We start from the raw sequence: 224,879 nt of genomic DNA on the forward strand, positions 1-224,879 counted from the left end.
GCACTATGCAAGCGATAAGTATCAATTGAAAAAGCTATGTTTTTATTTATGTTTTCTAATTTAGCACAGATACATGTCTGTAGTTTAGTGCTTAGATTCAGAAGCCATACGGTAGCAAGATTTTGGAGTACAGGACAAAAAAATAAATCCCAGACTTACAGCTCTTTTTAGTGTACTTTTGGTTGGGCCAGATCACTCAATTTGTCATCCCCTAAGAAATTACTCCATCTGATCCTAAACAAAAACTGACTCCAATCAAAGTGATTACTGTACAGCAGTTTAGAATAAATAGTAGCTGTCAGTTCCATGCACTGCCTCTTCCTATTAGGAAGTAGAATATCTGTTCTATTTAGGATGTGAAAATGCATAGCATGTGATTTGCTGTCTAGTTTTGGTGGACAGATGCAATAGTTTTCAGAGGTCTCAAGTGAATTCCACAGAGATCTGTTCTGGGCTGGGTGTTGTTTAACATCTTTATTAATTACCTGGATGTTGGAATAGAGAGCATACTGATCAAATTTGCTAATGACACAAAGTTAGGAGGGGTTTCAAACACTTTGGAAGATAGAACTAAAATTCAAAGGGATCTTAATAAAGTGGAGAACTCAGCTATAGACGACAAAATTAAAGTCAACAAATACAAATGTAAGGTGCTATACTTAGAGAAGAAAAACCAAAGGCATAAATACAGAGTGGGTGGATAACTGGCTTGGCAGCAGCACTGCTGAGAAGGACCTGGGAGTTGTGATGGATCACATCATCAGCAAGAGTCAACAATGCGATGCTGTTGCAAAAAAAGCAAATGCAATTTTGGATAGAATTAACAGAAGTATAGCATGTAAGTCACGTGAGGTGATAGTACCGCTCTACTTGGTACTGGTTAGGCCTCAGCTGGAGTACTGTGTCCAGTTTTGGTCACTGCAGTATAGAAAGGATGTAGAGAAACTGGAAAGGCTCCAGAGGCGAGTAACAAAGATGATCAAAGGGATGGAATGCAAGCCATATGAGCAAAGGCAAAAGGAATTGTGTACGTTTAGTTTGGAAAAGGTGGGGGGGGGGCATTATAGTGCTCCGTGAATACTTGAAAGGCTGCCATAAAAAAAGAGGAAGAAAAAATGTTCTCCCTTGCCACATAGGGCAGGACAAGAGGCAATGGGTTCAAACTACAGCAAAGCAGATTTCGTTTAAATCTCAGGGAAAAACTTCCTAACTGTAAGAACAGTAGGACAATGGAACAGGCTGCCTAGGGAAGTTGTGGAAGCTCCTTACTAAGGTTTCAAAAAGAGGCTGAAGAGCCGTCCGTCTTAGACGGTTTAGGCACAACAAATCCTGCATCTTGGCAGAGAGTTAAACTAGATGATCTTTGCAGCCCCTTTGAAACCTATGGTTTGATGAATAACACACTCAGGCAGACACCCTTTCTGGTGACTATTGTGAATGTGATAGGGATTCAATTAATACACTTGCCACTCATTTTTTCCTCCTATAAGGGATGCTGGTGGTCTCTTGGAGACTCTTAGTGCAAGACAGCTGGCAAAGGTATGCTTCAAATAATGGCTGCTTCCAGGGCTGGCTACCTGGAGGAGCGTTTGGAGAGCAACAAAGGATTGCAGCTCAAAAAAGAAAAAGCTGCAGGTTAGATAGGAAATGTTTCCTAAGCGGCTGTAATTCGGCAATAGAGTAGTGCTACTGTGAAGGTCATAGAGCCGCAGTGGCAGGCTGGGGATAAGGGTGCGTAACACACTGGCTCGTCTGCCCTCTACTGGATAGCATTGGAAATACTCCAATGGATCTACTGGCTGAAAAATGGTATTTGCAAAATTTCTAAAAAAACAAAAAAATATATTTTCCCCAAAAACTTTTTATGGAAAATAAATTAAAAAAAAAAGATTGGGGCATATTTTCAGGTTTTTTTCCTCAGAAATTTGCCTTTTTTAATAATAAAAAGTAAAAAAAAACCAAAAAACAAAAAATTCCATTTTCGGAACCTGAAAACCACTGAAAAATATTCTCATTTTTCACTGAAAAATAGTGATCTTAGAGACAAGGGTGGGGGGGACATGGCATTTTGCATCAGAAAAAAAATTTTTAACTGAAAAATATCACCCATCCCTAATGTTAAATTCTACTTCTCCGTGGATATGGAGATCCATCTTCTGTCCAAGCACCACAGCCTGTGCTTTGGGCCCCATTTCAAATGTCAGCGTGAAGGTCTGACGGGCTGTGTGCTGTAGCACAGTGACTGCCATTGAACCTAAGTGAAGGTCACTATTATTTGCATCACAGTGATGTGTAGAGGCTCCAGTCAACAAGCAGGGCTCCTCCAAGTTAGTTGAGATTCAAACTGGCCCTGACCAGAGATCTGACAGTCTAGGAGTATGACAAAATGAATAGATGGATGAAAACCAAACTGGGAGGGGAGGAAACAATCTTGTTCCACGCAGAGTTGGACAAGAAGGCCCAGATTTTGAAGCTTTCTTTTTTCCAGCTGGATGATCTAGAACAGGGATCAGCAACATTTGGTCCACGGCCCCCGCAGGGTAAGCCCCCTGGCGGCCGGGCTGGTTTGTTTACATGCCACGTCTGCAGGCTGATCACGGCTCCCACTGGCCGCAGTTCACTGCTGCAGGCCAATGGGGGCTGTGGGAAGCAGCGCGGGCCGAGGGATGTGCTGGCAGCAGCTTCCTGCAGCCCTCATTGGCCTGGAGCAGTTAACCGTGGCCAGTGGGAGCCATGAACGGCCGAACCTGAGGATGCAGCAGGTAAACAAACAGGCACGGTCTGCCAGGGGGCTTACCTTGGTGGGCCGCATGTCAAACATTGCGGATCCCTGGTCTAGAATTAAGCTTTGATGGATATAACCATATCCTGGACAAACCTTATTGAATTAAGTTTAAGTAGTTTAGGAGGCCATTGTATTAAAAATGAAAATGTTTAGGTACTATTGAGGGATTGTATATATTTCCATGTGGAAGGGAGACCACAGACCCCCAGGAACTAAAACATTGGGTGTGGGGGGGATCAGTTAGACAAATGGACTCAGGTTGTACCACCTCCAGAGAGCTACCACCACATCTACTGGTTCAAAATGGATTTGTCAGGGACCAACAGACACACAACGGACTTTTGGATAAATAGCCTGAGTTAAATGCATCTGATGAAGTGAGCTGTAGCTCATGAAAGCTTATTCTCAAATAAATTTGTTAGTCTCTAAGGTGCCACAAATATTCCTTTTCTTTTTGCAAATACAGACTAACATGGCTGCTACTCTGAAACCTGAGTTAAAACTGACTCAGGGCTTTCTCTTTGATCCATCAAATGGATAGGGCCTCTGGTCCAAGAGGGGCCCCAATCAGTAGGAAAGGGTTGGTAGGACTTTCACCTACAGAGGCCTTATAAGACTCCTAGATTCTAAAGCCAGAAGGGAACATGGTGATCTACTCTAACCTCTGGTATCACACAGGCCATAGAATTTCCCAAAAATTATTCCTAGAAGATCTTTTAGAAAAACATCCCATCTTGATTTAAAAGTGGTCAGAGATGGAGAATCCAATTGTTCCAGTAATTAATTACTCTTGTTGCCAAAATTTTAAGCCTTATTTCCAGCCTGAATTTGCCTAGTTTCAACTTCCAGCCATTGGATCATGTTATACCTTTGTCTGCTAGATTAAAAAGCTCATTATTAAATATTTGTTCACTATGTAGATACTTATAGACTGTAATCAAGTCACCCCTTAACCTTCTCTTTGTTAAGCTAAACAGATAGAGCTAATTGAGTCTATCATTATAAGGCATGTTTTCTAATCCTTTAATCATTCTTGTGGCTTTTTCTGGAACCCTCTCCAATGTAACAATATCTTTCTTGTATTGTGGGCACCAGAACTGGAATCAGTAGTCCAGCAGCTGTTGTACCAGAGCCGAATCCAGGGGTAAAATACCTTTTCTGCTCCTACTTGAGATGCCTGTTTATGCATCCAAGCATTCATTGCCTTAGTTCTTTTGGCCACAATGTCGCACTGGGAGCTGATTGTCAGCTAATTATCTATCACAACCCCCAAATCTCTTTCAGACTCACCACTTCTCAGGATAGCATCCCTCATCCTGTAAGTATGGCCTACATCCTTTGTTCCTAGATGTGTACTTTTACATCCATATTGTATGCGTGCGTCCAGTTTACCAAGTGATCCAGATCATTCTCTATCAGTGACCTGTCCTCTTCACTACTTACTCTCCCCCAATTTTTGTATCACCTGCAAAATTTATCATTGATGATGTTATGTTTTCTTCCAGGTCATTGATAAAAGAACCGATACCTGCAAGACCCCACTAGAAACATAGCCACTTGAAATGTGTTCTTGCTTTCAGCAAAAAGATGATGGACTGGTAGCCACAGAAAACCCATGCTTGGGGTTTGAAGTATGTTCAACAGCCAGAGCCTTTGTGGAGTGAGGGCTGATCTCTGGTAAGCTTATTAGCGTGCATGTAGGTTCTTTTATTGTTGTTAATGTGTTTTCTCTGTAATGCTTTACCTTTCTTGCTGAGACAAAACTGTGTGGAAACCTAACTGGAAATTTACACTGTATATCGTCTCTGAGGAAAGAAGCAAAGCAATCCAAAACAGGCCTGTTTTTTGCTGGGGATTTCACAGCATAATCTGGAAACTATGTAGCCTGGAGATACCCTGACCAGGAGGGAGAGAGACGCTGGTCTTCACCCAAGAGTGGTGACAGCTGCAGAGTCTGGATCCTAGAGTGGGCACCCTTGCTGAACCACCAAGTAGGAATAAGGTGCAGTTGCCTTAAACTGTGACATCAGTCATTTCTTTTGAAGAACTGGGAGGTTCGGTGCCTTATGAAGGAAATGCTTTGTATAGGTTTCAGGGAGCACTGCCATTATGCATTGCATTGTGTCCCCATGGTTAGGGGTGGGGAAAAAACTGGCAAAAATTCTTAGAGGGTCAAGATGCCTTTGGTGGTTTCAAGATCTTTAATGACCCCACATGGTCAGAACTCAGTCAGTGCCCTGTAGCAACATGCTGGTGCTTTAGTTCAGAACTGGCTCAGAAATAAGGGTGTGCCCAACTGAATAACCAGTACCACGTCCTGGCAGTGAGGTGCTCCCTCCCATCCTAATTAGGGGGTGAGACCTCTTTGGGTCACCACAAAGGCTATGATCACTGCAGGCAGAGCTGCACAGTGCCTGACTCAGGGCTTCATCTGGCTCAGTCATGATGAAGAACAGGGAAAATGGACTGACAAGTTGCTTGGGTTTTTCCACATCTCAGCCTGTTGAAAGTATATTGTCAGAGAAGATTAAAAGATGCACTAATGACATTTACAACCCTAACTAAATAAACCAATGGCACCAGAGTGTGGGAAGGCAAAGTAGCTTTAAACATCCAACCTGCTGTGATCGGAGTGGATTCTGAAAAGCAGAAATATGGGGGAGCATTAACTATCAGCCAGGATTAATTAATTGTCAGCTCTCAGTGGCTATTCATATTTTTTTCCTCTGTAGTTCAAGTTCCTCATTCGAATACACAAGTTGGCTTGAGATTGATTGCTAGCAGAAGCCATAAATCACAATCGCAGCATCTAACGATGGTGTTTGAAGGCCAGTCAAAAAGTGCCTCCTCGGAGTATTTGTCCCTTGCAAATGCAGAGAACCTGGATGTTGAACAATTAGGTCAGCTTGGCTCTGTTGAATTGGATTTGATTCAGAGTGCTGAAAGGCAGGGGTGGGCAGCCTTAGTGGTGGTATGCATTGCTAATAAACAGGAGGAGAACTACGTGTAAAAGTACCAAAACAAACTGCTCTAAAGAAATCAAATGTGTGGGTAGAACTGGCTTTGCACCCCTCTTATCCCTCTTCCTTTTTACCAGTGTACTGGGGTTACAGTATAGATGGCACATGTAAATCACCTTTTGCACTGCTCTCCCTTAATTCCCTCCTACCTGGACTTGTGCTGTCCCCTCCATGATGGTATTAGTAATGTCTGAGAGTGAGCCCTGCCACTTAATGTGAGGGACGTGACAAAATGAGTCTCCGTGGGGAATCCTGACATAGTTTCCCATTCCACGTGTCTTGTCCTCTTGGTGGAGGGTGTGATATGGCCCAGAGCTCCAGGCCTGGTGCTGTTTTGGGGTCTGTGGAACCAAGAGTATCAGACCTCTCTGAGGAAGGAAAAGCGAGGTCAGCCGGGAGTTCGGCAGGAAAGACTGACTGAGGAGTCCCTTCCTGCTTTACATGGTGCCCAGAGTAAAGAAACGCTTCAGCTGACCAGTATTGCCAGTCCCAAGAGGTCAAACATCTTGAGTTAAGCCCCACAAAAATCATGAAATTGACAGAAAAATAATGATTTTTTTATATAAATCATTTGGGGCTGCTTTTTATTTGCTTTTTGGTTTCTGAACCTTTACAGTGCACCTGCTTCATGTTCCCCAGCTTTTCTCTGCAACCATGAGGGCTGGAGATGTCCTGTCTTTTTTAAATGAAAGCTGAGATTCTCTTGACAGCAGCTGAGGCTTTAAGAAAAACACCAAATATCATGAGAATTGCAAGCAAAGCGTGAGAGCTGACACCACTGATCAGCTAAAACACCTCTCAGTAGTTTACTCGGAAACTGAGGTACCAAAGTGTGGCTCAGAAGAGTTCCCATCTCTCTCCCTCCATCTCTGGTCACTGCCTTTATAGAACATGGTGCTAATTATTTTAACATCAAGAGCAGCAAGTGGGATTTTTCAAAGCTACCTAAGGGGTTTTGATGCTTGTTTCCCATTAAAACAAATAGGAATTAGGCATCAAAGTCTCTTTGGCAGCTTGGAAAATCTCATCCAATAGCTAGAGTCTGCTTCACGATCCAACATCTCCTCGGCAGATGGTCTACAATGATAAAAGCTACAACTTCAAAGCTGCATGGGGAGAAGGGGAAAGGTAAATTGGGCTAAACCCACCCTTTAAGGAGGGACAACTGAAAACAATGCCAATGTGTCCTTAATTGTATCCATTTGTGCATTACACTCTGCAGGAGGCAACCCAGAGACATTGTGTTTCATTGGGAAACCCATTGTAATATTCCAAAGTGATGGCATTTAATCAATGGATGTAGAGTTCTAGTCTGCCACTGAAATCAAAGGTGTTCTGCCAGCGTAACACTGGAGCGATGCAACAGTGAATCACCATTAGTCCTCGTGACTTACAGTCACCTTAGAAAGAAAAGGAGTACTTGTGGCACCTTAGAGACTAACAAATTTATTTGAGCATAAGCTTTCGTGAGCTACAGCTCACTTCATCGGATGAATTCACTGAATGCATCCGATGAACTGAGCTGTAGCTCACGAAAGCTTATGCTCAAATAAATTTGTTAGTCTCTAAGGTGCCACACATACTCTTTTTCTTTTTGTGAATACAGACTAACACAGCTGCTACTCTGAAACCAGTCACCTTAGACAGATTTTCACTGTGTGCATTTGTAACCCATGTGCCTCATAGGGAGATATCTCTTTAAGAAATGGTGGATGGGTAGGGGAATCAGGGCCAGCTCTAGGCACCAGCAAACCAAGCACACGCTTGGGGCGGCACTTTTCAAGGAGCGGCACTCTGGCCGTTTTTGTTTTGTTTTTTTTGTTTTTTGCTTCGGTGTCATTCCACTTGGGGCAGCAAAAAACCTAGAGCTGGCCCTGGTAGGAATGAATTATGTCTGGGTCATTGTTGCTAGGAAGATGCACGATTACCTCTCCGCACACAGAAGTTTCTGGAATTGGGTGTGGTAGTTTTGGGTATGCTCAGTAGGTTCCCTGTTGCTGGACTCAGACTCCATGAGTGACCTAAGACTCTGAGACTCAGGTGAACTCAGCCTAACCTTTTGGGAGTTTCTTCTCACTGTGTCTTTGTGGGGACTGCTGACCTGTTTAGATTCAATTTGTTTTCTTTATGTTCATGTGTAACTGTAAAGATCATTTATGTGGCTTACACAATAGTCATGTTATGTTATTATAATTATTATTATTATTTATTATTTAATTTTCTTTATCATAAGATTTTATAAAGTTGGCATTTAAGAATTAAGTTAATTCCTTTTATTCTTTTGGACTTGATTATGGGCAGGTTGACTCTGTGTAATTCTTGCTGAAAATCCTCAGTGCCATAACTCTGGGTCTCCAGGTGCTTTTCTGTGGGTGTTGGGTTTTTTAAGGCACGGGAGAAAGGCAATGAAGTAAGCCCTAGCCCACCCAAAGATTACATGTTAACATAAAGCCATGATAAACATGGAGCAAAGAAAATGAATTGAATTAAAAATGTTTAAATATACAAAAATATTCAAAAATAAGGACATGCAGCTCCTTGTTTCCCTTGTCTGATTTTTCGTAGTTAAGACCTGCCATCTCCATGACAGCCAGTGTTTTTCATTGGTTTTGTTTTCAGAGAAAAATGTAAGTTTCATTTTCCATTTACAGGTTTGCAGCATCGTTTGAACCATGTTACTTACTCTTTGCTCCACCCACAACTGATCATCTCGCAGTGTGTGACAGGATGACTTAGCTCTAGGATTCACAGCATAACCAACCCAAATGTTCAAAAATCAGGAGTCAGGCCCCGCAAAATCATGAGACCAGTTTAAAAAATATCAGGACTCTTTTTAAAAATAATCAATTTGGAGTTATTTTTATTTGCCTTCCTGTCTTGGAACCTTTTCAAGTTTTTCTTCTGTAACCATGAGAGTTAGAAACTTGCATCTTTTTTTTCGTTGTTGTTGTAATGAAAGCTGAGATTTTCCTGTAATCGCTTGACTTTGGAATCTGGTGCTTTAAGAAAAAACCATGAAATATTGCAAGATTTCCCATTGCAAATTGAGAGCTGGCAACATTGAGTTCAGCAGAGCTTATTCCTTATTCGTAACTCTCCCAGGCCCAGAGTTTTGCTTGCATTATTTGCAACTGTAGTTACCACAGCTGCAGGAACTGTGCATGTGAAAGCCCCGTATCAACTATTTGCAAAAATGACTAGTGAAACTGTGCACACAGTTGCTGTTCTTGAATGCACACAGTGGCATGCATACAGTGTATAAATAGCGGGGCCTTGTTGTTCAGAATTTTGACATGACCAAGAGCTTTCAGGTGGAAGAGATTCTTTTATTTAAAAAAGAATAATGATCTCTGCTAAAAGAAACGCAAAGAACGGCTCATACACAATGGATCCTAATGCAGCAGAGTACACAGCATGTTGTCCTCCATGGAAGTATGAGGATGTAGATCCATGTGACTCTGCTCCCTGAAGCTCAGAGAGATTTCAAAGAAGGATCTTCCAGATCATCAAGTCTGAGATGTGCCTAAATGGATGACACTAAGCGAAGGACACTTATGTAAGAGAAGGGAACACATAAAGGTAAGCTGTGGGGAGTGGAATACCTATTCATCCCTCCCGATTTTCTATTAATATCCTCACTGCTTCTATCAGGAAGTTCCCTACTCTTGCTTTATGATGTATATTATATCTGCTGCAAATTAAAATGGCCAAGAACTGTCTGAGTCATGTGTAATACTTTATTCCCCAGACAAACATTTGTACAATGGACTTTGTCGTGTCAGCCTCCTTGGTTTCAGTTTGAGATATGTAAGTTTCACTTTCCACTTCCAGCTTCACCACATACTTATTAGTCCTTTGTCAGAAACCCAGCCCCAAGTTACGCTTTTCTTTTAGTTCTGACTGGATATTTGGTGCTTGCTGATACATGCTCATACATTGGAGTCAGTCGTTTTCCGGAAAGTTCTGTAATTGACTCTCAATCTGTAATTGACTCTCGGATAAATGGCAAACGCACCATCTAGTGCAGGTAAGATTTGCTTTTAAAGACATTCTGAGTTTTTAGTGAACAATTGCCTGACTTTTCTAGCTGCTCATTTATATGCCTTGCTCTTTCTATTACTGCTGATGTTTAGCACACAGGTGTAACCGGTGTGATACGAGTGGTATTAGGTGTTCCAGCAATGGGAAGGTAGGGAAAGGGGGCTTCAAAGTCTAAATTATGGGTTGTCTCTTTGTCATCATTCGTCTGCCTTGGAAGAGTGATTGGAAACATCCCTGTTTACTTGTGAATGCCATGAATAGAGCTGGCCAGAAAATGGAATGTCTTTCTGTGGAAAATTTTTAACAAAAACAAGATTATTTTCAACAGAAAATTTTGAAAGTCAAAACCTTTTTGGTTTTCAGCAACTGAAAACTGTATATTTTCAGCCCAAAACTGTCCAATCCCACCCTGCACCCACCCACCTCCCCCCCAAAAAAAGAAAGCAGAAAATGTCCTGTTTTACAGGCAAAAGTTTTTGTAAAAATTAATATTACCAATGATAGCAGAGACTTTCAGCCAACCCCCACCCCATTTTCCATAGGAAAACAAGCTTTGATGGGATATTATTGACTAGCCCTAGCCATAAGAATGGGGGGGAATGGGTTTTCCTATTGACCCCCCCACCCACCCTAAAGCTGGCAGGTGGGAAGAGCAAGCTATCAAGCAGTTATCACAGGGGTGGGCAAATTACAGCCTACGGGCCGGATCCGGCGTGTCAGGGCTTTGTATCCAGTCCAGGGGATTGCCAGCCCCGTGGCGCAGAAGGGCTAAGGCAGGCTCCCTGGCCCCGAGCTGCTCCCAGAAGAGGCCAGCACTATGTCCCTGCGGCTCCTGGGGGAAGAGGCGGGCAGAAGGCTCCACGCACTGCTCTCGCCTGCAGGCACCGCTCCCCGCAGCTCCCATTGGCTGGGAATGGGGAACCATGACCAATGGGAGCTTCAGGGGAGGTACCCACTGACGAGGGCAGCGAGCGGAGTCCTCTGCCCTCCCTCCCACAGGAGGCGCAGGGGACGTGGTGCCGGCTGCTTCTGGGAGCAGCGCAGGGCCAGGGCAGGCAGAGCCGGCCTTAGCCCCGCTGCGCACTGCCGCCACCCCAGAGCCGCTCGAGGTAAGTGACACCAGACTGGAGCCTGCACCCCAAACCCCTCCTGCATTCCACACCCCAGGCCCCTGCCATGAGCCCCCTGATGCACCTCTCCTGCACCTCAACCCCCTGCCCTGAACCCCCTCGTATACCCTGTACCCCTCCTGCGCCCCAACCCCTTGCCCTGAGCCCCTTCCTGCACAGTGCACTCCATCCCGCACCTCAATCCCCTGCCCCAAACCTACATTCATGGCCCTGCATGTAATTTCCCTACCCAGATGTGGCCCTTGGGCCAAAAAGTTTGCCTACCCCTGAGTTCTCATGAAGACATCTGACAGGAAGGGACTGAAGGGTTAAAAATGGGAGTCAGATTTGACAATTTCATCATCTGGGTCCATTAGCTGTTCTCAAGATGGAAGATGGTGTGCCCATGAGAACACACCCACTTGGTTAGTTGTGTGTAATCCACACCTGTGGCCCATGGTACTGCAGCGTGGCCTTAGCCAGAGGGTCTCCCGGTCCAAGAGCCACCAGCTATGCACTGCCTGAGGCTTTGGGTGGCTGTGCTGTTAGGTTTTAATTAGGTGTAAACTTGTTCAGCGAGCTAGCTTTGGTGGCTGAGCTACTAAATCTTTATGGACAAAATAATAATTAAAGAAAACAAGTAAATGGCCACAAAAAATGATTGGTTTGATGAGAGCCCCCACAGCTGGCAACAGTGAGAGCACCAGCTTTACCAGGCTCTTTTACTGCTCTGCATTTCACATTCATACTTGGACTAGATCAACTTGTTTTGCCAGGCTGGACTTGCCCTGACCAGATAAGAGGTGAGAGAGGGAACTTGCTTCTAATTATTAATGCGCTGTCAACATAACAATAGCGAACCTTCTAAACGTGCGGCACGGTTCTACTCTGGGGCCCAATCCTGGGTACACTGAGCTCCCACTTAGTAGAATGGGAGTAAAGGAGCTCTCTAGGGCTCAGCACCTTTCAGGATCAGACGCCAGCTTTGTCCACTTCCAAACTGGACTTGAACCACATTACATGGTTATAAGACTGATGTAGATGGGGTCTTCTTTGCAGCGAGGTAAGGAAAATTCAGTTCTCTTTTTCCCCTTTCTTTCCATCTTAGCTGGAAAGGTTGACCATCTTTCCAATCACAGAATGTGTGTTTACCCTTCTCTTCTCTTCTCTTCTCTTCTCTAGATTCAGGCTGAATCCTGTAAACCCTTTGCTTGTGTGGGAATCCCCATTGACTTCCCAAGGACTGCACACCACATGAGCCTTTGCAGGATTGGCCCCTCTATTACAGCCTCCTGTTGGTTGCAAGACCTTTTTGTGGCTTTCCTCACCCCTCTTTGGATTGTCCATTAGACTAGAATTTCCCATGGTAATGCTTATCAATCAAGCCAGTGACTGCATCATATTCTGATCTTGGTTACAGGGTAAACTGAGAAACTTCTTTGCCTTTGTATAGCTTTTTGGAGAAGGTGGCGGGGAGGGGAGATAAAAGAGAAAATGTACATGCTTTCATTTTCATTTTTTCTCTAAAACCTTAGAGTGGAGAAGGGTTAGCATTTGCCTGCCATCTGTATAAGCTCCCAGTAGTTCACATCCTTCTGAAAGGTTTATTTGAGTTATCTAAACTTTTATTGCTTGCAGAGTTGGGAATGACCTCAGAAGTAGCTTCCCTGTGATGTTTTCCCTGGTCTTTTTCCCAAATCCAAACATTTCTGTTTGAGCTTGGCTCTCAAGAGGGACAAAGGTTCGGGTTGGCAGGACTAATCTCATCCATGTCCTCCAGTCGTCCCTATTGGTCATGGCGAAACCTCATAAAAGCAAACCATCTATGAGTCATTTCCCATCATGCTTCGGCCTGAACTGTATCTTCTAACATTTCATTTATAACATCTTCATTTATTCTCCAGAATTGGCTGAGATACAATGTGGTGATACAGGAATTGAGTGGAATCAAAATTACATTTTAATTGTAAACATTTGTCCAGAAATTAATGTCTCTGAACTAATAGTTCTCGCCAACCAATGTGTTCAGAAACAAATGACTGTCTCTAATTGATTTTATGATATAAAGGGACATGTACATGTAGAAAATCACCCAGGGATAATTGCAAATCCCTTTCTTTCAGCAGGTATCCACACAATCACTCAACCGATGCATTTGCTTGTTCTCACACAGTTGTCATTGAGTAGCTGCATGGGCATTTGCAGGAGCTGAATTTTAGCTGGGATGGATTTTTAAATGTGCTGCGGAGCTGAATTTTGATTTAAAACACCACTACAAGCAGCCTATGCTGCATAACAGTTTGCTCAGGGCTCGAAATAGATGTCCCCTTACTGAGATCTTTATTGATGACTTTCTCACAGAGTAGGTATTTATGATGTCCTCAGATCCTTGAGATCAGTCAGTAATTCCAGTGCCAATCCCAATTTGTAAAGATGTTTGAGCAACATCCAAGGACCCTTTTAACAGCTCATTGATGGTTCTTCCCTCTGCGAAAGCTCAACGAAACACAACTTGAAAAAGAAACTCCAACAAAGTTCTTTCTCTTTCTTTCTGAACTGTTTTTTTATATTTAATTCATAAAGCACCATCACTGCAAAGCAATCTGAGAGGTGGCAGCACATAAAAACAAGAGTCAGAATTTGAAAAATATAAACTGGTTACCCACTCGTGAAGGGTGCTCTATAAATGAGTCCTTGCTCTGATTCAGAGCAGATCTCAGGATGTTCAGCTGATCTCAATTGCCTTGATAGTGTGAAAAAAAGCCCTGTAAGTACCTTAGGTCTCGATTATTCAGATTTCCACACCCATTGTAAACTTTCCTAATCATCTTTTATCATTTTTAAGCACATTTATGTGGATTATTTATTACAAGTACAAAGTAGTCTTGGGCCACCGGTATATTTTTCAGATGTCTGAAGGTAAATTACCTTAGTTGTTGAGGTGTGCAAAAGCCCAGGAGTTCAACATACCTAACTGTAGTTTATTGACCCCCAAAAAAGCTACAACTGGTCCACCTTGGGTAACAGAAGCCAGGACTGGAACACCAGTGCTGCTGAAACTCGCACTCAACATGCCTGGGCAGGACTGTGTGGGCCATATCTCCTGGCTGTAGTCACTGGTATCTATTCTTCATCTTTATTGGTACAAATTTTGCATTATACAATAAATGCATAAATGTGCCTAAACATGCATACAGCATTGGCTCATACAGGGCTGACATTTATTGATTTCAATGGGCTTCAGATCAGGCCCAGGTAAAGAACGTCTTTCCTGAAAGGTCTGGCTCGTCAAAAGGTTTGGGAGAAGTCCAAACCAAATGGCACTTGGCAATGCAACTTAGGAAGCAGTGCTTCTCATATCTAAGGAGGCAATTCTCACCAACGTTAGCTGAATTTAACTTTACATACAGTGAAAACTTTACAATATGGCTGGGAATATTCACAAAATGTGCTGTGAATGGCACTGAAAATTCAGAAAATAAAAGCAGCTGGAGATGTGAAATCCAGTGGAAAGGGTATCATTCCTCGGTCTAGACAATTTGCTATGTCACATCTTTCACTTGAGGGTCAAATTTTGCCTTCAGGTATCCATGTGAGTTTCATGTGTGAATATCAGAACATAGGATTTGGCCTGCATTAGGAAGACAGTTTGGGACAACTTGTTTGGGATAGTTTCTCTGTGGTTGAAAGCCCATTCTCTAGGGTCCAATCTTAAGTGGTGCTGAAATCAATGGGAGATGAGGTCCTTTCCAGGCCATAACTTCAGGTCTTGAATCATCTTCTACTGAAGTCAATACACGTATTTCCATAGACTTTGATGGGAGTTGGATCAGACCCTCAAAGAGCAGGAGTCAGAAAAGCTTTACTCATTTGCTAGCCCATCGATACTATATAGTGTATTTACAAAAATACCAGGCATGCACTGTCTGGTATACCCAGCTCAGGTTTTTTCATTCATGACTATTTAATTTCAGTTCTGGAACTTTGCTGTCATATATGCATGTCAACAGCCCATTGTCAGTTTAGTGTTAAAGTATTAGTCAGAGCTGACTATTTGCAGCTTCCTAAACACATTCATGAATATATAGCAATGGCACAGGACTGCTTCACTCAGCCTTTGAATTTTTTACAATGATGCTGTCACTTTTGCGAAGTGTCTGCAGTCTCTCTTACTATCAGCTTCAATAAACAAATGTAATCAAAGTTGCATTCAAAAGTAGCTTCTTGGAGTTTCTCTGGAGGAGCAAATAATCTGTGTTTATTTTATTTTTTTAAAGTCTGCATAGCAAATGATTTCCTCGTTTTAATATTGATTGTAATGTGCTTGCAATAATTAATGCCGCTGCTAATGGATTATTGGAGTTTCTCTTTAATAATATCATTAGGATACATTTCATGCATTTGATTATTTTTGTAAAATGACAGTTAAGCCCTCTTGCCTTGGATTTCCTATTTCCTGATTAAATTAGTTTGTATGCAAGGGCAAACCATGTTTCACATTTTGCATTTTGTAAAAATCTGTAGCATTTTGGGGGAAATAAAAGTGGTTTTTGGTTAGATGTGCCAATGTATTTCCAGTCAGAGATGCTTTTTCTGCTCTTTGTCAGTTTCAGTGCTCCTCTCCGCTCTACTCCCCTTTTTTCCTGGTCTTCATGAAAAGAAATAAAAAATCTCTCATGACACAGAATCTCTTCTATGGAGATAGAAGGCCATGAGTAAAACATGCAGCATTTGGACACAACCAGGATCCTTGGGATTGAGATCCTTATATTGGACCTCACACTGCACCCATGAGAGTCCCTGATCCAAAGGCCATTGAAAGCAGTGACAAAACCCCCTGACTTCAGTGGTGCAAGATCAGTCTCTTAGCAAGCAGGAGACCTTGCACCACCCTGCTGACTGCTTTTTGTCTGAGTGCTGGCAGCACAGAATGTGTAGCATCCCTCGTGGCAGGGAAAGGACAAGACACAGTGGTGATGAATACAAGAGGGTAATTTCTGTTTCTCTAGCTCACAGGCTAATTTAGCCCATGCAACCTAACATCTCTGCAGTTCTTACTCTGCATGAAGCAGTCATAGAAGGGACTGCTGACTCTTACAAGAATACCCTGAGATGCAGAGAGGTATCTTGCCTCTTTAGAGATGGGGTACTAACTTGCCACTTATGAAACCACATGACCTGAAGGAAGGGGCAGCTACTGGGAATTTTAGTTATGCCTCAGAGACAGGAGGCTCTTTTTGTGTTTGTGAGGAGGGGAAGCTAATGCTTAGATGGATGTAGGACCAGTGCCTCTGACTTCATCCCTGGATATGGCAGCATTTTTCCAAATGGCATCTCTTTTAAATTGTCAATTTGTGGTCTCCAGAAGCTAGACCCTCACATCCCTCCCAGACATAATCAGTGGTGCTAGGCTTGTGAATTGGCATCTAAAGAGGACAAATCAGTCCAGTATGGGAAAATAATGTGGGTATCACTTTTTAAAATAAGTCCTTAAGCCAATGACAGAGACCGCTCTGAGGATGTCATTTTGGGTAAGTAAATACGTATTCATTAAAGCCTAAATATGTAACTGCACCTATTTATATGACGGACAACTGCAGTGCAAAGCCACGCCAGCCTGTAATTTCAATTAATTCCATGCCTCCACTGCTTGTGTCTGGTCACAGTTCCCCATTTGGCTTCTGTGATCATTATTGCATGAATATTATATCCACAGTTACAAACAAAAAATTCAGACTGAAGATCTGAGGCAAGTGAGTCAAGTCTGGTTGCCAAAAAAAAAAAGGGGGGGGGTATTGTCTGAATTGCTTAGTATTGTCTGTAGATGGCTTTTATTGTTTACATTTAGCTTCACAAGTGAAGCAACTCATCTGGGACTACTTAAGGACAGCTGCCACTCCAAAGACAGCCTCTGAGATTGCCTGCGCATGTTCACTTAAAAAACAGGAAGCCAACAAAGTGCTGTACAAGCTGCAGAAGGAGGGAAAGGTTGAGAAGCAGTGTGACGGTAACAAATGGGTTGTCCGTGCAGATGACACAGAGGTGGAATGTCATCAGAAAACCGCCGAGTTGAAAAGCGGTAAATGTTTTGAAAACCCTTTTAAAACTATGTCTGCAACCTCCAATGCGGAAGGCATTTGGGAACAGAGTTTGTTCTCAAGTCTGTAACTACATTGCAGCCTAACTGCATCAGAGACTCTCAAGCCTTTGACCCCAATTACTTTGAGTCCATTTTTATTTAGTACAGTGAGTTGCAAGTCAATTGACTCTGTTTTTTTTTTCTCTCTTTTGTACAGAACTGAAACTTGACTAAAACAGAAGGTGCATTCATTCCTAGGCATTTTTTGCATTGAACCTTGTCCAGGGTGGTAGATTAACCCCATGTAGTGTTCTCTGAGGGTACCCTGCCCTAGAACATTTCTTTTGTAATACCTGCAATCTTGGTGCATTCCAGAAGCAGACAAGGGTTGGCTCTTCAGAAATATCTTGGAAATATCTTTTGCCAGAAGCTGGGAATGAGTGACAGGGGATGAATCACTTGGTGATTACCTGTTCTGTTCATTCCCTCTGGGGCACCAGGACTGGCCACTGTCAGAAGACAGGATACTGGGCTAGATGGACCTTTGGTCTGACCCAGTAGGGCCATTCTTTTGAATGTCAGGGTCCTCTCTTCACTCAGACACGGGAGGTCTGCACCCAGGGAAGGGGGTAGTTAATCCTCTATAGAATACTCCACCCATCCTGTAAAAGCCTCTCCATGCTCCAGCTTCATAGAGCTGTGATGAGGAACCAGGTTCCCAGGCAGGGGAATCTGGCACTGCCATACCCTTTGCACTGGAGACCTTCATCCCTCCAGGAGGCATCTGGAAGGCATAAGCCCTGTAAGTACAGCTTCTGCAGAAAGAATGATCCTGTGGATCTCATGGGATCCCCAACTTCTTCCACAGAAGGGTCAATCACTCCCTGAACCTCACAATGAAAAGCTCTGCATGAACCCCCTGTGGGCTTCGATCCAGTGTCCTTTCCCCTTCATGGGGACCATGGGGCCCTTTATTAGCCAGGGATCTTTGGCTGGGATAGTTTTAAGATAACTAGAGAGAGGACAAACTCCACATAAAGGCAGAGAAGTGCCCTTCCCCCTCCCTGATCAACTCAAGCCATGCAGCAAACCAACCATCTGCCAATATCCTAGCTCTTCTAAAGTCCCACGTTTTCTGGAGGTGGGTGAAGATCAGAACCGAGGGTATGGGGATCCTGCTTTACGGGATGGGGACAAGAAAGGAAAATGGGGAATCAGTCTCTCTTCCTAGCTAAATAGCAGAACTTTTAACAAATCCCCCGCCCCCCAAATTACAGTGCCTAACAATGTTCTTTGTTGTAGATGACACTGCCCTAGTCCCATTGCACCAGCCTGTGAACTCTGTGACTCCTGTGAAAGATGATCGCAGACTGTCAGAAAATCGTAAGATATTTGCCACATGCCTAAGACTGAATAGACTAACTTTAGAAATCTACATTTAACGATTTTTGGCAGCCACAATAGAATGCTATTAATGCTAGCATTGCACTATTGTATGTGTAGAAGTCTAGCATGGTTCTAGGAGTCATAAATCATATTCCTGCTAGGAATACCTTGTGCTAGTAGCCCGCAGGCCATGATACAGCCGCCTCATCCCAGGTGCACCTCCAGAAACCCTCTGTCTCAGGGAGGTAGATCCCCACCCCAGGCACCTTAGTTCCCACAGGGGAGCACATGAACTGCTACACCCCTTTAAGTGGCACAGGATACTGCTCTATCTATTCCATGCAGACCACCAGCTCTGGTAGTTGGTAGAACTATGGCTCCACCTACTCCCCATTCCCTTTGCAGCCGGTGTAACGGTGGGCCTGAGCTGGATAGCACAGAGCTCATTACCGGCAATCCCAGTGAAGTCATGTGAGCTGATAACTTGGTAAGATTCAAAGGGGAATTTGGTAGACCCTGTGTGGCCTTGGGGCCACAAATTATCAGCCCAGTGGTCCCAGGAAGCAGGATAAAAAATTAGCTGCGTTATCCTCCATTTCTGGCAGTGAATCAATAAGCCCACCCTTTGTTTCCCAGAGGAAAAGATTTACCAGTTTCTGTTAGAAAATGGATCTTGCCGTGCGTTAGCCATTGCCAAACATATGGGAAAGAAGACACAAAAGGAAGTCAATGCGGATTTATACGCGCTGCAGAAAAAACATGTCCTCAGCCAGGAGGAAGACACGAAGCTTTGGTCGGTTTACGGACAGGGCACAGGTATTGTACTGAGATGCACTTTTCAGAACACCGCATTCTGAGTAGTGTTACAAAAAGCAGCTTTGTTTTCTTTATGGCTGTAAACACTTTCAGCTAGACGACTAAATGGTCCTTCCCCGGGCCACGTCTCTTTGGCTTTGAGAACATGGGCTTTACTTCGATGTGCCTATCAGCACCAATACTCACAGTTTGATTGATCTTTAATCAGAAGTTCTGGTAAACGGCTCAGAGCATGGGGCTGGGAGACTTGGGTCTTGAGTCAGCCAGACAATGCCCAACTCACTGTGTGCCCTCCTAGGGCGATGGGGGTTCATTTAACTCTCTTGTGCTCCCATTTCCCCATTCGTAAAATGTGGAGAGCACTTGTCCACCTTGTAAAGGGCTCTGAGTTCCTGAAATGATTAGCACTGTGTAGTCACAAGTTATTGTTATGCCTATGCTGACATATATTAGGAAAAAAAGAGATGTTGTCTATTGATCTCTTACTAAAATCATTTCATCTCACTACTTCTATGGCCTTGGCTTGATCAGTCCCATTTCTATCATTCTTTTCTAAAGATCAAATCCTGCCCTGGGATATATACACTTTGCCGTTGTTCATTGTACATCGTTTTTGGGTACTGCTGGCTGATTGAGATCAACCCTCGCCATTGGCACCATTAGACACACAGAGACAGAAGTTATGTGTAACATCAGGCTCCCTTACTTCTGTAGCTTCTCCCAACGTCTTCCTGCCCACGACCCTCCATTCTGAGATAACGAGACAACAGAGAGATCTGCTACCAGTCAGAGTCACTATGAAATCAGGATACCTAAACAGCCCTTACTCCCTCTAAATACACAGAATTAGCAACATAACAGGCTCCTTTAGATGTGTCTACACTGCACACTAAGTCTGGGCTCTGATTCAGGTTTGAGCCCAAGCCCCACTTCAGTCCACACACAAATTAGTCTGTCTTGGGTCAGCAAGCACACAGGACCCGGGTCCTAGATTCTGCTAGAGTGCTTCTACCCAGTGAACCAGCAGCCCACCGTGGAGCATCTCAGAGCCCGGATTTACAGACTCAGGCTCGTGAGACTTGCATTACAAGGCTAACAATAGCTGTGCAGACTTTGTAGCTTGGGCTTTGAAGCCTAGAGAGGGGATCAGTTTTGTCACAGGACAAGAATTGCTTTTCTCCCAGGAAAATTGTTTGTCTTTTGTACTGGAGACTAATGTGTGTTTTGTTCTTTTCCAGGTTACAAAGCAACAAATGCTGGAGCAAATAAGGAAGCAGCGCCAGTTATTATTCAGCATAATCCAACAAACATTATATATCAGGGAGGAGTGCAAAACACCATCTCTATAGCTGATTCCAGAGCTACTCAAATTGGAAACTACAACTCACTGAATCTAGTGGATAAAAAAGATGGTAATAATCTTTCTGCACAGGTTTATGGGTGCTATACTGGTTATCCTATCTGAAAACAGACATGAACAACAGCCATCATAATTAATAACATAAAAAATTCATATTTTACTATATCTGGTTGGAAAATGGATTTTCTGTCCTGCGGGATATGCCAACATTTTGAAATTTGCTTTTGTGCCAGACGGAATTAAAAGTTAAGTTACTGCAGAATGGAAATTCTGAAAAATTTCTGTTAGGAAACACCAAATCGTTTTCATGTCAATAACTGAAACTATAGCATAAATGTATTAAATATATAATATATAAATATAATATATTAAAATTACTATTGCAATATACACCTAATATAGACCTTATCAAAATGAGATTGCCAAAATGATTCATTTTGGCACTATCCCATACAAAATTTCACTATTATTATTTATTATTTTATTAATATAGTTATTATTCCTTCCCTTTACACTTATACTTTAGATTCTAGACCAACTGTTCCAAGTCTTAGGGCTGCATCAGAGAATGCTGATATGTTGCACTGTAAAGTAGAAGCTAAAACAACCACCCAGGGTGGTCAGGAAATTGATGTCACTGAGTCCACACTCAAGAATACTGTCATTGGTAATGATAATCAAATGAATATCATTATGAAGAACTTCACCGACAGTCGAGAGGAGCATCTGGACCAATATGGCACTCCAGAAAAGAGTAGGTACAGTGTGTTGGCTTGTGTTGAAGATACTCCAGCGCTCTGCAGGGCACTGGTTACACGAGAACTCCCTCAAGCACAGCCCTATCTGCATGAGCGCTGACTTGTGAATCATTACAAAGTATGTCAGTGCTGAAACAAACCTTTATGACCCTAGAAATTGGGCTTAATGCTCAGAGTCTGTGATGTGTGAGTAGCAGTGGTTATTGCGCTCCAGCCATGTTCATGTATATCTGTCCCCTTTCACAACTGGGGTAGGAAAACTTTCCTCTGACATCCTACTAGCGCGTATTTGTGACCCACTCCTATAACAAAAACCTCCTTAACCCTGCAAGCCTTCCATTTGGCTCCACTATTTATGGTAGGACACCCTCCCATAAAGCCTGCATCCCAGCTAGGCAGGACCAACTTCACGACAGAGTGCAGCCCAGAAAATGGATCCTAATTATTGACTCTGTACCTGTCATCTGCCTCTGATTCCCACCGACTTCCAAGGGATGTAGGACGAGGCAACTAGATAAAGGGAAAGTATTCCCAAGTGGTTAGAGTGGGGGACTGTGAGTCAGGAAAGCTGGGTATTCTTGACTATGCCACTGACTCGCAAAGTGGCCTATGGCAAACTGCTTAACGTCATCTGTAAAATGAAGATGCCAATATTTTGTACGTTGCTTTGAGCTCCTTCATGGAACATGCTGCACAAGTGCCTAGAACTTTTCAGAATTATACTAGGTACCCTCCTATCTGTATGCATTCATTTCTGTGCAACAAACTAATATGCTGAAATGCTGAGATTTCTGCTACTATAATGCAAATCTTAGTCCCACCCGAGCCCTGGGAAATGAGTACGTCACCTTTTTGACATTCACTGATTCCGTCTTTCTGATTTCTTATGCTCTCCTTTTTATGACAAATTTTTTATCTCTAGATCCATTTGGTGACATTCTTTCTGCCAGCCCTGGACCGTCACTGAAAATTAACACCTCCTGCCCCGGGGAAAGGAAAGCTCCATTTCAAACAGTCAGCATCAACAAGTCTCAGATAGAGAACGTCATGATTGGAAACAACAACCAAATGAGTGTTCATGAGCAGTGTGGTTTTGCCTGCCTCGCAGATGAGAAGACAAATGAGGAAGACGATGTTTCAGGTCAAGATGGCAAATGCCGTGTTGATGCTTGTAGGCTTCTCTTGCATGTAAACTGTGTCCACTGTGTATGAGCTGGTTCCATGGTGTGTGCCAGACATTTGAAAATTACTGACATCTTGGTCATACTTGCCAAATTTGGGCAGGTGGCCAGTTCTGAACATTCTGCACTAAGGGCCTGATCCAAAGCCTCTTTAGGTCAATGGGAATCTTTCCATTGGCTTCAATGGGCTTTGGATCAGATTCTAGAAGCATCACTATCAATGGGTCCTTCCCCCCTCCCTTTGGGACAGATCCTCGCATCCTTCCTAATGCTGGGGTAGATTGGTACTTTGCATACGAGGAGCCCTAATTTACATCACTTTGAAATACCCCCACAATATTCAGAGGAAACATTAAGAACAGTCCCGCTTCATCACATCTCTCCCTCCTTCAAGACCAAACTGAGTGGGGTCACTTTAGCCGGTGACCTGGGGAAGTTCAAAGCCACCAGCATTCCCATGGATGCCCCAGCATCTCTCCCATTCCTTGGTGGGAGTTACACCAGGCCCTTCCAGTTTCACGCCCTCCCTAAGGTCGGGGGTGGTCGATAGCCGCAATGTGGGAAGGTTTATGCGGCCTGTGCCCTTTTGCCACCCCAAAACCCCTGGGGGTCAAACTGGAATCAGGTCTTCTCCCAGCGCTGCAGTCTGGAGGGCTGCAATTAGGGCTCTCTTGGTTAAGAGTCCCCATCTTGACCTGGGTCACATACTGTTCACTTACAGAACGAGCATGAAGACATTCCTTTCTCAACAACCTTGTCTACCCAACAAGCTGGCCAAACACAGCCACTTGGTTATAGGACTGTTTAACTTTCTTAACAGCTTTCACTTCATCTGAGACCTTCTCAAAGCTACCCACACTGGATTTTTCAACAGGAAAGTCAGTGGCTTTATTCACAACAGAAAATTTCTGGCTGTTAGGAACTGAAACTTTCTTGATTAAATCACTTTCACACCCTTCAGTTGCAGTAAACAGCTTGCAAAGACGACCATGAGGATTCCTTTCCCTAGGGGCTTTTCTATGCAACAATTCACCCTTCACAGAAATTCTGCCCATACCCTCTTTACCTAGGGCTTGCTCTAGAGAAATACTTTCCTGATCTTACACCAGTGGTGAATAAGGTGTAACAATGCTCTTTGCTACCTGTGACATGTCCCCTCCAGGGAGCCAGCAAGGGGGTGGGAGTGGCTGTGATTTCCACCATGCAGTGCATAGTGGCCTTAGCGGACTGAAGAATTCAACCCAAGGGTTGATTTTATTTATTACAGTACTTCCCCCATCATGCTAAACTGTAATTATTTTGCAAGCACCTTGATTCCTCTTTTGCTGCATGCTGTACTTTTTCACATCAGGTTTCAGAGTAGCAGCCGTGTTAGTCTGTATTCGCAAAAAGAAAAGGAGTACTTGTGGCAACTTAGAGACTAATTTATTAGAGCATAAGCTTTCGTGAGCTACAGCTCACTTCATCGGATGCATTTGGTGGAAAAAACAGAGGAGAGATTTATATATAAACACACACAGAGAACATGAAACAATGGGTTTATCATACACACTGTAAGGAGAGTGATCATTTAAGATAAGCCATCACCAGCAGCAGTGGGGGAAAGGAGGAAAACCTTTCATGGTGACAAGCAAGGTAGGCTAGTTCCAGCAGTTAACAAGAATATCAGAGGAACAGTGGGGGGTGGGGTGGGAGGGAGAAATACCATGGGGAAATAGTTTTACTTTGTGTAATGACTCATCCATTCCCAGTCTCTATTCAAGCCTAAGTTAATTGTATCCAGTTTGCAAATTAATTCCAATTCAGCAGTCTCTCGTTGGAGTCTGTTTTTGAAGCTTTTTTGTTGAAGTATAGCCACTCTTAGGTCTGTGATCAAGTGACCAGAGAGATTGAAGTGTTCTCCAACTGGTTTTTGAATGTTATAATTCTTGACGTCTGATTTGTTTCCATTCATTCTTTTACGTAGAGACTGTCCAGTTTGGCCAATGTACATGGCAGAGGGGCATTGCTGGCACATGATGGCATATATCACATTGGTAGATGCGCAGGTGAACGAGCCTCTGATAGTGTGGCTGATGTGATTAGGCCCTATGATGGTGTCCCCTGAATAGATATGTGGCAACAAAGCCCGTTGCCAACTCTGTCCACATATCTATTCAGGGGACACCATCATAGGGCCTAATCACATCAGCCACACTATCAGAGGCTCGTTCACCTGCGCATCTACCAATGTGATATATGCCATCATGTGCCAGCAATGCCCCTCTGCCATGTACATTGGCCAAACTGGACAGTCTCTACGTAAAAGAATGAATGGAAACAAATCAGACGTCAAGAATTATAACATTCAAAAACCAGTTGGAGAACACTTCAATCTCTCTGGTCACTCGATCACAGACCTGAGAGTGGCTATACTTCAACAAAAAAGCTTCAAAAACAGACTCCAACGAGAGACTGCTGAATTGGAATTAATTTGCAAACTGGATACAATTAACTTAGGCTTGAATAGAGACTGGGAATGGATGAGTCATTACACAAAGTAAAACTATTTCCCCATGGTATTTCTCCCTCCCACCCCACCCCCCACTGTTCCTCTGATATTCTTGTTAACTGCTGGAACTAGCCTACCTTGCTTGTCACCATGAAAGGTTTTCCTCCTTTCCCCCACTGCTGCTGGTGATGGCTTATCTTAAATGATCACTCTCCTTACAGTGTGTATGATAAACCCATTGTTTCATGTTCTCTGTGTGTGTGTGTGTATATATAAATCTCTCCTCTGTTTTTTCCACCAAATGCATCCGATGAAGTGAGCTGTAGCTCACGAAAGCTTATGCTCTAATAAATTAGTCTCTAAGGTGCCACAAGTACTCCTTTTCTTTTTGCGAATACAGACTAACACGGCTGCTACTCTGAAACCTGATGTGAAAAAGTACAGCATGCAGCAAAAGAGGAATCAAGGTGCTTGCAAAATAATTACAGTTTAGCATGATGGGGGAAGTACTGTAATAAATAAAATCAACCCTTGGGTTGAATTCTTCAGTCCGCTAAGGCCACTATGCACTGCATGGTGGAAATCACAGCCACTCCCACCCCCTTGCTGGCTCCCTGGAGGGGACATGTCACAGGTAGCAAAGAGCATTGTTACACCTTATTCACCACTTTTCTTTTTTCACATCAGTATTTCTTATTTTTGTATCTTAATCGTTTATCATGCGTGTTCTTTAAATTGTAAATGAAATATACAGAGATAGAAGCAAATGGTAGCTACCAGTGTCAGTAACCACTATGTATTAATTTTAACATAAGGATTGCACAATTCAGTTGCATTTATAGCATGCAGGGCAGCTGGCGCACAGCTCTGCTCTGCTCCAGTCACTTAAATGCTCTCTCACTTCTCCTCTTGCTTAATAATTCCACTAGATTCCAACTTGATTTCGGCGCAAAGCAAATGGACATCCTGTGATGATAACAGCATGGATCAGTCAAATGACATTTCCATCCTTTGTGAAAAGCTGCAAGATGTAATCATTGGGAACAACAACTACATGAATGTAGAAGAAACTGCAGATACTGAGAGGGGTGAAGGAGATGAAGACATATAATAGATATGTGGGGAAAGCGAAGATCTTGCTTATGAGGCCCTTGCAGAAATTCACAAATGTGAGCAGGAAGAGGTAAAGAAACTTGCTAATTCTAATTATTTTTGCCATGGAGAAGGAAGATATTTTCTGTGATTTACAGACAATAAATGGAACAGGACACACTGTTCTCTGCCTACTCAAAATGCTGAAAAGCAAACAGGATCCCTATATTTTTCTTTAGGGAGTTCTTCTGCAAGAGAAAAAAAAGTACCAGGAAGTGAATCAATTTTATGCTCCCTGTGAACTTTCAGAGCCCTAGCACCATTGTAAACCTTGAATCCACCCAGGACCTGGAAATCTTGTGCTGTGGCAAGTGACAAATTTCAAATGCAGCTGCTATAAAACTCAGTCACTTACAACTAATTTGCACCATCATTCTGCTGGTAGGCTCCAAGGCAAGCTGCTATCTGGAGGTGATAGCCCAGCATGAGCTATGACTCAATTTGGTGGAGAGAGCTTTCAAATTCTGCCTCTTTGGAGAAGGAGATGAGCTAATGGGTGAGGTGCAGGGGTGAGAAGGAAGAATGCAAAGCATAGTGTTCTTGTCAGTTTAAGATTCTGAACCTCTTCTGGGACCCAGCCCGAAGTGGGAATCAAGGTTGTGGAGCCAAAGCTGAGCCACTCCACAGAGACTACTCCATCCTAGTAGACAATTGTACTTGGGACAGTGGATACTGGGATATCCTACCTCAGAGCTGGGAAAGGGGAGGCCTGTTCAAACCAGCTATCCAGACACATTTAGGGGGTCCTGTGTTTACCACAAGAACAGCTGAGCTAAGCCTGGTTACCAAAAGTTAACAGGTGTCTGTTACTAACAGAGTTCAGTGTTTCCAGCTCTCATTAAGTAGTCATAAGTCTTGCAACTAAAACCTCTCCAACGCATCATCAAGGATCTACAACCTATCCTGAAGGACGACTCATCACTCTCACAGATCTTGGGAGACAGGCCAGTCCTTGCTTACAGACAGCCCCCCAACCTGAAGCAAACTCACCAGCAACCGCACACCACACAACAGAACCACCAACCCAGGAACCTATCCTTGCAACAAAGCCCGTTGCTAACTCTGTCCACATATCTAATCAGGGGACACCATAGTGCCTAATCACATCAGCCACACTATCAGAGGTTCGTTCACCTGCGCATCTACCATTGTGATGTATGCCATCATGTGCCAGCAATGCCCCTCTGCATGTACATTGGTCAAACTGGACAGTCTCTACGTAAAAGAATAAATGGACAGAAATCAGACATCAAGAATTATAACATTCAAAAACCAGTCGGAGAACACTTCAGTCTCTCTGGTCACTCTATTACAGAACTAAGAGTGGCCATCTTCAACAAAAAAACTTCAAAAACAGACTCCAACGAGAGACTGCTGAATTGGAATTAATTTGCAAACTGGATACAATTAACTTAGGCTTGAATAGAGACTGGGAGTGGATGGGTCATTACACAAAGTAAAACTATTTCCCCATGTTATTTCCCCCTCCACCTCCCACTGTTCCTCTGACATTCTTATCAACTGCTGGAAATGGCCCACCTTGATTATCACCACATAAGGTTTTCTTCCTCCCCCCCCCCCCCCCGATGGTAATAGCTCATCTTAAGTGATCACTCTCCTTACAGTGTGTATGATAACACCCATTGTTTCATGTTCTCTGTGTATATAAATCATCTCCCCACTGTATTTTCCACTGCATGCATCCGATGAAGTGAGCTGTAGCTCATGAAAGTTTATGCTCAACTAAATTTGTTAGTTTCTAAGTTGCCACAAGTACTCCTTTTCTTTTTGTGAATACTGACTAACACAGCTGCTACTCTGAAAAATGTTCACTGACTTTCTTAAAGCCCCAGCTCCTACAACTCAGAACCTTTCTTCTTGTTTTTAAAAGGAAAAAAAGGCTGAAAATGTGAACAAAGCACGATCTTCAGGCTCAGAAACCAAAAAGTCAAATAAAAAGAACCCCAAAATGTGCAGATTTTTAAAATCTTATGATTTTTTTAAACTGCTCTCAAGATTTTGGGGTTTGATTCATAATATTTGAATGCTTGGGGTTGCCAATACTGCCCATATTACTCAGTGGCGCTTGGACACTACCATGCCAGGAACTGGTTACAAACTGTTCTAAACATTGTAGTATGGACAGGGTATTATAAGCTGGGCTCCAGAAGTAAGGAATCGTTAGAGGAGAATGAGGAACTCTGGAATTTTCTTTCCTTTCAGCTCAACGGTTCCACGCTATGTTGACTTCCCAGATACTTCCTAGGCCTGTGTCTTCATGCAGGTCTTTCCCAGAGGGATTATTCTGGTTTCTCTCTCTTTCAACATTATGCTAGTTTAGATAATTATTGTCAGTGTTTTTGTCAATGTTTAGATTGTTTATGTGACAAGAAAGCCAGTGATGGGCACATTGTATAAATATGACAAAATAATTAATGCTGCAGTTGGGTTTTTAAAAGGGCTGAATGATTTTATTTGTAGTCACAGAGACAAATTGAAGGTAAATGGATTCCCTGCTGCAGAGTGTAAGCTGATCACTCTACGTGTCAGGAAGGTATTGACCCATCTACCGCATAGTAGCCTTTGATAGCTACGCTATGGGTTGACATACCTGCTCAGCTCTGGAGCTCAAAGACCAGAAACCAAAACCAAAGTTCATGCAAATCCCTACAAATCAACACACCAGGTGAGCTAAAGTAGCTGGTTTGAATCCTGGAAAGGGGATCATGTCTATTTACAAATATGGGGCCCAATTGTCCATTCTGCCTGAGCTCCAAAGAAGCTGAGGGAGAAAGTGGAGAAGGAGATAAATGGGTTTCCTTCCCCTGTATTCTGCACCCAGCCCCAATGTATGATACAACATCAGGAGTGCTCTTACATTTGGGTTGCCTAGAGCCCCCTCAGGGGCCATTCCAGCAGTGGCATTCTGCTTCTCTTGGCCATGTCTCCAACACACCCTCTCCACCAAGTGCTGTGAAAGGAGATGGTGTCATTCCCCTATGACAAATCCACCAGCCTTTGTGCTGCCAGAGTGGCATGAAGGGCCCCGTTGAAGCATTGAGCCAGTGGGATTTCTCGACCACTTTTTAATGTCACTGCTGCATTTCCTGTTCAGTCAGACAGTGATCCATCTGCACCTTGTTTTTCAAGGCAAGGTAGGACTAACCAGTGAAAATATTATGACCCCAGAGTTAATTTACCTCTATAACTAAGTAGTAAACTAAATCAAAACCACTTCAGTAGAGCATGAAAAATTTAACAAATGAGTAAAAATATTGATAGGTACTCTCTGCAAATCAATGGAGTCACAGTGTTGAATGTGTCCTTTTAACTCCATGTCTGAAAAGACCTAGATGTATGTAATAATTACTATTTCAAGTTGCTTAACTCAGGGGTGAATGGAACCAGAGACATCAATTTGCACGTGCAATTGTAATATCTATTCAGCCAAAGTGACTCAAGATGGCATCAGAACTACCTCTGAGTTCCTTTCAGAACAAAACATAACTCACGAGGATTGGTGTCAGGATTTGTGCGTGGAAAGCCAAGAGCATACTGTATTTGTAGTCCGTGGATGACAAGCAACTGACAGATCCTACCTCCACCCCCAGTCAAAGCAGCTGAGATGCATGTCAAGCTTACTTTGACTGCAATGTGATCGTTCTGTTTTCTTGTGTGGAGGTAGCTCTAAAATTAGGGACACTGGAAAAAAGAGACCGAAAAAAGAAAGAGAGAGAAAGCTCTCTGATCATAGCTAAATAGCAAATCAATGCCGAATGTCAGAAGTGATCTAAGTGTCGGGATATGCCTCACTATACCAAAGTCAGATCATTGTCCCGTGATGTCTGGTATTCCACTTCAGGAGTGGTTGTAGAGATTAGAGACCCGGGACATCACGGTCAGGGTTATCTCCTGTTTACACAGACCCTTATCTCCTCACTATATGCCCCCCAATGGTCACCCTGAATAGTAGCACTACACGTTTATACCTAACTCCACAGTGGTCAATTCCAATAATTAAAGGCTTAAATTATTCCTTCTATGGCTTAAGGAATTGCCATGTGAGTAAAGGGCAAGAGATCCTTCAGAAAACCCAATAATTTACCTATTTAAGTCAATGAGAATTTTTTGGCCATTGATTTCCATGGGACAAATATCAAGCTTAACATGAGCCTGAGTTTGAAACCCTTACTGATGCTATGTGGCACTCATTCAATGGGGGATTAGTCATGTAAATAAGTCCTATCTGATATGAGTAATGGAGGCAGATTTTGACCCTAAATCATTACATGAATTGATCTTAGGCTCAGGAGAAACTGCATGACTCAGTTCTAGCTTTAAATAATAAATCTCAAGCCATAAAGTACCATTTGGCTTTTGTCAAAGTTGATCCAAAAGGGCTGTGCTGAACGATAAAAAAATATCATGCTTTTGATGTTAAGTTGCATCTTCAAGCATAAAATCCAGCCTTGATGATGAAGCAGAGCCCAGCCTATTTCACCCAAGCAAAAATACTCAACAAGAACCTTATGCTACTTTTCATTTAGAGGAAATATCTTTACATGTAAAGAAAAGAAAAATCCTTGACAGATAAATAATTAGGAAACATCTGGCAAAACCAAAGGCAAAAGAATTCATTCCAGGCAAAGGTGGTTCATTGAAAGCTTTTCATCGTGACTCCAATTTAGCACTTAACGAAAAAAATAACACTCACTGATGAAGTGTTTAAAATGGCAGATGGCAAAAATTATATACATGTCTAGCACAAGATGCTAAATAGATTAAGGGGAAAACATATTGGATAGTCTAAATGTGGAGATGTGCGCCCAGAGGCAGGGCAAGTATTTTGAAACTGTCCTGATATTTTTTGATAGATTTCCTAGAAGCAGTGTGGTTCCAGGAATGACAGGTGATTGGAAAGGCTGATTCCTGGACACTGCAGTGTTTGCCTTGGAAGTACAGGGTACCTGTTTCCAGTGATGGTAGTTCCTGGAATGGTAACACAGCAGGAACGCTCATATGCTATATTCTCCACCGCCCTGCACCTTGTGCCATCATTTACACTGTACAAATCGGGTATAAAATGCCACCAAATCTGAATGGTAGCATACCCGCTGCACAGGGGTGTCAGTGATGATACTGGGTGTTTGGCAGTGGAGAATCAGACTTACGGTGTCTGTACTGTGCTGTAATTTATTGCTGTACTAGTTTATCCCAGGTTACATGCTGCTTTATGAGCTTACAACTGGGACCAATACATTATTCAGTAAGAAAGTGTGAACTCTGCCAAAAAAAACAAAACAAAACAACAACCCCAAACAAACAAAAAACCATCCTCTGGAAAGCAAAGACAGGAAGCATACACTATATTCCTCTCCCAAATTAATTGCTACTATTTTGATTAAAACACATTATCATATAAATATTTGATGTAAAATGTGATTAAATCTTTCTTGCTTATGAACTGTGACACCTTTAAAGCCTAACCTTTTATGGCTTAGCGCTACCTAATTATTTTGCTCATTAGCTACATTTAATAGTTCGATCTCTTAATATGCTTTGCCATTTGGAACCTGCCGTCAGTGCCAAGTTCAAATCAATGCTGTTAGTTATTTGTGCCATTGCAGATAATTAAACAAAAATTAAAAGTGATTTAACCTTGCAGATATTCACAGTGTGGTATTAATCTGGCTTGGGATAGACTGGTATTCAAAGACTGGGAGCGGCTCAATTAGCCCAATGCTATGGGCCTAATTCTGACTTTCTTTATACAGGGACAAATCCTATTGAAGTCATTGGGAGTTGAAGTAGGGCAGGGTAGGGCCCTGTGTTCCCAGACTGGTAGGTGGCTGCATGGAATAGGTAAGGGCAGTCTGGAATTTGCATGGGCAATTACATCTCTGTAAATAAGTTTTGAAGCAGCCACAGAGCTTGATTCTGCGCTTGTAATTTGTGCAGTCATTCACACCTGTGCAAAGATAAAATGCTACCCTATGAGAATGGGATTCTTACACTCTTGCTTTCACTGATATAAGTTAATGCACCAGGGTGTTAGAGGCTAGAAATCTTACAAGAACTTACTGTCACTTCTGTTTTTGTTTCTGGTTGAGAATACCCTGAGAAGAACCTTTTCTCATGCTATTGCTGAACTTCCCACCTTACCTGCAAGTTATCAGAAGCTTAAAGGCAGCAGCAAATGTAAAGAAAGTACCACAAAAATCATAATTCAGAAGCTTTACTAAAAGGTCGGGAACTTTTGGAGAACAGGTGAAGTTTGGGGAGAAGAGAGTTTTCTTATTTTTTCACCCCACTGGTTCTGCCACCATCAAACCCTCCCAAAGCATATTTCTATGGACACCTTGAAAGGCTAAAAAAAAAAAAAGAGGGTGGTCCTTATCATCATACCACTCGAGTTTAAGGCCCAGAAAGTTGCACCGGAAAGAAAGACATTTGGGTCCAATTCTGCTCAGTTATGCACATGAACCCAGTGTGACAACAGTGGGATTGCACATGTAAACTAAGAGCACAGTTTGCCCCTTAGCTTACAAGATCCAGGGAACTATCTTACCTTTCAGAGGACTTGCTCCTGCCAGGCTTAGCTTTCACGCGAGAGGAGGGATGGTCTTGTGGCTAAGCTGGGGGACTGTAACTCAGAAATGGCCTGACTGAAAGACAACTCCATTGCATGAAATATACTGAGTTTTTCTGAAATTAGTTTTCATTCTGAGGTCGAAGGAAAGTAAAACCTTTCAACATTTTTCATGAAAAACTGACACTCAATGCCAGGCTAGTCAGCAAGCCCGGTGGTTACGGCACTCACCGGGGATTTGGGAAACCCAGGTTCCAGTTCCTGCTCCTAATCAATCAAAGTGGAAATTTAATCCAGGGTCTCCCACATCCCAGCGATGTGCCTTAACCCCTCCCCCTCCCCTATGGCTATGGGCCATAAGGGGGTTGGCAGAAGGTGTCTCTGAGAAACCTTCCTGATGAACCCAACCAGCTCCCCTCAGAAGATCTAGGTTCAATTCCAGTCTCTGCTACAGACTTCCTGTGTGATATCAGACTTCATCCCTTAATCCTTCCAGTGCTGATTGGCATGATAATGTTCCCTTCCTTCCAACCTTCTTCTGTCTTGTCTATTTACACTGTAAGGGCTTTGGAGCAGGGTCTACCTCCTGCTTTGTGTTTGTTCCACGTCTAGGACAATGGGGTTTAGCTCTTGGTTAAAGCCTCTATGTGCCATTGTGATACTGTTACGAATGAATAGGAATAAAGGGTCCTCCGCGGGCTCAGGCCTGCAACAACTGCAGAGCTTGAGACCAGAGCTGGAGGCGTTATTCTTCAGTGCCTGCTCATGCCAGCCTTAGCCCTATTTCCTGATTTAAACCACACACAAAAACTTGCCTTACATGGTCCTGGATGCTATATTTAGCTTGCCAATTAATCCAGCTGGATTAGAAATCACATAGCCCCTTAATTATAGGTGTATAAACTCCAGACTGGCAGCTGTTTTGACATTCTCAGCTGGGAAATTTGCCCTAAACAGTCAATGCCCCAAGCTGATGCAGGATCATGGTCTCATGACTGCCTATGCTCATGCCCATCTGTTGTGATGGCATCGTGCCTGCTCACAACTTGTTTGGATCCATGCCTCGGGACACAGGTGCCTGGCAATAATAAACTGAGATGGGCAGTCAGCAAGGATCCTCTTTTTCTGCGGGAAAACCTTTTCTCTCTTCCATGGGCCTTTCTCCTCCCCTGATGACATCAGCTGAGAACCGGCGAGGAATGTGAAATGCTTCATGGGAACGTCCTGCAGTGCACTGCTGAAGCCTGACTGTATGGCGGAGACAGACCGGTGGGAATAGGTGGAGGCAGTTCCAGGAAGCACAGTGCTCCACATGTACCAGGAAGGCGGCAGGCTGTTGGGACGGGAATGAACCGAGCACAGCGGGAAGGGCACAGTCTGCCACGCATCCAGCAATGGTTCTAATAGAGCTCAAAATATATGGGATATCCATTGGCTCTGCTCCCTCGAAGACAGATCTGTGCTGAGTTACACCAGCTGAGAATCTGCTACATAGCATGATCTTTTGCAGAAGCTAAAAAGGCCAAACTGCAACCGACAACCAGGCCCCGGCCCTGCCCCTTCACAGGAGGCAAAAGAAAGGAGGGCATTTTAAACCTCTTTTTCCCCCCCTCCTGCCTAAGAAATATCCCATCCAGCCATGAGTAGCATGAACGATGGGCAGAGCAGAGAAAATAGGTCATACGACGGGCCTAGACACGCTCGGCCTGGAGAGAATAGCAGCACGTCAGTGTAGCAGATATTTCAACCCCTGCTTGTTGATTGCTTTACTGAATACACAATCACTTCCCCATAAGCTATTTGAGTCTCTCTAACTCTTTCCTTACTTGAGTCATGCTGCACATCTCACGAGAGTGCATAATATGCTACGCTCTTCTAACACTTATGCACATCTAATGAACGAAACCTCTACAGTCTGTTTATGGTTTGTCACCAGCAAATCAGTGGCAGAACCCAGAACTGCTGAACCCCATTTCTGTATGTAACCACTAGACATTGCACCCTCTGAATTTGACAACCAGTGTTCAGATTGGAGGTGGGAAAACTATGGCCCACAGGCCGCATCTGGCCCGTGGGACCATCCTGCCCAGCCCTTGAGCTCCCAGCCGGGGAGGCTAGCCCCTGGACCCTCTTCTGCTATCCCCCCTCCCCTGCAGCCTCAGCTCACTACACCACCAGCCCTCTGGGAGGTGGGGCTGCGAGCTCCTGCTGGGCAGCGTGGCTGCGAGAGCCACTGGTGTAGTGTATTAAATTGCTCCCCGTAGGAATGTGCTAATTACAGTGTACTGCTTATGGCTGCCAGTCCTGGTGCTCTGAGTGGCATGGTAAGGGGGCAGGGAGTGGGGGGGTGGTGTTGGATAAGGGACAGGGGTCTCAGGGGGCAGTCAGGGGACAAGAGGCAGGGGGTGGTTGGATAGGTGTGGGAGTCCTGGGCGGGCGGTTAGGGGAGGCGGAGTTCCAGGGGGGGGCGGTTAGGGGAGGGGGGTCCCAGGAGGGGGCGGTCAGGGAACAAGGAGCAGGGGAGGTTGGATGAGTCAGGGGCTCTGAGGGGGACAGTTGGGGGGCAGGCTGTTTGGAAAGGCACAGCCTTCCTTACTCAGCCCTCCATACAGTTTCGGAACCCCGATGTGGCCCTCAGGCCAAAAAGTTTGCCCACCCTGGTTCAGATACAGCCTGCACATTAACTTTGAGTGCTGTGTCCCAGGGCCATGGGAACTTGGAATTACAGTGTGTCAGCATTATGGGTGTTCAAAATTTCCCCAATTATGTGTTTTTGTGTATCAAAAGAAAATTGAATGAAAAACTGCTGATTTTTTTTTAATTTTGTGTTTTGTTTTTGTGACTTTTGTAATCAAAACTTTTATTGACACCATAATTTTAAATGTTCATGTATTGAAAGTCTGGTATGCAGCAAACAGAACATTTTGATAACAATTTAGATTACAATAATAATAAGCAGGAAATTTTTTGAAAAAGTAAAGCCTGCAAAATGAAAACAACTTTGCAAATATTTACAATTTAAAAAAAAAATCACCCTGTTCTATTCAGTATCAATGAAACTATCTAGCCACATAAAGATCTACTTAGGTTTTTATACTGTGCCCATTACCATAGTATCTGTTTGCTTTGGATCCCATCTGGCTCGATGTCTATCTTGAAGTAATTAGTCACATTCAAAAGTCCTGCCCCAACATGCACTGTTTCTTGTGCAGAACTCTGGATGTTTTTCAGGACAGTATTAATTTCTCAGACATTTCAAAGTCCATATCAGTAAGCTGGAATAGATCTTTTAAAACCAATACAGTGGCTTCTCCCAACTGCTTGCCTGGGAAACTTGGCAATGGAATCCGGGATGGGGCATATAAGGAAGTCCCAAACAAAGTTGAGTTCTGGTCTGGAACGGATACTTCTGTAGTTCCCTTGTGCCACAGATTCCACACTAGAGAAGTTCTCTGTCTCACCTCAACAAGACGTGAACCAAGCAGACATTTGCTTGCTGCTGCATTGCCGTTTATTATAATTCTTGCAGCTCCTTGGCAGCTGAGGGAAAACGTGTGTGAATCTATGATACCTGACCAGTGAGTTAATTCAATTACCGGCGGTGGATAAAAGAGTAATTCACTAAGTGACTCTTGCATCTTCAATATGAGGAACCCTGCCAAAATCTGTGGCATAGTTAGGTCTCCTGAAGGGTTTGCTGCCATTTACAAGTGGTGTTTTGTTGTTGTTTTTCTTTTTCTTTTTCTTTTTTTCAGCAACAGGTGCTTTGAATGGTCATCTCTGTAAAATGGGGATAAGACTATTTCCTCTCACACCCTTTGAAGTGAGCTGTAGCTCACGAAAGCTTATGCTCAAATAAATTTGTTAATCTCTAAGGTGCCACAAATACTCCTTTTCTTTTTGTGAATACAGACTAACATGGCTGCTACTCTGAAATCTGTTTAAACTGTAAACTTCAGGGCAGGGCCCTTCCTGTGTGTTTGTACAGCTCCTAGTACAACATTGATCCAAACTCAGATGTAGTCTCTAAACACTGTTGGAACAGAAATAATCATTGTGTGATGGGCCAGTGGTACCTGATAGATACTGGCCCACGAAGCTGGTAGTGTGGAGCTGCTCTAGGAAGGACCTGGTGTGGACACTGCTGAACCTTATTCTGTCCACCCAACTTAGGGCAGGTCTACACTAGAAATGCTACATTGGTGCAGCTGCACATAGTGCCGGTATGGTCGCTGTAACTTTTGTCACTTGGGGCAGGGGGACGCGTGTCTTTTTCACACCCAAGCAATGTAAGTTAGATCGACATAAGCGGTAGTGTAGACTTGCCCTTAGTGGTCTTCTAGTGTGTTCACTGCTACTTACAAGTTTCAGAGTAGAGTGGTTTGTTTTGCAGTGACAGATCCTTTGAAAATAGATGGTTAAAATGCTACCTGATGAAAGCTACTTGAACTTTTTTTTGCAGTGTGGTTTAAAATGCATGTGTGTCTAAAAATAATGAAAAAAGTGCTCTGCTAAAGCTAACAAAAGTTGAGCTCTCCTGGATATTCTTCTCCCATTTTATTGTCTGTCTTCCTCTAGCTTTAGCACATAACAGAATCCCAAAGTCCTTTTCCTGTCAGGCTTGCTACAGTGCGTTGATCCTTCCTGCAGTTCTATGCTTTCCAGAACAGTTCCCCGGGCTACCCACTGATTGGAAAAAATTATAGCTGAAAACAATGGTTCATTATTTTAGATAAATCAAAGAGGTACATTAATTGGATGTGGCAAACTTTAAATTACCAACAAATGCATCGACTTGCATTTAATTTATCCCTTGCATTCAGAAGGAGGCCTATGGTTAAAACAGCTGGTCAAGTCACCAAGCTGCTATAGTCTGGATTTGGGCTGCATTATTTATAAATAATTAGGAGGTTGGTAAAGTGAGCATGGACATGATCTGAAGGAGGCGAGGTACACAGTGGGATAGCAGAGCCATAACTGTGCCGTCTAACGCTCAACCCTCGGGAGACCTGGGTTGAACTTTTCAAAGCTGTGCAAGAGATTTAGTCACACACCAAGGTGAATGGAAGGTCTATGGCTAGTTCCCTTGCACTGCTGTGAAGATCCAGGAACTGCTTCTTCTACAGGACATTTTTTGTCCCTCAAACAGTATTGTGGGACAGAGTGTCAGGTCCAGCTGGGACCCAGAAAGGCAGAAGGATATAAATAATTAGGTGTGTTGGTGGAGAGGGAAAGGAAAACAGGAGTTACTTGTGGGTTTTATGAACCTCAAAAGGGATTTTGATGCAAGTGCTAGGCAAAGTTTTTGGGCCTGTCCTTATCTGATCCAAGGATTTGTGCATTGTTAGCCTGGGGCGGAGGGTAGGCCATACGGGCCTGGGAAATGAGTTCTGCTCCTGGGCCTGTCACAGATTTGCTCTGGTTGCTATTTTTGATTGATATATTTTACTGGCATTTGATGTTCAAAAGAGCAGATGTAAGGGTAGCTACTGGAGTCTGAGGCCTGTCATGTGACAGGCGTGTAACTTTTGGTAACCCCAATCCATGTCGTGTGAGTTAGACCAGGAAATAAAAGACCAGTCTCTTGCCAGCATCCCCATGAGTCACACCTTTATCACAAGCGCCACCCTTTACTGGGTGAAGAAGCAAGCCAAAAGCAGGACTATAAAGTTATATGTTTTAAAATACTTATTGAGAAGGCTGACTCAGAGGACAGCAATTCTGTCCATGCTCACCGCAGCTGTTAAGGAAGCAAAGAAATACCAACGGGTGAGTTCCAGAAGCTTTATCCATCACCAGGAATGCCAACCTTAATGGGACCTACGCCCAAGGATAATGCAGAAATCATTGTCCAGACATTTTGTGTATGATATCACTGGCATCAGATCACAGCACACTCAACAGTCATCTAGTTACCCTCACCATTCAGAATCAGATACTTCACTTCTAAATCAGTCTGGGCCAGCACATAAGAAGAGAGGTCTTTGAACCACAGCATGTTGTTAGCAAAGCAGATGACAAATTCAAAGCACTGTTTGGGGGAAGATCACAATTCACCTCCGCTTCTATTTTTATCAAGAATGCCGGCAGCTTATTTGATTTAGATGGTGAAATTCATAAATCCCCAATATAATGCCTGAACCTCAAAGAGCTCATCTTGTGCTGAGGCTGGGTTCTGAGAAGCTTTGAAGGACGCTTCCTGAAGAACTTGCTTTGTTGGATTATTGACTGGAATCTGTAACGGAGGAGGAACTCAGCTGGTGCTTTTTCTATCCACTCCCTTCCTTGGTGTTATATTTCTCCAAACACAGAGCTGCTTTTAGATTTAAAAGCAAAGCAAAACCAAGAAGAAAAAGCTGAAGTAGCATCTCCAGGAGAAAGTGCAGTGGGCATGGCTCCTTGGTAACAGGTTGTAGGAGCTCTCAAAGAAGTGGTCGGTTTGTCTGCACGCAGGCAGAGCTTACAGACATGTCCAAAACAAAGGCATCTTATTAGGATTTATTTGTATGAGCACAGTGCTTAAGTGCCCATTATGGGCCAGGACCCTGTTGCGCTAGGCTCTGTAGCAACACAGAACAAAAAGATGGTTCCTGCCTTGAAGTGCAAGGTCCCTGCTCCCTACAATCTAACGGCATGTCTACACTGCAATCGAAAGTGTGATTTCAGCATGCATAGACACAGGCACCGACTTTCCAATGTGCCAGAGGGGTGCTCAACCCCCCGGCTCTGTCCCAGGCCCCGCCCCCACTCCACCTCTTCCCCCAAGGCCCTGCCTTTGCTATGCCTCTTTCTGCCCCCACCCCACCCCTTCTCCCAAGCCCCCACCCACATTCCGCCCCCATCTCTTCCTGCCACATTCTGCCCCTCCCCCAAGTGTGCGGCACCCTTGCTCCTCCCTCCTTTCCCCCCGGAGCCTCCTGCAGGCTGCGAAATAGCTGACCATGTCGGGCGGGAGGCATGGGGAGAGAGGGGGAAGCTCTGATCAGCGGGTCTGCAGGGAAGAAGGGACCTGAGGGGGGTTCTTGGTGGGTGCTCATTACCCACCACTTTTTCCCCATGGGTGCTCCAGCCTCGGAGGACCCACAGAGTTGGTGCCTACGTGTGTAGACACACCTGCACTAGCGTATCTTTAGCTGGCATTGCTAAAAATATCAGTGCAGCTGCTGCATCCTGGACTGGACAAGGCTGCCTGGAACTCAGGGTGCATATTTGCAAAACTAGCCCATGCTGAAGGCCATGCCGCTGCAGCTTCACTTCTATTTTTAGCTGTGCTACCTAGATTAAATCTACGTGGGTACGTCTGCCTAATCGCACCTTTGATTGCAGTGTAGTCACACCCCAATGCAAAATAAAAAGACAACCGGCGTATACAGACAGATGGGGGAGCACAAGCAAACGACGAGACCATATTGGTCAGCATAATAAGGCAGTGGACTCAGTTGACCCGGAAGCCTCCCCGTTGTCAAGAGACGGTTCTGAGAAGGCGTTTGGAGCACAATGAGTTATCCTTGCACATGCTTACGGGGAGCTCCTCTCAAGCACCTGGAGCAGTGTAGGAGAAGGAATGAGGGTGCTTGTTTCAAAATTTAACAAGGGGATGGTACAGGCAGAATCATTAGGCCATTGGAGGTGGGAGCTGAGATGTTTCATAACTGCAAGGCTATAACAGGGTTCAAAAAAGAACTAGATAAGTTCATGGAGGATAGGTCCATGACTGGCTATTAACCAGGATGGGTAATGGTGCTGTCCCTAGCCTCTGTTTGCCAGAGGCTGGGAATGGGTGACAGGGATGGGTCACTTAAGGGTTACCAATTCCGTCATTCCCTCTGAAGCACCTGGCACTGCCCACTGTCGGAAGACAGGATACTGGGTTCGACGGATCTTTGGTCTGACCCAGTAGGGCCGTTCTTATGTTCGTAAATTGCTGTTGTTGGCTAGGATGCTGTGAAGGCTAATGCTGCCATAGACGTAGCAGAATTTTGGAAAGAGCTAGGAAGGGTTATGTTGATGTTGAAATGCCATTTGTTAGTGTCCTATTTTGGCATCCTTTTCAATGCGATCCGTGTGTTTGTGGAGAATGAGTGGGACGGGTATGTGAATGACGGATAATGTGAGAATAAACGCAAGGCACTGGCTATGTCTGTGCTCTCTGACTTGCCTCAAGCTGTGCTGTGATGTTTAGAGCATATCATCTGTGGAGCAGGCTTGGAGGCTGGTTCCAGCGCTGATTATGAGCTCACTGAACCAGAGTTGCCAACTGCCCATACAATTACAGCAAGTCTGTAAAATGGGGGGTGGGGGGGTGGGAGGACATTTTGGATTTTTGGTCAAATACATAAACCCTCACTTCTCTGTCTGTAACTTTTCTGCCAATCAGTGACCCTGTTTTGAAGGCTTTGTATGCAGTGTTGTTGTAGCCGTGTTGATCCCAGGATATTAGAGAAACAAGGTGGGTGAGGTAATAGCTTCTCCAGCTCTGTGTGAGCTCAAAAGCTTCTCTCTCACCAACAGAAGTTGGTACAATAAAAGATATTACCTTGCCCACGTTGCCTCCTGGAGGCTGTGGGCAACCCTGCATTGGCACTGTGAGGGACAGCCGTGAAGACTGACTGCTGAGAAAAGGCTTTGAAAATCCATTTCTAATAGGAGAATAAATAGTAGTATTACTCTTATTTCTGCCATGGTGGCACCTGGGAACCCCAGTCGTGGACCATGGCTCCTGTGTGCTTAGGTGCTGCACAAACACAGAACTAAAATACCTTGCCCCAAAGAACTTAATATCTAAGAGTAAAGTACGTTCCCAAGTAGAAGGAAAAAAAGAGACGCATCATCTTCTAATTCTATGGACTGCTGGTGAAGGAGGAGGCTGAGGTCTGGGAGCTTGAGAATCTGGTTCCTTCTCTCTCTAGCCTCCAGCTTGTCAGCAAGAATAAAGAGAGTTGTGCCCACACTGCAGGTAGCAGGGGATCCAGGTGGTGGGTTAGAGATGGCAAGTGTCGTGGTGTATTGATTATTTCTGTATGGCTGGGGAAATCAGCTGATAAGAGACCTGAGACTGAGAGAGTCTCCATCTTCCTGTAAAAGATTCTCACGAAGCAGGACGGCTGCTGACTGCAGCCACTCTATTGCATGATACAGCAGCAGGTGGAGTTTGGGGGGTTTTGTGCATCCAGTGCATATGGAAGAGGCCTGACTGGTAGCTCTGGAGACAGGTACGGTACAACAGTGCAAGCTTCTCCTTCCTGCACCTCAGCCCTATTCTGGAAGGATAGGAAGGGGTTCAATCTTCATGGCCCATTCGGTCCTTGGTCTCCCTTCTATGACTGCCAGTAAAGGGGCCTTTATTGTCACTCATGAAAGCAGTTATGCTGTGGATACTAGTTCATGAGAAACTGGATCGAGAGCAAACTCATTTCATGGAGCCACCAGATGGGAAGGATTCTAGTGCTACTCTCTGGAGCGAATTAGAATCAGTGATCTGGGAGTTACCCGATTCTCCTTTCCCTTACACCTCTGTACATGAGGAGTAAGTCTACTGAGATCAGTGGTATTATACTGACAATATCAAGCATCTTGGACTGAGAAGCATATCGGGCCCAGCCCGTTAAACCAGAGGAATGTTTTCTGCCCTCTGCCCATGTTTCCATCTGTGCCACATGGAATGGCCAGGTGGGAAAATATCTAGTTTGGCTCGTGCTGCTCTTTCAGCACTTCTTTAAGCATATTGTTTAATTATATCAACTCTTGTGGATCCTGCTGCTGAACTGTAAGATATTTAGGAAAGATGGAAATACAGAGGTGAGTTGCAAACTTCAGATTGGAATAGGACCATATTTTGAACACTCCCAAGTTTAGGATTGTTTAGACTGAGGTTTCTAGTTTGACTCTTCACAGAGAGGGTGATTTGGAATTGGGTCCTGATTTCCAGTATCCCCAAAAGTTTGGGGATCTTTTAAATTCAGGGCCTATCTTTACAGAAATACCCAACCAGTTTCCCTCCCAGATCTGCTCTGCTTACTGCATGAGGTTCATCACACCCAGAAATACTCTTTAGGGCCAGTGGCAGAGATACAGTACATCCTGGGCACACAGTGCCCAAGATGAAGGCACACATTTGTTAGGAGGTTTGGTAGGTTGGACTAGCACCCACAGGCTGTGCCAGAACTAGACAAGGGGTTACAAATCTGCAGATTCATTGCAACAGCTTCACTTGCTCCCTCCCTGTGGTTAATAGTTTGCTCCCCCTGTTTTTCACCATTTCCTATTAAGGTTCCCAACGTCTGTCAGGAACTGGATCCTGAGAAATAAGGGGCATGGTGTTGACAATTAGCCCATCCCCAGCAAATTTAAAACGATCAGAAAACTAAGTTGTGCGCCCCAGAGAATCAGGAGGGAACTGAATGGAGCCAGCAGCAGGAAAAGACCAGCCTCCAAGACATGCAGCACAGAGCAGCTCCTCCTCTCACCCCACCAGTGTATTTGCCAGCAAACACCCACATGCAGTAAGTACATGGAGCCAGGACCTCTGCTGTGGCTAAGAGGTTGGAGGTTCACAGCTGCTGTTTGCACTCCCTTGACCCTGCAGAGCCTCAGTGTCAGGCCAGTCTCCCCAGTTTCACACAACTGGGCTGTCCAAATGTGCACCATTGACTCAGGGGGACACAACACCACCCAGAAATCACTGTAGTTCAGAGATCCCATGGCTTGAATTTTTTCTTTCTGGCTCTTCTCCCTGTTTTGGTAGCTATGAGTGGGAGGTGGCATAGCAGTTTCTATGGTGCCACCCTAACATCTCTTCGTGCAAGGTAGATCTTTTGGATCTGCCAGAATTACAATCTCTCTGTGCCAGTAGCCAAGACCAGGGACTTAGCATTCATGGATGTAAGACATGGACAGAATGACCTGAGAGATCCCTCCCATCTCTCCTCCAGTCCTTGGGATTGTTCCTTACTACAGACCCTGCAGTGCTGTATCCCATACTGAATTGACAGCCCCGGAGAATAATCACCGAGCCATGCATACCACAGCCGGGATCACTAAACTGTGTGACTGATATGTCTCTGCCTGAGCCAGAGGGGAGTTCTGTCTCCAAGCTTCCTGCCTTGATCTCTCTCACCGAAGATGGCCAATGAGAGAGGGAATTGTGGGGAGTGAATTTACATGGAGCAGACACCTGTTCTTAGGGTGATGGACTGAGACCCACCAAGCTCACCTCAGATGGATGACTGAAGAGCCCCCATATTGGGAACAACTTCTAGTTGCTGCTGAACGGGGCTAGACACAGGCAAGCTGCAAGTGAAGGGCTCTGTATTTCCAGCACCAATGCCCTGAGCCATCCTGTCCCCTCTTCCTTGTCTCTGACAAAGGAAAAAGGGAAGAAACCAACAGTAAGATCACACAGCCTGTTTTGATGCCTCCCAGTTCTTGCAATAGCTGGCGGGAACTGCAATTAAGGTCTGCTGCAATTTCTTCATTATCATAATGACAGTGCTCAGCAAAATATACGAGAGACATTGATGGCGATGCCCAGATGCTGGAACCATACGACGCCACATGGAAAATCATGGTGTGGTATAAAAACTAGGCTTTTATATTGTACAGCTGGCTCTGCATAATGCCCTTGTAATTTATCAGTCTACAGCATCTGGTCCTTTGCTGTCATTCTTCGATTCTCAGACAACTATAATCTCAAGTGTCTTAATAATAACACAGACCTGCCAGACGGGATGGGGGGAAAGAGACTGCTCCCTTTGTGATGCTCATCCCAAATGAGAGGGGGGTGGGGAAGAAACGACAAGGGAGAATCTAGAGAGGGTTGGAATGTAGTACAAAGGGGAAGGTACAAAGGGAGGCTGGAGGGAGGTGAGTGGCTGCACAGAGTCCCAGCCAGGACTCTGCCCAAGGGGACGGGCTGCAGAAAGTATTGCTTTGGTATCCAGTCCTGAAAGAGCTTCTGAGGCATCAGTTCTGGTCTAGCCTAATTTCCCTTTGTAGGTCTAATGAAAACCATTCGGCTACTCCTGCAGCTTCAGTGTGTGTGCGGCATTGGTAAGTCCCAGGGAGTCTGGCTTTCCCTCCTCAGCTGAAGCATATTAAACATGACCCCCAACCCACGCTATCCAGGAAAAGGGGGCCAGACAGTCGATCCAGATGAGCGCCCTGTGACTTTCCACAGAACTGCTCTCCAGCTGTCAGCAAGGAGCCAGGGTTCTGTGATCAGTTCCATCTCTCCAGGCAGGAGAGCCAAAATCTGATCCTCTCTTGGCAGAGCTGAATGAATAAGTCATAAGGGATGTTTCAGTTTGATGACAGGCCGGTGGCAGATTGTCCGGTACATCACTCCACCAGTGCAAAGCTGCCCTTAAACCAGTGTAACCAGCTGTTGGAGGATTTGTCCTGTGTAACGGGATCCATGAATGGCATACAGATGCAATAGCAGCTTCTATGTCACCAACCTCTTCTGCCCTATAGCTGGCACTGGGGATGCAGCCGAGGGCCCGCTATGCCTTGCATATTCATGGTCTTGGGACCATTGCAAGTTAAGACAGCCTTCAGACCACTCTAACTTACCCTGGGGGCTCAGCATATTGCACAGAGACCCCAGGACTGAGGGAGCATAGATGGCTTTTCAAGCCTTTACACACCCCTCTGCGTGGCTGGATTGAGCGTCCCTGAGCCATAGTGGAGACCTGGCCCTATAACTTGTGGATGGGAAGTTAATTTCTGCAGCATACCCCTGGAGTTTTGTATCCAGATGCTGTAACATGTGAGGCCTTCTTTAAGTTTGATTTTCAAGAACTCTTTCTGTTCCCAAGGCCAGTGGCTGCCTTCCCCTTTCAACACATTGAAGGAAATGTGCCCGCAGTCAGCTTAATTAGGTTTTAAAATTCTTTACAAGATTCCAGAGCATGAAATTTCTGCATGGCTAACACATCATCAGTCTAATCATATTAATCTCCCAGTTCTATCTCCCATTGAAGTCAGTGAAAAGCATGGAATAGAATTGAGCCCTAAATGTAAACTCATCTGCAAAGGAAAAGTGCGGGCATTAAGCCAAATTCTTTCAATTACATTGGTGTAAATCTATTGACTTCACTGGAGTTAATATACACTTGGGTAACTAAGAAGGAAATTTGGCCCATTTTCTTCTAGGAAGCATCAGTCCAACAATGCTCTGATGTAAATTGTAGACAAACACCACCCCATCCGCTAGCCACAGGACTGGCTTTCTACTTCACCTGGCCTATGTTCACAAAAAAAAAGGCTAATTTCTTTCAGTTTAGGGTGCTGTGATCATCAAAATCGCCACCATGAGTACGATCCTTGTGGAAGGAGAATTCCTGGTTTTCTATTTTTTATTGTTATTTAAAGTAGAACAATTTTCATTTTAGTTCATTACACAAACTCTTGGGCCCATTTATTTTTCATTCATTAGAATGAAAATTAAAATTCGACTTAAAGCCTAGAGATCACTAAGTTCACCTTTTTAGGGTGTTTGTGTGTGGGCATCCAACAAAGTGCAAAGAGAAATCCCTATTATTCATCTGCTGAATCCCCCTATTTGAAACAAGTCATTCAAAGACCACAAGATGGCAATCTAAGTAATCTCTTTACATGCAAGTGAACTCCTTTGTGAAATCGTACTGAACTTTCACATTGTGGTTCCAAGGTAAGTTTCGGTGGTTTTGTTTTTGGGTTTTTTGTTTTTTTGGGTTTTTTTTAATAATAGGGAAGAACAAAGGAAGGGGAAGGGGAAAATATATGGGACCAAAAGGGGTCAGACTAAAAAGAACCAAAACTCCCAACCCACTTTAGAATAAGAAAATGCTAGTGTTTTTAAGAGTAGAAAGAGATGGTCTGAGATGGATTTCAGAGTGAGTTCTACACGGGTCAGTGTAGACAGCACTTCCACCAATAGATGGTGCTGTATCTTTATTGTAGGGTTCAGTTGTTGTTGTCTTGCATGTTATGATGATGTATCTAAGCACAGTTCCATCAGAGCAAAACCACCATTGCCTGCTGACTTAAAAGGCAATGATGGGATCAGTGAGTGTGGGCAAATGCCCATCAGCCTGAGTCTTGAAGATGAGGGCTCTAACATAGTCAGGATCTACCCGGTTAAAAGCTTTGACAAATCAACAGGGTCACTAACTGTAGTGGCACATAAAGAAAAGGAGTACTTGTGGCACCTTAGAGACTAACAAATTTATTAGAGCATAAGCTTTCGTGAGCTACAGCTCACTTCATCGGATGCATTTGGTGGAAAAAACAGAGGAGAGATTTATATACACACACACAGAGAACATGAAACAATGGGTTTATCATACACACTGTAAGGAGAGTGATCACTTAAGATAAGCCATCACCAACAGCAGCAACCTGCTGTTGGTGATGGCTTATCTTAAGTGATCACTCTCCTTACAGTGTGTATGATAAACCCATTGTTTCATGTTCTCTGTGTGTGTGTATATAAATCTCTCCTCTGTTTTTTCCACCAAATGCATCCGATGAAGTGAGCTGTAGCTCACGAAAGCTTATGCTCTAATAAATTTGTTAGTCTCTAAGGTGCCACAAGTACTCCTTTTCTTTTTGCGAATACAGACTAACACGGCTGCTACTCTGAAACCTATAAAGAAAAGGAGTACTTGTGGCACCTTAGAGACTAACAAATTTATTAGAGCTTGGGCTTTCGTGAGCTACAGCTCACTTCATCAGATGCTTTCCATGAAAAGGGTGTGTTTGAAAGTGTTTAGACCCTTTGGGTCCAATTTGTGCATGTGCTTAATGTGACCAAAGACCCAAATCTGGTGCATGCATGCAGTTACCTGAGTGAATATTAGGTGGGCAACATGGGTGGGCCTGAGTGTGTTTAATTGTATGCTTATATTATCTGAAGATTAGGATTTTCATTTACTGCACAGAGTCTGGAGTAAGTATAGAACATATGTCACATTAGTGCCAATGAAAATGCCTGCTGTGTAAATATTTTGTGTGCCTTTAGAGAGACATGGTTAATTGAAATACTTGCCACTTGCCTCTTCTGCCTGCATGTCCTACCGTAACCCCCTTTATCCCCCAATAAAATAGTGAAAGACAATGGCAAAAAACAATTGAGAGCATCAAGGGCCAAATTTTCAAACAAGTGAAGTTAATAAACATGTATACAAATCAGGTAAGTGCATTCAGGTGTCTACTGGTGTATATTTGTGTGGGTATTTGGCCCAATTTCACTTCATTCTAGCTGAAGCAGTTCGGAGACCCACAGAATTTTTCATACTTGGCACACAGAGACCCGCATATGTATTGCTGAAGTTGATACCACAGGCCAACTATCTCTTTGGTGTCAAATGGAGCTGTCTCAAGAAAATATTGTTACGGGAGCCATCACCAGGTGGTGATGTTACATATAGTCTTCCAAGTTGCTTTTTTTTTTTGTGTGTGCAAACTAATGTTCAGTTTTGGGACGAGATGCCGTGTTGCTATTGGTTTTTATTATGCAAGGTTCTGTGTGGAAACTGTTTCTGGAAAAGGGGCAGTGCAATCAGCAGAAGCATTTGCTCTCTGCCTTTGGGCTCTGATGAGATTCATGCCTTAAGGCAGAGTTAATCCCTGGAAACTGGGCATTAGTGTTTCACTGAGATTCCTAGGAGATGGGACTGCCCTGCATGCTGTTTGAGTTCCTCTGTTCCAGGACTGGCATATACATGTAAATAAAACAAGTTACACTTAGATTGTATTCCACATCACTGATTTCTCCTTCACTGGCCAACCTGCCAGGTCCTGGACATCGGTTGGCAGTGGTGTCAAAATGGAACACTAGTTGTGGAAGAAGGGACAATGATATAATTGATCCTTTATGGCTTTCTGATGTTTCTACCATTCTGAATGGAAATTAAGTGCTATAGTACAAACCTCTTCTCCGGAGCATTTTATCAGAAATGCAGTCTTCATAAATAATAAAATGCCCATGATTTAAAAATCATACATTTCCTCTGGCATTTACACTCAGTGGGTCCAGATTCTGCCCTAAGTCACACCCAGGCAGTCCTATTGACTTGAGTGAGGGTACCTAGATGGGATTCAAAGCAATATTTGGCTCAACATCTGCTGGTGTGAAACAAGTAGAAGATTGTGTTAAGCACCCTGACGGGCAGAACTGAATTCTGGTGCTAAAGCTAATATACAGTAAAGGCTCCTTACCTTTCAGAATCGTAGTAATTACTTTACTACCCTATAGAAACAAAGGACAGAGGTTATGAGAGCCATTTTGTAATAGAAATTAGTTGTCTAATATACCAACTGCTGATGCCTGTCAACTAGTGCTACACTTTCAGATCAGCTGACATGACTTGGTAGGCACAATATACAGCCCTCTAGAGTGTATAATTTTTAAAATTTCCTGATGCATAATACTGGCTAGTTGTTGGGTGAGACTATTTTATTTTTATCCTGGGTCAACCTCTTCATAACATGCTGCTAAGGACTCTCTGTCAGACTGTCCTCAGCATGTTAGTGATCAGACGATACAGAATGCTTTGCGATGTTATGGTCATATACTCTGAGGGCGGGAAGAGAGATTTTGGCCCCTGTGTCTAAATGACTAACTGCACTCCTGCTTGTCACCAGCGTGACATTTGCTCCAGCTTACTCCAAACTCTTTCTCTAGTACCCCAGTGTTAAGTACCTGGCTGTTGTCTTTTAAAGTCATCTTAAGTCATTTAGGTTAAACGTGAGTGGTGTCATAGTCATTATATTGTTATAATGAAAATATAGTTAGATCATATTCACTCAGCAGGTGCCATTTTCTGCATTGTAAACTATTACGAGCCAAGTAAAATTATGGTGGGGTTGGGGATTGGCTGATGCAGGAGGGAGGTTATGTGAAACAGATGCTTTAGGTCATCAGTGGGAGTCCATACAGCAGCCAGAACATTGCACCATTTGATGGATGTTCAGTGGCGTATGTGAAAAGAGTTTGGACTTCAATCAGTTCCCATTAGGCAGGGGTCCTTGTCAAATTTACACCCCCATTGGCCATCTTGGCAGAGAGAGTAGAGACTAAACAGGCCTTGGGGACTGAACTGCCTTATGTTATAGGGTTAGCTTGCCAAACGGGCAGAGCAGTGCAGTACAAGGAATCTTCCAGGCCTGGTGGGGGATTTGAGGCCTGTCAATATGGGAACTTTTATTTCAGGGCATTTTTATAAATCCTAACCACTTATCCCAACTCAAGGCTCAGAGAGCATTAGGGTGGGATTTTCAAAAGAGCCTATATGTTGGGGACCATGGGCCTTGAACACTGGTCCACAAGGTACTTAGAAGCTAGGCTGTGCAACCTGCCAACCAGTCACTTGCTAACAGCTGCCACGATAGAAGCTGAACTCTGACAGAGGACTCCAGTCCTGGGCTCTGACTGGTGGAATGCTGGGGGTCCTGATTGGTTCCCGGCTCTTATTTAAACCAAACACAGGACTAGGTACTAGTCCATGCAACTGGGTTCTCCTGCTTAGGACTGCTTCCCTTATGCTACCTGCTCCATCCGCTTGACTCTGATCTCCTGGTAACCTGACACCTGACTCTTAGTTTGCCCCTTGGCCTATCTCAGACTCCGACCTCCTGGTATCTCACCCAGCCTGACTCCTGCTCTGAACACTAGGTCAGACCAGGGCTTCTCAACCTGGGGTCTGTGGCCTCCTGGGGGGCCCACAAGCCAGTTTCAGGGGGTCTGCGAAGCAGGGTAACCACGCACCCTGCTGCTGAAGCCTACAGCCCTGCGGGGAAGGAGCCTGGCATCCCGAGCCCTGAGGTCCCAAGCCCCCTCCCTCTCTCAACTGAATCCCTGAGCGCCCCCCACCCCCCGCTGGACCCTAGAGTTTTTATAACATGCTGTGGGGGGGGGGAGGCTCAGAAAGAGAGTTGAGAACCTCTGGGTCAGACCGCCCATGTCCTTGTTGTGACACTAAGGAAGTGAGGCACCCGTTGAAGTTGGGCCCATGATTCCAGTCAGCCCCTTTGGAAATTCCAAGCATCATTATTATTGTATTGTATTGTTTAATATTCATATTACTCTAGCACCTAGAGGTCCTCATAGGGGTAGATTAAGTATGAACACATAGGAAGATAGTACCTTTGCATAAAAAGACATATGAGGTGTGTGGGTGTGTGTAGAGGGGGAAATACTGTCATATATCTGCCAGTTTTACACTCAAACCTACATTTGCCGTTTGTTTTGATTCTTATAAAGAGATCTTTTTTTTCCCACCAAATGCATCCGATGAAGTGAGCTGTAGCTCACGAAAGCTTATGCTCTAATAAATTTGTTAGTCTCTAAGGTGCCACAAGTACTCCTTTTCTTTTTGCGAATACAGACTAACACAGCTGCTACTCTGAAACCTGTCATAAAGAGATATGATTCTGTAAGATCCTCTCAGGGTCTGATCCTTCTGAACCAGCTAATTAAATGAACAGCGGTAGCAAACTCTTCCTCATCCACCCAATCCAGCTATGCCCTCCTCAGGGGTCTGGGAGAATAAAAACACAAGCCTTTCCAAGTGCCCTGAGGTCAGCAGTCAGGAATTACCAGGGCAAGACTTAGGGACTGCAAGACCAAGGGCAGAAGCACATTGCCTTGTCAAGGGCCCCTCGCTGAGATGACCTGCCAGCAGCTCCCTCCCATGAAAGCCAGGGGGGCTAGTTACTCGAGCACGCCAGCTGATTGCAACTGGAGAGATTCTCCCGCTCAGTAATGGGTGCTCAGCCTATGTGAAGTCCAGACCTTGAGTTAGGCCCACGTGGATGCTAGGCTGGAGCATCAAACCGTGCCATCAGAGGTTAGAACAAACCTCAGCAGAGACTTACTTTCTTACTGTCTGTGTTTCTCCGTTGACTTAGGTGTGTCTCTTGGCTTCTGCTTTTGTTAAATATAATCAGCTTTTAAAATGGGGGCAATTTAGGATTTAGAGTGCAAGGTCTGGGATCTCCCACTCTGTAAGCAAGAGCAATGCTAACAAGTTCCTGGAGCATGGCAACAGTGGGTTGGGAAAGGCATTGTGTACACTAAGTGAGTCAATGACCGGCCAGCGCCTGTCCTTCCGCCTTCCCTAGGTGCTATATATCCAGTACATTTTATAGTCTTCACCAGTCTTGCTTTTGGGCCAGAGATGAAGCTGTTCTGCTCCACCTCTGTCGACAAACTAGATGCCAAAGCAGGGGCCTGAAGGGGAGTCAAAACCAAAGCTTTGTGGTAGCCACTCCTAAGATCTCCAGTGAAAAATATTTCTAAAAGGGGAGACATTCAGCTTTAGAGAAGCAAAAGCTCTGAAGAGGGGTCAACCCGTTAAAAATGCCCATGTCCTGTGTCTGTATAATGCCTGGCACAATGGGGGCCTGGTCTGTGAGCAGGCCTCTTCGATGCTATCACTAAATAAATAATTTTGTGGTTACTGAAAGCTGAGATCTTCAAGTGTTGAGCCTCAGATAACAAGGAATTGAATGGCATTGTGTGATTCAAACTGGACAAGCATGCAATGAGAAAATGATGCAGCAATATGTATTAAAGGCAGAGGCTGCAACTTTATTCAGGTATCTTATAGCTCGATGTTGAGGAAACGGCCCCATAACGGCTGCTTGGCAGGAGAGTCCCCGTGCAGATTCCAATAGCTGCCAATGCTACCGAACCAGAATGGTATAGGGCCATACCCCGGGTAACTGCCATGTAAGGGGACTGGGTCAGGGTACCAGAACCCATCCGCCCTGCTCATGTGAGGAAAGATATTATGAAGAGGGAGTTTAAGGCAGTCATCCCCAATATGCCAAGCCAGTGCCCAGGGCCAATGCCTCATAGACCCTCAGCTAGGGTTAAGGAACCACAATTGGCCTGTGTTAACCTGAAATCCACTCTGGAAACTTGCATCAGTCTCAAGCACAATCTATAGCCCACAACCAGATTTCCAGGATGCCAAGAGCAAGGTGAAAAAACACACAAAGCGGTTTGCCAATTTTGCCATGTGGGACCCTTCCAGATCCTGCAGAAGGGGATCTGCTGAGCCTCCAGCAGACCAGGAGCTCCAGTGCACCTAGCTAAGGGGACAAAGCTGGGGGCAGAAAGTTTGGGCACCAACAGAGGCTGTCCAGGCCTACAGGAAATAGACATATCCTACCAGGACGGGCAAGTAGCCAATCAGGTCTCTGCATCCCCTGAAATGCCTGACAGGGCTGGGGGAGGATGGAGACCAGACTGGAGCCTGCAGTATGTGCTATCTCCTCACTCACATATATCTCCCTCCCCCATGAAGGAGTAACCCCACCCAGCCAGGGACAGCAGGCACTGGATGCAGGGGAAGGTGAAGCACCAGCTGTTCCAGTCCCCACACAGCAACTCTCCTCTCCTCTGGCCCCATCAAAGTCTTCTCCTGGCTAGTAAGCAGGTCATCAGTCCTATGAAACAGATACACTTTGCTATGAGGATTCACTGAACAGTGTGAATTTGCTGAAAAGGCTGAATACAAATAAAGTCAATACATTATATTAGCTTATTTAACAAAGCTATGTGTGTTCCTTGCTGAAAATAAAATATTTACTCTGGTTAATTGGAGGATAAGTTCATACATTCAGATGAAATGATCTCAGGGCAAAGTACAGCCAAGCAGCTAATACAGCCAATTGCAAACAGGAATCTGACAAGTAGGTGAACAAACATGTTACACCATCGAGAAGGAGCTGTAACTGCTTCCCTTGGTGTTTGTGCCAAGCTGAGATGTCCCCAAAAGAAACAGAGGAACTAGCAAGACAGCATGGGAAAATGAATGGGAGGCTGACTCCTAGCACTCCCATTTCAATAATTAATGATGCTTCTATAGGGCAGAGGAACAGAAGAATGGCCATACTGGATGAAGTTCAGTATCCTATCTCTGGCAGTAACCAGTATCAGATGCATTAGGGGAAGATGCAAGAAATCCTGTTGTAGTATATTATTATGGAATAAGCTGCCTGTAGAGGAAGTTTCTTCCTGACCACTCAGAGCCTGATTAATGCTCTGAACCATGAGGAATTCTATCCCTTCTAAAACATTTTTAAACGTGTAACTTACCCACAATTCCAAAGGTGCTCAACACCACTAAAAATCAAGCTCTTAGTCCTGTTTTTTTCAGATGTCAAAGGTGGGGCAGTCTAAGCCCTCCACAGTCTCCCTGGCCAGTCACTGCTTTGAAGGCTATACGAATTGCTGATGAGGTAGTTTCCTAATCTAAGCTGTTGTTTCATTGGAAAATAATATTTTGGCCCTACCAGGACTTGATTCCCACTTTGGCATATTTAATTCAAATTAGACAATTTGTTAAGATCCCAGAGGTTAAAAAAAGAGGGGAATTAATAAGAGGAAATTAATTAAATAAAAAGAAAACTAAGGAACTGGAGTCAGAGCAATTTAATAAAATAAGGCCTTCACAGTTGTTCTTATTAAATTCTACAATTATTAATTAATCTTTGTCTAAAAGAGCTGGGGGAGATTCTCTTTCAGAAACTCTGCTTGCAGGGCCAGCTGATCAAGACTATTCCTGTGGATTGATGGGGTTGTATTGACTTGATTTCCTTTGTCTTATTTTGTTTTGTTGTTGTTTTTAATTCTTGTGGATAATTATTTAAAATTACAAATGCTGAAACAATTCTTTCCCAGTTCATCTGAAGCCAGTCACAGTTAGAATATCCTTTATGCTTACTCAGATGTAAGCTCTTTGAAGTAGGAATCTTGTCAGCTCTGTGTTCTGTAGCACTAACAGTGTTCAGCATGGTACCAAACAAACCAAGTGGAAGGCATTATTGCCTAGGGGATAGTGCCAGGGCCGGCCTTAGGGAAAATGGCATCATGGGTGAACTTGCATTTTGGAGCCCCTGGCCCCCATGGACATGGTCCCTCCCCACACATTGCCCCTGGTCCCCCATGGGCTCCCCACCCTCCCTTCCCCCCAACCCTGCACTGTTCCACCTTCACCCCTAATCCCTGCACCTCCCTCCTGTGCCTCTAACCCCTACACTGTGCATGCCCCCTTCACCCAAACCCCTGCACTCCCCTCCTGAGTCCCTAACCCCTACAGAGTGTGCGTGCAAGACAGTGTGTGTTGTGTTGAGGGGAATGTGTGTGTGCCTGAGTGTATGAGTGTGCTGTCTCTTTAAGAAAGCATTCAGGGTCAGGAGCCTGAAGGCTGTTCAGACACAACCAGCTGCCAGCAGCTCCAGAGCCAGAGAGGCAGCAGCACACACAGATTCTCCCCGTTCCATCACCCCAGCTCAAAGGAAATCAGGTGCATGGGTGAGGGGGACACCCTGACATCAGCCCCCCCCGACCCCCAGCAGACAGGAGGATGCTCCCAGTCCAAAGTGGCCAGGGCTGGCTCTGGGGAGGAGGGGGACAGGAATAGTGCACACGCGGACCAGAGGGGAGGAGGGGAACCCCTGCATCGGAGGGGGTCACCTGGCTCTGAAAGCTGGTTGTCCAACTGTCCCCTGCAGCTCGGGTCTCTCCCTGCACTCCCTCTCCAGCGCTGCTGCTCGGCTGCCTGCTTGCCGCCTCCATCAGCCCAGCTGGCCCTCAGCAAGTCAGGTGGGCATCCAAACCCTGCGCACAGTGCCCTCTGGCAGGTCACCCTGGGCGGAGGCCTGGACAGCCCACCCCAAAGGCCGGCCGTGGATCATAGTGCACTGGACTGGGAGTCAACAGACCTGTGTTCCAAATCTAGCTGGGTCACCTCCATGCTCAATGACCTTGGGCATGCCTCAATCTTCCATCCCACTCTTTGTCTGTCTTATCTATTTAGACTATAAGGCCCAGATCCTCAATGGTCAGATCCTTAGGAACCTAAATACCTTTAATAACTGAGCCTAAGCTCTTTGGGGCAGGGACTGGGTTTTTTTAGGTGTTTGTACAATATCTAGCACAATGAGGCTGTGATCTTGGTTGGGGCCTGTTGCTGTTACTATAATACACATAATAATACTGAACAAATTAACAAATACGTTCGCTGATGTAAACAGAGTCAGAATGAGCTCTAGCCTGACATGTGGTGGTGAGCTGTGGAAAAGGACTTCAGGGGCTGATCTCGTTTGCTTGGGCACCCACCCTGCTTAACATGATGGTCTGCCTGCCCAAATGGTCACTTTGGCTGTGTGGGATCCCCATTCTTTCTGTTATTGGGGCAGGAGTAATAAAGGGTTGCTATCCTGGTTATGTGAATCAAGGACAGTAGAACTGTACTTGGCATTTTATGATGGAGGGACGTGCCCTCAACTAAGCAGCACTTGCTAGGCAAGGGACATGGGTTCCAAAACCCAGTGAATTGAGAGAGGTTGGGGACAGGTATTTGTACGTGGTGATGTGGGCCTTAAACATCAATTTCACCCCCTTCTCTCCCCACTGTGTAATATCAGAGCTAATTTTGATTCTATTAGGAACCTGGTTACAGGCTGCTGAACTGAATTCACTTTGGGCAAATGGTGCCCCAGCACTGAGGCTCCCCTGCTATGAGCTGAAATCACTGAAGAGCTAAAATTAATAAGAGCTGAAATCACTGAGTGCTGTTATGTAGAGTGTGGAGGTGGGTCTGAAGACCACTTGGTGAGTGGCTAGCAGGATGGGGAGCAGAGCGGAGCAGATAACACAGTGGCTAACAGAGAGGAGCGGCAAGCAGGATGGCTGGTGGAGAGGCGTAGCTGGCGGTGAAGACTGCAGCAGAACCCATGCAGAGGCATGGCACTCAGCCATCGACCTGAGCAGCAGAGCATGTAAGATGCCCCCCCCACACACACACACCATACTTCCCTCCACTTCCACCCACGCTGGGCGGTGAACTCTGCAGATGAACTCCTGTACTCTGGGGGCTGCACTGACCAAGGTCAGAAATTGTGGGTGGGTTGCTGGACATAGGACTCTAGGGGAAAGGGACACTTCCCAACTTACTTGGGGGGGGAGGTCTTTTGCTCATGGTTTGTGTTATGAATCCTGTTTGTGGTGTTTCCTCAACATAATGCCGCATTGTTTCCCTCCTTTATTAAAAGGCTTTTGCTATGCTCAGACTGTGTGCTTGTGAGAGGGGAACTATTGCCTGTTAGAGGCACCCAGGGGGGTGGTATGTAATTGTCCCAGGTCACTGGGTGGGGGCTTGAGCCGGTTTTGCATTGTGTTATTGAAACGGAACCCCTAGATACTGAATCCGGCCCTTGTTGCCGCCAACTCTGACTGGCAGAAAGGCTACACTATAACTGACCAAACTTTGCAGTAGTATTTTGCACAACAAGCTAACAGAATTTCACTTACCATGTTATCAGCCTTATCTACTTGTTCTCAAGGACCAGTATGGTTGGAAATATTTTCTGCTCGCTTACCTTTGGACTAGCTATTAGCCCTGGGATGGCATCGTACTGTATATGTCTAAACAAATCACTTTCTTCATAAACATAGGAGTTATTTTAGGATCCTGTTTACTGCCCTGCTTATCAGACTTTAGAGGATATTGCATCCCTCGTTGCAAAGTTCAGATCTGAATCTGAATGGAAAGATTGGAGGTGTTTGCAGCCAAGGTTTTGACTCGCAACAGAGGTCAATTGCTAGCCATGCAAAATGCCTTTCCTTGCACTAGAACCCCAGTTATAGAGCACAAAGAAGAATAAATAAGAGGACTGGCAAAAGCTATTTGAAATTAATGCTGAACTAATCAATCTGATTGGAGGTTTAGGGTATGTCTACATTGCAGTGTAAGCCCAGCCTACAACTCAGGCTTGAGCCATGATCCAAGGTTCAAGCCCTATTGCTTTGCAGTGTAGACGCAGTCCTACTTGACTCATGTCCTGGGAGTCTGCCAAAATTATCCCACAATCCCATGGGCCAACTTCCTTTGTCCTCTCTATCCCAACAGTCTCTAATCGACTCAACTGAAAACGGAAGCTACCCTGCCGTCAGCATGCAGCAGCACCTCAGTGAGTCAGCATTAACCCTTCCATTGTGTTCAGACCACTGAGCTGCAAACACTCCATCAGAGAGTCTTCTGTGTTTGCAATGGAGAACAGAACAGAACAAGCCTTTTGCAAAGCATGCTGCTTTATGATCATGGAGCACAGCCAAATGTTGGTGAACCTCTGGTCCGAGGCCAGTAAAACTGGGGACTTTAGCAAAAGTACCAGGAACGACCACACATACCAGCGATAGCTAAAAAGCTGGCAACTTAGCACATTTTCCAGACTGATGACTATTGCAGGGAGTGGAGTAAGAGGCTGAAGAGCGAATGCTGGAAGACCATAGACCAGAACTGCACCACAGGCAACCCACTGACTTCATGCCTATTTTACAAGGAGTTTGACCTGGTGTTGGACTCTGCACCCACCAGGTCAAACTCCATCATGGTGCATGATGATCTGGTCAGCAGGTATGGTAGCCTGCTGGCCCCAGAACCCAGCATGGGAGCTAATGGGAGCCAGCAGCACACTCTGCAAGGGGACCATGAAGTGACTCTGTTGCTGAAACCTGTTCCAGACCAAGCCATGGAACAGGATCAATGGCAAATTCTGGGTCCACGCTCAGAGGGGCTGTTTGATGGCCCCCGAGAAACACCCTGCTGCCGAGCCTGCAGAAAACCTGGAGGAGACAGAAGCTGCCCCTGAGCCTGGTATGTTTCTGACTCCAATTTAAAGTGTATTACTACAGTCATGGGAGGAATTTCTGCTCTAAGAACCACTGCAAAAATTATGAGAAGCCCCAGCTATCAGTGTGTTTCTGTTAATGGCGGACTCTATCCCAACACACTGGCATCCCGTCCCTGTCTCTTCCCTCCACCACGTGGAGTTCAAAATGGCGACTGGGAAATGCAAATAGTAAAGAACAATGTTATAGAGTATTTTTACTGGAAAGGCACAGATATTTGCTGGGATCATTCCTGTTTTCCTTAAAGTAATAAAGGATCTAAGTTTGCCACTCTGTAATCACTCAGCGGTCTATGGAGCCACCTGGAAACAGTGAAGTCAGTGTGAATCTGACACTATTCTATTTCCAAGTCTAGTCCATTTCAGTTAGAGGTAGTCTATGCAGTCTGTGGGTGACAAAGTTATTTGTCCCAGGTATAAGTTGGGTGTCAATTTTTGCCCAGAAATGTGCTGTGTGTGGGGAGGAAGAAGGCTGTGGAGTTCTGCATGTTTGCATGCAGCCATAACCGGTTAAGCCATGTGTAAGCTAATGCAGCATCCTGTTAATTCCCTCATGGATTCTCAACCAATCCCTGATGCTAAAAGGTGCACACTTTTCCTGAAGCAGGAACGCCAGATAGGGAGTCACATTGCAGAGAAGGACGTATTTTCCGCGCCACCTCAGAAACTGACTAGCCCACTCCACTCATAGATGTGCTATACATTTGAATACTTTCCCACCAGCAGCTAGGAGTAACATGTTTCTTCCTCAGCAAGACCAGTTATGTATTCCAAAATATGAAAGGCCTGAAATGATAGAAAAACCCAGCCCCAAGTAGTTATGCAATTTTTATTAAACGGAAACAGCTTGTTTTTAAACTTACCATTGTCTCTGCACTTCTATAACTCTGATTAAGCAAGCTGGGTCCAGGGAGATTCTGTGGACTGATGCATCCCCTTCACAATATATCTGGGTCTGTTTTGAAATGTAACATTTTTTGTCCTTGAAATTCCACAAGAATTAATTCTGTGTTCCTCCACTGAGCTATTTTAGACAATAACCCCTGCTTCTTGTCCCGTTTCAGGCCCCTCAACCTCTAGTAGCTGCTGTACTTCCAGAACTCAACCCCGGCCCAATGTACCTTCATGAATCGTTCCAAAAGGAAGCATTTCCATGATAAAGTTAGGGTCCCAGGAGAGGGCCAGCAAACAGGTCCAGTACCAGAAGCAATGGGACTTAAGACTGGAGAAACAGCATGCCGGGAGCAGGAGGATAGGCTGCGGCTCACCTCACAGCTGGAGGGCAGTGGTTCAGTGGGGGAGCAGGCACTGGCAATGCTGTTCCTGGAACAGGAAAGGCAGCTAAGGGAGGAGGACAGATTTCAACAGAGAGAACGAGCGACTTATCTCCATCATGGCTGGAAGAGCATCAGCTCCAGGTGCCTCTCCCATGCTATGGCCTGATTCTCCTGCAACGGACCCTCAGTCCCAAAGTAGCCTGACAGCACCATGTTGGGGAGGCCCATGCATTCAGGCCCCATGAGTGGCTAGGCAGGGCAACTAAACCCCATGCAGCCTTCTTCTTGAAACCCTCTCCTGAGGCTACCTCCAACCCCCAGCCCCAAGCACATGGAAAGCAAGGAAAGAAGGGATAGGAGAATGCAGGGCTAGGGGACATGCAGGGTTTTTTTTGGTTGGTTGGTTGGGTTTTTTTGGGGGGGGCGGTTTGCCCTGTTTCCTGCACTATGATTTGTTTTGTTTTGGAAATGTTCTTCTGTTGCTTATTTTGTGGGGGTGTTAGGCAGGCCAGCTGCCATTACAATAGTGACTGTTGTACTGTTTTAACTCATGTTTACAAATAAAGCCTTTTATGTCATCCAGAAAGTTTATCGCTATCACTGCATACCATCATATACTCAGGATTTCAGATAATAAAGCATGATCTGGAGCAATTATACATCACTAAGCAAATATTATTCCGTAGTGCAGTTAGGTACAGCAATTCACACTTCAGTAACTTCCTTATATGAACCCATATAATGATTCATCCCTCCTCCACTCCCCCGACCCAGTTCATTATTCATTATGTCCTTCCTAAGTACATTGCCTGGCAATCAAGCCCACATGCCTCCTAATTACTGAACACCCCCACCCCAAATTATTAGCACCTTTCCCCCCACAAGCACATTCTTATAGGCACTATTCTCCCTCTTTCATTGGTCCATCCAAGCCCATAAGTGAGAATACAAAGCATCCCTGACTTTTGTAGCCCAGGTGCACCCAGCTCCAGCTCTGGCAGGTGCACTTGCTGGCTGAGTGCTCCAGTTCAGTGGCCCCTTGCTGTCCTAGGGCCACTCAGGGGAAATGTCTGGTGGGCGTTGTATTGCTTGAGTCAGGATCTATTAGTGTAGCTGGTCAAAAAATCCAAAAATAGTTTCACAAAAAAATTCCACTTGTTGAACTTGTTTTAGTTTTTAAGTTTTTGAAATTTCTTCTTCTTTTTTTGTTTTTTTTTGAAAATTTTCATTAGTTTCAGTCTGTTTTTCAGGAGACATTTTTATCAAAATGGTTATTGACGGTTTTTGTCGACCAAAAACTTTGGGGTTGTTTTTGTTTTTATTTGGTACATAAAGAATTTTGAAAATCATTTCTGTTACAATTTGGAAGATAGTATCAATAAAAATACTAGTTATAAATATCAGAGAAGGGCACCATATTTTGGTGAAAAATGAAAAAAATGGATTAGACTGACAATATTTTGCAACAAGAATTGTTTAATAAAAGAGCAATTTTGGGGGATGAAAACCCTCAACTGAAAAATGTTGACTGTCTCTATGTATTAATACCATGCCTTTAAGAATCAATTATCTAAATAAACTGATAAGCAAGAAGCATAACTTCCTATGTTCTAGAAAGCTGGGTAGATTAGCTCTAATCATTGAACAGAGCAGACCTTGTTACTTCAGTGTAACAAGTGAGTGAGTATAGCAGTATTTTATTTACAGGAAGCTGAGTGACCTTTCTATTGCATTTCATGATATTGTAAAGAACAGTTTCTAACAGGGGCTCAGAAAACCTTGTGTGATGGACCTGGAGCTGCTCTGTGATCATTTTTGAATACTGTACATTGCCTGGTTACTGGGATATGTGGTGGGATATGCAGATCCTACACAGGTAAGGGGGGAGTTAATGGGGGTCAGTGGGCCCAGTTGTCCCTGTCCTACTACACCTGCAGCAGATGTCAGGTGTGGAGAGGGGAATTAAAAGGAGGCCTAGCTCAGTTTGGGGGTGAGCAGGAAGGAGAGCAGAACTCTGCTTCACTCTCGTGAGGGAAGCCAGGCTTCAGCCAAAAGTTGGAGACAGCTTGCTGCCTGGATGAGCCTCCCGGTGGATGGGACAACCAGGCCCAGGGAGACTGACCTACGAACTGGCTGAATGAAGACAGGCCTGTGTAGAAGGGTAGGTGTCTGCCAAAGGCTCATCAGATGACCTTGTTTTAAGTTTCTAGCATTCTTTTATTTTTGGACTTTAATTACCTAGAAGGGGTGGAACTCAAGGGTGACTTAGCCAGAGAGCTAAAGCGCCATAGTGCTGGACTCTATGCTCAGGTGAGTAGTGCCTCTTTGGGCCAGAAGAGGGCGCCAAAGAAGCAGGCCCTATGACAGGATGTTTACTGTATGACTATATTCAATTTAATAGCAGGCTGCTGGAAAAACAAGTGGGAAGGGAAGATAATGGCTCCCATAAGACATCTCCATGTAAACTCTTCAGGGGGTTTAAGAGACATTGAGTAAACAGAGAGAGAGCCCACTTCCTTGGCTCCAAGTTAAAAACTTGTTCTGCCAGTGGTGAAAACCAACTGCTTAAAAGGACCATAAAGCATTAAAAAGACACACACTCGCACCCATGAGAGGGGTATAAAGAATCTATAACATCCTAAATTCCCTTTGCAATGGGTAGGAGTTATACACCTGAGTGTGGACTCTTTACTGTTTTAAACAGACTTTTCACTTATGCTTTGTTCCTGCTGTTAAGATTAAACAATATTTAGCCTTGAGATGACTGGTTTGGGTCAATTTATATACAGCTGGTCACAAACTCCCAAGGGGAAAAATCGCAGGTACCTGAACCCAGTCAGACCTGCTGGGGTAAACATGGTTGATCCACATGTTTGTACCCAGGGACCCAGTCTAGGAGTGGGAGAAACATGTGATTTCTCTTCAGGAAGGTAAAAGTATGAGGCCTCATACCTGAGGAATTACAGTCAGAGAGCCTGGAGAAGGGATCAGAGGTGCAGCTACTCTGTATTTGTAACACCTTGTGCAGTTTTTGATCCTCATGGAGTTTGCACACCTGTGACTTGTAACAGTAGGCTTGGACAATTTTAATAACATACTCAGGCACCATATTTACATGATTGCACCGATAGTACATTATTTAAAAAAAAAACAAACCATGCCGTTCCTAATACATTGCATGGTACTAGCTCACTGGTCTTTTCCTTTCAGACAAGGAAATGGAAGATGTTTTGTTTCTCTGGGTAGAAGTCCTAGAGATCAGCATGTTAGTGGAGTACTCAATGAACTTTGCAAGCCTATGGCATTGTAACACTCTGCCAAGTGTAGTTTTTATGGATTATCTTTCAGTGGAACAATGTCCTGTCAGCTTTTAAGGGCAAAGTTTGTCAAACAGTTTATGGAGGTAGCCCCCCAACACTCACACTGGGTTCCATTTTAATTCATGATCTACCCCCAGGTTACTTGAGGTTCCTGATTAATAACGGAGTTAACGTATTGTGACGGGGCAAGGCCAGATGGCTATAGAAAAGTAGTGGGAGATAGCTATATTAGCTCCAGGGTAAACAAATCCCTGGTACCAGGTTAAGTGAAATGGAAGCTGCTCCAGGTCAATTAAGACACCTGGGGCCAATTAAGAACTTTCCAGAAGGCAGGGAGAATGCTATGTTGATTGGGACACCTGAAGCCAATCAGGGGCTGGCTGAAACTAGTTAAAAGTCTCCCAGTCAGTCAGGTGGGGGTGCATGTCAGGAGCTGTGGGAAGAAGTTGTGCGGTTGGAGAGGCTGAGTAGTACACACCATATCAGGCACAAGGAAGGAGGCCCTGAGGTAAGGGTGAAGTGGAGCTTGAGGAAGTGAGGGCTGCTGTGGGGGAAGTAGCCCAGGGAATTGTACATGTCATGTTTCTAAAAGGTCAGCTACCATAGCTGATACTATTAGGGTCCGTGGGCTGGAGCCCGGAGTAGAGGGTGGGCCTGGGCTCCCCACCACCACCCTTGCCCCCTGTTTAATCACTGAGACTGGGAGACAACAGAGACTGTGCAAGGAAGGATAACTTCTCCTCACCTCCCTCGCTGGCTTATGATGAAAATGGCTCAGTAGACTGTTACCCTTGTCTATAGAGAAAGAAGGGTTACGTGGAGGGTCACAGTGAGCCTCTGAGGCTAGTGAAATCCGCCAGGAAATGTAGGACCCATGGAGGCAAGGACAGAGCTTTGTCACAGTATGTACCTGCTAGCAGATCCTATATTTGCTGTGCAACAGAGAGAGAGAGAGAGAGAGAGAGAGAGAGAATGGTTCCCCCTTAAAAATAAACTTTTACCACACTGTGACATTGATTTCACTACAGCATTTCCTATCCTTAGAATTCATACCACCCATGATGTTGTGTTTATACCATACCTTGCACAATGGTCCCAAAGTCCTGGCTGAGGTCTCTGCATGCTGCTCCAATATATATACTTAGTAACAGTGTACCTGTTTGTGCAGGCAATCACACTTGCAAATTTTTATTGATAAAACAATAGTGACTACATGCAGTAATTTAAATGATTAATTTACCTTGATTAGCAGAACTACATTCCTCTTGAATTAGACCCCGCATAGGTAAGCAGACTGATGCCCTCTGAATGTTTATAACGGAACCAGAGGATTAAAAAGAGGATGAAAGCACTTGCAAACTGAAAAGCCAGCCAGCCAGTTGTCCTGAATCTGGATGCTTGCAAAGAGTTAACTTTCAACGCAGGCTGCATGAGGGCCAACAGCAGCCAAGCCTCTTTCCATTATTTCATCAAAGCAATAGGAATGGCTTTAATTTTCCATGACGTGCTTATGAAATATAAGCCTTCTTGTAATAAAGAAATGATTTGGTTTTGTAATGGATACATAAGAAATCAATTTCCCATTTTCAAATTAGGTAAGATTAATAATAAAGCAAACAATAAGCGGAGCGAGGGGGAGAGAAGAGAAATAGAAGAAGGTCCCAGCAGCCCTGAGACAGGACTGATTGCATTTGGGTCTGTTACAATGCATTCATTAATTGCTTTACTGCAGTGAAGTTTCAGCTGTAGTATTTCTTCAAAGAAATATTCCTCATCTGATTGTAAGTGATTAATTTCTGCAGGCAGTTGTATGAATGCCCCCATAAATACCTTTCTGCTGGTCATTAATCTTAGGACACAGGTTGCTTTTCATTCAATAATTTGTAGATCAAATAACATGCCGTCATCACTATCTCTAAGGACAGATCCTTCTCTGACCTTCCTGCTGCTCCATCAGCATGGACAGTGCTTGCCAGACACATTTCACTGGAATAAGGGGATTAGAAGCTGTTCCAACAATGGGTGAGTTTGCACAAGAAGAAGGATCTTCTAACTTCCATGTCATAGGCTGTAAACACTGCAGATCAGGGACTGCATTGTCATATGTGTTTTTACAGCGACTATGATTGTAATATGGATATTACAGTAGCATTCCAAAGCCCTGATCCGGGTGAGGAACCTCCGAGTTCTACAGTAACATAAATATGAATAACCTAGATTTTCCTCTTTCTCAGTGTTATCTTCCATGCTTACTATCTGTAGGCTCCCTCTTCTCACAGCACTGAGGGAAAGCAGAGGGCAGAGAGTCAGGATTTCTGGGTTTGCTTCCCTGCTGTCTTGCTGAGTCACTTGAATGCATTTATTCACCTGTCTGTGCCTCAGAATAAATAAGGGTATTGCTTACCTACACAGCATTGTTGTGAGGTTTAATGGGCCTGATCCACAGCCCACTGAAGTCAGTGGAAAGTCTCCCATTGATTTCCATGGGTTTTTGGATTAGACCCATTGTTTGCAAAACACCTCAAGGACCTCCGGCAAGAGGTGCTATGGCAGTGCAAATTATTCTTTTTGATTTTCTTTGGAGTGATCGCTCTCTCACAAGGATGATCAATACAGCTGGACATTTTTCTAAAAGTTATGCTCTTGTTCAAACAGAAATTAATTCCAGGAAGTCCTATGGCCTGTGTCTTGCAGGAGGGCAGACTATATGAGAACGATGGTTCCTTGTGGTCTTAGACTATATCCATCTACCTGCTCACAAGGGCTCTTTTTCTACATCTTCCATTGGGCAGCCTACATCCAAGTGTTTTTCAGTCCATGCTCTGCCAGCACTTTGTATATCTTGCTGTTTCTTTTTGTTCACATTCTGCCTTTTCTTTCTAACTACTCCTTTTTATCAAATAATGTTAAGGCGATCTGACAGGCACACGTGGTGGGCAACTTTGACGTCTGCTGCCGGGCGTTGCGCCTTGCTAAGTATCGTGGGAAATTCACCCCTGTACAAAAGAAGCAGCATGAAGTTTATCCACCATTTAAGACATAACTCTGAGTCAGGATCCACATGGAACATGGGTCTTGTGCTGATGCTCTGCACAGAGCTGACTTTCAGGCCAGCCACTTGAAGATACAGAAATCTCTGAATATGGGTCCACTGAACCCTGGAATAGTCAGAGACATTTGATACAGGCACCCTTGCTAAGTTGCATTGGAAACATGTTGGCACCCATGTCATTTACAGAAGTACTGCTCCTTTCCCCCCTTTCCCCTTCCCATACACACATTCTCCTCCCCCCTCACAGAAGTTACTCAAGGGATATTATTGCAGTATTATGGTGTCACATTAGATCCAAAGGGTATCCCTTTTTGAAAGTATCACAGAGCAGGAGGCATGCAGTCCTGTGGCAGGCTGCTAGCACCCAAAAGTTCCAGCAAGTCGCAGTTCTAGCCATGTCTGTTTCTCCAGCAAATTACAGAATTCAGATCTGGAATGGCCAGATACGTTCTCTCAGTGCCAGCAGCTGCCTTCTGGCTGAGCTCCATGGTTGTGCTAAGTGACTTTGGAGCTGCCCCAGGGGTCTGTCATGGATTGGAATTAGAGTCGCAGCCAGCTGGATAGGCTGCCTTTCCTTCCTAGATATTGTTGCTTTTTTAGCTTATCTCTGCTGTGCATATTTTGTAAGTTCCTGCCTGAAGTCCATAACAAGATTTGTATGGTGGCTGCTTCTTCCTAACGGCAATCATTATTTTGCCAGGAATGTATTTTTCGTAGAAATCTTCCTTGAACCTCTTCTGCAGTGAGCTGAAGGGGATTAGCAGACTATTTTTTTTTAAAAGCAACAATAGTGTTTATGAAAATGGGTGGTAGAACTTCTAGAATTAGGCAAAGGTGCAGGTAGTTGTCCGTATCTTCCCTGTATAGCTTTCTCAATGCAGCTAGTCCTTGACCCAGCAACACTACTGTTAGTGGCAGTGTGGGGCTTTCTGGAGCACAAATGATCCATCATGGAATGAATTGGGCCAAACTTTGTGGCAATTTTTAGGGAGCAAGATGAGACCATCAAATCTCTGTCCTGCTTCCACCCTCCAGCAGCAAGAGGCTAGTGCGTTCCTATTTTGAGCCTCCCAGCCATTTTATAAATGTTCGTGTGTATGTTTCAGCTGATGCTCTAGTTTAATCCATATCTTCTTGTTTCCATGGGCTGCCTATAGAGGCACAGGGAAATGTTGGTAGATTTCCAACTTGAAAGCCAGAAACAGAGTCTGAACATACAAAAAGTCCCCAAACAAATCTCATCACAGAACCTGGATTCTTCTCTCTTATGTCCAAATCTTGGTCCCATTGATTTCAGTGGGAGTTCTGGCATTAACTTCAACGTGATCAGCATTTGACCCTTAATGAACTCTCTGTATAGTCTTGATATTTTTCCAGTGATTTCAGCTGGAAAGCGCGTACAGCCACGTCTGGCTTAGTTCAACAAACCTGGAGGAGCTGTAGGGAAAGGCACGCGTTTTTCTGAACATTTACCATTATTTTTTTCTGGAACACAAATAAAGTAGGATTAAAATATAGAGCTGAATGAGAAGACACAGTGAAATGTACTGTAAATCCCAAAAGAATTGCTCCAGAGTCAAAACATCCTTTGGCCTCTCCAGTGGTTTTTAAATTGCTCAAGTGTTTATGTTAGCAAAGCTCCTCAAATGGATTAGAGTCTTGTTACTCTGGGTCCACCGGCGGTGTCACATTGTAGCAGGACTCTTCACAGAGATGCCTGCCAGAAAGTACATACCCACCAGGGAATATGGGCTGGAAAGAAGGTATTCTCTCTCATCCAGTCCTCCTGCTTATGCATGAAATTACATACAAATTATTCCTATTTTAGCCAGGAATCGTTTGTTTGAGGATGGGAATATGCTCAGTGGTTTTGAGAATATATATACAGACTAATAATTTCGCAGCATACGTGGTGGTTCTGTTTCCATGATGGGCTAGAATTTGCCTCCTTTTCTCTCCTACAATTGCCAAAAGGTGGTGACATGGACTTCTGGACCAACTGGACTTGCAGCCTCTTGTCATATGTAAGGTTAGCTTCATCTCTGGCTTGTTTAAATACTGATGGAGTTTAACTGCTATTCAGATCTACCCCCCGGGAATCTGAAAGATATAAAACATGGTGGGAAGGTTCTCAGCTGTTCAGAAACACACAGTGAAATAAGGTGTTTCCTGTGGCTAAAGTGGGGCTTGTCGTGCTCTCCGCCTTTACAGCCTTTCTGCATTTACATAGGTTTGATTACCATGTGCTGTGTCTGAGTGAGCCTACATCATGATTACAAGAGCTTCTTATGGTTTTACTGAGGAGATGGGGGTAAGGAAGGGGCTCAGGCTTCTACTCTAACTAATTTTAAAGCCATTTTCAAAAATTAACTGTGTAATTAAAGCAAGAGTAAGATCTCTTATCTGTGCGAGCCTAGAAGCCCTTCTCCATAGAAATAGAGCCTGCTTTGCTAGGAAACAGCAGGTTTCAGATATTATCTGTGGGGAGGAGCTGTGGGGCCTCCCTCAATGCCCTTCGTTCAGTCTCTCAGCCTGTGAAGTGTTGTCGTGATGCTTTCAAAGAAAAAAAACAGTTACTCTGAAGTGAGCAATAGCTCAGTAGAAAAACAGCAGCTTTACACAAAGTTTGCTTCACTGGGTGAAAGGCCATCAGGGTGGAATCCAAACAACCCAGGAACTGTGATAAGTTCTCTAGGGAGAATGAAAACAGATAGATTTTCCACCCTTTGGTTTTGTTGTAACATGTTGGAAGGGGTCGCAGGACAGGACAGCTTATCCTGAATAGAGATCTCTTGTTTCACATGTTTACAAACCCTCACCAGGACACCTAGGCAAGCCCTCAGGTTTTTTACTATGGAACACAGCAATTGCCAATATGGGACAGTGCCGTCACCGGAGGGAGGTGTCAAAAACCCCACAGGGAGCATTTTGGGAATAAATTGCCCATAGAGAAAGTTTCCACCGGAAGAGTATCCACCTAAACAGTTTAATGGTGTGGCTGGGTGTGTGCCCACAGAGTTCACTGAGAGAGCAGTTAGGGTGACGAGACAGCAAATGTGAAAAATCAGGACGGGGGTGAGGGGTAATAGGAGCCTATATAAGAAAAAGACCCAAAAATCAGGACTGTCCCTATAAAATCAGGATATCTGGTCACCCTAAGTTAGTGTGCCTGGTTGCACCAGGAGACTGGGCCAGTCCCAATTAAAGAGGAGGCCCAGCTGGGGAGAAGCTGGTAGTGAGCGTACAGGGAGGAAGCGCAGATGAGAAGGAGGCCGCAGGGAGATGGCAGGGAGAGAGAACGCTCCGGTTGACAGAGAGGGGAGGAAAAGCTTAGAGAGAGGCAGATGTACAGTAAACCGAGAGAGGGGCCATGGGATGTGCCTGAAGGAAGGCCAGGGAGGCAGCGAGGAGCCTGGGAGAGCAGACCCTGTGTACCACAGGTCCCTGGACTGGAACCCAGAGGAGAGAGAGGGACTGGGGTCCCCTACTGGCCTCTGGAAAAGGTAGTATGGAAACAGGCTGACACAAGTGGGGGAAAGCTCTGCCCAAGAGCAGGAGGACAACCCTCCACAGCCTGGGCCAGGGAAAGAGTCTGCTGAGGAGTGAACCTGGGAGGGCGCGAAAAGCCGTGTTTGTTTGAGTTCAGTTTATTGTGTGTTTATTTATCCCGAAAAGGGCCGGAGGGCTGCGTCATGAGAAGAGGCCGACCATCCCAGTGCCAGAGTGTCAGCAGGGGGCATGAAAGGAGGAGAGTCTGCTACGCTACAGCCATACGAGAGGGTTCACAAGTAGTGAGTGCACTTGTTGGTAAAAGGCCATGCAAAGCAGAAAGGATCTTGGAACTTTAATCAGGTCTCACTTATGTGGTGCAAATCAGGAGTACCTCCAGTGGAGTCACTCTGGAATCAACAGCAAACAGGAGAGGAGAATGATGTGACAGATATTAGTCATGTCACTTAATGCGCTCCCGGAAGGTGCTCCGGTACTGGGATGATGAAGGCAGTAAAAGAACCTATGTAGAATAGAATACAATTTGCTGTTTCTTAAACCTTCATGAAACAAAGCCAGAGATCTTCTGCACTGATTTTTCACTATAAAAAATACATAATTCTTGTTTAGGAAAGTAATTATCATGGGATGCTCAAATAGGGTCTGAATTTCGCACATTAATGCATATGTATTTCTTTAAATAGCATTAATAGAGTGACTCTATTGCAGTAGGGTACCTTCCAAGTTTCATGGCTGAATATTAAGTATATAATGGCTGAACAATCCCGTGTAACACTAACAGTGTTTCATGCCGCATTGTTTTGCATTCTAATTGTCAGAGGCGTCTGGATGCATTTAAAATATTGTTGATCAACGTTGGTCAACACTGAATTGGAAAATATGCCCTTTGTGTTTCGGGGCGTTAGTTCACTGCCAGGAAAGTAGTTCATGATCTACACTGATGATTACTCATTTGGAATTCAGAGTATTCCAGTTTGCCTTTTCTAAGCAGTGTTGCGGCAGTTTCCCAGCCAGGTATGTCTCCAGTTATGGTAATTATCTTTCAGTTAGGGAGTTAATTGACTCTGCTGCAGCAAGTGTGGAATAAATAATGTTACTATGGTAGCCAAGGGTTTGGAACACAAAATGTCTCATTTCCCTGAATTTTCTTTCTTCCTCAGAAATTGGGCATTTTGTGACTGAGACGTGAGAGGTTTGAAGCTGGATTTTGTTCCTTCCTGGAAGTAAGGAAAAGAATGAGAGTTTTGCAAGGCGGAGTGCAAGCTTTGCCTGATTCTCTTTTCCTTTATTCATTAACGAAGTGCTTACTGATGAGTCCCTTTGAAGTCGGATGTGTGCATTCGAGTTAATGATGGGATTGTCACTGGATAAAGGGTTTGCAAGGTCAGGATTGAAGAATTTGACCTAGAAATGGGTCTGAAACAAAATGCCAGACTTAGAGTCCCCCAAACTTTAAGGAAGATGGGACCAAAATCTGGTCTAAACTTTGTGGCTGAGGTCCATCTCTACTCATACTATTACTTCTCTAAGGAAGCACCTTTTGCCCCAGTATCTCAGGATATGTCCACACTGCAAGTGAAGGTGTGATTGTAGCATGGGTAGGCTACCCATGCTTGCTTTAATCTAGCTAGCATAGGTAACAATAGTGAAAGTAGGCTTCAGCAAGGGCTAGCAACCAGAGTATAAGCCTTCTGGGGACCCTGCGTAGGTACTCTGGTTGCTGCTACATCTACACTACTAGTGTTACCTGTACTAGCTGGAATAAAGTCAGCAAGGATATGCCTAGCCATGCTACATTCCCCTTTTTACTTGCAGTGTAGACATATCCTCAAAGTAGTTTACAAACACAGCATCCATACTCCTTATTCTTGTTCATAGATTTCAAGGCTATAAGGGACCATTCTGATAATCTAATCTGACCTGCTGTATAACACAGGCCATAGAAGTTCCCCAAAATGCTTCCTGTTTGAACTGGATGTTGAAAAAACATCCAATCTTGATTTAAAAATTCCTAGTGATGGAGAATCTGCCATGACCGTTGGTTAATTGTTCCAGTAGTTGAATTCAATGGGAGCTTCACTGGAATGGAGTGTGGAATTCGTTACTAATGAGACAACAGAAGGAGAGCTGGACAAAAGCTGTCATTTTTGTGCAAATATTTGTTTCCCACATCAGGTGCATTCACCCTCTGCTATGTCATATTTCTCCCTTCCCAACTCTGCTTTTTCTTTTTGTCCAAAATACATAAAAAAGGCTCCTTTTGTGTAAAAACATGCCCCAAAGTATGTTGTTTGGATGGTTTTAATGAAAAGCCACCTTTATCCAAAAAAGGGGTGATTATTTTTGCATGGCATTTTGCAAATGGGTTAACTGAGGCCCAAGGAGGTTAAGTGACTTGCCCATGGTCACATTGAGTCTGTGGCAGAGTCCCAATTCCAGGTACCATGCTCCTAACAAGAGATCACAGGCCAGCTGGTATAAATCAGTGTAACTCCATTGACTTGGATGGAGCTACATTGACTTACACCAACTTGGCCTCACATTCCCCCCTCCCCCCACACACACACCCCCACACATACATGATGGCCACTGCTATATCCCTGAGAATTTAACAAAATTATCTGCTTCTAAGCATCCAGAATACAAAGTTCATTTCATCATATAAGTTGGTGCAAACTTTATGGTTCTATTATATGTTTCGTGCACTAGTCTCTCCAATGCTTCGCTTCTCTGAAGCCCATTTAATAGGCCAAGTTTTATAGTTAACTGCTAGTTTGTCTAGATTTATTGTCTTTTTTTAAATCGGGGAAGCTTCCAGATTTTAATTTAAAAGTGTTGTGTTCTAATTCGTTTTGCATTTATGGGGCATGGTATTTGTTGGGTGGAGAGAAGTTGAGACCATAATCTGGCATGGTTGACGTTTCTAAATTTCAAACCACCGCTTTTTCTTTTTAAAAAACATTTTTATCTGTTGATACTAAACATTTTGATCATTCAAAATGTAAATTGCATTACCCATACATACTGATGGGTATATACACATACAAAGCAGGTATTGAATGATTCACATACAAAATTATTTTTTGGTTCATCCCTTAATGACATTTTTCCCATTTTCTGTAATCGCTTTAATGTTATATAATTTACATACCCAAGCATTTAATAGCAATGTTCTTAAAAATACAGGAAGAGGGCAGGGTGCAGAGGGGGAGAACCACAAATAATTAGAATACCATTGTTACAATTGATTAGAATGTTGTTCTTTCAGTGCATCATGTTAGGTAGTGTCATCAGAAGCCTATTCCCTGGAGAATCATGGGGTAGAGTTGAGGGGGGTAGGAGAGGAAGGAGGGAAATTCCTAGTGCTACATTCCATAGCAATGGACCCGAACCTGAGGTCCTTGCTCTAGCAAGACTCCCTGTAATGGGGTGGCCTGCTTCAGGTCATTCCTAAACAGACAGCCAAGAGATAGTTAAAGGTTTTCCAGGCTGTGTGACCTCACCTATCAATCTCTGAAGGCCATCTGTTGACCAGCCCCTGGCTCTATTTGTTTTGCAAGGAAGCAGAGTCTATAAAGAGTTTAATTACACCACAGAAGTGGTTTTCTTTTTGCTAAACAAATATTTGCAGCCTATTCAGGGTGACCAAGCATTCAACAGGGAAAAAAGCCGGGGACTTGCCATGTGTGTGGATTGGAAAGCATGAAGGGAACACTTTGAGGAGGAGGATAGCAGGGTTTCAGCAGGTGGGTGAAGCACCCTTTCCTCCCTCTTCCCCATTCCTGAAGCCCTACAAGCCATCCCAACGAGTCCAGAAAACTCTTCACAAAGCACCCTGAATTCTGTACCAGCACCCTGCTTCACCTCCCACCTGGAGTAGGGGAATAGACACACACCCCTCATACTTCAGCACATGAACCAACCTCTAATTCATGGGGAGTAGGAAAAAATTTTCCCAGAAGCCACTCATTGTTTGGAATTCTTTGACTTTATGTATGTTTCAGTAATGGGTGGGAAACTGACTTATTCAGTGATTAGTTTTCTCCCATGAACACAACCTCTCCTCACGGTGGGAATGATTGGTGGCCCAGGACATTTGCATGCTGTTTTCTGGACAGTGAGAATACAGGAAATGAGAGAATATTCTGTAAAAAGGTTTATTTCACTGATTTAAGAACAGGCTGTGCAAAACATCTGGAAATCACCAGAATATGAGACATAAAATAAAAATATTTTAAATATGCATTTGTAATACAAAATAATCTTTCACTCTGGTAAGTAATCTTTCCAAATATTTTTAAAGATAGAAAATATATCTAGATAGTACTTATATACAGCTTACAGGTTTTTTTCTTTATTGTAACTGACACCACTAAGATAAAAACAATTCATCTGGGTCTTTAATGCTCATTATAACAGAAACAGACATTCTCTAAAACATTGGAGTCTGTGTTTTTAGAATTGCACATGCAAAAATGTATCCAAGTAATCTGTACACGTGACGGGGTGCAGAATTATAGTAATTGTGTATGCAAATGATCATTCAGATGTCTTAAGGATCATTTGCGCATGTAATCCTAAACCCATGGGCCTGAAGTTACCTCTGGGATGTCCAGGAGTTCTAGTTGACTAACAACCTTGATTTTCCTTTTCAAAATGAAAATTGTTATATTTTTCAGCATAGCCCCCTACCTATCAATGTATTAGTGTGCTTCCAGTAAAGTGTGCTTGTCATCTTTGTTATGTGTGGATTCAGAACGGTTTTGATCAGTTACAGCTGTTTTATCCTTTGCTCCAGTGCAAGAACTTCTCTTTCTATTTCATAAGGGAGGTCAGCATTAACTTGCTCTTCAAAATATTTCTTGATTTCTGTCACCTCTTTTTCCCAGAACTCTTTGGAGATATCAAACAGTTCTGTCATGTCAATGCCTTCTAGACCCTTCAGGTTCAAGGCTGAATCAGCAGGGATGTAGCCTATAGCAGTTAGCTTGGCACCGGCCTCTCCACGGATTCTGTTGAACATCCATTCCAGCACACGGGAGTTCTCCCCAAAACCAGGCCACAGGAATTTCCCTTGCTTGTCTTTTCGGAACCAGTTCACATGGAAGATCTTGGGCAGTTTTGCAGCTGGGCGATGTGCCATGCTAAGCCAGTGGGCAAGGTATTTGCCAAAGTTGTAGCCAAAGAAAGGCCGCATGGCAAAGGGGTCGTGCATAATGATTTTTCCTGTTAAAAGAATGTACATAAAAAGTAAGATAATACTTAGCCCTCATACAACATTTTAACCTGTCAGCAAAAAGAACTTTAAGAATCTGGTTAAGCATTATCCCAATCTACAAATGGAGAAATTGAGGCAAAAATTGATTCAGAGCCTGAATTTAAGAGGTGGTAAGCATGGTCAACTCCAGTTTAAGTAAATGGACGGTGTGGGTGGTCAGAACTCTGAAAATTCAGCCCTAAATGTCTCAAGTTGGGCATCCCAAAACTAGCCCATTCAACATGTGCTCTGTAAAAAAACAGAAGACTTCAGTGACTTGTCCAAGATCACACAATGGCTCAGTATCAAGTCTTTCAACTCAGACTCCGACATCCTATTGGCCACACTGTGTCCCTGCTCCAATTACCCACATGGAGTTGTTTTGCTGTATGTTGAATTTTAGGTTAGAATTTTTTTAGCTCCAAGCAGAATATTTTGTATTTTGAAAACTGCACAATTCACAAAATTAACTCCCAAGAAGCAGACTTTAGTGTATAGTAATTTACAGGTGATCACTGTTGGGTATCCAGAAAGGACTACTTTTAATATGGAAAGGCAAATTAGATTTTGATTTACCTTTGTGCTCAGCAGCTGCGGTTGCTTCAGATCTCATAGCTGCTCCTATAAATACGCCATGCTCCCAGCTAAGGGCCTCATATACTAGAGGCACACCTGTAGAGAACAAAATAGCTTCACTAATTAAAGGTCCAAAAGTCTTTGCTATAACAGCTTTAGCTACCTGAGGTACTGCAATATGCGTGTTACCATAGAATTCAGTCCCTCTTTTTCCTGTTATAAAATTCAGTTCATTTTTTCCCCTTTCTCTTATTGGAAAATAATTTAGGCCAGAATTCTCTCTTTCTCTCCCGCCCAATGAATCTTTAAGTATTTGAAGCTGTTCCACTGTGTATAAATACTTTGAGTCCCTGGGCAAGAGAGAGAAAGAGAGAAAGAAAGAGAGACTGACAGGGTAGTCTGGTGGTTACAGCATCCACCTGAGAGATGGGAGATCTAGGGTCCAGTCCCCCTACTCCAATCACTTTTTAATTAGCTAGCCAAACTGAACAACTTCAATAGGAGAGATTGAGGAAGCTCCACCTTAGATTATCCCAAAGCTCAGTGCTTAGAGATCCCAACGCAAATCATTTCTCCCAATCAAGCAGAGGAGGGAATCAAACCTGGGTGTCCTACATCCCAGGTGTGTGCTTTAGCCACAGGGCTAAAAGTCATAATGTGGGCATCTCTTGCTCTTGTGACCAGATTTTCAATGGAACTTGGTTCAGTAGGTAGCCTCAGTTCCCCATCTATAAAATGGGGATAATACTTCATTTCTCCCACCCTTTCTCAGTCTGGGCTATCTAAAATGTAAGCCCTTTGAGGCCTGGGCTGTCTCTTACTATCTCTCTGTCCCATGCCTAGCACAATGGGGCCCTGATCTTTGTTGGGGCCCCTAGGTGTTAACATAATACAGATAATTGTAAAGTGTTGGGCACCCAAAAATCATAGGCCACTTCTTAAAATGTGGTTTACTAATCTAGTTATTTTGCTGCTCTCGCTGCTTAGAGGACACCACGATAGCAAAAATCATATTTAAACCCAACTGTTGCCACCATAGTTTTAGGCATACAGTGGCTAGGGCTTTGGTCTTGATACACATTATTGCAGCTCTTACCAGCAGGTCTACGGCCTCCAAATATTATACCCTCAATCAGCACTCCTTCTGGAGATTCCCAGGCAGGGTCAATGATCGGGCACTGGCTGGCAGGGGTGCAGAATCGAGAATTGGGATGGGCACAAGTCTCCCCTGTACAGACCAAAATATTTCATGATTGCAGAGTTAACGTGAAATGCGATGAGAAATTTAAAAAGTCCCCAAACATGCAGAGTTACCATTCCTTGGGGTCCACTTCTTGTTCTTCCATGAAGTCAGTGTCACTCCTGGTGCAAGCGGTTCATCTATGCCTTCCCAGTATATGCCTCCATCGCTGGTTTCTGCTACATTGGTGAAGATGGTATTCTTGTGTATGGTCTTTATGGCATTAGGGTTTGTTTTTACTGATGTCCCAGGAGCAACTCCAAAAAATCCATTTTCTGGATTGATTGCCCTTAAATTACCTGGAATTTAAGAGAGACCAAACAATGATAGAAAACCCAACTCACCATTTGAACTCTTGGCAGACTAGGATCCAGATCCTGCTGCCATCAAAATCAGAGGGAGGTGGCCTTGGACTTTAATGAGAGCAGGACTTGTCCCTAGAGCAGGGATTGGCAACCTTTGGCATGCGGCCCGCCAGCGTAAGGCCCCTGGTGGGCTGGGCCGGTTTGTTTACCTGCCACATCCGCAGGTGCAGCAAATTGCAGCTCTCACTGGCCAGCACATCCCTTGGCCCACGCCGCTTCCCGCAGCCCCCATTGGCCTGGAACAGTGAACCGCAGCCAGTGGGAGCTGCGATCGCACGAACCTGTGGACGTGGCAGGTAAACAAACCGCCCAGCCCGCCAGGGGGCTTACCCTGGTGGGCCGCGTGCTAAAGGTTGCCGATCCCTGCCCTAGAGCAATTCAGTCTTACAGTAAGAAAAGTTACCTTGCTCATCGAATTTCATCCAGGCAATATCATCCCCAACACACTCTATTTTCCATCCTGGCAGAGTTGGGTTCATCATAGCCAAGTTAGTTTTTCCACATGCACTGGGGAATGCTGCGGTAAAGTACTTCTTCTCACCCTCTGGGTTTGTGATACCCAGGATCTATTGAAAAATAAATGGTTTCAGAGTAGCAGCCGTGTTAGTCTGTATTCGCAAAAAGAAAAGGAGGACTTGTGGCACCTTAGAGACTAACAAATTTATTTGAGCATAAGCTTTCGTGAGCTACAGCTCACTTCATCGGATGCATTTGGTGGAAAAACACCAAATGCATCCACCAAATGCATCCGATGAAGTAAGCTGTAGCTCACGAAAGCTTATGCTCAAATAAATTTGTTAGTCTCTAAGGTGCCACAAGTCCTCCTTTTCTTTTTTTGAAAAATAAATGTCTCTGTTTAATATGCTTATTTTTTCGGGCACTTGTATTATTATCAGTAAATGGTAATAATAAAACATGTTGGATTTGCATTAAATTATATGCAGTTTTTTAAGAAAAAGGACTTAATATTAGATTTGAGCAAATAATTTGCAGATAATATTTTATTTGACAAAGTGTCCCCTCATGGAATACTTGGGAGCAGATCACAGGTTTTTCAAATGTATTCACACGTTTATTCAAACTTTATTATTATGTGTTACACAGTGCGCCCAATAAGCTTAGAGATGAAAGGGAAAAGGGAGATGGGGCAGTAGTTGGAGTGGCAAGTGGGGTCAAAGGTGGGATTTTTTTTTATGATAGGAATGACTTGCGCTATTGTGAAGTGAAAGAGCTAGAGGAGAGTGAGAGGTTAAGGAGAGGAGAAAGGGAGGGAGGGAGAGTGGGTGTGAGGGAGATCAATTTTCTTCATTTTTTTTTTACTTCATAGATTAAAAATATTCTGACTTTGAATATTTTTGTGTTGCTGAGCTGTGATGGATGATCAGGTAAACCACATAGTATTTTTCAGTTCCCTGAGTGGGTCAGCCTGGCATAAATACTTGTATGAATGAATGTAAAATGTCTTTGCCGTGAATACTCAAGTGCGTAACTAGGAAATTCACTTTGCAGGACCATTTTAGTGAAACTTGATTGCTCAAATGATAGTGGAAAGTGAAGACAGGAAGGGCACGAACATAGCCAAATGCAATTCATTTGAAAAAGGAATTGAATATTTTCAAGTTTTTTTTCAGGTCTGCTTTTAATATTAAAGACAATTTTATAAACTATGGACCCTATCCTGCAAGCTGTTGTATGCATGTAGACCCGTATTCCCATGTGTATCCTTATTGAAGTGAATGGGGTCTGCACAGGCACCGAGGTCTGCCTCTAAGGAACATAATTCAGGATCAGGGCCTAGACAAGCAGATGGAAATCTTGCTTAGTTCCCTATTTTTATATTTTCTTCTATAAAATGCTTATTTATAACAACACAAGTACTTCCCTATTTCTACATAAGCTGGTTGTATGATATGTACATCTCATATCACAGTAATATTCATGCCAGATGGTAATTCCATTCATATCAAGTCATGGCATATTCACGCTGAGCTGTTTTGAGGTTTAATTGCTTTAAAAAATGCACTTATGATTTTAACAGCTCTTACCAGCATGTGCTCAGCAAGCCAGCCCTCTTCCTTGGCAATTCTGCTGGCAATCCTTAGGGCAAAGCACTTTTTCCCCAGCAAGGAGTTTCCTCCATAACCACTGCCAAAAGAGATGATTTCTCTGCGATCAGGAATCTGAGCAATCAGAGTCAAATCTGGGTTGCAGGGCCAATTGTTTACTAGTGATTCTGCAAAACACAATGTGCTACTCGTGAATATAGGAATTTCCAGACTGGGTCAGACACCAGGTTCATCTAGTCGGCATCCTGTGTCTGCCACTGGCCAGTACCAGATGCTTCAGAAACCCTGCAGTGGGCAGCTGTGAAATAACCTGCCCCCTAGGAAGGCCTTAAATCCTAATTCCTTCACCAGGGACTTGACCCTCCTTTTGTTGCACACTCTAAAACCTCCCGTTGACTTCACTGACAGTTTTCATTGTGCCAAGGATACAAGATAGGTGCAACATATATGTCTGAGCATTAGTCAGAGTTAATGGTTAATATGATTACTTACTTTTTAATGGTAAAGGGCATCCAACCGAATGAAGGCATTTTACAAACTCTCCATTCCCTAGGGTTTCCAAGACAGCTGTTCCCATCCGGGTCATGATCCTCATGCTGGCCACCACATACGGCGAATCTGTCAGCTCAATCCCAATCTTGCATAAAGGAGACCCAATGGGCCCCATACTAAAGGGGATGACATACATTGTACGTCCTGTAAAGCAGGAGCAGAGCCACATGAGTGAGATGTGACCAAGAAGAAAAACAGTGTATTGTTGGAATAATCATTAAAAAGTACTTTGTCCCTTTACATTTTCTTACTTCCTTAAAAGCCCTCCATCTTTTGCAAGGTGGTTCCAGAGGATATTTATAGATTTGAAACACTCCTTTTTGTCAGGTTATGTAATAAAAGGTTTTGTTTTTTAACTACTAGTAGTTTTCTGAGTTTTTAAGTTATAAAAGCTACTGTGCTGGGTAGGTAGAATTGTCTAGCAGCCTCAGAAGGAGCAAGAGGCCAAATTCTCTGCTAGTGTAAACTGGTGGAATTCCATTGAAGAGAATTTGACACTGGGAGTCAGGATTCCTGGGTTCTTTCCTCAATTTCCCATCTACGGCTGACTCGCTGTTGATTACAGGAAAGTCACCCAAGCTTTCCAAGCTTTAGTTGCCCTTCATTAAAATGGGTAGTAGAATTACCATGTATATGTATGCAGAGCTCTGAGACCGAAAGGCCTGATAAAATGGGTTAGGTGCCTAACCTTTATGTGCCAAAGTTTATAAATCTTAGCCAAATGTATTTGAATTTTTAGATTATTATTTATTATTACTGGTGTTTTTATTATTATGAAAGTGTCATGTAAATTTTCTCTTTACCTTTCATGCACCCGGGGAATCTGACACTGAAGGCTTTCTCAAAATCTTCTTCTGACATCCAGTGACCCAGCTGGCTAGTTCCAGTTTTAGGGATTGGAATGGTATCTCTCTGCTCCTGAGTGATAATGACTGTTTTGCTTTCAATTCTTGCCACATCCCTTGGATCAGTGAGAGCCAACCAACTATTTAAAAAAAAAACAGGAAATTGTGCTTTGGTCATTAAAAAGTGGTAAATAGAGTACATTTAATCCTTCCCTAGGGGAAAGGCACAATCGGGTAAAATGCTTTATAGTGGGTAAGGGGACAGCCCATAACGTCCAGATATCTTTCCAGACAACCACAGCTTATTCAGATAAAGGACTGGTGGAATATATTCCCTCATACAAAATAGCTAAGAATATTGCAGAATGAACTGATGGTGTCATGGCTTTAGAAATTTAACTGTAGTATAGTTACATGTTAATCTCTCTTGACCTCAGGTTCACCAACTGTCAAATGGGGTTAATAACTCACAGGGAGTTATAAGGCTTTACTCTATTCTTATTTACACCAGTATAAATAGAGAGTTTTGCCAGTTTTACACAGTAATCAATAGAGCGACTCCTGCCTAAGGCAGAGGCCCTGTAAACACTTTGAATACAAGTGTAAGTGTTTGCAGGATCAGGGCCTAAGTTAGATCAGAATCTAATCCATTGTGTTGGCAAAGCATTTTGAAGACTTAAAGTGCTGCGCAAGTCACATGATATGGTTTCTGTTCCTGAATTGGAAGATTTACGTAATAGAGCATAAATTGTAAACTGTGAATTGTAAACCGTGAATATGCCAGTTGAATAATACCGTTTAAATCAGCATTGGGTGAATATTCAAGGTTAAAGTGCACTTTTCCTGAGTACTCAGATGTTCATGGAAAGTAAACACTAAAGGGTTTTGAACATGGTTGAAACGAAATCCCCTTTTAAATATAAACATTAATGGAAAATTATATACCACAATTCTCTCAGGTCTAACCCTGACTTTCTTTTACATATGTCTGTTACTTACCAGTTCTCATACTTCTTCAGCTTTTTGATCATGCCTTGTTCTACCATGATATCCAGAATATTTTTGTTCTCTTCCTCTGAGCCATCACAGATATGAATTCTAGCAGGTTGGCACAGCTTGGCATTGCTTTCAATGAAGTGTCTCACTTCCTGAGACAGGCTCTTCAAATCCCCCTGGATGAGTCGTGGGGTTATGTTCAGTCGAGTCTTCAGCTGGGGAGTCATTATTTGTAGGCTGCAGTGGATATGGTCTGTAATCAAAGATCAAACATTTGGCCTGTTAGCACATTACCCAACAATTCCTAATGGAGGAAATATACTTTCCTAAAAATACATTCAGTAATAAAAAGAACGTGTATTAGATTTAATTGTGTCTAAATCAAACCTGTGCATAGATATGGAATTTAAAGCTCTAGAAGAATGCATAAAATTTATATATAGAAACTCCACTTACTTTCCTGTAAAAGAGTTTGGAGAGGATTTCACTGCTTCTTCTACCTGTTCAGATTTTGCCTACTTTGGACTATTCTTATGATCATTTACTTCCAAGGAGGAATCCTCGTCTCTTAAATACTCCTCACATGCTGGAGTCCTTCCCACCAGCAGAGGTGAAGCAGGCTTGTCCCCTATGTCATCACAGGATGGCTCCTGGAACAGTGCCATGGACAGTTATCGTCATGAACAATTGACAAGAAGCCGCGAAGAGGTAATTATTTAACAGGCTTGATTAATGAATGCTCAAAACTGAGATTCTCAGCCCTTGGATTTGCTGTTTTAAGCAATTACAAAACTTGTTGCTTTGGCCAATCTTTGAACTAGTTCTGCTCTGATGCAAAAAGTGTTGTAACTCCTCAATATGTGGGAAAGGTTGTGCGCAATGAGTGGCTGGAACTAGAACACCAAGGGTAGTAAAGCATAATAGACAGCCTGGCACATCTCGTATGTGTGTGCCTGCTAGTTGGCTGTGAACTGGAGGCTCATACAAAGTATGTTTACTCACCTTGGAAACACTGCCTGATGTGGGGATAAAGTGCAGCTTTGAGCAGCAAAAGCAGGGGAATAAAAGAGCGCATTTCACATTCTATTCACATATCAATGTACCTGGAGGTTTTAAGTTTGTGCATGAAGTTCTGAAAAGCTATGCCAAAATCATTCTTGCTGATGAATTTCCTATAGTGTTAGATATAAGCAAAAGCTCTGTCTCTATAAGCTGGGGCTTTTCATGTGTACAGAACAGATAGTCTCAGAATTCTGTAAATTCCCAGTATAGTGAGCAGTGACAGATCAGCAACTGTCAGAGCAACTAAAAAAAATTCTGTTATTGTTGATTTAACAGAGTTACTATGAAAAATGTAAAGCTGTATCTAAATTTCTACCCAAGAAAAATCACAAAACTTCCTTATGTTTAGCAATGAAGAGTTAATAGCAGTTCTCTATGTTAATAAAAGAATAAAATAAAATTCTGCTTTCCATATGTAACTTCCTGTGAGGCAACAGCAGCTGTTTTGTCATGAATTGATATAATTTGATTGATGAAATGATTGACCCCATGGTAACACTGTGAAACACTATCATTCCTGCATGGTTCCTAGAGATAGGACCAGATCTGCAGAGTTCAGGCATTCAGTTGCACATGTCTTTATAACTGATGCAATCCTGCCCACAAATCAGACAACTGAGGACATCTGTATGGCCTGAACTCTTTGGATATCTGGCCCATAGCTCCCTATGCATTTTGCTATGTTTAGGTCTTTTGATGTCCACCTCTTACAGGGGTTCTCACAACAAATTTTTTGGTGGCCTCAGAGTACAGCCACCAACTCTTGCTGGTTGCCGCTATGACAATTTTTCCTAAAATACTTAATTAACTTGAGAAAAAACATATAAATATGAACATATACACATCCAAATCATAGTAATTTATTTATGTGAAGCTTTTTTGCAGACTGAATAATAAAAATAATGTACAGTTGTCTCAATTCTTTACTAGACCGAAACAGAATAGAAACATAGATAAGGTTAATGGCATGTCCTTGTCTGGTTGTTGTATCTTTTGCTTTTTTTGGTTGAATGTTTGTTTTAGACTTGCGAGCTAGTAAGTCTGCTTCTGTGAAAAATTATATTTGTATGTTTGTTAATATCACTTTTCACAGCAGACTTCTTAGCTAGCTGGGAGGCAATGAAAAGCGATATTAACAAATATACAAATATCACTTCTCACAGCAGACTTACTCAGCCCTGGCAATCTGGGGGATAAATTAAGCCTTAGATGAGGAGGTAGGTAGGGAGGCAGTGGGAGCCAGGGGTGATGGGGTGGATGGGTCAGGGGATGGAGCCTGCTAGGTCCTGCAGCCGGGGGGGCTAGAGCCTGTGGCCGGAGCCCACTGCTACATGGCTGGAACCTGTCTGGAGCCTGCTGCCCGCCACCCCAGGGCTGAAGCCAGAAGCCAGAGCCCCACTGCCCCGGGGGAAGGTGGGGAACTCACACCAGTTGTCTGCTCCTCTAGCGTTGTGGCTCCAGAGGGGGCAAGCCCAAAGCCATCCTGACAGTCCCACGGGAGGGGCCGCTGTTTTTCCCCACCCCTCCAATCACTGCCCAGAAGGTTGTGGCTGCAAAAAAAGCCCCGGTGGCTGTATTTAAGAAACGCTTTCTTAGAAAATGCTTTTCATAAAGAGAAACTTGAGATTTGTATGCATGTGCCCTCCCACTCTGGTATGCACAAATACTGCAGTGCTTCAGGCAAATTGTGCATTTGCATGAGTAAAGAAAAGTCACAAAATAAAGCCACCATGTCAACCAGATCAGATACAGGCAATCATAAGATCATAAAAATGGCCATACTGGATCAGAGCAAAGGTCTATCTAACCCAGTATCCTAGCTTCTGACAGTGGCCAGTGCCAGATGCTTCAGATGGAATAAACAGAACAAGGCAGTTATTGAGTGATCCATCCTCTGTTCAGTCCCATCTTCTGGCAATCAGAGGTTTAGGGGCACTCGGAGTATGGGGTTGCATCCTTGACCATCTTGGCTAAGAGCCATTGATGGATCTATCCTCCATGAACTTATCTAATTCTTTTTGAACCCAGTTATACTTTTGGCCTTCACAACATCCCCTGGCAATGAGTTCCACAGGTTGACTGTGCATTCTGTGAAGAAGCAGTTCCTTACATTTGTTTTAAACCTGCTGTCTATTAATTTAATTGGGTGATTTCTGATTCGTGTGTTATGTGAGGGAGTAAATAACACTTCCCCATTCACTTCCTTCACACCCTTCATGCCTTTATAGATCTTTGTCACATCCCTCCTTAGTTGTCTCTTTTCTAAATTGAACAGTACCAGTCTTTTTAATCTCTCCCCATACGGAAGTTGTTCCATACCCCTAATAATTTTTTTTGTCCTTCACTGTACCTTTTCCAATTCTAATACCTTTTTTGAGATGGGGCGACCAGAGCTGCATGCAGTATTCAACCTGTGTGTGTGTACTATGAATTTATATAGTGGCATTATAATATTAATTATGATAGCTTTTTTGACTGCTGCTATACACTGAGCAGATGTTTTCAGAGATCTAACCACGGTAACTCCAAGATCTCTTTTTTTGAGTGGTAACAGCCAATTTAGATGCCCATCGTTTTCTGTGTATAGTTGGGATTATATTTTCCAATGTGCTTCACTTTGCACTTACCAGCATTGAATTTCATCTGCCATTTTGTTGCCCAGTCTAGTGAGATCCCTTTGTAATGCTTCACAATCAGCTTTGGACTTAACTATCTTCAGTAATAGGGTATCATTTGCAAATTTTGCCACCTTACTTTTCAACTCCTTTTCTACCTTTTCACCCCAGTTCCAGCAGAGATGCTGAACACTGGATGAAATGGTCTTTCCATCTCACATCTATCTATCTATCTATCTATCTATCTATCTATCATATAAAGTTTCTAGGATAGCAAATCTGGGATCTGACTTTAGTCAGGCTATTGAGTATTCTGAAGTAATAAAATTGGTGTCGGTGGCCTAGCTAATGAGCTACAAGCTTATAGGGGAATTCAGAAGCTATTAAAAGTTCAAGCTGATGCCATTCAGTAATATTTTTCCAAGGAGACTTCCATTAGTTAGACTTCATTGTTACAGATAATTCATCTCTTAGTATTTGAATGCAAACCCTGAACTGAAATACCGTGCAATGCCAAGCCTATCTGTATTGTAGATAAAAATTCCAACCTGCGCCACAACCTCCACCTTTAAAATGCCATCTGTTTAAAGGGTCTCTTGGGTTAGTTGGTGAGTGACTGGCAGAAACAGCAATACAGGAAAGAAAAGAGTACACGCCTGGGAAAGTCTTTTATTGTGTTTCGTAAAAGTAAAGGAAAGAAAATAGTGAAGTACCAAGAGATGTCCTTGATGCATAGCAAAGCCAGCATTCCTGATAAAACCAAAGGCTGGCAAACCAGGGACTGGATAAGAGATACTAAAGATTGCTCCAAGAGATAACAATGCATTAAGATAGGTAAAATTAAAAGCAATTTAATGCTGAGAGGAAGGTTGTCCATGCTTTGGGCCCACTTACAGGTGGAACCCTGCTTGGGTTCCATCAGTACTTTGGCAAAATCAGACTCTGCAAAATATTCTGACTTTGCTACATCAGAATTTGCTGATCTGGCAATGTTTTGTTGGAATTTTTCCAACTTGCTCTAAGGTTTATATGTGTTTAATTAATAGATCTTTTTTCCTGTCCTGTCCTCATATGGCTTCCCACTCCATCTATGCCCATCTGTTAATAGATAAATTGTCAGTAGGTGGTGCTCAAGACTATGCAGCATTGTGCCCTTGCTACAGGTATATGGCTGAAACTGTGTATTGTATTAAATATCATTACAGTTCCCATGCAGGGCAGTGGGGAAGGAGGATATGGGGGAGATGGTTTGGGCTCAGGCTATGATTGGGATGATGGGATGTATATTTATGTGGCTTCAGTATCATCACACAACTGCAGTATAGTGGCTTTAGCCCTGAGGTTGGAGAGTTTCACCCAGACCTTAGGTTGCAGGTGTCAGTTTTCATCTAGAGACAGGGAGCGGGAGAGAGAGAGAGAGAGAGAGAGAGAGAGATTCTGCAGACCCAGCCAGACAGCTAATAGAGCAAACACATTAGCCAAGAAAACCTCTTCCCGGAACTAAGATGTCTTCGCTGATGACATGGTTGAGGATGTTAACAAACAGGAGATAATAGGCAAATCAAAAGGTGCTCTGTGAATTTCAGCTCAATGTTTGCGTAATGGAATAAGCAAAATTCTTGAGGATTTTTCTTAAACTTGTGAGGGGGCCAAGTTTGCTAACTTGCAGAGCATAGTCCAGGGCACACTGCGTTTACCCAGGGATTATCGTGTGCTTGAGCTAGCGTGGGCTGTTTCCAAGTCATCACTAGGCACAGACAGCAGGTTAAGTGGTGATTGTTGCTGCCTATGGTCAGTAGTACTGTGTATATTATTTTTAATGACATATTTGTACCCAGAGGCTGTGGGGATGGGCACATAAGAAATCACTGTATTGTATACATATGAACAAGCAAGAGAGAGTAAAATAACAATGTTTATACCTGTAGAAAAGGGCAATGGGCCAGACTCATCTTAGTGACATCAGTGCAAAGCCAAACTGATGGCACTGCTGAGTGAACCTATGTCCATTTCATGTTACATTAAAGTTTCCAAACTTTTTCACTTGTGATGTCAGCAGAATTTGAACATGAATGGCCATACGCTGAGCAGTGTCAATCCATAACCAGCGAAAGCTTTGTATTTGGTAGCACTTCTCACCAGAAGATCTAAAGCCCATTACAAAGACTCCGTTAAACCTCCCAACCCCCCTGTCAGGTATGCTAGTATTATACCCATACTTCAGTAGAATAATTGGAGCACAGGAAAACTAGGGCCATGGTTTTCAAACGGCTCTTCTCATTTTGGGCCCTCAATTTCGGGGTGCTCAATTTGAGACACTAAAGAGGTCTGATTTTCAGAGGTGCTGAGCACCACAACTCCAGCATAGTCCATGGGGTATTCAGCCCCCCAACAAGCCAACTCTACTGGTCATGTTGGGCAACTACAATTAGCTTGCACTGCTGCTACCCGTCATCTTAGCTAAGCAGAATACTCCAGTTTTCAAGACTGTCAAGCTGGCAAATTTCACCAGCATTGGGGAAAGTGTAAGGTCCTTTTTAAAAATGTCTCAAGTGTACATTTTGTTTTCTGTTTTAAATAAAAAACACTTCTTTTTAGTAGTAAGAGTATTATAATACACATCTAATAGCGGAATACAAATCCTCTGGATTGAATTTTTTCTTGCTACTTCTTCTCTGTACTTTTTTTGATACATGAATTTGATGCTCATCAGATGTCTTTTTTGGAAGCTGTCAAATTATTTAAATGAGTGCGAATCTGACATTTCCAGATGATAGTGTTCAATAGGTGCCTTGAAAAGCGTGTTTTCAAGATGTCTACTTTGATGGACACCATTCAGGCTGTTCAAATTAGAGGTTTTGAGTGCTTCAGTTTAGGAGTGACTTACCAGAGCTCAATAAAATAAAATTAAATGTTCCTAGGTACTCAAGAAAAGAATGACACACACACACACACACACACACACACACAAAGTTTTAGCTTCATCACTACAAATGGACATAGGTGCAACAAAGCACTCTCATGAGATCTGGAAGTCACTAATGGTACGTAATTATTTGTAATAGACTTGGAAATTCTGAGTTCCTCACATCGCTAACTATTTCAGGTATTGTCAGGTTAAAAAAAGTTTGGTGTGACAGCTGTTTTGTTTTAAGACAATAGATTTTTAAAAATCAATTTATCTGGATTGCACAGGGAGTCTGTGGCGGAGCCAGGAATCGAGCCCAGCTCCATTAAGACCCAGTCCACATCTTAAAACAAAACAGGTGTCACACACATTTTTTTAACATGACAATACCTGGAATAATTCGCTACATGAAGAAACCACAAAAGCATCCTTCCTCTAATTTCTCAAGGCCAGATCCTCAGCTGTGCAAAGGGGCCCAGCTCCATTTAAGTCAATGGAGGCTCTGTTCCTGGACCCTCTGCATTCCTATCCCCATGGAAAAGGTGTTGCAAACCCAGATGTGATCTGCATACGAAATACACCTGGGCTGCTAACCCTTGCATTGGATTGCAGAACAGGGCCCCTTGTGGAGAGAGAGAAAAGGTTGCAGACTTCATTACAGTGCTTCCCCATCTCACCTGTTTCCTCTCATCATAAATGTTATTGCATTGTTTGCTTTATGCAGCTTGTAAAATTACTTTAATATGGTGGAAAATCCCTAAAGCTGCATAGTTTTCAACCTGGCACAACATTGCCTGAGAAGTAAGGTCTGCAGAGTTACTGAGATAGCCAAGAGAATGACAGAAGATATTGAAACATTTGGTCTAGTTGTATAGTTGTGCCAGGAAATATGGTGGATTTGTTTTTTCATTTGCATTTGCCACTCTGGCTTTCTCATCTCTGCACTTCCCATGCTGAAGCTTCATGAAAACATAATATAAGCAAATCCATGATAAAGGGGAAAATGCATTAGCAGTGACACAGATGGATCCATGTCCCTCTTGGCTGATGGAACTGAGGAGATTATCTGAGCTTCCTACCAGTAAAGATTGTTAATACCTTCTTGAGGGCTTGGTCATCAGCTTTGTTTTAGGGGCAGTATGTCGTGCTGCTGCCCCTATAGTCTGTAGACCAGCACGACCATAAACATCTGCATTACAAATGAAATCATTCCACTTTATGCCCAATATACGGCATTGCCATTTCATGTAGAAAGCCTCCAGCTTTCCCCAGTCTGAAGGCATAGTGTGTGTATTTCACTACTGTACAGCAACACGGAGAAGATACAGAGAATAGATCCTGAACTTGGCTGTCGTGCTGAGATGATGTTGAGTCCATATTCATTGTAAACAACACATGGCAGAGGCAGCAATGCCAATCTGGTGGAGAACCTCTGTGTGAGAGTTGGAGGAACTGGTGAGTATAGAACCCAAATAGCAAAAGCTGGAGATTGCTTCAACAATGCATGTGTATATCCCTGTAACTAAATAACCAATCAAACCCAAATGATCTTTGGAAATGCAAATGAAGAAAAGTGCTAATTTCAAAGCAAGTGGCAAGTGTGTGATGACTGGAGGTCAGAGACTCTAAGTGCATTCCTCACTCACCATCATCTAAGGAAAAGCCACAAGGGTAGAGACATGAGCAGCTTGTTTTCCGTCTGAAGAAGATATAAGTATAGATTTGAGGACAGATCCTTCATCTCTGGACTCTGCATGTGGTACACTTTCCTATAAAAGCAGAGATCACCAGAGACAATTTGGGTACCCTGAAAAGACTTTTGGGAAACTGGCAGTACATAACATCACTGCCACCATTTGGAATTACAAACTCTGACTCACCTGTTAATATATTTTACCTGCTTTAACCTCTCCATAACTCTCATTTCCTTTTCTTAACAAATAAACCTTTAGTTAGTTTACTCTGGAATTGACTACCAGCATTATCTTTGGTATAAGATCTGGAGTACCAATTGATCTGGGGTAAGTGACTGGTCTCTTGGGACTGGGAGCAACCTGATGTGGTGCTATTTTTGGTTTAAATAACTTTGTATTACAAAGTTCAGTCTATCTGGGTGGTAAGATAGACTGGAGAGTCTAAGGGGACTGTCTGTGATTCTATGGCAAGACTGGTATAGTGATCCAGGAGTTCACATTTGTTATTGGTTTGGTGAAATCTAATTATAGACCCTACCATCAGCTTGGGGTGTCTACCCTGTTTTCTGACGATCTGCCCGGAAGCAGGCACTCATAGTGGTGAGCTACTCCAGCCAGCGTGACACCAGCACTGTCCACACTGATGGGTGAGCTCCTTACAGGGATGGATCGAAGGTCCAAACATCTATGTTAGTTCTGCTGGGTTGTTTATGGCTTTCAGCAGCATGAGCCATGCACTGATTCTCATCTGCCCATGAGACCTAGAGATGCTTGTTCCAGCCATATAGATCCTGGAGAGAAGTGATGGATGATTACTGCTCCCCTGGGGACCCTCAACTGTGGAGTCCTGCAGGGATCAATCCTGTTTTCTACCGTATTCAACATCAGTGTGAGGGCACTGACATCGGTATCTGGACAATAGGCTCTGGAGCCAGCAGCATCTGTACAGCCCTGCGCAGATACACAAATGTGTATCCACATCCAATCTGCAATCCACAAAAATTATCTGTGGATATCTGCAGATTTGCAGGGCTCTACACTGGGGACCGGGCTGAAGCTCTGAGGCTTCCCTCCTGTTGGAACCTGGTCAGGGAGAGCAGCGTGGGCAGCTGTGGGAAGCCCACACAAAGTCGCGGCCTCTCCACCTGCCCTCAGCAGGGTGAGGAGCCTGTGGGGCATGGACACGGCCAGGGGCCGCTGTCAGCGCCCTTCCCCCCACCCCCTGCAGGTGGAGGGTCCGCCATGGTTCCTTGGCTAGGCTCCATGCTGGCCTGGCCGGCGGGAGTGGGGAGACCTTTGGAACTGCCAGGGGGCTACTTGGGCCCCTCACCCAGGGCAGGTGGAGTCTCTGCCATGGCTCCCCACAGCTGCCTGCCCTGCTCATATTGTGGCCAGGCTGCAGCTCCGAGCTGCCCCCCTCCCCGGCCGGAGCCAGGTCAGGGAGAGCTGTATTGGCAGCTGTGGGGAGCCTAGGTCTCTCTACCTGCCCTGGGCAGGAGGCTGAGCAGCCCCTGGCCCCCAACCCTCCACCCAGTGTCTCTGCCTCCCAGGTCCCCTGCCCAGGGCAGGCGGAGGATCCATGCTGTGGTTCCTCACAGCTGCCTGCCGGGCGGTTACCATCAGAGTCCTGCATGGATACAAAATTTGTATCCACATTGGCACTGCTATCCACAGAAATGGTCCACGGATATAAAGCGGATACCCACGGATTTGCAGGGCTCTAAGTATCTGGAGAGCATCCAGCTTTACATATCCTCCTTATCAAGGTGCTTGGCATTCTCCTAATGCTACAGCAGGGATCTGGATGAATACTCACAATCTTAAACATATTTCCCACAAGACAGAGGTGATGCTGGGTGGCAAGTGGGGGCATTTTGAGAACACAGGCTTGCAAAGCGGCCCCAGGGAGGCTTTGGTGGATTTTTTTTCTATCAATGCATTATTGAGTGGGCTGTTTGCTTAGTTAATATATTCTTTTTCGCTAGATTCATGGCATAGCCAGCACTAGGAGACAAGGAACAAGCTGCACTCAAACTGGAAAACAGTCAGTGGAAGATTGTGCATTTCTCTTTCCCTATGCAGCAGCTGCTCTGGTCAGTTTGTACAAATTCCAGATGGCACTGAGTTTAAAAAGTAAGGGCGCAGTTGCTGGAGTCAGCCAGTGACGTAAATCCAGGCTTACCACATAGCTGTTGTGTACTCAGCTGGTGACATTGTCATGGATTCTCACTTCCTGCATGAGGAGGAGGCAGGTGACAAACCTCCTAACACCCCCCCCCCCTGCAGTAGAGGAAAAGAAGTTAACAAATATCGGACAGGGATTCAGGGTTCAATCCATATCTCTGCCTCAGGCTTCCTCTGTGACCCTGGACATGTTTATCTCTCTGTGCCTTAGTTCCCAATGTGCCAAATGGGGAGGGTAATACTCCTCCTCCTTCTTGCTCTTGTCTATGTAGATTAGTCATTTTTTCACAGTCTTGTCTATTTAGATTTTAAACTCTTCTGGACAGGATCGTTCTATTACTCTGTGTATGTACAATGCCTAGCACAGTGGGACCTTGATCTTGGTTTAGACTATTATAATGCAAATAGTAATACTAACATTCTCTCTCACCTGCTCCTATCCTTTTGATAAATGCTTTTCCTTTCACCTAAAACCTATTTTCTACTTCCCTACCAGCACAGATGCATTTAAACAGGATTTAAGCATGTTTTCCGTTTCAAATAAGCTTTGCTCCATATTCTGCTCGGAAAGGTAGCTTTGCTAAATATTTCACACTCCTTGTAATAGTGGAAACAAGGACAGGATAAAGAAGCTGACGGTGCAAAAATAAAAGCCAAGCTCTATAAAAGTCAGAAGGCAAACATTGTACCTGTATCAGGCAGTACATATCTCCTGGGTGCCTGATCCTGACTGCTTCATAAAAATCAACATGAGAAAAAGCAATTGAGTGATGATGTTTTAAGTGTTTACTGATAAACACTGATTTAAGGGTTATTTGGCCAGATGAAAGAATTGTATGTGTTGTACAATAACAGCCGGATACATTTCTATTGGAGGAGGCTTTGGTTGTTATTTTTTTTTCTAGCAATGCATCATTGAGTAGGCTCTTTGCTTGGTTAATAAATTCTTTTTGGCTGGATGGATGGCATAGCTACCATTTGGAGGCAGGGGACAAGCTGCACTCAGACTGGAAAACAGTCAGGGGAAGATTATACATTTCCCTTTTCCTCTGCAGCAGAATTTTATGTACAGTACAAAAACAGCCCAATACATTTCTATTAGAAGGAAAGTAACAAGAATGATTCAAATGTGTGTTAGGGTTTTTTTGTTTGTTTTTTTAATAAAACAAAAAATATTTTTGTTTGGTGACTCTGAGCGGTGTGAGCACCACATAAACTAACCAGTTAACTGTTAATGGCAGTCTGTGCAGAGAGGCCAGGGATTCCAGTGGGCCATGGAGACAAAATTATTCTCTTCTCCCTACAGGTGGTCCTTCCAGGTCACAGTGAAAGCATATTGGGAGAATATTAGCTCTATTGCATCTATTCTGTTGATAAATACAGCACATCAATGTCCAGATCTGCAAATCTAGCACCACTCAAAACAAATGGATGCAATTTATTTTAAGGGGAAAAAACTTTTATTACATCTGTTTTTTTTTAAAAAATGATGTGCAAATGAGTCTTAACTGATTTCTGTAACGCAAATCAAGGAAAACAAAGTAACGCACTAATCACTAACCTTAGACCCTTTTACGTATTAATTGGTAGTGTGGTTGTACCTAGAAGACTAGGCCTCATTGTTTGGGCATAAACATATAAGAAACAACCTTTGCCTGAAAGATTTTACAATCTAAGATGAAAGGCAACAGATGGATATGAATGACAGTCTGAGGAAGCATAAGATAACAGGAGATAGCTATTAACAGTATAATAAGCAGGGGCCACAGAATACCAGTTGCCTAGCCATTATCTGGAGGCATCATGGCACATGTTCACCCCATATTAGCTTGGATAGGATTAATGAGATTGAGAAGGGGCCAATTAACAAAATAGGCAGGCCACACCTGAGGGAAATTAGGTGGTCTAAGTAATCCCAGACTGATGATTGAGCCCATCTGGGAAGGAACAGCCAGGGCTACTATAAAACCAAGAAGCTGGCTGTAGATAGAGGTTATAGGGAGGAAAGCTGCAGCTATTCTCTAGGTATTAAAGTAGGAAAGGAGGCAACCCAGAGAGAGACTAGAAACTCTGGGAATCTAGGCCCTGAAGGAAGGCTTTGCCCAGACAGGTGGTGGAGCTGAAGCTTGAGGGGGGCAGAATTAGAAAAACTCAGGGAAATGACAGCAAGGTGGGATGTTGCAGACCTTCTCTGCTGATTAGAGGGTCCCTGAGCTGGAACCCAGAGTAGAGAGTTGGCATAGGTTCCCTTACCAGTGGCACAGTCAGGGCAGTAGGGTGGAAGACTTCCTGGGATGGTTTCTCCTGTGGGACTTTGAAACCCCCAAAAAGGGGGAAACTCATGATGATCTAGCCAGAGGCCCAAGCCAGAATGAGGGAGTGTGCTGAGTTCCAAAGATGGGAGGGGTCATGGTAAGAGCAAATGATGGATTGGGATATCAGACCTGGACAGAGCTAATCCCCTGAGCAGCTAGGAAGAGGTACCCTAGGAGTGAGCAAACCCTGTTACAATGGGTTTTAAGAGGAAAACTTAAAGGAGGACTTGGTGTTTTTGCAGACTTTTACAAGGAGTTTCCTTGATGCAGAGAAGCAGTCTGGGAGGTATTTTTATATAACAGCATGTTACCTCTTGACAAAAGAGCACACTATTAGTTGTTTGTGGTCTTTACAAATTATGGTATGTTACAGTAGGAAGTAAAATGATCTGAAGAAACCGGGTGTAGATGTGGGTGTAGATTAGGAGTGAGTCCAGTGAAGTTATACCAAGGTGAGTTCAGAAATGGATCCTATGAAGTTTTGCACCTCCTTCTGGACTCCTCTGAGCTCTAACATCAAGAGGCATTGCTTGTGGGGTTTTTGTACATATCCTGTGTCTCCTCAATGGTTCCAATGTCCATGCAGGCTTGTGATCCTAGTAGGAATAACTTGCATGTGTGGGACCACTGCTAGTCAGAACACATTAATGCTGATTTTTGCAGTGTTTGTGTGTGTTGGGGGGCATTTCCAAATGGGGACAGAATTTTAACCCCCTTTGGGCCTGTCTCACTGATATATTTGAAACAATGATTTAATAGTCTCATCCTTTGAGCTTATTAACTCCCAAGAGTTGGTGCACACCCTCAGTTCTCAGAACTCTTTTTTTTCCTGATTAACTATTAACACTGACAAAAGCAAGGAAACATAGACATCCTTGAAATTTTTTTCATTAATTAAGTTAAACCTTTACTATCTCTTCCCATTTGTGTATCTTCACTCTGGGTTTGGCAATCAGGTTCTGCACTCTCCAACTTTTCTCTAGTTTAGCCATAATAAATGGAAAACTTTCTGCTTTCTCAACTTGGTAGTTCTTTGACTCTTGCACAAATAGCAGCATATGCTGAAAACACTAAACAAGGGGGAGTTTTCTTTAGAAAAACTGCTATAGATTAGTGTTCTGTAAATACAATGATCTTCAAAAAAATTGTTTTTCTTGTTTATAGAGCGCTGTATGTTTACATAATGCTTGGTATGTAAGAGACTAGGGCCTCAGTCTTCTGCAGGTATAAACCAGTATAGTTTCATTGAAGTCATTCAGACTAATGCAGAGATTTGCATGAAAGGAAAGAGCCCTCCTTAGAACTTGCATAAGAAGGAAGAAAAGGAGGGTGTCTGGCACTGGGAAGTGAAACTGTTCTGGCTGCCTGGGAAAGGGGAGGACAAAATGTGATGCTGAGTGGGCTGAAATGACAATAGTGATGCAGACAAGAGAAAAAGGGTGAAGAGCCTTGAAAGTAAGGATAAGAAATCGTCCTGTTGGGCAAATTTTGCCCATGCCTCCAATGCCATGGAGGGTGTATAGAAGGTGGGTAGAGCAGGATCAGGGAGGGATGGCTGTGGCGCCAGAGGCTCCTATGCTATATAGATCTTCCTGTTCTCCCTGAAGCAGTGTGCATGGAAGGGCAACAGAGTTTGACCTCTCTGAATAGTCTTACCACCCTCACCTCTGTAGGCATCACAGCAGAGGTGGGAGGGACCTAACAGAGATAGTGGCTTTCTGATTTTTTTTTTTTTTTTAGGAAATTTTGTGTCGTGCATTAGTAGCAGCATGGGAGAGAGTGCACAGGGGCCTGTGGGAGAAACTACTTAATGGGCAGTGAAGACTACACAGGGCAGCAGAGCAAAGGCAGCGGTCGATTAGGGTGACCAGACAGCAAATGTGAAAATTTTAGATTCATAGATACTAAGGTCAGAAGGGACCATTCTGATCATCTAGTCCGACCTCCTGCACAGCGCAGGCCACAGAATCTCACCCACCCACTCCTATGAAAAACCTCACCCATGTCTGAGCTATTGAAGTCCTTAAATCATGGTTCAAAGACTTCAAGGAGCAGAGAAGCCTCCCTCAAGTCAACCATGCCCCATGCTACAGAGGAAGGCGAAAAACCTCCAGGGCCTCTCCAATCTGCCCTGGAGGAAAATTCCTTCCCGACCCCAAATATGGCAATCAGCTAAACCCTGAGCATATGGGCAAGATTCACCAGCCAGATACTACAGAAAATTCTTTCCTTGGTAACTCAGATCCCACCCATCTAATATCCCATCTCACGGGATTTGGCCTATTTACCCTGAATATTTAAAGATCAATTACTTACCAAAATCCCATTATCCCATCATACCATCTCCTCCATAAACTTATCGAGTAGAATCTTAAAGCCAGATAGATCTTTTGCCCCCACTGCTTCCCTTGGAAGGCTATTCCAAAACTTCACTCCTCTGATGGTTAAAAACCTTCGTCTGATTTCAAGTCTAAACTTCCTGGTGGCCAGTTTATACCCATTTGTTCTTGTGTCCACATTGGTGCTGAGGTTAAATAATTCCTCTCCCTCTCCTGTATTTATCCCTCTGATATATTTATAGAGAGCAATCATATCTCCCCTCAACCTTCTTTTAGTTAGGCTAAACAAGCCAAGCTCCTTAAGTCTCCTTTCATAAGACAAGTTTTCCATTCCTTGGATCATCCTAGTAGCCCTTCTCTGTACCTGCTCCAGTTTGAATTCATCCTTTTTAAACATGGGAGACCAGAACTGCACACAGTATTCTAGGTGAGGTCTCACCAGTGCCTTGTATAACGGTACTAAAACCTCCTTATCCCTACTGGAAATGCCTCTCCTGATGCATCCCAAAACCGTATTAGCTTTTTTCACAGCCATATCACATTGGCAGCTCATAGTCATCCTATGATCAACCAATACTCCAAGGTCCTTCTCCTCTTCCGTTACTTCTAATTGATGCGTCCCCAACTTATAGCTAAAATTCTTGTTATTAATCCCTAAATGCATAACCTTACACTTCTCACTATTAAATTTCATCCTATTACTATTACTCCAGTTTACAAGGTAATCCAGATCCTCCTGTATAATATCCCGATCCTTCTCCGAATTGGCAATACCTCCCAACTTTGTATCATCTGCAAACTTTATTAGCACACTCCCACTTTTTGTGCCAAGGTCAGTAATAAAAAGATTAAATAAGATTGGTCCCAAAACCGATCCCTGAGGAACTCCACTGGTAACCTCCCTCCAACCTGACAGTTCGCCTTTCAGTAGGACCCGTTGCAGTCTCCCCTTTAACCAATTCCTTATCCACCTTTTGATGTTCATATTGATCCCCATCTTCTCCAATTTAACTAATAATTCCCCATGTGGCACGGTATCAAATGCCTTACTGAAATCTAGGTAAATTAGATCCACTGCATTTCCTTTATCTAAAAAATCTGTTACTTTTTCAAAAAAGGAGATTAGGTTGGTTTGGCATGGGGGCGGGGGGATAATAGGAGCCTATTTCTTAAAAAAAAAAAAAAAAAGACTCCAAAATTGGAACTGTCCCTATACACTTGGGATATCTAGTCACCCTACAGTCGCTACAGTGAGATAATAGTTCTGATAGAGAGGGTGTGATGGGTTTGGTCACAGAGATCCCCTTGGGACGGGCACCTGATGTGCTGAAATGACCTCTGAGCCCATTTTCCCTGCCCGCGGGGGACTCCAGAACCCTGCCTTGTTGAGCCAGACACGCTAGCCAACTGCGACCCAGGTCTGGTCTATGTCCCCAAAGCTGCAGACTTTAACTAAAAACTGCTCAGCAGGTTACTTGCCTCCAGCACCCAGACACCTAGCTCCCAATGGGAGCCAAACCCCCAATAAATCCATTTTACTCTGTATAAAGCTTATACAAGGTAAACTCATAAATTGTCCATGCTCTATAACACTGATAGAGAGATGTGCACAGCTGTTTGCTCCCCCCAGCTATTAATCACTTACTGTGGGTTCATTAATAAACAAAAGTGATTTTATTAAGTATAAAAAGTAGGATTTAACTGGTTTCAAGTAATAACTGACAGAACAAAGTAAGTCACCAAGCAAAATAAAACAAAAACACGCAAATACGTTAAGAAATGGATTACAGGTAAAATCTCACCCTCAGATGTTCCAATCAGCTTCTTTCATAGACCAGACTCCTTCATAGTCTAGGCCCAATCCTTTTCCCTGGTACAGTCTTTGTTAATTCCAGCAGACATCTTAGGTGAAAACTAGGGGTTTTCTCATGACTGGAAGTCCCCTTTGTCTTGTTCCATCCTCTTTTATAGCTTTGGCCCAAAGCGGGATTCTTTTGTGTCTCTTGGTCCCCACCTCTCCTTCTAAATGTAAAAGTACCAGATTTAAGATGGACTCCAGTATCATGTGACATGGTCGCATGTCCTGTGAGACCCCAGCCTCCATTCTTCCTGGGCTGGCCCACACTTACACAGGAAGGTTTCAGAGTAGCAGCCGTGTAAGTCTGTATTCGCAAAAAGAAAAGGAGTACTTGTGGCACCTTAGAGACTAACAAATTTATTATAGCATAAGCTTTCGTGAGCCACAGTTCACTGCATCCGATGAAGTGAGCTGTGGCTCAGGAAAGCTTATGCTCTAATAAATTTGTTAGACAGGAAGGTCTGTAAGTAAACAGAGCCATTTACAGCCAATTGTCCTAGTCAATGGGAGCCATCAAGATTCTAAACCACCATTAATGGCCCATTAATTGCATAATTACAATAGGACCTCAGAGTTATACTTCATATTTCTAGGTTTCAGAGTAGCAGCCGTGTTAGTCTGTATTCGCAAAAAGAAAAGGAGTACTTGTGGCACCTTAGAGATTTGTTAGTCTCTAAGGTGCCACAAGTACTCCTTTTCTTTTTTCATATTTCTAGCTTCAGATACAAGAATAATACATACATACAAATAGGAAGAATAGGTTATAACCTTTGTTATGATACCTTACAAGCGACCTTTTGCATAAAGCATATTCCAGTTACATCATATTCAGATTCATAAGCATATTTCCATGAAACATATAGAGTGCAACATCACAGAGGTAGGGAAAGTTAACCACATACTTTCAATTAACTGCAAAAATGGGTATAATAATACTTAGCAGGGGTCCTATAAGGCTTAAGTGATGGTTGTAGGATGCTTTGAGAGGTTTGGATGAAAAATGCCTTGTCAATACAAAGTCCTCATTATTTATTATTTTATAGAATCTTTTTTTGTTTGTTTTATTTTTTATGTTAAAGCCAATTGACTGAAAATTTTTAGTTTACTGGATGTAGGCTCAGCTTGCTTTATCCATGATCAAACCTGATTGGAGATGAAATTCAAATCACGAAGGTGTCATGCACACAGCACAATGGATATTTTTACAAACTATGCATGGTCTACTCAGTGATTGGTAAGACAACATGATTCTTAAGACAGACAAAGAAAACAGACATTTTTGCCTCCAAACAATCATCTCTCAACACAACTGGCAAAAAATTACCTGCCAGTAAGATGGCTGGTTCACACTATCCAAGCTGGAAATCACTGCTCATCTTCTGTGATGGATTTGGGACTGCTCTGTAATTGATGAATACTGTATGTTGACCTAGTTACTGGGATGTTTTCTGTATGAATATATTGGCTGTGTTTAATAAGGAAAAACAAGCAAGAAGGAGAAAATGGCTAATGCTAAGCCCCCTCCCTCAGCAAACACTTTAGTGTTGTTAAGAGACAGTGCCAGATATGTTCACTTGGGTTATTTTACCTTCATCTCACACCAACCTACCAAACAGATTCAGAGGAAATAGAGCAAAGTCTGGGAACACAGAAGGACAAAGGCCTCCAGCAGTTTAAAAAGGGCCCCTCTCTATCAAAGCGGGGGGAGTAGTTTTTTGAGGAATACCTCAAAGGGATACCTCAGTCTCAATTACTCCCTAGCTTCCTCTTTGCCGCTCCTCCCTTCTCCCCCCTCCCCCACAAGGAGCAATAATTTATTGCTAGTATATACCTGCAGTAAAGTACTAATCCTCCGAAGGCTGGCACAGATTGTCTGGCCAGTGCACAGAGGTGTGGAGCCAAGATTCTGTCCATTCCTTGCCCCTCCGTTCCCACTTGCTTTGAAGAGGGTGTAAGGAAGCAAGTAGCCTCATTTATTCCTAAGTGCTTGGATCCAAGGTGTGGTTATACCTTGTAGAGGTAAAGGGAAGGGCTTCCTTACTCCTGCCTTGTGCATGGTGCATCTAGTCCAAGTCACAACTGAATCCTAAACTACATCTGCTGAAGTAAATATGTAGTGGAACCACTACCTGACTATAGCTGCATATAACATTTTTGTATATGTTCAGTAGCTTCCTTCTGTATTTGTGTAACTCTGATCTCAGAGCCAGGGAAGCAAGATTGCTGCAACAAAAGGTTAAAATACTTTAATAAACAAGTTTTCTTTCCCAAGTGATCAATATCCTTCCTGAAATTCAGAATGTATCCCCCTCCTTGACAATCTGCCAGGCCAGCACTTCAGAGCACTACGGTAATTCTAAATCCACATCTCCCCGTTTCCTGTACTGGCCTGAGAACGAAAATAGCTATTTTCTAATCTCTCTTTAGCGGACATGTTTTCATATTTTAATTAAGTTCTCTAGTTGCTCTCTGAAGAAATGACTCATCAGCATGAAAGACAAGAGAAGTAAAAGAATTACAAGTTGACAATACACATTGCATTCAGCCAGTTTCAGCAGCAGAGTAGAAGCAGCTTCAAAACTGAACAACTTAGAAAACAAAGGTTAGAAAATTACAGTGCAATAATCACTGCCTCTGAAGTGTAGAGGATTACTTACCTGTGTGACTAATAAGAGGGGGGAATATTTCTTCACAAACCAGGTGATAGTGAAGAAGGTAATCTTTGCTACTGAGACCAGGGTTAGAAGCATAAAAATTGTTGCTGTGGAGAGCAGTTTTGAAGCACTCGGATACCTCAATGAGGGGCACGCTACAAATATGAGATTAATCGATATAGAAAAGTGATACCATCCAGGTAGGGGACTATGAAAAACCTTCAATATGCCCCACTAGTGAGGGCTGTTAAGAAAGATGGAATGTGAGTCTTTGTACTAGATTAAAGGGGAGTCATGTTTAGGATTAGAATGGACCTTGGAGTGCAAGAAAGGAGTTCATAAACTGAACCCATTTGAAATGCTGAAAAGGTTTGGACTAGTTCTGCACAGAGGCCAGGTTGCGGCTGGTTGGTTGGTTTGTTTTTTTCCCTTTTGCCGACTTGATTCATTGCGGTAATAAACCTGATCCAGCCTGAACTCTATGTACAGGTTGAATATTTTTTAATAAATCAGGCCTTATTGCTTCAGAGATTTATACACCACAGGCCCTATCCAAAACTTGCTGAAGTCAGTGGAAAGCCTCCAAATCACTTCAGTGGGACTTGGATTAGGGCCCATGTTAAGGACATGCAGTAGCAGTACAAAACGTACAGAATTGTTCTTGATTACCACAGGCTCTTCAATCACCAGTGGCTGTTTCCTAAAGTGGAAGAATGGGACCAAAAGAAAGGGCTTTTAATTACTCTGAAGAGCCAAGATATGGTATGTGATGATGAAGGTGTTAAAGCTATTAGCATTAAATACATTTTAACTAATATTAAGAGTCTCAATTAAATCTGTAAATGACAGTCAATTGAGAATTACATCTGACAATCTGGACTAATGTTCTGATTTTAACTCATGCCAAAATACCAAAAAAAAAAAAAAAGGGAATGCCAACTGTGCAGTTTGTACACAGGAAAAACTCATATTGGATTAAACATTGTTCCTTTACTCTGGTGCACCGAAGAGCAGTATTTAGCCCAATTACTTTAGATCTTGGGTGGGAGGGGTGCATATATATTCACTTTCATGAACTCTTAGCTCCTTTACAGCAATTTATCTTCGTTTGTACAGCTGAACTTTTTGTTTCTTTATGCAACACTGTTTTGACAAAAAAGTCTGAAAAATATTTAAATTCCATATGGTAAGAACTCCCTAATTAATAATGATTCATACTTTGCTTATTCTCCCCAAAATAATTAGAATGTTTTTTTAAAAGTATACTGTTCACGAGATAAATGCAGATTCTTCACTTCACGGTCTGAAATGGAACCTTTGGAGTATTGGGTAAAAGCCAGGTTGTAGTTTATAGACAGATGATGCAACAGACAGTATTCCTAGGTATGGAGATTGTGCACACAACAGACCATAACGATCATAATGGTGCTGTTATAGTCTATTGTGTCAAAACTTCATTAGGGAATTTTTAGTTTATGGATCACTGATCAAATGGCTCTTTTGAATTCAATGAAAATGAACTGAATTGATATTTTAAATTGGAGTTATAAATCCTGAAAATATCAGATTGTAATGGAAATAATGACAGACCCTTAACTAAAACTGCATGGATGATACTGGTATTAATAATACAGAAATACAAAGCAAGAGAGCACTTAGGTGCTGATGAATGTTCAAGTGCAGAGAAACTCATTAAAATGACCTAAAGGAAGATATATAATTTTAACAGCTTCTTTTTCCCCAGTGCCCTTCAACTACCTATTATTACTACATAATACACAGTAGCAACCTGAAGAGATACAGAAAATCTGAAAGAAGTATGATCTATGAATGCAGCCAGTGGCACCACTGTGGTGTTCTGTGTATTATCTTTAGTGGTATTGAGAGACTCCCACTGAGTGTAAACAATTTGATAAAATGTTATCACATTGGACTAAATTATTGGAGTAAATAATCATACTTAAATAACTTCTTTGGTTTGGGTTGCCCTATTAACAAATAACTTAATAGTTGTGCAATTATTTGCACATTAAGTAGCCTGTGGTCAATTTTTCTGGTGTCTGCACCTGGAAGTTTTCTTTAGATGAGATGGGAATTTGTAGGCTTAACAGATAGATACCCTTTTCATGTTCCTCACTTCTCTTTGTAGAAGCAAAATCTAACAAACAACCAAGATCTGGATAAAACCCTCTGCCTTCACTCAGGAAAGTTATCCTCAATAACTTTTAAAGAAGGCGATACGTTTCCAGAACTGTTTACAAAGGTATTTTGATAAGTTTTTAATTTTAAAAATTGCAGTGGAAATTTCACAGAACACCGAAGTTTTATGGACAGACAGGTACTGTCAATCTGTTGGAGGTAGCATGGTATGCCATTTTAGAATAAAGTAGATAAACCATTTTGGTGCTACTTTTTTGCCCAGGTCTACTTAGTATTATCACAAAGCCACTATCTACATTATGTGCCTCTGTGTATTCCTGAATAAATTTAACTGTAAAACTACTGTGAGGTAAAACCCTATAGCTGTTCGGTTTCTGCAAGTTTATGGCTATAGGTATTTTGTTTCTGGTAGTACCCACTGGAGCACATGGGAGCTATGGAAACTTAGCATCTCTGAGAACAAGGCCTTGTAAGGTTAATTCACTAAAATCAGTCAAGTCATGAGAATCACTTTTCTGTGTGTGCATTTTCTAGGTCAGCATCCTGCAACCTGGATGTCCGCACCCATGTGGAGCTCCTCTGATAACAATAAGAAAAGGAGTACTTGTGGCACCTTAGAGACTAACAAATTTATTTGAGCATAAGCATAAAAGCTTATGCTCAAATAAATTTGTTAGTCTCTAAGGTACCACAAGTATTCCTTTTCTTTTTGCGAATACATACTAACATGGCTGCTACTCTGAAATCTGATAACAATGGGACTTCAGGCACTGACTGATCTCTTGCAACAAGTCACAAGATCACTGCCTAGACTGTGAAGTCTTTAGTGCCTTCCTTTTGTGTGTGTATACTGCATCTATCATTGTTGGCACTAGTTGAAGCAAATAATTATGCCTTTGTTATATTCTTGCAGAAAATGGAATGCATAATAACTCGATTTACACTGAAAAGTATTTGTGTAGTAGTTTAAATGGATTCAGTAGTATATATTAGGTACAGCATAATGTAGGCTGTCCGCAAAATTCCATTATATCAGCTATGTAGACCAGGGTATGCACTGTGGGCTGCTTTTGTGCTGAAATAATTTCAATCACAATCAATATTTTTAAATGGGTTGAGCCTGTCAGTTTTGACAGTCAATGTGAAAATAGTTTAGTGGAATATTACATAGACTGCCTAGGCCATGACTGGGACATGGGAGATGCTAACCTATAGCCATTTTACAATGTGTCATCCTAAAAGTTAGAGGCGAATCTTTAAATCCTTCCTCTGCACTGATATCTAATGTTAGGAGAGTATTAGTAGCAAGTGGGCCTTAAAAAAAATATGGGACTTTAATGGTTTATCCTGAGGATTGAAAAATGTTGTTTTTGAAGGATATAAAAGATGAACTATTTTGTGAATTTTTACAAGTTTATCTCAAACATTTTTATAAAGAGAATTATTTAGAGAACTCTTGAACGTACAAACTTGTTGTTCCCTGGTGAATAATCAATACTGAACTACAGAATAGTATAATGATGCTTATAGCTCTTTAATCAATTTTGTAAAATACTTAAGCTTTGATGGTAAGAGATGATACACTAGGAGCAGTCAACTCTCTCTTAAATAACACTCAACTGGAGAGGTCTATAAAATCATGGCAGGTGGAGAAAGTAAATAGGGAAGTGTTATTTACCCATAACACAAGAATTAAGGGTAGCCAAACAAAATTAATAGGCAGCAGGTTTAAAACAAACAAAAGGAAATATTTTTTCACACAACGCACAGTCGAACTGTGGAACTCTTTGCCAGAGGATGTTGTGAAGGCCAAGACTATAACAGGGTTCAAAGAAAAACTACATAAGTTCATGGAGGCTAGGTTCATCAATGGCTATTAGTCAGGATGGGCAGGGATGCAAAACCATGCTCTGAAGTGTCCTCAGCATCTGTTTGCCAGAAGCTTGGAACGGGCGAGATGGAGTGGATCACTTGATGACTATCTGTTCTTGCCCATATGCTCAGGGTTTAGCTGATCGCCATATTTGGGGTCGGGAAGGAATTTTCCTCCAGAGCAGATTGGAGAAGCCCTGGAGGTTTTTCGCCTTCCTCTGTAGTATGGGGCATGGGTGACTTGAGGGAGGCTTCTCTGCTCCTTGAAGTCTTTAAACCATGATTTGAGGACTTCAATAGCTCAGACATAGGTGAGGTTTTTCGTAGGAGAGGGTGGGTGAGAGTCTGTGGCCTGCGCTGTGCAGGACTAGATGATCAGAATGGTCCCTTCTGACCTTAGTATCTATGAATCTATGAATAGCTAGGCTGAGTGTTTCCATAAGAAAAGTATGTAAATACTTTAAGTAGTGTGGAAGAGGAAGGCCAACTGAGTGCTGTTCTATTGACTCTCACCAAGTGGGAGCACATTTTAAGAACATTAAAGAAACACTCAGAAATCTCCCTTTATGACTCAGTTAGGGGAAATGTTTCTAAATATTTTGGGGTTTTATGGGAGATTTTACTGTCTAGTCACAGGAACTTGCTGTGGTGCATAAAAGTGGAAAATGGAAACTTTGGCTCTGACCATGCAACAAGATCCATGCAGTCACACAGGCTCACGCATTAGGATATAGTTGCAGGCTGTTGGCCTTCATTAACGGGGTGAAGAGGTGGTTCCTATTCACAGAGCCCTGTGCCAATACAAAAGGTGTCTCCGCATCTGATCCGCAAATATCTGCAGATGCAAAGCGGCTATCCATGGATTTGCAGGGCTCTAACTATTCAGTCAGAATCTCCAAGGTCCTGACTTGTACCGTCTCTGGAAATTGAAATAAATTAAACTATCTTTTCCGTGTATGGTTTTCCATGTCTGTTTCTTGGGCCAGTCTCATTCATTTCCTTAGCCTGTGAATGCTATGGTGCCAGGGGGCCTTTCTCCTATGGGTCAGATTGCAAGTGACATGGAGATAGACTCTCCACCCTACCCTGCCAGTGCACTGCTAGGGGGGCTCTGGCCCGGGGCTTTTCCATCTTGCCGCTTGGGATGGAAAGGAAGTGGAGGGGGTTGGTTCCCTCCTGAGGAAAAAGAGCTCAGGCCTCAGGCCCCGCTGCTGGAGGAGGGAGCGGGGGATCTCAGGCCAGTGGAGGGCCCACCTCTCCCTGCAGTGGGGGAAGGAGTGAGGTACTTAAGGGTGGTGCCTTGTTCCCTTGCAGGGGTGAGGAGTGTGTGTGTGTGGGGGGGGGGGGGGTCCCCGTCCCTTCGCACTGGGGGAGGGGCTCTTCTTGTGGCCCCTCCCCCGCGGGACTCGGAGCCCGCTTCGCGGCCGGCCCGCAGTCACGTGCGCCGGCCGGCCGCGCTCCCGCTCTCCGCAGAGCCCGCGGCTGCGGGGAGCGCGGGCCGGGGACAGGGCGGCCGCCCCTGGAGGGCGGGGCTGGGTGCGGCAGGGTGAGGGCTCCCCGCGCGGCAGCGGGTTTCGGGGGGCCGGCGGCTAGTGGAGCTTCAGGGGGATTGTGGGGAAGGGCAGCGGGGTCACGGAAGGCAGGGGGTTGAGGAGTAGGGCGGGAGGTAGGGTTCCTGGATGGGTAGCCCCATATCAGGGTGTATGGGGGGATAGGTGCTTGAGGGGTGCCACGGGGGTGATTAACAGAAGGTGGGGGGGTTATTGGAGGGGGAGGTGCTGTGGGGCTTAAGGGGGAAAGGGCCGCCGTGGACGGGTCGTGGGGAATATTTTCCCAGTGTGTGGACAGTGGAGGTAGGTTTTGGGGGACCAGGATTTTAGCCGAAGGTTTCTGGGGGGGGGGGGAGGGTATTAAGGAGCGGAAGTGGTGCGGGTTAGGGCAGCGTGTGGAGTTGGTGTGTGCTGAATTTAAAGGCGATGAGGTGCCTTAGGAGCTTTCATTGCTGTCTCTTGGGCCAGGTTGGTTGAATGATGGCCTCTCAGGACTCAGCCCTGCCTGAGCTGTTCACCAAAATAAAAGGTGCTGAAAGAACCTGGGACAAGGCAAGAGAAGATGATGGAGGAGGCAAGATATCCTGGGTGAAGGAAAGAAACAGCATCTGTGACCCAGATGCTGAAGGCCTAAATGGAGCCCTTCCAGCCAAGCTGCTGGAAGAAGGAGGAGGAAACCTGGAGTTGTCCCCATCTCCAATACTGGGTGAAAAGCATTTGATAATGCTGCAGACTGTGCACTTGAAGGAATGGGAAGATGACGTCCAGGGGGTCAGTCAGTTGAATATTCAGCAGCAGAGTGGGGTGCACATGGTAGTACAACGAGGAGCAAGTGTCTTGCAGCCCTTGGTAGTAGTGCAACAGGGAGTAGGTGCTCAGCAGAATCTACCCACAGGTGTAGCAATAAGTATACAGGATGGTGTTTATACATTTCATGACCTGGAGGTGATGCAGATTAATGTTTTGCAAGAAAAAGTACAGGCAAAAGATGAAGAAAACCAGTCCATGGATAAATCCCCAGGAATGCTACTGATTAAGGTAGAGATACTGTCAGTGAAGATGAGATGATAACCTTTGGTCTGTAGTGTTATATTGGTAGACTTAAAACTAAAATCTGGTTTAAAAAAATATAAATGAAAAATAAAAATCATGGCTGTGACTTTTTAAATGAAGGGATTTAGACATATAAATCCCTTAAATGAGTTTTTTAAATCTCAGCCTATATTATTAAAAAGCAATCTTTCCTATGTACATTACTGACAGTTTATTAAAGCTAAAAGACTTTTTTAAATTTATTTTTCTCATTTCTACATTATTTGCATTTCAGTTAACTCAGATGTTCATAAGTATGCTGGTAGGTTTCTTTTCCTGGTTCTCACACATCAGTATAATACTGTAGTGTTTGGGTGTGAAAGTTGAAATGTTTAAAGCCAAACACAACTAGTTTTCACTTAGAACAAACTATTTGGAAAGTTCATGAAAACACTAGTATTGCTATAAATACTTGGCTTTGTAAATTTTGCTACAAAACTTAAATGTTGGGCCTAAAATACTAGACATTGTCCCTTTCAAGAGATGATGCATTATATTTTATAGTCTTGAGAGTAGTAGTGATCACACTGAGTATTAAAACCTGTTTAGTTAACAAAAATTCAGTTACAATACCATAGTAACTGCCACATGATTTGGAATTAATACAAATATACTGCATAAATCCTATATTAATTTTACAAAAATATAATTTATAAAAATTACATTTATTTTCCTTGTTTTTTCTTGAAATGTAGAGTCCTACTAATTATATGAAAGAAGCTGAAAATATAAACTTTTATAGTCTCATTGCTATAGTCTCAAGAAGAAGGTCTAAAATGTTTTTAAACCTGTAAAGATTCAGGGCCAGATTTTAAAAATTGCTCAGCACTCAGTAGCTCCCGTTTAGGAACTTTACATGAATCTGTTAATTTTTTCAGAAGTGCTCAACTTCCTGCAGTTTCCACTGAGTTGAAAATCTGCCCACTCAATTTCGATGCCTAAATGACCTTTTTTGAAAATTGGGCCCCAACTGTGGGTGCTAAGTGCTTGAAAACTGTCCCCCAAAGTCTGTTCCTGTTCCTGTTGAGGTATATGTCAAAACTCATTGATTCAGTAGGCCCCAAATCAAAATCCCTGCAGATTATGTACCAAATAACTAGCTGTAAATGAGAATTAATTGGTGGGTATTTATTGTATTCTACTTGCTGGTACAGATAGCCTCTGCTGCTTTGCCACAAGCATGGTTAGATTGAGACCATTTGTTTTCTTGATGAAATGTAAAACTTTTTATTTTTTAAACTAGATTGATAGAAGTAAAGATCTACATGCAGTTGAAGGTAAGGTCCAGCAACTGCCTCCAAATGAAGAGGGAAGAGAAAAGGACATTTTCACTGTTGAGAAAGCAAAGATCTTGAGCTGTAAAGCCAAAGATGATATGTCAGTGTCGCACTATGAACACAAAGAGCAAGAAGAACAAGCAGTTATAAAAAAAACTGACACTCTAGAAGCTCAAACAAACACACAGCATAGGAAAAAAGGTGGTAAGTTGACTATGCAGTATATGACAGGTTTCAGAGTAGCAGCTGTGTGTCTAAGGTGCCACAAGTACTCCTTTTCTTTATGCAGTATATTTAGAAAACAGATTGAAGTCCTGTAAGTAACTTCCACTCTTTATGGTTAGATTAAGTTAAGGTTAGAACTACTACTGAAATTTGAAAGAATGAATAACACTTTCTGACCTTACCTGATAAAAATTTTTAATCAGTGTGATGTCACTGTAAAGTTTCAACAGAGAAATTATTCAGATTACTGCCTCAATCATCTGCACTTTGAGTAATTTGAAGTATTTGAAACTGGCTCCATAGCTAAGGTTCCATTGAGTTTTCCACTTAATGTTGAATGTAAATGCTTAATAATTAAACATGAAGAGTTGTAAAATCATTCTGAGATTTGTACTCTTTAGAGCCTTCTTGGTAACCTTAATATTTAAAATCATTGTCTTCTGAAATCCTTAGATTATAAATTTTTCAGTCTCCTACAATACGACAAACTCGAAGGTGAGAAAAACTTATAATTGCACTGAGTGCTTTACCAAGTATAAGCCCAGAATAGGGTAATTCATGGTGGAGGAAAATACAGAAAGCTATTTGTTATAACTCATCTGCGGTGGGTTTTTTGTGTTTTGTTTTAGTTTTGCTATGGAAACTGATGGAGCTCTGGATCTTCATGGATAACTCCCATTCTCTGCAGCTCCCTTCTTGATTCCCCTGTTGGGATCCTGGCTTCCCTGTCCATGTGCATCCTGCTTGTCCCATCTAGTTCCCCTGCTACCATACCAGCCCCTCATCCTGGCTGCCTCTGTGCTTTCAGTTTGCTCTCATCCGTGTCTTCACTTTCAGCTTTTTTTTGGTTGTGATAATGGGAGTTCCAGTTCAACAGACCTAATAAGGTTTGCCAGAGCAGAGTTTCTGTCTGGTGAGCCATAAGAGTTTTCCAGGTGTAGAAGCAGTCTCTGTAACAGTGACAGACTTCATGTGCCCCATGCCACCATGTCTCAGCCTTTAACAGAAGGCAGAAGGAAGGGGAGGTTTGCAGGCAAAAACACTTAGCAGCAACAGAGGCAAATAGGGTGCAGGAGATTGGGGTGGGCAGACAGATAAAGTTGACTAAAAAGCAAAGTTCTTACTTTGCTGGTGAGGCAGGTTTTCTGTCTGCTGTACTTAATAAGATGGATTCCTGATTTGATGCGTCTTACTAGCTATGCCAGACAATGCCTCCCTGTGGCCAAATTTACAAGGTTTGGAGGAGCCTATGGGTGGTTCCAAGAAGCAGTTTTTTGTGTGGGTATGAACTGATGAATAAAATAATGATAAAGTACTTTTGTGTGTTATTCATTGAAGTATACTACTATCTGCATGTCCTGATACAGGCACATGAATTCTGTAGAAATATTTGTTGGCTTCAACGTCAGTGGTCATCGTAAAGAATCGGCTTGACCCAGACCTGAGATAATGGTTCCAGGAAAGCTGTCTATATATTACACTGTATGCCATTTGGCAACTCTGAATCTGCTTGAAAGCTGAAAATGTTCCACATTTCCTCAATTTATTTTCTAAAGAAATTCCTTACTTCTATTATGTGAGTTTGCAGGTGTTATATAATCAGCATGGAGTACAGTTCTCTTTGACCACTTAAGGAACCAACATTCTGCTGCATTTGCATTCTTGAAGTTCAAGCGATAGATTAAGGGGCTTTAAACTATAATAGTTTTTTTGTCTATACTTTACATATTCAGAGGCTTGAAAATGCTGAGAATCATAATTAATCTGCCATTTCTAGGCTTTTATAATAAGTATAGGAGGTTGTCTCACTAGTTAATGAAGCTGACATCAGAGGCGTATTCCACAGGATATAAGCATCTAGATGAGCTAAATGTTAAAGATACTCTCAAGGGAGGGAGGATTATCCATTGGTGTGAGTTAGACTAGGAGTCGTGCTTCTAGGATTTTGTTCCCAACTGTACCACTAACTCAGTGTATGATTTTGGATGAATCACTTTAAACTCTTTTTATAATAGGTATAATAATACCTTTCTGACAGGCTTAATTTTTGGAAAGCACTTTGAGGTACTCTTATGAAAGATACTGCAGAAGTGCAAAGTATTATTACTTAATCTAGGAGGTTTAGTTAGGAAATTGGCATTATTCTTTAAGTCAAATAATTGTTTTGTGGCTCATGTGACCTAAATACGTCTCTATTCTCATAGGGGAAAAGGTGATCTTCCATTGTGATCTGTGCGCATTCACCTCTCTTAGAATGTCAAGTCTTAATCGTCACATGAAAACCCATTCTGATGAAAAACCCCATGTGTGTCACCTCTGCCTTAAGGCTTTCCGTACAGTTACTCTCCTGCGTAACCATGTGAATACACATACAGGTATACTTAGTATGTAAGAATGTGCTCCTTTTACTTGGTGTCTGCCAGATTTAAGTGGCATTGAAATGATCTTGTCTTCGGCCACCAGTCTGCCATCTAAACCCCCCATTGATTTTATTGGGAGTTCCGTATGTAGAGTGGTGACATGACATGGCTTTAGTGTTTATATATAAATATATACATAAATAAATAAAAATATAAAAATAGTCAACAGAACCATCCTCAAGGTGAAATGAATTAAAATATCGAATTCCTGTGCTCATGACCTGGTCTGTCTCCTTTAATATCTGTGGGCCTTTTTCTTTCTAATATTTTAAAATAGGTATGTAATACATAAACCTTGCATTCATAATACATTTATAGTTTTAAAATATTTGCATCTAAAAAAATTTCACATCAATTTTTGATATTAAAACTGTTTTCATTAATGTGTAAATGCTTATTTACTACTGAGAAATTACACAGATACGCCTTTTTAAAAAATTTTAAATAATATGTTCTTACAGGGACCAGACCATATAAGTGCAGTGACTGTGAGATGGCATTTGTGACCAGTGGTGAGCTTGCACGACACAGACGATATAAGCACACTCTAGAAAAACCCTTTAAGTGCTCAATGTGTAAATATTCTAGTGTAGAAGTAAGTGCAGTACTACTGAATCTCTTTTTTTGGGGTAGGGGGGTGTATGTTTTCAAATACAAAGGCCTGATATGCTGTGAGTTCAGTAGGTTTTTACACAGATGTGTAAAATTACTCATGAGCAAAGTGCTCGAAGGATTGGAAACTAATGGTGCACCTTCATATTGTCTTTATTTACCTTAGTTTTACAAAACTCATTAACCGTAGCAGATACACGGGTCAGTAAATGACGTATGTAACCGCATAAGTTAAGTTACAGTATTGACACTGAACAACTGGGTTGAGTTGGGGAGATTCTCCTTAGTGCAGAAGGTTTGTGCATTGCTGTTTCCACCATTCTAACCCCATTACTTCCCTCCACAGAAGAGCAGTGGCCACACAGGTAGCTGCTACAGTCCCTGCACACCACAAAGGAGAGCTCTGCACTGATCCCATAGATTGGCATGGAGATTGTCACAGGGGCATGTGTAAGCGGAGGGAGATATTGGATCTCCAGATTCAATGGCCCAGAAACTTGTCCTGGCCACAAAGGGCTGAGTTTTCAGCCCCAGGATCCAGCCAAACATTGAGGGAGTGAATTCCATCCCTCCACCTCCAGGTGCCTTCACAAAGCCCAATTAATAAAACTTTCAGAAGTAGAGGATGAATTTCATTATTTATGAAGAAGCCTTTCAAAAAATAAAGACATTTATTCAGAATCATCACATTCTTATTTTGTCTGGTTTCAGAGTAGCAGCCGTGTTAGTCTGTATTCGCAAAAAGAAAAGAAGTACTTGTGGCACCTTAGAGACTAACAGATTTATTAGAGCATAAGCTTTCATGAGCTACTTAGAGACTAACAAATTTATTTGAGCATAAGCCGATGAAGTGAGCTGTAGCTCACGAAAGCTTATGCTCAAATAAATTTTAGTCTCTAAGGTGCCACAAGTACTCCTTTTCTTATTTTGTCTGCTCACTCATTCTTCTGTGTGAGCTCTTGTATTTTTTTAAGTTAACATTTTCTGTGTTTATCAAACCCTTTTTTTGAAAACATACCAACAAATACATTTTCTTTTAATATTTTTTCTAGTTATTTTCTAACAGTAAAATGGCTGTAGGATCAGGGTCACTGTAAATACATCATGCAGCAAACAGGCACTTGATTAACTTTATGCACATGAGTAGGCTTGTTATAGTCAGTTGTTACTGCTAATGTTTAATATTAAGCACTTGCTTAGTGTTTGTAGGATTGGTATCTATAGTGTAGTTCTGGGTCAAATAAAATAAAAACTAGAAAATGCCAGAGGTTCACATGGAATAGTAAGCATTCAGTCATGCACCTACATTTTGTGTGCACTATTTTTGCAGTTACGTTGTTAAATGACTATTAAGTGCCTGACATGCTGTGCCCAAATTGCAACTGTGTACAGACCTTGCCTGTTCCTCTTTTCAAAATGTGGTCCCTTAATGCTTCACATGTATTGTGCTAGTAGATTTTGAATAGTATTTAAATCTAAATTGAAATGATTTTTTAAAAATATTAAATGTACTCTGTACTTTTCTCTTTTTTTAAGTAAGGGTCTTATTAATCACTTTTTGCTATTACAATATTACAACCTCACATTGAAGTTTCTGAGAGTTTTGCTTGAGAGAGTGCAGTTAGGATTTGATGCAGCACAGACTTAAGCACATCCATGATTTTTACTTGAGTAGTGACATTGAGTGAGGCTATTTGTGGATTAAATTAAGCATGTATGTAAATCTTTGCCAGATTGAAGCCAATGTGATGAGCAAATATGTTACTTAGTATTGGCCTTTCCATTTTTTCTCTATATTTTCAATTTTTCTTTGGCTGGCATTTTCACAGCTGCCTAAGGAAGATAGGTGCCCTCATTAGGATGCTTTGAAAATCCTAGCCTTTGTGCATTTGATAGAGGTGTACGCAGGGCCAGTTTTACTATTTCCCCCTATATAGTCATTTTCCCCTTTTGTTTGTGTGGGTCTTCAACGCTCTATGCAGGGAAGGAATATTAAAAATACCCCTAAAAATTGTGATTGCAAATCCACTAAAATTGAAAAAGTGTTTTAATGAGGGGTGTAGAACTTGAAATTACTATATTTGTTCTGTAAAATGGGTTAGATTTTAAATTGACAGTGTCCCTTAAATATGGGTGGTGTTGAAATAAATTTTTGAATTTTACACTAGGCAAGCAAATTGAAGCGTCACATTCGTTCACATACAGGAGAGCGTCCTTACAACTGTTATCTCTGTAGTTATGCTAGCAAAGATACCTATAAGCTGAAAAGACATATGGTAACTCATTCAGGTAAGACTTAGTCATGTAATGGTTAATATATATATTTTACAGTTTTGGTAAATCTGTAGGACTATATTTTTTTAAACTGACCTCAATCCAGCCTCTGAAATTGCTGCTGCAGTTTTAAGCAGACAGTTTTTCACCTATGTTTTGTGTGTCACAAGAACATACATGGAAAAATGTTCATGTAAAATTGTTAGGTCTGTTTTTAAAACTACTTTTGAAAATTTGGCCTATCAGATTATAACAATTTTTAAATTGTGTTCATTTTGTTTAAACTGACCTTTACTGATATGAAATAAAAAGTTCAATGTCTTCTCTTGTGTGCTCTTGTTTTCTGTGATCCAGTTTTCAGTTTTGTATCAGGCCTGGTTAATTTTACATGGCATGTGTCTGACAGTCAGGAGGGTTTAAAAAAAATAGCTGTCCCAAAATGTGGGCATGACTGTGGCACATCTGTTTCCTAAAAATACAGTCTCTTCATTTAAATTATTTTGGCAAATGAATAACTGCAAATCCTGTAATTATAACTTGTACTATTTTAATATTTATGGCAAAATAACAAAAGTAATTTGTTCCTGCTGTGCTCTCCTGTTTCCTTATGGAATCCCAGTGAAGACAGATTACAAAATCTGCTTGCGAGCAGAATTTAGCCCAATTCAGTGTTAGCAATTTTCCATTTTCCTACATTAAACACAGCAGAAAAGAACGAACTAATTAATATTTTAAGTTACATAAATGGCGTTGTACTGTCATTAGTTCTGCTCACAACTTCTGTAGGCTAAAATCCTGCACTGGGATCAGCTCTAAGCTAATGTGGACCTCTGCACACATCATGCAGTATTCCTATTCCTACTGAAGTTAATGATTTTCTGTACGGGCACAGAGATTTGTGCTGGTAGATCACAATGCAGTATCAGGGCCATAGACGTCCATGGGAGAAGTGTGTTTGTATCAAATATATATGTACAGCCGCTGAGCATATATTATCTAACTTCTCATGCTTTTTTCATAGGAGAAAAACCCTATGAATGTTATGTTTGTCAGGCCAGATTCACACAAAGTGGTACCATGAAAATCCATATATTACAGAAGCATAGTGAAAATGTGCCCAAATACCGGTGTCCACATTGTAATACATTTATTGCAAGAAAAAGTGATTTGGGTGAGTTTGGATTTAAGAAAAAAATGGAATGCAATTGCATAGGGAATTTGGTATCTTTTCTTACTGTTCATAATGCTATAAAAATGTTCTTTGACTTATTTTTATCATTAACTAAAGTATTCCTAGGGAAAAAATATTCATGAATTTCTCCTGCTGAGGGGATGTGGTGCCATCTTATGGTTGCTATAGATTGATACAGTTATAATGCTCCACATCAAGAGTTAACATTTGCACGATTTTATTAAATACCTGTGGCATTAAGAAAATCCATTTTCCAAAGTGACAGCCGTAACAAAAATCTAGGCCATAGATTCTCTACTGCACAGAGTGGAAACTCAGTGTGGCAGAAGGAGCAGACCTTGATGGGACTGTCACAGTTTCCAGATTCTGTTCCAGCCCCAGCCCAAGCGTGAAATAAAAGTGGGTTTCAGACCAGAAATCTGAGGAGCTAGAAATATATTGAATGTTTTTAATACACTGATATCCTTGAATATATAAGATCAGCTTGTACATTTGTATTTGTCCTTTAATGTTTTTTTAACTTTACTTGTGAATTGTGGAGCATTTTGCAAATGAGACTTCAAAGAGTACCAGGAATCTCATTCATAATCAATTAATATACACTTTATGATCTTTTAATCTTGCGTTCATATATGTTTAGTAGGCAATATTTGTACTATAGAAATTCTAAATTCCATTAAGCAGCTATAGCAGATCTATTTTCAGGTTCTGTAAGATTTATGTGACATGACAGATTATGGTGTACAGTACATAGAGATGACCTTTAACTCTTTGGGTCTTTTCCCATCAAGCAAAAAGCAAACCACTATATTCTGATGTAGATACCTACATTCTTTATACAATTCATGGATTTTTTTTTCTCACCTGCAAGTAATATCACTACAGGCTGGTGTATATGCAAATTTCTGCTTAAAATACCATAAATGGAAGCTGGATATATGCAGATTAAATTTTCAGTTATACAAACTACTATATTGCAAATACAAACCCACATGAGTTTCCGAGATAATTATGATTATACTGACTCTGTATCTGAAACAATACTTCATTTGCATACCAATAAAATTATAAGTATCCATATAGTTCACTTGTAAATTGATGTGTTTTAGTAATATGAAGTCCTCATAGAAACCAGATTTTCATTAACAAGCCACCGTATTAGAAATACAACCTATTTGTTATAATTGAGTCAGTATAACTGACAGGTTCCAAACAAATTTATACACAAAGGCCAAGATTTTCAAACTAGGAGCTTAAAGTTAGAGTCTTAAATGGATACTTAAGTGCCAACCTGATTTTCAAATGTGCTGAATATCCAAAAGTTCCGATTGGGGTTAACACTGCACATTTGTTCAGCTTCTTGTACAAAGGCTTGTGCATTCATCACAAGTGTGTGTGTGTGTGATTTGATTAAATATGTTACCATAGTGGGCTCCTGGTGCTTGAATGAGGTGGGTTGAGGCATAAAGGGCCAGATTTTTAAAGGTATTTGGGTACATAAAGATAGGCACCTAGGCACATTTGGAAAACCTACTAAAGGCCTAACTCAAATTGAAATTAATATCTATTCATAAAGGTAGAACTACGATAGGGTGTTTACTTATGGACTATGTCTTTGTTCAGAGATTATCACCTAATAAGCACCTATTGATTGTCAAAAAGCCCACGTATACTGCAGGTACCACATTACAATAAATATCATTTTGGGCCAGATTATCAAAGATACTTAGGTGCCTAAAGATGCAGAATGATTTCAATGGGAGGTAGGTGCCCAAACAGCTTAGGTGCTTTTGAAAATCCCACTAAGCGCCTAAACAGCTTTTGAAAATCTGGTCCTTTGTGCTGCTGCCCCAAAGGTGATGCCAGTAGACTGTTTTTTGGCTCCTGTACAGAAGTAGTAAGAGGTCTGAAAGGTTCCTTGTCAGCTTTCTTTCGCACAACCACACCGCCCGTAGGCCTATTCCAGGCTATGTACAGACTAGCCTTTTGTCTGAAACTATGGACATCCAGAAATCCATCTTCAGCTACCACAACTTTTCAATGTAATGATCTGTAAAACTGTTTTAGGCGTTCACTTACGAAACCTGCATTCCTACCTGGCTGTAGCGATGAAGTGCCGTTATTGTGAAGCTCTTTTCCATGAGCGCTATGCTCTTATTCAGCACAAGAAAACTCATAGAAATGAAAAGCGATTCAAATGTGATCGATGCAGTTATGCATGCAAGCAGGTATTTACATTAATTGGAGTGTGATAGCTTATTCAGCTGATATTTCTGTGGGGTAGGCTTGGTTTTGGGGATATATTTGCTTTGATCATAGTTATTTGTTACCACAGTCTAGCTAAAATACTGTGTTTATATTTATTTGCAAGATAACTGGTTTATGAATAAATAATAAATTAGTAGTGCAAAAAAAAATCTAAAACTATTTGCTTATGAAAAATCATTCAGACATGATCTGTTTGAAAGTAGAAAATAAGGGCAGTTATTTTCGCTGCCATTGTGATAACAAAACATGGTATTTGCATCTTATTTGTAGTATTCAACATGTATAAAATTTTTTCAATCCGAACTGGTATTTATATAAAACAAATAACAATATACTATAAAAGTGGCTTTGAAGCCATGCAATATAAAATGTCAGGAAAGACTGGATTCCTAGAGTAGGTTATTTTTCATAAGAAGTAATTTGACATAGGATACTGTATTCCTTGCCTAATTTATTTATAGGTTTCAGAGTAGCAGCCGTGTTAGTCTGTATTCGCAAAAAGAAAAGGAGTACTTGTGGTACCTTAGAGACTAACAAATTTATTTGAGCATAAGCTTTTGTGAGCTACAGCTCACTTCATCGGATGTAGCTCACGAAAGCTTATGCTCAAATAAATTTGTTAGTCTCTAAGGTGCCACAAGTACTCCTTTTTTTAATTTATTTATAGAATTTACATTTTTAATAGATTAGATGTACCCCATATCTTACAGATGTAGACAGCTCTTTAGAAACTTCATTACACAGCTTTGTTCATACCCTCAATCAGCTTGGCTCTATTTATCTGGCCAGGCTGAAACAAACTTCTTGACAAACAAAGTTGACCTTTTGTTATCAGAATGTATTTCTACATATTTTTATCTCATACCTATTCTAGAAGGAATTTTCATACATCTGAAAATGGAAGAATTAAACCATGCTATAGGTTTCATAAGTTTTTTGCTATATCAGTAACATAGGGAAGCATATTTATCCCAATATATAACCCTTATTGTCTTTGTTTCATTCCTGGATGGTGTGATTAAAGAGTTACGTACACTCTAGACTAATCATTTTACACTATATATCAGTCCAAAGAAACTTTTTTTATTGGATGCTCTGATTAGAGAATTATTTGCAGACGTGATGAATTTTCATCCTCTTAAGTTGTATTTAGAAATCTGTCATGTTTAAAAACTGAAATATGTGGCCATGCTCTATGGAATATTTATTTGTTATAACAGTTTATTAACTCCATTATTACCTTTACATTAGCAATGTATGTACTATACATTAGCACAATTAAAATCTTCACAAGCCAAAGGAATAAACATGCTATGGTAGTATAAGTTTTTCTAAAAAGAACTCATAAAAAACACACAGGATTCTTTCATTGACACTCCTGCTCTAAGTGCTTTTTGGACTCTCATTGGAAAAGTGTGAAAATTTAGTGACTTGTTCTGCCTGTTGATTTCATCGCACTCAGGAAGAGACATTAAAATATAGAGAGAAGATAACTAAATATGGGTCAAAATCATGGATTCTTAATCGGACAAGCATACTCTGTAGTAGAAAGGGATATTTAACTTTTAAGGCTGGGCTTTTAAGGCCATTAAAACGATGTATAGCATTTATCTTGCCATTGCTCCCCTGAAGAGGGTAACAAAATGTAAAATACTGAGAGCTCAGTATATGGGTTTTCACGTGTGTTCTTTATAACTTCAACAGCTTATTAATTTTAATCAATTTCTGTTGAATTAAAACAACTTTGCCCTCTGAACTCACCAGTTACCACTTGTCAGAGGAAAGGAGGGCACAGGCATTCTCTTATCTAGTCAGCTGTCCACTTGTCTGGGGAAAAGAGGGCAGGAGGCAAGCCAGACCTTGAAGAGGTTTTTGAAGCTGCAGTATGCAGGTGTGCTTTCTCCACAAGCAGCAATCTTTTCTACCCTGTCTGATACCGTTGTTATTAGTCATTCCTTCTCACTGTTCATTACATAGGCCCTGATGTGCTAGCATAGACTGTTCCCTTACAGAGTTGCATTTCCTTCAGCACGTCTCCAGCTGCATGTAATGATCCATATCAGTAGATCTCACTGCATCATCGCGGCCATGCAAACTCAGCAGGGGTAGAGTTTCCAATGGACAGTAGGAGACAAGGTCTTAAGAACCCACCAACTCTAGAAAATAACATTTTTTAAAAATCAAAACCATTAACTTGTTCTCTCATTTTTCTGGAAAGGTTTGTTTTGTTCCAACCATTCTTTAAAACGTTGCACAGTAAAATAATTGACACTCTTGAATATTCTGGTAAAGTGAAAGATTTAGGAAAATACAAACTAAATCATAGAATCATAGAATATCAGGGTTGGAAGGGACCCCAGAAGGTCATCTAGTCCAACCCCCTGCTCAAAGCAGGACCAAGTCCCAGTTAAATCATCCCAGCTAGGGCTTTGTCAAGCCTGACCTTAAAAACCTCTAAGGAAGGAGATTCTACCACCTCCCTAGGTAACGCATTCCAGTGTTTCACCACCCTCTTAGTGAAAAAGTTTTTCCTAATATCCAATCTAAACCTCCCCCATTGCAACTTGAGACCATTACTCCTCGTTCTGTCATCTGCTACCATTGAGAACAGTCTAGAGCCATCCTTTTTGAAACCCCCTTTCAGGTAGTTGAAAGCAGCTATCAAATCCCCCCTCATTCTTCTCTTCTGCAGACTAAACAATCCCAGCTCCCTCAGCCTCTCCTCATAAGTCATGTGCTCTAGACCCCTAATCATTTTTGTTGCCCTTCGCTGTACTCTTTCCAATTTATCCACATCCTTCTTGTAGTGTGGGGCCCAAAACTGGACACAGTACTCCAGATGAGGCCTCACCAGTGTCGAATAGAGGGGAACGATCACGTCCCTCGATCTGCTCGCTATGCCCCTACTTATACATCCCAAAATGCCATTGGCCTTCTTGGCAACAAGGGCACACTGCTGACTCATATCCAGCTTCTCGTCCACTGTCACCCCGAGGTCCTTTTCCGCAGAACTGCTGCCGAGCCATTCGGTCCCTAGTCTGTAGCGGTGCATTGGATTCTTCCATCCTAAGTGCAGGACCCTGCACTTATCCTTATTGAACCTCATTAGAGGTTCTCATAAATCTCATAAATCTCAGTACTCAGCCCATAACATCTTATTTCAGGGATCACTGTTCTCCAAGTGATGGTACATGTGCGGTAAAATCCTGGTCCTATTCAAGTCAGTGGCAATTTTGCCATTGACTTCTGTGGGAGCAGAATTTTACCCTACATGTTCTTCAATACCTGTGCTCTGTGAGACAAATTAAGGAAACTGCAACAACCTTGGACTCCAGTTTTCTTGCTTGTCACAAAAAGTTAGTTATGTTGTAAACATTGTTTTCTTCATTTCAGGAACGACACTTGATTGTGCATAAGCGTACACATACTGGTGAGAAGCCCTTCACTTGTGTATGTTGCAGCAAATGCTTCCGGCAGAAGCAGCTTCTAACTGTTCACTTCAGGAAACACCATGATTCCAATTTTAAACCAACAGTTTATGAATGCCCTAAATGTGGCAAGGGTTATTCACGCTGGGTAAGGTACTTCCTCTTAAGGAATCTCAATGGGGAAATATCTTTAGTTAAGTAATGCATATCACATTTTTATAAAGAAGCAGTCTACTGGCTGAACTGAATCTCCAGCTAGCTCCTTGATGCAGAGCCAGCAATAAGCTTTTTCCAGATCTCACATCAAAGGGTTAATACATCTGATAATTTGCCACTTTATATAAAAGGCCAGGTGTTTGTTTCAAGAATTATATTGGTACAATGCAAGTTGGGAATTAATAAGATTGAAAGTGCAAATAGTCTATTGATAGAAAATAAAAGACAAATAGGAAACAAATGTAAATATCTGGAAAGTATCCTAGATAGCTACCAAAAGACAAATAGAGGAAACTGCAAAATATGTAAAGTAGAAAATACAAGGAATAGTTTAGTAAAGTGAATGAGAGAATAATAATCCTATTCTTCAAAACCGTATGCTACCAGCAGAATTTGTATCTCAGCCAGCTCCCTGAGCACACAGGATACTGTATTAGCAACAAGAAGTGTTACTGTGGGACTCATGATTATAGTAGCTTCAAAAGCTGGTCCTACCTTCTTTGTAAATTTGATATTTTATAAATCATTTTATTCACTTATGAATCAAACAAAGATGGTAGATCTGATTTTAAGCCTACCAGACTTTATAATGGTCCTTTAAAGTGGAATTTAAAATTTTTTGGTGGAACAATCTTCAGAAGTTTGATAAGCAGCAAGTCATTGAGATTAATTGACCTTTTTTCCTAGTTTTCTAAAATCTGTATATTAGAAACTTGAAATGCTTGTCTCTTTGTGTTAAAATGCATAATTGCATTAATATGTCAATTAATTCATATGTCTGTGCTTCATTGTCCTATCAGAATAATATGCATAAGCATGCTGAAAGCTGTGGATTGGTGAGGGCAAAATCTGTTACACGCCGCAAAGGAAACAAGGGCAAAAAGAAAAGATGCGACAGACTAAAACGTGATGTTAAGCAAGAAGGTAATCAGCTAATAAGTTAGAATTTAATCAAGTAAATTGGAATCAACCAGATATGGCTAAAGCTGTGAATCTCATCCTGTGGTTTAATTAATATTTCACAGTGAGGTTAATTTAAGTGCTAACATAGGATGAATGTTTGTTTCAGATACCGTGTTATGTGTGTCAGAAAGCCCAGTCAGCTGAGTATGAGCATTCCTCAATTATTTGTTCTGGAGCCACTGTTCCCCTGCTCATGCAAGCTTCCTCCCAGTCTCTCTGCCCAGCAATAGTTAAAAATACAGCACTGTTCTTTAATCAAGGAAGATGAAGGTCACAGTGAGTTCTCCTGTGTGGATCAGCGAGTCAGCAGGCAACAGGGACCAAATTGAAAACTCCTGAGTACCACAAACCAAGCTCCTCCCATTTGTGATGCCAAACTAGAATGCTGCTTAGAGTATACTGAGCATGGTTTCATAATATGATCATTCCTCTTCTTTACCTTGTGTTTGGTCATCAGAGAAATAGTAAAAATGACTATTTTAAACAGAATTGGGCTTCACAGTTAACGTGCCACTGAGATGAGTAAAATGGTTCACACCTCAAAGCTATTGTTTCAGGCTGTCTGCAGGCTTGGGCGGACACATTTGTTTTATTATTATTTTTTATTTTTAAAATACAACTATAGGCTCCCATCCAGTACTTTGGGTTCCTAGCCCATAAATTAAAAATCACAAGATGAACAGAAGGTTACCCCTAGATATCTGTTTCTTTCACTCTCCTCAGCAGCCTTAACAAAAGTTTGGAGAGCTACCTGGGCTATGGCAGATCAAGGGTGAGGAAGTGAGTTCCCAAACTGAGAACTTCTCATAGAGAACACCTGCCAGCAGCTCAGGCACCTCTGCTGAGGTAGTGTATCACGCTGCGTTGGTTTACAATTTGTTCACATTTTGAAGGTTATCAGATCTTTACGGTCATCAGGGCCATATAGTAATTTTTAAAAATGTAAGCTTAGATTCTGGAGTACAAGATGGTAGCCAGTATGAAAAGGTACTGGCTCTTTGATCTGTTGCAAGCTTGGCCAATTTGACTTTTCTAAGCATGAGTAGGCAATGCAGTATTTAATGTATTGGCAGGCAGTTTACACTGATTTTTTTTTCTCCCTGTATGGACAATGCCACTGGGATAACATTTCACATACTGATAATTGTGATGTTGTAATTTTTCAAAGTGATGAATACATCTCAAGCTGGGTCATCAGCAGGTGGTTTTACAATAGTGTTCCCTCCACTCCTTTCAGTGGTAAGGCTGCAATGATTGTAACTGAAGATTTTAAAAGAAATGCCAGTATAGACCCAGACCTAGGCTTTGCTTGTGGTTTTTGTATTTGCAATACTTATATTGTGTAGACTTTTGCTGCTGTTGTCTGCAACATGCAGATTATGAAATTTTTTGTGCATCTTCAGCTCTTGGGGTGAGGAATTCAGTTTGCTGGAATTTAAATAATGTCTCTACAAGCATTACAGAGACAGAATGCAACTATTTCCCATTATTTGACTCTCACAGATCTTACACACTAAAGCACTGGGTCCAAATTACTTTTTTCAACAGTTAGTATTTGGGGCTGAACAGGGGCAGAGGAATAGTTTTCCACACACACTTGGAATATTGACTGTAAGATAGAGGTATATATGTGTGTGTGATTGGCTTCTTGAAAGATCATAGTATCACAAGAAGTTTTGACTCTTTTTTTTTTTTGCTCAGGTTTAAAAATTGATTTATGGTGTCTTTCTGACTGATGAATAACATGCTCTGCTGTTGCTGTTGAAAAATAATTTAAATTTTTTTTAGAGGAATTCCCTCTTCATCATTCTGCCATGGATGTGAGAAGTATGTAAGTCTCCAGTTAATTAATGTCGAGGTCTCTGCTGATTAGTAAATCATTGGTGCTACTCAGTAGCATTGATTATTGCACATTGCAACTAAATTGATCCACCAAAGTTGAGAACAAAATCACAGTGGTAGCAAGGTGACATTTATAACGGAATGTATTTATCCTCCAAAATGGAGACTTTACAGTGCACCACTACATTTTTTATTTTAGACACTGAAAATGTTTTTTTCCCCCTACAGTGAAACTGCAGAATGGTAAATTCATTTAGTATTTAATTCTTTCTCTAGTTGACAATTATGATGTTTAATTTTTCTGCAAAGCTGTTGACCTGGGATCATTCCAAGATGTTTCCTTTGTGAACACTGAATGCTGTGCCAGTGAGATTGTCCCTGTCGTATATGGAATAGAAACAAGTACTCCGAGGGAGCAGAAAACAGAAATGACTTGTGAAATGATCCTCAACATGATGGACAAATAATACAAACACAAGTTCTGATTTCCATTGTTAACTTACAGAATATCAGTTTGTATACTAGTGCAAAGTTTCTAAGCATGTTAAGGGAAGTAAGCTGTAGAAGGTGTTGGTTTCTGTAAAAGTTGCTAAAAAGTTGTCAGCAAAAGTTACATGGAAGCCACATATGTTCTAACATGTTCACATCAGCGTCAAAGAAAAACAAATCTTAAAACTAGGCCATGAAAAAAAAGTAGGTTGAATTTATTCAATTTACTTTTCATTTTTCTTCCACATTTAGTTACAGAATTACATACAATTTTCAAGTAGATTTATTCCTCAGTAGCTCTGTGCTCCTGTCAGATCCAGATCTGTGTGACCTTCAGCTTGTTTGCATCCACCTCATGGTGAGCACATTGTGAAAGGCAAAATTATTTTGATGCAAAGAACATAGCTAGGTCTTCTCTTGGAACACTAAAGATCTCAACAAATCTGTACTGTTTTACCCTAGTATAGTACTTATTTTTATATAAATCTGAGAACCATGATATGCCTCCAGATACCCTGTCAGTAAGTTTATTGTAACATTATTAACTTTACTATATATATATATAATATACTTTTAATCTCTTAATTTTAAAAAGGACACTTCTTTTATAACATAACAACCAAGCCTCAAAATTGGGTAAGCCCTTGGTCAGATTCTCCTCTCATTTAACGCCAGTTTTACACAGGTGTAACTCCATTGATTTCAGTTGGGGCACTCATTATTCCCACCAGGGTGGGAGGAGAATCAGACCCCTTATTTTTTCGTTGATTATTAGGACTTTTATAACCACTTTGCGCTATAGTGTGAAAAGCTTTAGTAGAGTAGTAAGACCATCAGGTGGCCTGTGATTGAATGTTATCTAGCAATTTTCATTTTCCTAACTGTTTTCTTGTAGTTTGCTTTTTGAATAGCTATCTTGTACGTAGCTACATGCATATGACTGTAAGAATGGGTTTATACTTGGGACTTGATCCAAAGCATATAAAGGTCATTTGAAAGATTCCCATTGACTTAAATCACTTTGGTTCAGGTCTCTAATAATGTATGCTTGTGTTTAAAAAAACATGAAAAGTATTTTAACAATGTTCATAGGACATACTGTATGTAAAAAGCAATGAAATTCTAGTCGTTCTAGCTTCTAACCAATTTGTTGGAATCCCCACTTTTATACCAGTCTTTCTGCTTAGTCTTCATGACAATCACAAATAGTACCATTCATTGTTGTTGGTTACAGTGAGCAAAACCAATTTTTTCATTAGTCACTCATTTTCACTTTCATTTACAAATAATATTTGAAAGCATGCTCAAAATATCAAATATATACTTTAAATATATACTGGCATTTTCAGTGAAAACATGCTTTTTAAAACTAATTTTAATGACAAGTCTTAATGAATGAATTTTATTTTAATTAAAAAAAACCCCAACATATATTTGATTTTCAGATGTGGAGTATGTTATATTTCTGGATTGTTTTTATGAGCGTTACAAATCCTGCCGTCTTTACTCAATCAAAACATCATCATTATAACTTCAGTAAGGGTTTTGCCTGAGGCGAAATGCAGAATTTGGTTCACTTTAGTTGGCTGACAGCCTAATTCTAATGTTTAAAAATATTTTAACACAAAGCTACACATATTGTAAATTCAAACTGATACCCCACTTATATTTTGCATGTAGACCTAATTATGTACTATAGGTTTTTAATTATCCTTTTAACAGTGCTTTTGTAGCCATGACAATAAGATACTTCTGTGTTTTGTGCATTCCAAGTTAACTGAGTTTAAGTATTCATATCTGAAAGAACACTTACATGTTTTTGTTACCTTTAAGAGGTTAATACATGCATGTTTGTTTTCAATTAATATACTGTTACGAACTTTATCCCGTCCTTTACATGGCAGGTATAACTAGATAGCTTGTAAAAGCTACACTACTTCAAAATAAGGCCGATCCTGTGATGTGCTGAGACTCGTTACCATTACAAGTGGGAAAGCAATCTCACCCTCTTGCTCACCACCATTAACTCCTAGATGTGTGTTGGTGCACAACTCACCAAAGGCACTCGTCATCTTGCAGACTGGAGTACCCAAATTAACGAGATATAGTGATGCATGCTACCACAGGACAGGATCAAATCTTTAAACAACTACTGATATAACTACTTATTACAGTATTTACGGCTTTGATAATGCAGTGCGATAACCCATCCGGTTTTGTAGTGTAAGTAATTTAGAATCATTGGGAAGGTGGTGTACTTGAATCAGTTAACCTTGCTAGTTTGTTTAACCCACATTCCATAATAACAATGTTATGTGGCTGTTCAGATTCATAGTCTGTGTTCATATTCTGTGGCAGTTTGTTTAATGATAATGTTTATCTATTTCTAATAAGCTAATAGTTAATGCTGATTACTTAAATTACCTAACAAGAACTAGGTTTTAAGAATGGTTTTGTTTCTATAATGAAAGTGTGACTGGTATTGTTGGCCTAGCATGCACTAACGTTAACATTCTTCATCTGAAAATCAGAATATTGGTTTTGTTGTTTAAAATTCATAACAATGTTGTGTAAACATTTGATCATTTTCTGTGTATAAACTGTTTATTTTGAATCAGAGTAATTTGGCTTACTTCTTATCCTAAGCCAGAAAATCAGACTGCTTGAAATAAAAGATATTTTCTCTCATTTGTGAACTCAAAGTAGTTATCATTTTTAAGCCATTTAGAAATTGAAAGTAATGTATGCTTTTGAAGATAGAAAGATAGTACTTTGACTCCATGAGGCATCTGTTCCTAATTGGAGTCTTTTGCCATTCAATATAATTCCACTTTTCACTGAAACCAATGGGGGTTCTGTCTGAATAAGAACTACAGAATGTAGGCTTTTAGGTACTTTTGTACCTGTGACTTGAGTCAGGTTATGATGAACATTTTACAAAATGCTAGTTTTGAGGGTATTTGATCAAAAAGCTGTACATAAATATGTGGATTTTAAGACAATATATAGATATGATCACAGCAGTAATCCTAAGAAGTTAAATTGATCAATGGTATTTAAGAGGCCAAAGGAAAAATTATTTAAAAAGTTTGATTGTAACGCTTTAATGGTTTAAATGTTGTCTTATATTTCTTTATTTTGTAATCCCAAGGAGCTATTGAGAAAACTTGTGGTGTCTGTTACCAGTTTTTTTAGGTAAAGGGCCTAATTGTCAAAAGTCACATTTATTTTACATTTGCAGTTTTGTACTTGCAATCCCTTCTGAGTGCAAATGCTAGAATTTAAATGGTAGTTATTTGATTTTCAATTACAGATGTGTGTATCTGCAAATCAGGTAGTTAACCAACAGTCTAATTTTGTGGGAATAAAATTTTTTTATCTTACGGCTACTTACAAATTCAGTCTAAAAAGTGTAAAGACTTTTTGTGCAACTGTCTCAACAAAAATTGGATAGAAGTTGGGAGATACTTTTACAAGAGAGAGAGTTTTATTTGTTAGGGGGTTTATGATATTTTTATCCTGTTGGGAATGACTCATGCACCAATATTACAAACGCTAATCCCTACATTAGCAATACAACATGACAGAGCATCAAAAAAATAATTTTTAGTGGAGCTAAGTGTGAGGCCACCATCTAACTTCAAGCAGTTGTAATAAACAGAAGTAGAGCATTTCTATGTGAGAGAGTAGAACGCTTAACTTCTGAGTATTCCTTATTTTTGTGGGGAAAAGTCTTCCCTTTAAATAGTCGATGGCCTCTATGCAGGCATGTAGACCATGCATCCAATAGACTTAGGGGAACAGGTGGTTAAAAGAAAGTTGTGTGTGTGTTTTAAATTGAGCACCAAGCATAAAATGTATCTGATACCTGGAAGCATAGGTGCTTCCAGAGATTTAACATATGAAATATGAGGCAGCAAAAATAATAAAATATAGAACTGGCCATCAGACTTGAAATCTTCCCCAAACAGATGTATACCCATTTCAAATAATGTATAGAAAACTACCCAACCCTACTGTCAGAAAAATGACAGTCTGGGGATGTATCTGTTTGAAAATGTGAACAACTTCTTGCACAACAGTGATGAATTAAGCACAATGCTGTGAATTGGCATTGTGATGGAAGTAATAACGACAGTTTCCTTAAGATGGCAGTCTAAGTTCATTTATTTGGTCACGCACTAGGTGAAAGTCGTAATCAGGTAAATGTTAGAGGTTCTTCAGATTTTTCATCTTTATGTTGGTTTAAGTGTCTATGAAAGCTGCAGCAGGAGTTATTTGTGGCATTTTGCCTTGAACGGGCACAGTAATTCCAGGTGTGTCTAGGAAGTGTGGTCCCTGCACCACTCTGGGAAAGGATGTGGAGTGCACAGCTCACGTACGCTCCCACTGAAGAGCTTGCAGTAGCATAGAAACTGGAGCTGCCCTTCACCAAAGGAGAGCACTGCCACTCTAATGGATATCTGCATGTCTGGATATGCAAGGGGGAAAAACTTCTCTTTCCCTTATGTGTGCACGTGCTACAGCACTAAGAATTTATGTAAAACTATTTGTCAAGAGTAAGCAGTGGGTTGTGAAGCTCATTGCTCCATTAACACTGACACAAAGAGTTTACTAGAATTTTAAAAAAGAAAGATTGGGTAATGAAGTAATAAAAATAATATATAAGGGATATAACCCCCATGCTTCAGGGCATAAGCTAACCACTAACTGCCTGCGGGTAGAAAAAAAACCTCTGTAAATGAGCAGGTTATTCCATAAATATCCATTATGTGGTTCCTTGCACATGCCTTTGAAGTGTATGACAGTTGATGATGAGATACTCAACTAGATGGAACCCATTTAATTCAGTGCATCAATTCTTATAGTCCTATATTTACTAAGGCTTAATAACTCTCAACAGTGTAAAAATATTGAGAGCCTAATTCCCAACTGTAGAATCCCTGCTGACTTCAGTGTAGTTACACTGATGTAAAATTAGAGTAATGCAGACATTCAAGAGTTAAAGCACCCCTTTAAAATTTTTTTGCCTAGAATGAAAATGTTTATGTTCATTGTCCCAGACCTGTATATGTGAAGTTAGCTCCTGTATATATTTTTTCTTTAGAATCAGCCATAAACTGTTGTTTTACACACACCTTCTGTTGGCCTCCGTGGGATTTTCAAGCATAGAATGATATTGCTCTAAGGTTTTAATATAAGGTTTATATTAATTCAAATCTTGCATTTAGTGATTTATTAAATAATGAAGAAGTAGCTTTGTCGTATTCCCTAGTAGATGTTTTTCAGCATTAGAAAACTATCACAAAATTAAGCATGATTTCCTTTCTTAAAAAAAGGAACCCAGGACTAGTTAGAGACATGACATATTTAAGTATTGAAATTACTAAAACAGTAACTTTGTATTTTATTACATCTATGAACCTATTTTACCTGTTTTTCATAAGCATTTCTTCTAACAAAGAAAGCAGATAATATTTAGCATTTATACATTGTTCTACCTCTTCAAAGCCCTGAACGAGCATTAACTAATCCTCACAACACCCCTGAGATGTAGGGTAGTGCTTAGTTGAACCTTTGGCCAGTGACAAAGTCTTAATTGTCCATAGAAGGTGAAAGGTGGCAGGTGGATCATTTTAACATGTTACATAAAACTGTGGTTGAAAGAGAGTACAGAAAAAAAGGCAAAGAAATGAAGTAAACTAATTTTATCGGATCTAAGAGGATGTTAATTAGGGGTTCAAAGCTACAAGCAAAGAACCAGTTTTGTTATAGCAACAGACCTTATGATGAAATGAAGTGTACACATATCAACCATTGGCTGCTTGCTTTGATTTGAGAGTTTTGGATGGGACAAAGTTGCCACCTCTTTTAGGTATTTATTTTCTGTGGAGTACTTGGCAAACTACTCTGCACGTAGCGTGAGACTGGAGCAATGTTGCCACATGTGGGGAGGCAGGGTTTTACCATAAGCCCTTCTTTTTCCTGATCCTAAAAGATGTCCTGACCAGACTAGATGAGGAGAGGGAATCGGGTGATATTCATCTCCATGACTGTCCCCTGAGCAACTCCTGAGATGTGAATCTAAGGTTCCTGCTGCTTCCCTCCTCCTTGTGTGTCAGTTTCCTTCCCTATTTTATATCTCTTACATCTTTCCTGTCTCTCTCATTTTTTGCTATCTACTTAGTGAGAATCTGGCTTAACCAAATAGGTTCAGTGCAAAACTTTGCTGTGATTCCTCGGGCTAGCTAAAAGTGATGCTGTGTGTTGTGCCTATAGCTTTCTGACAATTAAAGTGCAAACATGACAAACCAAAGCTGCATTTTCTTATCTTTTTGCTCTTCAGTGCCCAGTCCCCTTTGTGTACACTTGTCTCTTTTTGTAGAACAAGCGTGGAAAAGAAACAGAGGCCATAGCTGCACTGATATCCCCAGGATTGCTACAGCAGGTCTACTGTCATGAATATTAAAATTCTAGCAACTTCTCTACATTAGTGTTCCCACTGTTGGTTGCACAAGTGGAGTTGCTGCCATACTAGAGCAGTGGTGGGAGAACTCACAAAATCCTACCCTAAAATAGCCGCCTCTCCCTTTTCCCCCACATGGATAGGTAAGATTCTCTGAGATTCTCACACAAGGTTTTTTCTCTTTGAAAAATGTCTTTATGGAAGGAGAAGGAAGGGAGATTACTAAAATGAAGACTGGCTTGATTTTTTTCATCTTAATTGTTTTTCCCTCTTTCATTTTGTTTGCTTTAATGCTAATAATACCTAGCGCTTGTGTTTTTTCTTCATAGATTTCAAAGTTCTTTACAAAGGATGTGTAAGTATTGTTATCACAGTTTTATAGATGAGGAAACTGAGGCACAGAGTGAGCTGAAATGACTTTCCAGTGGCTGGGAATAGAATCTAGACGTTCTGATTTTTTCAGTCCATTGTTCTATCCACTAGGTCACCATGGCCTCCCAATAGTACAATAAGCAAAACCAAGTGTCTGGCAACTAAACCTCAGACCCAAATTACTGCTAATGTGGCAGTTAAAAAGATAATGACTGGAGTCATTTTAATGATGATATTGTGAAGATCCTATCCAACCTGTGCTATGTGTTGTCTGCATTGTACAGATGGCGAAGATGAGACAAAGAAGATCAAAGTAATCTCTGGTTTAATTCCTTTCCTTTCAGATGAAGGGATGAATTTGGTCCACAAGGTTGACTGGTCCAAGTCACAAAAATGAATAGCTGTGATGCGATTAAAATTAAAATGCAGAATTACCTGGCTAGCAATCCTTTGCTCGGTCCACTAGAGCACATTGCCCCTTAATCGAGACCTAACAGATGATATTGTAAATTGTGTGTATTGCCAGATGATCACCCCATGAGATTAGAAATAGAAACCCATAAGTTTTGCAGGCCAGCATGATTGAGTTCCATTATCAGAACTGTGTGGAAACATACAAGGCCTACCAGCATTATCCAGTACTATTAGCTGCTTTCAGGGCCACCAACCAAAATTGAAAAAACATTTATAACTAAAGGTCAACCCTTAAAACGATATAAAGGCATTACAGTAGAGTGTGATTAAAGAGCGTGAGTGAGATTACTGTATTATAATATCTGATAAGGAGGAAAATGTGAAGAGAGCTTATGCTCAAATAAATTTGTTAGTCTCTAAGGTGCCACAAGTACTCCTTTTTGCTGCTGTAGACTAACACGACTGCTACTCTGAAACTTAATATCTTAGTAGTTTAGAAAAGTTCATAAATAAGATGCAGATTCTCATTAATCATAAGAGCTTCCTAAAGTAGGTGGAGTTCAGAAGGTGTCATTCACTTAGAAACTTGTGTTTAGAGAACCATTCTGCTGACCATTGCACTGAATACAAGCTGCTTTGGTTAATGGCAGGCTCCCGGATGGATAGCATTTAAATGACTATTGTTATCACTGTATAGAGCTTCAACAGTGTCCTCCACTTGCATAAGTTAACGTCTAGTTTTCTGTGTGTTTTTTGTCTGAAAAATCAAATCGATGTTTGAAAGCACTTTACATTAATAAAGTGTGCTTTCAAACAAACATCATTCCCTGCTGTGTTTTTTTTAACAGCCCACTATTGTTTGAGGTTAGTCACTGAAACATTTGGACTCTAGCGTTATGGATGTGCAACCATTATAAAATGGCAAAGAATTTTCTAGCAGTTTTGGTTCAATCTGTTTTCATTCTTAACTAACATTTGACAGTTAGCAGAATTTAATGTCTTTCTTCTTTTGTCAGTTGACTGTTTTCATTATATCTAAATTATTTTTCTATTTTTAGCTTTGTTTTTTTCCCAGATTCCATCCATTATTAGTCTTACCCCAGCCCTGTTCACATAGCAACACTGGCTGGCAAGGGTAAGAACGCAAAGAAAGAGTGACAGAGCTGCACGCTTTGATAAGGAAGAGCCCTGCCTTTATTAACACCAACTAATCAAATGGTAGGTAGCAGTTAAATGGCAATTATAATTAACCCTTCTAACTGCCATACTTTATCTGGGAAAATTGTGTATTTACAGAGCAAAAATGTCCTCCCTTTCTGGCAGAAGTGATTTTGTTTTGTGGAAGTAACTCATCGGCAACTTTTCATTGTGGAATTAAAGTTATAAAATATAATGTATATTTACAGTAGTTATTTCTTGCCATATTACTTTGCATGCTGTGTCTTTCAATGGATATGTGCCATCATTGGTCATAGCAGTCTGTACATTACTCATTTAAAATGGGCCAAATCCCGTAAGCCTTACTCCAATAAAACTTCCATAGAAAACCAATGGGTGTTGTACCTTATCCAGAATTGCGTGATTGAGTCCTATGAGCTCAATTCTGGTCCCAGCTTGCATTAGTGCAAATTCAGAGTAAATCCACTTCTTTCAATGAGTTTATTCCAGTTATATACTGATTTTTCAGAAGTGCTGAGCACCCACAAATCCCATTAGAACCAGTGGAAACTGCAGGTATTCAGCATCTTTGAAAATCAGGCCATATATCTGTGCTTTATATTCATAAAGGGGTTTTGCTATTCTCATCTTGAGATCTCCTAAAAGAGATGCAGCTGTTTTCACTCGGTACTAGACTGAGTGTAAAGATGCCTGCTATCCCAAGCTTGTCAGAAGAACAGTACAGCAGTGAACTGCTGTTTGTTCGGTGCCTTGCCATACCATCTGGCAGATGCGAGCTAACTACAGGAGGTCATATATACAGACAGGCAGGCTGTCCTAATACTTCTTTCCTTCTCAAAAGCAGATGAATGAGTAGAAACAATGCATTGCTTTCATGATGTGGTAATGAAGGATGACAGTTTGTAGGAGATGAGTCAAAGGTTATTGATGAGAAGATCCATCCAGATAATTGCTATAATTATACCCTGAGGATGTAGCACCCATCAAAAAGAGTTATGCAATAATTCTGTTTATAAATACATACTTGACAGTGAACTTCTATTCTTTACCTTAAATCAGGCAGGTTCCTCCTTTACATCTAAAGGGAGAAACTTTCATTTTAACTTCTTGTTAATCCAATTGTGCTGCTTCTGTTGGCATGTGAAAAGGAAATGTTCTTGATCTCCTGAAACAAAAAAGCAATTGTGATTTTTTGAGACAAGTTATTAATAAACAAAAATACCACTTTTTGTTAAATCCTTATATGTATAAGTTGGTTGCTTTGCATCCACAACCAATTCAATAAATAGCATGAGTAAGATAAGTGCAAAATGACATTCATTGAGAAGGTGCACCTTGCTTGGAGACCGCGTGGCTCATCTTTCTTGAGCCTGTCCAGTGGCCAGTCTGCAATGTAGTAGAAAAAGCAGTCCAGGGACAAGAACTCTACTTGGAACATTGGAGACTGAATATATCCTAGACAGGGCACACCCAATGTCCCTATTGCAATAACTCCTGTTCAATCAGCCCCTTACTGTACCACATAGAAACTTATGCTGCTGCAGCATCTACATGGCGTGTGAATCCAGGAAGTGATTGGAGAACCAGAACAAGAGACAGGTGCAAATGCACCAAATTCCCAATCTCAACCTAGCAATAGCCACTGTTAAATGTAGTTAGTGTTAGACAATATTTTCAAAACTAGAAGCCTAAAGTTAGGTATCTAAGTCCATATTTAGGCACCTGCATGTATGAAGAAGAGGCAGAGACCATTTAATTTCCTATAAATTGGGTAACAGATTTTTAAAAGTACTTGGGTACTTTAAGATGTAGATATAATCATAAAATGTAGGACTGGAAGGGACCTTGGTTGGTCATCTAGTCCAGTCCCCTGCACTGAGGTAGGACTAAGTATTATCTAGATAGGCACCTAATGGGAATTTCAAAGCACCTAGGTGCCTATCTCCCATTGATTTCAATGGCAAGTCAATAGGAGTTAGGGGCCTAGTGGCATTTTCAAAACACCTATCTGCATTTTGGGCACCTAAGTACCTTTAAATATCTAGCCCTTAGTCTTAATGTGGTTAACGGCTATGGGCCAGATTGATTTCAGTAATGCCAGTATAAATCAATATCAAAGCAATGGATTTACACCAGTGTAACAGCCTAGCCCTTTGATTTCTAATATTGAAAGCCCCTTTTTTGGATCCCGTGACAGAGAAACCATACATTCCCTGAAATCAATGAACACATTAATCATAGATAATATTTTTTGAAAATTCAGACTTTTATGAAAACACTAGAAGTCCATCTAGTTATCAGGAAAGAATCAAGTTGAAATGATTCATAGTTTCCTACAGCTTTAATTAGCCAGATGCCACTCTTCAATAGTTAGAGACTGGATTGGGAACCTCTTGTTTATAAAGTAATTACATTATTTAAGGAAAATGTATCTTTATATTTAATACTTAATAAATCATCTTTTTTTGAAGAGTAACTTACAAGTATCTGACAGTAGCAAGACTGTGTAACGTACCCTGCCAGTCAAATGCAACTGGGATTTTTGAAAAATGAATATAATTTGGATAATGAAACTGTTTAATTCCATGAGGTCATGTGCTCCCTTCTGCTGTATGACCGAGGCAACTGGATATGTGCAACTACCAAATGTATCCAGGAAGGGGAGGGGAATGTGGCATGTTCTCCCTCAGCCCATTGGTAGCTTCCGGTGTGTATGTGGCCCCTTGGGATTTTCAGAAGTGTCTCTAGCTAGAAAGTGAGTGAGCACCTTGGGAGGAACACTGCATTTGTTAATGTATTTGCCTACACTTGTCCATCACCCTCCAGCACCTTTGGAGGTATAATACTTTACTATGGTACCAGTGTTTTGTTGATGCAGCTTTTTTCCCCTTCCCAGGGTTTTTATAAGAAAAAGAATTGAGCCAGTTCCTTTATTACTCTTTAAGACATACATTTTTGTATAGTGTATTGATTGTTGCCATATTTTGCTCCTTTTGATGGAGGCTTTCAGAGAAAGCCTCAACTGTCGCTTGCTGCTTTATGTCCATCCCATAGAGAAAACAGGTTAATATAATCTCATGCTACTTTGGAGTGTTACAAAACATCAGGTCCAGTGCTTCTCAATAAATAGGATTACAATCCACAAGCCTTGTGGATACATTTGTGAGTGCAGCTAAAGTTAACAGCATAACACCATTACCTGTCAATTCGAGTTCTCAGAGACTTTAAGTTTAATTGAGTGAAGAATGAAAAAGCCCTCTTAATCTAAACAGAGAGTGCATTCACTAAGCAAGAGTTAAAATGGCATGAACTGACTGAGCCACGGAAATCATGTCTTGCTTCACACACCAACAATAATTTACATCTAAGGATGTATACATCACAAAATGCTTTCACTTCTAAGTAACCAGCTATTTAACAACAAGAGATTTGTTTACATAAGGGCACAAAACAGTAAGAGGTAAAATGATTTGTTTCTGAGAAGATAGCGTCCATACTGTAGCAAACCAATATGAAAAAACAGAAACAGCTTGCCCACACTTTAGCAAGGGAGCTGTGTTCCTAAGGCAAATATGACCTTGTTTTATTCACAGACTTCTTATATCTGGAGAAACTGACATTGCATTTTTTCAGACTACATGTCCTACATAATGGTTTTCTATGGTTACCAGAGGTTGCCAAAATTAAGAGGTGCTAAGGTTACCTGGCACTGCATTAAACAAAGGCTTGTTCCTCTCTGATGCACTCTGGGGATTGTTGGCATGTCCAGGCATGTTCCTCTCTTACAACAATTACACAAAGGCTTTGAGAGAACTGTATTTTCTGGAAGCCGTTTGGCCTTTTTCTTAATCGTCTATATTTTTCTCTTCATATGTCTTTCTGATCAGATTCCAAGAATCTGTGACGGGAAGGAAGAATGTTTTTCCTTTAAGTAGGTGCTGGTGTAGGTATTATAGTATAGTAACAAATCTTTGCTCTTAGATATGGTTATCCTGCAGCCAGTAGTCACATTGACTCCAGTGAGACTTCAGTGGGAGTACTCCTGTGAGTAAAGACTGCTGGATCAAGTTCACAGTGCTTCGTGTCCTAAAAGTGCCATGCAAACACTAACTAATTGAATTCTCCCAGTACTCCTCTGAGGAAAGTAAATACTATTACACCTACTGGAAAACTGAGACACCAGCCTCTACATATTCTAGCATTGTACTATGAGTTGTCTATAAGGTGTTAGTTTGTTTTTTTACTTTCTCTCTATAATATAAAAATCCAATAAATTTCCCACTGACCTCCATGGGAGGTGTGTGTCATTCATAATCATCTTTTTGACACTGGTTCAATAATTACACTTCCTGCATTGAATACCTGCTACTTGACTTTATTCAGCTTCAGATAATATAAATCCAAACAGCACAACAGTTAATATAGAGAATCAGCCAACCTGTGTAGGAGCTACATTTGATGTTTACCCATATATATTTTTGAATTGTTCAGCACTTGTTTGGTTACGAGAGGAAAGTTGTAGTGCAAGTTTCAGGACAACCAACGGATTGCCGTGTTTGCAGAAATAGACCTTTGTGCTGAGCCCACATTTCCAAACTTGCTTGAAGTCAGGGACATCTTTTATCAGAATCTAGGTAAGTAGTTGTGACTCTTTGGCCTATCCTGGTGTCTAGTGGCTGGAAGCAGCCTCTAACATTATTGTTTTCAAGGCAATCTCTAACAACAAGCAACACAAAGAAAAGCGCCACAAGTGAAAGCTAATCAAAACTCAAGTTTACAAGCGTGTGACAGCTGCCCAGGGATGGCAGATGTCAGTGAGGCAAGAAAAATATTCCTCTGTTGATGGGGAAGTAGGTCCAACTGCCGGGGGGCAGATGGGGGAAGAAGTTCAGGACTCAGTCTGCCCTCACCAGTCAGGGCAGCCTTCTGAGTATTGAGATATGACATGTGCTGACAGGCACTCACCCAACTTTGTTCACCCCTCGCTTCCTCTCGTGGGCTTGCTGGCTGCTGTGAAGCCCAAATGGGCTGGATCAAATTGGGAGAGAACATCAGGATTTTTGGTCTCAGGGCCAAAAGGACTAACTGTCACCCAATGGCCGAGAAGCCTTTTGGCCCCAACATTCCCTCTCTCAACTCTCCAGCATGCACGTTCGCGCACACAACCTGCCACAGAGGCTTTGGGTCTCAATGTTCCAGCTGCCCAAACACACCCCACAACTTCAACAGAACTTTCTGGCCCTAAAATTCAATTTGACAGCTCCCAACCCCCTCAGCAACTTCCACAGGATATTCAGGGTCCCATCCTCTCACCTAACAGCTCCAATCTCCCTATCTCCCCCACAATTCCTATGGAACTCTAAGCTTCAGTAGTTCCCAAAATCACCCTCTCAAACGTGTGTGTGGGTGTGCACACACACAGAGATATGCACCTGTTGAGCCCACAGACACCCACCTTTACACAAACAAGCCACGGTCTGATCACACAAATAGTTTAATTATGTGTGTAAACATTAGTGAAGCACATACCCCATTTGTGTACAAATGTGAGACTGTAATGTCAGCAGATGTGCACACAATTTTGTGGGTCACTCATTGCAAGACACTTCCAAAAATGTGGCCCTTGCTGTAATTTGGCACTCAAAACTCAGAGGGGTGTTAAAAGAATTAAAATGGAGCTACACACAAATGGTCTGCTCACTTTACTGTCTTAAGAAACATTAATTATAGAGAGCCCCAAAGATGTAGTGCAGCTAAAGTGGCTGAGTAGTATTTAAAGCTGAGACATTTAAATAACCAGTTGGATTTGAGCTCTAATAAATTACGGTGTTTTGATGGTAAAAATTCAGTAAGAGTGTGACAGTCAGATGGGGGTTTGGCAGCAAAAGTTTTAAAAATAGTCTTAAATTGCAGGAAATTACAGCAAGCATCTCCTTTCAGTTCTGTTTTTCCAATGCATTATGTGCCTGGGCAGCTAGGCAGCCCGCTGGTAAGCATTTGACCTTTTGTGTATGGAATAAAATATGCAGGTGCAATATTGTGAATGCAATGATGGGAACCAGGAGATTGTGTAATGAGTGTTTCACAGGGTTTATCAAAGGTGTTCCTCATCAGCATCTAAAAGTTTACATAAAGCCAGCTAAAAATTAGAACTGCTAATGCCAGCTCGTAGGCAATATGTATTACACAGAGGTGTTGTAACATTCAAAAACGGTAAGTCAGTTGGTGCTCATTTTAAAAAATGATCTTTTTCCAGATGCTGGTCTCCTTTACACTGGTGTGAATCTGGAGTGACTATTGAAGTCAATTGAGTTCCTCCAGAATTACATTGGTGTAATTAAAAAACAGATCTCGGTTACAATGGAAAAACGTGTGAGATCAGAATCAGGCCCAATTTTACTCTCATTAAAACTAAATTTCTGTAAAATAAAAATAGGACAAATCTAGGTCAGGTACTAATAAGGTTCCTATTACCATTGGATTTGATTGCTTCACAGTCTTTAATGTATTTATCATCATTACACCCCCGTGAATACAGCAGTGCTATTATCTCCATGTTATTGATAGGGACCTATGTGACTCGCCCAACATAACATAGAAAGTCTGTGGCAGAGCAGGGACCTGCACCCAGATCCCCAAACCAGATCAAGGCTCCAATCACTGGACCATCCCTACCTCAATGAACAGTGAGGTATATATAGGGGTATATATATATATATATATATATATATATATATATATATATATATATATATATATAGAATAGTGAGGAAAATACTTGATGTAAGGTTTCATTCTTTAAGGATCTAATAATCTAATACCCACTGAAGTCAATGACTTTAGTGGATTCTGGGTCAGAACTTTACATAGCATAAACTATACTAATTGAGAGAGCCCGTATGATAATGTGGAACTGCCACAGAAGTTTATTGCTATAACTGGGATGACCACACAACTTATGAGTAAAGTTATTCAAACAATGGGGAAATAATTTCAATATTTTTTTTCAAAATTCCAAAGTTATTTCCATTTTGCAATGTTTGAAATGGACCCTTCCATTTTTAAGTTTTTCATGATTTTTAAACAACATTTTAGCAACATTGTTTTTGATATTATCAAAATTCCTCATTTCCTGAAAATCTGATTTTCTTAGGCTACGTCTACACTACCCAGCCTGTGCTGACATAGCTATGTCATCATAGCCCCTTGTGTAGATGCAGCATATGCTGACAAAAGGAGTTTTTCCACTGGTGTAGGGACATTGTCTCCCCTAAGGGTGTTAGCCAGGCCGGCAGAAGCACTCTTCAAAAGCTTCAGAGATTTGGTTTGGATAAGATCCCAAAGTTTTACCAAATGTTTCACCAAATACAAATAATTACACAGCTGTAGAATATCCAAAAACAGGGTAGAACTCTCTGCTAAAACAAGTTTGTGCTCCCTGCTTCTGCTCAGTCTGGAAATGCTGTGAGAACAGATTTCTCATGGGATTTTTGTCACAGGGAACAAAGAAGCATAGAGGCATAAAAAATAATGTGATAAGAAAAGTTATTCAAGCCTTTCCTTTCCTTGCCCTCATTAAAGATTCGCTTAAGGTTCTTTTCAAGTGTAACCAAAGGTTTGTGTCAGTTCTTATTTTATATCCAAACTAAATTGCACAACCCTAATTCTAACCAGCTGCTCCTCTTTCTTTATGTGAAATCTTTCTCTTTCCCCCCCATTTTGATCAAGACAATTTTCCTGTAGATTAACTATTCCTCATTACTGGTCATCAAATTCATTCTGCAGCATGTATTCTACAGTTGAACTTATTTTAATCTCAATTTCAAAGAAATTGGTTTAACTTTAAATGATTTACCTCTAACAGAAAAGGCCATTCACAAATGAGGTTTTCCTATCCAAAGAATCAGTTTAGGGCTGTAAATTAGTGATTTACACAACAGCAGAAGTCTGGCCATTCATATAATCGGCAATAAAAACCACATTCATTGAATGGCAGTTTCTAAAATTCATTGCTGATGCCTATCAATAAAAGAGATGACTTCAACAAGTTCATTTGCACAGTTTAGGAATAATGAAATCCTTACATTGGTAGATTCAAGACTGCATAGCTCCACTACCCCATAGGACTTCAACAAAATGAGCCTGAAAGATGTATTTTAAAGTAACCCGTTTTAAAGGTGACCTAGAAAGGGGTTTTTTTTAAGTTTATATAGATATAGATAGGTATATCTGTTTTAGTACAGTTTGTCATAATGAAGTACCTGTTAAGTTACCTAATCAAACTACTAAAATAATCTTGTAATGCCTCTTGTTAAGTCAGTTTGAAAGATACTGTGTCTGTAGCATCTCTTCTACATAAGAGATTTGAGATTAGATAAAGTAATAGTTTTCTTAAGTAACTCTGTTTATGAAAAGAGGTACCAATTGTGTAAAATATACACCCTGTAGATTGTTGGTCACCTTGAGCTGACAGGCAGTGGAATCTGGTTGGGTCAGGAACCTAAATACAGCAAGGGGAATTTTCTGAGAAACCTAGAGCTTTGTGCAGAGCTCTTGCTCTGCTTTGGGTTTCCCAACCAGAGACTCTGTTGGATTGGCCTGGAAGGGGGTTGGGGAAGTGGTGGTAGCAGAGGAGGATTTTGCAGGACCAGATTTGAGCAATGAAGAACCAGATTTTGCTAGACAGGACCATAAAGCTGCTGAGCTGACTTCACCAAGACTGGACACAGGCAGCAGCTGACTTGATGGAGTTGACCTCATGGAATCAGACCAGGTAACTGCAGGTCAAAGCTGGACCTGGTGGTGCACGCTCTTCAGCAGAAAATTGGATTTGCAGCCCAGGGGCTCCCATGATGAGCCACTTCCCCTTGCCAGAGGGGAAGCAGTGGTGCATTATGGGAAATATAGTCTAACCAGGGAGCCTGGGCTATGGGGAGAATGAAAACATGAAGTATTCGAACAACAACTCCCATGAGGTGCCTTGGCCACATTCCCATATTAAAATGTTTCATTATTTTCATCAAAAGGTCTATAATTTTTGTGCTTGTGGGAGGGTATGTTTTTCAACAAGCTCAACCCACTTTTCTACCACTGAATCTATTTGGATTTGTGACTGAGTGTTTAGATGGGTGAGGATTGTCTTGTGAATAAGTGTTTTGAGCCTCAATAAGCCAGGCAATTAACAGTTGGGGCTGTGGGCTAGGCCAGAACCCTTATATGGGTTTTGCTCATTTTTATTTTGTGCAACTCTTTGGTTGTCATGTTTTTCCCTAGTTAAATGTATTTGTAGTTTTGTCCCAAGGACTCATGTGTACTTTTGAGTGGGAAAGAAACACCTGAGAAGGTGACCAGGTGATTTACATTTTAAGTTCCTAAAATCTGGGAGTGGATAATGTTTTAGGTTGGGAGGTTTATTCATATTAGGAAGGGTCCCCTAGACATATTATTGATGCAGGCGCTGGTCACTGCCACTACCATCTGGCAAAAGGGTTATAGAAATGTCAGGAATGGTCTTCACTGGTTTTGTTTGACTCCCAGAAACATGCATAGTCAGTTCTCATACTGTAACAGACTGGACCAGAATGCTGAGTACCTAAAAAAACAAACAAACAAACAAACCAGCTTTCAAAGACACCCTTTCTTTCACTTGTTCTTTAGGCATCAGAGTTAAATACATATGAGAAAAAACGGGAGTTTCTGTTGTTTCAGTTGTTCAGCTTTGAGTTTTGTGATATCATTATTTCACTCTTTCTTCAGTTGCCACAGAGTCTTTTGAGCTAGACAAAACCTGAATTTCCATTGCAAAAAATAAGCAGATTTCTCTACTCTGTCTTTTTTTTAATTCACGAACTTTTTTCAGATCATTATGCATCAGAAAGAAGCAAGCTGTGTGACAAATCCTTTTTTATTTTCCTCTTTGTAGCTCAGCTTTATAATCAGTTTTTAATTTCCATATTCCTACTGAAGTAGGCAATATTTTAAAAAAATATTTCAATGTGAAATATTTGTAAACTTAAGCTATGTACATGGAGAAATCCATAAGGCAAGATTTCTGTGCTCAAATCAGTTCTAACTACTAGCTGGTGGTGGCACCATTACTCCAGAGGAAGCTAATCTCAAATCTCTTATGTAGAAGAGATGCTACAGATACAGTATCTTTCAAACTGACTTATTGAAAGGCATCACAAGATTATATTAGTAGTTTGATTAGGTAATCTAACACATGTACTTCATTACCACAAACTGTACTAAAACAGATTCGTGCAACAGATTTCTGAGTGTGAAAACCAGTAGGGCTCCTGCATTGGAAGGGGAGGTAAAAGAGTCATACACAGACAGAGTTGGGCACTGATACTGGGACTTCCACCTGCAATTTACACTAGTGTAAGTGTAACCAAGATCTGGTGAGAACTGAGACTTGGTGGCCTGAGAATCTGGCTAGCTGGGCAAGAAGGGTCTCACTGTATTAGATTTTTCAGAAACATTCAAATACTATGCAGTAGATTCAGACCATGATCTGTGCCAGTGGGATTCTCCAAGAGCCAGTAGAAACAAAACTGCACATTCTAGCATGGCAGAAGCCCCTGGAAAGGTACACCTGTTCAGTGGCTCTCTTCAGCAGCCTCTGTTGGTGGAGCTTCCAGATTCCCTGGCCATAGATTAAAGCTGCTTCTCCCATGTGGAAACCCCAAGGGAAGGTAGAACTGAAAATACCATTTTCTCCCTTTGCCTGGGATGGGTCCTTGGAGCACTGAGAGGTGTATGTAAATTTCTCTGCGTAACAACAGTGAATCTGGCCCTGCGCAAATTAAAATCAAAGCCACGATAAAATAATCAGTTTTTATGTCCCCTATCAGTCCTTGGTGGTTGAAGATTTTTTTAAAAAAATGTTTTAATAGAGAACATAATTTATGATGAAACAGGGAATGAAACTGCTTGCTGGTGCCACCTAAAGCCAGCAGTCCTTTACTCAATCATATCCTGTTCTCTTTCTACATCAGTAATATTCTCCATTAGCTTTTTTCCTCACCCTCTTCTTTTAAACCCTGACAAAATTAGTAGAACTAACTCTAAACTCTGCTGATTATTAGCGGTTCATTTTCGGCTTTCCTCATTGCATATGGATAAGAACAAGACCATAATCCTACATCCCCTGGTTTAGTTTTCACAAAGGATCTGGTTTGTGGTGTGATCAGTTGATAAGCTTCCTCATAGCTCTTTGTTTACTACATAATTACTCTACCACTGTGTACAGGGTTCTGTCTGTGGAGCAAGAACAGGCATTCATTTTCCATCAGCTGCTATGATATAAAGAGTCTCATTCTGTTCTCATTTATACCAATCTAAATCAGGAGTAATTTCCTTGAAGTCAGTAGGGTTACACTGGTGGGGGGAAAAGGGTATGAATGAAAACTCAATTCAATATTTTGTTCATATATTGTAGAGTGAGTGTGTGTGTGGAAAGAGAAAGTGCAAGCAGTTTTTAAAAAGTATAATGAACACTTTTCAGACTGTTTGGATATATATTATAATTTTATATACATGATCATATTTAAGATCGGTATCAAATCAAGCACATATGCTACAACTCCTTCCTGATCAGACCATGGGCTGGAAGGGCAAGCAAGATGCTTATGTGGGATTTGGGGAAATCTACCAAAAACAGGCAGGGTAGCACAAGAACTGTCCCTCTTCTAGCCTCCACAAAGTTTATTTAAGGTTATTAAATAAACCTTTGGCCTATGAGACTTACAACATCTGGGTCAATTTTTCCATCAAGAGAGGTGGCTTCCAAACTTTTAGAAGATTGCTCAAAATCCTCCCGAGAGCTTGACTGGAAAGACCCTCCATACATATCCATCTTTCAGATGAGATATAAAATGTGGTCCTGGCCACTTGTGGTCTAAAATCTCCATAGCATGTTGAGATCCCATAACTCTGGTATTCTGTTTAGTTCCATCTCCTGCATTTTGGTACCATCCTAATTTCTTGTGTCATTTCCTAGATTTGTCTTATATTTGTAGGTAGGTTTTACTCAGGGGCAACTCAAGGGGCACAAAGGGTCAAGTGACCCTCCCCAGGATCAAGGGCCCCCAACAGCTGGCCCAGGCAGGGAGAAGAAGGGGCGGGGCCAGAGGCTTTCCTCTTCCAGCCACACTGCCTGGCACGCTGCCCAGTGCAGCGCAGCAGCTGCCCCCTGCCCAGGCCAGTTACACATGGAGGATGGATTGCTGAGTTTGGATTCTTTTGTGAGTGGGAGAGCCCATGCTAGTGGCTGCATATTAGCCTGTGTCTGTGTTCTCTAACTTTGGTTTTAGTTTGTTTTTCTTGCAATGACTCCTATGTAGAGTTAAGGTTTTCAGTATTTAACAAAGTTAATATTCCTTAATACTGAAAAACACATATAGCTTTATCTGTTATCTACAGTGACTTGTATTGAGATGTACATTTGCTCTCTCTCGACAAGGAAGTTGTTTGATGATCTAAAAATTCCACAGCATGTTGAGATCCCCTAATCTTGGTATTCTGTCCAGTTCCATTTTCCCATTATTTTAGAGGCTTTCTCGTTCTCTGAAATAGTGGGGAATGGTAGGTTTCTTCATCCAAGGCATATTTTCAAAGTATGTGTTAGGATCAAACACAGACTAAAATTATACAGCCTATAAATCCTGCTACTGGTCTTCACAATTTTCTTTTCTTCCAAAATGATAGAAAGCACAGATTCACTTTCTCTCATAGTTAATATTGGCTTTTATCTGGGCAGGAGTCACTCATGCAAAACTTATTGTGTATAGGACAGTGCCTAAAAATATTCCAAAAGGTCACTACGCATCAGACAGAAGGCAGTGCTCCTTCCAGGCACCGGCACTAGGAAATTCAGGTCTTTGTTTAATATTCATTGTGCATATTCTAAACAGTCAGTGCATGTTTTAAAAATACACTGCACAAACATGCACCAATGAACATTTTATAATCCCGGAGACTGCAGGGTGGAGCTCAGCTTTTCACTGGTGATTTTAGTATGTTCATACTATTTACTGCCCTTTTGACCTCTTTTTATAAGGTTTACAAATTGGGCCCACGCTTTCAGAATTGCATGGGTACTTGCAAAAGTCTTGAGTGCATTTCCATGCCTAACTTGTGCTCACAGTTACTGCAAATGAAAATGCAATGACAATAACAATGTGCATAAATTTCCAATTAGATATTTAACTGGTCATTTGCACTATCATTAACGAGGATTGTGCTTATGACGATCATTTTGCATGCATATCATTCTGAAAATTTGCTCTTTGGTTCTTTTTTTTTTCCCTAACGTGATTATAAGGATTTTTCAAAATATGCTCAACTATTTTATTATATATATTTAAAAAGGCCAGATTCTCTACTGTCTCTAATTGACAGTCCAGTACAGCTTCCCAGTTCTCTCCCCCAGCTCTGCCCTGTCACAGGTTAGAATTACCTCCTGGCCTAAGGATCCATCTGCCAGCTGAGCTTAGTACTCATAGTGCATTGGACTCAGCCACTTCTCTCTTGCTTACCCTGTACCAACCTTGATATTCAAACCAACTTACCCAAGGCCAGATCACAATGCTATTGACACTCCTACGCTGTCAGCTGCAGAGCAGGTGGTATTAGGACCCAGATACGCTAGCTGTAGATATGTTGGGGAGGGGAGTTAGGGCTGGATTCCATTCTTTTTTCTGCAGGAGCAGTGCAAAGGGAAGGGATGACGAAGGTCAGCCAAACCTTTTTTGACATCCCTGTCTTTGCACCCAAACAAAACTGAAGGGTCAGAGTCTGTCAGATATGCACCAATCCAAGCGTTATGCCTCTAACTGGCCAACCTGAATCTAAGATTGTTGCATCTCTTCCTGAAAAATGCCCAAATGCTTGGATTTTAAAAGACTGTCAATTTTATTAGACCAAGCAACTGGCCAGCCTGAGCACTGTTCCCATCAGGATCATCCTACATTCTAGAATCTCAGTGTACATGGCTTTTGAATTCACCCTATGAAAATGTAACAAAAGACTGATGCTGAGCTTTCCATTTGGCTGTGATTACTGTATGCTTGGACTACTGTGCATGCACCACACTTTTCATAAGATATCTGCACCGACTGTTATATGTTGACTTAAAATAATTGTGTTCCTATTTAGCATGAATTGTTTGGGGCGGGAGTTATATTGTTGGGGATCCAGAAAGTGAAGCCAGGCAGATGGAATGTCTGCAGAAATAATACAATCATAATACATATCAATAACGTTAGTTTCTGCTAGAAGAGAAGCAGAAGGAGCCCCATCAGGACAGGGTGCTGAGCAAATGATGGAAAAAAAAAAAGGAAGCAAACTGCTGATGTTGACATTTCCTGGCTTTGCACCATTTTCTATTAAATATCGTATCAAGCAGCTCTTAATGGCATCATTCTGTTTAATAATAGGGTCTGAAGATAGACACTTGAAGTGCAGTAGACGTGCCATTGGTTTAGCATGATCAGACTGTGTTAATCTCCTATCTTGTGTTAGGAAACCAGTCTCCTAATGTGGTCTCTGCCCTGACAGATGCTTTTATTCCATAGTTGAAAAAGATGTAGAGCTTAGAGCCAACCACTGTACTCCCTATGCATGTAAAACTCTTGTTAACCTCCATGGGGATTACATATGGGTAGGACTCTGGCCACCTGAACATGTTGCTGGCCATCTGAGTTGCTGAAATTAACAGAAAGAAAAGGAGTACTTGTGGCACCTTAGAGACTAACAAATTTATTAGAGCATAAGCTTTCGTGAGCTACAGCTCACTTCATCGTAATGCATCCGATGAAGTGAGCTGTAGCTCACGAAAGCTTATGCTCTAATAAATTTGTTAGTCTCTAAGGTGCCACAAGTACTCCTTTTCTTTTTGCGAATACAGACTAACATGGCTGCTACTCTGAAACCTGAAATTAGCAGCTCCACCATGTCCATCCAAAGTTGACAGCCTGTCCTTCCCCTACCCTTCCGTTCAGCATACCCCCAAATACTCCGTTTCCTCTGCCTTCCTACAGAGTTAGATCCACAGAGTGGCATGGGAGAAGAAGCAGAGTGGAGTTGCTCAGCCGAGCAGGTGGAGGTGAAGGAACCCTGTTTTCTTCCTTCTCCTAGACAGATTTCTATGACATCGGATCATCCTTTGGTGCCCTCTGCCCCTAGAGGTGTCCTGCTTTTCACTTTGAAAATCCAGTCATCCTCCCTGGGCTCCCATTGTTGACCACTGATGTTTTCTCTTTGGCTAGTGCACAACAGAAGCCATCAATTAGCCCCGCCTCCACCGTGAATATACCGTCACGTAAATAATGTTCATGTTTGTTCTCTTTAAAACCTTTGAAATCAAATTTTAGTGCTTGTAACAAGTGCCTGATTGTCAGCAGCTGCTCGTACTCACATCGTAACCTCTCACTTAAAGGGTGACCTCTCTGTAGCAGGGACTGTCTGTTGGTTCTGTCTGTGCAGCACCTAACGCAAGTGGTCCTTCACCATGACTAGGTGATACCGCAATACAAATAACATATAATAGGTATAATAAGAACTTAAATTCTCCACCTACAGCACAGGTATTGTATTGTGTGTTCCTCACACCTCTGACTGCCAATCAAAACACATGTTGTGATGGTGTTTTAGACATCTGTCCACTAAGAAATGGATTAGGACCACCCACTCATTTCTAACAGGCAGTTTAACAATGGTCAGATGATAATCCCTTTCAGCTGGTGATGACTTGGGCCGTATTCAAACCTGTAACCTAGTAATTTAAATGTTCATAAATAATTCATGCATGACTAACAAAATAGAAATTGTAAGTACAATTATAAGCGTATACTTGCATGAAGATATTGTATTCTGCTCTGAAGTATTCTGTGTTGGTTTTAATATGACTAATGCAATGCAAACATGCTCTGAGCCAAGTTCTCCTTTCACTTATGCCAGAGCAATCCAGGGAAGTCAAAGGGGTTGCAGAGGCGTAAATAGGGTGACCAGACAGGAAGTGTGAAAAATTGGGATGGGGGTAAGGGGTAATAAGCGCCTATATAAGATACAGCCCCAAATATCAGGACTGTCCCTATAAAATCGGGACATCTGGTCACCCTAGGTGTAAATGAGAGCTAAGTTTGTGCCACTGTATTATATATGCATATAAGTAATTGTGCATGCCAGTGGATGTCTTGTTGTTTTAGAAGTTCCTTCAGTGTTCTGTTAATATTTCCATTCTCAACCTATTCATGAGGAATTTAAAACTTGTCCATAAAGTGTGCTCTGGAATAAGACTAGCCATACGGGGACCCAGTCTATGAGCACAGTGTTTTGTTTTTTAAATTGTTTAAATTGGTATTTCCAATAACAGGAGGGTGATAAAATGGTTGTGTGAAGAACTGATTCTTTTCCACGCACTTTGCTGCTCTAAAATGCCGTTAACATGAGTATAGACATTTTGTTAAGCCAGTCAGCACCTCTGGACGGTTCACTTTTAAATGAAATCATCTGTCTTCCTGTGGTTGAGATATTTGGATTTTTTAAAAAGGCTTATACCATGTGTTTGTTCCTGGGGCAGGTAGGGATTACAGTGTCCATTGCATATAAGATTATTCTATACATACAAAACAATGTGAAGGAACATTTGTGGTTCTTTTGAAACGTACCATCTCTAGTGATAAAATATGGGGGATGTGGATTTTTAGGTTATTTAGTTTCATCTTATTGAAACACTATGACAGGGAAATACAAAAAAATTCTTAAGGTTTTTACACAGTATCTATACTTCTAGATTGGATGCGCCAGTGTGATTGACTTGTAATCCAGTTCTGCATAACTAATCTATCTTTTCTGGTGTCTGGTAAAGCTGTGTTCATATATCCTCACAATCATTGGCATGCTGAATTTATCTAGCTGCTTGAGGAAGCCAGTAGAAAGCTGGTACTTTCCAGACTGCAAGAAAATTAAATTATTAGAATCTTACTCCTACAAATGGGTGTGCATGGATGGATTCTTGCAACCACCCAGATTCCTTTTCACTTCAATGGGACTTTGAACTGGCATCAGTGTTCACCTGGACAGATCCCTTTGCAAGGTCCGGGCTTAAGGGACCAGACCTGCAAGTACTTAGAATAACTTTAATCATATGAGCAGTTCTACTAGTAAATGTTCCACTAGTGTAAATGAAATCAGTTCTCAGTGAGACTTCTCACATGTCTAATGTTGCTTATGCACTTACAAGATCAGGCCCTCGGAGCCTCCAACTGATTCACATCATCTAAATCTGAAGATCTTTTTAATGCCTCAATAACAAAATATTGGTCAGATCTCTCTCTCAATTTTGGTCTCTCTCTCTGTTTATGTATTTTGGTAAAGGCATACATGCAATCCATCTTTGTATGTGTGTGTTTTTGTCAGGGGTTAATTCAATGTGCTACAGATCTGTAAAGAACAATTAAATTGGAAATTATAAAATTTCAAGGGGATTGGTCACCTTGCAAATGAGTATAAATAAAATACTAACTAACACAGGTGTTTTTCGTGTGCTGTCAGGCTTTAGAACTGCTAGAAGGAGAAGAGAAAAAGCCAAGCCATTTGCTAATCCTTCCCTTTTGTTGCTTAAGGGAAATTTCAGTATAAAGTAGCAATTTCCATATCATTTGAATGGCAGTTGCAACCCATTGATGTTTAAAACTAAAATGTGCAACTACTATAATCAGCTAAATGTATGCAAATGTCTCTTCCTTTAAATGTAGTTCTTTCCTCCTTTGCCATCTCAAAAATATCTTGGAATTAAGTTTAGAATGGAAAATTTATGAAGACGCTTAAAAAAACAACCCCCTTTCTTTAGAAACACAGTTTATTTAAATGTAAGCAATTCATGCAGTCACAAATGTCATTGTTTTAAATGAAGTGAAAGAACAGACCTCAACATATGCTATGGACTGTTTTATTGCTCTTTGAGGTAGGGGATTTTTTTTATATTCTGCTCACACTGCCCAATCCAATGACACCTTGATTAGGCCCTGTGAGTGTTACTGTGATACCAGGTTTCAGAGTACCAGCTGTGTTAGTCTGTATTCGCAAAAAGAAAAGGAGTACTTGTGGCACCTTAGAGACCAACAAATTTATTTGAGCATAAGCTTTCATGAGCTACAGCTCACTTCATCGGATGCATTCCGATGAAGTGAGCTGTAGCTCACGAAAGCTTATGCTCAAATAAATTTGTTAGTTTTTAAGGTGCCACACGTACTCTGTTTCTTTTTACTGTGATACCACTAATTATTTAATAATAACAGAAATGAATAACAGAATGTCAATTTGGTTTTAAGCTAATACCATATTGGAGTTCCATATATGACATTGGACAATAAGTTTGTAGGTACCAATGTCCACAGACACTGCCATTGCTTTGTTTTAAAACCGTTCCCAGAGGGCTTTTTGTTTGTGAAAATGGCACAATGGTGTTGAATGCAGAGCTTAATTAATAATTCACGTTACCAAGTTGAACAATGAAAACACAGTGGTGGCACTTTCCCTGGCTTGGTCCTGCTGGCTTAACTAGAGCTGGTCAGAATGATTTTCTGGCAGAAAATGTCCTTTTTGCAAAATCAAATTTTCTTCAGGAAAATTTCAATTTTCCATCAGGGAAAATTGAATTGTAGCTCCCAGGCTGCCCTGCCTGGAGGGCTCTTGTCAGTTTCACTTCATGCCTTTTGTGCAGGCATGGGGGAGCCACAGTGAGGCTGAGAGGCTGTAGGCCTCAGCTGTCTGGCAGCTAAGCTAGTAAGGAGGGCTCATTTTCAGAAGTGATTTAGACATTTAGAGCACAGATACTCAAAGGTATTTAGAAATATAATTCTCAGTGAAGTCAATGGAAGTTAGGTACCTAAATACCTTTTAGGGTCTGGACCTTAGGATCCTAAGTCTCATCCTAAGAGATGAAAGTCATCTCGGCGCTTTTCAATATTTTACCTGAAGTTTATACTACTCCTCCTCAAAAACCAAGAAGCTCACATTGTGCACAAAGTAACTAACCAGCAGCTGTGACATAAAGGTGAAGAGAAATGTGTGTATGACCTACCTGGCTCATGATGCAAATTATATAAGGTGCAAAAAACAAACAAGCACAATAAAACATCATTCAAAGTTGTACTTTATCTGGGACTGCAAGGATTGCAGACAAAAATTAATATAAGTACTGATTGTTATATTCAGTAAACATAGATAATTGCCCTGGAAACCATGCATCCCAAAACTCCCATGTGGGCCCAATCCTGCTCCCCATCAAGCCAAGAGGAGTTTTTGCTATTGTCTTTGGTGGGAACAGGATCAACTTTTACATTCCTCGTGTGGGAATGACAGTTTGGGGACCAGAGTACCAAGAATACTTAAGTAGAAAATACACCATGTTCTGAAAACTATATCTAGAGTAATTGGTCATCATAACCACTGTCTAATTAGTACATAGCATTAGGAAAAAAATATAGGATGGAAGTAAGATCTTAGAGAGAGATAAATCCCATGCTTTGCCATTTACACCTCCCAGGAGAATGCTGTGTTTACACTATTTATTTTAAATGTGAGAACTTTATGTCAGATCAAGCCATTAGCAACTCTCCAGGGAACACACAGTAAAACGCTCAGCAATGCTCTGGTCACTGTGAAGAAATACAGTTTCTACACTCTTACATTTCATCACAGGAAGAAAGCGACAAGAAGAAATTAGCAAGAGGCAGAGAGAGAGAAGAGAAACAGACAAGCTAACAGTAAAGGAAACAGCTGGGTTTCTCCAGCCTATTCATGTGTGACTGTAAAATGACAAATCAGGAAAGCAAAACTGGGATGCACTCTGGGTGCTTGCACTCCCACAAAATCAAACTGTGCTGTGAAGTCGTGACAAACATTGTGATGTGAATCATAAACAATGATGACCATTGCTTGAGGAAACTGACAGGAAGGATGGGCTCCAACCGCAACATTTAGACCCAGACTTTCTGAGCATTTCAAGTCTGTTTGGATCTGAGGTTTTGGGCTGGAACATTATAAAGATAGGAAATAGCCTAGGTGCAGTCACAAATTTCATAGCTTTCTCCAGAGTTTGAGGGTGTTGGTGTTGGTCCCTATCTGTAATTATTCTGCTGTCACCAGCATTAAGCACATAGATTTTAACTTCTTTGTTAGGAGTTTTGAGTATAAATGGGAGTACATTCTTGCTCACAAGCACGTGGTTAAATGGATCACTAATTTAGGGACTCTGAGGGGTGGGAATTTTCCTCCACACCCCAGTGGTGAAGTTTATTCTCTTGGTCAAGATAGGTGGGAATATTCCACACAGTCAGTTTTGTATGATTAGATTTTGTATGGTTAGATCTCCTCCCCGTTTTGGAATTGCTGACTAGTTGGTGCCTTTGAAAGAAGTTTAATTATTTAGTATAAATATACACTATGGGTCAAATTTTAAATATGGCTGCAACGGTGAGCCTGGAAAAACACACGTTTGCTTCTGTGAACAGGCTTATGTGTGCTAAACTACCAGTTTGTGTGTACAGTCACCCAGTTTGTGTGGGCAAATGCCAATTGGTTTATGCAAATACAGGTTTTTGTGGGTGCATCTGTTGCCTCCAAATTTGAAAATTTGGCCGCATGCAAATAAGTGCACTGCATATATAAGTCCTTCTCTATCCTGCAGGCCTGACAAACTTGGCCTTGTAATGATCCTTCCTGCTTCCACACCTGTACCATCAAACACTGAAGAGGAAGAGAGGAGCACTTTGTAAGAAGGGGAGGGGAAGTGTCTTAAGTGGCTGTTAGCAAAGGCAATGAGTGGTGATCTAGGTAATTCTGAGTATAAGGGGAGATGCTCATGAGACAATGGGCTGTGCTATGAAAGTGAAAATCTTTCATCTAGCTCATAATTAGATGTCAGATGCTACTACCTTAGAAGCTAAAGGCAGAACTCCTACTGACTTGAGTTAAGGTATGTCCTCATCATTTCAATTTGGTTTCCACCTTTGCCTAACGAATTCTTAGTGTAGTTTCAGAGTCCCCAGCAATAGATGATAGAAGTATGGAATGATCCCTAGGGGAGAGAAAAAGTAATTAGTTGCTGGGCAGATTACTAGGGATTCAGCTTGTGAAATCATTAACAGGTGGCAGCATGGACAGAAAACCCACTAAGACTGTAAATTGCCCACTTAGATGTTTGGAACTAAGTGCTGGAACTTCCTCTTTCAAAGCTTCTATCAGGAGCTCCCATGGAGATGTCAATGTTCAACAACCAGCAGAACTGACTCCGAGGCCACTGAAGTCATTTCTGTAGATTAGAGACCTGGGAACACCAAAGTTGGGGTGAATTTTTTACTGTTTACACAGAGTCCATACCTCTTTGCTATATGTTCCCTAGTAACCACTGTGAATAGTAAAAAGAAAAGGAGGTACCTAGTGGCTCTGAATGTTCACCACTTCATTGAACTTCAGCAGGGTCAGGATTTCATCCAGGAATCCAACATGCCATTCCTATGTGCAGCTCCAATTGTTTCTATTCCAGAAAAAGTAACTTTTTTTTTCAGTTCATAAACCACTGACGAGGGTTTCATCATCAGGGTCCCAGTCTTCAGCAATAAATAGCCAAGAAATAATGTTAATCACTAATAATGGATTATTAGTTCATGGCCTCCGCGAACCTGAAATCATTAACAGTCTGCTCACTGTGCTAACGACTGATTTTTACTAGAGGGTATAATTTAATATATGGTAACTTTCATGCTTAATTATACTTCTCTGAAGGAATGGATTTTTTTCTGCATACATTTATTTAAGAATGTTGGAAGCTGAAGGATTTTGTCTGCATGCTACACCAGGCTAAGCATTAAACCAGGACAATTTGTCTGAGATTTCAGTACAGAGATGGGTATTCGCTCTTTGCTGTTTCGTTCAATAATTCCCATCTTCAGTGTTGAAAAATAACTAATGGGGATGAATTACTGACATTTTTAAAAGTGACAACATTTCATGCCTCATTGTGTCTCACCACGCCTTTCTGGGGGAGATGTAAAATCAAGGTCCTGATGAATGGGGTCATTGTCCCTAGAACTTTGCATATGGACAAGGTTGTTAAACCAATGTCCTGGCAAAATACCAAGTTGGATCACTACAATTTACCCACCTAAAACATCCCTACTACTTTCAGTTTGGATACATTTTCTTCATTTCCTACCCTAGACTGTTGTGGAATGTTGCCATAACACTGTGGCAAAAATTACCATGACTCAGCCCAGAGTGGGCTGCATTTCAGTGCTGGGTAAAGCGATTCCTCTATGTATAGATGGGGCTTTCAAAAAGTGCGCAGCATTAGCCTTTGTTCCCACTGAAGTCAATGGAAATTTGACCGTTGACTTTCACCGGAGCAGAGTGAGACCAGTGCTGAATGCTTTTGAAAATCCACCCAAGTTGATATGTAATGCCTGGTAAAGCACTTTGGGGTCCATTTGGATGAAAGAGGCTATGCTGTACGATCCTTTTCGTTGGCATCCCGAATCCATTCCTGTATCACTGAAAGCATATTATAAACATTGTCCATCCTAATAATTTTTTAAGATGGCAGCTGATTGAGGGAGGCTAATAAAATAAATTTGATTTTCTCCATGTAAGCACCAGTGTCCCCTTCGTGGAGATTAAAAAATTTCCCTATATTGTATTTCAACTCCAAAGAGCAAGCAAAGGATAATCTCCTGCTTTGAATACACTGATACTGTTTCAATCCACTAATAGGATCGCCATAGAATTTTGACTTCACAGCAGTGGAAGAGGATAATCCTGTTTGTTCGGCCATCCAGAACACTGATGATACTGAAGATAATCGAGCAGAGGGGGGAGCAGAAGGGGATATATGAGCAGCTCTGTTCTCACCAGACACCAGTTTGCCTTGATACCATCTAATGGGGATGAACCTCCTAAGGTGCCACAAGTACTCCTTTTCCTCCTAGCTTTGGTGGCATTTATTGCTCTCATGACTGCAGCTCTGTTTTACTGCACAGGCACAAGGGAAGCCATCCAAACATATCACAGCATCCCTCCCAATGCAAGCCATTTAGAAACCTGTCAGTAAGGAAAAAACTGGTTGAGTAACTAACACCCAGATGTTGCAAAATGATTGGGGTCTCTCTGGAGTAACTATAAATAACATTTTTAAGGCCAAGATTTAACAAATGTAATATCCAGGACAGGTCCAGTTCAGCACCCAACCAGCTGGCTATGTGCAGGATCAGACACCTTGATTTTCATGCTCATGCTGAGTATTTGCACACGTAAGTTAGGTCTCTACAAATGTACATCTTCAGAAATCTGTCCCTTGCAACACTTCTGTGTGATTTGGTGTGTGTTTGTGAAATGTGCTCTCATGAGGTTTCTTGAGAAAGGGAGTTTCTTTTTCTGGTCATGCATCATTAGGACTTGACTCCTAATATTATATCCCAGTCACTCGGCATTTAATTTATAGATAAGGTTACTGGATATGCTACTGCTTGATCTTTACTGTCATGCAAATTTAACAGTTGTTAGCTTTCCATCTCAGAATGTTGGGTAACATTAACTCTTGCAGCGACACACACTCTGTGGATTAACTTCAAATAACTGTGTCAGTCCTGAGAGCTTTATCTTCTGATCTCTGAGCTGTCACAGTTCATAATGACAGGTTTATAGGGTTTGGCAGGCTGGCAACAACGGCTGTGCAGTAAGCCCTTTAGGTTTTTTAACTAAAGCCCGTAGCTGGAGACAGAGAAACTCTTCACCATGGTGACACTGGACAAATATTGAACCCAGCAAATGATTCATGGGCCCCAGTATAATTCTTTCTTTAATGAATATTTCACAAGATACTAACTTTATTTTTAACTTCCAAATGTGAATGGATGGGGGAGAGAATCCAAAGAACAGCGTGAGGCCATGTAACATTTATAAGCCCGAGTGGCTGGAATTGTTTTTAAAAAAATGGTTTTGCTCCCTGTCTGTTGGCTGGTATTCTGGGTCCCACACTTGGCTCTCATGGGTTCTTTCATATCTTTAGTGCACAATTAAGAATGGGCTTTGAAAAGTAACACTCTAGCTTTAGTTTCTTCTTCCCCCTTTTTCATTCCAATACTGTCCTCTTGGCTCGGTAAATCCTTCATGACTCGTTGTACAGAGAGTGATGTCTTGTACCAAAGCCCCAGTGCAAGGTGATGTGGCACAATCAGTCCCTTTTGGATATTTGGTAGTACACTCTTCGTGCCCCAAGCTGAGGGGCAAGTCCTGCAGCCATTTGAGCACCAGAATCTACAGCCTCGGTGCAATACAAAGGTATGAGGGTAACCTGGCTGTACCAGGTTTCTCAGACATAATGGCTGGGGTCAGTCTACGAGAATGCTATTGGCCTGTCGATCCCACTGGCTGAAGTTCAGTCCCGTCATCAGTAGTTTGCATTGGGGCCCATCTACACTATCCACCTGCCATCCTGCTGAAGTGGTTGCCTCATGGTTGGCTACCCTGACCTTCCTGCCACAGCCAGCTAACGGGGTGCTGCCTCCAGCCCACTCTGAGCATTGGTGGATGGACTGATTGGTCACTGTTTTGAACATGGTCCTTTGGTATATGGGGCCTAACTCTGCTTTCCTAGCCGCCCAAAGCTCCCAATAACACTGAACATGAACAGTGCCATCTCCCAGCTCTCTCATGCCCAGCCACAATCAGCCCTGGGTGAAAAGCAGCTGACTAAAGCTGAGACCAGGTAAGACTGAAGGGCTGCTGGTAGGAGAGTGCAATATTTTGAGGAACTTGCCTCTTCTCATACCTCTCCCACCCTTCTTTTGAGACCATCCGCCCACAGCGTGTAGTCATTCCACAGCCGTGCAGTTCTTTGGACTCTTCAGTGCTATTGGGTGTCCAAATAGCCATGGCTGCAAACCCTCTCCCCCTCCCCACCCACACCCCCAAATCTTCCACGTACACCTGGCTATAAGATTGCCGCCTCATCCAATCAGATACAGACGGGGCCAACTGGGTCCATGCATTCAGGACTTCCAACATTATTGGTGCAGTTCATAGTGTTAAGAATGGAACCACATGCCCCCCAAAAGGTTCAAATTGGATACAAAACACAGTGGCCCCTCTACTTAGCACACACATCACATAACCATATCACTTGGCTGAACTGCCTTCTGCACAGGTTTCCCATTGACTACCAGAGTCCGCTTGGAGGCCTCTGCCTGATAGTCAAAGTCCTCCAGAGTACTGGGCCTAGCTACCTGAGAGCTCACCCCTCTTTCTCCACAACCATGACTCCGCTACATTCTGCTGGAACAATGCCATTGTTAACCACCCGGGGTCTTGTGCGTGCAGTAACCAGAACTGAGGCAGGAAGTGCATCTCTAGCAGTTGAGTATGGAACTGACTCTTGAGATATAATGACTACAGAGCTCAGCTTTTTCAGGGCTTTCCCACAATAAGATTTCCCCCAATTTAAGGCTTTCCCCCAATAATTTCTTCACACACAACTTGACAGCCAGCAAGCTAAACATCTTGTAAGCGAACCAGCTATTCTTCCATGAGGGGGGGAAAAAGAGAATCTTATTTCTATCTAAAGTTTAAATGACTGCTCATTACCGTAGTGTCCTGATGGTCTTCCTATAAAATTCAATAGCAATTTGAAGTCCCTATGTCAATTTTATGGAATCTCTGGCACTTTCTTTCCCCCTCTCCACCACCCACCCATTTAAGTATGTCAGAAGTGGCTCCAATATCACCATGTAAGTACTAGGTACAGCAAAACCTACATTAGAAAAAAATCTTACGTGTGTTTCTATAATATTACCATAGTTTTCTGAAACTGTTTTCAGTCCAATTTACTTTTCACTGGTTGTTTTACTTTCTGAATTTCTTTTCACTTGGACAATGTCCAATCAGTTCACTGCTCATTATTATCAGTTTCTAGTCCATTTCTGTAACACTCTTGCCAAAGGAGGTGTAAAGGCCAAGATTATAACAGGGGTTCAACAAAGAACTAGATGAAATCATTGGGGATAGGTCCATCAATGGCTATTAGCCAAATGGGGCAGGGAAGGTATCCCTAGCTTCTTTTTGCCAAAAGCTAAGAATGGGCAACAGGGGATGGATCACTTGATGATTACCTGTTCTGGTCATTCCCTCTGGGCACCTGACATTGGCCACTGTCAGAAGACAGGATACTGGGCTAGCTGGACCTTTGGTCTGACCCAGTATGGCTGTTCTTGTGTTCTCTTTCTGGTTTTCATCCACTAGCACAATGCTGCAAATATTGTCTCCCAAAATGCTGCAAGTGCATGTTTATTTGTTTAAATAAAAAATCTTTTTGAGTTTATTTGAAGTGTCATGGAAACATTTCTGTCAGTCCTAGGTTTTTGTTTGTTGGTTCATTTTATTAAAACTCTGGGACAGATTTGACCTGACTAACCCTTGAAGGAGCCATCATCTTGAGGAGCATGATAGCAGAGGTTTATTTTTCTTTCAAAGTGTTCTTTGGATTTCCCTCCCAGAAAATAGTGACTGTAACCATGTAGATGTGGGCCATGGGTCCTCTGAATCTTTGGAGGATAAGCTCAAAGGATATCTTGTGTGATTAATCTTGACAGCTTCAGTGGGACATCACTAGTGGACTTTGTTCCTCCCGCTCTTCTATGGACTATGTTTAAAAACCCTGTATTTTTTATTGGTCAGTTACACAAAGCAGAGGGCTGCATGAGTGACCTCCTCCACTAGTACAAGGGGGTTAATGTTGGTCAAAGTTCAAATCAATCAAAAGGTCAAGCTTGTATAAGGGGCCATTATCAGAGCAATATATGATAAGTGAGAAGACAGCTCCAAAAACTCATTCTCAGAAGCTGAAATAGAACCAGCCAAGCTGCAGAAAAAGCTGCAACCATCTACAGACATTTTTGGTGCTTGAAGTCCATGGGGATAGTTGGAATTACCTACGAGTTCAGTAAGGGAGGACTGGCCCCTGATGTGTAAAGTTCTTGGCCTCTCTCCTGGAGAGAGATTACCAGTTAGTAATGGAGTTAAATCTAGGTGTCACCTCATTTGCCTGAATTTTTCTAAGGTTTTGAGGCAAGCAGTGGAATAGGCTTTTAAAGGGGTATGTGGCTTTTTTGTTGTGGCAGTTTCTCATTGAGGGATGTAGCTGAACATAGCTGTTAAGGTCATTCGCAGCATAGCAGTGAATCTCTATTGTTATCTTTGTTCATATGTAGAGCTAGGCAATTTTATTTTTAATTTTTTTTTTTTGCCAAATAGTAAATTCACTGGAAAGCACAGATTCAGAGCAACCAAAACTATTCACGAATTCAGGTTCAATTTGGTGAATAGTTTTGGATGCATAAAACTGAAGAAAACCCCTCTGAAAAAATTGAAACAGTTCATTTTTGACATACTATTTCATTTTGAAGTGTTGTTTCCAATCAACTTTTTGTTTAGAAAATATCGATTTGAACCAACCCAACAAAATATTTTGGAGTCTTGCTTCCACAAGAAAAAATTTAAAAAAATCAGTTTTGGTTTGAAACCAACCAATTTTGTTTGGATTTGTTTTCGTTAAGCCACCCAACCAAAAAACAATTCTTTGCTCATCAATATTCATATGGAATTAGTTATGAGAAAGAGATGCTCAAAACCTTTGGCAAATGAGGCAAATAACATTGGAAACTGATTCAGCCTGAAAACCAGAGATGGCGGGTGAGGGGAGAGGGGATTTGAATCCATTCTGAAATATACAGCACTGTTGTATTTAAGCTGAATAGGTAAGATGTTGTAGCATTGCCACACATTAAAAAATAATGATTTAGAACCCAAGAAATTACAAGATTGGCTTTAAAATCATGAGATTTTTTTTTTTAAATGTTGGGTGCTTTTTATTTGCCTTCTGGTTTTTGACTCTTTAGGCACCAGGTTTTCCAGCTTTTCTCTACATCCATGAAGATGGGTGGGGTTTTTTGCTCCTCTCGCCCCCTCCCAAAAAGGCAAGATTCTCACATTATCACACAACCCCAGGAGCTGGAACTGGCAAAGAAACACCAACTAGCACGGAACTCATGATAAAAGGATGAGAGTTGGCAACACTGAACTTTATACAGAAACACAGGGCTGGGGACTGAGGTCCCTTTTGTCTGTCCCTCCACTTCCCAATCTAGGCATTTAGCAGAACCCCTTGGCTATGTAATCTGAGCATTTAGGCAGTTGAACTGTGTCCTTGAGGTCAATGCAGGTGTGCTTAATTAAGGACTGATTAACATCTGAGGCCCCCCTTGGGACTAATCTGCATAGGGAGAACTGCTTTACAGGAGGGATTAGGAGGAGAGCAATAAAGGCTTTTATCAACCTATTTTCCTTTATTAGTGGGGTTGAAGGCAAGAATTCCCAAGAGTCTGCCCCACCCAATCCACAGAACTGGAACCAATGTAAAACCTTTCTGGGAGATGGGCGAAGACAGAATTTCTCCTGTCCAGACGTGCAGGCTTTCCCTTTGTGCACAAATACATAGGGAAGAATGGGCTTCGGACACAGGTTAGGCCCTCATTTCACCAGGAGCTGCAGGTGTTTCTGCAGCTCTTGTGTTTGGGTCTTGCAGCCATTTTGGGATTAACTCTACAGTCCACCTGAGAATGGGTTGTGGTGGTGGTGTTTGTTAAAGAGGACTTTCTTATGGTATAGTCAGGTCTTTGAGAAATGATGGAGGGCATTACCAAGGCATTAGAAATCCCATTAGGCACCTGGCTATGCTTTCATACACTTGCAGGTGATGGACTTTTTTGTTTTAATCAAGGGAAATAGTCCCAAAGGGCCAAATACGTAAAGAACCCGTGGACCGATCTGTCCAAATTCCCTATTATTGACACAGCAAGGAAGTTCTTAATATTCTGAAATATAAGATTAGATTTCTTATATTTTACATGTGTTTGTAATTTATCCAGGACCAAACCGCCAACCTGACTGAGGGCCGGATTCTGCAACTTTAACTCAAATGGAGTAGTGCCTTACTTGGCACATAACCCTACCGGCTGATTGCTGTGGGAGTACTCATCAAGTACAGCGATAGTCAACATGAGTCAAGGCGGCAGACTTGGCTCCGGCCCCTGCTATTCATTTAAAGCCCTTGCATTTTAATTTGAGTTTTGCCTGAGGAAGGATCAGCTGTACCCTGCAGATCCATGCGTGGAGCCTCACTCATGTGAAAGGGAGCCAATTGCCTCCCTTGTAAGGCGTGCCCCCTTCAGGGCTGCTGATCAGCCACAGGGGAACAGGTGGGAGTGGGGTTGGGTCAAAGGATTTCCAATTCTGTGGGAAATATACTACAGCTTGGGGTTGTATTACCTTCTGGATGGGGTTCCCTTCCCCCCCTCCAGGGTGGTTTCCTGCACAGCGGCCCTACATCAGTGTGCATTGCATTTAACAAGCAGCAATAATAGTTCATAACAATATCAAGCTCTCTGGCTACCCAGCTCTGCAAAAATGCCAGCTCCCACATGGTGCATTCCAGGCGCCGACTGGTTTTCCGCCTCACGCTGTCTTTGCTGCTTCTCAAAATGTTCTGTGATACTTTGTGCAAAGGACGCTGTAGTAAAGTGGCCATGCTAGGGCTAGCTGGGCTAACCGAAGTGTTCCATGCTCCACCCCTCCCTTTACTTCCAGTTTAATCGGTTTACTGCCATCCCGCCTACTCTATTCTGATGCAGTTAAATACAGCAAGTTCCCAGCCTGCAGCTTGTGAGCAGACCTCTTTTTATTATACTGAGCAGTCTCTTTACAAAAGGAGCAAATATGTTTTATCGTCATGAGAGTGTGTGGTATTCTGTTTACTGGCTCCAGTTCTCTTGTACAGTCAAGCTGTGCTCAGCACAGGAGCTAAAAGGTGTTGCCTTTATCTCACCTTTGCACTTCCCATATACTGGGGCCTCAGAGCTGTTCTAAGCTTGCACTTGATTGCATGTGACCTGCTTTCTCTGAGGGCTAGGTCTCCTTCCCCAGCAGCGTATTGCAGCCGAGAATTGGGCCCCTCTTTTTCTAAGCTCTGATTCATGTAACCACACGGATTGGCTTTTTTAAAAGCAAGGCACTTCTTTGCAAAATCATCAGTTGCCAGATGTCTCCTAAATAGCTGTACTTTAGTCAGAGGTTAAATCTGTGTCAAAACAGTCACTGATAAGAATTTGTATTACTCTTTAAAACCTCCCCAGGTTCCTTCAGCTTTTTCCACTGATAACTTCTCTCATGAAAGTTTTATAGTTTTCAGAGGGCTTGACATCAGCTCAGTCCCTGATCTACTGATTAATGTTTTTAATGATTAACAGTTGCAATGGCTCTGCACTTCCAAGTGACATGGATCACATCTGCCAGACAAGTAATAGCCCAGTGTATTAATACAGTCATAAGCATTGAATTCTAGTGGGTTGAATTCAGTGGGTTCTAGCCTGAGCCATAACGTCTGGATCCAAATCCAAATTTTCCCAAAGTCTAGAGGTATTCAGCTCCCAGGCTTTGGTTTGGGCCCAACTATAAACTCATAGGAACAGAGACTCATGAGACTTTGGGGGAATTCCAGGATCTTGCACTTTGGCAGGAATCCCGGAGGGTAGAAAGAATGGAAAGGTTCAAATATGGGTGTGTGGCTTCCTTTTTTAATTGCTCTTCAGTCCTAGCATTGGTTGCCTTAACTGTTGGAGGGTCCTGCTCTAAATTAGTACTGAATGCTCATTTTGGAGGGAAATTGCAGTGAAGAATGCTTTAAAAATGCTCAAGAGATCAATTAGATTAAATAGATTAATAGATTTACAGAGATTTAAGGCCAAAAGGGATCATTATAATCATCTAGTCTGGCCTCCTGCACAACACAGGGCAACAGCTATCGGGTGATAGATTGAATAAAAAGCATGCTTTCTTTTGTTTTTAAAAGCACTGAAAGCTGCATAGTGCAGTGTGTGAGTATGCTAGACTGGAGACTTGCATTACAACTCTGACGTTAGCTGAAGACAGGTTTCAGAGTAGCAGCCGTGTTAGTCTGTATCCGCAAAAAGAAAAGGAGTACTTGTGGCACCTTAGAGACTAATAAATTTATTTGAGCATAAGCTTTCGTGAGCTACAGCTCACTTCATCGGATTTGCATCCAATTAAGTGAGCTGTAGCTCACGGAAGCTTATGTTCAAATAAATTTGTTAGTCTCTAAGGTGCCACAAGTACTCGTTTTCTGTTAGCTGAAGAGTAATTCATCATTTCCAACTCATTCCGGATCATCATTACCAGCACTGACCAGAGATAGGGAATGCAAACACTGGTTATTTTATTATTACTGTTTATTACTTGTATTACTTACGAATCCCAGTCATGGACCAGGACTCACTGTGCGAGGTGCTGTACAAACACAGACCAAAAAGACATTTCCTCCCCCAAGAGCTTACTATCTAAGTAATGCAGGGGGAGGGAGGGTGGGTATTAAGCTTCTGTTTGTTTCCTTTTTTAGACACAGGAGAGGCCCAGGGAAGTATCAGAAGATCACATACATTCATTACTTACAAAATAATTTCGACAAGGTTTTTAGTGCTGACATCACATATGAAAAGCTGTGTCCTCACTGCACTCATTTAACCATGGGACGTTGAAGTTTCATTTCTTTTTCCCCATTTTGTGGCTGGTAAGTGAAAGCAGATGATAGCCTCAATCTAAACTTTAGCGGCAGTTGGTTCCATGTCACTGGCTGGCTTGATTAGCAATAAATTCTTGTCAGGGCAAGACAAACCCAGAGGGTATTGCAGATCAGGATTGAAATGCACAAGTGTAGATACGAAGCTTTAAATCCCTGATCAACATTAGATAAAGCCAACTGAAAGCGTGATGCTTGCTATATACTATCTACTTGCTATATACTATCATTTGGCTAGCATCAAAAATACATGGAGTGGCTGGTTTTGTCCATTAGTTGTATTAACTATAGTATAGTTGAGTTCCTCTGCTCTCCTCTTAAGAGTGACATAAACGCTGTATTTTAAATACCCTTTAAAAATTGTGTAGGTAACACGTTAAAGTAGAATAATTACAACACTACTACGGTAATGAACAAAAATATATGTATATTGTGTATATATATTATAATAAATTATATGTATAATATGTATATTATATTAAAAGAAAAGAGAGACTGATAGGCTTTTCAAGACCTAGGAGGACTAACATCATTCATAATACTAAATGACACTTTGCACTCCTGTAGTGGTAATTAGTAGTTCACAGTTGATGCCTGAGTAAGAAGGAAGCTTTGACATTACCACAGCTTTATGATTAATATATGCTATGTATCCTGGCATTTTAATCAGCTGATGGAACTCAGCTCTGCATAGAAACTGATGCCAGGATATGATCCTTTGTGTCTGACTGAGCCTAAAACATGAGAGCGATTTTAGATAAAATATTTACAAGACATTACAGTCTTGGATTGTAGAAATCATGCCTCAGTAAGCCAATTTCTCTTCCTTTTACTGTATCTGTAGATCATGCTTTCTCATGTAAAAATAAGTACTGAAATTACTACTTCAAAACTGCTAGCTTTGGAATGTCCTTTTATGTCAATTTCAGATCAGCTATTTATTTAAGCTCCATTTTTCTGGGCACACTGAAGATCTCTCCTCAAGGCATCCAAAGAGGCTGTTAGCGGATTTGTTTTCAATCTCAGACAATGTTTGTAGTTATAGTTTCCAGCAGGGTGAGCTATCTTGCCCCACAGTCTGGAAAAAGGAGGAACAGAGACATGAAATACAGCTGCTTCTGAGGACAAATGAGGAGCAAGTGGCCCAGTGCTACCTCAGCCAATCCCAAGGCACTTCAGCTCACCAGTGTACTCACAGTCCTTTCTCATGGTGATGCTAGTTTCTGAGCTTTCCATTTCTGGGTCTGGCTAGGGAAGGTGCTTGGATGCTGAAAACCTAAGCCAAATGTAAACTACAAGGGCAGCTGGCTCCTCTTGTACACAGGCTTTATTTCTGAAAGGAGTCAGCTTGCCATGTGTATATGGTAATGACTTTTCCTGTTTTTCTTTTTCTAAGAGTTCATTAGAACAAGCCAGAAAATGGGGGACATTTTGTGAACCTTGTCTAGATTGTTAAGGCCAGAAGGGACCATCATTACATCTTGTAGTCTCACCTCCTCTACATCACGGGCCATGGAATTTCATACAGTTACTTCTGTACTGAGCCCCATCGCTTATGTTGTGAAAGCGATTATATGACACAGTTATCTGTGATAGCAGGGCACTGGATTCATTGACCCGGGGGGTCCCTTCCAGTCCTCTGTTCTTGTATCTTTGACTAAACCCTATTTTCGATACCCCAAAATTATCCTTTTTAATCAAAAATATTTGCATGTTGCCATTTTTCGACCAGTTTGGAGTTGTAGGAATGCTGGCAATTGTATTACAGGAACATACAATTCCTGAAATGTTTCTCATTGCTGGTAACAGGCTGATGAGAATCAAGAAGGTTACAATATTCTGTCTCCAATCTGTGTTTTTGAAACGGTAGGTGCAGCCACAAGTAGGATCCAATCTGATCCCCACCAGTTCATTTTTGGCATAACATATTTCTTTGCCTCATCAGGCTAAAAACGAAAATGAGAGACTTTTAAAGGTAAACCGCAAAGGATTTTGACAAACTTAGGCTTGTGCCATCATTCTACCTCCCCTTCATTATGATGTATAGGGAGGGTGTGACATTTGTAAGAGATTTTTTTGCTGCTTGTTTTTTAACTTAGAAATATCAGGAATGGTAACTTGTTTTTATTTTGTTTTGTGGTTTATTTTGCTTTTTGCTGGTGGCATTGTTGGGGATCTTATTGTTATCGCTCATATCGTAATTGAACGGGAACATGTATTTGGCTCTTTAACCAAGATGACTTTTCTCCAACGTGTTAAGCAGTCATTGAAGTGTTTGACTAAAAATCCCTTCATCTGCTCCCTTTCACTCTCCTGGTTTTTATCATTTTCTTAATACTTTAGTTACTTGAAGCCTGCAGCTGAGAAAGGACCTGAATGTAAAAAACAAAGGGAAAACCAAAATACCTCAGGCTGTTAATATATTATAACAAAGAGAAAAATAAAGTAAGGCAAACTACTTTTCCCCTTTCCCCCTGCCTCCTTTGTCGGTCACCTTCAGGTAGCTAATAAGAGTCCAAACTGGAAAGTGTCAGGAACTCAAACCACTTATTTCCTATGTGGCTGGCATGGCCTACAGATGGTGAGGAGGGGCTGCAAACCACTAAGTAGATAATAAACATTTATTATTATTATTTATATTATGGTAATAGTTAGATGCCTCAGGACCTCACTGTGCTAGGCGCTGTGTAAACACAGAACAAAAGGACAGTCCCTACCCCAAGGATCTTACAATCTTACAGTCTAACCACCTATTTTCCTTGCACGGCCATCCTTTTTCTACAAGACATATGCAATGCAGGTTCCATCTGCCCCACAGCCCAGGAGAACCCAGGCTCTAAAAATATCCTGCAGAGCCCAAGGCAAAAATCCACTCTTGTAAATGATTTAGTGAGACTCCCCTGAAGTCGGAAACATCTGCTGCCAGTTTACAGTGGCCAGCGTAAGTCAATGGAAGTTGCTACAGATTCACACTGGGAGAACAGAGATCAGAATTAGGTCCAAAAGCCACTGTGTAGCCTGTCTAAAATGGCAGAGTTGAAAACATCCTAAAGCTTATCTTCCAAAAGACCTACAGCTAATTGAAAAGGGCATGATGAGTCTTAAATAGCAGTCAAATGTCTGCTAATTGTTAATCAGTTAATGCCAATTGAGATGAATTAATGAGAGTTGCTTGATAAAAGTTGCCTTATCATCCTCAACTGAGACAGCTGGTCCTGGCTAATGTACTTCAGCAATGCTCCAGGAAATGCCTTGTTTGGTCAAGGAAGCAGATATGCCATTTTCACTCTGTTGAACAAGATTTACTCGAAGTATAAATCTGAGTCATTTCAGCAGGAGGCAGTTCCCTCCATCTTTGGTATAAAGTAATTGTTTTGTCCATGTGGCATGCGGGGTTCTGGCTGCATTGTAAGAAATTTAGAGTGCAAGAAAATAAATCCACATAGACATCTGCTGTCCTGCATGCTCATAAACTAAGAAGGGCCCACCGCAGCTCTGCAGCTTTAATAAGGCAGCAGCATTATTTTCCATTGTTACAAGACTGCAGCAAGCTCATCAGTAACAGAGCTGGTTGAAGAAATTTCAGTGGAACAGTTTCTGTCAGGCAATGCTGCTTTGCCAGAATCAAGATGTATCACGGGAGCATGTTGATTTTTGACAAGAGTTTTCTAAGAAAAGTTTTCAAACTGATTCCAACTGAAATGGAGTATTTCATTTCAACTATCTCATTTGATTTTACATTTTTAACTTTTTAACAATTGCAATTGATTTTAATAGTATATATTATTGATGTATTTATATATAGTCTATAATAATTAATATTTGATGTTATAATGTTTGGGCATTTTTGAAATGAAACATTTCAATAAGGTCATTTCAGTGTTTCTGAAATGAAATATTTTGGAATTTCCATTTCTCTGTAAATTTCAACTTTTTATCCCGATTTAGGATGAAAGGAAATTTTAAAATGTCAGAATTTTCCACAGGACGGGAATTGTGTTTTCTGACTAGCTCTAGTAATACAGATCTGAGGGGCTGCTCCTTGGGGCAAGTCTACACTACAAAATTAAGTTAATCTAAGTTACATCGACTTGCAGCCACCGCAGTAATTAAATCGCGTTTGCATGTCCACACTATGCTCCTTGTGTCAGCAGTGCACGCCCTCCCCAGGAGCACTTGAACGGATCTGATTATCAGTGTACCATATTGTGGGACGGCTTCTGAAAGGCAGCAACAGTCGATGTAAGCAACACAGTACCTACATGGGCACTGCATCGACCTAACTACATTGACCTAAGCGCTATGCCTCTTGTGGAGGTGGAGTTATTAAGTCGGCGTATTTGGCAAGTTACATCAGTGGGAGTTACATGTTAGTGTAGATGCTTTCAGAGTTAGGTCAACATAAGCTGCCTTATGTCCATCTAGCTATGTAGTGTATACCAGGTCTTAGTAGGGGATAGTTTTTACCGTAGGAGTTCCCAGATGTAAGAGAGGGGTGTGGAGGACCGTGCCAAAGATGCACCACTGGGAGGAATCCTGTCTAATTTTAGGACTCCATTATGAGCTCTCTTTTTTTATCTTACCTATCCTGTGCTTTTTGGGGTTTTCCCATAAGACCCCTAGGATTCAGGAATAAAACACCCAGCTGCTTACAGGAATATGAGAAGCATTTTGGTAACTGCACCAAAGCCCTGGAATTTCAAATATGTACTATGGTGATTCCAGTTTATTCCTTTTTCTTTTTTATCAAAATATATACAACAGTCGCTGTTTCTTTTCCTGATTGAAGGAGCCACTTCAGTGAGCAAACTCAGAGAAAGCCCCTTCTGCATTTAATCATATGCTATATAGCACACCAGCACAAAAGCATTTTCATTTTAAACACTGAATGAAAATATTATTTTAAAAAGTTTCTTGAAAACTGTTCCTCAGAATGTGTGCGCACACAAGCACAGAATGTCTACACTATGGAGACTACCCCAGCAAAAGCTAGGCCATTATAACCCTGTGCCGTAGATGCCACCTATATCAACAGCAGGAGTTTTTCCGCTGGTGTAGGAACACGACCTCCTCAGAACTAAGGGTATGTTTACTCTACAGACACTATGCCGGCACCTCCCCAAGCAATTGTAGCTAGGTTGACAGAAGCATTCTTCCATCAGCCTAGTGGCATTTACACAGAGGGAAGGTTAGCTCTATTGATGAAAGCCCTCTTCTGTCGACATGGCTGCGTCTACACTGGGAGTTACATCAGCACTGCTACATGTTTTTTTCACACCCCTGCAGACATAGCTATGGTGATTTCCATTGTAGACCAAGCCACACACCCGAACATTACTCTCCATTGCACAAACCAGCATCTCCCTTTGGTGATAAGCTATCTGCCCAGCGTGGCTGAACACTGTCCAGGGCATTATAATGAAACATCAAAACTTGAACGTCAAAGGTTGATCAATTGAATTTAGGCCACTCCCTTATTCTGTAACCACCCAGAACATACTGGGCTGGACCTTCATCTTGAGTAGGCTAAGATGGCCCTACACCTCCTTTTCCCCTCCCGCATTCCTGGGTCTGGCCTAGGCTGAGCACACCCCAGGATGTGTATGAACAGGCGCAATGCTGACCTAAGTTAGCCTGGAGTAAGTCTAAAGGCTCAGGATCATCATAGTGCAGCATGCTCTGGCGCCACTCTGAGGAGCTCTTTCTACACCGAGAGGCAGCGGGTGGGTAATATGGGTCATTTCCCATGTGACCCAGGAATCTCCAGCTACTCCTTTAGGGCAGTTTTAAATAGAGCAGGTCTGGAATGTTCGGACAAAACCGTTTTTCATCGGAAAGGTCCAGGATGGAATTTCTGGCCATACACACAGAAAGAGAGAGCAAGAAACTCCCAGAAAGCCAACTGGTCAAGGCACTCACTGGGATGTGGGACACCCAAGCTCAAGTGCCTGCTTCAAATCAGGCTAAGCAGAGACTTGAGCTGTAGTTCCTCCACATCCCAGCTGAGTGCCCTAACCACCAAGCCACAGAGTCAGAAATGGAATGTGTGTTTTCTGACCAGCCCTAGATTTAAGACCCCTCCACAACACTGAAGTGGCATAAAGGGGGGGACAGTCTGTGTGGAGCCAGATATCTGCTGCATTGTCGATGGTGGGGTAGAGAGAACAGATGTGGGATTGGTGCTCTCTTTGGTTCCCAGGTGCCCGGGCAATGTTGAAGCTGCACCCACTGGCCTGTATACTGTAAAGTGTGGTGCAGTGGAACCAGCCTTCTTCTCATATATGCACTATGTAGCATGATTTCATTTCACCCCAGAGCAGGGGAGGGAGACGTTGTTCTTTCTGATATAATGATGTATTTCTCTGGAGAAGATGGTTTTTTAAATAGTCCATTAAGGTTTTTACATATTTAGTACATGGTTTTTTTGTTCCGTTTTTGGCTGCCTACTCCCGTCCATCTGCCAGCTGCATAATCTACCACCTCTTATCTCCGGCACATTTTGCTTCACCTCCTGCTCATTTTCATTTTATTGCCTGGCTAATCTCATCCTCTTGCTTTTCTTCTAACTGCTCTTTTTCCTCCCCATTTTCTGGAATTGAAACCCCTTTCCCTTTTGTTTGTGTAACTCAAAATTCCTTCACTTTCCCTCTGTGATGCGTCTCCAAACTCCTGCTCTGGCTGCACACTGCAGTTTATCGGTACAAAGGTCTATCATCATCTTCCTTCCCACTTTACCTAGACTCGTGGGAGTCTTCTCGTGCTGTCTTCATCCTTCACACTAATGCCCTGATCCTTAGGTCCAGCTGAGCTCAGCGTGGTGCATGACCCATTGTGGGGGAGGTGGCTGTATGCCTCTGGTCTCCCGGGGAATCTGCAGCTGTCCATGTACGAGAACTTTGTGTCTGCATCAGGGCCAATAAGAGAATTATTATTAGTGGAGATGGCCCCAAAACAAAACCCTAGACTAGAATATCTCCAAGCTCTGGAGAAGTTTGAAGCCAGATCTCAGCTTGCAACTTGGATCCAGTTGTACTGATGACTTTATTCAGTGCTTCAACATTACCACCAGGATTACTGCTTCTTTAATATTTAAAGAACAGGAGCACCTGATCAGAATCAGGGCCCCATTGTTCCTCACACTTAACAGGGATTCTCTCAGTGCTCAGGACAGCGTCACCACCTGCAGAAAAGCGTCCGTTCTGGAAGAGGCCTCTTTATCAGATGCATGACAATAAAGGGTTTCTTCTGCAAATGGTGGCTCTGCAGAGCAGGAACTTGCGGCCTGGCATAATGAGGAAAAAACAAAGTGCAAAGAGTGGCAGGACTGAAATATAACGGAGGCCTAGTTTTCACTAGAATTTTTCAGACCGATCTTTCCCAAGAGGTCTGGATCCATTAGGGATAGCTGCAGCGGTATAGATAAGGCTCAGACAAGGGCAGATGTTTTACCACCATGCCATCTAATCCAGTCCAGAGCCTGTCTGAGTCTTGTGTATATGACAGCTTCCACCAAGCATTATCAGTGACCGGGAATCGGTACTTCTCACAATGTTGTCTCAGGTTCTGATCCAAAGCCCACTGAAGTCAATGGGAGTCTTCATTGACTTCAGTGGGCTTTGATTCAGACCCTTAAATTACATCCTGCAGTTTCTGGATGGACCATTTCCTTGTCTCACTTAGCAGCCCTGTTTGTAACACCACTGAGCGGTGATGGATTTATCATATCTTTCGTGCAAAACTTGCTGTAAATAGTCAGCTTACTGACCCTGGATATCCCCTGTACAGACCTTTCCATTAAGAAGAGACCCATATCTCTCAAACAAAGAGACTGCCACTCCATCTGTTCTCGGAATTGGCACAGGATACCTTGCATCCATCACAGATACTGCCTTTCCAATTTGCTGGGTTGAGAATAAAATGTGTCAAGCAGGAAAATTCGGTCAATGTATTAATGATCCCCAGAAGAGGCCAGATTCTGATTGCCTTACTCACGTGAGTAACTCCATTTGTATGAGTAAGTTGGGCAGGATTTGTACCTGAGACAGCAGAAATCGATAGAATACATCCAAGCACCAGAATCCTTGTTTAACTGGCGCATCTGTCAGACTACATACTGCACAGGGTCATTATTGCTATATTGTTATTTGTTTCAGAGTAGCAGCCGTGTAAGTCTGTATTCGCAAAAAGAAAAGGAGTACTTGGCACCTCAGAGACTAACAAATTTATTTGAGCATAAGCTTTCATGAGATGAATGCATCTGATGAAGTGAGCTGTAGCTCACAAAAGCTTAGGCTCAAATAATTTGTTAGTCTCTAAGGTACCACAAGTACTCGTTTTCTTATTGTTATTTGTGTTGCACTAGCACCCAGAAGACCTCATCAGGGATCAGTGTATCATTGGAAATAGGAAAGAATGTCTGTGCCAAAGAGCTTACAATCTCAGCATACGACAAGAGACAACTGTCATAGTGAGAATGATTAGGAGCAATACAAGAAGTAGCAGACTTCAAACACCAGCTGCTTATCCAATGTGGAGTGTTTTGTAGGTATTAAAGGGATCCTCCCTAACTTTGGGAAATACTAGTGCATCTAGGGCAATACCAAGATCAGCTCTTTAGGTTCACAATGCAAAACTTGCTTCACTCTCAGTCAGGTTGGTCCCACCTCCAGCGTTTTGCCAGGAGTTCCAGATTTGAACTTGAAACCAATCCCCAAATTCAAAGCACAATTGCTGAGTTTGACCAGGTTTGGTGTCAGAACCGCTGTATATGTGCTGAAAATGGATTTTCAGAACAGCTGTTTAGAAATCCCTGGCACTCTTGCACATCCCCACAACTGGAAGAGGGGCGGGTTGTCCCTCTCAATGAATGCTGCCATTTTACCAATACTTCCTGTCGGAATGTCCTGTCTAATGATGTACACATTAGGGCACCGGGGAACTGATCCCAACCTCATCCCCATTTACACTGGTGCAATTCCACTGACTTCAGATCAGAATTGAGACCAGGGGTCGCACCTGTCATTTGAACGCATGACAGAAGCAGGAGACATTCAGCATTGCTTTAAGGTGAGAACTGAGGATCATTGGTCATGGGCCAGGGATGGGGAAGTTTGCATAATCACTGGAGTAGGACAGAGGACTTCACTCTCCAGAGCTGTCAGTCCAGTATACTGCACAAGCACTAATTCCATTGTGTTGGTTGAATGGAGTTGTGATGCTAACATACCAGGCGAATGTTGAATTCTGAAGTCCTTACTCAACGAAAATGTCCTTGGACTTCAGTGAGAGGTTTTCCCTTGAGCCGAAACTGAGCAAAACCTTTGATATTTGACCCAGGATGAGTTTATTCCAGGGAGCACTTAGGTACTTTTTCTTGCGCTGGTTACCCCAGCTCCTCCCTAATTCTCAGCTTGCACTGCCAAGCTTGCCGCATTTAGCCTATCTCTCCTCTTTGCTTTTATCTGCCAACGTGTTTAAGAGTGTGAGTGCTGAAAAAAATGCAGGCAGCTTAAGATAAAAGCCAGCAGAGTGCTTTTAAAAATAGACTCTCCAGCACCGCTAGAGATGCCAAGTACATGGGTGCTCAGCAGAAGGATTGAGTGGATTTAAAAGACACTGTTTAAACAGAAGGTAAATAAGTGGCAGGAGGAGCTGCAGGTCATTTTTTCCCCTTACGTATTGCTCAGATAATGCAACATATCTGCAGGCAAACTCATTATAAAAATAGATGCGGCTCTTGGCTTTCAGTGGGTGACACTCAGGCTCCAGCTCTGGCAGACCCTCCCATAAAGCATGTGTGGGAGCAAAGCAAGTGCATGCTAATGAAATGCACATGGAGACATTAAGTGTTCAAATCCAGCAGCAATGCTAGCCCTCGGCACTTACGCTTCCTTAAGAGACTGCCCTTTGCAGTGAGCAATGTGTGCCTTTGTATTACTGCGAGCTGTGCGGCACAGTAGAAGCAGCATAGAAATCTGAGGGCTCTGACAAACATATCATTGAAACATCCCTTCTTGCTCGGACAGAGCCACAAAAACGTCAACCTTCCAACACTAGTGATTGCAGCTAATTGGCAATTTAGTTTTAAAGTGTACGGTCTGGTGTCTAATTTTACAGAAGCAGAATTTGTGAGTGGCATTAGGTTGATGCAACAAAACAATTGCCCTGAGAGCTTCCTTGGAGTTTTACTGGTGTTTTCTATTAGCTAAATAGACTGCAGAGGACTAGAGGATCTGTAGCCCTGAGCAGGCATGTAAATAGGGCTGGGGGAAGGAGCCTTTCCGCTCCACCCATTGTGCACTCTTATAACCCAATGGTGAGTGTGTACGCCTATCCTCTGGATTGGTACGGAGGCCTGTAACACTCACTCATACTCAGTCACAGCTCCTCCTTCAATGCTCCACAGTAGTGTTCCTGGTAGCTCCAGCTTTCCCAGAGGTGTGGGACTTGAACTTTTGACACCTCTTCCAAGGATGTTCCCAGAGAGGCTGTGTTTGAATCAGAAATGTGTTGCTCAAAGCCATGAAAAGTCTCCCTTTCTTGGCCAAATGGAGCTCCGTCCTCTTTCTTATAACTATAGAATTCTGAAGACCCTGGCCCACTTTCCTCCCCAGACAAACCTGGTGACATATCTTTGCTGTCCTTCAAAGTGATGCTCTTCCACCTGTCTGTTCAGAGAATGTCGCTTTCTCTAGCAGCTGTACTTTGAAACGGTGCTTGCCCAGTCAGGGGTGATGGCCCTTAGGAGCTTTGCTACCTGGAGAGCCAAAGAACTGCTGAAGAGGAGCCAGAATAAATGCTTACGTGTAATAAGTAGGCCAAATTCAGGCTTCAGTTGGTTTGGGTTTCTTGTCCATATTGAATTGGACAGTGCTAGAATCTGAGAACCCAGCTGTATTTTCCATTCTCCAGCTTTCATTTTTAGGTGTCAGGAAGTAACATAGCCTGGCCTGAGTATTGTGGCCCCTTGAAAAGCATGTCTGAACAAAGTCACATTATTTAATCTTTCTCAGGCACCCTTTACCCGGTCTAAGAGGAGGCAACGCTACCAAAGGCCATAAAGTTGACCCCACTTACTGCAGATCTGACTTTGACCCGTTGTTGTTATGGACATGTAAAACCACTGTTAAGCCAAGAAATGAGAGAGAAAAGTAAAGTGACCTGTGTTCCTAATACAGTGAGTGCTACTAGCACAGGATCCAATCTGGCAGCATCACAACAGTCCCTTCAACAAAGTGTTGGCCCCCTACTCAGGAAAGTACTTAAGCACATGCTTAACTTTAAGCATATGCTTAAATCCCAGTGAAGTCAGCGGGTCTTAAGCCTGTACTTATATGCTTTATGCAAAAGGACTTTTGTTGTCGCATCTCATTATAGTCTTGTAATCAGCAGTGCGTTCCATTCCCTGCACTGGCTTTTCCCTGCACTTCCTTAGCTTTCCCATGCACGTATCCATCCTCTCTCCTAGCCCAGGGGCCACTGATTTGTCTTGTCTAGAGGTCTCTTGTCATCTCTGAAAAAGCCATTTCAAATGAAATGGTTGTCCCTCTCTGCAAAACCTTCTCTGTGTTGAGTAAGGACATCTGGCCAATGAGTTTAACTGAAATGGCATAGCCGGGCACTGTGTATTCTGAAGAGGGAAGTTTAATGTCTCTATAAAAAACAATCTTGCCCATTGGGATAAAATATAACAAGGTCTCTTAAAACACATTTGTGGGTAATCCTGTATATACAGAATCAATTTTTTTATCTCCACTGTTTGTTTTTTAATATCCTGCATTGGTAATATTTTCCAGACTCTACTGTCTCCAAATTATTCCTATAAAATTTGCCATGGAATATTTCTTGTGCCAAATACCATGAAGAAGCATCAGTGTTAAGGACTTGAGTGTCATGTTGTTCTAGTTAAACACAGCAGAGGGCATTGTTATTATTATACAGGATCATCCAAAGACTTTTACTGTATATATTGAAGGCAAAAATTTATGCTGATGTAATCTTAAGGTAACAACTTTAAACATTCAATAAGAGCATGGTCTGAGTCTTCTTCAAGGGTTGTTAGACATTTCCCTTTCAAGCCAAAACCTGAAAACAAGGGATTTTTTATAGTGTTAGGTCTCAGCCCAATAGCCTTCAGCAGTTGTAGGGATTATTGGACGTCAATGGCAATGAGACTTCGGGAGAGTGCCCCTAAAGTTCATCATGGCCCCAATCCAGCAAAGCATTTGCTTCCCTGTAAGTATGTGAGTCGTCCCACTGAAGCCAATGGGGCTACTCCCATGCGTAAAGATCCGCATGTGCTTACGTGTTTTGTTGGATCAGGGCCTGCATGGGTTGCTGGTGAGATCTGAAGATTTGTTCCCTCTCTTGTTGGTGCAGTTTGGGTGTCAGCCCCATATTTGGAGATGCAGATACATACACTGCATCATCTGGGAAAGTGGCTATTGCTTGTCTTTCTAAACTGCCTCAGAAGAACATAAAGGGATGTTCATTGTAAACCCCAAGCTGCCTCTGTGGCTTTGAATTGTCCTTCCGTAATGAATAAGAGCCAGATTTTCAGAAGAACTCAGCATGTTCTCACTAGGAACTGCTGGATGCTGAGCACTTTTGAAAATCTGCCAGTTTCTCTTTGGTGACAAAATGGGAGCTGAGCAATTTTGAAAATCTGTCCCTAAAAATGCATTTTTGTAACTAGGGCCTTGTCTACCCTAATTTTTCCACCATTGCTTCCTGCAGTGCAGTCACAGTGGTGGCAAGAATAGCAGGAGCCCTAGTCTAGTCAAGGCACCAGCAATGTTTTAACCACTACGTCATCTAGAGCAACTCCGAGCAAGGTTGATGACACAGTGGTCAGTAGACTGGTGCCCACCTGTGTCTCGTCTACGGTAAGGTTGCCATCATTGCTCGCACCAGTAGAGCTGCAACTGTGGTGGCAACAGCAGGCAGGGTTTTTAAAAACAAAAGTTGAGTGCAGACACTGCCTCAGTTAGCAGAGGGCTTAGAATCCAGCCCAGCATTTCATCCCATGCATCAGGATTTCTCCACAGCTCTTCGCAATGCTTCCGAGTCTCTGGTCTGCGATAAAGGCTTTCATTTTAATGCAGGATGAATGAACATTTTTAGCAATCTGAGGAAAAGGGGGAGTGTGAAGCACCAGCCTTTATGTAAAGGTTTTCCAACAGTTACTCCATGAAAGGCTTCTGTTTGGATCCTGTAGGGCTGACATCCAGTCCCAGAAGACTTGACAGCAGGGAGATGAGCCACATGTCAGCAAACCTGGGAGTCTGGACGCTCCAAACAAAAGGATGGGAAGAGTCTAAACACAGAGACTGGAGTGATGCTGGAAGGCTGGCAAGTATCAGTGAGAAAGAGATTAGCAGAGCTCTTTGGAATGTGGATCCTCATTAGCCACTCCAAATAGAACTGCAGCCCTGTTGACTTTTGCTCAGCCAGTAAAGAGCTCTCACACTCCTGTTTGCCCTATTGAATGGGAGAATGGGAAAAGCAAAATGTGAAATAATCACAGGGATTGTGTTGTATTCTTGCTGTTCTCGTGTCCTCCACGTGTTGAAATGAATGTGTCTGTACAATATTGCCTGCAGTGTAGTTGTAGCTGTGTCGGTACCAGGATACTAGAGAGACCAGGTGAGTGAAGTAATATCTTTTATTGGACCAACTTTTGCTGGTGAGAGAGAGAGAGAGAGACATGCTTTCCAGCCACTGAACCTGAAGAAGAGCCCAGTGTGGCTTGAAAGCTTGACTCTGTGATTATTTCACATGTTGCTTTTCACATTCTCCCAGGTCGGAATCAGAGCTCTGTATCTCTCTCTCAAACAGAAGTTGGCCCAAAAAAAGCTATTGCCTCACCCACCTTGTCTAGCTGTACAGTATTGACATTTTCCTTTGTGCCATCAAAATTCAACATTCTGACTGTTAACACGGTTAACGAGGGCCCGAGGAATTGCCAAATATTACATGAATGTCTTTGTCAAAACTCAGGCTGCAACTCTGTGTAATCCAGCTATTTGTTTACATTAGGCCAAAGCAATAAGGACCTTATTTGGTCATGTCCTGACTATTGCTAACTTTGCATTCAGATCCTGTGTCACTGTAGTTTTTGTTTGCTTGTGTTATTGCTGCTTCGGTTTGGGTCTCTTTGGGAATATATCCATTAGGGCTCAGCATGTGCCCGTGATCAGGTTCCCTTGTTTCAGTTCCTTTTTAAAAAAAATGTATTCCCATCCACTGGAGTATGGAATCAATAAAAAGACAACCGTGCAATATGCCTGGCTCCCATGCACACTTACATTGAGCTAAGATGGAGAAATGATGCATTCTGTATTCTGCAAGCACTCTTCTGGGCTTGGGAAATCCCTAGCTTTTGGCTATATATGGCAAGCAGTACCTCACTGAGTATTGTTTAAAGAGGGTATGTGGCAGTGGGCATCAAGTAGGATTCTTGTAAAAACCTGGCACAAGAAGTTGTTTGACAGAGTCTGACAAACCAAAGTCTTTACAAGAAAAAAAGAGAGAGGGAAAAAGAAGAGCGCGATTGAAACCACAGCATATGCAGTGCCAAGTGCACGCTCTGTCTGTTTGGAACATAGGATAAAGGGCATTTAGCACTACATCATACAGTAGGCATGTGGGAATGAGGGTATCAGTCACTGGTGGTCCTGAATTCAAAGCTTTGCCAGTCAGCAGTCACTCAGGAGGAAGTGGGAGCTTCAGCAGAGATTAATATTGCTAAAATCAGTAGATTAGGATCCACTAAACTACAACATGGGAGTATAGACTTTCTCTGTTGAAAAAAAAAATGGAGAGTACTCCCATAGATAGCTGCTATTCTAATATTGTTGTGCACTGTTAAACAGCTGCCACGCTTCACCCAAGAGGCAGCTGCATTCCAGTGTTGGATCTCTGCATATAGTTTTCAAGCCATTGGTCACTGTTGTAAAGCACGTAACTGTTATTATGCCTATTTACTATTTCGAGTGGAGTAGCATCCAAAGGCCCAAATCAGGAACAGGGATGGCCCCTGTGCATGTGTAACCCACTGATCAGAGTTCCCTGTGTCCCTCTCGGTGCCTGAGCTATAAAGTATGGGACTCTGTTACAACCTGAGAGCATGGTTCTGCAGCTCAAGGTATAGCAATACAGGCTTCCAGCTCTGAAGGCTCCCATTCACTCCTGAATGGAGATGGTGGTATACATGGAGGCTTATCTAGGATTCAAAGTGCTGCTGTGGGTCTCAGTCTTGAGATGAGCTTCCACTGTCCACAGTAAATACGTAACTCACTGGTCAGTGCGTGTAATGCACCCCCCTCTGTGCCCAAGCTGCAATGAGCACATGTGTCTGTTTTAGCCTCCATCTACTGAGCCTGGCTGGTTAACTCAAGTGTAGAGATTTATGCTCCTAGCTGCAGAGGTCCGCAACTCAGGTTCAGGTGTGTGAGCCAAGATAGCTGTCATCACACTAGGCACTTGGTCCTTCCCTTGAAGACTTTACACCTAGATTGTTCTGGTTCAAAGGTGCTAGCCCAATGTAGGATCATTATCATATATTTGTTAAGATGTTTTCATAAAGTGCATCCCACCCAAAGACAAGATTTATTTTAAAATAGAATTGCAACAAAAGGTAGCTCCAGTTCCGTCTAACCCTATGATTCTATGACGCTATGGCTTGCTTGTTTGAAGTTTTTGTTTGTATATTTTCGGGGGGGTTGTTTTTTTAAGGCACACCACTATATTTTTCTTCAGTTCAATATGTATTTATTATAGATGTATGAGGTCTTGCTACCTATTTTAAGTACCATAAAAACTGATATTTAATTTAAGTGGGTTTGTTTAATTTTAAATTGTCTAATATATTCTATATTTAGCTAAACCTGCTATGTTTAAGCAGGGGGAGAGGTAGAAAAATGTTTCCAGTTTATCCCATCTCTTGTTCAAAGGGTACAATACAACAAAGAGCTTTCACCAAGCAAATGAGTGCTCTAGACAGTGTCTGTTGTGTCCTGGAACTATTTAAAAGGTTTTGAAATGACCTTACTATTGTAAAATATGTATCGCCTTTGCCTCACAAACTTCTAATATAGCACTTCTTACTCCAAAGTTTGCAGTGCCTTGGCTGACAGAATTGTTTTGACTTTGCTTTGCAGCTTGAACAGTGATGTAACAGGTCATGTCACTACATTAGTCATGATGTTGGAAACAAGGCACTGGCCAAGATGGGATATGGGAAGAAAGAACCCCAGGTTCTTCATCTGTCACTTCCCTTCACTACTAAACTCCATGCAACAACCAATGCCTAAGCACAACTGGAGTTTCCACCTCCCCTCCCCAGCACAAAGCTCTCCCCCGAAGGACACAACACGCTTCCCCAAGGTGATATATAGGCTGGTTTGGTATCCATACCCTACTGTGTAGGATGCTAATGGATTAAACCCATGACTAGTGCATAGTAGCACATCACTTCCATGGTTCCTGAAACTTTATTGGTGAGATGATATAAAGGGCCAAATTCTGCTCTGTGACACTTATGTCAATCAAAAATAATTCCATTAACTTCCCTGGAGTTACTTCAGATTTACACTGGTGTTACTCTAATTCTTTTCCTGAAAGCTGCAAACAGTTTCTCGTCATCTCTGGGGGGAGAGGAGGGGAGAAAGTGGGGAGAAATACTGCTACAAAATCAGCCTCTGAAGGGCTTCAGAATACCAGGCTCCTTCTCTCTAAGTGAGAGACAACCCCATAATATATTTTAATCCCTTGCACCATAAAATAAACTCCTACAAAGCAATGGAATCATAGGGCTTCTGTTTTGCTTTTTTTCTACCAGATCATTTGCTGAACTCAGCTTGCATGTAGAGCAGGGAGCTAGCCCGAGTCTTGAAACCTACCAAGTCTGGGTGTTGTTTTCCCCTTCGTGGGCTTTTTTGATTTGTAAAAAGAACAGCAGCCCAAACCTATTAATGCAAATATTTAACATCTCCCATCCAGTAACAAATGACTGGGAGAACCAACCGCTTGCCCACCCACCTGGTCACCATTAACAAAGCAGGCCAGGGGAGAAAATAAATAGCAACAACTCCATAGGCTTTGTAGTCAGTTTCATGAAGGAACAAATGCTGATTCGAGAGAGCAAACAACACCTGCTCAGAAGGAACTAAAAGCAAAGCGGCTGGCTAAACAAAGAGAGCGAAGCATGGCGGGCAAAGATTGTTTGTGCAGCCATTAATCTGTGGGGCAGGTCGCCTGGGAGAGGTAGGAGGGAGCTGGCACTCGTGTTTTTAAAAACCAGAGTGAATGCTGAGCTCCTAAAAGAGGCCAGGCTGAGACCCCTAGAATCTAGTACAGGTACAGCAGAGGTGCGCTTGTGATGAAGGCACTGGAGTGGGACCCGGGAGATGTGGGTTCACATACCATCTCTATGTGATCTTGGCCAAGGTGTCTGACCTCTCCATGCCCCTGTTTGTAAACTAGGGATAACAATCCGTCCTTCAACTGCCTTGTCTTAGATCATAAGTTCTCTGGGGATGGGCTGTCTCTCACTTTGTGAAATGTCTGTAAGAGTGGAGCCCTGATCTTGGTTGGGGCCTCTCAATTATACAGAGTACAAATCATATAATAGCAGCATAGCTTCCTTCACACTGTCCTGCCAATGGGCCTCAATCCTTGCGAGTGAGGTTACCATAGACCATCTACAGGGTACCTTCTAAAGTGTGGGAGGTATTTCATTTGGTCCCACCTTTATTCTCTGTAGATCACTGAGGAACAAAAAACACTCCTGTAAACTTATGGAGGAGGTGAATTCCTTCTTGGGTGACCAGATGTCCCGATTTTATAGGGACAGTCCCAATATTTGGGGCTTTTTCTTATATATGTGCCTATTACCCCCCCACCCCCGTCCCAATTTTTCACACTTGCTATCTGGTCACCCTAATTCCTTCCATTGTAATAGGCACCCCTCCAGCCTGGCACAGCAGAGAACTGCATCATGTGTAGGAAAACAAACCTACTGCCCTGTATCCTGATGCTGCTGCCTTTCACAGAACCTGGGGGCAAGATTCTCAGGGAATGTACACGGAAAAAGAAAGGCAGAAGCATTCCCTGCAGAGAAAGATGAGAGAGCGAGCGAGAGAGAGAGCACAGAAAAGCAGTGGAGCATTCAGGCTCTTTGGGTGTGGATGGCTTAGTGATCCCCTTCCTTCATTGCCATCTGCACTCCCCCTTGAGAAGTTGCTGCATGGTGATATGAGGCTGATTCCCCTACAATTGGCTAAACAATACAGTTCCCACAGTATCCTCAGCCCCAGCAGGCTTGGGGATCCAGAGGGCAGGTCTGAGAACCATGTGGTTCATGTGGTGTTGCAAACCACTAAACCACAAGGTCATTAGACTGGCCCCAGAGAAGGTTCAAGCATGACTAGTTTTAGGGACATTGTAGACTATCCGGAGGACCTCACAGCTGTGGGTGCCAATGAGGAAACAAGGGTCATGCTCTTTGAACTAGAAAGTAAGGGAAATGGTAACATATTTTAGCTGTTCCAGCTAGAAATATATGCACATGTCAACATACCCGTGGCCTGAGTTATCTGCTTTGGGTGGGTTTAGGGGTTTTTTTTACTGACTCTTCAGAAAACAAAAGTCAGATTCACCAGGTGAAAATTATCCCACACCTTAAAGACAGCCACTTCTCTGTGAAATTGAAGATTTGGAGTCAGACAGAATCACAGGAGAATTTCACTTTTAAAAAAAGGTATGTTTCTAGCTCTCATCTTAGCAGAGAAAAGCTTGACAATGTGACTCTTAAAAGCTCAAAAACCAGAAGGCAAATAAACAGCACCCAACACAGGAGCACTGGAACCAGGGTGCTGAGGGTGCAGCAGCACCCGTGGCTTGAGATAATAATAGATACCAAATGCATGGCTTCCATCCTATACAGCATTCACAGGTTTGTTCCTTGGCCTTCAGCACCCCCACTACACAAATTGTTCCAGCACCCTGTGTTTATTATATTTAAAATCTTGTGCTTTTAAAGTCAACCTTATAATTTTGGGGGGACCCAGCATTATCTTTCAACGCTTGAAATGGGCAACGCTGATAAATACAGTCAGGATTGTCCTAGTAATTTTGGGTTTGTATTATAGGGAACACAATTGGATTTTTATTTGTACTACTGCCAGGGAAGAATAAAGAAGCAAACCCCAGCAATTAATTACCAATATACCCAAGACTCTCATCTCTTTCTTTGAGTAGGAACTCTTTCTACTACCTCTCTGTTTCTGTCTCTCTTGTAAATTCTTTACAATCAGAAAGAATCAGAAACCTTGCTTCAGTGGGTGGAATACCATATCATTATTGCAAAGCAAGGAGTAACTTGGCACCTCTTCAAAGGAAGCTTTTATCAACTGCTTAGTGTTATATGACAAACTGGGGAAGTAAGCCATTACTCTGATCCTTCCAGATCCTCCCAGCTCTACCTTGAGTCAGTTTGTAAGAGAGAATTCTTGCCAGTATGATCAAAATGTGCCAGTGTGCGTCTTGTTTACAGTTGTACTGTGTGTTGTGTGTTTTCCTGTACATGATGGTACACAATGCACTCCCAGTTTATGCCAATAACGAAGTCCCATCTCAGATGGTGAGTGGCATATACCTGCCTTCTTAACCACTGACAATGTGAGAGGTGAACTCCAGCCTGTAAGGATAATCTCATTGGAGGCACTGATGTGCTTAAAGTTAAACATGTACCTATAAGGCCTGCTCCTAAGTCAATAAAAATACTCTCCTTGATTTCAGTGGGCTTTGGATCAGGCCATTAAATTATACACCCGTCAGGGCAGGGACCATATTCTCGCTATGTGTATATCAGTGTGGCAGCAATGGGATGCCAATCATAGTTAGGGGCGTCTAGCCACTGCTATAGTACAATTAATAAATAGTAATTAAGAGAGAATCAGGAAAGTGAAAATTAGAACCAGGTGAAATTTGCATTCCATTTTTTGCCATTGCAGTTCATCTGATCTTTCTCCATCCCCCATATTCTGAATATTAACAAAATTCATCATTTTGTATCTACAAGTTGTGAAAATGTGAGTTTTCACATATTCATAGTGACTGTGTTTTTTAGCTGAAATATAGGTGCCCTTCACTTCATAGTACTTGGGCATTTTTTGTTCCAAAACAGACCTAGTTTCATGGGCTATAATATCCATTTTTGCTTAATATAGAGAAATACATATATATGTGTTGGTGAAATTTCCTATGCAAATGGGCCTGTTTTTAAATTAATCGGGAAATGGGAAATCTTTGAATTTCAAGTATAGTAGCTTTACAATTTGTTGTTCATGTTTTGCATAGCTCCAGCAAAATCTATAGAAGAAAGACGATTTCTTTTCCCAACCATTTCCTGCCCCCTCCAGTACATTCTTCCTGTGGGTTGTCATACCTGTAATTCCCTGCCCATTGAACCATGTATCCCCAGCTCCACATACCTTTTCATCTTCTTTTTGCTGTTCCATTTTTTCCTGTTTTTTATTTGCACACGAGATGCTAAAAGAATCTAATTCAGTCATGGAGAAAATCAAAATTATGATGTCAACTGAGCTGACTCATTCTTTGCGCATGATTTGTCTGTTATCTCTGAAGTCATTCACAGTGCTGAAGGTAACAGTAGGCCACAGACAAGCAGCTTGACTCTGAGCCATGACACCAAATGAGGTGCAGCATTGCAGATGATTATACACAATCATCTGTCTATATGAGCATTTACCAGGGGTGGCCAAACTTACTGACCGTCTGAGCTCTATATGACAATCTTCAGAAGTTCAAGAGCCGGGGGCACATCTGCTGGGGCTCAGGGCTTCAGCTCTGCGGCGGAATGGTGGGGCTATGGGCTTCTGCCCTGCGGGGTCAGAGGTCTCGGGGCTTCTTCCCCGCGAGGCATGCCTGCCTGGCTCAGGGCATCAGTCCTGCTCCTGCCCTGAGCCCCAGCAGGTGCTGAAGCCCTGAGACTCCCCCTCCCTGCTGGGCAGAAGCCCCAAGCTCCACCACCCTGCCACAGGCAGAAGCCCCAAGCCCCCCTAAACAGTCTGGTAGGTAGAGAATGGGAGGGGCATGGTGGGCTTCGAGAGCCACACTTTAACTGTAAAAGACCCACATGCGGCTCATGAGCCACTATTTGGCCACCCTGGCCTATACTCATAAACAGCATGAGGCTGATATGTATAGTCACTGTGATACACAGGAAATAGGGCTGTAAGAATATACATAGAAATACGTTCTTCCAGGCCAGATTTTGGATACTATGTTGAGGCAGATCCTGGTTAAATTCTTGTTTTGCTTTGCCCACTTTTTGTGTTGATGAAACTCTTTGACTAAAACTAGGCCTAATCTAGATGGAAGCTTTCTGAGAGAAGAACTGGTTGCAGGTTTGTACGCACCCTGGATTCTGATGGCTTTGGCTTGGGCCAGATGAAAGCAGGGTCACAACAAAATGTGCATTTTGTGAAGAGGTTCCTATTGAGGGATAACTCTACCAGCGATGTCCCACTTGACTGAGACATGTAGGCTTCTGAAGGCTCTTGCACAAGCTGTTCCCTTGCTTGTTCATTATGGAAGCCAGATAACTGAGGCACCCCCCACCTGCTCCCAGCCAGATACATACATGCTGTGCTGGAACATCAACCTGTCTTGGTGCCTTAGCTTGATTGGTCAGGCTACGGTGGACAACAATTTTTAATCCTTCTTTTCACACTGCTCTGACGAGCAGGAGGCAGAACATATGGTCTGTGCTCCCCTCCTAGGACTCACAAACTGCTCTGTCCTTGCAGCTGCTCAGGGTTACTCTCCTATGCCTCCATGTCAGAGAGGTATGTGGGGATGATAGCTATATTACAGTACAAAGGGGAGGGCCACATGGTGCCTGTGCCTCACGTGGGAATGCAGAGGGGAGGGGACAAAAATCCTTGCACCCCCGCAGAAGAGCCACAGATAGTTATAATCTGAGAGCTCACAAACTCTTCTGCACACTGCCCCAATGGGTGTGGCAAGGAGCCACTGTCTGCCCCGGACACCAGCCTTTCTCAAGCACAGCCTCTCCCTGAGTTCCCCTAGGGCAATGCAGCTCCATACCAGGCCCTAGGGGTGTGGCTAACCTAGCCCATAATAAGCTGTAAACTCCTCTGGGCAGAGACTGGGGAGCAGCCCATCTATTCCCAGCACAGTGTGCGAGGTGCAGTAGGCAGATCTTTGGTCCACCAGGCACCGCTCAGCTGCAATTGATGATTGAGCCCAGGGTCTCACATGTCTGAGATGTCATGCTTGGTGGGAGCAATAGGGTCCCTTTGTACCTTTTGCAGCTGCTTATCATCATAACATTCTTTCCTGACACACTCGATGTCTTCCTGTTCCATTAACTCTCCATCTCATTGCCTGTTGACTGTCCCACAATGCTCCTTTCTCTGGGTCTGATCCTGCCCCTACTGATATCAACAGAAGGTGTGCCACTGACTTCAGTGGGAGCAGGACCCCATTCTCTCTCCTTCTTTCCTTCCACCCGACTTCCCCCCATCTCGTACAATAGCCGCCACTCTAATGCTGGATACCATCTGCTGAGTTTCAGTTTGTCTCATCTCACCAACTGTCACTCCTCTTGATCCTGGGCATAATGCACTAACATTTTACATCAAAGGCCCGTAAAATATTAGCTTTTGTAGACTAGCTGGGCTGTAGGAAAGGAGCCAAACAGTTGGCACTTTGTAAGCAACGAGCATTAATAAAAGCATTCGAGTGAGTTTAGTGCCTCATTAAAGTAATACTAACGAACTTCCTGTCTTCCAGAAGCATGAACTTTTAAAGTAATATTTCATCCTCCTAATTTTATGTAAGGGTTAATCTTTCCAATGAGGCAATATTAAGTTTTCTGGGCAATTTCATTGCGTGTAGGACCAATTCTACAGTGGAGTTACTCTGGAATACACTGGTGTTACTGAAAATAGAATGCGGCTTACAGATTGCAATACAATAAGTGCAGAAAATATATACAGCCATATATCGTTATAACTGTAATGTATTCAGTGCACTGTTTTCTAAACAGTGGGCCAGATTATGATCTCACAACAAAGTAAAACTGGCATCTTCAATAATGTCTATTGTTAACTTCAGAACAGTCAGTCCAGATTTACACAGATTTAAATGAGAGCAAGATCAGATCCAATTTTTTGAGATCCACTACCTGTATATTTATGATGGGTTGAACCCCGACTCTGGACCCAAGTGTCCTTAAATCTGGAGTGTTCAAACGTCAGCTCTTAATCCAGTTATCTCCAGCTAGCACGTGGCCCCTGCCAGAGCCAGCCAGCATCAACTAGTGCAGCATCTAGGATGTTCTAACTGGGGCCAGGGCTACCATAGATCTGACCCCAGGATCAGCAAGCTTCAACCAGCTCCATTCATTGCAGTTCCCTTTTCAGCTGTGCCGGAAGCAGGTGCAGCCGGGAATCTGGGCTTGTAGTTTAATTGTAAAGATAAGCTGAAATGAAAGAAACTAAATTCATGTTTCGCTGCTGGTTAGGCTCATCACCTATAAGTTCAGGAAGGAAGAATTCCCATGTTCCTTTTGTGCTTGATCCAAAGCCCATTTCAGTCAATGGACTCTCATTGACGTCAGTCGTCTTAGGATCATGTGGCATGGAGAGTATTTAAGCCTCCTCCAGGTGCATGTTGGGTTGATTTCGGTGCTATTTATGGATAGGTTTTTGCCTTCCTTTCAAACATAAGGCTGGGGCAATGCTGGAGGCATGAGACCTGATCCTAGGGACCTCTGCTTTAATTTGGTACTTCAGTTCAACAGGAACTTTATAATCAGCTAGGACCAATCCTGCAAGGTGCAGAGGATGCTTAATGTGAGAGTACTCAGCAGCTCACAGGACTAGGTCTTGCAATACAGATTACTCTGCAGCTACACAACAGGTAGATGTAACCGTTTAAACGGTCATCAGTTAAATTGCTCAATTTCTATTTAAAAAATGTCTTGACTCTGTTCCGGGGCAAATATGCAGCGTGGTTCCTCATTGTCACCAGTATTACCTTTGTTTATCGAATGTAAATGTCAAACGCATAACAGACAAGGCGCACAAAGAGAAAAATCTCTTTATAGCAATGACTTATGGTTAGGCAAGCAGGCTAGGGCATGTCCGTGAAGAGTTGGCTAGTGCTCTGTGTGTATCTGTTAATGCAGGGGAAATAAATGTGCCTGTCTGTTTAGAAAGAGCCAGAGTGTACTTAAAAACAAATAAATAAAAGGAGCCAAACTTGATTGCAACATTCAGGAATGACATATTCTTGGCATGGAAACACAAAGCAACTGCCTCCCAGGTTTGGCTCTGACCTGCTTCACTCCCATGTCATTTTACACTGGTGTAACTGATGGAGCTACCCTGATTCACATCCGTGTAGATCCCGATCTTGCAAACTTTTATGCACTTGCTTCGCTGTACTACCAGGAGAAGTCCCATTGTTGTCACAGTAGCAAAGCAAGGCATGTATGTTTGCAGGGCTGAGACCTAAATGGGAGGCAAATGGAGCCCCTGGTGCTCACAATGAAGGAAACATTGCATGTGCTGGAGACAGTTCCTCAATGGAGTTGGACAAAATTTTTCAAAGGAAATATTTTTAATCAAAAAAGGCCTTTATTTAAAATCAGCATTTTTACATTTTTTCAACAAAGCTGGAAAATAAAAACATTTAGGGGTGGGGTTTTTTTGGAAATGTATTTATCATTTTTTCCTCTCCCCGACCTTTGTCTCCTCCCTCCCACCTCTTTTTCAGTGACAAACTGGAAAAGGGCATCAAAAGGAAAACTGAAACACCAAAAACTGGGGGGAGGGGAGAATTGCAACTGAAACTTATCTATATACAATTTCCTGACAAAATTTGAAAAAATAAAAATTTGATACTTTTTGTAATTTGTGGAACAAAATTGACTTCGAAAGTTTTCACGGCCAACGTTCTCCATTCTTGACCAGTTCTGTTTCTCATTCACTTCACTAAAATGGCTGGATGTAGACATCAGAACACCAGGACATTACCTGGTTCAGCCAGGGGATAAGACACTTGAGTCTGAACCTAGCTGCCTTATTTGCTAGTGGATTCTCCTGCAGCCCTTTCCTAGTGCTTGAAAGATAGTCACCAGCCTTTGTGCGAAAATGATCAGCCCAAATGTTCAGTTTCCTCTGCAGAGAGCTCCTCCTCCTAGGAGAAGTCAAGGACTTGTAGGAACCTGGAGCTTGCCTGTGTGCCCCTCAGTGCTGGCTAGCCTCAGTTTTGTGCTGAGCTAATGCTGTTTTCTATGTGAGCCCCATCCTTCCCCACTGGTGCTGGTTTGTACTTGATTCTGGCTTTGAATTTTGAGAGGGGGACAATTTAACCCCCAGACTTTGAGTGAAACTTCAGCTGTGAAAGGTTCCTATGCAGCCCATGCAGACCTTACACAGCTCTCCTGGTCTTTCAGCATGATTTCCAGAACGTAAACATTTTAGCATGAAAAGGCTCCAAACCGGAACCCCAAACCCAGCACTATCACCCCTCCCAAACTTCTCGTTCAAAGCCTGAATGGGAATTTTGCAGTTGGCCCTCAACTCTGTCAACAAAATGCCCCAGGACTTTGGGGAGGCTTATAGTACAGCTCTGGATCTGAATTGTGCAGCTCAGTCTAACTCAAGGACAAACGTGCCCATGTAACGAGAGCAAGTAAACTTCTTCAGGCTGTGGTCTTAGGGTGACCTTGGATGCTGCCATTACCAAAAACAAAACAAAACAAAAACAAAAAACACCAAGAAAAACCCCTGTGACTTGCCTGGGTGTAGTTCCGTTTCAACCCTCCAAGCTTTAAGACATCCTTAGCATAAATCTGCAGCTGCTTTGGGCTCCATCTGATTCAGACAGTTGCTGCAACAAGTCAAAAATAAGACAAAAGCACAACACTGAGGCCATTATGACAACATGAGTTCCCCAGGGCAGAGGAGTGAAACAAGCTTCTAAATATAGGGGGAAACAAGTTTTTTTCAGTTAAAGGAAGTGGTATCTATTATTGAAACGTTGGACTTACTTCAGACCCTTCTTAAACCAATCCCATCAGGCAAGGGGGCATCCTAAAAAGAGCTGAGCTGCTAGATGCAGATAGCAGCACCAAAGACAGTTTGGCTTTTCAGATTGTGGACTGGATAGAAATCAGGTGTTTATGGCAGAATCCTGTTTGATTAGAGATGGGCTGGGTCTGGATCTGGATCTAAATGTCCCCAGAGCTGGGCTGTGTTTGGACCTGGCATTTTGGACCATGTCTAGTGTCAATGATACGTACAATGGTCCTGATTTTCCAAACGCTGGGGCCAGGCACAACAAGCAAGGTAAAATGAGAGCAGATATTGAGCGAGGAGAGTTTCTGGGGTGGAGTCTGATCTCACACCACTGTAATTCAGGAGTAATTTCACTATCATCAGTGGGATTACATTGGTGTAAAACCAGCACTAGAGGAGAATCAGGCTCCTGGGCATGGATCCCGGCCCATGCTAGGGCCACTTTGCACCACTTTCTGCAAAATGTCCTTGCCCAGGCTCTGAACATGCAGCTGAGTATTCCCCTAGTGTGTGGGGAATGGCTGGCTGGCATACAGCCAGCTCTGTGTCCCCCACTCTAGCAAAGGAAGTCTGACAGGGTCGGAAAGGCAATCCCCAGCCAACATAATTACCCCTCCCTCAGAGGCTATTATGTTCTCCTGAACTCTGGAGCAGCTGAGGATTGGGGCTTCTAGGGCCAAATGATATAGACCTTGAAGCCTCTATAAAGAAGTCACAGATATACCACAGTGGGGACTCTCGTATTTGCCCACCCAGGGATCAAAACTGTGTTCTCTCTGACTGATTTTAAACATGGTTGCTGCTATCAGGGCTCTCTTGCTGTTGCCCTGTGTATAGGGATTGTTTACTCTGAGTACTATGTGAGCCAGACTGTGAGGCAGTCTCTACCCCTCCTTAGGCTTTATACCATGGTTATAAGGTGGATTTTGGGGAAAAAAACAAAAACAGAAAATTCTCTGTAAGGGGGCGGGATAGCTCTGTGGTTTGAGCACTGGCCGGCTAAACCCAGGGTTGTGAGTTCAATCCTTGAGGGGGCCATTTAGGGATCTGGGGCAAAAATTGGGGATTGGTCCTGCTTTGAGCAGGGGGTTGGACTAGATGATCTCCTGAGGTCCCTTCCAACCCTGATATTCTATGTTCTCCACTTAATGAGTCCTAGAATCCAGCTGTCAAAGCTGTGTCTGAAAACACTTGGAGCTAATAGAATGGCAGCTGTGGAGAGATGGCTGGAATGCTGGTACCATATGAAGCTAACCTATCTACACTGTTTGGGTTAATCCATACTACAAGGGATCTATCTCTGAAGATGATTAGAAGTCACGGTGACTAATGCTGGGATTTTCAGTGGGAATTGAGCACCTAACAGCCCTAGGCTACTTTGGAACTCTCAGTCAAACTAAAGCACCCATGGCTGTGGTGTATTGGTTACATTAACACCCCTGAATGACACTGTACCAGCAGTACAATGGTGGGAAAGAGTAATGAAACTAGTGTACACCTAGGGCAACAATTTCAAAAGTGCCTGCCTGACTTAGGTGCCTAACTCTTATTGAAAGTCAATGGGTTTTAGATTCCTAACTTACTTTTGAAAATGGAACTTAGGCTCCTAAATTCGTCAGGTGCTTTTGAAAATTTTACCCCCCGCCTAATTTGTTGTGCTGAAGCGCTCCATGTAATGGCTATTTATTTCCATTTCCTTCTTGATCTTGTTCTTTGAAACAGGAGCAAAATCCAGAAGAGTTAATAAACTTTGCAATCTCCTTCCCATTGCACATCCCCTGGTGAATAAAACTAACCTCTGCTTCAAATCTTGGGAAGATGTAAGAGGGGAAGTACATGCTATAGAAAATATAGATGACTGAAAAGAACATTGGCTCCAGTACTGGAACCTGTGGGGCTGTTTAAAAGAGAGTATTTCAATAAACCACAAAAATGAAGAAGTGACAAGGGGAAACGATGCATGACTTACAAACGGAAAACAATGGAGTGCTTACCGGAGAGACCTTCCTGCAGTTCGTTAACATTTATGTTTGTTATTTATAGATGTAGATATCAGATGCAGTTCTCAAACTGTGGGTCAGGACACCAGAGTGGGTCGCAACCTTGTTTTAATGGCGTCACCAGGGCTGGCATTAGACTAGCTGGGCTCAGGGCTGAAGCCCAAACCCCACTACCCAGGCCCAAGGGCTTCAGCCCTGGGTGGCGGGGCTCAGGTTACAGGCCCCCCACCTGGGGCTGAAGCCCTTGAGCTTTGCCACCCAAACCCTACTGCGTGGTGAGGTGGGGCTCGGGCAGGCTCAGGTTTTGGTCCCCCTTCCTGGGGTCATGTAGTAATTGTTGTTGTCAGAAGGGGGTCGCAGTGCGATGAAGTTTAAGAACCCCGGTAAGCTGCAGAGCCACAATTCTGTGGGTTGACTCTGCACTGGAGGATAGCATGTCTGTTCCTGCCTCTGCATTGCATGCAGAGCTTGCCCCAGGAAGAGCTCTGGTGTGCTCAGAGCAGCTCCAAGGTGGCCTCCAAAGTTCCCAGGCTAGCACCTTTGCCACCTCCCATATCCCAGGCTAGCGCCCTAGCCACCAGGCTCCAGAGAGTGAAAGTCTTGCTCAAAAAAATGCAGATGAAAATGTCATAAAGATCGGTTCCTCTCCATGAAACAGCATCAAAAATGGTCCAGCCAGCTCTATTCCAGTATTTAAACCAGTGCCATGGTTGAAAATAGCAGCTTTATAGGTCGTGTGAGAAACTCAGCATTGCCCCGCAGCTCAAAAATTCAGAGGTTTAATTCTACCTCTGGTCTTGGATGTGGCTCTTACAGTGCTGACACTGCTGCGCAGTTGTAAAGTAGGAAGAAATCAGAAGTGATGAATTACACAGTTCTGTTCTGCCTTTCCAGACAAATCCTAGAGCACACCTCAAAAAGAGCAGCTGATACCTTGAATGTCTTGGCCCACATTGCCAACGGAACACGTTCAAATACCCAAGGCTGCATATGACTGCTTAGCTCTTGCTTGATTTGTCTTCATGATGTCAGCACTACTGGAATTTAACTCTTAATTTTATAGGGTGCTTTATGTTTGAAAAATGCTGTAAAAAGATCAAGTTCTGTACATTTTAACCCTTATTCAAAGCATATATTTAGACTGCAAATTGTTTGGGACACGGGACATCTTCCTATTCTATAGGCTAGCTTCTAACTCAGGTTATGTGCCCACACAAGGAATTAAGATGGAATAAGAAACTAGAACTGTGTGGAGCGTGGAAGGTTTTTTTTTCAGGAAGGATTTTGAAATTTGGTTTTATTCCACATAGGAATGAAAACCGAAATTTTTGAAATTCTCTGCAAAGGTTATTTGTTTTTAAAAAATTGCTTCTGGTCAGTTTAGACTTTTCTAATGTAATATATTAATAAGCTATAATACAAAATAAAGACAAAAAATCATTTCAAAATGAAAAATAAAAATATTTCCTTCCAAAAATATCAGCACAGGATGTTTCAACATTGTCAGATATTTTTTTTTGTTTTTCTTCAGTAAAGAAATCAACCTGATTTCACAAAGCATTTTGACTTCAACAGAACTGTGTATTCCCAAGGAGTATGGTTCCATCAAAATTTCTCTGACCACCTGTATAAGAAATGCTTTCATACCTCTGCACAGCCTACAGGAGCAGGAAGGGAGGGGAGTGTGCAGAAATTTGGCTCCACCCTCCAGTGGCTGACCAGAGTAGCTGAGCCAATATGGTACTCCCTGCAATGAGGGCAAAAGTGCACTGTGCTGAAAAATCTGGGACTTGCTATTTAAGCAGATGCTATTTAGAAACTCCAGATGACTGGATGTGAAATCTACACATTTTAGTTTTATTTTAAGTAACAGAAGCAAAATGTTTTTTCCTTTCTACTGGGAAAAAATATATATACAATCAAAGTAATAAAGGTGTTTAGTCCTCTCTGTAAAATTTCTAGGGGCTTGATTAGCTTTATTATTTGTATTGTGGTTTCACCTAGGAGCACCAATCATAGATCAGGATGCCACTGTGCTAGGAACCACAGTAAAAATAGCCTTGGATTTATAGAGGTATTAAGATATTAGGATATTTTCTGTCTTATCTATCCCTTTCCTAATCAGAACTAGCACAAGTATGTCTACCTGAGCTGGAATTGCATCTTCTAGCTACAGTGTAGACATACCCACAGAATAAAACAAAAGCTTTCACCCTCTTCTGCTACCATCAGTTAACAATAGAGCTAGTCTATATTTTTTTAAATAACCTTTTGCATCAACATGAGGGGTTTAAATAAAAAAGAATTCACCAGTTTTTCCTTCACAAAATATTTGCAACAATTTTTTTCAGAAATGAAATAGTTGTTACAATTTTTAGTTCATCCCAAACTGGATTTTTTTCATAAATGAACATTTTAATATAATTTTAATAAAAATTTAGAATACATTATGAATAGAAATTAACACCCCCGCCCTCCCCTCCAAAAAGTCAAATGCTGTGAAACTTCAAACCCTGCAAAAAACTTTTCCAATCAGCTCTAGTTAACAACATGCTGGCAGCCAGGATGGGAGAGAAGTCTGTAAGTGACGTGTTGGGATTGAATACAGAGCTGTATCCTCAGCTTAGAAGGAATTGCTAGAGTCAGTTAAGTATGCTTGCTGTACCCTGCTAAAAAGTAAGGAAGGCTCATTTGTTATGCAAATGTCCACTTGAGCCTGGCATATGCAGTGGAAAGCTCTTTGAATTATTTTAAGCAGAGGACAAAAGTTCTTTCCCCTCCCCTATCATCTTGGATCCTTGAACAAACAAAATAATAATAATAAAAAAAGAAAGCCCTAGCTGTGTGAACCATCTGAAAATGATAAGCCCTCTGCTTTCCTGGCAAGAGTCTGTACAGCCAGGGGTACACAAGCAGTTGAAAAATAGAACAATTAAAAAAATGTATTGCAGGCGGTCTGGGTTTCTTTTTCATAATGACAGCATAAACTAATCATCCTATAGCTTTATCTCCAGGATTTGCTGGAGCAGGTCACACACTTTAAAGGGATATTCCAGTGCTAACAGGAAGACAGTCACTTCCTGACTGCACATACACTGCGTACCCACCTGAATGTTTCCAAGTTTGCTTCTTGTTTGAAATGAGGCTCTCAGGGTGATGGGGAGAGGTTAGTTTGGACAAATAAAAAGCACTGGACTAAATGTTCCAGCCTTGCAGCCTAACAGTTGCCAATGATCCACATTTACATATTGCACCCACAAAGTGCCCATTTGCAAACATGCAGGACAGAAATTTGAGTGCCTGAGTTCAGTTCTTTTGTACAGAAGTTCCCAAGTTCTGCCCCAACAAACTCCTGGTTTCAACATGCAGTTGAGTGGTTTATGGGTGCCACGGTTGCATGTTGTTATTGCTGTTCATAGACTGTGATGATGGTGCATGGCATCTAAAACTGACATCTTTTCCTTTTGGAGCAGCTTACAAGATGTGGGCCTGATCCCGCCCCCATTGGACTCCAGAGCAGAGCTTCAGCTGATTACAACAGGAATCAAATAAATGAGGCAAAGGCATAATTGGAGGCTGCAGGTCAGTGGTAAGAACTCATCTTTCCATTACTGATGGATTATATTACAAATGCCATAGCATGTTTACCAAGCAACCCGTTTCTCAAGCTGTATCCACGCTAGCCTTTTCATCCACCAGGATGTCTAGACTTGAGCAGTAGTTCAGGGCATGGTGGTTAAAAGAGCAGAAACGGCCCTGTATGGTCCAGTGTTCCCACCACTGAACCCACAAATTGCTGCAACGGTGGAAAACAAAGGCCAGCATAGACACAGCCTGAATGCTCTGTATTCAATCCTAACCCACCCTTCTGTTCCTCATGGCACATATATGCAGCTCAGTTTATGTCTGTGCAATAGCCCCTCAGAAAGTCCTAACAAATTTATTAGAGCATAAGAAAGCTTATGCTCTAATAAATTTGTTAGTCTCTAAGGTGCCACAAGTACTCCTTTTCTTTTTGCGAATACAGACTAACATGGCTGCTACTCTGAAACCTGTCAGAAAGTCCTGTTCTCCTTCGAGATGCCCTCTGCACATTCACACTCTTGGGACACTGATGGTAGAGGTTATCTCAAAGAGCTCTGGTTTCAAGCGAAAACCCTTCATTTCTGCAGCTTGGTGGGGCATAGGAGGGAAAAATGGCTGAGCCTAGAATTCCCCTTGAGCTCAGCAAGGGTCCATAGGCTCAGGGCCAGCTCTAGGTTTTTTGCCGCCCCAAGCAAAAAATTTGCCACCCCAAGGTCCAAGAGCGCAACTGCCCAAGCAAAAAAAAAAAAGGGGGTGGCCGGAATGCCACCCCTGGAATTGTGCCGCCCCAAGCACGCGCTTGCTTTGCTGGTGCCTAGAGACAATCCTGCATAGGCTTTGAGTGACCTGTTTGGTTTAAATATTACATGGTATTTTCTGGTTTTCTCATCATCACTCAGCTTCCAACTGGGCTGGGCTAGTTTTGTTTGTACTTTGCACTTTGTTGCCTCGGTGTTGGCTGTGAAGTTTAGGACTGGACAAACTGGTTTGTAGGAAGTAGGGAAGGATGGTCTTATGATTCAGTCAGAGAACTCCAGGGCTCTGCTCTCTGCTCTGCTGCTGACTCGGGCAAGTTAGGGGTCAGCAGTAATGCCTTTCTGCATCTTCCACATCTTTACTTCCACATCTTCACTTTCCACATCTGCAAAATAGGAATAACAACATCCCCCTTGGAGGACTGTGATGCTAAATTCATTACAGCTAGACTCTGGCCGCTCTTGCATGGGTGAGCAAGGTGTGGGGAAGGGGCATGATACAAAGACACATAGCCACCCCTTAGAGTATGTCTTCATTGCAGAGTTAGCCCAGGCTCTTACCTGGTTGTTGTCCCTGTCCCTCTCCAGTCCATGCATAAATCTCTGTCACCCAAGTTCAGTGGTGCTTTCAGCCCAGGCTACCTGGCATGTCTGGGAGTGTGGGTTAAAGCCTAGGTGCTGCTTTCACTCAGGTTGGTAACCCACCCATTCACTTTGCAATGCAGATGCAGGCTCAGTTACTCAAGAGCTGATAGTCCTCCAGTGTCTTCCCTCAATTCCCTCTGCATGCCCAGAAGGACAGATAAATTATCCCACCATTCACTGGAAAATACTCATTAAGCAGCTCAGGCTACTGTGCACAAAGGACCACAGGATACGTCGCCAGACGTCCTAGCATCACACATGGAGAAGTACAGCACCAGGGAGCACACGGGTAGGGCTTTGCAGTGTGGCTGCTCATGTCCAGGCTAGGCTCCCACCTGGGTGCTGATCATCTGAGTTAACTTGGCAGTGAAGACATACCCTGCTCCTCCATCTGGCACTCTCAGCCCAGAGCCGGCTCTCAGGGTAGTTCAAGGTGTGGCAGTGGTTACAGGGTACAGCAATGGCTGCTCCCATGTATGTTCTCCCCAGCATTCTGCCTACCTCTGCCCTTCCTTGGCCTACGGGAGAGAGGCTGTCAGTCCTCAGCGTACTTTTGGCCTGACTGGAAACCTGAAAGTCTGCAGTTCTCATGAGAGAGCATATTCCCATGAGATTTTCTGCCCTATGCACTCCAGGGCATTTTAGAGTGGGGATAAGCAGCTGTCCTTTTGGCCTGTTCTCCCAGCAGAGCTTGTGGAGTAATAATAAAATTGGGGGAAATAATCTTTTAAAAAGATATCTGCAGTGGAGGACCAGGACAGTAAGACTCTGTTTCCCTGCATTAACACTTTCTGAAGGCTCATTAATGAATTCAGCTTCACAACCCTCTGGGTGGTTGGTAAGAATTAGTATTTCCAGTTGCAAATGGAGGAAGCAGAGGTACATAGCTCCTGCTGTGAGTTGTGGCAAAAATCCTTGGGACAGATTCTTATCTCAATTACACTAGCAGAACAGAGATCAGGATTTGATTGCTGGGGTGGTGTGAGGCTTAATTAATTAATGTTTGAGACCCTTGGATGCAAGATGCTTAGAAATGCAAAGAACTATTCATTACTATTGCTTAGATCACTATCTGGAAATGAGGGGGAAAATCAGTCTCTCCTGTCTTGGTGGTGAAGTGCCAAAAAAACCTTTCCAGCTTTCTACACATTTGGCCACCGGGTAGGTAAAGTTAAGGCAAAAATGAGATTTTTCCTGCCCACCCATTTAAGCCTCTTTTGTAGAAACTGTTTCCCCTTCCTCGGATAAGCATCTTGATTTTACAGCCACGCAGCCAAATGTGGATGTAGTAGAAATGGTCTTTATTAATGTCTTTGGCTGCACTCCCAAGTTAAATTTATGCTGTCATGAAGCAGCATCTCACTGAATTCCCTTTGTACAGAGTTGCAGGCTAAAAGGGGAAAGCCTCACTTTTTCTATATGACGAGTGTTATACATGTAGCCCTTTCTGGAAATTCCTGTGACTGGTTTTCTCACAGTCCAATCATGCCTCTCGGCGCTTGCACTGCATGTGTAGACCTACATAGGCAGCCTATTGAACCTCTTGGGGACAGCCACTGCCCAGCAGAATTCCACAGCTTTGTGCTGTGGGGAGGAACATTAGGAGCTCTGCTTATTTTACTACAGATGCTGTTCAATGGTGTAAACAAGGCCAGTCAGTCAGTGGAAAACTCAGAAAAGGTGCCTGTCCATGCCAGCCTCCCAGCCTTGATTAAGAACCAAATTTGAACTGCATGTGGTTACTGCTCAACTAATTTATAACAAAGTGGTTTACACTATAAAATTGTACCGTGTCTGAATGCTTGTGTTAGCTGGCATGATGCTGAATTTAGTTTCTGCCGGCCAATGCTGACCACAAACCTGGGTCCAACATTATTATTAATTATTATTATTGTTGTTATTTTATTATTTATTATTACATTAGTGCTGAGCAGCCCCAATCATGAACCAGGACCCCACTTGTGGTAGGTGCTGTACAAACACAGAACAAAAAGACCCCCTGCTCCAACGAGCTCACCATATGAAGACAGGGTAACATTTTGTGCTGTATGCCAGGCCTGATTGCTGGTAGCAGTCTGCATGGATGCAGCCAAATCTCAAGATTAGAGCTGGTTGACATTTGCAAAAATTTCATCAACCTTGTTTATTCTTGGATGGGGGAGGGGGTTTCAGGTTTTTTAAATCACAACTTAAAAGATTTCTCTTTTTTTAGTTTTTTGTCACCCTTTCAGAATTCAAAGAACTGCAACAGCTTTAGCTAAGCCCGTTTTTAAAAGCATGTTCCAGTCTAGGCTAGAGCACCAGCTGGCCAAACCATCCTACAGCATGGCTCTGTGGGAAACTTTTAAACACAATTCTTAAATGTGCCTGTGAGACAGGAATAGATAGAGCCTAAAACTCCCTTCAGAAGTAAAGAACGGTCATGTCAGTGCTGGCTGGATGGCTAGAACTGACTTGTCACCAAAAGATTGGCCTAGGGTGCACTGGCTGGTGTGAGGTACCAGTGATGTCTTTTGAAGCTGTTTCTAAATCACTAGTCCCAAAGCCAAGACCTAGAATAATGGAACTTTCAGGAACTTAATAGCACCAAAATTAGGGACTTTTCACTGTCCGGGCACAGCTGGAAATAAAGCTGCAGCTTTGTCCATTTCTTTGCCAGAAACGATTCCTGAGTGTTCAGAGAGACTGAGGCACAGATTCTCAACAGTATTTTAGGCTCCTCACTCCCATTGCTTAAAATATCTTCGAGGATTTAGGCCTGAGAGTCCCTTCCCTCCCATCCATCCAGCGGAGTAACTGACTCTCTTTGTTTGGTGAAAGAGATGTTCTCATGTCATGGCTGCAGAGAGGGAGACCCTTGTCACATCCTACAGGATCTGTATCTCAGGTATCTTTATAACAGATTCAGCTTTTCACTCAAAGTTTAGATGAATTTCAGTGTCAGTGGGCTCCATCTCCATGCGAATCCTGAAGCACGTACACCACCCTAGGAGTGTAGGCAGTGGGAAGGGGGGTTTCCAGCCCATGTTTCATGGGGAGGATGTGTCTATGGGCTGCAGATTTTTTCCCTGAAAATATGCAACAGAGTGATTAGACAGAACTTACTTTAGGGGAGTTCCTAAGGTCACCAGATGTCCCAATTTTATAGGGACAGTCCTGATTTTGGGATCTTTTTCTTATATAGGCTCCTATTACCCACCACCTCGTCCCGATTTTTCACATTTGCTGTCTGGTCACTCTGGGAGTTCCTTAGTAGTGAAATTGACCCCCTGGGTGCGGCACCCACGCAAGGGGCAGTATCATGGGGTAGCTGTGAGTAGACATGGCCCAGCACTCCTGTGTCAGAGCAGGTTGGCCCAATTCAAGGGGGCCAGGCTACATCTGGGGTTAGTGAGCGCTGTCAGAGGGAAGGAGGCAGAGTTATCAGTACAGGCTGTGCTTGGGGAGTGGAGTCACGGAGGAGTGGAGCTAACACCTGTCGGGGGGCCCTGCTCTTCCAGAACCATAATGGAGCCAGTGGAGAGCAGAACTGGCTGACTAAGAGTGAGCTGTGTTTGTTTTGCTGATGTTTGGACAGAAAGCCTATTTAAAGGTGTCTGGGGGTGGGGGAGGCAGAGTATGTATGGAAGCTGGGCAGAAGCCCTGCCCCATGACACTAAGCGCTGCGGTATTTCTCACCATGATGAGGGCATGAGCAGCCGCCACCCAGAAGGGCCTACTAACTTCCTGAGTGCCACGGGGTAGCAGTTCATGCTGGCTCTGAATAGGAATGCATGTGGAGAGTGCAGGGGAGAAGGTGGCTAGTGGAGGAGCTGCTGCTGCCTCTGCTGTGACATGGGAAATGCTGCTACTTGCAGGGAAAATGAGTAGGAAAGAAGGAGGGGCAATGAGGGACTGGACTGCAATCCCAGGAGCTACCTGTGAATTGTTGCATGGATTTCATTTCCACCACCCCCTGGCAGGAGACCCACAGAAAGTCCAGCTGCCTGAGCCTTCTATAGAATTGCAGAATGTCTCCTTAGGAGTGTTAAATGCGGTTTGGTATAATAATAACACAAACTAGTTCTTATATGGTGCTTTTCACTGGCAGATCTCAACAGCAGTCAATCTCGTTATCCTCATTTTACAGGGGGGTGTAACTGAGGCACACATAGGAAAACCACAAAGAGAGAGGTGCAGAACACAGGTGGACTAAGTTCCAGTCCATGGCACTCTCAGCTAGGCCACAGTGCCGCACATAATTCGTAGCTCATTGTGTTCAAGGATCACACACTTTTTGTTAACTAAAGAGGCAGAGAAGTATTATTATATTGCTGTTTTTATTTGATTATCTCACTATGACATATGAAGAAGCTGAGGGATTAACTGACCAGCCCAAGATCACTCAACAAGTCAGTGGCAGAGTGGGGTCTAGAACCTCAGAACTGCTAATTCCCAGTTGCATGCTGTAACCACTAGACACATTCCCTGGCCTCTTGCATAATCTCTCAGCAGTGTTGTTTGTGTATGCTTTAGGAAAAGTCTTAGAAAAAATCCTGCATAATAATAGTTAAGGCAGATAAGAATGAAAGGTTTTGTTGCAGCTAATGTGAGATAATTGAAACAATGTGAAAATATTTTTCATGTTTATTAAAATAAATTCAAGAGATGGCTCTAATAACTGACTGGCTGCAATGGGCTGAAAGAGCTTACTGTTATAACAATGTGTCTGGTGTGATGCTACTGAATACTGGGTGATGTTACCATTCACCACTATAATTCTCCCTTGTTATTAATGTCTCCCATGGTATAGGTACCATGCTGTAAGGCTGGTGTAATAAGCAAGTCCCAGTACATCAGTTTCAAAAATATGGAGTGTATTGTGTTAGTAATATACCAAGGTGCTGGAAGTAGCTTCCTCTGTTACAGGTAGAGGCTTAGAAACAGGTTTGTCTACATATTGTAACGTAGAAGCTTTAAAGCCAGAATTTTATAAGAGCCCATCATCTAGTTGAGAGACCCATGCAAGGATCAGATTTGCAACAGGACTCATTGTGACTTATTCCCAGCTTTTCAAAGCTGCTAATACCCAAAATGCTGAATTCTTCTGAAGATCTGCCACCACTTGAGGGTACTGAGGACTGGCTGCACCTTTCTAGTTATTCTCAGGCTTTTCCCTCTCTGGGTTCAATTACAGTTGCTGTTTATATAGCAACATAAGCATAGCTGATGCTTCACAAATAGCTCTCCTGCCCTGAGGAGCTCACACAATCTTTCCAGGCTTGGGTGGTTCCTGAGAAGTCTCTGGGAAATTATTTGTGTATATCCGGGGGAGCTAAGCCTGCTCACTATTTGTATCTTTACTTAAATGTGTTTTTCAGGATGTATAGTGCTAAAAATGACTGACAGGAGACTGGTATGGGTCAGAAACTCTATGGGCAGCTCTCGAAATACATTCTAATGATCACAGCGATGCTCCCTCACATTCAGAGAGGCGCAATCCTCTTGAAGTCTCATTTGACACGGCCTGTAGTTATCAAAAGAGACACACACATTGATCTCTTCCCCCGCGTTCTGTCTCACATCATATAAATAGGGCAGCTAATGATGGAGATTAAAGGTGAAGTTTGTAGGATGAGACTGGACTCCCAGTAAGACATTCATGAACATGAATGAGAGCACGTACCACATGGCAGACAAGTGGCTTTGGTATTTCATCTAAAGCCCACTGAGTCAATGGGAGTCTTTCCATTGATTTCCATGCACTTTAGAGCTGGCCCTTAGACTCAGAGCCTTTTGGGGAAAGAACAACCTCAAACTAATTCCCAGACAAAGGCAGAAATATAAATGGCCAGAAGTGGACATGGGACCGATACACCTTGAGCTAGAGGTTTTATTTCCCAACATAGGAAAGCATGTCCTTGCTTGAGATCACAGGCTATATTAAAACATGACATGGTATTCTGGCAGCTCTTAAACCCTCTAGAGAAAGGACAAAGAAACGATGATCACCAGCTAGGATACTTAGGCCTTAAATTATTTACAGTCAAACTAAATCTAATGCTTTTGGATTTATGGTAGATCCACATTAGCAATCCCAGCAGCTACCAGAATGCAACCACCATGAGCCACCGTTTCCCATTCACACGTATCAGGGCACAGAAGACTCAGCTGGACACAAGTGCTGAAGTGCTTACTTGACATGAATGCTTAAACCTAATCCAGCAAAGATTGATTGACTAATTTCTAAAGCCACATGAAGGCTACAGGGTGGGATGGGAGAGCAGCAGTGTTCCATGTGCTAAGCTATCCTGATCAGTTTCTTTTCCATGTTCTTCACAGAGTTCTGCAGTGTCTACCAGACCCACAGACAAAGCATTTAAAGTACACTACCATTCTGAAAAGTGAATGGTAGAGAAAATGTAGAGAAAATGGCACCTCCTTACTCAACAGATCTGTTCCATTTGCTTCTTCAGGGTCACATCCGCTGAAGCTAGTGCTTGCTGAGTCTCACACCTGCTAGCCCTCCAGAGCCAGCACAGGTAAGATGGAGGATTCTATGTGATCTCATGCACCATCAACACAAATGATTACCAAGTTCCAATCACCCAGACCTGTGTAAACCCAGCGAAGGCAATGGGACTGCACAGATAACACCGAGACATCATTTGAAGACAATGGGGTGGCACAGGTGTCTGTGAGCACTTTTTGAACCTTGGGCATGGGTCATGGTGTGTAGGATAAAAGAAACCAGCCTGACTGTCAGAGAAACATCTTCTTACTTCAGGTTTCAGAGTAGCAGCCATGTTAGTCTATATCTGCAAAAAGAAAAGGAGGACTTGTGGCACCTTAGAGACTAACAAATTTATTTGAGCATAAGCTTTCGTGAGCTACAGCTCACTTCATCGGATGCATACTTGAAACCAAGCACAATCAAAATGCGACAGTGAGACACAGTGAGCATGGAGTATTTTTGCAAAATGCTCACCTTTCAGAGCAGCACCAGGCTTTATGCAAAACCAGAGCGCAAACACAGAACTTCACTTGTACGCTCCAGGTTCAGTGACTAGCCTTATTATAGATATGAGCTGGCCGCTTCCACTCATCACTGGCGATATTTAAATGTCATAAATTCTGCTCAGGGCAAACCCCATCTGGAGTGCCCCACTCACTTCAGAGCACCGACCCATCTTGTGAGTTAGTGGGGAGAGAGCAGTTTCAAAAGCCATTGCTTGAAACAAAGATCAGTTCAGTTAGAACCTCCTTTCTGAAGTTCTTTGGAAAAAAGAATCTGATTCTGACCTCATGTTGTACTGGGGGAAATAAGGAGTAAATCTGCACAATAAATCTGGAGAGAGATGAGGCTCTGACCCTCTCTAATTGAAAATGTATTGTGTCTCAGATTATTACCCACCATAGGCAATATGAGTGTTTGGTTTTAATTACATCCTGGTGCCCAGTGCAGCATCAAACCTGGTGCCCAATAAAAGAACAGGGATTATTTGCTCAGGGGCAGTGAAATGACATGAAGGCGAAAAGGAATTGCTTCCTGAAGCTGCCTTTATTTCTGGAAGGTGGCCACAGTGTTCAGGCTGTATCAGGCTGCTATAAGTCTCCTACTTGCTAACGTGAAGAACAGAACTTGGATGCAGTCACAGCTGACGTTTCATCTGCATGCATTTTAAGCACAAGGTATGAAAATGTCTTCGGATACGTTCCCATGGCAGCCATGGGTTTGATCTGCAGTTGGTGCAGACGTACTCACACTAGCTGAACTCTAGCTAGCTCACTAAAAATAGCAGTGAGGATGTTGTGCCATGGGCTGCACCAGCACAAACAGACCTGGGCGGGGTTGTGCAACTTGCACTGAAGCCTGTGCTGCTATTTTTATTGAGCAAGTCAGATTAAAGCTGGCACTGGTATGTCTACGTCAGTGCCATTCATGGTATGCCATTCATGTCCCCATGTGCAGTATAGATGCACCATTAGTAGAAGGCAAAAGAGCTAGTGTCAAATAAGGAGTCAATCCAGTTGAGGGTCTGGACAGATGAGAAGATCAATAAGGGGCACAGAGCCTGTGATCTCTAGATCATGAGATAGTCATTAGCACCCACCTTAGCTTTATTCTATCAGTCACTAACCTTCCTCTGGAGCAGAGGTGGGCAAACTTTTTGGCCTGCAGGCCACATTAGGGTTGCGAAACTGTATGGAGGGCTGGGTAGGGAAGGCTGTGCCTCCCCAAACAGCCTGGCCCCTGCCCCCGATCCACCCCCTCACACTTCCCACCCCCTGACTGCCCCTCTCAGAATCCCTGACAAATCCAACCCCCCCGCTCCTTGTCCCCTGACCACCCCCTCCTGGGACCCCCTGCCCCTAACCCCCCCATTCAACCTCCCCGACCCCTGACTACCCCAACCCCTATCCACACCCCCGCCCCCAGACAGGCCCTCAGGACTCCCATGCCTATCCAACCCCCCCTGTTCCCCGTCCCCTGAACACCACCCCCCAAAAAACCTGCCCCATCCAACCGCCCCCTGCTCCCTGTCCCCTGACTGCCCCCTAGGACCCCCTACCACTTATCCACCCCCCCCATTCCCCGCCCTCTTACCATGCCACTCAGAGCAGCAGGAGCTCACAGCCACGCCACTCGGCTGGAGCCAGCCCCGCTGCACTGCCCAGCAGGAGCGGAGGGCCAGAGCGCTGGCAGCGCGGCGAGGTGAGGCTGCGGGGGAGGGAAGATAGCGGGGGAGGGGCTGGGGCTAGCCTCCCTGGCCAGGAGCTCAGGGGCTGGGCAGGACGGTCCCGAAGGCCGGATGTGGCTCGCGGACCTAGTTTGCCCACCTCTGCTCTGGAGGGACCTTCACACGTTATAGGATGGGCCCTCTGGAGGGGCTGCACTGGGGAACTTGCTGTGTGGATAAGCAAAAAGCTCCAGTGTCCAATGCTGATGATCTGGCTTTCTTTTTTGAATGCTAAACTCACTTTAATAAAGAGACATAATTCATGTTCATCATGATTCATACTTCCCGCTTCTTGTCCTTGTTGCAAGTAGTCATACAGAGGCTAATGCTGATGGCTTGGTCTCTGTTCTATTATTTGGGATAGAAATGTATTGTCTATGGATATGCATGGACAAGATTTTTTTAAAGCAACAAATGATTGTGGGTGCCTAAATATTTGGATGCCGAACTTCAGATACCATACATGGACCAAATTTTCAGCCTGCATCAAGCACTCACCCACTGGAAATCAAGTCACTTTGCAATGTCTAACGTCAGGCATCCCAAAAATTGACGCATCTGATATATTAGACACTGGACTTAATATCCCTGCTGTCAACCAACTAAACTGTGCAGACAGATGGGAAAAGGAGGGCACCCCTCCCCCACGCCTACTGCCCCCTCCAAAAAGCACATGTGAAATGCTCAGTATTTCTCCTTCTTTTGATGGCTGGCCAGGCCAGATTAGTGTGATTGGAAGTGCAATACCAAGCCTTCCACCTGCAGCTCACCGACTGGAATCCAGCCTGGTTTGGTAGTAACTGACTGTTGTCACAATCTGGTGGCAATACAGTGCCCCATGCAGAATTGGTTTGGTGGCTTCACAAGGGCTATCACGATGGTTTGTACTATTTGGCAGTCTCAGCAGCGAGGCCAAGGACTGAATGGGAATGGAGTCTGAACTACCTACCTCATGTCTAGAGGTAGCCTCTGAAGGCTCAGGGATAGGTGCCATGGAGGACAAGATGAAGTTTGTACTGCATGATTTACCCACTAGGTACTCTCACTTACTGTGTTTAAGCACTGACAATATACTTGGAGCTTACTTGGCACAAAATGAAGATAGCTCCTGCCCCAAAATGTGCACAGTCTCAAATATACAAACGGAGAAGATGGATATGGGGAAGACCAGAGCAGAAGGAACTTGGAGTGATGGATTCTGTGTGATTTGTTTCCATGTCTTTTGGGCATCAAGGCAGAAGTGAATCCCTAGACAGTGGTCTTGAGGTTCCAGGGGTGCTAATGCACCAGCACTCAATATTAAAATCATTATTAGATGTCCACGAATCAACAGGAAGAAACAACAAATGAGTGCAGTAGAGGGGTATCAAAACATACCAGACTTTGGGGGTTAATTCAGTAAGTCCACTTCTAATTATAGGAAGGAAATAAAGTCCAATGATTTTCATTCATTATGTGGAAGAGCTAAGCCCAGTTTAATCTGCCCCAGGTCTGTTCCATTGTCCTTTTCTGGAGCTGTTTCATCAAGCAGGTTTTGGGTGTAATGAAGATGTGACACACAGGAGTGCTGGCAAGGGAGAATGGTTTCATTTTCTTTTGGCTGGGGCCAGGAAATAATGTTATGTGGCAGGGGTCAAGACCCCACTGACTCCAATGCTTTCTGTTACAGGGAGCTAAATGGTAGAATAAAAAGTATCCCATCTTTTTTTCCTGATGCTCAGAACTTTGCTCAGTTGGCCTGGTCGTTAGGAAAATTTCTGCAGGTATGCAAACTAACCAGCTGGCTCCGTGGGCTCAGAATAGGCTCCAGCTGTCTTCTTGTTAGCATTGGAATGAAATTATTCTCCCTGTTGCACTGGAGGATTCAGACCACAGATCCCTTTTGCAGGTGCAGGGAGCGATTTTGCTGACTCAGCCTGGTTTCCAGACAATATGAGTATCCTCATCTTAATTCAGGACCGTGAAGGCTGGGAGTTTCTCTGACATAAGACAGAGCCAAAGGAAAGGTCAGTATGGCCCGCAGGGAGAATTCCTCATCCACATACATACATATAGGTACAAGGCATATGTTTGTAAGTCCTGTCTTGCCCCTGGAATTGGAAGAGTGTTTGGGCACCTCAGTTCTGTTGGGTGTTGTGTCAGGAGTGGAGTGTGGGAGGAGGGGCCCGTCAGAGTCTCACCTGCAATTAGCAGGTGAGAACGAAATCATTGTAACTGACTTCCCAGAATCAGCATCCCCACCCCTCTAGCATAAGGCAGTGCTCTGGGGAATGACAGCACTGTGTGTGGGGAGGGGTATGCCATGTGTAGGTAGTGGCAGTCTCACAGCTGGAAAACAATCCAGCCTCTACTAACTAGATTTTGCAGGTGATATCTGTGCCCTCTCACAGAAGGAGCTAAATTCCCAGATATTAGTGAGCACCTGCCTGGCAGGTAACTTGCCGCTGCCTGCAGATAACGCTGAGAATTATTGTTTAATTTCATGTTTGTGAACTTCGGTAAATGCACAACAAAGTAAATGGAGCATCCTGTACATGACAGCATCACCACTAGCAAGTGGGTCGGACTCCTATCTCATTGTTGACATGGTATAATTCTGTTGTGACTAATGGAGTTAGTCCAGATTTACACCATTGTGACAGAGATCAGAGTCTGGGCCAAGGAGTGCATTGCCCTCAATGGAAGTACTATTGCAAAATAAAGACACTTTGAATGAAGGGCAATTCAAATTCTGGTATTACAAAAGTCACGCTTTGGCCAAAGTTCATCAAAATATGAGCTCTTTCCTCTTGAATGGAAGGAAGGACGAATCCCAGAGCTGATGAACTGTTTCACATGTCTCGTGTGGAATGATACAGCTAAGGAACTTCAGGGAACATTCCACAGAGCTCCTCCTAAGACAGTGGTTCTCAAACTAGGGCCGCCATTTGTTCAGGGAAAGCCCCTGAAGGCCTGGGCCAGTTTGTTTACCTTTCACGTCCGCAGGTTCGGTCGATCGCGGCTCCCACTGGCCGCGGTTCGCTGCTCCACGCCAATGGGGGCTGCGGGAAGTGGCGCAGGCCGAGGGATGTGCTCGCCGCCCTTCCTGCAGCCCCCATTGGCCTGCAGTGGCGAACCGCAGCCAGTGGGACCCGCGATTGGCCGAACCTGCGGACGCAGCAGGTAAACAAATTGGCCTGGCCCACCAGGGGCTTTCCCTGAAGAAGTGGCAGCCCTAGTTTGAGAACCACTGTCCAAAGGAGAATGTTTAGCATTTATATAGCATTCTGCTTTAACAAACAATAATTAGTGATCATAATGCTCTCATTTTTACATGGGGAAACTGAGTCAGAGAGGTTGGTTTGCAAATATGCCAAGAACATACAGCTGAAGTCACTGGGAGCTGTGGGGGCTCAGAAGCTCTGAAAATCAGGCCCTAAGTATCTGATCTAAAACTACGTCATGTAGATCCAGAATTAGCATTTGAGGCTTCCTGGCTCCCAGCTCCCTGCTGCCTCCTAGAATTCTACATGACCTGGTGAGTTAGTTCTGTGTAACACATTGCAAAAGAGTGTCTGTGAAACTTTCCGGAGCCCAGGGAATTTGCTGACTGACCCTCCTCACAGCATTCCATGAGCTCAGGTTTTCCTCTACACATACATCCACATGCCGTATCCAACATCCTGGCCTAATCTCTTGTGACATGTAGTTTTGCACAGCTGTTATATGCTACCACAGAGGTGGCAGGTCTAAGTATCAAACTGAGAGGGATTTTAAAGTCTGATTTAACGTTTGCTATTTAGACTGTTTACTTGTGCCATTTCTTTCATTTTCATCAATGACACTTAATGAGTCCAGTTACGTTTTTGTAACAAGAAAAGGAGTACTTGTGGCACCTTAGAGACTAACAAATTTATATGAACATAAGCTTTCGTGAGCTACAGCTCACTTCATCGGATGCATTCGGTGGAAAATACAGTTTTTGTAACAGTCACTTTCAGGTTCTTAATGCTGCAATAATTGGGTTGCAGACTCTTCTGGCAAATATTTAGTTGTTTAAGAACAGTTGTTCCCATGGGCTTTTTTTTAATCATTAAAACATTTCTATGGGATCTAAGTTTTTAAAGTGTTCCCCCTCATCTTTTCAAATACTGGGCCAAAATGACACTTTTCCTTTAAATACAACATATATGATTGTCAGAAAACTGTGGATGATTAGTTGTTTGGCTAATGTCCGTACAGAGCTTTGAGATACAAACTGCCAAGTGCTGTTAATTATTGTGATCACTTACAACTTCTGATTTTAAAAAAGCAAAAAACCCATAATTTGTTCAGTTGGCAGCAAAGGGGTTAAAAATATGCTGCTAGTTCCAAGCAGCAATGGGGCTGGCCTTTCAAAGAGGGATGCTGGCTTCTTTCGTCCACATTCTTCTCAGCTGGCATCCAGCATCTGCAGTGTAACTGATGGGACCAGCAAATCAGGCACCATTCACGCTAACATAAAGAAACTCCACCACTAAGACAGGGCATGTGTGTGTTTGTGGAGAGCCACAATTTTAACTTTTCTGTAATGGAACTTTTTACCATTGCTGAAAAGCTCTTTAAACAACAGACCCTCTCCTTCCCTCCCCCGTCCCCCACGGCTCTCTGCCATTGGCTCTCTCTCATCTGGTATTCTCTGCTTTTGTTCTGTTTCAGTAGAATTGGCCAAATGACATTATGCAGTAGCCAAAACAGACACGGAAAACAGAATCCAGTGTTCTCCTTGGCAAATGCCCACTCTGCTCTGCCTGAGGCTCCCAGGTACAAACACATTCTGTGCTCTGCCATCTTCAGGGGCATGATAACACCCCTTTGGCCAAGCCTGGTGAGCTCGGGTCTGGAGGAGGCAGGGGGCCAGTGTGAGGAGGAGAGGGGGTATGTGGGGAAAAAAGCAACCCACCAAATAGAGGCAGGGTTTTTGTCTTTCAGAAGCTGCAGTTGCATTTCAGGCATCGTTCAGTGCTGTGCCGCTCAGCATACGGGAAGCGCTGTGACAGACCTGGCTTGGCACACTGAATAATACTCTTTTTTTTTTAATTTGTAAAAATAAAATGTGATCTCGCTAGGATGAGCCCTGTTATGCCCAAAGTAGTGCTGAGACCATGGCAGCATGTGGAAAATGTAACAACATGGACACTAGCAAACACCACAAGCAATAAGAGCTATTTTAAGCCTTATCTCGCCACACTGGAAACAAGCTACACTTCAGAGCAGGCCTTGTGAAGTCCATTGAGGTTTATCTATGGAAGTTTGGTGATGGGGGAGTGGGATATTGTAACCATGGCTTTTTATCTCTGAGCTGCTGGGGCTAGGAAGACACTTCTCTTTGGGTATGCTAGTCCATAATTGTAATTCTTCAGGGGTAGGGAGGTTATACCTTCCTCTGAAGCATCTGGTACTGGTCCCTGCTGGAGTCTGGATTCTAGGCTAAATAAACCATTATGGCCATCTCAACGTATTGACGTAAGCCATGGCTGGCCGAGTCTCACAAGTAGTAGGTGAAACCACATCTCAGCCAAAATCACAGCTGACATTTTCCCATGGGACTGACTGACCTGAGTATTCAGTCCCAAAGAGAGCCTTGCGGTCCTTCAATGCTCCAAAAATCCAGCTCCAGCTCCATTCAGTGGTGATTTAATCACCTGACTGACTGGGTGTCCTTGCAAAATGAGTTTCATCCTAGCAGAAAGATGTCCACGTCACAACGAAACACAAAGCCATTTTGTACTAATTGGCCTCCTGACTGGTAGTCTCATCAGAGAAGCCAAAGACTATATGGCAATTCTCTTGTTGATGGTGTCTGTCCAGGCATCATAGGCATGTTTTCACAAATGTTTCAGTGAAGGAGATAATCTGGTCTCTTGCTAAACTTTGAGTCTGATTTCCAAAATCCTTTGGTTATTTTTTTTGCAGACATGCTCTCTATAATAGTATCTATTAGTCATTCTTCAGAGACATAATGTTATGGCCAGAAGGGACCATTATGATCATCTAGTCTCAATTCCTGCATAACACATCCCACATAACCTCACTGGGTAATTTCTGCATCAAACTCATGTTTTCTGGGTGAGCTCGAGCATATCTTTTAGAAAGATATTCCAGTCTTGACACAAAGATTTGTAAGGGATTCTCCATCACTTGAACTTTTGGTTAAATTAGTCCAATGATTAATTATCCTCACTGTTAAAAATTGCCCCTTATTTCTAGTCTGAATTTATCTAACTTCAGCTTCCAAACATTGGATGGTCTTAAAAAAAATTTCTGCTAATTTAAAGAGCTGTCTACTTCTTTAGCTAATTCTTGTGGTGTACACACATGCAATATGGGAGAGTAATGCATATAGATTACTAAATCATAAAGATATCTTGATTATACATGGGTATATTTCTTGTCTTACACTGAAAAAGTATGTCATTTTACTCACTTCAACACCTGCTGTGTTTCTTCCCACCAGCTGATCTATATTTTCCACTGTTCTTGACTTCCTCTTTTTCCTCATATTTGTTGCATGATTTAGTTGTTCACATTTGTTGAACACGGCCTCTCTTTTTGCATTGTACATACCTTGTCTACATTGCAAAAAAAAAAAAAAAGTTCTTGACTTGGATTAGATAATTCAGGTTAAAATAGCAGTGATGACACAGCAATTTGACTTTTAACTCCGGTTAGTGGCTTGAATAAAAGGCTGCAGGGCAGCCTGAGGTTGAATTTAAGCTGCTAACCCAAGTTAAAAGCAGAGATGCTATGTCTTCACTGGTATTTTAACGTGAGTTTGCTAACACAGGTTAGCACCCAAATTAAGCACATACCTTTTTAGTTGCAGTGTAAATATACACTGGGGTATGATTGTAGTCACTAAAATGTAATGTATATTTTCTCTTTTAGAAAAATTAATTCAACTTTTTTTTAATTGCCAAATATTCCCTTCATCTTGTTCTCCCCATCTCCACCCCGTTGTACTACTTCCATTTAATCTTCACCCACTTGACTGCATGGTACATCAGAACATAAATGACTTCCAAACTCAGCTGTGATCTAGTGGATTGAGCAGGAGACAGGAGCCCTGAGCTATATGACTGGTTTGCTGCATGACCTTCACTTCTCTGGATTGCTGCAAGTCATGTCTCCTCTCTGTGCTTCAGCTGCCCTCTTTGTAAAACATTTGTAAAGCACTTTGTTAACCAGAGAAGAGCCTCACCGCCACATAGGAAAACATTCATAGTAATAATTTTGGCACATTCCTTCCCATAAATCTCAAACTCCTCCTTTGCTCAGATTGCATGGAAGAGATAAGCCAACTAGAAGAAAAGTCCTCACCCCCTAAAGCGTGGCTCATTCCTCATTTCAGCAAAGGAAAGCCCTGGTGTGATATTTTTCCAGGAGCTCTAACCAACCATTCAGCCTTCAACTACCTGAAAGGGTGTTCCAAAGAGGATGGAGCTAGGCTGTTCTCAGCAGTAGCAGATGACAGAACAAGGAGCAATGGTCTCAAGTTGAGGTGGGGGAGGTCTAGGTTGGATATTAGGAAAAACTATTTCAGTAGGAGGTTGATGAAGCATTGGCATGGGTTACCTAGGGAGGTGGTGGAATCTCCATCCTTAGAGGTTTTTAAGGCCCAGCTTGACAAAGCCTGGTTGGGATGATTTAGTTGGGGTTGGTCCTGCTTTGAGCAGAGGATTGGACTAGATGACCTCCTGAGGTCTCTTCCAATCCTAATCTTGTATGATTCTATGATTTCATACTCCCAAGGTTTCTCCTCTAGCAGAATTTGCTTAAATCCACTTGATCATTCTCATGGGGGCTTCTAGGAATTATCAGTATCTGATCATGGAGGTAGGGAATGCTTTTGGTTTCTGCCCGACACTGCTGGAGCCTTTTCTAATTTAACATGTTTAGGAAGCTTCAGTTTGGTGCATTTTAACACTGCAGTTTAATGATATAAAATAAAGATTTCCTCATTCGTCGCCTTCACAATCTGCAGAGCACAACACATTATGCTTTGCAGTGTTTCTGAGAGGTGAATTGCCCAAGTCACCTGGGAAGCCACTGACAGCAGGAAGGAACCCAGCAGTCCTGACATCCAGCACTTGGAACCACCCAGCCCCCAAACCCCACTAATATTGAATACATGCTGCTTAGGTTTCTCACCTATGAATTGTGTGTTCTGCTCCTGCGATGTCACCAAGGCTGTGGTGACAGATGGGGTGTCTGAGTCCTTAGCAGTGTCACCCTGTGGAAACCCCTAATTCCTTTGTCCCACCCTTGAGGTTCAGCGTTGCTCCAGCATATGGTTGATAGGAGATTTGGGGGAAGTATGATCACTACTGCCATGGCTTTATTTCCCAATACATTAATCTGGTTACATGCTCTGTCTTGTTTGTGGTTTCCTTGTTCAACCCAGTCCCTAGATACTGGAGCCTGACTTCACCTCGCCCTTGACCCTGGTATATACTGGGACACATGAATCCCTGGGCTTTTAGCTTTCCTGTCTTTCATATCCCCTGCTGTCTGCCCCTCCCTACCCCCAGCCCTCCCTGCAGCCCATTCTGCCATTGTTGACTCTCAGTAGGGACACCACTTAAGGTCTTTTCTGGGATCATTCTCAGGGCTGTCCTAAGGATTGATCTGTAAGGATGTGCAACCCATCCAACTCACCCTGACTCTCCTATGTCACCTCTAATATGGCCAGGTAGGCACCACTGCTCTGCCCAATATTACTTAAGTCACTCCTTTCCCGAAAGGTTAGGCTGCTTATAGCGAGCTAGCTGTTGGGGCAGCCTCGCTGTTTGACTGTATTGTGTTCCCACCCCGGTTCCACTGAGATTTTTTTTTCCTTCTCCTGCCTAAGACTCCTGCTGACGTGTGGGCAAGTTTACAAACAGGCCAGTCTGAAAGTATCTAAAAACATGCCATCCCTGTATGGAAGCAGACGGTAATGTTCATTATCAGCGTCACCCTGTCAGCTGCTGGAGTCGAGATTAGGAAGCTGGTTCTTATCATCCTGGCAGCTCTACAGCCCAGACCCAGCAGCCTTTCACTTTGCAGTTAGAAGAGCCTACAAGAGAATAGGTTTGTGGTCTTTAAAGTTGCACCATGAGTAAATGGCAATAGGGTGCTGTATCTCACTTTTACTCACTGCAGAAATGAGTAAGTGTCAGTTCTCTTTTTGTAACCAGATGGTGAATGAGGAACGTTTTAATTTTTTAAAATCAGCTTAGCATGCGACCCTTACCATGTACCAAGCCAGGACTCTGCCTTGTAACAACTCCTGGAGGGCGATGCAGGCGCTAGGCAGTGTGAAAGCATTTCTCTCTGGCATTTCATCTATTACATATCCCTATTGATAGCAGTTATGGCTGGAAGGCGGATGGTGTATATGTGAATCCAGGGTCCAAATTTTCAACAGTCTGCGGGGAGCTGCATTGACTTAAACAAAGAAATCGTAAAACCTTAAAACTGTATGTTTGTAGGATGCAAATTACAAAACGAATCGTTTGCTCTTGTTTATTATTTGTCCTCGGGTACCACCAGGAGGTCTCCAACCATTGCGCTGGGTGCTGTCTGAACACATAATAAGAAACAGTCCCTGTCACAGAAAGCTCAACAAATGAGGTGCCAGAGGAAACTCAGGTGCTGTGGCCTGCCCAGGGTCACACAGCTAATCTGTGGCAGAACCAGAATACACTCCAGGGCCCCTGAGTTCAAGGCCTCTAGACTCTGCTGCCAGTATTTTTATTGTATTATAATATTAAGTCCAGCCAGAACTTGGTCCTTTTTTCTTTTTTTTTGCTTTCATTCAAAGCACTTTGCAAAATATAATTAACCCCCAAACTAACTTTGTGATTTAGGGACTGTTTATAATCCACCTTATCAATAGACCCATTCAACAGGTGAAAAAATTGAGGTCTTCAAAAAGCTGGGAGTGCATTGCCTATGTTCATCTAATGCAATGATGAAATTAGATCAGTGTTTCCCAAACCGGCCGGGGCAGCCAGGGGCTTTCCCTGAACAAGTGGCGGCCTTAGTTTGGGAAACACTGATCTAGTGAGTCAGGAGCAAAGCAAGACTGAGAACTCAGGAACCGTGATGCCCAGTACCCAGCCCCAAGAGTCAGAACAGACTCCTCCTCACTTAGCATAGTGTGGTGGGACTCCAACTCTCCTATATTTGTTGTGCAAAGTTATTTAAAACAAAGGAGAGAGCAGACAACACCTTTTGTCCTGAGCTGCTTGGACACTTGTTCGGATGCTCATTTGGCCCTTGGAAACCAGGATGCTTAGAAAGCCTCAGGGAGGCTGTAGGTTGGTTGTGCCCGCATCTACATTGGTGAAAGTCACTTTTTACAGCAGTGCAGCACGTCATCGTGATCAGTTGTGCTCAAACAGCCCTATTAGTGTAACTACCCTGCGTGCAACCAAACCTCCAAGATAGGCAGAGCCTGTCAGGGAGTTTGCAGCTTCTTTGATTTCAGAGCAGGCAGGGGCCTCCTTGCAGCATAGACAGTGGCTGTTAATTATTTGGGCCCTCGTTGAACAATGCAGTCCATGTTCGCGCTGTAGTTCTTTCCAGGCAGGCGTTGCTGGACTCCTGCTTATTTGCAGAAGGCTTTGAAAAGCATCCTGCTCGCTCACCTGCTGCTCCTTCCATTCTTCCACAAAACCAGGGCTTAGCGCCATACTTTTGCCTGTATGTTGCCCGCAGAAATGCTGACTCGGGCAACAGCGTGTATAGGAAGTGTTACAGAAGTGTGTCATCATCACATGGCTTTAAAGTCATATAATCAGTCTCTGGCAATTTGAAAGCCAGTGAGAACAACACATTTGTTCAGTCGGAATTTGGCATTTATTAGCTCATCAGCTGTCATAAAATTTATGGCTAGAATTTGTAGCAGGTCTAGGAACCTGCACCAAGGGTGGGTACTGTGCACTTGAAAATCTGGCTGTGCGCTTTTAAAAGATCTGGCTCTATGGCTCGCTAACCCTGCAGTATATTGCAGCTGTTGTTAGGCACCCATGACTGATAACATCTGGTTTAACCACAAGTTGCTTCACTATGCAACATGTGTCTATATCTTGGCCAAGTACGGCAAACCTAAATTCACCAACATGATTTATATAGGAGGCTTCTCTCCTTCTAACGACTGAACCAGGTTCATAAAACAGAGATGTCTGCAGGAAACCTTAGCCCGGAGTTCTCAAACTTCATTGCACTGTGACCCCCTTCTGACAACAGCATTACTACATAACCTTGGGAGGGGGCTGGGGCCCGAGCCCCGCCACCCTGGGTGGGGTGGAGAGAGGGTCACAGCCTGAGCCATACCGCCCCAGGTGGAGCTGGAGCTAGAGCTTCAGCTTCAGCCCTGGCTGGGTTGCAGCAATTCTAATGCTAGTCCTGGTGACCACATTAAAATTGGGTCGCGACCCACTTTGGGGTCCCGACCCACAGTTTGAGAACCGCAGCCTTAGACAATGCATGTGAAAAGTCTTAAACCCTTTTGTGGAAGGGGAAAAACAATTATGCTGATTACAGACTATGATTCATAAATCTGTTTTGTGTGTATATAAGGGAAAAGCCCATAATATTGAGGGTTAGGAAACAGGAGCCTGTTACCCCTTTTAGGAGCATTTTTGGGTATTTACATCGTCCAATGAAGCCTCCAACATTGGCCACTGTTGGAGCCAGGCTGTCAGGCTACATGCTCCATAGGTCAGGCCCAGTTTGCCAGGCACTCAATGGACCCTGCAAACACAGCCACCATATTTAAACAATTTTCATATAGGCTTTTTCCACATGTGCTAACACCGTGCCTCTACAGAGTTCTCAGCGGGATTAGTACCTTCAGGCACAATGCAGATAGCTGTTTATTGACAGGCCAGGCTGAAACTAAAGATGTCTGCATGGTCTATTGGGTAAATAGAACATTTAGAACTCTAGGACTATATGGTTCACGGGACACAGCAATATACATAGCCAAAGAACTGCCTAAATATATATTATACCAATAGAGCAAACTGAGTCCTGAGAGCAGCTTTAGAAACTGCCCTGAGTTTCTCACATCCAGAATGGTGACTTTTAGTAGCAGATCAGAGGTGCCCAGTTTACGTCACTGAGCATTAACTGCTTTGAAGGGGATTGGGGAAATGTGTCTAAGCGTCAGTTACAAAAGTGCTTTAGAGTCAAATCTCACTGATGCACCGAAGTGCCAAAGTCACTTTTGAAAATGGAACTCAGACGCTTGAAATTTTTACCTCTTTTTTTAAAAAATAAACATTTTTTTCATTAAAAAAGTGGTTTCCTACTTTTACCCCACTCCCGCACCCTTTTTTCCACCCAATGATTGTGCTGTACTATGGGCTGTCACAGAACACCTCCCTGCTGAGGTTAGAAAGTTGGAAGCATTGTGTAAAACCTCCTGGAAGTATGTGGGTTGTTTATTCCCTCTTCACTGCTTGTCTTAAACTGTTATTTAGTCTCACAATGAGTGTTCATCATTTGCTGTGTGCCACACCAGAAGTGGCTGCATTTCAGGGCTGCTGGGACTGCGTCTTTGCATCATAGGTGTATGCCGTGCCTGGCACAGTGGAACCCTAATCCCTGTTTGGGGCATCTAGGTTTTACCCCCCTCCCTCATAGAAATACTAAATAGTAACATTGAAGTGATTCCACCCAATATAGTGTATAGTGCTTAGGCTGAAAGGCACTATTATAAACATAAGCCACTGCATCATTACCATGGCAAGGCCATTTGGGCTCCTTAAACAAATCCCCTTTAATACAGCTATTCTGCCATGCCCATTTCAGCACTGTCAGCACTGTATAACACTAGTGCACTATTACAATGCTGCAGAGCCTTTGAAAGCATCATTTGTTGCTTTTACTGTGGGCTAAGCACAAGGAGAACTTGCTCCCATTTTGCCAAAAAAAAGAACCTTCCAGTCTTGACCGTGTTCAACCTTCATGACTGAAACGAACCGCATGCTGACTATAGATTATGGGTGCTCTACTCATTGCTCTCTAGCGATGGCTGAATCCCTGCAAATCCAGCCCATCTGTAGAATATTGTGGGCCTTACTACACCCATGTCCTAATCTAACCTACATATATACCCAAGCCCCTGCAGGACTGGAAGCCTATTTACAACAGTGGCTAGAGCATGTGACGTTGATTAGCAACAGAAACTGACATTACATCATGACACGACGCCTTGGGAAATAAAAAGCAGCATGAACGCTGAACGTTAAACTGGATTCTTGAGGGGGTAGATTCTAACACCCTTACTCATGTTTAAATCACTGGGGCTACTCAAAAGTTCAAGTCTGACCTCAGCATTAATAAGGGTGGTTGGCTCAAGGTCATTTTTATATGTGGTTTTAGTTTTCCCAATCTAAAATCACCTTTAGTTTTGTGTTATTAGTGACTCAAGAATGGCCGGGGGCGAAATATACCTAGCTCACTAGCAAGTGTTATCTACAAAGAAAGAGGTAAGGAGACAATTTTGAAGTGTTGAAGGGCCAGATTTTTTTTTTAATGTATGTTGCTGCTGTTGATCTCACCGGGAGTTAGGGGGCCTAAGTGCTTTGGAAAAATCCCTCTAAGCACCTATTACAATTTTAGGTGTCTAAATATCATTAAAAAGCTGTTCCTAGGTGCTTATGGGTTTCTTAACATGAACAGTGAGTATGCAGCAGGACGGGTGTCAAGCTACCTCACATTAGCTGTCCATATTGCCTCTGCTTAGGGTGACCAAAACAGGACATGCCTCCTGCTGGCGCAGGGCTGGGCTGAGGTCCCCCTCCCACTGGGGCTGGCCCCAGCCCCCTCCCCCACCACTTGCGGGGACGCCCAAGCTCTCCTGCCTGCAGAGGGCCAGCCTGAGGTTCCCCTCCCCACTGGCACCTAGGGCCGGCCAACCCCTGCTATGCCCCACTGAAAGTGCCCTAGTGCGTGTTGACCCACTCCCATGTCAAAGTGGGGTAGAGCAATACCCACTAGGGATGTTTTAGTATGCAGCAGCATGGTCTATATGAGGTGTTAGTGCACAGTGTGGTACCTCGGGGTAGATTTATATCCCAGCTTGTTGAGCACTAATTGTTCATACGCACAAGCACTGTCTTACTGAAAGGCACCTGTGCCATGTAGGGGTTGGGGAAAATTTTACCTGAGTCTTTTTCCCTTATTATTGAAATGTTACGGTAAAGGTGTGTGTAAAAGAGCTTGAAAGCAGAGACCAAACAATAGTTTGTAATTGGCTGATAATGATGGTTTAATGTGGCACCAGCACAAACCAGAGCATTCGGAAAGACAGTGATCCCTCACCGAGGCCCATGCTGACATCCACATGCTACCACAGCACTGCACAAGAATGGGCGGATGCCACTTGTGAATACCGAATACATCCGATGAAGTGAACTATAGCTCACGAAATCTTATGCTCAAATAAATTTGTTAGTCTCTAAGGTGCCACAAGTCCTCCTTTTCTGTTTTGCGAATACAGACTAACATGGCTGCTACTCTGAAACTTGTGAATACGTATCTGATGTCCTTTGATGTGAGGCGTGGAGCTTCAGGGTTAAGGCAGAGCTGGTTCCTATATGGGATTTGTATTGTGGGCTGAAGTTAGGACCTGGGTGACAATCAGACCAAATGCTTGTGCCATGTGTCAGCAAAACGAGAGTGCCTGTGAAACCTGAACACTGCAAGTCTCATTTATTCGGGGCTCAAAGCCTTTTTGTTACCATTGATTTGTTTGTCACTCAGCCCTAAGTTTGGTCGCAGCCTGCAAGGCACAGAATGAATTGGACTGTTTGCCAGTCGCCTGGAAGGCCCCCACCCCCACTGCACACACCAGCACTGTCCCTCTGTGCACGGCCGTTTCAGACAAGCTTTTGCTCTCGGGACCGTAGGAAGAGAGAAGGATGTTTGCCACGGCTTGCTTAGCGCCTTTGTCCAAAAAATGATTACTTACTCCCCATGCTTTGAGACTGTCTTCTGCATTTGAACTGGCATCGTTCTGCATCTGAATAGCAAAAGGAGTGGAGCAAAGGGTGTAAGGGGGAGTGCGGAATAAGAGATGTGCTCCTGGGAAGTCCCTGCATTCATTAAATCTTTGGCTGAAGGTATAATACTAATCTCTTTGAACCAACCCCACTGCTTTGGCTTTTTCTTTTATCCATCCTGTGAATTGGTTGCAGCAATTTAAAGGCAAGTTACTTTTCAGGGGAATAGTGAAGAGAAAACTAATTGGGCCACATCCTGAGAGCCTTGCTCAGTCCACATTTCTATTGACTGCAGTGGGAGTTTAGGTTAAGAAGGGCTTGTTGTGGCTTTATTGCCCCAGTGCACATTCTAGTTTCATATTTACTATCCCCTTTATTTTAATCATCACCGGGCTGTCAAAAACCTTTCCTGTGCAGCAATGCAAAGAGAGTGCCACATACACTTCATATAAACCACATCCGGGACTCCATTGTGACGTGTCAGGGCTCCCCATAGAAACAGGGATGTGGAGCTTTTCCTTCACTCTGCTGCCATGAGAAACCACAACTCAATCAACCATTCTTAGCTAAATAAGCTGCTCAGTTGTTCACTGCTGGCTGATAGCATAGCTCTGGCCTCTCCTGGACTTTTCTTCTGGAAATTCCCCCTCTGTGCGTTATCTCAGGTGTGACTCCCAATGAGCGCAATGGAAGGAGCTCGAGTGAACACAGGAATTTAACCATCCCACTGATCAGGCTCCTGCATTTACAGCTGTGTGCACAATCATCATAACAGCAAGTGCAACTGTGAGAAAATTAGGCACACAATTGGATGTGCATTTCTAAACAAGCATGGGCCTCAATCTCCTTCCCACACTCTTTATCCTTATCTGAGACAGACTCTTCCCTTTGCCAGAGCTACCCCTGCTCTAGCTCCTTTGAGTGCATAGATCTATTCTGATATTATTATTGCTGGTGGTGTTGTTACCAATAGACTCAAGCTGCAAAACTCAGATCTTGAGCCAGATGCAAATGTCAAACACCCCAGGTTTGGGATCTGCTGTGTGGAGTCAGCTCTCTGTAACAAGAAGGGTTGTTTGTGAAATTCAGATTTCTAATTCCTGCCCCAGCATGCTCCCTCTCCCCACGGCCAACTATATCATTTGCGCCCATCCTCGTTGATTAGCATTGCAACCACTCTAAGAAAGGCTGGAAAAATTCCATGTCAATAAATAAATAAACAAATAAACGGTAGGGGAAGCTGGTGTGAGAAGAAAGGTGGAATCCTTGCTGGCAGCATTTCCCAGAGAGGACGACAGCTCAGCCCTTCAGCTCGGTTTTCAATAACAAGGCCAGCTTCCCCCCTCCCATCCCACGTAGTGCTCATATCATCATTCTAAACGTGTGTACTACAAGGATTTGAAAACGAGCACAGCCTGGATTACCATTTATAGTTGTTTATTATTCAGGTCACAGGAAGAACCAATTTCTATTGTATCACAGGAGGTTTTTTTTTTTTTATTAAGTTTAGGAAATTTTCCACCACCACCATAGCTGGCAAGCAGACGCAGCACATCCATTTAAGTGCAAGTGCAGAGATAACAGCAGCCAGGCATTCTATCAGGCTGAACAGAAACTTTTCCAGGAACCATCTAGTAAAACACATGACTGCCCCCCTCCATTCCCCTTGACAATATCCTGATATGTGGCAGCCATTCACTGGGCACGATGCAACAGAGTCAGTTGACTTTGTTATTCAACCTATTTTAGGGATGGTTTTTAATCCAGACTGTTTTTTTTTAAACAAGGGAATCTCTACGTTGGCAGGATTGAGGGTGGCAGAAAGGAAGGGAAAGCTAGTTCCAGCCAGAAAATGAAACCGATGGTGTTAGCATTCTTTGTACGTGTCATGGGGGTGAAATCATTACCATGCATTCAAGCCTAATGGGTAAACTGCAACAAAAGCACAGTTAGCTCAGTTAATGTGCAAATAAATGCTCCTCCTTTTCCCCGCTAGCCACACCCCTTTGGGCACCGGTCTCATAAGCTAAGCAAGGCTGGCTGTTCTCAATGCTTGCCTGGGAGACGTCTGAGGAAGATTCATTGAGCTGTGGAAAATGAGGTGGAGATGCAGTAGGGAGTCACTCCTCTTCCCATGGTATCAATCCTGGACCCTGGTTCCAGCCAGATGAGAACAGGCTCGGTCCTGTGTTTTTCAATGAAATTGATAAGCCAGGTCCTTGGCTCTTTGCTCTTATCAAGGATCCCATGGTACTTAAGGCTAGCATCCCACCCCCTGTTCTTTCCATCTGGCCCCAATACTCTGATTCACTTCCTGCCCTAAACTATGTAAAGTTAAAATGCGATTGTGTTACACTTCTCAGCAGGTTCTGCTTGAGCTGTGGGCAAAGCATCTTTAGAAAGAGACACAAACCGTACCACCTGCTTGTGCAGTCACTCAGTTTGTGATGCATGTATCCATCTGCATGTGCAAATATGGGTGGCTACAGGCAAAAGGGATGCCTCCACTTTCTGATGTAGGTGCTGGTATACCTCATCTACAGAGAAGTTAATGGAGTCCCAGAAAGGTTAGGTGAACTCAAGAGATCTGACTCCCAGTTGCTTGTTCTAGTGATAGGATTACACTGCCTTGCCCCTGCTATTCTTTGCTATTCTTTGCTAAAACTGCTATTCCACACCTCTTCAGTCCGTTTGTCTAGGCTCTGGTCTTCTAAAAGAAATTGCATCTATTTCTCTTGGGATGTCACCAGGGGAGTTAAGGGCACTTAGCAGCTCAAGGACCTACTCAGTACTTTGCCACATCAAGTCTCTAGCAACTGAAACACTGCAGGCAAATTGAACAAATTAGCTGATGTGGCTGCT

General features: G+C 42.6%; 3 protein-coding genes and 1 long non-coding RNA gene across 7 annotated transcripts; 3 read left to right on the top strand and 1 right to left on the bottom strand.

The window, feature by feature from the left end:
• Window positions 1-9,657: 9,657 nt before the first annotated feature.
• Window positions 9,658-27,154, top strand: ZBP1 (Z-DNA binding protein 1). The gene is made up of 8 exons (XM_038370502.2): window positions 9,658-9,832; window positions 16,804-17,034; window positions 18,337-18,417; window positions 19,057-19,236; window positions 20,475-20,648; window positions 21,123-21,350; window positions 22,277-22,495; window positions 25,956-27,154. The coding sequence occupies exons 1-8, from the start codon at window positions 9,808-9,810 to the stop codon at window positions 26,135-26,137; spliced, it is 1,320 nt and encodes a 439-aa protein (XP_038226430.1). The 5' UTR covers window positions 9,658-9,807; the 3' UTR covers window positions 26,138-27,154.
• A 46,603-nt stretch (window positions 27,155-73,757) lies between these two features.
• Window positions 73,758-82,334, bottom strand: PCK1 (phosphoenolpyruvate carboxykinase 1). The gene is made up of 10 exons (XM_038369858.2): window positions 81,966-82,334; window positions 81,513-81,762; window positions 80,472-80,653; window positions 79,609-79,812; window positions 79,096-79,283; window positions 77,454-77,616; window positions 76,760-76,984; window positions 76,542-76,673; window positions 75,446-75,541; window positions 73,758-74,838 (listed from the first exon to the last, which is right to left on the bottom strand). The coding sequence occupies exons 2-10, from the start codon at window positions 81,734-81,736 to the stop codon at window positions 74,384-74,386; spliced, it is 1,869 nt and encodes a 622-aa protein (XP_038225786.1). The 5' UTR covers window positions 81,737-81,762; window positions 81,966-82,334; the 3' UTR covers window positions 73,758-74,383.
• A 24,310-nt stretch (window positions 82,335-106,644) lies between these two features.
• CTCFL (CCCTC-binding factor like) lies at window positions 106,645-133,813 on the top strand. 4 transcript variants are annotated; one of them, XM_043495458.1, is made up of 12 exons: window positions 106,645-106,716; window positions 107,189-107,758; window positions 108,048-108,074; window positions 109,056-109,290; window positions 111,519-111,689; window positions 112,196-112,329; window positions 114,515-114,635; window positions 115,642-115,791; window positions 117,880-118,040; window positions 121,474-121,656; window positions 122,525-122,648; window positions 124,839-133,813. In XM_043495458.1, exons 2-12 carry the CDS (start codon window positions 107,198-107,200, stop codon window positions 124,994-124,996), a joined length of 2,025 nt encoding a protein of 674 aa, XP_043351393.1. In that variant the 5' UTR covers window positions 106,645-106,716; window positions 107,189-107,197; the 3' UTR covers window positions 124,997-133,813. The 4 variants fall into 4 exon arrangements, with proteins under 4 accessions (XP_043351393.1, XP_043351394.1, XP_043351395.1 ...); XM_043495459.1 differs by lacking the exon at window positions 106,645-106,716 and adding an exon at window positions 106,997-107,023; XM_043495457.1 differs by lacking the exon at window positions 106,645-106,716 and having other exon boundaries at window positions 107,051-107,758.
• A 31,189-nt stretch (window positions 133,814-165,002) lies between these two features.
• On the top strand, window positions 165,003-209,050 carry LOC119841992. Its single transcript, XR_005288653.2, has 4 exons — window positions 165,003-165,148; window positions 196,769-196,877; window positions 204,602-204,801; window positions 208,889-209,050. It is a non-coding gene; the product is annotated as an uncharacterized LOC119841992 (long non-coding RNA).
• Window positions 209,051-224,879: the final 15,829 nt, after the last annotated feature.

The sequence above is a fragment of the Dermochelys coriacea genome, chromosome 13 (assembly GCF_009764565.3).
Source record: "Dermochelys coriacea isolate rDerCor1 chromosome 13, rDerCor1.pri.v4, whole genome shotgun sequence".
Classification (NCBI taxonomy): Eukaryota; Metazoa; Chordata; order Testudines; family Dermochelyidae; genus Dermochelys; species Dermochelys coriacea.

Coding starts and splice junctions, on each gene's coding strand:
- CTCFL (XM_043495458.1), top strand. CDS start 107,198: ATGATGGCCTCTCAGGACTCAGCCCTGCCTGAGCTGTTCACCAAAATA. Junction 114,636..115,641: donor ACATATGGTAACTCATTCAG/GTAAGACTTAGT, acceptor CTTTTTTCATAG/GAGAAAAACCCTATGAATGT. Junction 121,657..122,524: donor GCAAGGGTTATTCACGCTGG/GTAAGGTACTTC, acceptor TTGTCCTATCAG/AATAATATGCATAAGCATGC.
- PCK1 (XM_038369858.2), bottom strand. CDS start 81,736: ATGACTCCCCAGCTGAAGACTCGACTGAACATAACCCCACGACTCATC. Junction 79,813..80,471: donor ATTCCCCGGGTGCATGAAAG/GTAAAGAGAAAA, acceptor CCTGCTTTACAG/GACGTACAATGTATGTCATC. Junction 76,985..77,453: donor GATGAAATTCGATGAGCAAG/GTAACTTTTCTT, acceptor CTTAAATTCCAG/GTAATTTAAGGGCAATCAAT.
- ZBP1 (XM_038370502.2), top strand. CDS start 9,808: ATGGCAAACGCACCATCTAGTGCAG. Junction 19,237..20,474: donor GGTTTACGGACAGGGCACAG/GTATTGTACTGA, acceptor GTTCTTTTCCAG/GTTACAAAGCAACAAATGCT. Junction 21,351..22,276: donor ATATGGCACTCCAGAAAAGA/GTAGGTACAGTG, acceptor TTTTATCTCTAG/ATCCATTTGGTGACATTCTT.